We start from the raw sequence: 218,697 nt of genomic DNA on the forward strand, positions 1-218,697 counted from the left end.
TTTTTAGATTATTGGCAACCTTTCAAAACAAGCCATACTTGTCCAGTTTTTTTTCTAATTGTACTTGAACATTTAACATGATAAATGGGACCTTTAGAGTCTGAGCAGTAGCTCTTGGGTGATTGGAAATTTCTCTGTGCACTACATAATCTGAACTTGTTCGGAATTTGCTGAGTCCTCCACTCCTGGAAATATATTAGCTGTCCACTAGTGATTAATCATTCTCACTGTAAAATGATGGATTCTAAATATTTTGGAAAATGGGTTTATAACCCTTCTCGGATTAATAAGCAGCAAAGAATGTTTTTCTAGGTTCATTGCTGATGTTTTTCCCCACTTTGGCATGGTGATAACAAAATCTTAAATTCTCCAGACCAGCAAACTACCAAAACTTCTGCTCTTATGTAGGTGGTGCTGATGAACAATTAATAAGAGGGCAGCATTTAACTGTGGTCACTGCTTTCCTATGGAGGCAGTAGGGGCGTAATTCACTTCTCACACACTGCTTCTGCATCTTGATCTAGTTTTTTCGAAATAAATAATGACACGGCGTAATTTGTCATGTCTTTGCAATTAGATCTTCTACAGACAAGATGTTTCTATATTTATGATTTGTAAAAACCATACACTGAGTATTAAAAAGGGGTTTACTTAGTTATTCTAGACTAGTGCATCACCAGCTGAAACTATAGCCAAGGGGGTTTCATTTTTTGATGTTGCAAAATGTCTAAAAATGTATGGAAAAAAAATTGAGCGGTGAAAACTCTAGACTATTAACCTGGTGGAGGCGGCAAAAAATAGCAGCTCATAAAAGCAATAAATCAAAAGGCAGAAGATTCCAATCTCTAACTTGCACACGAGTCGCCTTCCCTGACACCGTATAGCTGCTAATCGCCTGAAAATGTGAAAAGGTCCATCGTCTTCCTCGCTGGTATAAATGCCGGCCCGGGGAGTAATAGTGTTTGCTGACATCTATAGATACATCCGGTGTTGTACGCTGACCTAGAACGCAAGGCCGACACATAGAACATGAACATGCTAACATTATCTCCTATATTACCAGTAATGGCCTGTAACCTTAATGAGGAGACTACCGGAGTATAATCAGCTTATAAATGATCACTGCAGAGCTCAGAGCACCGCTAATTGCTGTTATGTAACACTGCCCTCTATTGAATCACTTGGGGTATTGCAAGTCTTTTTTTTCTAGTTATTTTTTTGTATGTGTAATGATATTTTTATCAAGGTGGATGATGTTATTTATTGATGCCCCTTATCATATAGTGCCCAAATAATAAAACCATATGGTGCCCAAATAACACCAATAAGTGTCGCCCCATCTGTCTATGCCCATAGCAGACGTCAGATAGGCAATGCTTAGATTATAGCTTCTCCGTATGCAGCTAAAAACACTTTTTTTTAAAGATCAATAATCATAGCGAGGATACAAACTAGATAAAAAACTATTACAATATTGCATAGTTTTACTTTTAGAATATTAATTTGAAGTCAACGGGAACCATAGACATGAATGGGAGACGAGCTGCAGTACCCGAGAACAGCCACTATGTAGTTTATGGCGCTGTGGTTTTCAGGTCTTTGCTTTTTCCAGTGGTCTTGACACCAGATATAAAATAATTAGGTATTAGGTAGTTTGGTATTGGTGATGACCTATCCTAAGGATAGATAATTAATATCTTAGACTAATTTAAAAAAAAATTAAAGGCGTTTTCCTGATTCTGAAAATTTCCTGGCTGCAGTTTGTGGAAAAAAAATAAAAATAATAATAATAATAAAAGTAAGTTTGCACACCCTCCCCAGGTCCAGGGATGAGTGTTTGCCACTGCTGCTGGTGTCTGTTATTGTCTGCAGCGCCGTCATCATGTCGATATGGCTGCAGCCAATCACTGAGCTCTTCAATTGTCGCAGCAGCACAGGCTTAGCCATGGACCAGGGGAGGGTGAGTAAACAAAATAATGCTTGTTAAAAAAAAAAAACAGAAGCTGTGGGACAGGGTTTTCTGAAATCGGTAAAATCTTTAACAATAAAGGAGATTTATATTTGCTGTTGATTTTTCGATTTTAAGGGAGAGGAACATTGTATGATCCGATACCTGTAATGTACTTTCTCCACGAGCTCCTGAGACGTCTCATTCTTCTGCTTTCTTCCGCACAGATCATCATCATTTTACGTCTTGTCAAATTGTCACGGCAGCCCATTTTTTCCCTCCGCCGGCTAATTAGTTTTAGCTTTTAGAATTGAAATATTTGACACTCCGCAATCTGCCTGAACATGTGTACATTTAACTCCTATAAAATATATATAATTTTATCACCCTGGGGAAAACGCTGATCTCTCTCCTCCTGTCTGTCCTGGTTATAAATGACTCTGTGAATGCACAGCCGTTCTCTGAGACGCCGACATATCTGCATTCTGCAAACACGGCCGCTGCTGGTACCGTGTCCAATTATTCACCCGCTTAAAAATTGATCATTATTTTCCAATATATTTTTTCCAATACATTAGAGGAGAAGAAGTCGTAATAGCCCGGGAGTGAGGTTTGCTGACACTACGGCTCAATATCTGTTTGCTGAAGTTTGCCGGGGATCATTAGGATCTCATTAGTTGTGTCTAACAAATGACTACAAAAACACCATAAGGTAAAGTACATAGCAAGGAAAAATAAACATACTCGTTGGCCATGTTGACGGCCATTGATCTTGCCCGCAGAAGCATTGCATTTTAAAGGCTGCAGGTTTAGCTGCATGGAATTTGTCTCATCTGACAGATTATTACGTGGGCTTTAAAGGTGAAGGATCCTGAAATATAAGATCGTTGGGATGACCACACAAATCTGCATTGAGCAGAGGTCTTCTGAACGCATGGATGTCTCAAAAGTTGAACTGTATGTATGGTGAAACTGAAAATCTGTCACGGGTAATACTGGATATGGACGCATTCAAAACTATCCAAAAATGAAAAAGGACCCCAGACTACCTCTGATCCATTGAGACGAGGTCTTCTAAACACATAGTCATCTCAAAAAAATATGGACGGTTCTCAAAAGAAGAAGGTAACTGAAAATCTGTCACGGGTAATACTGGATATGGACGCATTCAAAACTATCCAAAAATGAAAAAGGACCCCAAACTACCTCTGATCCATTGAGACGAGGTCCTCTAAGCACATGGTTATCTCAAAAGAAGATGGACGGTTCTGAAAAGAAGGTACCGTAACTGAAAATCTGTCACTGGTAATAGTGAATATTGCGCATTCAAAACTATCCAAAAATGAAAAAGGACCCCAAACTACCTCTGATCCATTGAGACGAGGTCCTCTAAGCACATGGTTATCTCAAAAGAAGGTGGACGGTTCTGAAAAGAAGGTAACTGAAAATCTGTCACTGGTAATAGTGAATATTACTCATTCAAAACCATCCAAAAATGAAGAAGGACTCCAGACTACCTCTGATCCATTGAGAAGAGGTCTTCTAAACACATGGTCATCTCAAAAGAAGATGGACGTTCTGAAAAGAAGAAGGTAACTGAAAATCTGTCATGGGTAATAGTGGATATGGCCGCATTCAAAACCATAAAAAAGTGAAGAAGGACCCAGGCCCAGACTACCTCTGATCCATTGAGAAGAGGTCTTCTAAACACATGGACATCTCAAAAGTTGGACTGTATGTATCGTGAAACTGAAAATCTGTAACTAGTAAAACTGGATATGGACGCAATCAAAACCATCCAAAAACGAAAAGGACCCCAGACTACTTCTGATCCATTGAGAAGAGGTCTTCTAAACACATGGTCATCGCAAAAGAAGATGGACGGTTCTGAAAAGAAGAAGGTAACTGAAAATCTGTTACGGGTAATAGTGGATATGGCCGTATTCAAGAACACCCTAAAATGAAGAAGGACCTCAGACTAGTCTGGGACCTCTGCTCCATTGAGCAGAGGTCTTCTAAATGGATGGTCATCTCAAAAGAAGATGGACAGTTCTGAAAAGAAGACGATAACTGAAAATCTATATACAAAAGTAGTTGCATTCTGTCGTGCTAAAGCATGTAGACATGGAATATATGAAATATGAATAGCAATACTCTCTGGACAATAAGAAAAAATTGAGACGCTTAGCACATAATTTGGCCAATTCATGCATACCCAGCAACTGACGACAAGGTGATCTCAAACTGCTGGGACCCTACGTGTCAAGTGTGAATACCTCTCTTAGGCTGAAGTCTGAATTCCTGGGTACATGTGGATACCTCTCTTTTGCAATGTTAATTTTTTTCCCCTAAGAGACACTCAAACTTTCCGAAAGAGTTGAACAAAAGTATTGTGACCGCTTCACATTCCACCTACAGTAGCTTTTCTGACCTCCCATCCTACATCCATTGACGTTAATATGGAGTTAATCCCTCTGAAAATATAACCGCTCCTTCTCTTCTGAGAATATTTTCTTAAAGGTTTTGGAGGCGTCTGTAGGAATTTTTGCTTCTTCATCCAGAAGAGCTTTTGTGAGGTCAGACCCTGATGTTGGATAAAGGTTGGGTTCACTATCTCTGTTCTAGTTCATCCCAAAGTTGTTGGATTGGGCTAAGGTCCGGTCTCTGTGATGTGGGTCATGTTCTTTCCACCAAACACCCATATTTTTATGGATCTTGGGACCTGGACATAGTCATTTGGAAATGAAAAGGGCCTTATCCAAACTGTTTCCACAAAGCTGGAAGCTACAATTGTCCACAATGTCTTGTGCTGAAGCATTAATATATCCCTTCACTGGAACTATGGGGCCTCGGCCAAACCCTAATAAACAAGCCACTTGCGTAATCCCGCCACCACAACACTGTATAGCGGGCACAATGCAGTCAAACCAATAACGTTCAGTATCCTAGTGGGAGATCTAATTGTGCCCATATTGGTTGCCACTCAGTTTTGCAGAGACAATTTGCTAAGAATGCAAAAGAAGAAGACCATAGTAATTTTCTGTGATCTACTTTTCCGCTCAGAAAAGACATGGTTAACTCCAGCTCTGCCTCACACCTCTTTCCCTTTCCGACTGCAGATTACTTTAAAGCAGCATATAATATATATGATTCAGTAAATGCCATCCTCCAGCCTGTCTCGCAGCTCTATAGGACGTTTAGAAGTTCACCCCTGAGTCTAAGCATGGATCAGCTTCCAGCTATTATTGAGCCTGAATTGCAGCTGGCGCATTGCCTGAGCCCTTTAATAAATGGGTGCTCCAGCACACTGGCAATGAATATGTGAATTTTCCTGTGTGTAGAGTAGGATAAGCCCGTGTGACTCATTTCGAGGAGATTGTCGGCTGCTTTGCTTTCTTACTTCCCTGCTCGGTTTAGAAGTTAATTATGGTGACAAAGATTCTCTCCAAGCTGCAACTTTCCTGTCTTTATACAGTGAAAGCCAATACATGCCAGGAAACAATGGCAGGTATGCAATATAGAACAGACCGCCATCCCCTTGGGTGCAGTCGGCGAGTTTGCGTATAAGCTGTAGGGTCATGCTACATATGAGACATATGGTAAGTCTGCAGGGTCTAGTGTTGGCTGAGAGACCAGGAGGCATCCGGTGAGCACCTGGTTTTTTTCATTCCCAAAAAACATAAATCACTGATCAAAAGTTGAACATTGGACATTTTTCCATTTCTTCTGAAAAAAGTTAGGTTATTTAGAAATTGATGGCAGAAGCACATCTCAAAAAAGTTGGAAAGGGTTATTAAAAGGTCTGGAAAAGTAAGTGGTACTAATGAAGAAGTTTGGGAAGGTCAATTTTCCAACTAAGCTATATGACTGTGTATAAAAAAAGCATGTTAGAGAGGCAGAGTCTCCCAGAAGACAAGATGGTCGGAGATCATTAATTTTTGGACAACTGCACCTAAAGATTGGAATAACTTCAGAAAAACGTTCCACAAAGTAAAATTGCAAAGACTTTGAATATTACATCTTCTAAAGCACATAATATCACCAAAAGATTAAGAGTTTTTGGGGGAAATTCAATTGGAGAATGGACAAGGCCGACAGTCAATATTGGATGCTCGTGATTTATGTGCCCTCAAGTGGAACTACATTAATAACAGGCATGATTCAGTCATGCAAATCACTGCATGGGCTCAGAAATAATCCAGAAATCTTTCTCTGTAAACAGAGTTATCCATACAATCCACAGATGGAAGTGAAAGCTCTATCACGCAAAGAAGAAGCCACTTATCAACACATTACAAAAACCTTGCCATCATCTATAAGCCAAAGTTCATTTACAATGGACAGAGGCAAAATGGAAAACTATTGTCTGATCAGATGAACCAAAATGTCAAATTCTTTAGGGAAACCATGAGTGCCGTGTCCTGAGGACTCAAGAGAAAAGGGACCATCCAGCTAGTTATTGCGAAGAGAAGGGACTATCCAGCTAAATATCCAGGAGAGGGACCATCCAGCTTGTTATCAAGGAGAGGAACTATCCAGCTTTTTTCAAGGAGCAGGACCATCCAACTTGTTTTCAATGAGAGGGACCATCCAGCTTCTTATCGAGGAGAGGGACCATCCAGCTTCTTATCGAGGAGAGGGACCATCCAGCTTCTTATCGAGGAGAGGGACCATCCAGCTTCTTATCGAGGAGAGGGACTGTAAGGGGGTTACCTTCTCTGCTCCATGCCTGGAACCACTTAGCTGTGCAGCAGGTTTCCCTGGGGGCAGACTTGGAGGCCGGGACAGGAAGGAAGCTAGGCTGGGAGAGAAAAGAGGCGCGCTTTCCAGGGGTAGAGCAGCGTGCACAGCAGAGAGAGCAGGGTGTGCCACAGAGAGAGCAGAGTGTACAGCAGAGAGAGCAGCGTGTGCAGCAGAGAGAGCAGCGGATACAGTGGACAGAACAGCACACAGCTGAGCTCCGGGGAGGAGGGAGAGAGCTCCCGGTCGGAGGACTGAGACAGGAAGGTTGTCTAGAAAGACTGCATCTTGTGAGTACGTGAAAGCGGACTCTGCTGTGACTGGAGAGGTGCACCCTGATGCTCGTGCAAAGACATTGACTTGTGCAAAGACATTGACCCGTGCAAAGACAGTGACCAGTGCAGAGACAGTGGCCCCTAGCACCCACGGCATTAGTGCAGAGCCCCGATTCCTGTTGGGAGACCCAATAATAGACTGAGCATCGTTCTCCCGAGATAGGCTGCACTGTTGAGGCAGAAGACTCAGAGCACAGGGGACCCCAATTGCCTAGCATCCCCTCTACTCACCACAGTAACCCCTCAAACCCCAGGTTGTGGGTTCCTAGAGACTACACAGCTCACGGATAACAGAGGGACGACAAGTGCCGCCGTTTCCCGGCGCCTACGTTGGAGAAGACGACCCTTCAAGCAAGTCCTCATCAGACTGATAAAGTGTTTTTATACTGCTTCACATATATTTTGCACCGTTATTTCTGCAGTTTATATTCTACTGTTTTCTCCCTGCAAGGAGAATATCGCCCCTGTTAATAAACCCCCTCCACCCCCCAGTTGGTCTGTCTGTTCCGTGGTGACATAGTCTACCCTGCACTCTATTACATCCAGCTTCTTATCGAGGAGAAGGGACCATCCAGCTTCTTATCGAGGAGAGGGAAAATCCAGCTTCTTATCGAGGAGAAGGGACCATCCAGCTTCTTATCGAGAAGGGACCATCCAACTTCTTATCGAGGAGAGGGACCATCCAGCTTCTTATCGAGGAGAAGGGACCATCCAGCTTCTTATCGAGGAGAAGGGACCATCCAGCTTCTTATCGAGGAGAAGGGACCATCCAACTTCTTATCAAGGAGAGGGACCATCCAGCTTCTTATCGAGGAGAGGGACCATCCAGCTTATCAGCACATAGTTCCCGCATCTCTGATAGTATGGGGTTGTATACTGGGTGGAGTCACACTGAAGTAATTTGCAGCTACAGTATATGGAAGAAACACAATTTGATCTTAATATAAGTTGTCATTGATACACTAGGTGCTCTCTGGATGTCTTTCTGCCAGAATCTGGCCCTACAGTGTGCCTTTTTGTTTTTGCTGTTGTGATGCTACACAAACTCATGGATAACTAGACAAGAAACAAGCCACCTTATTTTTCGTTGAATCCCCTCTGGCAGGTGTCCTTTGTGTAAATTTGTAGAAATAGATTATTACAAAGACTTTGATGAAACTGTGAAAAAATAATGTTCCTCTTATACTCTGGATACTGATTTGTTTTTGTTTTATTAGAAATTGTCTGTACGTTTATAAGAAATTTGGGATAAATTATTGAAAGACTGTCATAAACGTAGACAACGACTATGGCCACTGTTATCCATAGACTTGGTAAAGCCAGACATGGTGTTCACTCAGTGGCCGGAAGGTGACTGAGAACCACAGCGACAAGATTTTTAAATTGCCTATGAAAAACTATTTGATTTTACAGGTAGAATAACTGGAAAACCATCAGCCATAACAATCAGTTGAGAATTTATGTAGTCAAACAGCTTTCCGCCCCCGGCAAAATCAAATAATTGTTTAACAGCCAATTTGAAAACCGCAATGGCATCTGGCCGCTTCGGTTCTCGACCGCGTCCAGGTCACATCACGATTGCGATGTGAACGTTGCGTCTGGCCTAACCCTTATGTTCCCTGATTGTTGATTGCTTCTTTGATCCATAATTGCAGCTTCTGTAAAATACTTTCCTTCGAGTGTCCGAGTCTACGATACAGGGCAAATTGACAGGAACAACCTATATGTAAACCTCAGGTGCTACATGCTCACATAGCCAAAAAAGGGATGCAGCAATGCACAAAAAGACCAAGAGCTACAGAAATAAAGGCAATGCACATGCAAAAGATAATGCAACAACGAATGCAAAAAAATGCAACAACACAAAATACTTTCCTAAAATGTCTCGCAGGCGGCAGGAAGTTCTTGTATGCTGCCGAAACACAGCAACTCCGTCATGAATAGGGGTGAATCTTCACCCGGCTAGGGCTACTATAGTTATGACGGAGCTGCTGTGTTGTGGCAGCATCCAAGAACTCCCAGCCACTGGCGGTAACAGCGGATCGGCAGGGGGTGCCAGGTGTCGCACCTTCACCGATCAGATAGTGATGCCCTACCGATCAGATAGTGATGTCCTTAGACATGGGTCACACAACCATATTTTTTTATCATCCGAGAGAATCGGATTGATTGAGTGTTAGCTTCGTGTGATCAGATTATGTTGGATGATCTGGCACCAGTGAGAAGATGGAGAACAAAATTTCTCCATCTTCTCCATTGTGTCAGTCCACGGAACTGTACTGCGGATGTCTTCCGAGTGAAGTCCAGCGTTTTCCGCTGATTCATTGACTTGCATCGGATCCAACCATGCTGCGGGGGGAAAAAAAAACAGACATATGCATCCAATAACATTGGCCTGAGTTCAATCGAGTTTTGTCGAGCCCTCAACAAAAAAGTAGTGACCAACGTCATTAACATAAGGTCCTGAACGCCGCTCTGAAAATATCAGTCACTTAATACATCCAGCAATGTAGGCGTCAGTGAAGGAGAGTTGTTCCATGTCAGTCGCTTGCACCTCATAAAAATGGTCTCCTGACAACACGGATTAATAATTTACACTGAATGGATTTAAGGAAGCATCGTCCCTTTCATTCGGCGCTTCGGTGCGGCGGGTGCCGGAGTGAATAAAACATGTTCTTACTTTTGTTTAATAAAATATGACATTGTAGGTTTTCTTATTCATTCCCTTTAATGCTTTTATTGCCACAGGCATCTGCCATTCATAGCCAGGTATAAATCGTCGGCCTGTGTTAAGCCATTTATAGGCTGAACGCAGCCCATTAGGGGGATATCTTATTATTGCATTTTTCGATGCATTTTCCCTTTTATTTGATGCGTTTTTGGTGCAGACTTGAAGCTGCATTTTTTTAATACTTTTTTTTTTTAGGACAGAACCACATCCAATTTGCTTGAACAGTTAAACGCAGCAGATTTCCTGCAAAAAAAAAATCGGGAAAAAATGCAGAATTTTGCGTTAAATACTCTTTGTATGCTCATTTGCAGCGGTGTATTTTTTATACCAAAAACCAAATTGGTGGCAGAAGAAATGCTGCATACTAAGTGATTTTTTTTTTACAGCATTTGTCACCCATACGCTGCGTAAAATACTGCCAAGTGTGAACATACCCTAAGGCTGCAGGTTCACAGGGTGGAATTTTCACTCTCATTTCACTGTGATTCTAAAGTAAATCAACAGCAAAATCCTTTTTGAGACTTACAAATTTTACCGCAGACTTTGGGTATGTTCACAAGCTGTGCTTTTGCAGAATTTTGTTAAGGAAGAAAGCAAGCTGCGTTTTATAACGCAGCGATATTTAAGAAATTTAATGTACATGCTGTTTTTTATTTTTATTTTCCTGACTGAATTTGACAACTTCGGCCGGGATGCAATAACGCGAAGGAAGCATAAACATGGTATTCTCTGCTACCATACGGCAAAGATTTTATTGTTTAACATTAGCGATGAGCGAACGTGCTGCCTAACAGACAATCTCCGCATGTGCTGCGGGTGTCCAACAACCTCTGGGACTCAAATGTATTATTCAAGAATGCCGAAGTCACTCAGCACCCAGGCATGACCGGATAACACCGTATTCCAGCACGTTCCGCACATCGCTATTTAACTTTAATATCAAAAGTAGGAAAAAACCCTTTCAGTTTAAATATTGACAAAATGTATCAACAAGTAACATAAAAACATAAATATATAGATAAAGTCTTTAGCAGAGAAAACACATCTATTATCTATCATCTACCTGTCATATATCTATTATCTATCTATTATCCATCATTTATTTATTATCTATGTATCTATTATATATCTATCTATCTATCATCTATTTATCTATCTATATCTATCTATATCTATCTATATCTATCTATCTATTATTATCTATCTGTCATCTATCTATTATCTAGCTATCTATCTATTATGTATATCTATCTATCATCTATCTATCTGTAGATCTGTTATCTATTATCTATTATCTGTCTATTATCTATCTATTATCTATCTGTTATCTATGATCTATCTATTATCTATCATCTATTATTATTATTATTATTTATATTGCACCATTGATTCCATGGTGCTGTACATGAGAAGGGGTTACATACAAGTTACAGACATCACTTACAGTAAACAAACTAACAATGACAGACTGGTACAGAGGGGCGAGGACCCTGCCCTTGCGGGCTTACATTCTACAGGATTATGGGGAAGGAGACAGTAGGTTGAGGGTTGTAGGAGCTCCGGTGTTGGTGAGGCGGTAGCTTCGGTAGTGGTGAGTAGGCAGCGAGGTCAGTGCAGGCTGTAGGCTTTCTGAAGAGATGGGTTTTCAGGTTCTATCTGAAGGATCTGAATGTGGTTGATAGTCGGACGTGATGGGGGATATTCTGGAGAAGTCTTGGAGGCGGTTGGATGAGGAGCGAATAAGTGTGGAGGAGGGAAGGAGGTCTTGGGAGGACCGGAGATCACGTGAGGGAAGATATCGGGAGATTAGTTCAGAGATATATGGAGGAGACAGGTTATGGATGGCTTTGTAGGTCAGTATTAGTAATTTGAACTGGATACGCTGAGGGAATGGGAGCCAGTGAAGAGATTTGCAGAGGGGGGAAGCAGAGGAGTAGCGAGGAGAGAGATGAATTAGTCGGGCAGCAGAGTTAAGGATGGACTGGAGAGGTGCAAGGGTGTTAGCAGGGAGGCCGCAGAAAAGAATGTTGCAGTAGTCAAGGCAGGAGATGATGAGGGCGTGCACAAGCATTTTAGTAGATTGACGGTTGAGGAAAGGACGGATTCTGGAGATATTTTTGAGCTGGAGGCGACAGGAGGTGGAGAGAGCTTGGATGTGCGGTTTGAAGGTCTATCTATCTATTACCTATCTATTATCTATCAATTATCTATCTGTTATCTATTATCTATCTATTATCAATTTATCTATCCATTATCCATCTATCATCGCCCGTACATGGTTTCCCTCCTATAGAACGTTGCTGTCATGGCGCTTGTACCATTGAAAAGTCTTTCCTGAAAGGATATCTATTTATATGAGATGATGTAACACGGGAAGTCATTTGGATACATGATTGTGTATCCAGGGTGGGATCTATTTTACCATATGTACCCAGGCTCCTGGAGCCAAACTTATTCCCATTGTGCTAAATAAAATTCTAAGACAAAAAAGAGGCGTACAGTGAGCTCATTATCCCCCTCGCCCCACACCCCGGCTGATATACATCCTTAGAATTTTTCTACATCTCCAGTTGACATCGATGAAGATGACACCTAATTACACACTTTGGTTTTTTTACCTTGAAAAGGGCACCAGTCCGGCACCGAAACGCGCGGTTTATAAAAACCTTAATTTTCTACTATTGAGGATTCTTCATATCTCCAGTAAGGTGAACACACAGTGGGGACGGAAAGTGTTCGGACTCTCCCTACCTGAGCATGACTGTTTCATCTATTTCTATGCAGCTTTTGTTTGGCCGTATATCTGCACCCTTAGGCTATGGTAACACATTGCTCTTTTGCTGTGTTTTTTTCTGCAAAGTTTGCCTTCTTCAGTCTATGCTGACTGCAAAATGAGGTATCTGAGAAACCTCCAGTGAGCTCCCGCTGACGGTAGAGTTTGCAGCTTTTTTCTGTCTTTTTCTGATTTATTATTACGGACTGCATCAAAGTTGAATGTGCATAGGACAGCCTGGAAAAGTCAAATTGTGCAACATTTTTAACCCTGTGACGACATTCGACATAGAGTTACATCATGTGCTGTCTCTCATGTGGGCTCGCATGCCGAGGCCGCATCTTTTCCGGCAGATGATGGCTGATTTAATCAGCCATCATGTGCCTCTAACAGCCGCAGGTGGAGTGGTGATTGTGATTTCAGCTATACCGCAGTACATCGCTATGTACAGCAAAAGCGATCGGACTATCTCAGCTTCAAGTCCACTAAAAGGACTAATAAATACTATAAAAATGTGAAAAATGTTTTTTAAAAATATGAAGAAAAAAAAATAAAAACACAAATTCAAATCATCCCTCCTTTTGCCCCGTTAAAAACAAAACAATTAAAAAATATATAAAATACACATACATTATTTGGTATCGCTGCGTTCGTAAAAGTCCATTCTATGAAAATATAAAATAAATTAATAAAATCTTTAAATGGTGTAAGGAAAAAACAAATCTAAACTCCCAAATTACATTATTTTGGATGCGCCAAAATTGCAATAAAGTGCAGTAAGAGTCAATCAAAACATTGTATCTACCCCAAAATGGTATTAATAAATACATCAGCCCAGGGAGCAAAAAATAAGCCCTCACCCAACCCCAGATCCTGAAAAATGAAAACGTTAGAGGTTTCGAACACAAGCAAAATTTTAATTTTTCCACAAATTTTTGCATTTTTTTTCTTTAAAAAAAAACTATACATGTTTGGTGTCTGTGTACTCGTACTGACTTGGAGAATCAGGCTACCAGGTCACTTTTACAATATAGTGAACATAATAAATTAAAAACCCCAAAAAACCATTGTGGAATTGCACTTTTTTTTTTTGCAATATCAATTTTTTTTTACCAATTTCCAGTACCTAATGGGATAGAATGAATGGTGTCATTCAAAAGTACAACTTGCCAAAAAAACAAACAAACAACAACAAAAAAGCCCTCATGTTATGTTGAAAGAAAAATAAAAAAGTTATGGTTCTGGGAAAAAGGGGAGGAAAAAAAAACAAAAATGGAAAATAGCCTCGTCAGGAAGGGGTTAAGCCACATCACAGTGACAGATCTCCAGTAAACCAAAAATAATCAAGAAGGAGGGGATTAAACAGCACCTCCTTTGTTTCGTCCTTGGTCACTTTTATCCACTATGGGGTGAAATAAAAAGTAAATGAATCCCTTAACGAGCTGCCGGAACGGAATATGATTGAAGCTGCTGAAGTTGAGTTTTCCTTCCAAAATACTTGTGTCAATTGATTTCTTAAACTGCAGATTTTTTTCGTCGAGAGCACTAATTAATACAAGATCTTCAGCTTGTAAAAAGGAGACGAGAGCGTCCTGACCCAGAGATGAGAGGAAATTGCTTGTAATGCACTTGTGCCGACATTAGCGGCATTGTCCTCCAATACTCTGCTGGCGAGGACGTAATCAGAGCGGTATAATATGGCAGGTACCGCGCTACAAGCCAACACATCATTATTTCCTTCCCGACAACTGGTAAATTGGCTGTTAAATTACAACTCCTGCATTATTCAAGAACCGTCTCCTTAGCGGATCACTAACATACCCACTCCGTAGAAGAGCGCGCCGCATTGATTAGAGGTGCCTCTTGAGGTTTTTTTTATTTTTTCTTACATTTTATTTACGTGATGTCACTTTGCTCTTGTGTTATCTTAATGAGCTTGTTTTAAGTGTGAAAAAAGGATGTTTTATTTGTTTTCCAGAAACAGCGCCACTTTCATCCAATGGCTGAGTCTGGTATTGCAGCTTGAAAAAAATTAATTGTTCCATCAAGTTCAACCTTTCACCCCAATTATACATTATTTATAACCCAGTCTTTAAAAAAAAATGCTGATATAACATTGCAATAAGGAATGCCACAATCGGACTTCTCTAACTGTAAAGAAGCCTTTCCTATTTACATGCCGGGATAGTCTTTCTTCCACTCGTAATGTCCTTTTGTAAAGTCAAGTGAATTGAGCTCAGGTGCAATGCCAGGTACAGCCACTGGATAAGGGTGGCGCTGTTTCTGTGAAAATAAAAGAGAATTCCTACAATAGAATATTGCAAAAGTAAATGTTTGCTTGACGAAGGCCTATAAATCTTTGGCATAGATTGATACCTGTGTGCCACAATGAATTCGTTCAGACAGGACTTAAAATTTGATCGTTAGGTGTATTTAGTTGAAGGGGTTCCCCTGTAAAAGAATTGTAGATGAATGAAAAGTAAACGTGTGAACGTGGCCCTATAGAACTGAACATAAAATGGTACAAACATCTTCATAGTTTCAGCACCCAGATGACGCACAGAATCTTGGCAGTTACTATACACAGCGGCACAGTTACGTAACATTGCAATGGATGGTTTTGCAGTGGTCACCCCACCCCCCCCAAGGACAGTGTTAATGCACACAGGCCTTAAAAGAGTTTTCGCCCATCTCCATGGATGAAACTCAGACGTCCAATGGAGGTTTGAGCGCTGCAGCCCATCAATAGCCATTGAAAGGTTGCCACTCTCACATGGCATAAGTGTCACGCCAGTGCCAGCAAGCCCAACCACAGAGGATGAGCCAACCGTGATCACAAGGTCCCTGCTTCTCCACGCAGCCTTTGCCTCCAAGAGCCTTGATCATTTCCGACGACAAAGGATGAGCAAATCATGATCACAAGGTCCCTGCTTCTCCACGCAGCCTTTGCCTCCAAGAGCCTTGATCATTTCCGACCACAAAGGATGAGAAAACCGTGATCACAAGGTCCCTGCTTCTCCACTCAGCTTTTGCTTCCAAGAGCCTTAAATATGTCCGACCACAAAGGAGGAGAAAACCGTGATCACAAGGTCCCTGCTTCTCCACTCAGCCTTTGCCTCCAAGAGCCTTAATCGTGTCCGACCACAAAGGATGAGAAAACCGTGATCACAAGGTCCCTGCTTCTCCACTCAGCCTTTGCCTCCAAGAGCCTTAATCGTGTCCGACCACAAAGGATGAGAAAACCGTGATCACAAGGTCCCTGCTTCTCCACTCAGCTTTTGCCTCCAAGAGCCTTAAATATGTCCGACCACAAAGGAGGAGAAAACCGTGATCACAAGGTCCCTTCTTCTCCACGCAGCCTTTGCCTCCAAGAGCCTTATTCGTGTCCGACCACAAAGGATGAGAAAACCGTGATCACAGGGTCCCTGCTTTTCCACTCAGCCTTTGCCTCCAAGAGCCTTAAATATGTCCAACTACAAAGGATGAGAAAACCATGATCACAAGGTCCCTGCTTCTCCACGCAGCCTTTGGCTCCAAGAGCCTTAAATATGTCCGACCACAAAGGATGAGAAAACCGTGATCACAAGGTCCCTGCTTCTCCATGCAGCCTTTGCCTCCAAGAGCCTTATTCGTGTCCGACCACAAAGGATGAGAAAACCATGATAATAAGGTCCCTGCTTCTCCACTCAGCCTTTGCCTCCAACAGCCTTAAACATGTCCGACCACAACGGATAAGCAAATTCTCCAATGTTTTGCCAAAAAATTAAGCTTTGCAGCTACTATATTTATTACAAATCGCAAGTACTACAATGCCACCAATTGACCTGAAAAAAATGCATAACACTATGAAGTCTCCTTAGACTGTATCCAACTTCTACAAAGCTTTTAAGCACAAACACAACCTAGTAATGTCAAAGTGATCTCACCATACTGTATATGGCTAAATGGAGAATAGCTATTTTTCACTGCTGTGCTGTCACACACTATCTGTCCATTTTCATCAGTGTTTTATAGCTTTCTGTCCCAATCTATATGGCTAAGCTGTGCATTGTGACGTCCTCTCACTATCCAGATTCATCACAATATGGCTGCTGCATCCCCTGTCTTTGCTTTTATACAGGCTGTGACAGTCCATCCTGCTCGGTAAACCATGTGATGTGATAGCTGCAAGGTATTATAGGGAAGCCCGCTATGTGCTCGCCCAGGTTTGGACCCATGCACCCATCCCTGGTTCCTCCAGGTTCACATATTTCCACAACAGTGGGCACAAAGACAGAAGAGGGCTCATTTTTCAGACCAATACCTCCTCATAATGCACAATTCCGCCTGACTTGGAGGTGATGGTGGCCCCTTTACCTGTAGGACCCCTGTGCGGCTGCACAAGTTGCACCATTGGTATGTCCAAACCCTTTTCCACAGTCATGCAGGGTCATGCAGCACCTGAGCAGCACCATGCACAACTCCTGGCGATCCAAGGCTCTGTCTAGCTCTGTTATTAATTGCACCTCCATTGCAAGCCATTAAGACTGAATCCTTAACGGCGGCATAGAAATATATCATTCATGACCGCAGCCCCCTGAGAAAATAGTATTATGTATGCAGCACAACATAAACAATATACATTATGTACAAACAGGAACAAATAAACTATTGAGAAACTGTGGAGATAATTTCATGACTCCAATGAAAACAGCAGGCTAATATTTAACCCCTTAAATGTAAAAAAATAAAATATATATTAAAGTTCAAAACACCCCCTCTTTCGCCCTATTCACAGTAAAACAATAAAAAAAAAATACACATATTTGGTATCACCGAGTTCAGAATCGCCTGATCTATAAATAAAGATTAACCCGATCTTTTAAACAGAAAAAAAGGCAAAACGCCAGAATTACATTTTTTTTTTTGTCGCAGCGACATTGCATTAAAATGCAATAACGGGCGATCAAAAGAACATATCTGCACCAAAATCATATCAATAAAAACGTTCACTCACGGCGCAAAAAATAAGCCCTGACCCAACCCCAGATCACTAAAAATGGAGATGCTACGGGTATCCGAAAATGGGGGTGAAACGCCTGATGATTTTAAATGGCCCGTGGCACCGCTCGGCCAGCCGCCAGAGACAGTGCAGCTGCTGCGCATCGCTACGGCGCTACCAGCCAGGTTCCCCTTCTCTTCAGCCACTCCAGCGCCTGCGCCTGTGCAGCGCCCCAGAGATCTGGTCGTTGCAGTATGACACTCTGCCGCTTAGGGAAGTGATGGTACGTCTGATGGCACTGTAGGAATTCTACTGACCAGGTATCACCAGCACACATTACACTTCACACTCCGGCCACTAGGGGGAGAAAAAGACTTTATTTATTGGGCCACTCCTCACACTGGTAAAACTAGAGGTTGGGTAGGAAGTTAGTCAGAAGCTGACTGGGTTGGATTCAGGCAACATCCCGTGGCAGGGGGTGTTGCAGGGAGAAGACACAGGGGGGTCCCTGTCGGGCGTGGGAACCTGGCAGGTACCTAGCGAAGAGAGCAGAACGTTACAGAACCGCGCCTGCACTACCTTGCGGCGGTATCCTAAGAAAGAGACACGAAGCGAAGGATATTGTGGAACAGTGAGAAACGAGATCAAGCACAAAGGAGATCCAGTAGGAGTCGTGCCGTGAGACCGAGGCAACTTCCTACTGAGGCACGTAGCCAGTGGCCGGAACACTGCGGAAGTAACTGACTCTATGCCTTACTTCGAACTCCGCAGGACAGTTAATTATAGGTTGGCTGTGTACCTTAAATTTCCTACGAAGACATAAGGGGCAACGCGTGGAGAGGGGCGTCTCTAGGGTCCCGGAAGAGCTCCGAGCCTTCCCGTCATACGGGTGCGTCCTAGCCATAATATATCTGGGGGACGAGAAGCTAGTAACATCTGGAACAAGAGAGAGAAAAAGAATTAGAAAGAACGAACGAACGAGAACAGAAGTTGTGAGGACTATTCCGAATGCTCAGCAGGGTAGCACTACAACACACAGGCGCTAGTGGTAGGCACTGATTTCCACCTGCAAAGGGAACTCTGGATGTGCCCATCGGACCGGCCGGTCTCAGAAAGCCCTGTTAAACGTGCTCTGGATTGAGGATCCTGAAGTCTTCAGTAAAGAGGTAAAGAGACTGCAACCTTGTGTCCTCGTTATTGTCTGCACCTCACACCATCACCATCCACCTTACTGGGAAGCCCTGGGGACATACTTCACCTGTGGGAAGGTATACCATCCAGCTGCCATTCCATCACCCCAGCGGACCCCACAGCAGCGTCGGTCTTCCTGACCGAACACAACAGGTGGCGTCACGAAACCTTGACAGACTCCTATCACCCTTTTTTGGACGCCCCTTAGCAGGGTCACGGACCAGGTCCAGCCACCGTGACATTCCCAGAACTGAGCCAGCAGAGGACCGGTACCGAGTAACCCGTGGCCCTGTGTCTGGGGGCGATCCATCTGTGCGCCCTGCATTGAAACCAATGTCCTCTGAGAGGCACTGACTGCCGCTGGCACTTCCGCATCAGGGAAGCGCCAGCAGCGGGTGACATCACTGAGCGTGACACAGGCTGCTGCGCTGCTCCTTCATCCGTTGCGCCGGACGCCGGAAGCTGCTCGGCCATGCCAAGGGTTCAGCTGCTCGGCCACACCAAAGGTGCAGCTGCTCGACCATGCCAAGGGTTCAGCTGCTTGGCCACACCAAAGGTGCAGCTGCTCGGCCACACCAAGGGTTCAGCTGTTTGACCACACCAAAGGTGCAGCTGCTCGGCGACGCCAAGGATTCAGCTGTTTGACCACACCAAAGGTGCAGCTGCTCGGCCACGCCAAGGGTGCAGCTGCTTAACCACACAAAAGGTGCACCTGCTCGACCACACCAAGGGTTCAGCTGCTTAGCAACGCCAAGGGTCCAGCTGTTCAGCCACACCAAAGGTGCAGCTGCTCGGCTACCGCAAGGGCTCAGCTGCTCGGGCACACTAGAGGTGCAGCTCCTTGACCATGCCAAGTGTACATTGAGCACTCTAAATAGCAGATGGGAAAAGTATTTAGAATTGAGAGTCCTCGGTGGTTGATACTTTTTAATGGCTAACTGAAAAGATGGTAACAAATTGCAAGCTTTCGAGACTACAGTAGTCTCGAAAGCTTGCAATTTGTTACCATCTTTTCAGTTAGCCATTAAAAGGTATCAACCACTGAGGACTCTCAATTCTATATATTTTTCTATCTAGTGGCTAACACGGTACCAAGATCTATATCTTTCCTGTATCTTAATACATTGGAGGGACAGATTTATAAAATTACGGTATGATTCTTATAGAGACTAAGTCCCCATATGAGAATATGCTCAATTTAAATTTTTTTGGGGGGGTTACAGACTCCCTTCTACAGGATAACCAAGACCAAGTGGGCAAGCACGAAACTTGTCAAGCGGCAGATGGATGCTATAGGATAAACCAGTGAGCTATTCACAGAGAATGACTTTTAGAGCAAGTTGGAAAACAACACAGCATAACTTGTTATATGATAAGAGCTGTGATCAGCAGAGCGCGGGTCTCCCCACTTATGATTGGGTGGGGCGCTCTTTCCCGGTAATGTACGGTGTAATCAGTGGCAGGTTGCGCACGGCTCGGCTTGTTTGTAGTTACTGTGCCCGCCTCGTCCCCGGGTGCCTCTGTCTCACTTTAAAGCTCATCAGCCTGATTGCCGCAGGACCGGAGTCTCTCCGAGCTGCAGATTTTTTTGCCTTCTGCATCTCGTCACTTGAACTGTAATCGTCGTGCGTCCGATTTTTCAACTATTATTATTGCTTTAACAAATCTAACATAAATAGAAAAAACACAAATTTGCAAAACCATGAGCTTTTGATGTATACAGTCTCTAGGAAAACATTTGTGTATGCATGGTTAGGGGGACTGTGGTTTTTTTTTCACTTTTTATTTTGGCTGCGTTGCTATAATTTGCACCAAATTTCTCAAAATGCCGCACGATGTTTGATACATTTTTGACGCATCTGAAGATGTCTAGAAATGTCACTCGGCTTTTTTAGAGAGAGTTTGCAACTTTTTTGCGCTCTTCACTAATCTGGATAAAAATTCACTTGTATAGTTAAATAATATCACATTTTTAATGGCAGAGTAACAAGTATAATAATCTAAGGGGTACAAATTTTTTCCCCAAAAAAAAACAATGTGCAAAAAAATTTAGCTATTTCTTTGCCATTAAACTGGTGTAAATGTGAGTAAGTTACCAGGATGCAACGATGCAGATAACGAGGATGCGGAAGTAGTCAGTCAAAGCTATTTATTTTTGCAACACAGAAAGGAAGTTTAATTTTTTTTTTTAAATATGGTTATGTGATTATAACGAAATACTGTAAGTAATCACAATCTTAGGAGATATGAAAATAAAAGCAGTATAGTTCTTTTTGACACTTAGAACATACTATAGGATATTGCATTATTTTCATGCACGTGTAAGGCTGGTGGACTGTGCTGCAACGTTCCTACTATCCCTGAAGACACCACGGTCTATGTGTATTGTGTAATGTGAATTTTGTCGTGCGTCTTTTGTATATATCTTAATGTGCCATCTGATATGTTCCTGTGTGATGTTAGTAATGTACAGTGCAGGATGTAGGACATAGTGTATTAGATAGAGTAGGATGTGGATTGTAGACGGTAGTATAGTTAGTGACGATGGGGTAAAATAGGATATAGTTAATGGAGTGGATCAGTGTTAGGGTAAGTGACTGCGTCCTGTAGATAGTAAGTTTGAGGTTGGGGCGCTAAGTGAGTAGTGCTGCCAGAAGGGTGATCCATAAGAAGAGGAAGATGGAAAGAGAAGGGATGGCAAGATCCTGAAGTAAAGTGACTGATGAAACAGAGTGGCCTTATGGAACAGGATCCTTGGAAAGGACGTCGAGTTACGCACCCTAGAGCTTATAACATAGAAGGTTCCAGACCAGGACTGAGTGCGATGGACTAGTGGGGGTCCCAAGCGGTAGGTTCAGGGCACCAGTAGTGGAAGAAATAGGAGGCACAACCGCTGATTAAGTAAGGTAATTCGCCGATCCGGACTTTGGTGTTATAACTGGGTTGTGGCGAAGTTGGGAGAAACAGTGTGCCTTGAAAGCCCTGGTGTAAACTACAGAGGAAGGATGTTATGTGGAAAATGGTTCGTGCCGTAGGGGAAATGTCTATAAGACTTTGTGCCCCCTATCCCTTCTATATAACCATTACCAAGTTACCGTTCAGTAAAGACTATTTTTGAATACTGGTCTCCCTTATTGAACTGTGTAACCTATGGTCCTGGCAAACCCACAATCCAGGCAGCCTGAACGGGCGTAATGCCCTCAAAGCATAAGTTCACACACCCAGCCAGGACCCACACTTTCATGTAGTGCGCCGGGGCGTACAAAGAGTCGAATGCATTGCCCACATCTACCGCCATGCACCACTCTACAGACTATCCTTGCTATTTAACAGTGTAACGCCATGTCTTTATTTGTTCAACGGGCGTCACTCTAAACGCTAGGCCCATCGCTGTCATATGCTTTGCCTGTTCTGCTGGCACTAACAGGGGTCACCAGTACTTACCACTAGGCCGCAAGTCCCTCATATGCGAGTCACTTAGTACCTCGTACGTTCGTCATACTGGCTGCCTTTGCTCCCTGAAGTGCGGCCACAGCCTACACCCTGTAACGTACGTGTACGCTGGAAGTAATGGCCCTTTGTACTTGGGTCTCCTCTCAGCACGGCAGACATTCCATCTCATCCAAAGAGCAGCGTCTGACCTTTGGTGCTTGACCCGCGGTGTCTGGATGTCAGGTCTTCACTGGCAATGTGTGGCCTTCAGGTCTTGCCCAGCAAAGTCTGGGCTTCCGTGCTTGACCAACAATATCTCGTCTGCTCCAGTATCGAGCCACACTTCTATTTCTCGGCTTCTGAGATGGACACTAGTGTGTCCATCTCACGTGTCCTCTCCTTCTTGCATGCTGGCCTTTTATATTTGACAACTGCGCCACAGGAATCACCTAACCAGGTGTCCCCTTCAAGTTCTTCCCTCTGGAAATGATTCCTCCATCTTTTAGTTCCGGCCTACTCGGCTCGTTCAGCAAATGGCAACATTCGGTAGTGAGTGCCGTGGAACGTTGATGAACCACATCTTTGGCTCTCCACCCCCTTACACTGGCACGAAAGCCTTGAGATGCATGCCATTCATAGATTTGATTTTGTGGTGTATGTACAGCAAGAGAAGCGCATAATTTGCTCCGATCTTTGGGTTATGGGGGGTACCAGTGGTCAGACCCTCAGTTCGGGAACAACCCTTTAAGTTTGTGTTCCAAGAGGCCACTGGTCAAAAGTTATAGACGGGTCAGGGCTTACAGGTTAGGCAAAGCAGATGGCTGCCCAGGGTGCCATTGGGAATGGGGCTGAATTTATGCATTAAAAATATATATATATGTATCAAAACATGTCTGAATAATTGTATTTTCCTGAATCTATCCCAAAATGCATTCTCCAGTAAACAGCGCCACTCTTGTTCACAGGTTGTGTCAAGCACTGCTGGTCATCCCTTTTCACAGCCCATGAGTAAGAGACTTCTTTATAATCCTCTAAAAAGGGACACCACATTAGTTCAGAAAAACTTTTTTACTTCTTTCTGTTTTTCAGAATATCTCCACCATTTTGGTACTAATCGATTGAAATGAACGCAATAAACGACAGTAACGTCATCGTTTCGGTTTTATTTCATTCTCCTATTATGGACATGTGTGTAAATGACCAGACATTCCACCACGTCATAAAATCTGAAGCATCTGTGCCATATCCTGCCAGGCTGGAGGATGAAGACAAGAGGATGATAATGAACTCAGTGTTTTGTAGCGTCGGTGTCGTGTAGACGGGGATGTGGATGATTCAGCCACAATCATGGAGGAAACAGATTTGGGGAGGAAACGTCTGACGACGAGGCGCAGGCTGATTAGACGCGGCTCCATGAAAACAACCATTGCTGATGGGTATATTTAGCCAATTGATGTATCAGTGACAAGTCCATACGTCACTGTCCGCACTGCGAGATGAAGACATTACACACAGTCACCGACGTCATGTTATATGATTACACCCGTTACAGCAGTCACTATTCTCTTGGCAGCTTGGTTCCAGTCCTGCCTGTAGATCACCCACTACTACATAATCTCCATCTTTTTTCATATTTGCAGTATTGTATGCAAAAAATCTATGCATAAAAAAACCTGATAAAATATGGGATGAATGAATCATTGGATGTTTTGGGCAATAATAAATAGTGATGAGCGAACGTGTTGGGATAAGGAGTTATCCGAGCATGCTCGAGTGGTAGCCGAGTGACTTCGGTGTGCTCAAAAATATGTTAGAGTCCCCGCAGCTGCATGTCTCCCGGCTGTTAGGTAGCAGGGATTGCCTGTTTGTTATACAATCCCTGCATGTGTTGCAGCTGTCGAACAGTCGCAAGACAATCAGGCGCGGGGACTCGAACATATTTTTTGAGCTGTTTTACTGTAAAAATGTATGCCAGACCCTTTCAAGGCATTGACCATACCAATAAAGGGGGCTGGCTGTCTTACTGTAATAGCTAAGCCAGACCCTTTCAAGGCATCAACTTTACAAATAAAGGGGACTGGCTGATAGATTTACTTTAGTGGCTAAGCCAGACGTCTTAACTGCATTGACCATGTGAATCAAGGGGGCTGGCTTGGCAAAGAATGAGGCAACTATCCAGTAGAGATTAGTGAATCTGCCAAAAATCTGTCTCTCCAGACCATACAGCATAATAAAAGAAGTACATCTCTCTCTGGCACTCACTTGTACCACTGCACAGATCCCCGCCTGATCCTCCGATCCTTTTCTAGATGCTTCTGATCCTCTTCTAGGTGCCTCCGATCCTATTCTAGGTGCCTCCTATCCTCTTCTAGGTGCCTCCGATCTTCTAGGTTCCTCTGATCTTCTAGGTGCCTGTGATCCTCTTCTATGTGCCTCAGATCTTCATCTAGGTGTCTCTGATCTTTTTCTAGGTACCTGTGATCCTCTTCTAGGTGCCTCTGATACTCTTCTATGTGCCTGCGATCCTCTTCTAGGTTCCTCTGATCTTCATATAGGTGCCTGCGATCCTCTTCTAATTGCTTCTGATCCTCTTCTAGGTGCCTGCGATCCTCTTCTAGGTGCCTCTGATCCTCTTCTAGATGCCTGCGATCCTCTTCTAGATGCCTGCGATCCTCTTCTAGGTGCCTGCGATCCTCTTCTAGATGCCTGCGATCCTCTTCTAGGTGCCTGCGATCCTCTTCTAGATGCCTGCGATCCTCTTCTAGATGCCTGTGATCCTCTTCTAGATGCCTGCGATCCTCTTCTAGGTGCCTGCGATCCTCTTCTAGGTGCCTCTGATCCTCTTCTAGGTGCCTCTGATCCTCTTTTAGGTGCCTCTGATCCTCTTCTAGGTGCCTGCGATCCTCTTCTAGGTGCCTGTGATCCTCTTCTAGGTGCCTCTGATCCTCTTCTAGGTGCCTCTGATCCTCTTCTAGGTGCCTCTGATCCTCTTCTAGGTGCCTCTGATCCTCTTCTAGGTGTCTGTGATACTCTTCTAGGCAGGGCCGTATTTGCCACTAGGCACTTGAGGGCATGTGCCTAGGGCGGGGACGATGCGGGGGGTGGCACCTGAGCAAGGTTTGTTTGTTTTTTTTTTTCAAGTCCTGGGTCACCTCCCGACCGACCGCCCACCCACCCTCCCCGCCTGCCTGCCTACCACCCTCCTTGAAGACGATACTCACCCTGCTCCAGCGATGCCTGGTCTCAGTGTCTGTAGCGCATCCTGAGTGAGCGGTCACGTGGTACCGCTCATTAAGGTCATGAATATGCGCATATTCATGACCTTAATGAGCGGTACCACCTGACCGCTCACTCAGGAAGAAGGTGCTGCGCCGGGAGTCGGGACGGAGCCAGAGGGATGTCGGCGTGGCCGTGCGGTGTGGGACAGGTGAGTATGAGGGATGGGGGGGAAGAAAGAGGATGGGGAGCCCGGAGCAGAGCCATGGGAGAAGGAGCGGGAGGGTGGAGAGATGAGCCATGCATACAGGGGGATTATGAGCCATGCATACAGGAGGGGGGAATATGAGCCATGCATACAGGAGGAGGGTGGAATATGAGTCATGCATATGGGATGGGAGGGAGATGAGCCACACATACAAGATGGGAGGGGGGCATTATACAGTATTGAGCATCATGTGGCGTCATTATACAGTATGGAGCATCATGTGTGGCCATTATACAGTATTCAGCATCATGTGTGGCCATTATATAGTATGTAGCATCATGTGTGGCCATTATACAGTATGGAGCATCATGTGTGGCCATTACACAGTATTGAGCATCATGTGTGGCCATTATACAGTATTGAGCATCATGTGGGGCCATTATACAGTATTGAACATCATGTGGGGTAATTATACAGTATGGAGCATCATGTGTGGCCATTATACAGTATGGAGCATCATGTGTGGCCAATGGCCATTATACAATATTGAGCATCATGTGTGGCCATTATACAGTATGGAGCATCATGTGTGGCCATTATACAGTATTCAGCATCATGTGTGGCCTTTATATAGTATGTAGCATCATGTGTGGCCATTATGCAGTATGGAGCATCATGTGTGGCCATTACACAGTATTGAGCATCATGTGTGGCCATTATACAGTATTGAGCATCATGTGGGGCCATTATACAGTATTGAACATCATGTGGGGTAATTATACAGTATGGAGCATCATGTGTGGCCATTATACAGTATGGAGCATCATGTGTGGCCAATGGCCATTATACAATATTGAGCATCATGTGTGGCCATTATACAGTATGGAGCATCATGTGTGGCCATTATACAGTATTCAGCATCATGTGTGGCCTTTATATAGTATGTAGCATCATGTGTGGCCATTATGCAGTATGGAGCATCATGTGTGGCCATTACACAGTATTGAGCATCATGTGTGGCCATTATACAGTATTGAGCATCATGTGGGGTCATTATACAGTATAGAGCATCATGTGGGGTAATTATACAGTATGGAGCATCATGTGTGGCCAAAATACAGTATGGAGCATCATGTGTGGCCAATGGCCATTATACAGTATTGAGCATCATGTGTGACCATTATACAGTATGGAGCATCATGTGTGGCCATTATACAGTATGGAGTATCATGTGTGGCCATTATACAGTATGGAGCACTGTGTGGCCATATTTATTTTTGTTTATAATTATTGTATATGAAACAGTGTGATCAGCAGTGCTAAATGGGTGTGGTTGGGACGTGGATATGGGTGTGACTAGATGTGAAATGGGTGTGGTCAGAGGCGTGGCCTAAAATTTGCCTCTTTATACCTCTTTCCCTTTTTCAAAAGTTGGGATATATGGTACCACATTTGCCAGATCACGGCAAGTACCACAAATCCCATGGGGAATGAATGAGGCCAAACGCAGTGTTGCCGTAAGTGATCCGCTACACGGCAGATGCAGAAAAACTGCCCGATCTGCTACTTTCACAACAGCGATTCTTGCCAAAGTCTATGTCGATAGTGTCATACTCACCAATGGGGGAGGCAGCACTAAAAGTGCCTAGGGCAGCAGAAACTCTAAATACGGCCCTGCTTCTAGGTGCCTGCGATCCTCTTCTAGGTGCCTGGGATGCTCTTCTAGGTGCCTCTGATGCTCTTCTAGGTGCTTACGATGCTCTTCTAGGTGCCTCTGATGCTCTTCTAGGTGCTTACGATGCTCTTCTAGGTGCCTCTGATGCTCTTCTAGGTGCTTACGATGCTCTTCTAGGTGCCTCTGATGCTCTTCTAGGTGCCTCTGGTGCTCTTCTAGATGTCTCCGGTCCTCTTCCATCTTCACAGTGATCTTTGATGCCTCTGATTCGTTCTAGGCCTGGTGACATCAAGACCAGAGGGACAAGTGAGGGTTGAGGAGAGCAGACAATTATATTTTTTACCTTTTTAACCCCTTCCCAGTTCTTTATAAATTTTCCCTAATAGCCCCAAAAATTGGATTCTGGTGACTCTGAATTGTTCTGCAACATTCAAAGTGAATATGAATTGATGTGACATCAGCGCTGCAGCAGTGGAGACTCACCGCTGGACCCGGGGAGGGTGAGTAAAGCCAGTTTGTTTTTGGGGATTTTTTTTTTCAAACACACAGCAGCCGGTGGACAGGGGTTTTCTGAAACCATAAAACCCCTTTAAAAAGGCATTGTCTTATTGATGTAATCTTTTTAGATAGAAAAAGTTGAGGTAGGACCTTCCTTGCATTTTCTTTGAATGGACACGAGAGTGAGCTGTAATACCACACACAACCTCCAGATGGGGGGGCACTGTTTTTAGAAGAAAGCTGCTATGTTTTACTAAACCTGAATTACCTGAATGTTTCCCTTAATTAAAAAAAATGGAAATCATCTCCTTATTTGCTGATTCTTCGGTGAAAATGTGGTGCACCGATCAGTACAAGCAGAGCTGCAGTGCAAAGCATGGCGGTCCAGACAGAAACGTAATATTAGCCAACTAAAGGATGGGAATTTGGTCAGGTCATAAAAAATGTATAAATGGGAGAAGCAAACACGAGACCCCTCTGTCTTGGGTTATAAAACTCACCCGGGTTCATGTTGATCTTTCCTATAGACCCCTCGATCACTTTCCACTTCTACTTTCCATATGTTTCTTATGTTACTAGTTTGCCGCTGGCATAGAATATTTTCGGAGTAAATTCGCCTTTATGAAATTCATACACGCCAGAGGGTATTTTTTAACTGCAATGACTCTAAAAGTGGTTAGTCCACTCGCGTCACCGTGCCCCCGAAGGCATCCAGCCATGTTTAATGTGACAGCAATCATCCTCCCCGGAGACGTCTTTTAAAAAAAAAAATGCTCATTCGTTATAGCTCAACTGCACTGAATAATTAATAAAACATGGCGTTTTTTCTCTAAACTGCTTTGGCCTAGGAAATAAAATCTGATCTGACATTACCGGCTGTACATCGTAGGGGAGCGCTTATCTCCTCCAAGCTAAGCTGTTTGTGCTTCGTTCTGATTCTTTTGCCTCAAATTTTGGCAAAATAAGTAGCTTTCTGGCAGATATCACTGACATCCATGTTCACTCTAATCGGGTTGCCTTCTGTGTCACAGGGTCACCCTGATTAAAGGGGAATTCTCAAGTTTGGAAGTTATCCCCTGTCAATGGGATAGGAGATACCTTCCTGATCTCTGGGGGTCCGACCACAGTGACACTCACCCATCCTGAGACCCGTGAATCTAAAGAGGCCCATGTATCGAGAGGTGGTGGTTCATGCACCCTGATCTCTGGGGGTCCGACCACAGTGACTCTCACCTATCCTGAGATCCGTGAATCTAAAGAGCCCCATGTATCGAGTGGTGGTCGTTCATGTGCATTTGTTCCCCATTCATTCTTAATGAGACCACTGTAGAACGCTAAGTTGGTCTTCAGCACTCCCTTAAAAATGAATAGAGCAGCAGTACACATGATCTGTCACTGCTCCATTCACACGGGATTCTTCAGAGCCCCAGTTCTTAGGATCCTTGGTGGTGCCAGTGCTGGAATCCCCAATGATCGGGAAGTTATCCCCTATCCAATAGGGGATGACTTCCAAACTTGAGAATACCCCTTTAAGTGATTTTTCTACACTCAACTAAAACTGGTCATACACTTTAGACAGTTGACTGTGAAATCATAGTCCCATCTCTCCCAACTCGCCCATACACAGAAACACTCAGATACATATCTACTACCTACCTCCCAAAGCCAAGAAGACAATCATTCCTGCAGCCAACCCCTCCAAGCTGCAGTGGCACAGAGCATGGAGACCCTTAAATATGTAACACCCCAGGTAACCGGTTGTTACAGTGATATTGCCTTCCTTTCGGGGAGGGCAATATCACGCTTGGAGGCAAGGAGGATTCTCTTTACCAGGTAACGCACCCACATTCAACACATTCCAAATCTAGGCCAGAAGGGGGAGCTCTGAACCCGGATTCAGGGGAGCTTCCCTCAGATAGTGATATCCTTGTCTGGAGGATTAGTTAGTCAGTCTGTTGGAGGGAGAGAAGGAAGTCTGGAACAGAGAGCAGAAAGTGGAGCCGTGCAGCCAGGACTGAGCTGCAGCTCCTGGGAAAGGAAGTGAACCTGAGGGGTTGAAAGTGGTGGAGCTACTGAGGAAAGGAGCACAGTGGAGAAGGAAAGGGACTCAGAGGGGAAACTGTGACCGGGCACCCTCAGAGCCGAAGCACAGGAATGGGCACCGGGAGCCCGAGGCTGTGGCGTACTCCAGGACACACGGCAGAACTGGAGGGCATAGAACTGTATGTGATTTGCCCACACCACACCTGAAGGTGAAGAGCCTGGAGTTACCGTGTCAGAGACCCCAAGAGAACAGCTCAAGTTGCCTACCATGGAGGTACTGTCCCAGGACAGGAGAGCGAAAGGGGTTCCTTGTCAGCAAGCTACAGGTAGCAAGGGACCAGAAAACCAGCGCATAGTGGAAGGCTCCCAACCTGACCTGCCAAGGGGATTTCTACTTGTTTTTGGGCTGCCTGGACTCCTTCTGCACCTGTTGCCAGTAACCTGGACTGTAGGTTGACTACTACTTCAGTAAACCAGGTAAAGACTGCAACTCTGTGTCCTCCGTTATTTATCTGCAACACACCATCCTTGCCATACACCTAGGGAGCCCTAGGGACCCCGCTTCACCTGTGGGAAGCGCCACCATCTTGCTGCAACAACATCACCCCAGAGGACCCCTTTAAGCAGCATCAGTCCCCTCTGACCGAGAACCCCAGGTGATGTCACAAATAGACTTTATTCTAAAATACCCCTTAAAGACCTTTCCACTTTAATTGAGTGCCCAGGGCCACCGTGACATCCCCTTTAAGTGCAACTTGTACCGAGTACCCCAGGCCCTTGCGGGCGACTCAAATATATGTGGCAAGATATGTTTATGAGATAAAGGGAATTATTAGAACAAGAGGTACATGATTTTCTAGTGTTAATGGTTCTCTTGACAAGGTGGATTGTCTAAGGCATAGGTCAGGGGGAGCAGCATGGACCAAAAATGATGGAACAGCAGAGAGGGATGGCACATGGATCATTGAAGACCAGAACAATGCAATGTTCACTCAAACAAACACTGGTTCTCAATGAAGTAGAGTAAAACATTTGCAGAACACTTAATTGGCATCTGAATTGGTACTCCATGGAGTCCAGACCATGCTCCTTTGTGATAATTTGTTGGTGTAATGTATCCACACCTTTTCATTACAGCCAGGCTCTTCTTGGGTTCACTCACCAACCCTACCTACCTCTCAAAGACAAGAATACAGTCATTCGTGCCACCAACCACTCCAACCTGCAGTGGCCCAGAACATGGAGAGCCTTAAATATATGTGGCAAGATATGTTTATGAGATACAGGGAATAGTAAGAACAAGATGTTCGTGATTTTAAGGCCTCACTTGGCAAGGTGGGTTCTCTAATCCATAGGTCAGGACGAGCAGCACGGACCGAAGGCGATGGCACGTGGATCAGCGAAGACCAACACAAAGCAATGTTCACCCAGACAAACACTGGTTCTCAATGAAGTAGAGTAAAAAATTGGCAGAGCACGGAATAGGTTTCCGAGTTGGCACTCCATGGGATCCAGGCCAGGGCAGTGCACACATCCTTAGCTAGCAATCTAATGCTGGTATTCTGGGTATCTCTCATGATTACTTGGCACATATAAACACCATCTCGTGATCCCTGTACGCAGGATGTGTTCTCGCTTTGGTGAAGTTCTGGCTTGGCTCATCATCTAATAATTTCAAGCCCATGTCCTTGACTCTTGAGGGCATATGTTGCACAGATAGAGTTGTATTCCCCATTATTAGACCTTCATGATGTTGGACGATTTAACCACGGAGCGTACAATGACCTTTATATCCTTGATCCCATCTTCTATAAATCTGCTCTCTATTCCCTATGTCTGAAGATACTTTAGAAATTAAATATTGCATATACAGTACAGCGCCTAAATGTATTTCCTTAATATCTATTTGTTTTTCATCATTTGCAAGAAAGAATGATTTTATTTTTTCTTTAACGTGGCCTTCAGAAACGTGTGCGGCTGGAATAATGAATGAAGAATTTGGACAGAGAGCCCCATGGGGGTTACGTTCTGGAAGATTTCCGAGGCTCTAACCCATTATTTTCAGATTCAAAGTGTCAAGTCCCTCCCGCTGAAGTTCAATGTACAAAGCTGGCGAGGAAAAGACGCTGATCGTCTGCTTCAAACTGTGACCTACCTGATCTGGGTCACCTCGTACGGAGAAGGTAGCCTGTGGGACGGAGAGAAATAAGTAATTAAGATGTATCTAGGACAATGTGTACTAAACAAGCAAAAACAGAGCAAACTTTCAAGCAACGCAAGCCGTGGGCATATGGCTCATAAAATTCTGCTGTATTATTTCCGAAAAAAATGTATATTTACTCTCGGCTAGAAGATCATATTTTTATGGAGAATAGGCTTGTGCTGCTTTATGGGAAAGAAATGGGGTATATTCCTGTAAAGCCAGAAATTAAGGAATATATGGCACAAAGAAGGAATGGGGCAAGCTTTTTAGGAACTAAGAACATAAGGTTTTAGCAAAATTTGGCTTTATCAGCGCTCTGGACATATGGCTTCTTGGAGTATTGGGCTTTAAAATAATGAAACATATGTGGCAAGTAATGTTTAGGACATAAAAGGAATTATAAAAACAAGAGGTACACGATTTTCAAGTATTAAATGTTTACCTGAAAAGGTGGATTCTCTAGGTCAGAGTGAATAGCAGAGACCAAAGGCGATGGCACAGCAGATTTGGATGGCATGTGAATCAGAAAGGGAAATTGTCACCCAAACAAACATTACTTCTCAATACAGTTGAGAAAAAGATTTGCAGGACACTGAATTGGTGCCAAGTTGGTTAGATAGAAGAGTCATGGTGAGCAGCACGGACCAAAGATGATGGCACAGGAGAGTTGGATGGCATATGGATCAGCGAGGACCAGGACAGGGCAATGATCACCCAAACTAACATTGGTTCTCAATAGAGTTGAGCAACAGATTCACAGGACCCTGGATCAGCGTCCAAGTTGGAAATCCGTGGGGTCCAAACCAAGGCAGTTCAATGCTGACATTATGGGCAGCTCTTATGACTAATTGGCCTCTGCTCTGTCATGTCGGACATGGAGGTTTGAAGTCCTCGAAATCTATTTTTGCTCAACTCTAGTTTTCGATTTTTGCCTAAAGATCAAGTGACAAACAGGAAAAAGTTTATTGTGGTTGAGAGCATTATTAACATGGGCAAAAAAATAAAAAGATCATTGGCCGTAGCACCCATCCTCCCCTCATCCAACCAGGGAATGTGGTTTTCGAAATTGAGAGGAGAAAATGGACTATTGTAAGGACAATCATTTGTACAACCCAATCACGACCAAAGCAAAGTAAAAAAGAGCAGTAATTGATTTCCTGTAAAGCATATCGATGACTGTTATGGGCAGTTTTTCTGACAGTGAAGGACGTGAGCTGCTGGAAAATGAACATTTTTCTTCCCAAAATAAAAAATGCCCCTTTTTTTCCTGAATCCGGCGCTGTTTTTCTTTTGTTCCTGCTCCTCTCCGTTCCTCAGATATGGCCCCATCTTTTCTGTATAAAAACATAGTCTCTGTATCTAAGTGGGCGTGGTCCTCATCGCTTCTCTGTGGGGATCTTCCTAATGATCACGCCCACTTGGCAGAAAGGCTGCATTTACATGCAAGGAAGATGGGGTCATATCTCAGGAATGGAGAGGAGCAGGGAAAAAAGAAAAACATCGCCGGATTCAGAAGAACAGCGACATTTACATCAGATAAAATAATTACATATTTGTTGAAAGTGAAAAGTCCCCTTTAAAGGGTATCTATCACCTATATTATTTATTAACAATTAAAACCAGATAATGATACATATTCTTTTTTTCCTAATCTCTATTCTTTTAATATAGATTTTCTTATTGAATTTTCAGCACATGGATATGTGAATGGCCATCTTGCCTGAGCCTCTGTTAACAGCATGTATTATAGCAGCCATAGACAGGCTTTGACTTCAATGGGAGAGCTTTTCCGATAGCCCAGAAGAACATTACACATCACGTCAGACCACAACAGGTAATAACAGACCACTTCACAAAAAGATGAACTTTTTATTTTCCCCGATTTAAAATTCACTGGCCCGAACAGAGGAGATCAATAGCTAATTTCTATTTCCATAATAGAGCTGAACATAATGGACATGTCGTATGTGTGCGCATTTATTTCCAGACGTAATTACTAGAAGGACATCCATCTAATAGATCAGATTGGGAGGGAAAAAAAGAAAAAAAGAAATTTCGACAGGTTGTTTATCAAAGTCAATACAAGAATGCTTATGGTAAAGTGACGGGACAGAAGGCGGAATAACAACCTATTCTAGCTGATATTTACATTGTGCTGAGCTCAGAGTAGAAAGTCCAGGGCAGAAAATTTTCCTATCTGAATTAAATGAATGGACAAACATTGAAAACCAATTAAGAAAAGCCCGAGTGACTCCAACATTTCTTCTCCATGGTTGTCCACCGATAGATGAGTAGAAGATACAGAATCCTAGAATGTTAGAGTTGGAAGGGACCTCAAGGGTCATCATGTCCAACCTTCTGCTCAATGTAGGAGTCACTAAACCATCTCAGACAGATGTCTGTCCAGCCTCTTCCATATTGAGAAGAGCTCAATATGTTATTACGGGTTTCTGAGACCTATTTATGACAAAACATCACAGTTTATGACGATTAAAGAGGCTTCCTCCATGAGAATCAGACCTTTATTCACCCTTTTCTGACCCAAGATGCCCTCGTTACACCTCAATTACATGTCCTAACTGTATAAAGACAAAAGATCTTTTCTATGATCATTCTCCCCTCATGCAATTTACATATTCCTCATATTGCCCGTTTACACAAAGAGGATGTGATTTGACCAACGTTGATTTTAAGGCCCACATAAAAGATGTGAGTATTTGCTTAGCTGGCACGTTTACATAGGGTGATGATTGGGAACAAATATTTCTATGATTGTTCGTCCAACTGATAATCAACTCAATGTTAAATTTCCAAAAATGATCTCAAATAATGGTCATTACAGCTTCTCTAGTAGATGAGACCTACTTTTCCATATTTTCTGTGCAAGTATGGACATTCGTTAAGCAGATTTTCCATTCAGGAGTCTAGGAATAATAGGTGACAGCCTCCATAGAGCTTGTCTTCCATTTCTTGGTGTTATTTTTTGGGGAAAAAAAATGGAAAGTAGAGAAATAACTAATAAATGGAAAGAATAAAAAAATCAAACAAAGGGATTTTTTAGGAATAGAAAGCAATGGTCTAAACTTAAGATCTGTGATCAAGGAGGGTTGGATTCTCAGGAGTAACCATCAAAATAAAAGGGACATTGCTCTAGTGGACTCTGTGGTCCTTTTAGGGTTTTACTTTCGTACATAAGACTGTGCCAAGTACTCAAGGTCAACTGATCATGGAGGTTCCAGGAATCATCCATCGGCCAATCAAGGTATTGATGGCCTAATCTAAAGATCACCCTTAAGAGAGTTGTGGCTGGGAAAACACATTTTGCCCATGTGTCCTGGACATCAGCCAGTAGCTCACGATTGACGTCCCTGTAGATAATTTTGCTTAGGGTTGCAAAAATCCAAAAAGTTTCACACATTTCTTCTTCCTTATAAGTTTACTATTACGTAGTGCCCAGTTTTAAGTTTCACCAGTGGAAAAAAAATAGAATCTGAAATACATTTTATCTGGTTTCCTCCATGAAAACCAGTGGCTTCAAGCCTCAGTGATGTGAAGAACAATCAAAGGAAGGAAGTGTACTGGGTGGGATCAGGCTTATTCCAGAATGGACTTCGCTGGATATTTTGGAATTCACAGACTCCTGAACTGACCTGTATCTTTTGTTCCTTTGTGTTCCTGTGACCGGTGGATTATTTCTTCGATTTTTAAGGTTTTTCAGATTGGGATTTCTTGGGTGTCTTCCCAACAAACAGGTACGTGGTTTTGATTGATTTAGAATTGTATTGATTTATTCTGCTCTTCATAATCTCCTCAGTTGTCGGAACATTGGTCTAAAATCGCTTTGAAAAGTCAGGAGGTTCCTGTTTTTGGCAGTGAACCTTACACTTAGACCAAGTCAACTCCTCTTTCTTTTGAACTCCTCTTTCAATTTGTGTTTACCCTCAGTTTGATGGCTGGATCTTGGCTCTGGTTTCTGATTTCATTGTTGGTAGCTTGTAATTGAGATCTTGTCACTTGTCTCTGATCAACTATGCTTTTGAAAAATGTGGCTTGGGAAGCCACAATGTTAAGGCAGTGACAGAGTAAAGACTAATGGACATTAGGTCTTTCGGGGTTTGTTTTGCCTGTAGAGCTTTAGATCCTGATCTTATCTTCAGCTAGAAGACAGGGGTCTAAAAGTAGAAAACCCATCTAATAACTCAACATACCCTCAGAACATAGATAAAATGGTTGTCCAAAATTGATCACTCTAACATATTATGCTATATTTTTACTAGGCTTTTTAAAAGTCATTATATGGTTCTCTGGGTGTTGAGGAACTACAAATCACAACACCTCTTATCTACCAGAGATAATTAACATGTACAACTAGCTTATTTTATATTAAGATCTTTGTGGACCACTAGTTCCTTTGATCATGGCTCCAAAAACTGCCTAAGTCATTCCTTGTCATGAAGGACTTTTTGATATTATTCCAGGAGCATGCTGACATTTTGGCATGAGGGCACTGCCATGGGGACAAGGCCTTAAGGGCGTATGGTAAATAATAATGAAAGTAATCCTAGAGTAAAATTTGTTACCTGACTCAAGTGCCTAATAACTCTAAAGTTTGGTGAGAACCTTTCCACAAAGCTCCCATATTTACAGGATAAGAGATAAATGGCTGATCACTGGAGATCCCACCAGTGATAAGGTTTGGAGACCTGATCCCTGTTTTTTCTCAGAATTCCCAGTACTGAATGGAACGGCATGGTCTCACACACTAACGCTTCATTAATTGCCTATTGGACATACACTTGGGTATCTCCATCAGTCCCATGCAACGTTGCACGTGTGAAACAATATAGCTCCATTCAATCCAAGAAGCAGTGAGGAAGAACAAGAGATTGGAAACCCAATCCAGTGATCTTTGGGGGTCTGGCAGTGGCATCCATAGTGTTCACTCATCTAGCTGGGAATAGGGGACAGATGACTTTCATGGCAGAGCCCCCTCCCTACAATACCCAGTGGGACTGGACCACTCTGTCCATCACTGCTGTTATTATAATTTATACGGTATATATATATATATATATGTATATATATATATATATATATACATTCACACTGAAGGCATCAAAACAATGAATTAACACATGTGGAATTATATACTTAACAAAAAAGTGTGAAACAACTGAAATTATGTCTTATATTCTAGGTTCTTCAAAGTAGCCACCTGTTGCTTTGATGACTGCTTTGCACACTCTTGGCATTTTCTTGATGAGCTTCAAGAGGTAGTCACCGGGAATGGTCTTCCAACAATCTTGAAGGAGTTCCCAGAGATGCTTAGCACTTGTTGGCCGTTTTGCCTTCACTCTGCGGTCCAGCTCACCCCAAACCATCTCGATTGGGTTCAGGTCTGGTGACTGTGGAGGCCAGGTCATCTGGCGTAGCACCCCATCACTCTCCTTCTTGGTCAAATAGCCCTTACACAGCCTGGAGGTGTGTTTGGGGTCATTGTCCTGTTGAAAAATAAATGATGGTCCAACTAAACGCAAACTGGATGGAATAGCATGCCGCTGCAAGATGCTGTGGTAGCCATGCAGTCCTCATGTGAGCCAATTACTTTGTAGCACTTGATGGTTTTTGCCTCTGCACTTGGGGACACTTTCAAAGTTTTCCCTATTTTTCGGACTGACTGACCTTCATTTATTAAAGTAATGATGGCCACTCGTTTTTCTTTACTTAGCTGCTTTTTTCTTGCCATAATACAAATTCTAACAGTCTATTCAGTAGGACTATCAGCTGTGTATCCACCAGACTTCTGCTCAACACAACTGATGGTCCCAACCCCATTTATAAGGCAATAAATCCCACTTATTAAACCTGACAGGGCACACCTGTGAAGTGAAAACCATTCCCGGTGACTACCTCTTGAAGCACATCAAGAGAATGCCAAGAGTGTGCAAAGCAGTCATCAAAGCAAAAGGTGGCTATTTTGAAGAACCTAGAATATAAGACATAATTTCAGTTGTTTCACACTTTTTTGTTAAGTATATAATTCCACATGTGTTAATTCATAGTTTTGATGCCTTTAGTGTGAATGTACAATTTTCATAGTCCTGAAAATACAGAAAAATCTTTAAATGAGAAGGTGTGTCCAAACTTATATATATATATACATGTTTGTGTGTTACGCTTTTATCACAAATATCATAGAATTTATTTGTAATTTTTTCTATAGTCTTTATTTCTGTGGATGAGTCCACATTCTGACATACTATGTAAAATACTGAGAGGTACACCCTAATATAATGTCTTTGGGCTGCAAAGTAATGTATTGTTCTATCTATGGCAAGGTCAATAGACAACCCACTATTGGTCAATAGACAACCCACTCTTAGGTACTTTCCCTCACAAAAATGTGGAGGTTTTGTCCAACTGTATGGTTTGGGTCACCATATAGAAGCAAATGTACTGATTCCCTTGTACTAAGAGTAGAGTACAAACTTATATCACATATATTCGTGTCAAGGGTAGTAAATCTTGACATCACACTTGTTGAAATAGCCGACCTCATGTACAGTATCCAAAAGTACCAATGATAAGTCATATCCAGGTTTGTCTCACCATGACCATGGTCATCTAATTGGTTTCGTAGACTCAAGGGCAAACCCACATTTTCAATTTAATGCACATTGGTCTACAATGACTGCCTTCACTACTGGACTGGGACTGTGGAGATGACCAGCCCTGGACTTTGCATTTTCCTATGTAGGATCCCCAACAATAACTATCACTGAACTTTAGGCTGATCAGACAACTAAGAAAATTAATATTGTTCAGTTTTTTCATAGTTATATTTCTTGATGATGTTTACAGCCAGAATTAGATAGAGCCATTGAGCGAAACAGCCGTACATCAAGGTAGGTCAACAGAATGGACCTCACACAGACAAAGGGCCTCAGTGGTGTTCACCTCTTGGATCAGCCTAAATAAATTGGGTTGTTTTGATTTTACTCATCCAGGTCTGGTCATTTCCTTAGTTCCAGTCCTGAAGGCAGGAGGTTTTGGTTATACGGGCATAACCACGGGTTAAGGAAATCAACCAGCTAGTCATGATGAGCCAAAGCTGGTGATAACTTATATTTGATACCTTTGGATATTCCATATCAGATTGTTTATTTCACCAGCCATAGAGGTGACATCATGAAAGTCTACATTTCGGCAAGGAAAAGTAAAGGAAACTGACCAAACATTTTCTCCCGAGTCTGACTGGAGAAGTTTCAGTTGCTTGTGGAGCCTCACAATTACCAACATTGCGGAGATTGTGAACATTGTGAAGTCTCCTGGTACAGCAATTATTTACTAAAGGTTAGACAAGACCCAAGACACATCCTGCTTTTGTTTGAAAAGAATAGGAAACAGGAAACTTAATGTATCCGAGCTTCCATGGATTTAGAAAGAGTGACGACACTTCACACAATTCTTTACCTTGAGATTTATACAATTACTAACCTGTAGTATTATACATGGAGAACAATGGCTTCTAAATGCCACCTGTTAGAAACGGACCATAAACGCAGCCTGAAGTGCTCCCATTAATGCCCACCACTGCTCCATTCCTTATCTATGGGACTCAGAACTCAGCTATCAGCCCCATAGACAATGAATAGTGTGGTGCACATGCGTAACTATTGTTCCATTCAATCGGGGTTCTTTAGAGCCATGCATTCGAGAACATTGAAGGTCCCTGTGGCGAGACCCTTGAAATCAGCAATTTATTACCGATCCTTTGGGAATAAGGAATATTTGTTCCAACTCATGGAAATGGACATTTTTTCGGGACGAAAAATGTGAACAAAGTTTTACAGGGCTCTTTTATGAGGATGTGATAAATGCAGAAAAAGTTTCCTTAAATCAGGCATAGGATACAAGCAGCTTGTTAATTCTAAACTGTGATATAATAATAAAGAAAAATAATTTTATATATGGCGTCAATATATATTGCATTACAGAGGGGACTTGTGCAGACAATAAAGACATTACATAGTAACACAATTCTACATATACTAAGATGAGTGAGGGCACTGCTGCTCGCAAGCTACGATCTGCAAGGAAATAGGGGAGACCCAAAAGGTTATGGTAAAAAATGGTTGTGTTGTAGAGTACAGCCATCAATATAATAAATAGGGGGATTCACAGAACTCTGCCGGTCACCAGCCAGTGTGTGTACAAGTACAGACACAGATGCAGCGAGGGACATAATTTGACGAAAATTTTGGAAGAGCGGAACTGGAATGGTTACATAAATGAGGTGAGGTCAGTCTAAAGAAGTGCATTTTTATGGCACGCTTAAAACTCTGAGTATTAGGAATTAATGAAATTGTCCTGGGTAGTACATTCCAGAGAAATGGCGCAGCACAAGAGAAGACTTGAAAACGGGAGTGGGAGGGTCAGATTATCGGGGATGTTAATCTTAGTTCATTACCAAAATGGAGTAGGGTTATAGACAGAGAAAAGGGAAGAGATATAGGGTGGTGCAGAACTGTGAAGGCTTTGTGTTTGAGAGTGATACGTTTGTATTGTACTGTAGTGGAAGGCCAACCAGTGCAATGACAGGCACATGGTAGAGGCGCCAGTGCAGTGTGTATAGTACTGTAGTGGAAGGGCAACCAGTGCAATGACTGGCACATGGTAGAGACGCCAGTGCAGTGTGTATAGTACTGTAGTGGAAGGGCAACCAGTGCAATGACTGGCACAGGGTAGAGGCACCAGTGTAGTGTGTATTGTACTGTAGCGGAAGGGCAACTGGTGCAATAACTGGCAAAGGGTAGAGGCGCCTGTATATTGTACTGTAGCAGAAGGGCAACCAGTGCAATGACTGGCACAGGGTAGAGGCGCCTGTGTATTGTACTGTAGTGGAAGGGCAACCAGTGCAATGACTGGCACAGGGTAGAGGCGCCAGTGTAGTGGGTATTGTACTGTAGTGGAAGGGCAACCAGTGCAATGACTGGCACAGGGTAGAATATAAACATAAGGATGAATGACCTCGGGGAGATCAAAACATCCAACACCGCGGAGACACCATCACATGTTTCTCAACGCAGTGATCCAGAACACTGCCCCCATCCCTTATGGGAAATATGCAAATGCATGTAGAAAAGCTGCGGAGACACCATCATGTGTTTCTCAACGCAAGCAATAAATAGCCAGGTCTTTCACCGGGAAGGAACAACCACGGGAAGGGCAGCATCCAAAAAGGAAAACCAGCTATGCCAAAACATGGTATCCATCCACAGACAGCTGTTTTGGGGTATTTGCCCCTCATCAGTGTGGAGTACCCTGAAACAGCTGTCTGTGGATGGATACCATGTTTTGAAACACGTGATGGTGTCTCCGCGGCTTTTCTACATGCATTTGCATATTTCCCATAAGGGATGGGGGCAGTGTTCTGGATCACTGCGTTGAGAAACACGTGATGGTGTCTCCGCGGTGTAAGATATTCGTATCACCGGGCAAAATAAAAAGTTGCCATGTGCTGCTGCAGATAGAATAATTCATCCTGATATCTATTCACTAGCTATCTATTCACTAGCTGCAGCCTATCACCACCCATCGCCCCATGTCATATGTACGTTCATCAAAGACATTTTTGAAATATCAGATGTCTGATAATGTAAACCTGACCCGGAGAGAATGGGGTCAGTGTCTTCAAGAATCCCATATTAAACAAAGACAATGAAACTCTGGATGTAGAATTCTGCTGAACATACAACAAAGAAGCCGGATGTGATGGAAGGCAGCGGCCGCTCCACGGTATCCTGTTTTTCTTCAGTATAGAAAAATGAAAACAGGATACGGCTTAGGAACTGTTGGCACTGACCTTCTACCAGTGAGAGGCCATATGGGGGCAGGTGAACGTGATATCATAAAACAGCATCTACAGGCAAAAATTTAAGGCTAGTCAAGATCCGGCAAGGTGGCCGGTGAGATCATCGTTTTGGAAAATTTAGGCTGACCTTACCGTAACCCATTCATGACTAATATTTAGTGATCTAATGCTGGAAAATAATTCATATAGGAAACTTTCTGATGGAACCTGTGTACTTAGACAATGTAAGACGGGAGGGTCCAATGAGGAGAGACAAGACTCTAGAGCAAATTCAAAATGGCCGTCCTTCACGTCTTCAACCATCTCTCAAACAACTTTCTTCTGTATGTAAAACTTTATTCACCTCTGTATTGAAGGAAAATTTTGTCCAGTTTGGTAGAAAGAAAATTATGGACACTATAAGGGAACCTCATTATGAGTCAATAAGGTCCACCAAGCTCCATAGATGTCTGCAGCAGATTTTCATAGTGGATTTATCTCTTTTCATCGTATAAGTGTGAAATGTATGGTTGTGTGGAAAACATCTGACTGAACTCAAGTGACATCCGAGTGTGGTCCAATTTTCAAGGGCTGACCTTATAGAGGAGGTGGGGTAACTTTTTTTTTTTTCTCGCCACCTCTAAGAAAATCATACCAAACTCCGATCAGAACTAGTTCTGCCTCACATCTTCTAATCCTTCCTCCTTGGGAATGATTGACAGATTTCATTCCTGTTATTGAGTGACCATTATACAGGACGCCAGTAATGCCCAGGAAGCATAATTAGAAGATCCATGTCAAGAACTAGGTGGTCAAATGTGTCCACAGCCTTAAGGAATACTTATAATATATACCCTTTAACTAATTTTATTAGGCTAGAAATAAGTGTCTTGTGTTTTTCTTTTGAAAAATAGCGTCACTCTTGTCCTTGAACTGCGTTGGTATTACAATTTAGCTCCATTCATTTGATTCCGACTGAACTGCAATGCCTGGCCCAGCCTAGGAATAAGAAAGGAGCTGTTTTGGAAAGAGCAGACCCTTTTTAATATGACATAATATTTCCATGTAAGTTTAAGACATTGTGTGTTACAAAGTTGACTATATTACATGTGCTGAGTGATATGAGAATGTAATATAAAGAACACCCTGAATTCCCTAGACATAATGGCGCCCTGCTGGGAGATTGACCTCAGGTCTTAGTTGTATCTGTAGTCTGATACAATCCATACATATAAAATGTTCCGAAACTGAAAAAATGCTGAATAGAGGAACAGGATGAAGAATTCTGGAACCTGAAAATTTTTGCAAACCTCGTATAACTGTTGTCAGAGCCAAATGTTCCGAAATCAACCGATCAGCGTCTAACAATGAGGAAGGAAGTATGAGGAACAGTCAGTGAGATCGAGAGTAGGGGGGACCAGAAGATGAGTGCTATTACTTAATTTTTTACCAAATTAGTGCCCTATATAACAATTAAGAAAGGGGCAGAAAACCCTTTTTTTAAAAAGGACCCCCTTCTATAAACTCAGACTTCACATAATAAACGTGCCTTTTCCTATCATCTCCATTATACAATACATTAACTAATCCTTTCTAATACTTACTCATTGAAACACAGTTGTGTGGCTAAGGGCTCATTCACAAGTCCCATTTTTCCACGTAAAAGAAAAACAGACCAATTATTCTGATCAGAGCATGGTCCAAATGTGATCCATTTTTTTTTTCGGAAACTAAGAAAAGTTTCTCTCTCCATCTTCTCCATTCTGACTGTCCAAGAAAATCAGACCACACTCGGATGTTATCCGACTTTTTTCACGGCCCTTTGACTTGCATTGCCGACCCCTGGATCCAAATCAGACAGGTCTCTGTGATTTTTTAGACATTCTGGATATGAGAATGGCCCCATAGACCACCACAGGTATGAGTGCTATCCGTGAAAAAAAACAGATCTCACTCATATGTATGTGAAAATTGGACGTCTGAATGAGCCTGTAGGGTGCAGTCACACAGCTGTATAAATCGGAATGAGATCGGAATGCAATACATGCACTGGCCGGCGGCTCTCCCAACCCAAGAATGACAGCTACACAGAAATACATGAAACTGTTACGCTCTGGTGGGGAGAGCCGCCGGCCAGTCTTGGTCCGATTTTATATGGCCATCTGACTGCACCTTTACTTTGAGCCATTTTTTTTTACACTAAAGTTTTGGAGCAAATTGTCCCATTTTAGTCAATGCCAATATTTTCTGCAAACGTAACCAAAATACCTACTAAACGCTCCCCGTTGCCTTCCAATCACACAAACAATCCAAGTGTAGCCACAAGTGATCTAACCAGACATGGAGGTGTACCAAAGCAAGAGTATAAATACCATGGATTCCATACATTCATCTGATACGAGGTCTATGAGAAGCAGGAACCTGTTTCAGGCTATCCCTCTTCCCCATGGCCTACCCTCAATAATAACTTTACCAAAAAAAGGAAGAGCGGACGGCAGCCAATTCCTCTCTCATCTAGTAGAAATAACTAGGTACACAAAGTCTCACTCCTTCCGGACCACCCTTTGCTTTTCATCCTCCTTATCTCATGATATAAACTTTCTTTGACTCATATCCTCAAGGTGGAATTTCCATGATGTCAGGCAAGACCGAGATTCCTTCTCCCCAGGAGGTCCATCAAGCTTTCGCCTCTCAATTATTTAGTGACTCACCAACCTTCTTATCTACTCGAAGAGCTGGTGTGACGTGACCTACATTCCTATCTGCTCACCGGATGGGCACCCTTGTATGATGATGTTTCTAAAATCATTGGCAAGCTTAGAAAGCGGCCCCCTTTGAATATTTACTGGGTAAGGTCATTTTCTATATAAAGTTTTGGGAGGTCACGTCACTTTAACATCTCTTTCTTCTTGAGATCCTAATTTTTTTTACACTCAAACCTCAAAACTCATGGAAGCTTGGTGGAGCAATAAGTATAGCAGGACGAAGAATGGCCTGGGTAGATTGAGGGGGAGGTTATCTTTATCATACTTAATATTTAAAATGCAAAAAAATCACAACATTAAAGCTCTCAGCTTCGACCACCACTCCATTCATTCCCAATCTGGCTACTGAGCGCTGCTTTCAGCTTCGACCACCATTCCATTCATTCCCAATCTGGCTACTGAGCGCTGCTTTCAGCTTCGACCACCATTCCATTCATTCCCAATGTGGCTACTGAGCGCTGCTTTCAGCTTCGACCACCACTCCATTCATTCCCAATCTGGCTACTGAGCGCTGCTTTCAGCTTCGACCACCACTCCATTCATTCCCAATCTGGCTACTGAGCGCTGCTTTCAGCTTCGACCACCACTCCATTTATTTCCAATCTGGCTACTGAGCGCTGCTTTCAGCTTCGACCACCACTCCATTCATTCCCAATCTGGCTACTGAGCACTGCTTTCAGCTTCGACCATCACTCCATTTATTTCCAATCTGGCTACTGAGCGCTGCTTTCAGCTTCGACCACCACTCCATTCATTCCCAATCTGGCTACTGAGCGCTGCTTTCAGCTTCGACCATCACTCGATTTATTTCCAATCTGGCTACTGAGCGCTGCTTTCAGCTTCGACCACCACTCCATTCATTCCCAATCTGGCTACTGAGCAATGCTTTCAGCTTCGAGCACCACTCCACTCATTCCCAAATCTGGCTACTGAGCGCTGCTTTCAGCTTCGACCATCACTCCATTTATTTCCAATCTGGCTACTGAGCGCTGCTTTCAGCTTCGACCACCACTCCATCATTCCAAATCTGGCTACTGAGCAATGCTTTCAGCTTGGACTACCACTCCACTCATTCCAAATCTGGCTACTGAGCGCTGCTTTCAGCTTCGACCACCACTCCATCATTCCAAATCTGGCTACTGAGCGCTGCTTTCAGCTTCGACCACCACTCTATTCATTCCAAATCTGGCTACTGAGCGCTGCTTTCAGCTTCGACCACCACTCCATTCATTCCCAATCTGGCTACCGAGCAATGCTTTCAGCTTCGACCACCACTCCATTCATTCCTAGCCTGACTACTGAGCGCTGCTTTCAGCTTTTTCTAGAAGTCTCATAAAAAATGAATGGAGTGGTAGTTGGGCATTCGACCTGCAGCCCCTTTTTTTAATGGGGAAAAAAAGTTCCCCATTGGGAATAAAAGTTACCAAATCTGCCGTTTGCTTCAAGTCCCCACCAACCAGTAAATTATCACCTATCTTGTTTTCACTTTACAACCCCTTTAAAGCTCCAACCCCCATAATGCCCCAAAGACAGTAACACCCTAACCCTAAGGTCACTTAAAGATGTGATTTCCTTAAACTTTGACCCTTTTATGGTCTAGGTCATGAAAATGTTTAGATAATTATGGCTTACTGATTCTGTCTTTTGGGTTAGGCAGAGCCATAATATAAAAGCCAAAAGCTTCTAATCTGTCTTTTTATGAGCTCCTCTCAGCTGATTTATGTCCACAGACCACATGAAAGTTGAATGTGCGGGGAAGCACAAAATTTTGCCAAAATTATATTTGGTGAAAACAAAATGTCCCCAAAAACATGGCAACCCCCATTTTAATAACCCATTTGCTTTAGTTGTAAGGATTTATTTTTTTATTTTATTTTTTTTAGCAAAAGTACATCCTGAACTGCTGCAAACTAGAAACTGTGAAAAGCGATGAGCACCTGCTGTGGCACACGATGTGCATGCAGAAGAACAGGGGATATAATTTGGACTGACCTCATTATACAGCAGCCCTCTAATAGTATGTGTGAGCATCTGTCTCCTGAGACAGATGGCATTGTTAGATCCCATAAAATTAGATGTAAGGTTTACATGCCATACTGGTTCCCTCGTATAATATTCCCATAGGTGCGTGCTTTTATCCGAAATTGCGGTCCGCTAATTGATTTATGGGATGGTGGAGATTAGTCTTGTTGTGCTTATTCGAGTGATTGAGAACGACTTGTCCGGTTTATTTTCCATTGCACTTGTGCAAATAATAATATTCATAAAATAATGCAACCCTGCAATCACTTAAAGCAGCTGTCCCTTTAGAAAACAGCTTTGCGGTTCCATTAAGCATTTGTTTTCCAACTGATAACATTAGGCCTGCTTTTAGGTTTCCTTCCATGTACAAATAACCATTTATTCCGGTTTTCTGTGCTGTTGCCTCGCAACCCTTCATAGTGGAGACATCTTTTATTGCTTCTCTGGATCGAAAGCAAAGAGGTCAGAATTTGGCCAAGTCTACAGGTATTGGTTATTTATGATTTTAGGCTGTCAGTGCCATATAATACAATAAAAAAGGCTAAAATACATGGATTTGCCCATGCTATTTCCACCGATCTTAAAAATGCTTTGTTCTTCCACCCTCTTTTCTTAATACATCTCAATTTTACTATTAATTTATCGCCATTAGAGAGTTCATTAGCTATGTCATAAAACACATAAACAGGCTTGGACTGGCCCACTGGTAAACAGGTGAATTCTCCGGTGGGCCCCTCTGCAGGAGTAAGCCACTTACTTCCCAACATGAGCAGTAGTTGGCCCAATACATTTGTTTCACTATGTACATACCATGTTATTATCATGTAGAAATATATTTGGGAAATGCAATATTTGCGTGTAGTTGAACAGTGGGCACCTAGAGTTAATGTTACTGGTGAGCCCTTTGTAAACCAGTTCGACACTGTACATTAGGGCCATATGAGGTGTATGTGAGGTGTTGCCCTCAATCGAAAATGAGTTCATTTTCCAAGTACTTTGAGGGATACTTATTGACTCCAGGTTACAAGAGAAACCACCCAGACTCCCTGAAATGTTAAATTCACTTGGAAATAGGATCATGGTCAAAGTATTTTAAGTCATACTTGTTGACTCTTGTTGTCTCTACTTGGAGACTTCTGGAAACAAGGGAGACCTCTGGGACTCCATGAGATGTTGACTTCACTCAGAAATTAGTTAATGGTCCAAATACTTTGAATGATACTTATTGACTCTCTCTTGGTGACTCAGGCGGGGTTCATTTTGCATTTGGGCAGTCCGTTCAATGCATGCGTTAAACGGACTGTGTAAATGCAAGTGCCGTTAAAGATCACGTTATGCGATCACGTTAGCGCAGATGCTCCATCTGCGCTAGCAGTGACAGACCCCAAAACGCTGAAGACCGTGTCCAAGGGTCTGTCACAGAATGACGGCACATCGCTAGCGCATGCCAATTATGACATGCGTTAGCGATGCGCTACATAATTGCAGTCACTGGGTGCGCTAACGCATCCGTTACATAATGTTAGTGCCGCTATGTAACGGATGCCGTGAGCGCATTGCCATTAACGCAATGTGAACCCTGTCTCACAGCAACATGGGAGACCTCCTTAACCCCTGAGATGTTGACTTCACTTCAATTAGTTTTTCAATCAAGTACTTTGAGTCATACTTGTTGACTTTCTATGGAAGACTCCTGGTAAAAAGAGAAACCACCCGGACTCAATGAGGTATTGACTTCACTTGAAAATTAGTTCATGGTCAAAGTATTTTAAGCCATACTTGTTGTCTCTTACTTGGAGACTTCTGGAAACAAGGGAGACCTCTGGGACTCCATGAGATGTTGACTTCACTCAGAAATTAGTTCATGGTCCAAGCACTTTGAGTGATACTTATTGACTCTCTCTTGGAGATGCACAGAAACATAATTCTGGAGGTTTTAATTTTTTTCTCTTATTATGCTGTTTACCAATTAAATTATTTTTATATTTTGATCGGGCATTTATTTTTGTGCATTTTTTATTTTATTTTGAATAATTTTTACACTTTTCACTAGTTTCAATAGTCCCCTTAGGATACTAGAAACTGAGATCTTCTGATCGCTTGTGCTATACATAGGGTTTCAGCCCTGCTACTGGTAGCAGAAATTCTCATCTGCTATGAACGTCGGCCACAGGGTGACGCTCATAGCAGATAGGCAATGACAACTATAGGGGTCTCCTGCAGATGCCTGGGAGTCATTCCAACACATCGGTGTCCCGCAATCATGTGACGGGGCGCTGATGGGAGAAGTGACAGCAGCATTTAACATGTTAACAGCCGCGGGTGGATCGCGATTCCATCCGCGGCTGTTAGAGGCACATGTCCGCTGATCAGAATGCCGGGAAAGGTACGAGCTCAGTGCTGAAGACCGCATCAAAAGGGGTAGACACGACATATAAAGGGCAGTAAATGCAGATATTCATTGGAAATAGGTATTTAAAAGACATTTCACATATTATTCTATGGAAACAATCGCGTTGCATTAATCAGTAGCAGGTGCACCTTGTATTCCTTTATAAAAATGAACACATTTCCTGCCTTACCAAACATACAATTAGTGATTCCGATTCTTCACTTCAACCATTTTAATAAGATGCAAATGAAAGAAAATAAGAAATGATAATGTAAATTTTTAAAACATGAACTCCCGGTACAATATCTAAACTACACGCATCTTAATCAGAGCCTCAGACCCCTCTGATTGCCCCTTCTTAATTAGCAGTGCTTTATTTTAATGAATGTACCTATTCCACACCTTTCATTTGCATCTTATTAGGAAACATTCAGTGCATTGTTAGCCCGCACACATAAGAGTATGTAAAACAGGAGATGATATTTGAAGAATATAATTACAAGATTATATTTCTTTTTAGGATATTAATAAACTGAGGAATTCACTAAGGGATGGTCGTGACCGTCTCGCCTCATTACCAGCACAGTAAATAGCTGATTAATTCCCATTTTAAATTCAGACCCTAATCATTTCCTACCGAGACTATTGCATTAATTGTCAAAATAATGGGCTCTCTGGAAATGTTCACTTATTTTTCTAATTGTACCACTTTTAGTTTGCCAAAGACCCACAGTCATTGCCCTCCTCTATTGCAGCCCTTTAAATGCATTTTCAAGACAAGACTTCTCTCATGCTGCACCTATGCCCTGGAATGAGACACCTCAAACAAGTTATTTTGCTAATTCTTGATACCTGTAGATCAGTTTTATCTGGTGGCTCCTTGTCCTGATTTCTAGTAAGATGGTTCTCAAGTTTCTGGTTTCTTGGGGTTTGCTGCCAAGTCTTACATTGCCGGAAAATGAACTATTTTACTTGGGACATTCCTAAACCATTATATTCATCTTCACAACATGGAAGATTACAGGAAAGAACTCACACAGACGAACCTAAGAGTAGTCACGTGAGTCTGTAGTGCTAAAGCATATAAATATGTAATATATGAAATATAAATAGCATTACTGCTCTAGATAATAACCTACATGTCTAGTGTGAATACATCTCTTAGGCTTAAGACTGAATTTATGGGTAGGTTGGATCCTGCTGCAATTAAAACCACCACAAGATGGAGGGCGGAGTGCTCGGTCAGAGGGCTGATATGCAATGACAAAAAACTATGGATATATGGAGGTCACTGCCCCCAGTTCACACCTGTACACATCCTTTTTCTGATTTGGAAGTGCCAGTCAGTTTTTTGTTACTAGTCCCATGTCAGGACGGTCTGCAGTCTAAAAAAGCACAACTCCTGAGACCTGTGTCTCAACTGACAGAGGAGCTGTCATAACACACAACAGAGCAGCTGGAGAAGGGCTGTGACAGGAGAACAAATAATTCAATAAGTCTTTAAAAAGGTTTTACAAGAATGGATTAAAATAGCCCCCCCATCAGATAATTCAAAGGGCAGAACATCCTAGTCACCTGTCATGACGGTATGCTTACTGAAGAAACACCGCTCCCAAGACCTGTGTCTCAACTAACAGAGGAGCTGTATCATAAGCACACATACCGGAGCTGACTGTGAAGGGCTGTGACAGGAAAATAAATAAATTCCTCTGTCAGTTTGGACGCAGATCTCGGGAGATGCTTTTTTACAGACTACAGCCTGTCCTGACAAATGGCTAGGTAAGGCTGCCATTTGAATCACATGATGGGGCTATTTTATCACCTTCTTAGAGAGCCCCTTTAATGTTGATTATTTATTTAAATACAGTTAAAAAAAATGGGAACCACACTATTTGGGGGGGCAATTTTGGGGCTCTAGTTGCTGGAGGAACCCTTCATTTCATATTGCAAAAATATAAAACATATAGGCTCATTCTATGATGTTGCGTATTTAGTACTTTTCCACCGTCAGAATATTATAAGAAGCCTCTCTACGCGAAGCCGTAGCCACTTGGCAGTTTGCAGAATTGATTGATAACTCCACATCATATTTAACATTTCGGGTTCAGAACAGTAATTAAAAGGTGAATCCTATTAAGCACAGACTGTATAATAGCTGAGAGAAAATCATTTTCTTGGGAGAATTATCTCCGTCGTTGAAATAAGCAGTCACGCCGAAGGAAACGTCCTGGATTACCTAATGCTCATAGGAAAATTTCACTTAACGTAATTAGAGAGAGCTGGAATTTTGCCAGCTCTCCTCCCACTCCCTTCATATGAACAACGGCAGGAAGCAGCGAAACCTGAAGGACGTGGGTTTCACCTCTCCAGTTACTCCCAACAGTGGGAGTACCAGCGCCACTTATCGTGGAGCGGCGCACTGATACATTTCGTTTTACCATTCCATATATAATGACTCATAAAATCTGAATGCTTTTCATAGGTCTCGTTGACCTTTTAGCACATTTTTATATAAAAAAAAAAAGAGAGAGCGTTGCGGGTTGTTTTGTTTTGTTTTTCCGTGTGGTATAATTAAACCAACCTTTATATATAAAGGTCTGGCTACTTGTATTATGTCGGAGCAGACGTGGAAAGGCTGTTGAAAAAAATTATCAATTTTTTTTAGAAATGAGCATACTGTGGGCAATGAAGTTTGTTTTAGGACTAGGACCGGTTGTGTGCTTTTAATTAAAGGGTCCTGTGAAAATAGACTTTTCATAGAGCGTGTCACCACTGGGGTCCACAGTAATCCACTGTAATCTGCCAAGGAATTTTTGAGTGTCTGATTTTCCTACAGCACTCCAACAGGCGAGCTGAAGTATTACATGAGGCTCACTGAAACTAATGGCCTACACATGGGCTTCATAGAGAGTATCACATCTGGTGTCCACAGTAATCAACTGTAATTTGCCAAGGACTTTTTAAGCTTGTGCCTGGTTTTCCTACAGCACTCCAACAGGTGAGCTGAAGTATTACATGATGCTCACTGAAACTAATGGCCTATCCATGTAATACATGGACTTCATAGAGTGTCACATCTGGGGTCCACAGTAATCAACTGTAATTTGCCAAGGACTTTTTAAGCTAATGTCTGGTTTTCCTACAGCACTCCAACAGGTGAACTGAAGTATTACGTGATGCTCTATAAAAATAATGGCCTACACATGTTCAGGCTAGGTCCTCCAGTGAGACAGAAAGAAGTGCTCTTTTTGGACACTATCTATTCCGGCTGATTATGAGCTTCCTAAATTAGGGAATACACTAGTTCACACTTGCTTCCTCTCATCCTCTGAAATGTTTCACTTTCCTTCTTTCTTGATTTAGCACTTTTTAGTCCACCAAAGATTCACAACCACTGTCTTCTTTAATCACAGCCCTTCAAATACATTTTGACAACTTCTCAAATGCTGCACCAACACTCTGGAATGAGCTACCTCAAACAATCAATTGTTTGCTTTCTAATTCTTCAGACATGTAGAATAGCTTTGGTGACTCCTTGTCTTGTTTTCAAGTGAGCCGATCCACAAATTCCTGGAGGTCTTGTGTGTTTTTAGTAAAGGAGTTATTTAGGACTATTTTATTTTTTTTACTATGAGCCTACAAACTAGCAGGCAGGGAACTGCTCACAACCTGCCTGTTCTGCCCAGCGACAGCTCAACGTGGTCACAGACTGCTCCTTCAGTGATTCTGCTGCTTCATATCAACAGGGCAGCTCTTACTCTTCCAGGCTGCTCTGTCGACGAGGTATGAATGTCAGCATCATGCTGATTGACAGCTGGCTCCCCGCAGTCAGGCAGTGGGGAGCCAGCTGGCAATCAGCATGACATTAGCAGTCAATTCCCACCAAGAGAGCAGAGTGGAAGAGAAGCTGCTGCTCTGTCAATGTGACGTCAGCAGAAACTATCTGCAACCGCTCTGTGCTAGCAGCGATTGGTACTAGGCACAACAGGGCAGTTGGATACCAACTACTTGCCTTTGAATTCATAGGCCCGTAGTAAAAAAAAATGAAATAGTCCCGGATAACCCCTTTACAAAAAGGTCCTCTGAAAATAGACTGATAACAGAGAGTATCACTCTTGGGATCCCCAGCAATCAGCTGTCATCTGAAAGAGAACCTTTTGAGCTAGTGTTTGATTTCCCTGCAGCACCCCCACAGGAGAAATGAAGTATTACATGCTACATATGAAAATCAATATACTATATGAGCCGACCAGGTTTTCAAGAGTGAAAGAGACGAATTCTTCGCGTCCACTATCTATTCCTACTAATTGATGGAGGAATTACTAACTTTTGATCCTAATTAATGCCCAGGTGGGTAATCGGGAAATGCCAAGGGTCTGGAAGGTGACACAACCCAAAGTCCTGCTTTGCCCCCTACATTATAAATGAGGTCTTGGGATACTTCATCTCAAGATCCTTTAGATGGATGCGGCTGATTGGCTGAACACCTCATATTCGGTGACATCATCACACCAGGTTTGATGACATCACAACTCGCAGGTCAGGGACCAAGATAAAGGGTTCTTCTCATTTTCATACATGGTAAAAACAAGCACCAAAGAACAACCACCGCTGCTATTTAGCTTGTAAGCACTGAGCTGAAGTTGGCCGGCAAGCCTCAGCGATCCTTGCCAATTTCCACACAGTGCTTACAAGATCAAAAGAAAAGAGCTTGTAAGCATTGCACCTGTTCTGGTATCTAGAAGTAGTGGTCGGTCTCCAAGGTAACGAACTGTAATCTTCTCCCAAGTTTTTTATTTTCATGTGTATTATTGCTTTATAAAAAATTTAAATGGCCATTAAATTTAAATAATAAGGAAGTATATAGAATTATTACCAAGGTATCAATTATATAATCAGCCTCTTGTCTTTCTTACGAACCACAAGTAATGTCCTTGGATCTCTCGCAGGACACTTGAATCAGCAGCAGACACCTACGGCCGAGTCTCCCTTATTTCCAATGTCTGCCGTCATTGTTTTGCATAGAAAACGTACAAAAAAATAAGCACAAAAAATAAACACAAAAAATATACACAAAACAATGATCATTTTGGTCATTTTGTTTCTTGTAGGTATTGTTTTGCGTAGATTAAAAGCTCACATTAAAGCATTGCTCCCTGAGCGAACCACGTCTGTGCAAATGTCAGCAGCTTCCTGCGCCATGAATCATGCAATTAATAGAAGCGGACGATACTTGACAAACCATTTGTATTTAAGGCACAAAATCAGATTTCGGGATATAGACGATAAAGCCGAGATGTTAATGGGTGTATCACAAGTGATTTAAAGCTTTTAATGGTCATTATTTTTCCTCAAAGCGGATCCACGGTTGTGGTGCCTGTAGCTTTAAATTGCATTGCTTCTCCTATTTGCTGTGCAATTTTAAGAATGGGGCACCCAATAAGTCACTTGGGAACCATTGTGTAATGGACCCAATGTAAGTCATAACATAAAACAGAAACTGCCAGAATATTATATTGAATATGGGCTTTAACTGACCTTTTTAAACGTTACACTACTGTACTGCAAAGAATCCTTTCCAAGGACAGATATAGTCTCCCTAATGAAAGGAAAATACTTCAGTCATATCATACTACTGGATTGTAAAGAATCATTTCACTTATTAGATATAAGAATATTCTTGAACTGTGAAGACCCCTTTCCAATACAAGATATGCTAATACTCGTGCACTGTAAAGATTCCTTTCCAACATGGGATATAGTTACACTGCTGAACTGTAAAAGACTCCTTTCCAATTTCTCATATAGTTATGCTACTGAACTGTAGATTCCTTTCCCATGGCTGATATAGTTGCACTTCTGAACTGTAAAGACTCCTTTCCAGTGGCTGATATATATAGACTGCTAAACTATAAAGACTCATTTCCAGTGGTTGATATAGGTACACTTATGAACTGTAAAGGCTCCTTTCCAATGGCTGATATAGTTACACGTCTAAGCTGTAAAGATTCCTTTCCAATGGCTGATATAGTTTCACTTCTGAACTGTAAAGACTCCTTTCCAGTGACTGATATAGTAACATTACTGAACTGTAAAGACTCCTTTCCAATGGCTGATATAGTTTCACTTCTGAACTGTAAAGACTCCTTTCCAATGGCTGATATAGTTACACATCTGAACTGTAAAGACTCCTTTCCAATGGCTGATATAGTTTCACTTCTGATCTGTAAAGTCTCCTTTCCAATGGCTGATATATTTTCACTTCTGAACTGTAAAGACTCCTTTCTAATGGCTGATATAGTTCCACTACTGAACTGTAAAGACTCATTTCCAATAGTAGATACAAAGACACTATTTAAAGAGGTTCTTCAAATTTAAGATCATTTTTTGTTACTTAAGTGCATATATTTGGGGCCGAGAACTACTGCTGCACTTTGTCTTCTACAGCCTCTATGTCTATTTTGTTGGCTGCAGAATTAATTAACTGAGCATCCATCAGTGAGCTCATCCTGACAGCTTGCCAGAAGAGTTTGTAATTCTATGTTTAATTTCTAAGCTCCTCTTAACTGATTTATGACCACATCAAGGATAAATTTGCTGGAAAACAAAGTGCTTAAAAAAAAAAACAAATGGTGCTAAATTTTAAAGGAAGCCCAATTGCAAAAATTTAATATTATTATTATTAAAAATATATATTATTAATCCCAAATATATGCATTTAAAAAAAAATTAATAAATAAAATAAAACGACCCCAAAAATGGACGATTCCTTTAACTGCAAAGACTCCTTTCCAATGCAAGGTAAGGTGAAACTCCACTGGGAAGGCTTCCTTAAAATTTCTAAAAAAGTATTACTCCTGAACTGCAAAGACTTCCTTCCAAAGCTTACTAAGTGATCCTCCCATTTATATAATAGTAAAACTAATGTATTTTATACTACATAACGATTTTTTTTTTGCCTCTTCGGAATATTAATATTATTCCAGAAATTAAATAATAAAATCCCACAGCTAGAGTGAGAAATCGCATATTATAAATATTCTCAGAGAGGGAATAAAAAAAAAAAAAGGATTACCGCCAGACTGAATAAATATAACAAATATTATCTTTATTTTCTGTAAAATACTCTCGGGAAATCTAAGAAATCCTGAGAAAAGGTAAAAATAATAAATAAATAAATAAAAAAAATATCTGACAGTAAAAGAGAAAAAAAATGCATTGTATAAATGGAAAATCCCAGATTTCACCTCTTGGAAATGGCAGATTTATTAATTGTCTGGTTACTCTGGGCGCAAGGTAATGCGACTAATAAAACCGCACAGTCCGCCGCCACCAATTTTTTTTCCATTGACTGCAATAAGCGGTCAATATTAGAGCATGTTTAACCTTCCATTAACCTTGCGCGGAAAAATCTAGAAGCCAATACTTTCCGTTTTATGAAGATGGGTTTATTATGGACGAGTCGGGTTTATTCGGCGTAATGGTCTCCGCTGGGAATTGTAAATGAAATGTCTTTCAACGAAAAAAAAAAAAAAATGTCATGGCTTCCTCCGCTCTTATTTTTCTAAATACTCTGCGGGGATTTATCACAAAGGTAAACCAGTTCTACTCCGCAACAGATCCCTGCGCCCCAACATCTTCCCGAAAATTGGGTCATACACATTGTGCCCCCTCCATTTCTATCAGGACCCTAAAAATACGTCCCCGCTGTATCTTCCTGACATCTGCATCATAACCTATATGATTGGTATTGCAGTGTACATATTGATCTTTTCCACCTCTCCCAGGCTCCTGAAAGGCAGAATTCCGTACTTATGTCCTCCCATGTAGAAGTGATCACTTTTTTGAAAACTTTTATATCAATCTCGTGCCCACCGACAGGGAAGAATAGGAAAAAAATGGCCACTTTTTGCAGCTCTATCCCCTCTAATATATGTTAGTTTAAGGGGCCCTGGTCTGGCATCTGTATTAGTTTAGGGGGCCTGGTCCGGCATCTGTATTAGTTTAGGGGCCCTGGTCTGGCATCTGTATTAGTTTAGGGGGCCTGGTCTGGCATCTGTATTAGTTTAGGGGGCCTGGTCTGTCATCTGTATTAGTTTAGGGGGCCTGGTCTGGCATCTGTATTAGTTTAGGGGGCCTGGTCTGGCATCTGTATTAGTTTAGGGGGCCTGGTCCGGCATCTGTATTAGTTTAGGGGCCCTGGTCTGGCATCTGTATTAGTTTAGGGGGCCTGGTCTGGCATCTGTATTAGTTTAGGGGGCCTGGTCTGGCATCTGTATTAGTTTAGGGGGCCTGGTCCGGCATCTGTATTAGTTTAGGGGGCCTGGTCTGGCATCTGTATTAGTTTAGGGGGCCTGGTCTGGCATCTGTATTAGTTTAGGGGCCTGGTCTGGCATCTGTATTAATTTAGGGGGCCTAGTCTGTCATCTGTATTAGTTTAGGGGTCTGGCCTGGCATCTGTATTAGTTTACGGGGCATGGTGTGACATTGTTATTAGTTTAGGGGTCTGGTCTGGCATCGGTATTAGTTTAGGGGCTGGTCTGGCATCTGTATTAATTTAGTGGGCCTGGTCTGGCATCTGAATTAGTTAAGGGGCCTAGTCTGACATCTGCATTAGTTAAGGGGCCTGGTCTGACATCGGTATTGGTTTAGGGTACCTGATTTGGCATCTGTATTACTTTAGGGGGCCTGGTCTGGCATCTGTATTAATTTAGGGGGCCTGGTCCGGCATCTGTATAAGTTTAGAGGTCTGGTCTGGCATCTGTATTAATTTAGTGGGCCTGGTCTGGCATCTGTATTAGTCTAGGGGGCCTTGTCTGGCATCGGTATTAGTTTAGGGGGCCTGGTCTGGCATCTGTATTAGTTTAAGGGGCCTGGTCTGGCATCTGTATTAGTTTAGGGGGCCTGGTCCGGCATCTTTATTAGTCTAGGGGGCCTGGTCTGGCATCTATATTAGTTTAGGGGGCCTGGTCTGGCATCTGTATTAGTTTAGGGGGCCTGGTCTGGCATCTGTATTAGGTTATGGGGCCTGGTCTCTCATTTTGTTCCAGTTTAAGGACTCTGGTCTTGCATTTGTATTAGTTTGCATCTATATTAGTTTAAGGGCCTGGTCTGGCATCTACAGTATATTAGTTGTGAAATCTATATGAGTTTCTGGGTTCAGGTATGGCATCTACATGAGTTTCTGGGTTCAGGTATGGCATCTACATGAGTTTCTGGGTTCCTGGGTTCAGGTGTGGCATCTACATGAGTTTATGGGTTCAGGTATGGCATCTACATGAGTTTATGGGTTCAGGTATGGCATCTACATGAGTTTATGGGATCAGGTATGTCATCTACATGAGTTTCTGGGTTCAGGTATGGCATCTACATGAGTTTCTGGGTTCAGGTGTGGCATCTACATGAGTTTATGGGTTCAGGTATGGCATCTACATGAGTTTATGGGTTCAGGTGTGGCATCTACATGAGTTTCTGGGTTCAGGTGTGGCATCTACATGAGTTTATGGGTTCAGGTATGGCATCTACATGAGTTTATGGGTTCAGGTGTGGCATCTACATGAGTTTATGGGTTCAGGTGTGGCATCTACATGAGTTTCTGGGTTCAGGTATGGCATCTACATGAGTTTATGGGTTCAGGTATGGCATCTACATGAGTTTATGGGTTCAGGTGTGGCATCTACATGAGTTTCTGGGTTCAGGTATGGCATCTACATGAGTTTCTGGGTTCAGGTATGGCATCTACATGAGTTTCTGGGATCAGGTATGGCATCTATATGAGTTTATGGGTTCAGGTGTGGCATCTACATGAGTTGCTGGGTTCAGGTATGGCATCTACATGAGTTTCTGGGTTCAGGTATGGCATCTACATGAGTTTCTGGGTTCAGGTATGGCATCTACATGAGTTTCTGTGTTCAGGTGTGGCATCTACATGAGTTTCTGGGTTCAGGTATGGCATCTACATGAGTTTCTGGGTTCAGGTATGGCATCTACATGAGTTTCTGGGTTCAGGTATGGCATCTACATGAGTTTCTGGGTTCAGGTATGGCATCTACATGAGTTTCTGGGTTCAGGTGTGGCATCTACATGAGTTTCTGGGTTCAGGTATGGCATCTACATGAGTTTCTGGGTTCAGGTATGGCATCTACATGAGTTTCTGGGTTCAGGTATGGCATCTACATGAGTTTCTGGGTTCAGGTATGGCATCTACATGAGTTTATGGGTTCAGGTATGGCATCTACATGAGTTTATGGGTTCAAGTATGGCAATACAGTAGGTATACAGTAGATGTTGAGATTTCTCATCTTCAGCTTCTGTGTAATATACTAAGAAATAATCCATGGTTCTCGTTCATAGACCGCTGGAAATCCAGCAATGAAGAAGTTGCTTTTGCTTCATCTGCTGGTCATCATCAACGTCTTCTGTCACATGGTCCTGTGTACCCACCAAGAGGAGCAAGATGGCGAGACCAGGCGGCGTGTGAAGAGACACTGGGTGTGGAATCAGATCAGTACCCTTGAAGAGCAGACCAATATTCCGTATATGATAGGAACGGTAAGAGGATGGTGGGAGCGACGGAACAGATAGTAAATAGTCCCGGGGGTCACCGGACACCAGCTAATCCATTATTATATTTCTGGAACCCAAAATAAACCCCCAATAACAAGGGTAGCACATCAAAACGTTGCAGATTCGAGCTTTGTCAAATCTGCCCATTCATAAATGATGGTTCTCAAGGGCAAAATAGGTGGTCAACAAAGGACTATTGAGGTGTTGAGAAGTGTAATATTGCTACTTTTAAGCATTAGTAAGTAATTTATTTTTGTATTTTTAGCTGAAATCCACTAAGCTCCGCACAAATGCAGAGTACATACTACAGGGAGAGTACGCTAACACCCTCTTCAAAGTGAAAGAGGACACAGGAGACATCTATGGCTACGAGAGGCTGGATCGCGAGAAGAAGGCACAATATAACCTGACCGCTCTGCTTGTAGATACTATCTCCAAGAAAACTCTAGAGCCTCCTGAGATGTTTTCAATCCGACTCATTGATATTAATGACAACGCCCCCATATTTACTCAAGAGGCGTACAATGCCTCAGTCCCAGAGATGTCCGCAACAGGTATGTCTTTTGTTCTCTAATTTTGTAAAGGTAGGGTCCCCAGAAGAAGGTCAAATAGACCCAAACTTTCTCAAAAATATGCAATTCCAACTAGATCCGTGAAAACAAATTTATAGAAAAGGTTCTGTTTCCGAGGAAATAAGGAAATAGTGGAAATAATATGGCCTTACAATTCCCAAGTATTGAAGAGGTTATTTCTAATTACTAAGAGCCCAAGCGTTGAATCTCTGACCGATCAAGAGAACTGAGATCCCAAAATTCCTCATGTGAATGAAGGGGTGTTGAGCATGTGCGACCACTGCTCCATTCACTGTTTGTAGGAATGGTGACCACACATGCTCACCACCACTCCATTCACTGTTTATATGAGAGGTGGCCACACATGATCACCATCACTCCATTCACTGTCTGTAGGAGTGGTGGCCACACATAATCATCACCACTCCATTCACTGTCTGTAAGAGTGGCGGCCACACATGATCACCACCACTCCATTCACTGTCTGTAAGAGTGGCGGCCACACATGATCACCACCACTCCATTCACTGTCTATAGGAGTGGTGGCCACACATGCTCACCACCAACTCCATTCACTGTCTGTAAGAGTGGTGGCCACACATGATCACCACCACTCCATTAACATGGGAGACTTGAACCACCTATACCAGAGGTGTCAAACTGCATTCCTCAAGGGCTGCAAACCAATCATGTTTTCAGGATTTCCTTGTGTTGCACAGGTGATAATTTAATCACCTGCACAGAATGATTCCATCACCTGTGCAATACTAAGGAAATCCTGAAAACATGACCTGTTTGCAGCCCTCGAGGAATGCAGTTTGACACCTCTGACCTATACCTTTAAAGAAAAATTGAACAGACCCATTGATTCCGGGGGGAATAAGACAATGATCTAAAGTGTGTTGAGGGGGGTGGATGTCATAAAAAGGTATAATTTGAAACTTTTGAAGCCCCGATGCAAAAGATGACCCTAGTTACGGTATACAGTTGGAGGAACCTTAGGCTCATGGAGCCAGATACGAGAACCTCTGCACCTTACAACCCTATATGTTGGGGCCAAGAAGATTTAAACCAACTGGATTTTCACATCCCCAGGTCTTTGTTTCCATAGAACATATTTTTCCTGAATAAATTGAAGATATATTTGTGATGTATATTATGTTCTTTTCTTGTTTACTTAGATATCTTGGTGACCAAGATTAATGCAGTAGACCCTGACGATCCCACGGTGGCTGGGCACGCCAAAGTAACATACAAAATCCTTCAAGGTTATGAACACTTCAAGATCAATGAAATCACTGGTAAGTCAATACTTAGAGGGGTATTCCCATCCTATAAAATGATGGTGAATCACTTTATGAACATGGAGAACCCTACCAAGAAGGAAGTGGCTGTAGATCTAGGGTCTAGATTCCCACCTAAGTGTCCCTTGAATGGGGGCACAGCCTGGATCCTTACCAATCCAGTGATATTCCATTACATCTTTTTTTATATTTTCTGTAGGTGAAATCTATACCCTGAGTTCCTACTTAGACAGAGAGACAAAAGCCAGTTATGAAGTCATTGTGCAAGCCAAGGATTCTCCGGGACTAAGTGGTGGATTTTCGAGCTCAGCGACGGTCATCATCCACTTGAGTGATATCAACGACAACTTTCCGACTTTCACAAAGAGTAAGTATCAACTTAGGGTGCCAGAAAATAGATCATCTGTGTCAGAAACGAAGACATATTAAAATGTTGAACTTTGGAAGTCAACCTTCTCGTGGGGGACCATTCATGCTCATGGCTTTTCGAAGGTCCTCTCCATAAATCAACAAACATATATTTGCACCTTGTGAACCCCTGAAACGTCCAGCAAACTTCCAGCACCAATACGATGATTGACCTGACCCTAATGTTTCCCCAAATTCACAGAACAGTACACGTTCAACGTCTACGAGGATCTGAGAGTTGGAGAAGTGGTGGGAAAGATTTCGGTAGAAGATGTTGATGAACCACAGAACAGAATTGCCAAGTACACTTTTATGAAAGGCATATTTGAGCAATGGTTTAAGATAAAAAGCAATCCCCAGACCAACGAAGGGATAATCATTCTCACAAAGGTATGAAAAGGGGCCTCTGCCCATCTTTTCGCCCGTCTGTGCCTCTTGCTATAAACACGTCTCTCGTTTCAGCCTCTGAACTACGAGAGTAGTGATAAACAATTCAGAATGAGCATTGAAGTCACCGACCCCTCCATTGACCTCCGAGTGGCAAACCAGCAAAGGCCAAGCAGCACCACTGAAGTCATCATCAACGTCTTGGATGTGGATGAACCCCCCGAGTTCATGGACCCTTTCTACCTGTTCAAGGTGAAAGAGGATGAGAAACAGAAAAATATCGGTTTTGTATCGGCCGTAGACCCTGATTTTCCCAAAAAAGTTGTGCGGTAAGAATCGTTATTTAATTTGTTGTATCGTAACCATGCAGAAATATTTCTATTACGGTTAAAAATTAAAAATAAAAATGAATGGAGGCAGAAACACTAACAGTGAGCCACAGGCTGTACTAGTATATATTAGACATATATATTAGACACACATTTACATCCCGTGTAGCTTTTTATAAAGGAAACTAAGAGAACATGTCCCCTACAATGGACACTGTTGGAGGGATGCCCTTATATGTTAAATTGTTATACCACTACTTCTTTTTCCTAAGTCTTTGCAACATATTGTATGGGAGGTAGAAACACTAACAGTGAGCTACATGCTGCACTAGTATATATCAGATACAAATTTACATCCTGTGTAGTTTTTATATTAAGGAAAGTAAGAGAACATTTCACGTCCACCATTGGAGGGATGCCCTTTGGTTTAATTTTTATACCACTACATCTTTTTATTAAGTATTTGCAACCTGCTGTATCGGAGGTAGAAACACTAACAGTGAGCCACATGCTTCATTATTACATATTAAACTCTTTTCTCTGAAAGAAAATTTCATTAGTTGTTTTTATCTTCTTTACGACACATACTATGTTAAGATTGATGGCAGAATTTTAAAATAAAAAAAAAATAAAAAAACTATTTTGCAAAATTGTTCAAAAGGCATATAAATCTGCACAGCATTACCAAAGCATTAGAAAAACTACCATTTATTTCCCCAAAAAAAGTAAAAAAATAAAAATAAAAATACTGACGCGTTTCAGGCTGGTCAATAGTCTTTAGCCATAGAATTCTGTGCAGTGATTAAAAACCGTAACAATTGTACAAATTGTAATTTGGGGTTTTCTAGGACTGTGTGATCGATGACGTATTTTTTGGGTCCCACGTGGTGCAGATCTTTTTCTTCTATTATCTCATTGTAGGTATTCTGCCAAAACCAGCAAAGACGACCTAATTAGAGTGACCGACAATGGAAGTATTTATGTTGGGAAGTCGCTTGATAGAGAGACCAGCGCTTGGCACAATTTTACTGTAATCGCTGAAGAAGTTGGTACGTATTATTTTACATTCTATTTGGTGTGCTGCAAATTTTCATCAATTTTATTTCTGGTGGAGTCAATTAAAGGAGTTGTTCACCTTTGGATCCCCTTTTTTATTTAAATTTTGGACTAAAAATCATTTTTGTAATTGGGTTTCTTTAAATATTTTGCATCGTTTGGCTTGCACAGGCTATGTTCAACTGTAATGTGATCTGTGGTCATAAATCAGCTCAGGGGAGGGTAGAAAAAGATTTGTGAGCTCACTGACAGATCCTCAGTTAACTCATTCTGCAGCCAGCAATAGAAAAGGCAGCACAGAGGCTGTAGAAGGCAAACGGTGCAACATTTTTAATTGCAAAAATGATTTTTTTTTTTTTTTACAACCAATTACATGCATCTAAGTGAAAAATAAATTGTTTCTAAAGGTGGACAACCCTTTTAATATGATGGGAGAATGTGATTTTAGGATTATAAATTTAACAATAACTCCTCATTGCAGACTCTGCAACGAAGAAATCGTCGTCAGCAAATGTGTACGTACAGGTGCTGGATGTCAACGACAATGCCCCCGAATTTGCCGAGCCCTACGCCCCAAGGGTGTGTGACAATACCGCCAATGACGAGGTAAGTGATTGCGACCCGTCTGTGCACTTATATTGCAGAGATTTCCAAAAGTAAACTAAGTTCAGTCAAACCTGTCGATATCAAAAGGTCCGGATAATAACCTAATGAGTACAGAGGGCCACAGATTCCTCCCCGACAGGCGATGAAGATCCAACATGTCTAATTTCCTACTGCCAATCCTTTTATAAGGTGTCGCTTCTGGAATAAAGAGGTCACCACTCATGCCACCACCGATCAATACAATGTCTATGAGATTGCCAGAAATAGCTGGGCACTATCGCTTTATATAGACCCCAATCTGTTGGTCTTGGGTCTGTATCTGTGTAATGAAAAGTTAAACTTTGTTCTCCACATTCCTGTGCTTCTCGGCTATCCACGGAGGACACCGCCAAAGACAACATACTTGAAGCCACTAGACGGTGGCACTCAGGCACACGTACATGCAATTTAAAGCTCCCCTGAGAGTCTGGGACAATTCCCTTTCTTCCAAAACTGACAAGTATGTCCCATCATATATTTAGAGTATCTTCAGAACCATTTGTCCTGATGGACACAATGTATGAAAGTCCAATTCTGGTTATAAATAATCTTTTCTATGGTTTTTGCATGAATTGATACAGTACCACATAATATAAATGGTTGGTACATAAAATTAGATAAATGGAAATAGGGGAACATATGTGTAGCTGGGTTAACTGGCTCAGGGACAGGAAACAGAGGGTGGTTAGTAATGGAAAACGCTCAAATTGGGTCCCAGTTAACAGTGGAGAATCACAGGGGTCAGTATTGGGCCCTCTTCTTTTTAACATTTATTAATGACCCTGTATAGGGCATACGGAGCATTATTTCAATATTTGCAAATGATACTAAACCCTGCAAGGTAATTTATTATGACAGTGGGATTTATGTAAGCTGGCGGCTTGGACTGAAAAATGACAATTGAATGTAGATAAATGTAAGGTCAGGCACTTTGGCAGAAGAAATGAAATGTATAATTACGTACTAAATGTTAAAACACTGAAAAAGGCTGGGTGTATGGGTGGACGACAAACTCAACTTTAGTGGTCAATGCCATGCAGCTGCTGCCAAGGCTAATAAAATAATGGGATGCATTAAATGAGGCAGAGACGCTCTTGAGTAATTTTGATCCAAAGTTGAAATAATTGAGCATTAACCTTTAACGTTTGCTCATCTGTCTCCTTTTAGGCCATCTTAACCATCTCAGCAACTGATAAGGATGAAATGCTCCCGGGGACGAAGTTTACATACTATTCGGCGGAGAAAGAAAACAATTTCACAGTGGTGGATATTCGCGGTATTGTGCTGTTCTTCCCCGTTAGCCTCCAGTGCACACACACAAATACCACGCAGAAAACTCAGGATGTGGCTCTGTAAAATGTAGACATTTTGATTTAAAGACTGGTGGCTCCATCTATCGGGGTACAGCGAGCATTTCCCTCTGTAATATACGTGCCCCGTCTTCCGCTAGAACGGAACTCACCAGATGGGGAATTTGTAAACTGTCCTAAATTAGGAGAAGGAAGGAAATCAAGTGCAAGAAGTATAAGCAAAGTACAGGACTTCGCACAAGATGATTGTGCCAGCATCTCCAGATTTATAGAGAAGCAACAGGACCCTCGCAGCGGCGGTGCGGCCATAATATAGCTAGTCAAATCAATCTCCACTAAGCTGAAACGAATCGAGCGTTTGTCCAGAATAACAAAAAATATATATATTTTTTAAATAGCGCCACACCTGCCTACAGGTTGATTGTGGTATTGCAGATTAGCTATTTTATTTATGATTCTGGACAATGACATATTCCAACATCAAAATAATTTTTACAGGATCGGAGCCCCCAATTATCACTGGAAAGGGAGTCCTTTATTTGCACGAGCATGACCAATGCAACTCTCACTGTGGTGATGTATGCGCATTACAGCACCCGTAGATAGAGAAGGGACTAGCAGAGGTCAATGCATGCGCACTACTGCTCCTGCTCCATCCACTGGCATGCTGGGACCCCCATTACTGGGATCAGTGCACCCCAAGTGTGATGCTGCCTCTGTACCCCAAGAGTGACTGCTGCCTCTGCACCCCAAGTGTGGCCACTGCCTCTGCACCTAAAGTGTGGCCACTGCCTCTGCACCCCAAGTGTGATGCTGCCTCTGTAGCCCAAGTAGGATTTCTGCCTCTACACCCCAACTGTGATGCTGCCTCTGTACCCCAAGTGTGATGTTGTCTCTGCACCCCAAGTGTGATGCTGCCTCTGCACCCCATAGCTTTGTGCACTCAGTCGACATATAAATGTCTCATACACTGATGATGTCTCACGTTACCTGTGACCTGACGTCTGGGATCATTTTCTCCTCTGCAGATAATACAGCACAAATCGTAGTGAAGAATGGAGCCTTTAATCGCGATGTGACGAAGTTCCACTACCTGCCAATAGTGATCTCTGACAACGGAGTGCCGCCCCTGAGCAGCACCAACACTCTGACCATCACGGTTTGCAAGTGCAACGAAGAAGGCAAATTCACTTACTGTGAGGAATACCTAAAGCAGACGGCAGTGTCGTCCTCCACCATCATCATCATCTTCTGCAGCCTAGCGCTAATCCTTCTGTGCGGTGAGTCTCCATCAGGTCTGGTGCCTCCATCAAATTACTCCTTTTTAGGCCAGTTTTACACATCCATGATTTGCGGTTCCAATATCCATTGACCCAAACCCAACATGCCGATCAGCTCCATACTTGGACCATGAAAAGTGGATGTGTGACACTGACCCTACACTAGTTTCTGTTGGACCATGGGTGTCCAGATCAATGAGCAGTTTACGGTCTTGACTTTGATCTCTGATTTTGTTTTTGCAGTGCTCGTAGCATTTCTGATACTGCGGAGGATGCGCAGTAATGGCCCCCTGATGTTAATGAAGAACCCAGCAGAAATCCACGAGCAGCTGGTGATCTACGATGAGGAAGGAGGAGGAGAAATGGACACCAATGGATATGATGTGTCCGTGCTCAACTCTGTGCGTAGAAACGTGGCGAGGTCAAAGCCTGACATGGTGGAGCCTTACCCCAACCTGTACGCCCACGTCCAGAAACCAGCCAGAAATGGAGACATGTTCTCCATGATCGAAGTGAAGAAAGACGACGCGGACAACGATGGAGACTGCCTGCCCTACGACACCCTCCACATATTCGGCTATGAAGGCTCCGAGTCGAATGTGGAATCTCTCAGCTCCTTGGAGTCCGGATCATCAGATTCTGAAATCGACTATGATGTGTTAAATGAATGGGGCCCCAGATTTAAGATGCTGGCTGACCTGTACGGCCTGGAAAACCTGGAGGAGTTTCCTTATTAACCTGGCTGCCAAGTCCACACCCAACAAACACACACTTCCATCCTCTCCACCCTTTCTGATCTTCTGGATTGGTCCCACCATTGAGGTGGAGAACCAGTAGAAGGTTTGGCAACTCTTCTCGAACGTCTAGAAGGCTCCCTGAAAAAAAAAAAATGAAGACCTCCCGGCCTCCCTGAAGAGTTATGAAGTCTCCCGAGAGCCTCATACATCTGTTCTCCTCCAAAGTTTGCTTCAACGGGACTCCGAGCTACACGGGCCAAACGTGATCCTCCTGGAAAAGGATTTAGAAAAGTTGACTAACATAATCAAATGAACAAGAAAGATGATGTAGATCACATTGTGCCTTAACTGCCTCCTTTTGGGGTAATCTCCTTCTTTTTGCATTATTTCTATGACTGTGCCATTTATCTTTATAACTATGCAACTTATCTCTATGTTAAGTGGGCGGCTCCACCTCAGCGCTGTGCCGTTTGCTGCTCCCATTCCCCTCTCACAGCACATCATTTCATACCAATACTACATAGGAAATACTGCAGCTGCATCCCCCTCCTCCCCCCTTTCTAGCATTTACTCATTTATTTAAAGGGATTGTTCAGCCTAAGAAGAAAAAAAATCTGCAGACACAATCTGAGGAGAGACAGGGTGCTGGTTTGGGTTAGAAAAAAACACAAAAAGAGAAGACGTGTTTGTCTAATCCTAGTCAATCCTCTTAAGGCTATGTGCACACGTCAGGATTTCTTGCAGAAATTTCCTGAACAAAACTGGACATTTTCTGCAAGAAATCCACATGCGTTTATGTCATGTTTTTTCACGTTTTTTGCACTTTTTTGCATTTTTTTTTTTCGGAGGTTCCCAATGCAATAATATAGTGGGAAATCTGCAAAAAAAAACCTGCGAAACGATGCGAAAAAAAAGCGAAAAATCCAGAAAGTGTGCACACAGCCTTGGTGTTAACCCTTTACTAACACATTAATAAAGGGGTTATTAGTGACACTAAATTTTGCCGCCTCTTTGAAACGCAAGTTTTAAGCGCACGATCTTAAAAAAAAAAATTTTTACAAAAAGGCAAAAAAAAATTTTAAACACCCTGAACCATCGCCAACTGGGAGGTGACTAGTACATTGCTGTAAAGCGCTGCGGAATATGTTGGCGCTATATAAATAAAGATTATTATTATTATTATTGCACCATCTGCTGGCTAGGACTCGTTACTGCACCACAATCATTTATTATGGTGCTGTGCTGTGTTTTTGGCTCTGCAGTGTATGGTTCTGCCACCATTGCAGAGGGGAGGAGTTAGTGAGACTTCAGTCCAGAGGGAAAGATCCGCCCACTGGACTCTTGTGATCAAAAGCGCACAGCCATTAATTTTTTTTTATGATTATTATTATTTTTTATTATTATTATTCATTTTTATAGCGCCATGGTGCATTACATGTGAAAAGGCGGCAAATATAGACAAATACAATTAAACATGAGAAAAAAAATAAATAAAAAAAAATGATCATGCAATAGTTAAAAATCGTGCATTCTCAATGGGCAGAGAGGAGTAAGCGGCTATCAGATTCTGTTAATGGTGCCTTTGAAAACAAAGGATCGGGCATGTGAAATCACAACATGCCCAATCCTTCCTTTCCTTGACATCCTTCAGGGACTTCTGATGTGTATGAGCCCCCGTGTGTCCATCACTTCAGCTTTTCAGGAATCAATGAAGGATCTTAGTCAATGACAGCAAGCAGAGGTGAGATCATCAGGAGCGTCATTCGTAGGCCCCTACGGTCATAAAACAGCTGAGAGAAACTCCGAAAAAGAGGAAAGTTAGAAGCTCTCCTTTCAGACCATCCGAACGAGCTCGCTGATGGTTTCTCAGTTAACTCATACAGCACAACACGGAAGCAATGGAATCCAGCACACACAACTTTGATGTGGTATGTGATCAGAAATCAGAAAAAGAGAGAGCGGCAAGTTAAAAACTCTCCTTTCGCGCCTTCAAAATGAGCTCGCTGACTGTTTTTCAGTTAACTCGTTCTTCCGCCAAGAGACCTCATTAAGTGCAAATCTCGTCCACTTTTCTGGTGCTTTTATTAAATCCTTTCCAAAAATTAATGACCCTCAAAGCCATATATATTTTTTTATTTTCGTTTTCCATTCTTCCTCTGCCGGAGATTATTAACACTATATCTTCCTCTCTCCGTCCTCAGGGATACTTCTGTGATTAATTACTTGAATTTCGCCTCTGCTCGCCATGTTCCCCTGACATTTAGCCGCTGATATAACGAGATGAGGTGTGTTGTGCACCGCCATCACGTAACGTATAATACCGCCCGCTCAGGAACCCTCTGTAATGATTTATATGATGTGTTATTGGGACTGTATACTAACCGCCATTATACTCGTATAGGATTGCATTATGGCGCCGTTGGGTTACTGTACTATGTATCTGTATAGGGGGTGGGGGGGGCGGTATTTAGTGTTTTTTCTTTCTTTTTCTTTTTTTTTTTGCTTTTTTAATATTTTTATAAAAATTAATAAAATTATACAAAAAAAAAAATATTGGAATTTATAGGAGAGTTTGTATGTCGAGAATATGTGCGTGTGTCATCCATAACATTAAAGGGGTTGTCCATCCACCCACCCACGTCTGGGGTCATTTATTTTTTTTTTATTATAATTAAAATGCATATAGTTGGTGCTAAAAAAAAAAAAAATCATTTTTGCAATTGGGTTTGATTAAAAATGTTGCGCCGTTCAGCCTTTACAGGCTCGTCGTTTTCAGCACATTCAACTTTGATGTGGTCTGTGGCTGAGAAGAGCTCAGAAAAATAGAGAAAAGTTTGAAACTTTCCTAAGAGACTAGCAAAACGAGCTCGCTGACGGTTCCTCAGTTGACTCATTCTGCCTCCACCCACAGACGGTGCTTTTACACGATCTTTGTTTCCATCACATACAACTTTGATGTGGTCCGCGGTCATAAATCAGCTGACAGGGGGGTCAGAGAAAGGGAGAAAAGTTTAAAAACTCTCCTATCAGACAAGAGCTCGCTGATGGTTTCTCAGTTAACTCATTCAGCCGCCACTGATAGCACAACACAGATGCTGTATAAGGGCAAACAGTGTATTCATTGTGATAAAACCCAATTGCAAAAATGTTTTTTAGCCAAAAATACAGCCATTACGTAAGAAACAAATGCCTCTAATGATGGAGTAAGAGTGAGAAGACAGGTTTACTCTTCGGCTAAGTACGATCACAGCGATTCCAGGTTTATATCATTTTTTTATTTTTTATGTTTTGCTACTTTTGAAACTTAAAAAACTTTTACAAAAACAATAGTTTAGTTTTGCATCACTGTATTCTTAGCGCTATAACTTTTTCATTCTTTCTCCAACAAAGTCATATGAAGCTTTGTTTTGGGTCTTTTGACGCAAGAAAAAAATGGGGCTTTAATATGCAAGGGTGGAAGCCTGAGATGTTACTTGGGGGGTTGGGGGGACTCACTGAGCTGCCTAAGGTCCCAGTCACTTTCTGTCCAGGTCAGTGGTTAGTACTGGTGACAATGTTCCATCCTCCTCTTCCAATCTTTGTTGCTACATTCACTAGGATTATAATGGAGGATTGGTGCAGATGATCCATGATCAGACCCAGATATAGACCTTAGGACAGACACCGTAAAATCAAGCCTTAGACCCCTGCAAAAAATGTTCTGTATGCTGAAGTTTAGATGTCCCTTCACAGGAAGGAAGGGCCCAATGCCGACCCCTGATAACAGCCCATAGCATTACCTTCCTGTACAGAGGGCACAATGCAGTCAGGGGGTAACGTCCTCTTGGAATCGCCAAACCCAGACTCCTCCAGCAGAGAAGTGTGATCCGTCACTGCACAGAACACGTCTTCTCCAGAGTCCAGTGGTGGCGGCTTTACACCACTCCATCCGACGCTCTGCATTGTGCTTGGTGATGTACGGCTGCATGAAGCTCCCGACCAGAGGAGGTCAGTTATGGGGTCAGCAGAACTTTGGTGACTTTTCTCACTCAATTATAAACTTCTAATAAAAAAGCAACATCTTTTAGTATTAATCATTTCCTAATAATCGCCCCTTTCAATAAGTGACATGAAGAATTGTTGCAAATGACAGGACTTTCTTTGTTCCTCAGAACTTCCATTTTTTTTTTTTTTTTTGCACTGACAGTCTCAGTCATGTAAGGTAAAAGCAAGTAACATCTGGTGCAGTTCTGCTGATTGACGCGTAAATCAATCCCGACTGGCGCTTGTCCGTCACCTGATAATGTCATGCCCATAAATCAACACTTGGTGGCAGTGTTCTCTGTCCGTGTCGTTGTTTAGAGGCGACAGGCGCCCCTCCAATCAATCACCGCGGCGGAGCGGCCGTTATCCGCCACACAACAATTAGCGGCTGCCGTTTTACATTTATGTTCCCTGCGTACCGACACGATGACATCGAAAGAAAATCTGCGCCAAAGTGACATTTAAAAACCAAAGCAATAAGCCGCGGTATAAATGTAACAGCTTTGTAATACACTTTTATTGATTCTTTTTTGTTTAGGTTTTTTTTCACATTTTTGTTTTTTTTCTGACAAAGTTTTGGAATGTTCGCAAAGGAAAAAAAAAAAAAATAAATAAAAAATTTAGGTTCAGATGGAATTTTTGGGAGGAGGAAAAATCTGATGAGTTTCTCAGAAAAAATCCATTCCAAAAATCATTGCTTTTTTTTTATCGGTTTTGGAGACTTTTTTTTTTTTCTTGGAGAAGTTTTTAAACTTTTTTTTTTCCATGCAAGTGTTTTGCAATTTCTCCAAAAAGTAATTTTTTTTTTCTTGGTGACGTTTTCAAAACTTCAAAAATTATTTGAAGCAGATTTTAAAGAGACCAATGAAGGGTCTGACAACTTGCTGACAGTTTCCAGGATTTTTTTTAAATTGTATTTATTTATTTTTTTCTTTTAGATAAATTGCAAAAAGTGAATTGCTTCACTAATAAAAGCTGCTGCCATCTGCCATGATTCTATTCTGAATTTATTAATAAGTAATATTCTAGTCTCTGCGTCCGTGCAAAATGAGTGCAGTGCCTGTGTCTATGGCTGGTTTGACAGATTTAGCTTATAGAGTAGCAATATGATGATACAATGTAATCCGTAACCTTTTATGTTATGAAAATATCACTTGTCATTATTTATGTTTTATTTTTTTGTGGAAGGGTAAATAACCCTGCAGCTATTTACTGACATGCAATACTCCACAGTGACCAGCAGGTGTCGCTGCAGCCTTTGGATGGAAGATCAGGAAAGATCCAGGTTGTTCTATGGCTTGTTCTATGAGTGGTGAGTGGGGGAGGGGAGGCTGGGAAACAGAGTCTATGGCTCCTGGATGTGGACTCTCAGGCCTCAATTCTCAGCTAAATCAAAAGAATGGGCAAAATTCACTTTCCAAGATTCTCTCCACTCAGCTGTGACATATCTCAGTTTCCTGCCTCATAATACAGTCATTTGTTCACTTTCTATCCGTCAGTATATTCTGGGAATGGATGGGCATTGTTGTTTTCCAATTAAATTAGTCAGAGGAAGTCAAGAAAAAGTGTCTGTCCAAACTTATATTTATATACGTCCCCATAATCCTATTATTTACTGTATAAGTAATGAAATCAATACTGAATCTCAGCATAAGCTTCAATGTGGATCATCAGGGACAGAAACATAGATAATAGATAGATAATAGATGATAGATAATAGATCATACATAATAAATAGCTAATAGATAGATAATAGATAATAAATAGATAAATAATAGATAGATTATACATAATAGATACAGGTCCTTCTCAAAAAATTAGCATATAGTGTTAAATTTCATTATTTACCATAATGTAATGATTACAATTAAACTTTCATATATTATAGATTCATTATCCACCAACTGAAATTTGTCAGGTCTTTTATTGTTTTAATACTGATGATTTTGGCATACAACTCCTGATAACCCAAAAAACCTGTCTCAATAAATTAGCATATCAAGAAAAGGTTCTCTAAACGACCTATTACCCTAATCATCTGAATCAACTAATTAACTCTAAACACATGCAAAAGATACCTGAGGCTTTTATAAACTCCCTGCCTGGTTCATTACTCAAAACCCCCATCATGGGTAAGACTAGCGACCTGACAGATGTCAAGAAGGCCATCATTGACACCCTCAAGCAAGAGGGTAAGACCCAGAAAGAAATTTCTCAACAAATAGGCTGTTCCCAGAGTGCTGTATCAAGGCACCTCAATGGTAAGTCTGTTGGAAGGAAACAATGTGGCAGAAAACGCTGTACAACGAGAAGAGGAGACCGGACCCTGAGGAAGATTGTGGAGAAGGACCGATTCCAGACCTTGGGGAACCTGAGGAAGCAGTGGACTGAGTCTGGTGTGGAAACATCCAGAGCCACCGTGCACAGGCGTGTGCAGGAAATGGGCTACAGGTGCCGCATTCCCCAGGTAAAGCCACTTTTGAGCTACAGAGAAGCAGCACTGGACTGTTGCTAAGTGGTCCCAAGTACTTTTTTCTGATGAAAGCAAATTTTGCATGTCATTCGGAAATCAAGGTGCCAGAGTCTGGAGGAAGACTGGGGAGAAGGAAATGCCAAAATGCCTGAAGTCCAGTGTCAAGTACCCACAGTCAGTGATGGTGTGGGGTGCCATGTCAGCTGCTGGTGTTGGTCCACTGTGTTTCATCAAGGGCAGGGTCAATGCAGCTAGCTATCAGGAGATTTTGGAGCACTTCATGCTTCCATCGGCTGAAATGCTTTATGGAGATGAAGATTTCATTTTTCAGCACGACCTGGCACCTGCTCACAGTGCCAAAACCACTTGTAAATGGTTTACTGACCATGGTATTACTGTGCTCAATTGGCCTGCCAACTCTCCTGACCTGAACCCCATAGAGAATCTGTGGGATATTGTGAAGAGAAAGTTGAGAGACGCAAGACCCTACACTCTGGATGAGCTTAAGGCCGCTATTGAAGCATCCTGGGCCTCCATAACATCTCAGCAGTGTCACAGGCTGATTGCCTCCATGCCACGCCGCATTGAAGCAGTCATTTCTGCCAAAGGATTCCCGACCAAGTATTGAGTGCATAACTGAACATTATTATTTGTTGGTTTTTTTGTTTGTTATTAAAAAACACTTTTATTTGATTGGATGGGTGAAATATGCTAATTTATTGAGACAGGTTTTTTTGGTTATCAGGAGTTGTATGCCAAAATCATCAGTATTAAAACAATAAAAGACCTGACAAATTTCAGTTGGTGGATAATGAATCTATAATATATGAAAGTTTAATTGTAATCATTACATTATGGTAAATAATGAAATTTAACACTATATGCTAATTTTTTGAGAAGGACCTGTAGATAATAAATAGATAATAGATGGATACATGATAGATAGATAATAAATAGATAATAGATAGATGGTAGATAATAAATAGATAATAGAAAGATAGATAATAGATGATGGATAATAGATGATAAATGATAGATAGATAATAGATAGATAGATAGATAGATAGATAGATAGATAGATTATAGATAGATAGGGGTGGCACTCGCACCCGGGCCCTGGAGACTAGGGGGCCCTAAAAGTCCCTTTGATCTATAGAAAAAGACTATTGCTATTAAAGATTTAAAATATTTGGGGGCCCCGTTGACGCTTTTGCATCGGGGCCCATGAGTTTCAAGTTACGCCACTGTTGGTAGATAATAGACTGATAGATAATAGATAGATAATAGATAGAGATAGAGATAGATAATAGACTGATAGATGTTTTCCTTTCTTGCTGACATTAGTGACTATAATATAATGGCTGTTTCTCCCTGTACAGATCATCTCTTTTCTCCTTTTTGTCCTCCCCGGTGTCTCCATCTCTTTCATCCTCCGCTTCCTATTGATGCCGGTCGGGGGGTTGTAGGAGCAGGCAGGATCCTTTGTTTCATGTGCCCCTTCCTTCCTTCACTCCTTCCTTCTTTCCTTCTCTCCTTCCTTCTCTCCTTCCTCCTCTCCTTCCTTCTCTCCTTCCTCCATCCTTCCTTCTCTCCTTCCTCCTCGCCTTCCTCCATCCTCTCCTTCCTTCTCTCCTTCCTCCATCCTCCCTTCTCTCCTTCCTCCTCTCCTTCCTTCTCTCCTTCCTTCCTTCTCTCCTTCCTTATCTCCTCCCTTCTCTCCTTCCTTCTCTCCTTCCTTCTCTCCTTCCTCCTCTCCTTCCTTCCTTCTCTCCTTCCTTCTCTCCTTCCTCCATCCTCCCTTCTCTCCTTCCTCCTCTCCTTCCTTCTCTCCTTCCTCCTCTCATTCCTTCTCTCCTTCCTCCCTTCTCTCCTTCCTCCTCTCCTTCCTCCATCCTCCCTTCTCTCCTTCCTCCATCCTCCCTTCTCTCCTTCCTCCTCTCCTTCCTTCTCTCCTTCCTTCCTTCTCTCCTTCCTTATCTCCTCCCTTCTTTCCTTCCTTATCTCCTCCCTTCTCTCCTTCCTTCTCTCCTTCCTTCTCTCCTTCCTTCTCTCCTTCCTCCTCTCCTTCCTTCCTTCTCTCCTTCCTTCTCTCCTTCCTCCATCCTCCCTTCTCTCCTTCCTCCTCTCCTTCCTTCTCTCCTTCCTTCCTTCTCTCCTTCCTTATCTCCTCCCTTCTCTCCTTCCTTCTCTCCTTCCTTCTCTCCTTCCTCCTCTCATTCCTTCTCTCCTTCCTCCCTTCTCTCCTTCCTCCTCTCCTTCCTCCATCCTCCCTTCTTTCCTTCCTCCATCCTCCCTTCTCTCCTTCCTCCTCTCCTTCCTTCTCTCCTTCCTCCCTTCTCTCCTTCCTCCTCTCCTTCCTCCCTTCTCTCCTTCCTCCTCTCCTTCCTCCATCCTCCCTTCTCTCCTTCCTCCTCTCCTTCCTCCTTCCTCCATCCTCCCTTCTCTCCTTCCTCCATCCTCCCTTCTCCCCCCATACTTCCAGCCTCGGTCTCTTTGCTCCCTGCCATCCCCCTCTCCTCCATCCTTCCCACAGGTTTGCTGTGATCCAGTCTCCAGGAGGGCAGGGTCCATACTGAATATAAGGGGGGGATTAGTCTTGTAGATTTCCGCACAGGAAACACCTTTTTGCCATCTGCTTTTGTCGTTGGCGTCTTTGGCTGATGCTGCTCCTTCCTTCTCCATCCTTGGCCTGATCTTCATGGGGACAGGACCCCTTCTGCTCGTCTCCGCTGGTGAGTAGGGAAGACGCTGATTGTTAGGACAATGGATGGTCCATGCAGGTTTTATAGTGCGGGCCTGGATGGTGGGATGTGGTGGGTTAACCCTTACTAAGCCTGTGCAGACAGTGACGTCCTCTTCCATAGAAGCAGGGATGACTATAGACCTGCCGAGACCCCTATATACCATGTTCTGCACATTTACCACCGGGGTGGGTGGGACTCTTTAATAAACAAGAGAACCTATTACCCTATCAGGGCGGAGGTTTATCTGCGTTTTTTATTGGGATTATAAGATCTCTGCTTGCTGTCAGTGAATGGAAACATTTATAGCCCTATAAAGATGAATTAAAGGGTAGACATTGTGACAAGACGTGCGAAAAGCTTAGGAGGTGTAAACGGACAAGCAAGGAGCCTCCTCCCTAGCAAAAAATGTGTCTGTGATCATCACTGGGGGTCTTTCTTTACTCCCCTCCAGAGGAGACGTGACATCTCAATGTGTATCCTCAGCAACCAATCACATGGCGTCTTGTATGGTGACATTTCGGGACGATGTAACATGATGCTTGGGGACCCCAATGCAAAGTTTTCAACTGGTCCCCCAACTATCATGGGCCTTTAATAGTATTGGTCTTCTCATAAGCTTCAGATCCCAAATGCAACCCCCACACCCAGCATAGTAATGGCCCATAAAGAACCAGGTTACCAGATTAGGGAGCGTGGCGCTCCTGATGTACCCATGTCAGAGAATGTTCTCATTCACTGACAGCAACAAGGGACCTTGAAATAAGACCGGGTAAAGGGATACATATGATTGTTTTTACTCCATCAATCAGGTTGCAACAAAACTGATGGTGGTTCTAGTGTCATATTCTTGTACTGATGTTGTCTCTGATTCCATATTCCGGTACTGATGGTGGTTCTGGTGACGTATTCCTATACTCAAGGTGGTTCTGATGATATATTCACACATGATGGTGATGGCTGTTCTTAGGCTATGTTCATGTACTAATTATAATTGTGGTGATGTATTTATGTAGTGATGGTGGTTCTTTTGCTATGTTAAACACCTGAACGATCATCGGTACATGAATATAAAACCAAAACCATAATCAGTACATAAATAGAACACCAGAGCCATGAACAGTACGTAAATACATCACCAGAACCATAATCGGTACATAAATAGGTCACTAGAACCACCATCAGTACATGAATACATCGCCAGAACCAGCATCAGTATATTAATGAGTCACCAGAACCTCAATCAGTACATTAATACATCATGAGTAACACTGTCAGTAAATAAATGCAGTAAGGCAGCGGGGAGCCGGCTGTCAATCAGCATGACCTCAGCAAAGCGGAGAGGAAGAGAAGTCGCATCGACAGCAGAAGCCGCTGAATTTCTGGCAGAAGTGGTCTGGGGCGGCAGAGATCTGCACTGGGCAGAACAGGCAGAGAGTTAGGAATTTCCTGCCTGTTAGTTTTTAGGCCCATTGTTAAAAAAAAAATGTCCTGGATAACCCTTTTAATCAATTAAGTCTCTGATTTATGTCTTGTATTTGCTGTTTTGGTTTTGCTTAGCTCTTCACAGGAGCAGAGAAAATCAGCCGGACAGACAGGAGGAGTCTTCTATCACTGAGCAGAGGACCTCGAGTGACCTCACTGCTCCTCCAGATAGATTACATGTCAATCAAGGTGACATGCACAAGTAGGTGACTCTGGAGGTGGCCGCTCGGCAGATCTGTATATGTACCATGTATAATGCAAATCTGATGAAAACAATGCCAGTCTATATGGAAGATCCATCACATGACTAACAAAACTATTCACCCCCATTGCACAGTTTATGGTTTATTAACAAAGTTTACAAACTTTCTGCTGTTTGCAATAAAACAATGAAAAGAACAATTAAATATGTCAACACAACTAATATAACAAGTGGTTGTTCCAAATTTAGCACAAAATGTCACTTTTACTGACTGCTGAACTTTCACAATTTATTCAAATGTTTTAGTACTTAGTAAAGTCCCTCTGGCTGTTATAACCTGCTGCAGACATGATGCATAGCCGGACCCAGCCTTCCTGGGGAATCTGAAGTTATTTCACATGAGCTTTGGCTTCTAGGTCATCATCAAGCCACTCCCATGCTTCACACTAGACATCGCCAAGCCACTGCCATGCTTCTCTGTAGATATCACTAAGCCACCGCCATGCTTCACACTAGACATCGCGAAGCCACCACCATGCTTCACACTAGACATCGCCAAGCCACCGCCATGCTTCTCTGTAGATATCACTAAGCCACCGCCATGCTTCACACTAGACATCGCCAAGTCACCGCCATGCTTCACACTAGACATCGCCAAGCCACCGCCATGCTTCTCTGTAGATATCACTAAGCCACCGCCATGCTTCACACTAGTCATCGCCAAGCCACCACCATGCTTCACACTAGACATCGCCAAGCCACCGCCATGCTTCTCTGTAGATATCACTAAGCCACCGCCATGCTTCACACTAGACATCGCCAAGTCACCGCCATGCTTCACACTAGACATCGCCAAGCCACCGCCATGCTTCTCTGTAGATATCACTAAGCCACCGCCATGCTTCACACTAGTCATCGCCAAGCCACCACCATGCTTCACACTAGACATCGCCAAGCCACCGCCATGCTTCTCTGTAGATATCACTAAGCCACCGCCATGCTTCACACTAGACATCGCCAAGCCACCGCCATGCTTCTCTGTAGATATCACTAAGCCACTGCCATGCTTCACACTAGACATCGCCAAGCCACCGCCATGCTTCACACTAGACATCGCCAAGCCACCACCATGCTTCACACTAGACATCACCAAGCCACCGCCATGCTTCTCTGTACATATCACTAAGCCACTGCCATGCTTCACACTAGACATCGCCAAGCCACCGCCATGCTTCACACTAGACATCGCCAAGTTACCACCATGCTTCACACTAGACATCACCAAGCCACCGCCATGCTTCTCTGTACATATCACTAAGCCACCGCCATGCTTCACACTAGACATCGCCAAGTCACCGCCATGCTTCACACTAGACATCACTAACCCACCGCCATGCTTCACACTAGACATCACTAAGCCACCGCCATGCTTCACACTAGACATCGCCAAGCACCGCCATGCTTCACTGTAGACATCACTAAGCCACCACCATGATTTACTGTATACATCACATGCTTCACTGTTGGGATCACTGAGCCACTGACATGCTTCACTGTAAATATCACCAAGCCACCACCATGCTTCAGTGTAGGTATCATTAAGCCACGGCTCTCTGTAGGCATCACCAAACCACCACCCTCCTTCACTGTTGTCATCACCGAGCCCTTGTCATGTTTTACTGTAGACAACATTGAGGCGCTGCTGTGCTTCACTGTATGTATCATTGAACTGCTATCATCCTTCACCGTTGTCATCACGCTTCACTATATGCATCAGTGAGTTACCGCCATGCTTCACTGTGTGCGTCATTGTTTTGTAACGGATTCAAAAGGATTGTGATGAATAATAAATGCTCACACGAAAATTGAGTAAACTAAAATTAATTAATGATAAGATTAAACAATAAAGTAAAAACAATACATGTGCATCAAAACAAGCATTATTCATACATTACATTATTATGGTAGAAGTCATCAGGCTGTCTCTGTCTCTGCATGCCACATCTCCCCACCAATCTGTCCAGGAAGCAAGAGACCGACCAAAGCATACCCTTGTCTATTTAGGCAGAATACAGCAAGCTGGATGAGGGCGGCTCATGTGGAACGCATGTGGGTGAATTATATATGTGTGTGTGTATATATATATATATATATATATATACACTGTATATATATATACTGTGTGTATATATATATATATATATATATATATATATATATATATCTTGATTGAAACAATATCAATATTTAATTAAACCCTAACCATTAAGAATAACTCTTACTGTACAGTCATTGAGCCACTGCCATGCTTCACTGTAGGCAGGGTATTTTTGTTAACATATGCTTCATTCTGCCTCTTTCAGACATAGCGCTTATCCATGGACCCAAAAAGTTTTTCATTTCTTTGCACCAAAAAAAACAGAATCCCCAAACTTATGTGACTTATTTATAAGGTTTTGAGAATATTGGAGGCTAAGTTTCTCCTGTTTTTGTGTCAGTAGAGCTGTACATCTTGGAATCCAGGCATGGAGGACTTCAGTGTTTAGCATGTTCCTCAATGTGCCACCACCTCTTGCTGCAGTACTTTTACAGTCAATCGAGGGTTTATGACCAGCAGTCTCCTCAGGAATCTGATAGCAGCTGGTGACCACTTCCGCTTTCTGCCATATCCCAGTAGTGTAGTCTGTGTTCCTATGCTTCCAGCACTTTAGGAACATGCTGTACTTTAGGTCTCTTTTTCCTTGTCTAAGCAAAAAAATCATCTCTTCTCTTCACTTTTTGGACCATTCAAAAAACCCCAGTTGGCAAAGCAGTTATAGCTTAAGTGAGTTGCGCCCCCTGCAGGAGAAATGTAGTATTACATGACATCCATTTGACCACAATTTATATGGACAGGCTGAGACTTTATAAAAGGCTCTCCCCCTGCTCCTTCATCGCCTCTTTCATGTCCTCTCAGCATTGGGCTTCATTCTAAATCTTGTTTTTGGTGCTTAATGTGATCAATCCCAGGGTGCAGAAGACAGCAAAAACCAGCAGATGCCAACTTATCCCTCCGAGGATTTGCAGCAACAAAAAGCTATTTTTTTACGTAATTAGCAGGGCAATTTTATAATGGAATTAATTAATGGCAGCACTTAGCAGCTGGTATGAGAAAAAAATTACAAGTGTAAGGATTTGCGTTATCTCTGACTTGTAATGTCCAAATGGGCTTATAAAATGAGAATAAATGGCCGAGCAAGGAAAATAATGGCAGAGACGTTCCTGTAAAAGGGAAGAGTCCCTATGAATAAAGGAGCAAAAAGGCTCAGCTTCAAATTCCGATGACATCACGTAGGCTTATGATGTCATCGAGTCCTTATCTGCTCATTCGTTCAGCTCTTTGGCACCTTAAAATATTCCGTTTGCAGCTCCATACAACATTTTTTTAGTTATCGGGGTGCTGAGATATGAGGAGATGTTTGAAATCGTCCTCAAATTTAGCAAAATAATGACAATAATAGCAGCTGTTGGAAAAATAACAAAGATTGGGCATATTGACATTAACATGTCCTATCATTATTTCTGTAGGGATGTAGCAGCTAATAAGGAAAGTAAGAATGGGGCATGGTCAGTTTCTATATCTCCAATCATTATTTCTGTAGGGATGTACGGTGGCTTGCAAAAGTATTTACCCTCTTGGCATTTTTTCATGTCTTGCTACCTCCCAACCTGGAATTTTACTGTTTTTTTTGTAGGTTTACATCAGTTCATGTAAAGAACATGCCTTCAACTGTCTTGTTTGGAGACCACCTTGTTCTTCAGGGTGTTGTTTGGAGATCTCCTTGGTCTTCATGGTGTTGTTTGGAGATCTCCTTGGTCTTCATGGTGTTTGCTTGGAGATCTCCTTGGACTTCATGGTGTTTTGGGGGACCTCTGAGATCTTCATGGTATTGTTTGGAGATCTCCCTGGACTTCATGGTGTTGTTTGGAGATCTCCTTCATCTTCATGGTGTTAATTGGAGATCTCTGTGATCTTCATGGTGTTGTTTGGATATCTCCTTGGTCTTCATGGGATTATTTGGAGATCTCCTCGGTATTCATTGTGTTGTTTGGAGATCTCCTTGATCTTCATGGTGTTGTATGGAAATCTCAGTGGTCTTCATGGTGCTGTTTGGAGATCTCCTCGGTATTCATTGTGTTGTTTGGAGATCTCCTTGGTCTTCATGGTGTTGTTTGGAGATCTCCTTGGTCTTCATGGTGTTTGCTTGGAGATCTCCTTGGACTTCATGGTGTTTTGGGGGACCTCTGAGATCTTCATGGTATTGTTTGGAGATCTCCCTGGACTTCATGGTGGTGTTTGGAGATCTCCTTCGTCTTCATGGTGTTAATTGGAGATCTCTGTGATCTTCATGGTGTTGTTTGGATATCTCCTTGGTCTTCATGGGATTATTTGGAGATCTCCTCGGTATTCATTGTGTTGTTTGGAGATCTCCTTGATCTTCATGGTGTTGTATGGAAATCTCAGTGGTCTTCATGGTGCTGTTTGGAGATCTCCTTGGCTTCATGGTGTTTTGGGGGATCTCTGTAGTCTTCATGGTGTTGTTTGGAGATCTCCTTGGTCTTCACGGTGTTGTTTGGAGATCTCCTTGGTCTTCACGGTGTTTGGAGATCTTCTTGGTCTTCACGGTGTTGTTTGGAGATCTCCTTGGTCTTCACGGTGTTGTTTGGAGATCTCCTTGGTCTTCATGGTGGAGTTTGGTTAGTGGAGCCTCTTGTTAATGGTGTTGCAGCCTCTGGACAAAAAACTATCATGATAATAAATCTGTCCAATGTGCAGGAAACATGTTATAGAGTCGGATGAGTTAAACAGATTAATATATTATTTTGTGGGTAAAAAATCATTATAACTTGTAATTTATTGCTCTAAACTTCTCTTTCTATGCTTAGGAGTCCAGTGGGTGGTACATCTCACTGAGTAGGACCACCCACTGGGCACTTTAGCATAGAAAAAACAGCTTTTTAATTAATTAAATACAAGCTCTTTTGAAAATTTAATTATAAAACTATATATTAATCTTCCCAGCTCCTCCTGCTCTATAGGATGGTTTGGTCGTTTCACAAAAATAGAAATGCGATAAAAAATTATTAGAAGACAGCCGGACCTTGTTATTACGTCAGCAGCTTTATCGCAAAGGGAATCAGCCATTTATGTGATTGAGTCCGAAGAATTAAGGTTCAGCTCCATCTTTCGGACGCCGCGGTGAAGCGTAACCAATTATTATCTTTAGGAATGAATTGTTTCAAAGACGAGTGAAAGGGCTTATCACCATGCTGGAAGGGGCAATTAAAAATATTCACTTCTGGTCAGAAATGACTTCTCAAGGTTCCTTGTAATCTCGCCTCGCCTGTCACTCAGACATTTGATGGACGCATTTCTAAATCAGAAACCACAATCTTTATATAGAGCCTGAAGACGCAGCTCTGTATGGAAACGGGTCTGAAAAAAAGAAAAAGAAATGTAGACAGGTGTCATGATGTATTGAGGATAATGGAGAAAAAATATGTATATTTTCCTGCAAAGTTTTCGGAATGGTGCATGCAAAGTAGCTCATACCAGCCAAAAGGGTTTAAAGGGTTTTTTTTGGGACAGGAATATGTAGGTCGAATAGGCTGTGGTGCTCCATACCGGCCAAACCAGAGACCCACTACCATACGGCACTGTTATGGGGCGGCCTTACCCCTCATCATTACATAACAGGATACTGGGTGGACGGATGAGATGCTTGAAAGCCAGTATCTTCTCTAGTGCCCCGTACTGTACTGATGAGGGGCAAGAACCCTGTAACATTGCTCCATACAGTTTGGCTTCTAAGGGCTACTTTCCATATTTTTTTCAATTTCCATACCAATTTGGATTTCTTTAATGAGAACCCAGTACCCATTCTCTGTTTTGTGCATGAAATTGAGGGATACTGTATTTTTAAAGGGATTTCCTGGGACAGTAATATGTAGGTCGAATAGGCTGTGGTGCTCCATACCAGCCAAACCAGAGACCCACTGCTTAAACGGCCCTGTTATAGGGTTTCCTGCCCCTCGTCAGTACATAGCAGGGTACTGGGTGGCCGAATGCGATGCTCGAAAGCCAGTATCCCCTCTAGTGCCCTCTGTACTGATGAGGAGCAAGAAACCCTGTAACATTGCTCCATACAGTTTGATGTCTAAGGGCTACTTTGCATATTTTTTGACATTTCCAAACCAATTTCTTTAATGACAACCAGTACCCATTCTCTGATTTGTGTATGAAATTGGGGGCACTGTATTTTTAAAGGGGTTTCCTGGGACAGTAATATGTGGGTCCAATAGGCTGTGGTGCTCCAACAAGCACCTTGCACAATGCTGCCCATATGATGGTGTACAGACCTGTCAATCACCTGGAGCTGCGCTGGGAATAGTCGGCCAGGGGAGGTGCCGGACTAGTCCAGCCAAATCTTTTAACTATTAAAGCAAATGGGCCCCTTTGTGCCTTTTTTTTAATAATTTTAATTCAGGTTTTTGGGGGCTAAAAAAAAATAATTTTAGCAATTACATTCCATTATAAATTTTGCTCTGAAATCCGAAAGGTAGTTTGGTGGTCCTTAATGTCAACCATTTTCATATATCTCTACAGAAATTAATTTAAACCAGAGTAGCCCTCCACCGGAGTATTTTGGTTACATCCGGAGCGGCCATGACCCTGCACTTCTGGTGTCCCCGTTGGTTGTGGCTGGGATCGTTATCGGACTGGTTCTCTTTCTCTCCTGCGTTACTATCATCATCGGAAGCCTGAGGAAAGATGGAGGAGAAAGAGACTGGCGCCTTGAAAATCCAAGCTATGGTGAGCTATGGTTTGTATATTGATGTTTTAGTCAATTTATTAAAAACTTTGGGAAAAAAAAACTAATTTCATGATACTCTGCCAGGAGATGTTTCTGTTATATATTTCTGTAATTGGTCACTCAATCATTTTTATGTGAATAGCAGCCTATCAAGGGTTTTACCTATATGTACAGCAGGTGAAGTAAGTATTGAACACATCACCAATTTTTTTAAGTAAATCTATTTCTATAGGTGCTACTGACATGAAATTCTCACCAGACGTTAGTAACTATTCATCAAACCATAGATGTCCATAAATTATCTTATGTGTGATAATGAGATAGGACATAGCTTTCTGAAATGTAATCGAAACTTCGTACAAAAACCTTTGTTGGAGATAAAGCTTCAAGATGCCTTCTGTCTGGAGAAACTAGTCGCAGACACTGCTCAGGTGTGATTTTGGCCCATTCTTCCACACGAATACTCTTCACATCCTGAAGGTCATGTGGGCTCCTTCTATGAACTCTGAGCTTTAGTTCCTCCCGTACATTTTCTCTTGGATTCAGGTCCTGTGATCAGCTCGGCCATTCTACCAGCTTTATTTTCTGTCTCTGAAACCAATAGAGAGTTTCCTTGACTGTGTGTTTGGGATGATTGTCTTGCTGAAATGTCCACCCCGGTTTCATCATCATTCTAGTTAATCGCAGCAGATTTTTATCAAGAATGTCTGTGTACATTTGTCCGTTCATCTTTCCTTCAATCATATGAAGTTTGCCAGTGTCGTATGCTGAAAAACAGCCTCACAACATGATGTTCCCTCCTCCAACCTTCACTGTTGGTATGGTGTTTTCAGGTGATATGCAGTGCCTTTTGTCCTCTAAACATGATGTGTATTAAGACATCCAAACAGTTCAATTTTGGTCTCATCTGAACAGACTATATTCTTTAAGTATTTCACAGCTTGTCTAAATGTTGTTGAGCAAACTTTAAACACACTTGAACATGCTTTTAGTTCAACAATGGAGTATTGTGTGGTGAGCATGAATGAAGCCATGAAGGTTGTGTGGCGAGCAATGCATATATAAATGCCATGGAGGTTGAGGGCATTACTTAAGGTTTGCTTTGATACAATTATACCTGCTCATTCTAGATCTTTCTATAGCTCTCCACAGATGGTCCTTGTCTCTGACAACTCTTCTTTTCACTCCTCTTTGACATCTTGTGAGGCGCACCAGGTCATGGAGGGTTTATGCTGAAACAATGTATTTTCCACTTCCAAATTATGGCCAAAACAGTGCCCACTGGAACTTTCAGTAGTTTAGAAATTCTTCTGTAACCAATGCCATCAGTATGTTTTGCAACAATAAGGTTGCAAAGGTCTTAAGACAGTTCACTGGTTTTACCCATCATGAGGTGTTACGTGTGTGGCACCTTCATAAGGAGACACCTTTTTATAGGCCATCAGTTGAACCAGCTGATATTATTTTTCACTAAGTAGAAAGATTGCTTTCTAATAACTGATAGATTTCAGCTTCTGTCACAACTTTCCATTATTTTTGCACCACTCTTGCTTCATGTGTTAAATACTTTTTCTCTGTGTCATTTCTCATTATTACATATAACTTAATTTATGGACATTTCTGGTTTGATGTCTTTGCCTGTGTGAATTGGATGGGTTGCTACTGACATCTGGTGAGAATTTCATGTCAATTTCACCTTTAGAAGTACATTTACTTAAAAATGTTTAACTTATTTTCCCCGCTGTGTATATTAAATTTGCATAATGAAATTCTGTGTAATAGTCCTTAAAGGGGTGGTCCACTACTCGGACAACCCCTTCTCAATCCCTATGTCTCCGTCTTGTAAAATAATAGCACTCCTCCTCACCTCCGGTCCCGGGGATCACGTGACATTGTTATATCTCGCGATCCTTGCCGCCCCTTTAAAGCGTAACTATTCCTTTAAATTTTATTTTATAAATTAATAATATGCATGAAAATAAAATATATTTTAGCAGAGAAATCCGCTTTTCGTCCTCCTCCTAGATTGCTGTTTTAATTGGTAAAATCAGTGAAGACAAATTTTCCCATTATTCAGATAGGAGATGACAGTTGCAGCTCATAAGAGTCTATGAACAGGGCAGGGGGAGGAGCTACAGGCAGACAAAGACATTCTGCACCTCTAGCTCCTCCCCTCTCCATAGACTCTTATGAGCAGCAACTTTAGTTTCTTATCTCAGTAATGGAAAAATCTGTCTTCACTGAATACAGATTTTACTGCTTTTACCTGTGAATTGAGAGCAAAAGATAAGTCCGGGAGGAGAAAGAACGTGGACGACTATTTTCACCGCTTCTTGTGCCGTGTTTTACAGATGGGATCTCCTATGCAACATCTTCCTTTGGAGACTTGAGGTCGGTCTGTACCGGGGACATTTCTCCAGCCTTAGATTTTGGCTCATACCTAGAGCTGAGCGCTTCCTATCCAGATTATCCACCGTGGTAAGAAATGTTTTCCAATGTGGCGACAATCTAATAATCCAAGGTAACATCTGGTGCCAAGTCCAATGTGCGCAACTGTTAATGGTGTATGCATCATTGGTACTTAAAGGGGTTGACCAATTCTATTTTTTTTACTTAAATGAATGTATAAGCTGAGAGGAGCTTAGAAAAAGACAGATAAGAGAGTTACAAACCCACCCATGAGACCATCAGAATGAGCTCACTGATGGATTCTCAGTTAGCTCATTGTGCAGCCAGTAATGCAACATTGATTCTGTAGAAGACAAAAGGTACTCACAAGGGGTTAATTAACCCTCCGTCACATACAATATTCGGACTAACGAGTTCACATACAATGTGCCTGTCAGGCGCCTGCTGGAAAAATACCCATAATATCTAATGTTTGCAATTTCAGTGCTCTAAAAGTGATCAGTGACCTTCATAGGGATGTTATAAAAGAGACTACACATAATCAGTTGCAAAAAAAAACATTTACTTAACATAAAACTAATAACTATGAAATACATACTTTTCAAAACTCCCGCCAAATAGTCCCCAGTTCGACTCTCTCAAAAAAATGTACAAAGAAAATTTTTGAACACAAACTTAATTTTAAGGTACCTTAAGTACTATTAAAAACATATTCAATCAGAAGTAGATGCTGAGGTTTCCCCAGAAAAGTCACACTTGCAGAGCAAATAGCAAGAATTACACACCATTTTTGCATGTGTCAGGCAAATTGCTTTATGACATTTGAGACATTCATAATTTGAAAGCCTTCTGGTTCCGCTTTCCGTTTGGCAGGTGGTGCATCTCCTTCTTTTGTGAGGTGGTGCAGATGGTGACTTTTCACCATCATCTTCTGGGCGGAACCTTTTGAGCTGAACTTGAAGGCGAGAGGGGATACCGATTGTTTTCACGCTTCTCCTGCGTAGCTCTCCAAGTACTAGTTCATGGGCCAATTTTTTCAGATACAATCGTCTACGGAGTGGTTCAAGCTTGTTTTCAAGATAAATTACTTGTGAATTTATACCACCCAAATTCAACATAGCAAAAAATATGACCATTGGCCAGCGTTTGATGTTTCTGCTGACGTTGAAAGTGGAGCACATCTGATCTGCTGTATCCACACCCCCTTTGGTGGCATTGTAAAATGTAATTATCTCCGGTTTTTTTTCTGCCCCAGTCCCAGGATCGATGGCAGCATCATCATGAAGTGTTGATAGAAGAAGTACGATTTTTTTGGCATGTGGTACATAGGAAACTAAAGCCTTTCCATTATGGAATGCAAACATACTGCTGTACTGTTGTCTCTCTTTCACACTTACAAACTGTGGCGGCAATTCCCTTTTGTTTTTTCTTACAGTTCCCACATATGACAGCTTCTGAATTTTCAGATAATCAATCAGATCACAACTTGTAAACCAATTGTCAGCTGTAATATTGCGACCCGATCCAAATAAGGGTTCAGCCAGTCTTTTTACAACATCAATGGGTTTGTTGCTCACACAGTAAGGACCTTCTGGTTGTTTTCCTGCATAAACTTCCAGGTTGTAAGTGTAGGTCTTACTGGCATCAACAAGGGCATACATTTTTATTCCATATTTGTTTGGCTTTGATGGAATATATTGACGAAAGGCACATCTACCACGAAAACCAGGGAGCATTTCGTCAATAGTGAGATTCTCTCCAGGGTAATAACTTTGTTTACAGTTTACAACAAATCTTTGAAATATATCACGAATTGGAGCAAGTCGGTCATGTGTTTTGCGTTCGGTTCGGGTAGTTCTGTCGTCAAACCGAAGGCAACGAATTAGAATCTTGAATCTGTTTATGGACATAACAAGGCTAAATTTTTCAACTCCATCCCCATCTTTACCCCAAAGTTCCTCCAAACTTTGTCTATTTGCCCTATAAGCTCCTGCAAGGTACAGTAATCCAAAAAAAGCACGCAGTTCTATTTCATCTGTGGGCTTGATGGTTCTGTTGCAGATGTACTTGTCCTTTATAATGTCTATATATTGGTTGGTATATGTGACAATAGAGTCCAGAATGTCATCTGTAAATACACTGTTCCAGCATTCAACTGCAGTTTTTGCATTACGTGCAGTTCCTATTACTGCAGGAAGGTGAGTAATAATGTTTAAAGGTTCCCTACGTTTTTTCTGGAATGACTTCTTGTTCCATTTAGTATTTTTATCTTTTCTAATATAATATGATCCAACTTCTTCATCCTCACCACTGTCACCATCTTGCTCTGTTTCAGAATCCAGGACACATTCTTCCACCTCATCATGAGAATCAATCTCACTTTCCTCTCCTAAATCCTCATTCAGTGTGAGGTCTCTATCATCTAACAGCATGTTTGTTACTTCCTCAACATCAAGTTGTTTGGATAAATTGTACATTTTCCTCTCCATTTCAGCAGATAATCTGAAGCAAGAGAAGGAATATGTTAGGGAACTACTGTATATGCCTGAGCAGCACACTTTCTTTTATAAAATCTCCCTTATTTCTATGAAATATCCTCACATTTTGTGCTATACATTCATAAAACAAGCTAAATAAACTATTGTGATGAATAAAAACATAAAATGCCAACCTTACTGAATGTGACGTATTCACATACAATGAGCCTGAGAGATCTGTGCAGCTATATCCTCTCCCCTGAAGCTCTGAAATCCAACTGTGATATCAGGTTTCACAGACCTTCAAGAGACAGGAGACTACCTGGAGGGAGGGGGTTTCCTCACAATCTGGTGAGGAAGGAGAAATGAAAGTAAAAGAGAAGCGCCTGTCAGATCAGTTGTATGTGACGGAGGGTTAAGGGTAGGGGTTCCATAATTTAGGGTTTATAAGTGGCAGCTGGTTGGGGGTTTCAGTCCTTTGGAAGTGCACTGAGCTGCTGGTTGAGTTGGTGCTGAAGGAAAAAAAAAATCTTCTTCGTTACCGAGTGCGACCGGAAGTAAGTGTGTGACTTGTGTTTGTGACTTTGCATTCAGGGAGTTTGCAAGGGAGGAATTGCCGAATTGCTGTTTGCATTTTATTAATACTCTACATTTCTTTTTACTAAACCTTTCTGTCTGGTGCAATCCCCATTAGGAAATGAGCGCCATATCTGACAATACCATCCAGTGTACGTCTTGCCACATGTATGCAATCCTTGATGTGAGCACGTTGAGCATTTGGAAGCCCAGGTTCTGGATCTAATGATCATTTTTATAATTGGTCATTATTATTTTTACTACTATTATAGCAAAAAAAATATTGTTCACCTCAGTATACAGGGACCATAGAAATACACTGTTATATATCCAGTGTATCTCTATGGATATGTCTATTGTGTTACTGGGTGCAGTGACTGACCAAATTCTCACCTGGCTCTTAATGTAAGCTGTGGCTCAGTGGTAGAGCAACTGCCTATGACCGTGGAGACATGAGTCCTGATCACAGGAGAGAAAGCAAATCTATAAATACAATTATATTTTTCTAAATTGGTCATTATTTTTACTACTATTATAGGGGAAACAAATATTTTTCTTCACCTCAGTATACAGGGACCCTAGAAATACATTGTTATATATCCAATGTATCTCTATGGATATTGTTTTGCTGGGTTCAGCGCCTATGACCGTGGAAACATGGGTTCGAGTCTTGAGGATTGCTGATCAGAAGTTTGTATATAAACTTGCAGAATGATGGTACATATGCAGGGGAACATATGTTCCCCCTATGTGGGTATGTGGGTACATATGGGATTTGCAGGGCTATGTGGGTACATATGCAGAGGTTGCAGGGCACATATGCAGGGGTACATATGCAGGGCTATGTGGGAACATTTGGGGGGGGTTGCAGGGCTATGTGGGGGTACATATGGGGTCCCAGGGTTATATATGGGGGTTGCAGTACTATGTGAGAACATATGGGGGGGCAGGGCTATGTTGGGGGTATATATGCAGAGCTATATGGGGTGTGTTAGGGGTACATATGAGGGTTGCTGGGCTATGTGGGGTGTCGGGACTATGTGGAGGTAGCTTTATGGGGGTACATATGGGGGGTTGCTGTACATATGTGAGAGGAATATATGGGGGGTTGCAGGGCTATGTGGGGTATCTGGGCTATGTGGGGGTACATATGCATATGGGGGTTGCTGGGCTATGTGGGGTGTCAGGACTATGTGGAGGTAGCTATATGGGGGTACAGTACATATGTACAGTACATATGTGAGAGGAACATATGGGGGGTTGCAGGTCCATGGGGGGTTGCAGGACTATGTGGGGTATCTGGGCTATGTGGGGGTACATATGCATATGGGGGTTGCTGGGCTATGTGGGGTGTCAGGACTATGTGGAGGTAGCTATATGGGGGTACAGTACATATGTACAGTACATATGTGAGAGGAACATATGGGGGGTTGCAGGTCCATGGGGGGTTGCAGGGCTATGTGGGGGAACATATGGGGTGTTGCAGGACTATGTGGGGTATCAGGGCTATGTGGGGTACATATGCAGGGCATGAAAGGTGTATAGAAAATATGCTCAGGTGGGGGTACATATGCAGGGATACACATGGGGGGTTGCAGGGCTATGTGGGGTATCAGGGCTATGTGGGGTACACATGCAGGGCAATGACAGGAGTATAGAAAATACGCTCAGGACAGGAGAGCCGCCATATTTCTCATTCATTTTACATTGTGTTTTTGTTGTGTAAAATACTCAGCGTTTTACAGCTTTTTTAAAAATCTCATGCACACCTTCCTTATTTTTTTGTTTTGCTTGCAGATTCAGTTCTGTATCATGTCAATTGTTGCAGTGTTTTTTTGCAGTCTATTTCACCCATACTATTAAGTTAGTTAAAATATGCAACAAAAACGCATGTAATGTTATTCCTGCCAACACATCTGGTTTTGCAGCAGATTTTTTTTTGCTGCAAATCCTGAATATGTGCCAATAGCCTTAGTCCCTGTCCTGTGTCACCTTCCACAATCTACTATATAATTGTCTAAGGGTCACTTCCGTCTGTCCTTCTGTCTGTCTGTCTGTAACGGTTATTCGTTCGCTGATTGGTCTCGGCAGCTGCCTGTCATGACTGCCGCGACCAATCAGCGACGCGCACAGTCCGGAAGAAAATGGCCGCTCCTTACTCCTCGCACTCACTGCCCGGCGCCCGCATACTCCCCTCCAGTCTGCCCTCACACAGGGTTAATGGCAGCGGTAACGGACCGCGTTATGCCGCGGTGTAATGCAGTCCGTTACCACCGCTATTAACCCTGTGTGACCAAGTTTTTTACTATGGACGCAGCCTATGCAGCGCCAATAGTAAAAACATCGAATGTTAAAAATAATTAAAAAAAATAAAAAGTGATTATATACTCACCTACGCCGCCTTTTCCGCTCCTCGCGATGCAACCGGCACGTTCCGGTCGCACGGATGGTCCGGCAGAAGGACCTGCCATGACGTCACGGTCATGTGACCGCGACGTCATCACAATGCCTGCGCGGAAAGGACCTGCCGTGACGTCACGGTCATGTGACCGCTACACGGTCATGTGACCGCGACGTTATGACAGGTCCTGCACGACAAGGACCTGCCGTGATGTCACGGTCATGTGACCACGTCACGGTCATGTGACCACAACACGGTCACGTGACCGCGACGTCAGCACACCCTGGGACCGGAAGATGCCGCCTGCATCCCACACAGGCGACAGTGCTACAACGCGCCTGCGGAAGGTGAGTATATGTTTATTTTTTATTTTTTTAACCTGTGTCATACGTGGCTGGGCAATATACTACATAGCTGGGCAATATACTACATGGGCTGTGCAATAAGCTACGTGGCTCTGTGCTGTATACTACGTCACTGGGCAATATACTACGTCACTGGGCAATATACTACGTCACTGGGCAATATACTACGTGGCTGGGCAATATACTATGTGGCTCTGTGCTGTATACTACGTCACTGGGCAATATACTACGTCACTGGGCAATATACTATGTGACTGGGCAATATACTACGTGGCTGGGCAATATACTATGTGGCTCTGTGCTGTATACTACGTCACTGGGCAATATACTACGTCACTGGGCAATATACTACGTAACTGGGCAATATACTATGTGGCTCTGCTGTATACTATGTCACTGGGCTATATACAATGTAACTGGGCAATCTACTACGTGACTGGGCAATATACTACGTGGCTGCGCAATATACTACATGACTGGGCAATCTACTACGTGGCTGTGCAATTTACTACGTGGACATACATATTCTAGAATACCCGATGCGTTAGAATCGGGCCACCATCTAGTTTATTATAAGCACCTGATAGTGTCATAATGAATTTGCGGGTGGGAGAAGACATTATTAGGGTCTTATAATGAATTGGGGGTGGGGGAATGCATTAGCCGCCACATCCTAATTCATTACAAGTTCCTGATAGCATTATAATGAATTGGGGTGGGTGGGGGATGATATTATCAGAGCTCTATAATGAAATGTTGGGTGGGGGAGGATGCGATCAGGGCCTTATAATGAATTGTGGGATCTAGGAGGAAGCTCTCAGGGACTTAACATCCTCCCCACCATCCAATTAATCATAAATCCATATTTAATGTCCTCCTCCCACCTCCCCCTGTTCATTGTCAGCCCTGAAGTCCCTCTTCCCCCCCCCCCTTAGTCCCATCCCAACCCTTCCCCAAGCCTCCCCTGACCTCTCTTCCTTGCCATCTCCCCAGTATACTAAAGCAAAATAGAAAATCCCTTACCTATCTATACATTCCCACATGGCATTACTTCTTTCTTCTTCTGGCAGGGAACTTTCTAAATGACACAGCTGTGTGCAGAGTGCTAATGTCAGTAAGCCACGTGCACCTGTGTTACAGGAAAAGTGCTGGCTGGAAGCGGAAGACAAATTCCTATAGCTCTGTAGGCAGTGTACAGGTAATACCCTGATTACCAGTGACATTATACACAGGAGCTCTGTATATAGTGTATGTGCACAGGTAATACAGTGATCATCAGAGACATTATACACAGGAGCTCTGTATATAGTGTAGAGTGTGCAGGTAATACAGTGATCACCAGTGACATTATACACTGTGTATAGTGTACAGGTAATACAGTGCTCACCAGAGACATTATACACAGGAGCTCTGTATATAGTGTATAGTGTACAGGTTATACAGTGATCACCAGTGACATTATACACAGTAGCTCGGTATATAGTGTATAGTGTACAGATAATACAGTGATCACCAGTCATTATACACAGGAGCTCAGTATATAGTGTATAGTGTACAGGTAATACACTGATAACCAGAGACATTATACACAGGAGCTCTGTATATAGTGTATAGTGTGCAGGTAATACAGTGACCACCAGTGACATTATACACACGAGCTCAGTATATAGTGTATAGTGTACATGTAATACAGTGATCACCAGTGACATTATACACAGTAGCTCAGTATATAGTGTATAGTGTACAGGTAATAGTGATCACCAGTCATTATACACAGGAGCTCTGTATATAGTGTATAGTGTACATGTAATACAGTGATCACCAGTGACATTATACACAGGAGCTCTGCATATAGTGTATAGTGTGCTGGTAATAGTGACCACCAGTGACATTATACACAGGAGCTCAGTGTATAGAGTACAGGTAATACACTGATAACCAGTGACATTATATACAGGAGCTCTTGATATAGTGTATAGTGTACAGGTAATAGTGATCACCAGTGACATTATACACTGGAGCTCAGTATATAGTGTATAGTGTACAAGTAATACAGTGATCACCAGTGACATTATACACTGGAGCTCAGTATATAGTGTATAGTGTACAAGTAATACAGTGATCACCAGTGACATTATACACTGGAGCTCAGTATATAGTGTATAGTGTACAAGTAATACAGTGATCACCAGAGACATTATACACAGGAGCTCAGTATATAGTGTATAGTGTACAGATAATACACTGATAACCAGTGATATTATACACAGGAGCTCTGTATATAGTGTATAGTGTACAGGTAATATAGTGATCACCAAATACATTATACACATGAGATCTGTATATAGTGTATAGTGTACAGGTAATACAGTGATCACCAATGACATTATAAACAAGAGCTCAGTATATAGTGTACAGGTAATACAGTGATCACCAGAGACATTATACACAGGAGCTTGGTGTATCGTGTACAGGTAGTACACTGATAACCAGTGACATTACACACAGGAGCTCTGTATATAGTGTATAGTGTACAGGTAATACAGTGACCACCAGAGACATTATACACAGGAGCTCTGTATATAGTGTATAGTGTGCAGGTAATACAATGACCACCAGTGACATTATACACAGGAGCTCAGTATATAGTGTATAGTGTACAGGTAATACAGTGATCACCAGAGACATTATACACATTAGATCTGTAATACAGTGATCACCAGTGACATTACACACAGGAGCTCAGTGTATAGTGTATAGGTAATACAGTGATCACCAGAGACATTATACACAGGAGCTCAGTATATAGTGTATAGTGCACAGGTAATACAGTGATCACCAGAGACATTATACACAGGAGCTCAGTATATAGTGTATAGTGTAGATGTAATACAGTGATCACCAGTGACATTATACACAGGAGCTCAGTGTATAGTGTACAGGTAATACACTGATAACCAGTGACATTATATACAGGAGCTCTTGATATAGTGTATAGTGTACAGGTAATAGTGATCACCAGTGACATTATACACAGGAGCTCAGTATATAGTGTATAGTGTACAGGTAATACAGTGATTACCAGAGACATTATACACATGAGCTCAGTATATAGTGTATAGTGTACAGGTAATACAGTGATCACCAGAGACATTATACACATGAGATCTGTATATAGTGTATAGTGTACAAGTAATACGGTGATCACCAGTGACATTATACACAGGAGCTCAGTATATAGTGTATAGTGTACAGGTAATACAGTGATCACCAGATACATTATACACATGAGATCTGTATATAGTGTACAAGTAATACGGTGATCACCAGTGACATTATACACAGGAGCTCAGTATATAGTGTACAGTGTACAAGTGTACAGGTAATAAAGTGATCAGCAGAGACATTATACACAGGAAATCAGTGTATAATGTACAGGTAAGTGATCGCTAGTGACATTATACACAAGAGCTCAGTATATAGTGTATAGTTTACAGGTAATGGTGATCACCAGTGACATTATACACAGGAGCTCTGTATTCTTTCTGGTGCAATCCCCATTAGGAAATGAGCTCCATATCTGACAATGCCGTCCAGTGTACATCTTGCCACATGTATGTGGGGTTGCAGGGCTATGTGGGGGTACATATGTGAGGTTACTGGGCTATGTGGGGGTACATATGCAGGGGTATATATGGGGGTTGCAGGGCTATGTGGGGGTACATATGGGGTTGCAGGGCTACGTGGGAGGTATGCAGGGCTATATGGGGGTACATATGTGGGGTTGCAGGGCTATGTGAGGGGTACATATGTGAGGTTGCGGAGCTATGTGGGGGTACATATGTGAGGTTGCGGGGGTAGCTGTGGGGGTACATATGTGGGGTTGCAGGGCTATGTGGCGGTACATATGTGAGGGGTGCAAATGGGGGTAGCTGGGCTATGTGGAGGTACATATGTGGGGTGGCAGGGCTATGTGGGGGTACATATGTGGGATGTCAGGGCTATGTGGGGGTACATACGGGGGGTACATATGGGGGTTGCTCTCATTACAAGCGGTTGTCCTATGAAGTGGTAGCAGGGCTATATATGGGGGGTTGCAGGACTATGTGGGGGTACATATGGAGTTGCACGGGGTACATATATGGGGGTTGCAGGGCTATGTGAGGGTACATATGGGGGGATTGCAGGGCTATGTAGGCTCACTTTGTGCTGTGGACCCTCAAAGCCCAAGGTCCAGGTGGACACGATGCAGACGATTCAGAGGTAGCAGAGATTCAGGAAACCGCCGACTGGCCGCAGACGTACTGGAAGCCACAGGCAGGCTGGAGATGTCCAGCTGGACTGGACAGCAGACAAAATTCTGACAGAAAGACATACTAGAAAGGTGTCTTGGTAGGCCCGAATCTATGGGTTTCTGGCATCATCTGACATTGTTAGGGCAGCTACTTCCAATAGGTGACATCAGCGATATTGTTTTCTTTCCTTCTGGGAGAGCGCTAACAATAATAATTAATAATTCAATGTATTAATCTTGTCCTCCAGCTATGAAGACTGCGTTGGGCCAGGAACATTGGAAGTGTATCTCCCAGCAGATGATCCTCCACCTTACTCCTTAGAAGATCCACATCTCGGTCCCAGCTCTGCGGAGATGCCACTGTGTTCACAAACTGATACAGAACATTTCCAGGTCTCCTCGCCTTTATGTACTGTTAACTTACACGTTGTCACACCGGTCCAGACTACGGCCAAGAGGAGTCTTCACCTCCCTATAATACCGATGGACATGTTAAAAAACGTTGCCTCCCCGGCCGTTGGGAGGTCAGAGGAAAATATGAGTTAGCAATATTCTTAGTGGCGTTTTATCCTATCTGTTCCTTGTCATGTGGTATCGATACGTTTGTGTGTTTAATTGGAGAAGTGCAATTAGTTTCTAACTAGCAATAAGAAAGCGCAATAGTTTTATAAGAAATGTAATTGCACCTTACTAAGGGCTATAAAGAACCATAACTGTCTCACACTGCACCTACTGCATAGTCCTCATCTTATAGAGATACGGTCATCCTACATAAAGATACTGACATGTTATACAGTTATGGCCGACAGTGTTGGCACCCTTTAAATTGTTCCAGAAAATGAAGTATTTCTAACAGAAATTATTGACATTACAGTTGCTTTGTTATACACATGTTAATTTCCTTTGTGTGTATTGGAACAACACAGAAAATACAGAAAAAAAATTTGGCAACTTGGACATAATTTCACACACAACTCCAAAAATGGGAGGACGAAATTAGCATCGTTCCAAAATTGTGGGTAAACCAACTGTTTCAAGTATGTGATGCTTGTTTAAACTCGCCTATGGCAAGTAACAGGTGTGGGCAGTATGAAAAGTCCATCTCCAGAGATCTTGCTGTTCCTTTGTCCACAGTGTGCAACATACTTAAGAAGTTTATGGAGCGCCCACCGGAGCCGTGGGGTGCTCAGGCCAGGTCAGACAGTTCTTAAAGGGAATGTGTCACTGCAGCGGTGACCCGGTACGTGGCCCTGGGCATCCAATAAAAGGCAAATTGAAATTGAAGGAGGAAATAAAGTTTATGGAGGTTTAGTTCGTGACGCCACCTGTGGGGTTCGGTCAATATGGCCGACGCTGCAGTTCAGATCCATTCGGGCAGTTGGTGATGCAGCAAAGATGTTTCAGCTCTCCACGGGCAGAGCTAGTCTCCAGGGCAGATACAGGTTTTATTTGTGATGATTGTAGTTGTGGTAGTTGTAGTGCAGGGCAAGTGGCGCAGAAATAATTCAGAGGACACAGCTGGGTGCAGTTTTCAAAGCTTTGCTCACAGTTCTGCAGATTACTGTCTCCAGCCGTGTGCTGTGTCCTCCGCGTCTGTGATCCAGCCAACCCCCAGATGATTTGGGGTACACTTTTCCAGGCCTCCTCTCTTGTGTTCCTTTCCTGGCCGTCTCGCTGCGCTGGTTCCCTCCTCTCCTGCCCTGTGCCTTCGCACAAAGACCTTGTCGGGCGACGTCCTCTGAGTCCCCTTGCTCCTATGTGGCTGCATTTTCAGCGAATGTGTGTGGATGTGGCTGTGGCACATACAGGTACCACAGCCTCTGGCTAGCTAGCTGAGCCTTGCAGTTCTCCACTAGTCTTGGGGGCTGGTTCCCTACTGCGATCTGGTCCTTCCACCTGGCGATGGTCAGCGTGGATGTGGGCCCCACAGGTGGATTTCTCACTATCCGTGCCCCTAGGACCCCTTCTTTCTCTCTCACTTTCTGCAACTTCTATGTCTTCTGGTGCTGGGACGAGCTCCTCACTGCCTCACTGTCTAACCCTCTAACTCCTCCCTCTTGTTTCCATGACATCTCTACTCTCTCCACCAGCACCCTCTACCTAGTAACCCTCTCCAGACTGGCCATCCTTCCATAGGGTACGCCCAGGTGCCCTGACTGGAGTGGTGAGGTGTTGGATGCTGCTGTTAGAGTCCTGGGTAGTGCCCCCTTCTTACCCGAGAGTGGGATACCACACCTCTGGCTGAGGTGCAATACCTCTGTGGCCACTGGACCCTCAGGGGTGCCACATATCCCCCCGTTAAACACAGCGCGTCCGCAGGCTGGAACAGCGTAAACCATGTTACAGAAAACATACAATTAATTCTTAGAAACACGTTTCAACAGGTTAAACTGTTAAGCTGGTAACTTCTTCTTCCCTTTATGGGAGGCACTTTGTACTTGAGCGTTACTTACAAATAACTCAAACATGAACTAAGGCATTACTCTAAGCAGAATATTGGCATGTCTCTCAATAAAATTATTAGCATTTACTTCCAATAAAACATTTTCTTTCACGTTCAATAAGACATTCTTAAGTAAAGACAGTAAAACATTCTCCATTATGTGCAATTTAACAATTTCTATCAAGTTCTATAAAACTTTCTCTATCGAGTTCAGTAGGTTTCAATGGGATCCCAAACCGGGGAATCCCTCTCTTTAGTGCGTCTCAAACCCCCCAACGTATTCCCTGGGCGTGGCTACAGGGCATAGCTGGTCACCGCGTTGGACCACTTTTTTGACCACACCAGACAGTTTTTGTTCTTTGGCCTTTTATTAAAGGGATAGAGTGTCCTACTCGCACTCTGAAAGAGGTGATGTAAAAGCAACAAGGAGCACATTAAGATGTGCTAACTATTCAGGGTGTCCCTCCAGGAGGTGTGATTCCATGTCCCGCCGGGTGACGAATACCTCCGTCAACATTCCGGTGTCCTTAATGAAACCCCAGCCCTTCTTAAGCTGGAAGGCCACCACGGTGCCCTGCCTCCATGCTTGTTTGGCCTTGCTGGCCTGGGCCTTGGCCTGCCACTTCCGTTCCTCCATGGCCTTATGCTGGGCATTGAGCTCCTCTTCCTCCTTCTACCACTTAAGCACAAGCTGCTGATTGTATTCCTCTGAGCTAAAGACTTCTATGTCGGACCCCTCTGGTTGAGCCTCCCCAGGGAATTCGATCATATCTGTCCCCTGCCCCTCCCAGCGGAACACCAAGTTCTCCGTGCTCACCTCCAGTGGTGTACCCGTGGGCTCCAGCAGAACCTCCAGGCGATCTTCCATGCCTGATGTCTGGTCCCAGGAGGGATTATAGTAAACCCAGACAGGTTTAGGGGCTGTCGGGGTTGGAAGTGGGCTCACTAAAGTCCCTCCGATCACTGGAGCAGGGTCGGTCACCGGGGCAGGGTCGGTCACAGTACCAGCTATTGCGGTCTCACCGGTGCCAGTCTCCTCCTCCGCTGGGGTTGGAGACTTTGGCCGCAGAACGGGACTCTGCTCCTCCAGCTTGATCTTCCTCCGCAGGGCGGACTTCCACCTGCTCACCGCGGTGAGCTCCGTGCCCAGAAGCTGGCGGCCCAGCTCCTCCACCTGAGTTCCCAGGAACCCCAGATTCACGGCTGTCGGTTGGTTCAGGTCCTCATCTCGTCAACCGGGAAAGTCTTTTGCTGCTTCCCCACTCTCCGGGTCACCACCGCTCGCCTTCTTGGGTTCTGGGTTCTCTGCAACACCCACATGTTGTTCCCGCTCCTTCCTTCGTGGGTGGGCCTTCTTTTCTTTCCTGTCCCCACCATACCAAATCAGGAGGCGGATCTCTCTTGCTGATGGACATGTCGTTGTTGTATAGTAGTTTTTGTAGTGGGTGGGCATAGCCTTCGCGCCTCACAGTCACATCCTGCCCACGACGACACACGTTTCTCTTCTCTTTGCATGCCGTGTGGTGTGACAATGGCGGCTATTAAATAGTTCAACACAGTCTATTGCGCACAAGACCCGATTTATCGGTTCGGTCCATCCTGTTCGTGACTCCAAAAATGGAGCACCCGCCAGGGCCGTGGGGAAACTCTGTACCGGGCCGGTTCTTAAAGGGATGTATCACGGCAGCAGTGACCTGGTCTGTGGCCTTGGGCGTCCAATGAAAATGATGATAAAAGAGGGAAATAAAGTTTATGGGGGATAGTTCGTGACGCCACCCGTGGTGTTCGGTCAATATGGCCGACGCTGCAGTTCAGATCCACTGGGGCAGTTGGTGACGCAGCAAAGATGTTTCAGCTCTCCACGGGCAGAGCTAGTCCCCAGGGCAGATATTGGTGTTGAGATGATTGTAGTTGTAGTGCAGGGCAAGTGGCGCAAGCCAGCTGCCGCAGACCTTGTCGAGCGATGTCCTCTGAGTCCCCTTGCTCCTATGTGGCTGCCTTTTCAGCAAATGTGTGTGGATGTGGCTGTGGCACATACAGGTACCACAGCCGCCAGCTGGCTAGCTGAGTCTTGTAGTTCTCCATTAGTCTTGTGGGTCAGTTCCCCACTGCGACCTGGTCCCTTCACCTGGGGATGGCCAGCGTGGATGAGTGCCCCACAGGTGGATTTCTCACTACACGTGCCCCTAGGACCCCTTCTTTCTCTCTCACTTTCTGCAAGTTCTCTCTCTCTCTCTGTCTTCTGGTGCTAGGATGAGCTCCTCACTGCTCAAGTCTCAGCTCCAACCAACCCTCTAACTAATTCCTCCCTCTTGTTTCCATGACATCTCTACTCTCTCCACCCACACCCTCTACCTAGTAACCCTCTCCAGACTGGGATGAGGCCATCCTCCCATAGGGTACGCCCAGGTGCCCTGACTGGAGCGGTGAGGTGTTGGATGCTGGTGTTAGAGTCCTGGGTAGTGCTGCTTCCTTACCTGAGTGGGATACCACACCTCTGGCTGACCTGCAATACCTCTGTGGTGACTGGACCCTCAGGAGCGCCACATTTACAACCCGTGATACTGTAGATAATCTCCCTGGACTTGGATGGAAGAGAAAAAATTATGAAAGGTTACGACACAGAATAATCCAGATGGTGGATAAGTGGCCCCAACCAAGGTCCAAAGAAATTCAAGCTGTCCTACAGGCTCGGGGTGCATCAGTGTCAGCGTGAACTATCCGTCGACATTTGAATTAAATGGAACGCTATGGCAGGAGTCCCAGGAGGACCCCACTGGTGACAGAGACATCAAAAGCTAGACTGCAGTTTGCCAAAATGTTCGTAAGCCAAAATCTTTCTGGGAAAGTGTCTAGTGGACTGATGAGACTAAGGCTACTTTCACACTAGCGTTGTTTGCTGTACATCGCAATTCGTCGTTTTGGAGAAAAAACGCATCCTGCAAAGTTGCCCGCAGGATGCGTTTTTTCTCCGTAGACTTTCATTAGCGACGCATTGCCACACATCGCATCCGTCGTGCGACAGATGCGTCGTGTTTTGGCGCACCGTTGCCACAAAAAAGTTACATGACTTTTTTTGTGCGCCGAGTCCGCAATTTCCGACAGCGCGGAACTCCACCCCCTCCTCCCCGGACCTTACAATGGGGCAGCAGATGCGTTGTAAAACTGCATCCGCTGTCCCCGTTGATCTATTTTTTCGCAGTTTGCGTCGGTACGTCGGGCCGACGCATGGCGACGGCCCCGTACCGACGCAAGTGTGAAAGTAGCCTAAGATAGAGCTTGATAGTAAAGCGCATAATTCTACTGTTTACCAAAAACAGAATGAGGCCTACAAAGAAAAGAACACTACCCACAGTCAAATATGGTGGAGGTTCAATGATGTTTTGGCGTTGTATTTCTGCCTCTGACATTGGGTGCCTTCACTGTGTGCCAAGGCTTCATGAAATCTGTAGATTACCAATGGATTTTGGTCACAATGTAGTGCCCAGTGTCAAAAAACTGGGTTTGTGACCTAGGTTTTGGGACCTTTTGAGGTTTTTGAGACTGTGCCTTCGAATATGAGACCTGGAGCAGTTTGCAAAAGTAGACTTGTCCAACATTCCATCTGAGAGGTGTAAGAAGCTTGTTAACTGTTATAGGAAGTGATTGATTGCAGTTATTTATTCCAAATGGTGTTCAACCAAATATTATGTGGACGGTGCCAACAATTTTGTATGGCCCAATTTTGGGGTTTTGTGTGAAATTGTGTCCAATTTGCCTTTTTTTATCCGTTTTTTTGTGTTTTCCCAATACACACAAATGAAAACAAACGTGTATAACAAAACATGTGTAAGTGCAATAATTTTTTGGGAGAACTATTTCATTTTCTGGAACAATTTCAAGGGCGCCAACACTTTTGGCCTTGACTGTATAGAGATATTGACATCTTATATAGAGATAGTTATGTCCATGTTCTGTGTCTCATACACTTATTGGTCTCACCTGTACAGTCGTCTTCTTTGCATATACACTAGCACTGATCGCACACACCTCCACATAACAGTGTATATACGTACTCATGATCCTATACACCTATATCACCATTGTATATAAGTATTGATGGCTTATGCACAGTCATCTTATACGTCCATGCAGTCTGATGCGCGTGTGTATATATATATATATATATATATAATGTATGTTCTCTTATACACTTGTAGACATTTTTTTGGCAACCAAAGCAACGCAGAGTATAAAATAAAGGATTTATTAATAAATCATGATCTTCTTGGAGAGTTATGCAATGATGGGGGTAGTGGCACCAAATCTGAGAGCACCTTGATGTAGAGGCAGAGACCCCGATTCCAGTGATATCACTTACTAGGCTCTGTGTTGCTGTTTCAGTAAAATCAGTGTTTTAACAGCAGTAGATTATCACTACAGGACTAGGTGTCTCGTGCCTTCTAGTCCAACCACACCCCCAACACTGATTGGCTGCTTTCTATGTACACTGACAGAAAGCTTCCAATCAGTGGTGTGGGCGGGGTTATACACACCTCAGCATTCCGAGATCTGCAGAGAAAACAGTGACTGTATCAAAATGACAGCAAGCGGCCTACTAAGTGATATATCGTTGGAATCAGGGTCTCAGCTCCTACATTATGCTACTCTCAGATTACATCTTACATCAGATTAAATCTTTTGTTTTTGGTTACTTCCAGATGATTTAGCTGAAGGCTGGGATAATGCCAGTGTATTTCATGGCTACAATACGGACTGTAATGGCCGCCTCCCGAATTGAACTAACAGTCTCCTCTGCTACCGGGCCGGTCTGTATACAGATCATGAAATATGCTCATGTAAACTCGGCTTAATTCATCATTTGTGACTTTTCAAAATGAGGCAAAGTTTTTTTGCACAAATGTTTTCCGTGACCCGAGTGTAATAAAAATTCTGCTGAACTTTGTTTTGGTGGCAGTTTAAGACTAATGTGTGATATTTTAAGGAAACAAGACTTTTGGGTCTAAAAAAAAGTACAAAAAAATAGGTCAAAGACAAAAATTTTTTTTAAATTTTGTGCAAAATTCAACATTTTGTAGAATTTGAAACGCAAAAATGGAATCAAAGATCGCACGATAAAGGAGAAAACCAGATGATGGTTCGGCCAATTAAAGGGGTTGTCTATTGATGGTCTGTCCTTACGGCTCAATCTTACACGCCGGCCAGTCCGTGCACCGATTTATTAATCCAAATAAGAGTGCACCTACTTGGATGAATTTGACGCAAAATTCACCAGTGTGAAAAGAAAGATAAAAGAAAAAAAAATTACTTAAAAAAATGCAAAGTGTAATGTAAATTAAGAATTCTATGCAGCCCCGGAGGAGAAGGAGCGGCCCGGCTCTGCTACATCTGTGTCTATTCCAGAGCTGACTTTCGCTTTTGCTTCTTCCTTTCCTCCAGTGATCTGATTGACACACAACACATCCTATGTGGTCGGGCACAATGCACACACCCAGCCAATGTTTTGGAGGGAGCTGGAGGCAGAGCCTGAGTAACTTCCTCAATGCAGAACTTAGCAGGAAGGAAAAGCCACAAAGTGAGGGCTAAGAATGAAGAGCAATGCAGACAGGCAGCGGCTTTACCAGGACTACATCGCCCACTATGAGTCCACGAGCCACGAAGGCAATGTGGCATTGTGTGACCCTCCGCTGCGGTGCAGGGGCGACGCTCACCAGTGCAAGGGCGACGCTCACCAGTGCAACTGCCCTGCAGCCCTGGGGGAAAACTACTCCCAGCTCATTAGACAGAACTTACAGAGCAAAAAGCTGGAGCATAAGGTGGAAGCGCTGAAGCAGATGATGAAGGGGTTCGCAATCCTGGAGCTTATCTGTGTCAACTTATTTCTCTTTCCATGGAGGAAAGAGATCAGGACACTGAAGGTAGGAAAAGCGTGGAAGAGGAGGCGAAACCAAGGGGAAGCGCAGGGGAGGCGGAAAAAAAGGGAATGCGCAGGGGAGGAGAAACAAGAGGAAGCGCAGGGGAGGAGAAACAAGGGGAAGCGCAGGAGAGGAGAAACAAGGGGAAGCGCAGGGGAGGAGAAACAAGGGGAAGCGCAGGGGAGGAGAAACAAGGGGAATCGCAGGGGAGGAGAAACAAGGGGAAGCGCAGGGGAGGAGAAACAAGGGGAAGCGCAGGGGAGGAGAAACAAGGGGAATGCGCAGGGGAGGAGAAACAAGAGGAAGCGCAGGGGAGGAGAAACAAGGGGAAGCGCAGGGGAGGAGAAACAAGGGGAAGCGCAGGGGAGGAGAAACAAGGGGAAGCGCAGGGGAGGAGAAACAAGGGGAATCGCAGGGGAGGAGAAACAAGGGGAAGCGCAGGGGAGGCAAAAAAAAGGGAAAGCGCAGGGGAGGCGTAACACAGGGGGCAGCAATGAGAAGGGGAGGGAAAGAGTAAGGGAGGGAAAGCACAGGGGGAGGCAATGAGCAGGGAAGGAAAGAGCAGGAGAAGCAAAGTGCATTGGAGGCAAAGCATAGGGGAGGTGAAGCGCAGGGGGAAGGAAAGAGCAGGGTGAGGTGCAGCACAGGGGGAGGGGAAGAGTACTGGAGGTAAAGCACAGGGGGAGGAAAGAGCAGGGGGGATGGCAAAGCACAGGGGGGAGGGAAAGCTGTAGGGATAGAGATCCTTTGTAAGTCGAGTTTACAAAACACTGAATACAGGAAGAGGTGATGACCTCACAGGAGGAAGGAAAGCTGCAGATTTATCATAGAAACTAAAGGTCACCTGTGTTACAATGCAAAATAAAAGATGTCAGTGAATTATCATATTTTAGAGGGCTGGTAACATTAAAAAAATGCACTGCATTATTTTTTTGCCTTTTTTTATTGCCTTTATGTCTTTACCTATTGGTTGACTTTACTTGCAGACTCTTTCTCTGCATTGTCTCTTTTTCTCTGTAGTGGTTTATATTTGCAGTGGCTCTTTTTTTCTGCAGCTGTTCTCTTTGCAGTGGCTCTTTTTCTCTGCAGTGGTTCTTTCACTGCAGTTGCTCTTTTTCTCTGTAGTGGCTGATTTCTGCAGCGGCTCTTTTTCTCTACGGAGACTCTTTCTCTGCAGCGGCTTTTTGTCTGTAGTGGCTTATTTTCTGCAGTGTCCCATTTTCTCTGCAGTGCCTCCTTTTCTCAGCAGTGGCTTTCTTTCTCAGCAGTGGCTTTCTTTGTCAGTAGTGACTCTTTTTCTTTGCAGTGGCTTTCTTTCTCAGTAGTGACTCTTTCTTAGCAGTGACTCTTTTTCTCAGCAGTGGCTTTTTCTCAGCAGTGGCTTTCTTTCTCAGTAGTGGCTCTTTTTCTCAGCAGTGGCTTTCTTTCTCAGTAGTGGCTTTCTTTCTCAGTAGTGGCTCTTTTTGTTTGCAGTGGCTCTTTTTCTCAGCAGTGGCTTTCTTTCTCAGTAGTGGCTCTTTTTGTTTGCAGTGGATCTTTTTCTCTGCAGTGGCTTTCTTTCTCAGTAGTGGCTCTTTTTGTTTGCAGTGGATCTTTTTCTCTGCAGTGGCTTTCTTTCTCAGTAGTGGCTCTTTTTGTTTGCAGTGGCTTTTTCTCTGCAGTGGGCTTTTTGTTTGCAGTGGCTCGTTTTCTCTGCAGTGGTCTCTTTTTCCCTGTAGTAGGAGTAGAAACAAGCATACATGGTGCAAGTCCATTCAATGTTGATAGGGCTGGCGAACAGACGAGTGATGGCGTTGAAGGGACCTGCATCATGTGGCATGAACAGAATAATTGGGACCCTCCACTTCTACACCCCAAGCAATCAGGCATTTCCCATCATGCCTAGGTGGCCATTATAGCTCCCAAATAGGTGGTCGCCTAGCTTTCCCTAGTTGTGCACATGTGATACATCCAGTTGGTTTCCTTTTATGTTTATTTTTTGCTATAATATTTTATGTTTTTGTTTTTACAGAAATTTACTGGAACTTTTGTCTATTTTATTCAACCTGCCATCCCAGAAGATGCCATCAGGCAGATCCTCCAACGAGTGGGTTACTCGATAGTGTCCAAAACGGAATATACGATCAGAGGCAAGATAAATAGTGAAGAAGCCAAGCAGACGGCCTTTGACTTGTATCTGTCGAGAATTCAATGTGACGATATGCTTTGGCGCCTCAATGAAGATAAATCTGTCTCCATAAGTCTTTTGGTTCATGGGCCTGGCCATGAAGCAAAACATGGAAGTGATCCTACTGGCCAAACTGGTAAAGATACCAGAGAACCTGAAGAAATACAAAATTTAGATCTTAAAAGCAACCACTCCAGTAATGAAGACCCTATAAAAGCCGTGGAGATGACCATAACCAGTACAAGCAGCCAAGACGACGTCTCTGATCTTTCCGAGGAGAAGCCACGTTATTATACCAAGCGCATGGACAGCGATGAGTTCCTCTACAACTACAGTGACCTCAACTTGGCCCAACAGCCAATTTTCCCATTATATATCAAGCCAAAAAAGTGGGTAGCTCCAGTCTCCGAAGAACCAAACTTTGCCAAACCTGATGGATCAGCCAAAAACGAGGGCAGAGACCTTGCCGAGAAGATCACTTATGACCTACAAGGTGACAACATTGACATAACGACGTTTACGGAACAGCTAGACCCTCCGAAATCTCTGGTGTCTAATGAATCCCCGGCTGAAGTCATCGTGCCGACTAAGCAAGAGCGCGTGGTGTCCAAACTAAAGATGCTGAACATATCCGGAGAGTCGTTGACTTACCCTATCGAGGAAACTGTGCCGCCCGATTTGGCAAAATTTTCTGAAAGCAGCGATTTTGGCAAAATTGAGGTCAAGTGGGCATTCCTGACTACTAAGGAGGGCACGGAGAGCTTTGCCAGTCCGATGTCCCCATCTTCTGATTTCTCAATGTTGAATATTTCTGGCAATCCACCGATTTGGACTCCAGGTACCGATAATAGGCTCCGAGAGCCACCCAACTCCACATACATTCCACCACGAGCGCCGGGAAACGAGGGTATGAGACTGCCAAATATCAAAGCAGAGGAAAATCACTTCCAGGTCTCTTCTCCAACCGGAGATGCCCTTCTGGTTAATGAGTATAACATACATGAAGATACCAAGGAGGACTACGTGATGATCACCAAAAAGGACCAACACTGAGTCTGATGGACGGGGCTGCGTACTGTGTATACAGGGAGGTCACTAATGCTATTCAGTAGCGCCGCCTAGTGGTGGGTGAAGAAAGTCAGACTTTTTTTTTTTTTTACTTTTAATTCTTTGCCTGTCGGAGCGAATTCCTGTTCTGAATCAGACTATTGGTAGAAATTTTAGCCAAAGCCAAAACTCAGGGTTTTTCTGAAGAACTCATCATGAGCAGTCAGACATTCTCAACTTTTGAGGTTTTCTTTTTTTTTAAACTTTGTCCAGAATGGAAAGTTATAAAACTTTGCAAATCACCCCAACTTTTCCCCCAGTTAATTTAGATGCATTGATATTGAATCGGACTGATTTGGAGTACAGATGATGGCAGTGATGGGTCAGCTCTTGTCTCCTCCTCTGAAGGTTCTGCTTTTCAGACGTTTCCTACACTTGGGTCACGTTTACACGCTCAGTATTTGGTCAGTATTTTACATCAGTATTTGTAAGCCAAGACCAGTGATACAGGAGCTGAGGTGACCCATCACTGCCATCATCTGTGCTCCATAGGAGAACGTCCTGATATCAGAGCAGCTGTGGGCAGAAAATAGTCTGGAGAAAAGCAGAGGTTTGGAAGCTACTTACATGCTATTTTTTTTTTCTACGGTAATGAAGACCAATCTCCTAATAAAGTGATTTGCAACGTTTCCCTGCTAGACAAAATTATGAAAAATAAAATAAAAAGTTTACTTTTTCAGGTGGATATTTAGATAATCATAACGATATATTATTGACTGTGAAGCATCCTCATTATGTATGTAGCACAATAAATGATCCTTTTCTATGTATATTTGTTTCTTATCAAATCCTGCCAGCTAAAAAAAAACAAAAAAAAAAGTACTAGAAATTCACTAGTATTCTACTCCAGAGCTGCATTCATAATTCTGCTTCTTTGGAAACAAACACATCCCTAACAGTTCATCTGAGCTCCTCCTATATTAATGACTGATAAGTGGCAAAGCTTCCCAGATTTAGGCAGCAATGACAGATTTCAGCTCTGAAGCCAGTAGAATTACGATTTCAGCTCTGCAGGAGTATAATGCATTTACTTTTTTTTTAAGTGGAATATTTCACCATGTAAACTCTATAACTGAAGACTCGTCATATATAACCTTCTACCCTCAGCCGTGTAACTTCATGGTTTGTGGAGGGAGAACCTACATCGGGGGGAATTTAGTTTTTACAGAACTGGGTGAACCGGTTAGTATTTTTTACTGTCCTTTGCTAGGTTTTCATCTTTGGGGTCTTTTTTTGGGGGGGTTGACTCCTAGAGAGGATAGAAGGTCAAAACTAGTGATGAAAAGTTGTCAGAGAGGTCCAAGTTCTACGTAGTTCCTTCGTATCAATGAGTATGAAACTTTTTCAACTTCTTATTAACATACCTAATGGGCTGTATAAGAGACAGATAAGTGACCCTGATGCTGCTGGTCCTAAAGGGAAAATAAGGATGAGTAAATATCCCTTTAAAAGAAAAAAGGGACATTTTCGTTAAATAATACAAAAAGGAAGGGAGAGGAGGGGTGTGCAGCTGCAGATTCCCTCTATCTGCCAGACTGCACAGGGAGATTAGGGGACATATCTGAAAAAATATATATCAATCTGCTCAGCGGACGCAGCTCTACAACATGCTGCCTGCGGATTAATAACGGGACAGGTTCCCTTTAAGGCCGTAGGTCTGAGACATAACCCAATAACACCCTATTACACCCAGTTTTGCTTTATGCTTCTGCTGTAAACTGGCCATCATCACAATGCACTTGCAACAAAAATTTAGAGCACTTTATTATTATTTTTTAATACGGCAACATTGTACAACACAGAAAGGAAAAAATAATGGCTGGACTAAAACAAGGAATAAATAAAAAGATAAAGAAATTACGTTTTACCAAAATGACATATCACTATATTCTCTGTACGCTCAGAAGATGCTGAAGCCAAAGAGATCGACCCTTGGTCCGCGATAGCACTTCCGAGAGAAAGTAGCTGGTCCCCCAAAAATGGTCCGATCCGGGGATCGAGTTAGGTCAACCGTCATGGATAGTCGGCGGCTGTACTGGTGCACCAAGCTGGCAGCTGTGATTGGCTCAGGGATTAGCAGCGCAAAGGTCAGAAAAATAGCTGCCTCCATAATGTGTCCGCAAGAGGAATACGGACAGTGTGTGCACGAGAGAGACGACGTTCTAATGTCAAGCGGCAAGGATCTTCCCGCGATTCTCTTCATAGTGCTGGATCATCTCCTCCATGCTCTTATCTGCGTCAATCACCTAAAAAAAAATCAGAAAAGGGAAAATGACACAAGTACGGAGAATGTGAACCCAGATACCGCAGGAGGAGGTGAGCTGTGATATCACCTATTGTGAATGGTGGATCCTGTGTTATCTACTGTATATAGAGGTGTTATCAGTCATTGTACAGGAGGAGGAGGTGAGCTGTGACATCACCTATTGTGAATGGTGGATCCTGTGTTATCTACTGTATATAGAGGTGTTATCAATCATTGTACAGGAGGAGGAGGAGGTGAGCTGTGACATCACCTATTGTGAATGGTGGATCCTGTGTTATCTACTGTAGATCGAGGTGTTATCAGTCATTGTACAGGAGGAGGAGGTGAGCTGTGACATCACCTATTGTGAATGGTGGATCATGTGTTATCTACTGTATATAGAGGTGTTATCAGTCATTGTACAGGAGGAGGAGGAGGTGAACTGTGACATCACCTATTGTGAATGGTGGATCCTGTGTTATCTACTGTGTATAGAGGTGTTATCAGTCACTGTACAGGAGGAGGAGGTGAGCTGTGACATCACCTATTGTGAATGGTGGATCCTGTGTTATCTACTGTGTATAGAGGTGTTATCAGTCATTGTAGAGGAAGAGGTGAGCTGTGACCACCTATTGTGAACAGTGGATCCTGTGTTATCTACTGTAGATCGAGGTGTTATCAGTCATTGTACAGGAGGAGGAGGTGAGCTGTGACATCACCTATTGTGAACGGTGGATCCTGTGTTATCTACTGTAGATCGAGGTGTTATCAGTCATTGTACAGGAGGAGGAGGTGAGCTGTGACATCACCTATTGTGAACGGTGGATCCTGTGTTATCTACTGTAGATCGAGGTGTTATTAGTCATTGTACAGGAGGAGGAGGTGAGCTGTGACATCACCTATTGTGAATGATGGATCCTGTGTTATCTACTGCATATACGCAAATATGTTTCTGACCCGACTGCGCGTTCCGGAACAAATGCTATCTAATACGTTGTGAACTGAATATAATTGTACCAAACCCTCAGCCGTGAGAAGTACCAGGTTTAAGACTACTTTCAGCCATCTGAATTTGAGCCTGATTTCTCACATTCACTGACAACAATTGGAGCTTTTGCAAATATGAAGGAATCAAAAGGCAACGTAAAGTGCAGAACTTCACTACACAATTAGTTAAGATGTCCCAACTTTTTAAAGGTTTGATCCCTGGGGGAGGGGGTTCAATATCTCTGCTTGCTTTCCTTCTGCCGGAACCTTCATTCGGAGCGTAATAAGCAGAAACACTTACGAGAACCGGCGCTGGCACTGGGAATGAGCTTCGGTCAATCAGCCACTCTTCATAGAGGCCGTGGATGGCGCTCAGATACTCCTGCAAGAGAAAGGCATGCCCGGGCCGGGACTTGTACTCACATCCATGTTTAATAAGAAGCATCTAACACATGAGCACATGGGTCCCCGCGGAGGGGCACAACCTGATCCCCGGCCGACTTCTCCCCTGATCCCCGGCCGACTTCTCCCCTGATCCCCGGCCGACTTCTCCCCTGACCCCCGGCCGACTTCTCCCCTGACCCCCGGCCGACTTCTCCCCTGATCCCCGGCCGACTTCTCCCCTGACCCCCGGCCGACTTCTCCCCTGATCCCCGGCCGACTTCTCCCCTGATCCCCGGCCGACTTCTCCCCTGATCCCCGGCCGACTTCTCCCCTGATCCCCGGCCGACTTCTCCCCTGATGCCCGGCCTACTTCTCCCCTGATGCCCGGCCAACTTCTCCCCTGATCCCCGGCCGACTTCTCCCCTGATTTATGTGCTGACTAAACTGACAGCCCTGCTGGGGACTTTTCTAGGTTCCCAAGAGTGACTGTCCGGAGGTCACACAACCCAGAGATGTGTCGTATCACCGAGAAATTCCAAGTCTTTGAATCCCTTTGATCTTGACAGTGACGATCAAAGGGTTAAATGACCAGGATCAGAGCCATCCCCCGATCCTGGACGCTGGATAAGAAGCCGAGCTTGCAATATAAGCTCCACACTGGGGTCGCCTTCATAGCTGCCGTAAAAAGTTGTGCTTGTGGCTATTAAGGGGTTAAATGGACCTTAAAAGGGTTGTCCATGTAAATGATAGTTGATAACTTATTGATAGTTCGGGTCCGACCTCTCGGGCCTGCATCAGTCGGCAGCGCACCTGCCCGACCGCCGCTCCATTCATTCTCTAAGAAGCTGCCAAGCGCTGGGCTATTCACAGGAGTCACATAGAGAATGAATGGAGCAGCGGTCAGGCATAAAAGTGCCACGTTCTGCTGATCAGTGAGGGTCCTAGCAGTCGGACCCCCACCGTTCAATAAGTTGTCGCTTATCCGCTGAATAGATGATTACTGTACAGCCCCTTTAAACAATGTGCATGCAATTAGGATAAGGCTCTTACCAGTGGGATCACCCTCTCTTCCTCTCTGCACCTCATCTTTAGTCTCTGGTAGCACGTTTCAGGGGATGTGCGCAGATAAACTGTGAAAAAACAAGTTCACATGACGGCATTATTATGCCAAATAGGTGCTGGATTATCAGATATTCCGAATTATCCACTTGTAAGAATAGGAAAAACAAAACAGTATTTCTATTCCTAATTAATTCTCATTTTTCTTTTTTGGGAAAAGGTGTTCCAAAGTGGCCGCCATGACGCTTTACTTACCTATCAGATCAACAGAGAGGTCAATATTCTTTGTGATCCAATTAAACCACTCGGTTAACACCACGTAATCCACTTCAGGCATCTTCCCACTACAAAACAGAGGTGGACGGAGGCGTAAAGGAGGCGTAACAGGTCAGGACCCAATCCATTACTGCTTTTATGCCAGTAATTTAGACAATAAAAAAAGTCTGATAAATCGAGGATTAAACTCTTATGTAAAAAAAGACAAAACCTAAGATAAAAACAAAGTAAATTAATAAAAAATATCAATAGTGCATGAAAATAACAGAGGATTTAGTTAATTCTAATAAAAAAAAAAAGTAAAAGCCATCCAACCACGTCATGGTGACCCTATTCGGGATGGTCCTAACCTACAGGATTAAAACCTTACCATGTATCTAATAACGTAAATGTGAAGAAGGGCCGAGCAGGACCAAAACAGCCGTGCCCCCCGCATACTTTTTAAAAAGTTACCAAACTGTTCTAAAACTTTTTACACCAGTTTAGTAACTTTCTAAAAAGTTGTAATATAACCTTATTGACTAGATGTAAAGATAAGAAGAAGAAAAAAAAAGTGCCAAATTTGTCAAAGCAGATTGTTTTAACTTTTCCGTATAGAGCGAATATGTTAAAGGCCGACTACCCCTTTAAGAAAGAGTTGTTTGGGGTTTTTTTTTGTCTTCTTTTTGAGCCTACCTTTTATAAAGGTTTTCCACAAATATGTACTTTGCGCTATGGATGGACCTCTCCATCATTTTCACCGGAGAGAGCTGCAAAGGAAGACACAGGTAAGAGTCGGGGTGAGGGCGCACAGGTGGGGATCCCCAGGAACGGCAATGTGTATCAGATCGTAGGGGGGTCCGGCCGCTCGGATATCCACTGATCATGAAAACGGGAAACTATTGAGATGATCGGTGAATGTCCCATTGGTGAGACCCCCTCGTAGTGTAACGAGACCTGTTTTCTCGTGCTTCTGGCAACTGAGGGGATCTCTTCGGTCGTAGGATACCGGCAGCCTTACCGAGGGCTTGGTGTGGACATCCAGCATTGTGAGCTGCACGTAGGTCTGCAGCGTTAACCCCCATCTTGTCGGATCCGTGTACATGAGACCCTGAAAAAAGTATAAAGAATACGAACATGGCGGTAATGTAACCGGCACAGGGTATACGACGGCGGTAATATAACCGGCACAGGGTACACAACGGCGGTAATATAACCGGCACAGGGTACACGACGGCGGTAATATAACCGGCACAGGGTATACGACGGCGGTAATATAACCGGCACAGGGTACACGACGGCGGTAATATAACCGGCACAGGGTATACGACGGCGGTAATATAACCGGCACAGGTATAAGAACCTGAGATTGTACGATAACTCACCAGTGGATTGTGGCCTTGGACATCTCTCCATTTTGCAACAGGCTCCGTCATAACCTGAAAAATAAATCAATATATTAAAAAACCGATCGCTAAGCAGAACGACTGCGATTCTCAACGGTACAGAAGACGTCTTCTCCATCTACCTCCTTCTCGGGAGGAGGACAGGGATTCTGTAACCTATCTGCGCCCTGAGTCACAGGGAAAAGAAAGTGGAAAATGGGCAGCGTCACGTGGGCAAATGGCAAGTTAACCATCTACATGCTGCTGACAGTGATTGACAGCAGCGTCTAAACGCTTGATCATCCGTGATCGGAGTTAGCTCTGATCGCTGCTGTCAGGAGGCAGGTGCTGGATGTACAACACACCCTTATGGAGACATACTTTTACATCAGGGTGGGTGAAGGGGTTAATAAACCCGCCCTATAGTACACGAATATATAGGGTGATTACCTCCAGGTTGGCAGTATTGGAGAAATATTCCAGACAGCTGGTTTTTCCACTCGCTATGTTTCCCTCCACACAGATCTGAAAAGGAAGGATCGAAAGGAGACGGACTTTTCTGCAAATTCTGCGATCGCGCTGCGGCATATATACGTATAATATTACAATGGGCGACACTTACCGTGCTTTTGCCTTTGTTTTTCAAACCGTTAACTAGAAAGAAGGAAGAAAAAATAGGATCAAATTAATATCCAATTACAAGAGATTTATTTTTATTTGTATTATTTATTTAGTATTTAATTTTTATTTATCAACTTTGATGTGGCCGTAAAGCAGTTGAGAAGAACTCAGAAAAAGAACTCTCCCTAATTAGTGAGCTCACCGACGGGCCCTCGGTTAACTCATTCTGCAGCCAGCAATATACACAGAGGCTACACAAGGCGAAGGGTCCAACATTTTTAATGACGCTCAATAGTGAAAATCATTTTTTGCACAAAATATATGCATTTAACCCCTTTACGACCTTGGATAGATATGTCCAAGCTAGTCTCCCACACTTTGACGCGGGTTCTGGCCCTGAGCCCGCATCTTTCCCAACGCTTGACAGCTGTCACGTGCCTCTGTAACAGCCGCGGGTGGAGGTGCGCCATTCTACATATGCGGTACAATGAAATCATTGTTATTAAAGGGTTAATGTAAACTACAGCGAGCAGGTCGGCCTCCTGTGACAGGATGTTCGGCTCCTGACCGCAAGGCGAGATTAACCGTCGCTGTGGGGGAGGCGGTACATGCAGATATAAAAGGGGCACCGCGGTATAACAACATGGCGCGGAAACAGACAACCCCTTTAAATAGTCATTTTCCATATGCTTTGTTTTGTTACATCCTTTTAAAGGGGAAGTTGGGTGACAACCAATATGTCAACCATAACATCATCCACAGAGGTTGTCACCCAAATCTTCATACTGTACAGTGATAGGTCTGCGACAGGGTACCAATGTATATATATATATATATATACTAGATTGTGGCCCGATTCTAACGCATCGGGTATTCTAGAATATGCATGTCCCTGTAATATATGGATAATGATGATTCCAGAATTCGCGGCAGACTGTGCCCGTTGCTGATTGGTCGAGGCAACCTTTATGACATCGTCGCCATGGCAACCATTATGACATCATCTTCGCTGTGCCCGTTGCTGATTGGTCGAGGCCGAATCAGAGACGCGGGATGTCTACGTCCTTTATGACATCATCGTCGCTGTGCCCGTTGCTGATTGGTCGAGGCCTGGCGGCCTCGACCAATCAGAGACACGGGATTTCTACTTCGATGCTGTGCCGGTCTCTGATTGGTCGGCCTCGACCAATCAGAGACACGGGATTTCTACTTCGATGCTGTGCCGGTCTCTGATTGGTCGGCCTCGACCAATCAGAGACACGGGATTTCTACTTCGATGCTGTGCCGGTCTCTGATTGGTCGAGGCCTAGCGGCCTCGACCAATCAGAGAGCAGGGATTTCCAGGACAGACAGACGGACAGACAGATGGAAAAACCCTTAGACAATTATATATATATATATATATATATATATATATATATATATATATATATATATATATATATATACCAAAGAAACCAATCAGAATTCTGCTTTCATTTTTGGAAAAGCCTTAGAAAAATGAGAGATAGAATCTGATTGGTTGCTATGGCCAACTGCAGCAAAGCCCATAGCAACCAATGAGCGGCCCTTCTGCTTTCATTTTCCAAAAGGCTTTCACTAAATGAGAGCTGGAATCTGATTGGTTGCTATTGGATAACTGCAGCAAGGCCAATAGTAACCAATGAGCCTTCTGCTTTGATTTTAATTAAAAGGCTTTTGGTAAATGTGACTTGGAACCTGATTGGTTGCGATAGGCAACTACAGCGCTGTCTCTAGTAACCAATCAGATTCCAGTTCTTATTTAGCAAACGTTTTTTGGTGAATGATAGCAGCATTATTATTGGTTGTTATGAGTAATCACGGCGGCTTTACCAGAAGCCATTCCCACTCGTTCTCCTCAGCGGTCAGGATATGCTGGGAGTTGTAGTCCGAGCACAGCCGTATCTGTACATGGCGTGTAGCCGGGATTTACCTTGTCCGTCGCTGTGTAGTAACCGGCTCATGATGGAGCTGCTACCGACTGGCGGACAACGTATCACGGTGAGCAGCCTGCAGCACGCCCGCGCCGCTGCAGAGAGTGACATGCCCGGCGAGGAGGCCTACACATGGCTGCACACATCCGGCTTCTCCATAGACCTCGTCACAGCCGGCGGGGAGGAGACGGGACAGCCCGGCCCAGAGTCACTGCCGGTGCATAGTGTGAGGGGGACGGGAGGCCGCCATGTGCAATGTGAGACCCCGCTCCATCCACCTCTATGGGGGCAGTAATGTGAGACCCCGCTCCATCCACCTCTATGGGGGCAGTAATGTGTGTGACCCCGCTCCATCCACCTCTATGGGGGCAGTAATGTGTGACCCCGCTCCGTCCACCTGTATGGGGGCAGTAATGTGTGTGACCCCGCTCCATCCACCTCTATGGGGGCAGTAATGTGTGACCCCGCTCCATCCACCTCTATGGGGGCAGTAATGTGTGACCCCGCTCCATCCACCTCTATGGGGGCAGTAATGTGAGACCCCGCTCCATCCACCTGTATGGGGGCAGTAATGTGTGTGACCCCGCTCCATCCACCTCTATGGGGGCAGTAATGTGTGACCCCACTCCATCCACCTCTATGGGGGCAGTAATGTGTGACCCCACTCCATCCACCTCTATGGGGGCAGTAATGTGTGACCCCGCTCCATCCACCTCTATGGGGGCAGTAATGTGAGACCCCGCTCCATCCACCTGTATGGGGGCAGTAATGTGTGTGACCCCGCTCCATCCACCTCTATGGGGGCAGTAATGTGTGACCCCACTCCATCCACCTCTATGGGGGCAGTAATGTGTGACCCCACTCCATCCACCTCTATGGGGGCAGTAATGTGTGACCCCGCTCCATCCACCTGTATGGGAGCAGTAATGTGTGACCCCACTCCATCCACCTCTATGGGGGCAGTAATGTGTGACCCCGCTCCATCCACCTGTATGGGAGCAGTAATGTGTGACCCCACTCCATCCACCTCTATGGGGGCAGTAATGTGTGACCCCCACTCCATCCACCTCTATGGGCGCAGTAATGTGTGACCCCGCTCCGTCCACCTCTATGGGCGCAGTAATGTGTGACCCCGCTCCGTCCACCTCTATGGTGGCAGTAATGTGTGACTCTGCTCCGTCCACCTCTATGGGGGCAGTAATGTGTGACTCTGCTCCGTCCACCTCTATGGGGGCAGTAATGTGTGACCCCGCTCTGTCCACATCTATGGGAGCAGTGATGTAATGTGTAACCCCGCTCTGTCCACTTCTATGTGAGCTGTGGTGTAATATGTGACCTCGCTCCATCCACTTCTATGGGAGCACACACAAGTATGCATGCAGCTTTACATAGCAAGGATACAGAATGGTAACAGCCAGAACCAGAGTCCCTTCTTCTTCACATGTAATTCATAGTTTCGCCACTAGATGTCTCAATAACCAAAAGAATAGTAATCCGGATAACGGTTCTTATTACCAGGCCTGGACACAGTCTCCCTCTACAGGTCAGGGCTGGGACTGCTGCTCGGAATCTGCAATCTCCTGCACTAAGGCCTGGTGTGCTGCCAGATGGTGCACGCTTAGGGTACTTTTACACTAGCGTTTTTTTAAATCCGTCACAATGCGTCGTTTTGCAGAAAAAACGCATCCTGCAAAAGTGCTTGCAGGATGCGTTTTTTCACCATAGACTTCTATTGACGACGCATTTGCGACGGATTGGCACACTTCGCATTCGTCTTGCGACGGATGCGTCGTGCTTTGGCGGACCGTCGGGAGAAAAAAAACCCTACATGTAACGTTTTTTTCTCCCGACGGACCGCTTTTTCCGACTGCGCATGTGCGGCCGGAACTCCGCCCCCACCTCCCCGCACCTCACAATGGGGCAGCGGATTCGCCGGAGAATCCGACGCTAGTGTGAAAGAAGCCTTAGTGTCCCATAAAAAGCAGGGACCTGTGATTAACACTTCAGGAACCATTCAATGGCATCATTGCTCCTGTAGCCGATGTGCCGCAGTGACCCATCCTGTAATAATCTAGAACGATCCTCTTCACCCACAACCCTTGTCAGGAAGCTCCTGCTAGAAGCCTCCACAGCCCCGGAGATGAATATTCCGGGCCCCTCCTCGCCCTCTGTCTGTTCCTCTTTTCTTATTGGCAGCGAAATGAAGTTCGGCTGCAAAATGCTGAGTCCACAACAACGTCAGGAACCAGAAGTGTGGGCGCTGCTCTCCGGCTTATACGGACTGGTCCGGCCGGGTCACATTGGACCCATGTGGTTCAGATGTTTCTTTTTTCTGGAATGGAATCTTAGGGCTTGTTTCCACTTGCGAGGAAAATGGATGAGTGCAATCCGATAAAAAATCGGATTGCACTCGGACCAATGTTATTCAATAGGTGACATTCCATTTGCGATTTTTTTTCTCATCCGAAATCGGACTGAGAAAAATCTGTGTCGGCTGAGAAAAAAATCGCAGCATGCTGCGTATTGCTGCGATTCTCGGACGAGACTCGCCAATGCAAGTCAATGGGTGCGAGAAGAAAAACGCACAGCACTCGCACCATCCATACTCCATCCGTTTTTTATGGATACCTTACCATTCTGTGGCACAGAACACTGTAAATAGTCCTGTAAATGACTGTATAGAAATAGTTGCAGAGAAAAAAAACGGATTGCATACGGATGTAAAACGGATGGTGCGATTAAAAAATCGCATTGAACTCGCATCACAAACGCATACTTTTCATCCGTTTTTTCGGTCCAGATTACAGACCGATTTGTCTATCACAAGTGGAAATGAGCCCTAAGGACTTGTTTTCACTTGCGAGGAACACGTCCGTGTCTCTCATGTGGAAACGAAGCTCTGGCGCCGGCACTGTGGAGCGGAGCGTGCGGCTCCATGTGTTCCTATGCGGCCGCACGCTCCGCTCCGGAGTGCCGGCGCCAGAGCTTTGTTTCCACATGAGAGACACGGACGTGTTCCTCGCAAGTGAAAACAAGCCCTTATACGGATCATCGTCCGATCTTTACGGACACCTAAGAAGCCGCGTCCGGTTTTCTCCGTCTGATGTTCCGTCAATGTAGAAATCCAGGTGGACGTCACATATTTTTTTTCCAGTAATCATCTCTTCAATTCTTCAAGCTTTTGTGTTTGGGGGAAAAAAATGTTCCCTGGATGGAAGGAGAGCAGAATAGTGAAGTGTCACCGAACAGCAGATATCTGTCTATTTATTGCCATAAATCCCCCCAGTGACTGAACAGAGGGCTCCAGTCCTGCAATGCTAGCTGGTACTGTCCCCCCCAGCTTTCCCAGACTCCTGCACGGCAGCTGTAGGGCCCCTGTGTGACCGGGGTGCGCACAGGATGTGGCTCCGGCAGTGCGGGGGTTAAGGCCGCTCACACTCAGGCACTTCTTTCTTTTGCACATTTCCGCATTGTCAGTTTCCGCTCCCCCCCCCTCTCCCCTTCCCAAAAAGACAAAACTCCTGCCCCGCACACAGCATGGACGAGCCGGAGCGTGCAGAGCCCCCCGCAGCCGCCCGGAGCCCCCTCATCCCCGGCAGGGAGTTCCTGGCATCACGGAAGGGACAACTGCTGCTGGGGGAGTGGGTGAGTGCAGGACCCCCAGCATCATCCATCATAATAATCACCCCATTATCATCATCCATCATGATAACCACCCCCATCATCATCATCCATCATCACCCCCCTCATCATCATTATCATCCTCTCTCATCATCATCATTCCCCATCATCATCATCCACCCTCAGCATCATCATCCATCATAATAATCACCCCCATCATCTCCCTTATCATCATCATCCTCTCTCATCATCATTCCCCATCATCATCATCCACCCTCAGCATCACCCCTCATCATCATCATCCATCATAATAATCACCCCCATCATCCCCCTTATCATCATCATCCTCTCTCATCATCATCCTCCCTCATTATCATCATCATCCACCCTCATCACCCCTCATCATCATCATTCCCCATCATCATCCACCCTCATCATGCATCATCACCCCCTCATCATCATCCTCTTTCATCATCATCATTCCCCATCATCATCATCCACCCTCAGCATCACCCCTCATCATCATCATCCATCATAATAATCACCCCCATCTTCCATCATCATCCCCCTTATCATCATCAACCCCCTCATCATCATCATTCCCCATCATCATCCACCCTCATCATCATCATCATAATCATCCACCCTCAGCATCACCCCTCATCATCATCCATCATAATAATCACCCCCATCTTCCATCATCATCCCCCTTATCATCATCAACCCCCTCATCATCATCATCCTCCCTCATTATCATCATCCACCCTCATCATCCACCCTCAGCATCACCCCTCATCATTATGATTATCATTCCCCTCATCATCATCTCCCTCATTATAATTATCATCACCCCTCTCATCACCATCATCATTCTCCCTCATCACATCATCATCCTGCCACCTCTGCGCACTGCCACCTACCCCTGTTGCCCAGTGCAGGCTGCTGCAGTTATGGATGATGATGGGTGATGAAGCTTCCATTACTTTATGTGTATTTTGCCCCAACCTGAGGCCTTTCCCACAGTCTCCTAATGATGTGTTACTTATTGCTGCCCATCATTCATATTGTGCCTTGCGGCCTCCTGGATCTGTGTGTGCGGACCCCTAATGTGGCATCTTGTGTTCTCATTGTACAGGGGGCACTGGTACAGGGTCCGCGTGGCTTCAGGGGGAGTATTTTTTTTTATGTTTTGATCCACTTGCCTCCAAAAGCAAAAAAAAAAAAACCCTCAGTGTGAACCTGTCCTAATTGGGAATTGAGAGCGATTTTGTGAATAACTGCAGGAAAATAAGCAGCTCCTGCTTCACGAAAACCAGCCACACCAAGAAACATCGAGAAACATTGCTCCATGGGAAATCCAATTCTAACACAGACGGCATATGTACCCAAAATCCGCTCATCAGCCTCTTTACACGGCCATTTCTCACATTTGTTTTCTGTGTTTTTCCTGCTTGGCTTTTTTTTTTTTTTCGCTGTCCGATTCTCCTCCCAAAAATGGGGACTCATCCTGCATATAGGAGGCTATGTGGGGGCTCATCCTGCATATAGGAGGCTATGTGGGGGCTCATCCTGCATATTGGAGGCTATGTGGGGGCTGATCCTGCATATTGGAGGCTATGTGGGGGCTCATCCTGTGTATAGGAGGCTATGTGGGGGCTCATCCTGTATATTGGAGGCTATGTGGGGGCACATCCTGTATATAAGAGGCTATGTGGGGGCTCATCCTGCATATTGGAGGCTATGTGGGGGCTCATCCTGTGTATAGGAGGCTATGTGGGGGCTCATACTGTATATTGGAGGCTATGTGGAGGCTCATCCTGTGTATAGGAGGCTATGTGGGGGCTCATCCTGTATATTGGAGGCTATGTGGGGGCTCATGCTGTATATTGGAGGCTATGTGGGGGCTTATCCTGTATATTGGAGGCTATGTGGGGGCTCATGCTGTATATTGGAGGCTATGTGGGGGCTCATGCTGTATATTGGAGGCTATGTGGGGGCTCATGCTGTATATTGAAGGCTATGTGGGGGCTCATGTTGTATATAGGAGGCTATGTGGGAACTAACACTGTGTATAGGAGGCTATGTGGGGGCTCATCCTGTGTATAGGAGGCTATGTGGGGGCTCATACTGTATATTGGAGGCTATGTGGGGGCTCATGCTGTATATTGAAGGCTATGTGGGGGCACATGCTGTATATAGGAGGCTATGTGGGGGCTCATCCTGTATATTGGAGGCTATGTGGGGGCTCATGCTGTATATTGGAGGCTATCTGGGGGCTCATGTTGTATATAGGAGGCTATGTGGGGCTCATCCTGTGTATAGGAGGCTATGTGGGGGCTCATACTGTATATTGGAGGCTATGTGGGGGCTTGTCCTGTGTATGGGAGGCTATGTGGGGGCTCATCCTGTATATTGGAGGCTATGTGGGGGCTCATACTGTATATTGGAGGCTATGTGGGGGCTCATGCTGTATATTGGAGGCTATGTGGGGGCTCATCCTGTATATTGGAGGCAATGTGGGGGCTCATGCTGTATATTGAAGGCTATGTGGGGGCTCATGCTGTATATTGAAGGCTATGTAGGGGTTAAAACTGTATATTGGAGGCTATGTGGAGGCTCATGCTGTATATAGGAGGATATGTGGGGGCACATGCTGTATATAGGAGGCTATGTGGGGGCTAAAACTGCATATTGGAGGCTATGTGGAGGCTCATGCTGTATATAGGAGGCTATGTGGGGGCACATGCTGTATATAGGAGGCTATGTGGGGGCTCATCCTGTATATTGGAGGCTATGTGGGGGCTCATGCTGTATATTGAAGGCTATGTGGGGGCTCATGCTGTATATTGAAGGCTATGTGGGGGCTAAAACTGTATATTGGAGGCTATATGGGGGCTCATCCTTTATATTGGAGGCTATGTGGGGGCTCATGCTGTATATAGGAGGCTATGTGGGGGCTCATCCTGTATATTGAAGGCTATGTGGGGGTTCATGCTGTATATTGGAGGCTATGTGGGGGCTCATGCTGTATATTGGAGGCTATGTGGGGGCTTATCCTGTATATTGGAGGCTATGTGGGGGCTCATGCTGTATATTGGAGGCTATGTGGGGGCTCATGCTGTATATTGGAGGCTATGTGGGGGCTTATCCTGTATATTGGAGGCTATGTGGGGGCTCATGCTGTATATTGAAGGCTATGTGGGGGCTCATGTTGTATATAGGAGGCTATGTGGGAACTAACACTGTGTATAGGAGGCTATGTGGGGGCTCATCCTGTGTATAGGAGGCTATGTGGGGGCTCATACTGTATATTGGAGGCTATGTGGGGGCTCATGCTGTATATTGAAGGCTATGTGGGGGCACATGCTGTATATAGGAGGCTATGTGGGGGCTCATCCTGTATATTGGAGGCTATGTGGGGGCTCATGCTGTATATTGAAGGCTATGTGGGGGCTCATGTTGTATATAGGAGGCTATGTGGGGGCTCATCCTGTGTATAGGAGGCTATGTGGGGGCTCATACTGTATATTGGAGGCTATGTGGGGGCTTGTCCTGTGTATGGGAGGCTATGTGGGGGCTCATCCTGTATATTGGAGGCTATGTGGGGGCTCATACTGTATATTGGAGGCTATGTGGGGGCTCATGCTGTATATTGGAGGCTATGTGGGGGCTCATCCTGTATATTGGAGGCAATGTGGGGGCTCATGCTGTATATTGAAGGCTATGTGGGGGCTCATGCTGTATATTGAAGGCTATGTAGGGGTTAAAACTATATTGGAGGCTATGTGGAGGCTCATGCTGTATATAGGAGGCTATGTGGGGGCACATGCTGTATATAGGAGGCTATGTGGGGGCTAAAACTGCATATTGGAGGCTATGTGGAGGCTCATGCTGTATATAGGAGGCTATGTGGGGGCACATGCTGTATATAGGAGGCTATGTGGGGGCTCATCCTGTATATTGGAGGCTATGTGGGGGCTCATGCTGTATATTGAAGGCTATGTGGGGGCTCATGCTGTATATTGAAGGCTATGTGGGGGCTAAAACTGTATATTGGAGGCTATGTGGGGGCTCATCCTTTATATTGGAGGCTATGTGGGGGCTCATGCTGTATATAGGAGGCTATGTGGGGGCTCATCCTGTATATTGAAGGCTATGTGGGGGTTCATGCTGTATATTGGAGGCCATGTGGGGGCTCATGCTGTATATAGGAGGCTATGTGGGGGCTAACACTGTGTATAGGAGGCTATGTGGGGGCACATGCTGTATATTGGAGGCTATGTGGGGGCACATGCTGTATATTGGAGGCTATGTGGAGGCTCATGCTGTATATAGGAGGCTATGTGGGGGCTCATCCTGTATATTGAAGGCTATGTGGGGGCTCATGCTGTATATTGGAGGCTATGTGGGGGCTCATGCTGTATATAGGAGGCTATGTGGGGGCTAACACTGTGTATAGGAGGCTATGTGGGGGCACATGCTGTACATTGGAGGCTGTGGGGGGGCACATGCTGTATATGTAAGGCTATGTGGGGGCACATCCTGTATATAAGAGGCTATGTGGGGGCTCATGCTGTATATAGGAGGCTATGTAGGGGCTCATCCTGTATATTGAAGGCTATGTGGGGGCTCATGCTGTATATTGGAGGCTATGTGGGGGCTCATGCTGTATATAGGAGGCTATGTGGGGGCTAACACTGTGTATAGGAGGCTATGTGGGGGCTCATGCTGTATATAGGAAGCTATGTGGGGGCACATGCTGTATATTGGAGGCTATGTGGGGGCTTATGCTGTATATAGGAGGCTATGTGGGGGGCTCATGTTGTATATTGGAGGCTATGTGGGGGCTCATACTGTATACTGGAGGCTATGTGGGGGGCTCCTGCTGTATATAGGGGCATATTATAATTAATAGGTTAATATTTATATTGAGCAGAATTAATTTCAGCCTATTGGTTCGGCCTCCTCAGCAGTGGTGGTCTGTCATGTGGCCTCTTGGGTAAATTAATTGCCCACCGCTGGTCTAAAGGATAGGAGCAGCTGGGAAATGTTGTTTGTTTGTTTGTTTGTTTTTCTTGTTGCATATTAGAAAAATTGACACACTAAATAGCATGGAGGAAAATCGAGTCCAGCACTGATCACACATGCTGTTTTTTTTTCTTTTTATGCAATGGCTGTGTGAATGAAGAGTCCTGGTGTATTACCATCTGCCTGACCTGTATGTCCTGATCACCCTGCAGTGTCCAGTGCTGTCTGCACCTTCTCCCCTCTACGCCCGAGTTCACAGTGTGACCCCACATCTTATATGGACATGTTAGGGTATGTGTCCACGTTCAGGATTTTATGCAGGTCACCTGCGCTGTCATTGCGTTGTTTCTGCAATGTAAGGACGTGCTGCGTTCTGAAAAGACGCGCCGCATGTCCATTTCCGCGGGTCTGCCGCATGCGTCTTTTAATGCATAGTGGAGACGGGATTTCATGAAATCCCCTCCACTATGCTGTAACATCTGGACGCTGCGTTTTTGATGCTGCGGCTCAACGCAGCGACAAAAACGCAGTGTTTCCTGAATGTGGAAACATACCCTTATAGGGGCGGTGCAGGAATACTCATCATGTTCCGCATAATACTCTCCAGGCAGCAGACCATTGCTCTGGCAATTGTACTATCCAGTGTGCATATAAATATTGGATTGTACAGAACAGTGTGCCTGCACCACCCCTTTAAGATCAGACACAAGGATATGCCCGCACTACCTCTTTAAGATCAGACAGAGGAGTATGCCCACACTACCCCTTTAAGAACAGACAGAAGGGCATGTCCGCACTACCTCTTTAAGATCAGACTGAAGAGTATGCCCCATACCCCTTTAAGATCAGATAGAAGAGTATGCCCCATACCCCTTTAAGATCAGACAGAAGAGCCCTTTAAGAAACATGCATAGTTGTGCTGTGCAGCCATTGTCATTCTGGAGAACTGTTCTGAGTGTCTTGCAGTTGCTGTAAGAAGCTCCAGTGATGTCTCCTGTCTTCTCTCTGATCTGTAATCTTCCTTTGTCTCTGCTGCTGCTGCTGCTGAACCTCTTGATCATCCTCGCAGCCACTTAATGCAATCATCATGTGTCCCCAAGAGCTGACTCCTTCCAGATGGAGAATGCATCTTCTCTAGAAGGCCCGAGGGGCATTCGCTAATGAATGGCCGCTCCCTGTCACCGGGTCAGGGAGACACTTCTGCAATATCTGTTGCTTGTTATTCACCAGCCTATCCGTTTCTGGGAAAGCTGGGTGACCTCAGTGCTGGACAGCAGCATGTCCTGCCCCGGCCAGCTGTGGATGAGGTTATGGTGCATGTGCTGGGTGGGTCGCTCTGATCGTCTCCTTCCATCGCCAGCTGAGGGTCTCGTGCTGCGCAGATGATTTCATGTCTACGCCATCGAGCCTAGGAGCGGTGGTCTTGTAGAATCCGAGGTCACACATCATGCTCTGCCGCCCACTCTTATTTCCGCTCTTCTTAGTGTCCTTAAACCACACATGTATACAATATTTTTTTGGGTGGCAATGATCCCTCGTGTGCAATTTTCAATCTTGGGTGGTGTGATAGCGAGATATCTGGGTGGTCAATCACATCATCTGAGCCCACCCAAAGTGGTGACCTACGCTGCCCAGGCATCCCCGTGAAAAATAAATGACTCTTCTGGTGACTTGTGCCTGTTGGGTGTAATTTTAGTTCCCCAAAAAATGTAATTTGCTTTTCGAGTGATGAGTTGATTTGTAGGGGTCACAATTGGTCCTCTCCTTACTTCTCTCCCCATAAGTTGTCCTCCACAAGATCTTCTCTACTCTTGGTTTCTCCATCAAGTTTTCTCCCATGCTTCCCCCAACTTCTGGAACTCCCTACCCCAACATGAGACTCTCCCCTGATCCAGACTTTCAAAAGCAACCTGACCCCCTCTTCTAAAAAGCCTACACCCATCACAGCCCTCGTCAGCAGCGCCCTCTTGCCTTCCGTGCCGGTTTGAGGCACACGTCTATTGCTTCTTCTGCTTTTATCACACATTTTTGGTACATGTTTTACCTCCTTCTGTTCCATTTCCTTCGCAGGTGGTGTCATTGATCACATTCATTTGTTACGTGGCATCGACGGCCGTGGCTCTCATGAGCGTTCCTCTTATAGAATTCCTCTGGGCTCTCTTCACATTCTTTGCTTATTCCACTAAACTAAATAAACAGCTGAAAGGGATTTTCTGGCCACTGCTGGTAAGTGCTCTGACTTCTGGGGCTTTCCATATTGCAGCTTTGTTTCCTAAATCCACTTCTGGTTAACATTAGTGTAACTAAGAGTAGAATATGTTGCATTTTGTTTTTTTCTTCAGGCGATGGCAAGAGGTATGAAATAGTAAAATAGTCGCACGTGATGTTGTCATTGTGCAAGGCTCACAAATATATTGCCTTTAAAGGTGAATGTTCTGTAAGGACATAATACTGTGTGGGGGAATGTACTGTGGGGACATCATACTGTGTGGGGGAATGTACTGTGGGGACATCATACTGTGTGTGGGGGAATGTACTGTGGGGACATCATACTGTGTGTGGGGAATGTGCTGTGGGGACATCATACTGTGTGGGAGGGAATGTACTGTGGGAACATCATACTGTGTGTGGGGGAATGTACTGTGGGGACATCATACTGTGTGGGGGGAATGTACTGTGGGAACATCATACTGTGTGTGGGGAATGTACTGTGGGGACATCATACTGTGTGGGAGGGAATGTACTGTGGGAACATCATACTGTGTGTGGGGGAATGTACTGTGGGGACATCATACTGTGTGGGGGGAATGTACTGTGGGAACATCATACTGTGTGTGGGGGAATGTACTGTGGGGACATCATACTGTGTGGGGAATGTACTGTGGGGACATCATACTGTGTGTGGGGAATGTACTGTGGGAACATCATACTGTGTGTGGGGGAATGTACTGTGGGGACATCATACTGTGTGTGGGGGAATGTACTGTGGGGACATCATACTGTGTGTGGGGGAATGTACTGTGGGGACATCATACTGTGTGTGGGGGAATGTACTGTGGGGACATCATACTGTGTGTGGGGGTAATGTTCTGTGGGGTCATCATACTGTGTGTGGGGGAAATGTTTTGTGGGGACATCATACTGTGTGGGGGAATGTACTGTAGGGACATCATACTGTGTGTGGGGGGAATGTACTGTGGGGACATCATACTCTGTGGGGGGAATGTACTGTGGGGACATCATACTGTGTGTGGGGAATGTACTGTGGGGCATCATACTGTGTGGGGGGAATGTACTGTGGGGACATCATACTGTGTGGAGGGGAATGTACTGTGGGGACATCATACTGTGTGGAGGGGAATGTACTGTGGGGACATCATACTGTGTGTGGGGAATGTACTGTGGGGCATCATACTGTGTGTGGGGGGATGTACTGTTGGGACATCATACTGTGTGGGGGGATTGTACTGTGGGGACATCATACTGTGTGGGGGGGAAATACTGTGGGGACATCATACTGTGTGTGGGGGAATGTACTGTGGGGACATCACACTGTGTGTGAGGGAATGTACTGTGGGGACATCATACTGTGTGTGGAGAATGTACTGTAGGGACATCATACTGTGTGGGGGGAATGTACTGTGGAGACATCATACTGTGTGTGGGGGGAATGTACTGTGGGGACATCATACCGTGTTGGGGAATGTACTGTGGGGACATCACACTGTGTGTGGGGAATGTACTGTGGGGGCATCATACTGTGTTTGGGGGGGATGTTCTGTGGGGACATCATACTGTGTGTGGGGGGATATACTGTGGGGACATCATACTGTGTGTGGGGGAAATGTTTTGTGGGGACATCATACTGTGTGGGGGAATGTACTGTAGGGACATCATACTGTGTGTGGGGGGAATGTACTGTGGGGACATCATACTGTGTGGGGGGAATGTACTGTGGGGACATCATACTGTGTGTGGGGAATGTACTGTGGGGCATCATACTGTGTGGGGGGAATGTACTGTGGGGACATCATACTGTGTGGAGGGGAATGTACTGTGGGGACATCATACTGTGTGGAGGGGAATGTACTGTGGGGACATCATACTGTGTGTGGGGAATGTACTGTGGGGCATCATACTGTGTGTGGGGGGATGTACTGTTGGGACATCATACTGTGTGGGGGGGGAAATACTGTGGGGACATCATACTGTGTGTGGGGGAATGTACTGTGGGGACATCACACTGTGTGTGGGGGAATGTACTGTAGGGACATCATACTGTGTGGGGGGAATGTACTGTGGAGACATCATACTGTGTGTGGGGGGAATGTACTGTGGGGACATCATACCGTGTTGGGGAATGTACTGTGGGGACATCACACTGTGGGGAATGTACTGTGGGGGCATCATACTGTGTTTGGGGGGGATATTCTGTGGGGACATCATACTGTGTGTGGGGGGATATACTGTGGGGACATCATACTGTGTGTGGGGGTAATGTTCTGTGGGGACATCATACTGTGTGGGGGAATGTACTGTGGGGACATCATACTGTGTGTGGGGGGATGTACTGTGAGGACATCATACTGTGTGTGGGGGGGATGTACTGTGGGGACATCATACTGTGTGTGGGGGGGGATGTACTGTGGGGATATCATACTGTGTGTGGGAAATGTATTGTGGAGAAATCATACTGTGTGTGGGGGGATGTACTGTGAGGACATCATACTGTGTGTGGGGGGGATGTACTGTGGGGACATCATACTGTGTGTGGGGGGGGATGTACTGTGGGGACATCATACTGTGTGTGGGGAATGTACTGTGGGGACGCCATACTGTGTGTGGGGGAATGTACTGTAGGAACATCATACTGTGTGTGTGTGGGGGGGGGGGGGGGGGGGGAATGTACTGTGGGGACATCATACTGTGTGTGGGGGGATATACTGTGGGGACATCATACTGTGTGTGTGGGGGTAATGTTCTGTGGGGACATCATACTGTGTGGGGGAATGTACTGTGGGGACATCATACTGTGTGGGGGGGGAATGTACTGTGGGGACATCATACTGTGTGGGGGAATGTACTGTGAAGACATCATACTGTGTGTGGGGGGGGGATGTACTGTGGGGACATCATACTGTGTGTGTGGGGGGGGATGTACTGTGGGGATATCATACTGTGTGTGGGGAATGTATTGTGGAGACATCATACTGTGTGTGGGGAATGTACTGTGGGGACACCATACTGTGTGTGGGGGGGGGGATGTACTGTGGGGATATCATACTGTGTGTGGGGAATGTATTGTGGAGACATCATACTGTGTGTGGGGAATGTACTGTGGGGACACCATACTGTGTGTGGGGGGGGGGATGTACTGTGGGGATATCATACTGTGTGTGGGGAATGTATTGTGGAGACATCATACTGTGTGTGGGGAATGTACTGTGGGGACACCATACTGTGTGTGGGGGAATGTACTGTAGGAACATCATACTGTGTGGGGGAATGTACTGTGGGGAGAATGATCTGTTGGGACATCATACTGTGTGGGGGATGTACTGAAAATGAGAGCAGAAAACCCCTTTAAGATTACCATGGGCCCATTTTGTTAGTAAAAAATGGTGTTCAACCCCGTTAAGAATTTCTATTCCCTGTCAGCAAGGAGATCATGGAAAATTTAAGGAACTAAAATTATACTAGAAATTTGCATTAATCACTATTTTTACTTAAAAAAAAAAAAAAGTATACCATCCCATAAGGCTAGTGTTACACAGCAATTTTGGAGGTGGAAGTGGTGCTGCAGAGCGGCCATGTTTCCTGTGGATGAAACATGAAGATCATAGCAGTGTGTATTCAGGAATCCTCCCCCAATAGATGATGTCAGAGAAGTCACCTTGTTTTCGGGACAGAAGTCTTCTCTATGTTGGACACTGCGATCCCGTGTATGGGATACAATGAATCTGCTCCTGTGATTCCCTGACTCATGGGCCTGGATTGTCTTCACCGCTCCATCTTTGTGTATATAGAGGGTCCGGGTGGGGGGTATATAGAGGTCCCTCCAGACTAAATATTACTGTTACCTTGTGACAGATCTCGAGCTGGTGATTTATGATTCCATTGAATGTTTGGATTACAGCGCATTATCCTACCCCGTGCCCCTGCCCACACGGTGCTGCAATGTAACCGCGCTCTCTGCTCCCTCCTAGGACTTCATCCGCTGCGTCTCTGCTGCCATCATATATTTTGTGATCTCACTAGTGGCCGTGTCAAAATATTCCTGTGCGGCCTCAAAAGCTGCTGCGGTGAGTTCTCACTATTCTCTGGACCGTTGTTGGTTGCCGTTTGTGAAATGTGGGGGTTTAGAGTGATCAAAACCAGTGGGGAGAAATGAGTGAAGGTGACCAAACCCACCGCTTCCATTGTAACACGGTGATATCTGGTCCGGCCTGGGTTTTCTAACTCCAGACTGTTGAGTTCGGGTTGGGAGACCCGCGGTCTATATATCATGGTCTGTACACAGATCGTGTTTTATGGAAATCAGAATTCCCAAAATTATTTCTCAAGGGGGTTCATTTGCTGGGACCCGCCGGTATCTAGAGGTCGAGCAAACACACCTCTGCTCCTTTCATTGTCTATAGGACTGATGGAGAAATCTGAGGGCAGCACACAGCTTTTTCCAGGAGGTGGTGGGCACGACCAACCCCTAAACAGCCCCATACTCCAGACTGATGGAGGACGTCCGATCAGTCGGGTCCCCAGAGATCTGTAACTTATGATTTCTGGTCGTCTTGCAGTATCATGTCATATTCCACTTCTCCCTTGTCCCAGGTTCTTGGATTCATTGCCACCATCGTCTACGCGTTTGACTTCTACATCATCTTTAATGACCTGATCGAATTCCTAAAGAAGGGAGATTCTACAGATGAGGAACCTCCGCGACGGAAGTCAGGCGACGGTACGTACCTTGTGGTGTGACGGTCCAGGCCAACTCCTCTGCACCCCCATAGTATTATCTGAAATCCAGGTACGGGTCTATCCTCGCTGTTTCATGTACATATCAGAGACCTACTGTATGTGATGACGTCCTACACGTCCCTCCGTACAGGCCTACGGTGGCATCATAATGTTTTGGTAACAGTCTGGCTGCTAATTGGAAGTGGAGCCATGGACGCCGGCAGGTAGGTAGAGGTCTGCAGGCCCGTGGTCCAGCGGCTGCTTGACTACGGTCCTGTGAATCTTTTTGCTGAACTCTAGATCCTGTGGTGATGTTGGTGCATACATGAGGAGCCACAAAGTGCCCAGAAGTATGTGTATCATGTAATTAAGAAGAATACGAACAACACAGATATTTCTTGTGCGACCGCCATAATGATCTTTCCCCCGGAGATGGATTTTCTATGGCTTCTCACATATATGTAATTAGACACAGGATGTAAACGGCCGTCGGGGTCCGACCAGGCAATGGGGATACGGTGCTGACATGGAGGCAGATTGCACAGAGCAAAACAGGAAGCATTCAATTATAAGATGAGGTCACGTCGGCGGTCATCGCAGCCCCCGTAGTAGGAGAGCGGCACCATTTATTAACCTGTACTGGCATATAAAGACGGAGGATAAATGGGAGAGGAAATGAAATCCGTGATCTGCAAACATAAAAGAGGATTTAATCCATTTAAAATGGGTTGTATGAAATTATCGAGTCCTTTTTTATTTTGCAGTTTAGCAATGAATATTACGGTATATGTATTGAAAAAAAAATAATAATAATCACTGCTGCTGCATGATCGCATCTGCAATATGTATTAAATTCTCTTATTTAGTCATGTACATTTATTCTGAAAAAAAAAATCTTAAGATGGCGCCAGCACAGTAGCATCTATTGGCAATCCGATACGGTCATGATCCAGGCCGGGCATTGGTATCTGACTCTGGGGTTACCCTGATTTGTCCTGCTGCTTTAGCTGACTTCGCTTGTGTCTGTTCCCTCCTCTTTCCTCGTCCTGATTTAGTGTTCATCTTAGTATTTAGATTCACCGGTCTTTGACTCGGCTTTGATTCTGACCTGACTTCGTCTCTTGCTTCTGGTACTTTGGCTTCTGACTGGTATTGACCCCCTGGCTTCCCTCTGACTCTGTATAGTGTTTTCCCTTTGTACTGCGTTACTCTCTAGGTTCTGACCCGGCTTGTTTGACTTCTCTGCTGCCACCTGGTGGTAGCCTCGCTGCAGGTCTGTTCTGGCCTACATGCTGTCCTCCGTCCACTCTATTGCCATCTAGTGGAGCTTGCACCATCCTGCATAGCTGCAGCGTGACAGATACATGCTACTGCGCAAGCGCCGCCGACACCATTTTGCTAGAGGGATAAAAAAAATGGTGTCCACCAAGATGGCGCCAGCGCAGTAGCATCTATTAGATCGCCGATAGATGCTCCTGTGCCGTCACGCCCAATGCCATTTTGATTTTTTTTTCAGAATTAATGTATATAACTAAAAAGAGTCCCGCATTTTGCTGCATATTTTTATTTTCATAGAACATGAGGGAAACAAGACAAAAGTCAAAAAAAAAAAAAAGAGATGAGAAAGAAAGCCTACAATGACCACTAATCCAATGACTCTTGTGCTCCCTTCCAGATGATGACACAGACTCGGACTCAGATTGATGATTTCCGGGAGATATTTTCCTTCCTGCCCCTGTGGATATTTGTGGTCAACACTGGACCCCACAGACGAGATTACTGTGAAGAGTGAAGGACTTTTCATTGTTACTTTTTTTAATAGAGAAGTTGGATTAAAGGACTAAAGAAGAGGAGGCGTCACATTACACCGAATATAGACCGCTTGTGCCTGCAAACCACAACTCCCAGCAACTTATGAGGTTTTTTTTGTGTGTAGTTTTTCCTGATTTTTGTATTTTAAAGGAGCCATAACTATTGACAATCTTTTTTTTTTTTTTTTTTTTAGAATTACTCAGAGTACAATTATATAAGACCAAGAAAGAGAAAAGAGGCGTTTACTACACATTCTGTTCTCTTCCATGGTCTTACATCATTGTATTCCAAGTTCTGCAGGACTAGGTGTCTCATGCCTTCTGGTCCAACCACGCCCCCGGCACTGATTGGCAGCTTTCTACCAATCAGAGGTGTGGGCGAGGTTCTACACAGCTCAGCATTCTGTGAACACTGAAGCATCATGCTGCTCTCAGATTACATAGCAGAAACCTGCTGATGGATTCCCTTTAAAAAATACACCCTTTACCCTGGACTCTCCTCTACTGGAACAAATAAAGCAGCTGCAGGATTCTTTACAGTACAAGTATAGACTCATTCAGAAAGCCATATAAAAGCCATAATACTGGGAATTCATTTTTTTTTTTCATGTGAACTAAACCAGAAAACCTCTTGATGATCTAAAATTGCAGGCGGTCCAAGTCTGAGGCCGGTTTCATGGTCCGATTATGGAACATAGGTCTCCAGAGCTAAACCTGAGTGCACATGCCTATCAGGAGCCCCTGGGTCGGTCCGTACGTCAGTCAGACCCTAAAACTGACCCTACAGGAACGCTCCTCTGGGTTGTAGTGAAGGGGGCGACGTGCACAGCACGCTCTGTACTATCGTTTTGTGAAAGATCGTGCTGCAAACATGACATGTGACATATCAGCAAGCCTTATTAGAGCCGAAAACGTTATACTTACTGCCATTGTACAGGAAATTATTCTATTTGCACTTGAGTAACTTTGTACAATAAAAAACGCTCACAATTTAACAGATATCCGTTAAATACGACTGAAAATCAGATGGTGAATGTCAGGCTCTAGGACCCAGAAATCGTCTGCGAGCTGTGGATGTCCCTGCAGTGCCTCCGCAGGATACATTAGGTATTGCACTATTTGATTGAAACTAATGGAAACGGTTGAAAACTACTACACCAAGCATGCCCTGGGGAAGCTGGTGGGGATGGGGTGGAAGAACAGAAAACAAAAAAAAATCATGCGTTTGATCTTTTATTACACGTTACAAAAAGAAACTCCAGTCTCCATATTGTACCAGCACACGAGAAAAGGAACACGCATCCAGTCTTACAATAATACACAAGTATCGGATGATTGACAAGTGCACATCGATACGAAAAAGGCACACGAGGTGAGACGGATTCGCCAAAACCAAACAAAAAATGGAGAATAGAACAAAAAAAAAAGCAAAGGCGTACACAAAGCGTAATGGTTACATCCAAGAGACACGTACCGTTATACAAAAACCTAGATTACAAAATATGATATATAAGCACCATGGAAAATGCTCGTGTGTCGGCTCTTATTATACACGGGATGCAGCGGGCCGATAGGGGGCGCCGTTCTTTTCTCTTTGTTGGATGGAAAGTTTTGTGTTTGATGTGAAAAATTACAATGAAACAATCGGATTTACACCAACGATGTCACAACTTCAAGAAGCGTCACAGTTATGCACAAAAAAGAAGATTTTCTCTAAATTATAAAGGTCCATTTAATGAACTACACGGATGTGAGTGAGAATTATTACAGGCAGTAGGAGCGCACTGCTCACCTGGCTTCCTGTTTGCCAGAGTTACGGTGCGCTCCCGATGAGTGATGGTTTGAACTGGTGGTATAGCTGAGCGCTCTCTGATGCTTCTAACTTTGGGGAATGAACTACACGGATGTGAGTGACCACTATTACAGGCAGTAGGAGCGCACTGCTGACCTGGCTTCCTGTTTGCTGGAGTGACGGTGCGCTCCCGATGAGTGATGGTTTGTACTGGTGGTATAGCTGAGCGCTCTCTGATGCTTCTAACTTTGGGGAATGAACTACACGGATGTGAGTGACCACTATTACAGGCAGTAGGAGCGCACTGCTGACCTGGCTTGCTGTTTGCCGGAGTGACGGTGCACTCCCAATGAGTGATGGTTCGAACCGGTGGTATAGGTGAGCGCTCTCTGATGCTTCTGACTTTAGGGGGGTCGCAGGGATATGGAAGCAGGCCGGATGGGGCAGTACGTACAGCTTCAGAGCAGCGCTTTCAGGCTCTATAGCAAAGAGCTTGTAAGCGCTGTGCCCCTCGACCAGGAAGCTCAGATTATAATGAATGGGTATGTGACTGCCTACCACGGTTTCTATGAGGCTTATCCGCCTGCAGACTCCTGGACAAACTCCGGGGACCAGTCACAAATTCCACCCTCAATAAGAGGGTACGTTCACGGTGGATTTAGACTTTACGCAGATGGGTGGTCCGTTTTGGCCAATAGACATTTTAAGACTCTTTAATGGGTTGGGCAGAAACTTTCTGCAGACTTTACTCGAGAAACATTGCCTGTAAGCCTACGGATCTCCACCAGGAGGACCAGTACCTCTGTAGAAGACTTCACATATAAAATGGTCCACCGTCATTATCACCGCAGCCGTTATTGCCGTATAGAGGAAAAATAAAACTTTTATATAAAGTTTAAGTAGTGAATATTTGGTCCTATTCACTGAACATCCCAAAACCGTAAGGCTGGGGTTACTCGGCACCTTTGGCCATGACCTACACCAGGAAATGTCATCTCAGAGTCCTGGTCCCTCTAGTTTAGAGAAGATGGAAAACTTTGGGTTTTTCTAGTGTGGAAACTACTTTAGGAAACTCCGTTTTTGGAAGTTTTTTGTGACCCGCACTTACTTATTGGACCTAGGGCGTTATATTTTTTTGAAAACTTGAAGCAGGAGGAAAGAGAAAAATAATGTAGTAAAGCCTGAATCCACGGACCCCTCCTCAATGTCACCCTCTGCCTTATACAAGAATGTATTTTTGTGTTTCGAGATGGTGGGATAAAGTGCGTGGAAGACTGTGGAAAAGCTACGAGTACAGGAAGCAAACACGGTCATAAGGGAATATCCAGATACAAAGTGTACAAGTGCCCCGATCCTCAGCTCCTAAGACTCTCCACGCATTTCAGCCAGTGAGTAGACCAGTCCTGGAGACATCAGGACCACAGACGTCGATGTGGAGTGACGCTGTGGGCCTATCTATGCATAGTGAAAGCCTCGGCCCCATAGAAGAACTCCCACGCGTTTCGGTCAGGTAGTCGACCAGAGATGGAGGTCCATGCATAGTCAATGCCTCAGCCATGACCATCAAGAAGTCACCAGGGACGGTTGGGAAAGGGTGAAGTCAACCACCTTCTACTTCAGCATCTGGCCATATATTTCCCCCCCGCAGGCATTCACGTCACTGGCAGACCCTATATTAAAGGGGCGGCCATGTCTGCTTTACTTTTATCAGTTCCCTGCTTGGGCTCATCTATAGAGTGTAACCTACAGAACGGGGTCCTCCTAAATCTCTCATTCCCCAGGCTGACGCACAATCATAGAGACCCTCGTTCTCAACTGTCAGCCCATGCAAACACGCTGTCAACCTGCAAGACGCTCACTAACTAGATCCTTTACATCATATCCGTCAATGGAGAGTCAGGGGGCCTCCATACAAGGGGGTCTCTGATGCTCAGGTGGGCCGTTAATAGGACAATCCCTTTATAGGAGCGTGAACTGACTATTTGCCTTTATATGATTATGTTTACACAATTACAGCTTCATAAACTGTAAAAAAAAAGTTAATAAATTACATTTCCTACACAAAACCAGATTATAATCAGATACTTCATTTTTAACAAACCTACGACGAGGCAGTATATTAACCCTTCATTCCTAAGGACTTTTTTTTTTAACTTCTTTTTCGGGGGGTGGGGGTGGTCGGTTATTGATCCTTCGGATTACGGTAAATTCCCTTTAAGGAGATAAATAGTGTTAAAATATTGCTTAATAAAATAAAAGCCGTAGTTGTCAGTCCCTAGTGTAATATTGCATATGTATAGCGGCGTCACCTCGCTGTGATCGCCACGTTACTGATATGAATACGAAAGACGGCGAACAAAGGAGAAAAATACAGGCCATGTAAAGCATCACCAGAAAAATAATTAAACCCCCCCAGAGTGCGAATTAAAAAATTAAAAGGGGGTCATCCAATCTTCCTTCTTCAGGAACGTAACGCTTTCTCTTCCTGCCGAGGGGGAGCGGTGTACTCCTGAAGATTGCAGGCGGTATGATTACACCGCTGTCGGAAGCAGAGCCAGCGTTTGCAAGTGTATGATCCTTGCCTAGGTAACCGACCACCACCGATAAGACTGTCAGGTGGCCGGTAACCTAGGCAACGACTTAAAATTTAAATATATTTCTGTTCTGAAATAGGTAAAATTGCAAAGTGCTTGTAAATACAAAAAGTTGAGACAACCCCCTTTAAGAAATTAACCTTTCATTCTTGTTTCAAATTAAGGTTCGCATGTCCCCATGATAACACCTCCTGTTTTGTTTCGTTAGCCTTTAGCTAGCCTCTAGCCAAGCAGAAGCCACTGGGGCTAGCCTCTAGCCAAGCAGGAGCCACCAGGACTAGCCTCTAACCAAGCAGGGGCCACTAGGGCTAGCCTCTAGCCAATAGAAAGCCACTGGGGCTAGCCTCTAGCCAATAAAAAGCCACTGGGGTAAGCCTCTAGCCAAGCAGGAGCCACCGGGGCTAGCCTCTAGCCAAGCAGGAGCCCCCAGGGCTAGCCTCTAGCCAAGCAGCAGCCACCGGAACTAGCCTCAAGCCAAGCAGGAGCCACTGGGGCTAGCCTCCAGCCAAGCAGGAACCACTGGGGCTAGCCTCTAGCACAGCAGGAGTCACCGGAGCTAGCCTCTAGCCAAGCAGGAGACAATGGGGCTAGCCTCTAGCCAAGCAGGATCCAGTGGGGCTAGCCTCTAGCCAAGCAGGAGCCACTAGGGCTAGCCTCTAGCCAAGCAGGAGCCACTAGGGCTGGCCTCCAGCCAAGCAGGAACCACTGGTGCTAGCCTCTAGCCAAGCAGGAGTCACTGGAGCTAGCCTCTAGCCAAGCAGGATCCAGTGGGGCTAGCCTCTAGCCAAGCAGGATCCAGTGGGGCTAGCCTCTAGCCAAGCAGGAGCCACTGGGGCTAGCCTCTAGCCAAGCAGGAGCCACTGGGGCCAGCCTCCAGCCAAGCAGGAACAACTGGTGCTAGCCTCTAGCCAAGCAGGAGTCACCGGAGCTAGCCTCTAGCCAAGCAGGAGCCAGTGGGGCTAGCCTCTAGCTAAGCAGGAGCCACGGGGGCTAGCCTCTAGCCAAGCAGGAGCCACTGGGGCCAGGCTCTAGCCAAGCAGGAGCCACTGGGGCCAGCCTCTAGCCAAGCAAGAGCCTCTGGAGTTAGCATTTAGCCAAGCAGGAGCCACTGGGGTTAGCCTCTAGCCAAGCAGGAGCCACTGGGGTTAGCCTCTAGCAGAAGCCTTTTACCTTTATTTTTTTTAACGCGTAAATAAATGATGTCCCTATGAGATGGAGCCTCCAGGAAGTTTTGTCATGGGGACACATGCAGAAAAGCTTCTCTTCTTTGCATTTAAGTCCCATTAACTTGAAAACAGGAATGAGAATTTTTTTTTCAGATCCTGTAGTTTCCTTCAATCATCAGAAGAATTATTTAAATTAAGTTAAATATTAAAAACCTTCATTTTTTTTTCACCATTTTTCAGTGCCCTTCTGCGGCTTCAGACTTATTCTCCTTCGGAATGAATGCAATTAATAATCCGCTAAAAAAAAAAAGACCCTAATTATAAATCGCAGGATTAAAAAGTGATCTAATTAAATGATGCAAGACAGAAAAAAAATCTAATCATCTGTCAGAGAGGGAAGAAGAAAGGTACGTGCCACGACCAAGGTCATCACCGTCCCTGGAGATCCGTCGTCTGGTCCCAGGTTTTTGGTCCATGTCAGCACCGTCCATGGCAGGATCCACAGCGTTGGCTTCTCAGGAATGTTACCACCCACCTGCCTTTCTAAACATTAAGACGGGAATGTGATCCCCAAAAAAAATCTTTGTTCCCAAAACACGTCTTCACAAAAGTAGTCCTGCTGCCGAAGGGGGAAAGGAACCACTCAGGACTGAAGCCCCTCTACCGATCAGGTCCCCCGACGGGTTATGCATCCAAACGCTGAATCTCGGGACGGCAGTCTACATCCCGCGACTCGCTGCGTGCCCTCATGTAGTCGCTGGACTGACGCATGTTCTGGGATCTGCTGCCGAATTTCCATTTCCTAAACGCTAAGTAGGTGTTTGCGGAATAGGAGATAGTGGCCAAGAAGCCGAAAACCTGCAAAAAAAAAAACCAACGAAAAAGATGTAGAACGCTGGAGTAATAAGTCACTTTATCAAAAATAAAATCCTAGCGATCAGTGGTGCATCCCAACAGCAAGCGTTCAATTTCTCTGCACTGCCCCCGATGGTGAAATGAAGTATTACACTATTTTCACATAAAGCTAAAGAATTATATATTATATATCAGATCCTCCAAGACAAGAGACGAGGGCCGTAATAATAATCAGCGACGTCTCGGTAGCACTGTAGCCTTGCAGAACATACAAACCATCTGCAAGGAGTTTCTATGGGTTTCCTCCCACATGCCAAAGACTATACTTGTAGGGAATCGAGATTGCAGAAACTTTTAAACATTTTGGAAAATCCTTAAAAAAAAAAAAATAATAATAATTACCAACTGAGCTCAGCTACATCTGCATGTAAGGAATGATTACTCACACGGCCACCAGGTGGCGCTAGAGACCACCGCAAGCTGCACATCTGTCCTCCAGTAACAGAATACTCCCAGAGCCGAGTTAACTCTTAACATACCAAACTCATCAGTGACGGCTCCTATTCCAATTACCAGCTCTCTGATTAATTTGTCATTTGCGTTCTTAGATTGCAGGGTGGGGGGGGACTTAAGGGGTCACTGAAATTACCAGAGCCTACGCTGCACGCCCCGGTGTGTAAATGGTTGCCAAAAAGTTAAGAAAACCTCAATACTGTCATTTCGATCAGGAGGGGGTTAAACCACATTCCTTTTTGTCTTTTTAATGGAAAAAAAAAAACTTCAGAAAAGCGATTTTTTTTTTTTTCTTACCGCTGCAGAAATTTCCGCCCCAGATTTGTGGTTCAGCGATGCCAAAATTACAGAGGCAATGAAGAAAAACAGAGCGCTCAGCCCAGTGTTCACCAGATCCTGAAAAACAGAGAGAAAAAAAAAAAAAAACACACGAAACACAATGAAAGCGAGAAGAGAAACGACGGAAAACGGAGCGAGCCACACGTGGGCAAACGTGGCAGCGGGGAGGGTGCCGGCAGCCGACATGTCTCCTCTCCGTGGTCAAGATGCAAATACTGAAGTCAGCGATCAGGAAACTAATTGCACACGCAGCAATCCCCAGCGCTCAGTGGTCACCCGTTTTTTAAAATGTCACCTTGGGGTCCATTTCTCTATAGATCCAAGTCCAAGATGCCACGGGTAAATGATGACGTCTGATCTTGGACCGCCACCTATTTGCAGAATAGGACTATAGGCATCATAGACCCTTTGCCACTGCACGGAGACTTCCTTAAAATAAGCAACTGCGTGCTTCATTTCAGGCTAGGTGAAATCTCTGAGCAGTGACAAAGGGATAGGAGCTTTCCCCTTTGATCTTGGATCCTGCCTCATTTCCAGAACCGGCCTCTGCATGAGATCAAATGACATTTTCACCTTGGATTCTGCCTCGGCTCTAACCCCCTTTGACACTGTGCGGAAATTTCTCTTTTTGGCAAAAAATAACAAAATAAATGAAGAATTTCAACAGGAAAGAGAGGCATTTATTCTATTTTTGTTTTATTGTGACTCCACCGTTTGAATTGGCTTACTGAACCCAAGTGAAATCTCTGTGCCGTGCCAAAGGGGTCGGAATTCTCTAACCTGCCTTGTTCCAGAAAAAGAAAAAGAGGCAGGATGAAAGATTAGACTCTTCTGATGTGATCACGTGAGAGTTTAATCTTGAATTTTTCCTTGCTTTAGAAACTCTATGGAGACCCCTTTGGCACTACCTGGAGATTGATTTTTTTTATTTTCAAGTTCATAAAACAGTGCAGTCTCACTAACATGGATATGAATGGACCCAAAGGGGTGTAACATTTCTTACAAACACCTTTTCTGTTGATCGTAAGAAATCTTACACCCCTTTGGGTCCATTCATATCCATATTGGTGACACTGCACTGGTTTACACCTTTTTTGTTGATCACCCTCAACTAATGGTATAGGAGATTATGCTGACGACGTTAACCCTTTGACAGTTCTACTTGTGGGGCGATTCCTTGCGGGCAGTGGGGTCCATTGCCTTGTATAGGACTATATGGCGGTAATATGGCTTCCGTATAAACGAGCAGCATGGAATGATAGGGCGGCGGGGAAAACTTATTGCACAAGCAAATCCTTTTCACACGCCATTAAACGCCCTGCGCCTGTTGCCAGCCCTCGCTGCGAGCTCCTGGGTTAAGTTATCTGCGGGAGAGGCCCCGACAGGAAGCCGACACATGCCTTCCATTATCTTCATTAACGGGCCGGGACAATAAATCCCACAGGGCCGCCGCAAAGCGCCAGATTACACCGGGGAGAGAGATGGGGGTCCATGGGTGCGCACCCCAAGAAGCCATATCCTTCCACAGGCGACAGGAATACTTCACAGATGCCTCAGAGCAGGAATCCGAATGCAGCCCACATCACAGGCACAGACAATGAGAATCAAAGGCGGCAGATTTCCCCCGAGACGGCAACCCACTGACGTCCTGCGCAACATCTGGGCCCGCAGCACAGAGGGATTCAGCACGGAGCGCCGAGTCAACAAGTTCAGGGTTTTTGAGGACATTTTACTTCTCTAAAGCAGAACCCCCGACCGCCTGCGCCTTCAGGTGACGGCCCGTGGGGGTCCTATCGATCCTTCGGGTGGGTTAGAAGGTGTTGGAAGTTATCCCCTATCTAACGGATCGGATCGGCGGTGGGACGCGGGAGAGGAGACGTTGCACAGAAGAAGGAATTGACCTTTGGGTTTTTGCCGAGGACTCACCGTCAGGATCCAGTTGATGTGAGGGACTCGTTCATGCAGGGACAGGCTGAACATGAGCAGCAGCACGCCGGTCACCACAAAGGCGCTGCAGCTGACAAACTCGAAGAAATACAAGCCTTCGCACGGCGAGCACTCCATGATCGTCTCAATGCAGATGAAAGCAAGGAGAGCCAGGACCTAGGGCGGCAAAAAAACAGAGGCGGCAAATTAGTGCGGTCACCATCCCTAGAACCAGTCAATAAAATGTCATATGTCTGAGATTACGCGGACCATATGTCCCCATAAACACAGTTATGTAATTCATGATTTTGTTCCCATCCCCCCCTCCACGTATCAGAAAAATAAAATATGGATGGAACAGTAGAAATCATCCACCTTCGTGCTGGCTATAGATAATAGATAGCAAGACTTTCCCCAAGGAGTCTCCATCACAAAGCATTAAAGGGCCTCCGATGACGGAAGCGAGAAGTTAATATTTCCCCTTATGGAGTGTCAGAAAGGATTAAATCCGCAGACTCCCGGCCCACCATCTACCAACGAGCCCGCTAAACAGGGAGCAGCATGAAATCATGCATAAAGTACGGCGAAATGCCGAGTGACTGAGGAGGCGAAATATGGGAATTAGAGGAGCGAACTGCAACTCCCAGCATGCAAGATTTTAACAATTTTCCTCTTCTGAATACTTGATCAGCTCTGTCCCCGGTACCTCCAGCCCAGCAGGGCCGCGAGCACCACCAGGGAGCCGTTCTCAAGGAAACCAATGTGAGGAATCTGGGAACATAATTACGGGTTTCCTTCCTCCTCGGATAATTAATAGACCACACGCTGCAGACCTCAGCGGCTCGCAGAGAACATTTCTAACCCGTCTTCTCTGATGCAGGGACCCAACGTCCTTCCCTCCCTCTGATCCACACTGACAAATGTCATTTATTTTTCAAAGTAGGGATCAATCCATAAGTACCATGCGTATTCATTTCTTCATCGGGGTATTCCCAAAAGGGATCACTTTGGATTCTGGGAATTCCCCCTTAATATTTGTTTATTGAGGTCAAAAATGGTTTACAGAGCTCCAAATCCCCTGCACTGGATTAACAAACAACATTCTGGCTGCCACCACTAGAGGGAGCTTTACTATGGAGAGCAATGTATACGGCATGCAGTGAGCTCCCTCTAGTGGTGGCCGCAAGAAGCCAAAATGTCACTTCTGAATGGAATCAGATCTTTGTAAAGATAAAATATTCTCCATAGGAAGAAGATACAAGAAATAGACAGGTCCGCTCACTCTACACATAGGGCTACCACCGTGTCCTCACAAGAACATCCCTTCATCTGCAGCTTAGATACATCCCGTGACAGGCATCTATTCAGCGACGTAGCCCAGTATGATGCAGATATTGATTGTACTTTTGCCTCTAACGCGATTCGCAGCACGTCGTCTTTTTTAGACTCAGAAGGTTAAATAAGGAGTCTCACTCGATGCCAATGTAAACTCATCTGGGGAGCTTGAAGAAAGGGGTTCTACTTCCCGAGAAGCTACGTCTCCAAGATATACAAAGGATTCATACATAATGAGTCCCCAGACTCGGAGCATTTTCTTACTAAAGGATCACAGGTTAGGAAATTAGGATACATGGAAATGACTATTGCAGAGCTGCAATACCCGATATGGACTAGAGTGGCGCTGTTTCAAGGGAAAAACCTAATGTTATGCAGCTCCTTTAAGAGTTCTAAGAGACATCTTTTTGTAAGTTGGTAAACTATCAATTCCCGGCCAACTAGTCCTGACAACCACATTGCAGAACGGTCAGAAGCAAGTCACAGCTTTGGGATTTTAGTGGTGGTCACGCATTGCATGCATTAACGAGCCTGCCAACCCTATGTGCTGTGTATACAGCAGTCTCAACGTACCCTATGTGCTGTGCATACAGCAGTCTCGGCGTACCCTATGTGCTGTGCATACAGCAATCTCAGCATACCCTATGTGCTGTGTATACAGCAATCTCAGCATACCCTATGTGCTGTGTATACAGCAGTCTCAGCATACCCTATGTGCTGTATATACAGCAGTCTCAGCATACCCTATGTGCTGTATATACAGCAGTCTCAGGATATCCTATGTGCTGTGTATACAGCAGTCTCAGAGTACCCTATGTGCTGTGTATACAGCAGTCTCAAGTACCCTATGTGCTGTATATACAGCAGTCTCAGGATATCCTATGTGCTGTGTATACAGCAGTCTCAGAGTACCCTATGTGCTGTGTATACAGCAGTCTCAAGTACCCTATGTAATGTGTATACAGCAGTCTCAGCGTACCCTATGTGCTGTGTATGCAGCAGTCTCAGCATACCCTATGTGCTGTATATACAACAGTCTCAGCGTACCCTATATGCTGTGCAATCTCAGTGAGACATTTTACTTGGATTTCTATATTTTCTTTATTAGTGATTACAAACCTGGGACTTTGTCAACGATTTAATAAAAGACTCTCCAAGAGGGCTGCTGCATTATGCATCATTATGTGTGGTGGTGGATTTCACAAAAATAACACGAGTCTTTTTTTAATGTATTTAATGCTGTGGCCCTTAGCCCCCCTAAAATTGGGTGATAGACGAAGCTTTGTCCAATAGGTAACACAAGACAGATTTCTCCCTTGTGGAGGAGAGCTCATTTGCATACCATTTTTCCACAAGCCGTGAGATTCCTTACATCAGCTGCCACTTTCCACCAAGGGTGGTCCCGTGGGGTCTCGCAGCAGCTACCCACGCACAAGACATAACACATTGGGCTAAACCTGTCATGTGGACATCGGAGAGAAGAATCCCCCCATTAGTGATCAGGTGATCACCAGCAGCTCCACATTTGGGGGTCTCAGGGGGGTCAGCCACATTACAGCTGCTCCCCGTTTGGATCCAGCCAGGTTCTCATCTTTTGATTCCCACCACCATCATGGGCGTCCAGCGCCCGGACGATGTGGACTATCTGCGGCCCCTGCCCAGGACACAGAATTCGGCACAAGTTTGTTGTGTTGCTTCTGGAGACCAGGGAGCCAGCTCCACATTCCTCCGTCTGGGCCGCTCTTCCCCTCATTAGACCGCAAGCCATTTATTTCTGGAACAGAGGTTTTCCTCCTCCAGCTGCTGCGGAATTAAAGGGCAGACATGTCTATAGCTTAATGCACAGACAGCGACTTCCCGTCACGGGGGTCAGTGACAGTGGTCGGGTGATGGTCACCCCCAAAACTTCGGCTCACCAGCTGTCGTGAAACTACAACTCCCAGCATGTCCTCACACATAGGCAATGTATGGCTCAGTCCTTTCCACCTCAGGTTAGAAATTGAAATCAATGAACAGATTGGTTAGATGTGTTGGGCAGCTATGTCTGTTACTCCTGACCTTCCCGTAGGTGGCGGGAGTCATATTGATGAGTTACCCAGAGATTAGCGCTAAGGCTAGGGTCACATTGCGTTAGTGCAATCCGTTTAGCGCTAGCGGATTGCGCTAACGCAATGTTTTTTATGGGGCCGCGTTCGGGGTCGCGGTAACGTCCCCACTCTCGCAGATCCCTGATCTGCGAGAGCGGGGAACGGACCGCGGGCGCGCCCCGGACGCTGCAAGCAGCGTCTGTGGCGCGCCAGGAATCTCCGGCGCGTCGCTAGCGCGTGCCGAACATGGCACGCGCTAGTGTAGCGCGTTCCCATTAGCGTGAATGGGCGCGTTAACGGCCGCGTTGCACGGCGTTAATTTCGCCGTGCAACGCTGTCCGTTTAACGCGGTCCCATAACGCAATGGGAACCCAGCCTTAGTTAGCATGATGGCGCAGGTGTTAGCACTGCTGGTGTCTTGGGGTCAACTCTGGCTGAGGACAATGAGGTTCCTCCTCTCAGGTGTACTTTAGAAATTGTAGTCAGTGATTGTAATGGTAGCTGCTCTAGTTTTTCCTGACCTTCCCATAAATGCTGAGAGTCATATAGATGATCTGGCCAGAAACAAACTCTCAGGCAGCTCAGTGGTTACCACTAGGGTTGAGCGACTTTTCTTTTTATAGGATCGGGTTCCCGACTTTTTCAAAAGTCGGGTCGAGTGAAATCGGCCTATCCTATAGAAAAGTCGGGGTCGGCCGAAACACGAAACCCAATGCAGTGCATTGGGTTTCTAATGGTTCCCAGGGTCTGAAGGAGAGGAAACTCTCCTTCAGGCCCTGGGATCCATATTTAAGTGTAAAATAAAGAATAAAAATAAAAAATATTGATATACTCACCCTCGGACGCGCCCTGGTTCTCACCGGCAGCCTTCCTTCCTAAGAATGAGCGACTGAAGGACCTTCGATGACACGCGGCTTGTGATTGGTCGCGTGAGCGGTCACATGGGTGGTCACGCGACCAATCACAAGCCGTGACGTCATCTAAGGTCCTTCAGGCGCTGATTCTTAGGAAGGAAGGCTGCGGGTTAGAACCAGGGCACGTCCGAGGGTGAGTATATACCTATTAGGAATATACTCACCCTCGGACGCATCCTTCCTAAGAATTAGCGCCTGAAGGACCTTAGATGACGTCGCGGCTTGTGATTGGTCGCGTGACCGCCCATGTGACCTCTCACGCAACCAATCACAAGCCGCGACGTCATCGAAGGGCCTTCAGGCGCTCATTCTTAGGAAAGAAGGCTGCCGGTGAGAACCAGGGCGCGTCTGAGGGTGAGTATATCAATATTTTTTTATTTTTATTCTTTATTTTACACTTAAATATGAATTCCGATACCGATTCCCGATATCTTAAACATATCGGAACTCGGTATCGGAATTCCGATTCCAGATCAGAAGATCGCCGACCTCATGGCCGACCCCACACAGGGTTCGGGTCGGATGAAACCCGACTTTGCCAAAAGTCGGCGACTTCTGAATCTGGCCGACCCGTTTCGCTCAACCCTAGTTACCACCATTACATTTCAAAGCTTGGGTCCTTAGTTCAATTCTGACTAATACTACCTCTCTGTTGTTCTAGTTTTTCATGATCTTCCCATAGGTGCTGTTAGTAATATCAATGACTTTACTTTGCCAAGCGCTATCTACTGAGCAGCACAGTGGCTCAGTTGAAATCCCTGGTACTTTGCAGCATGGGAGTCCAGGGTTCTAATTCCACCATGGGAAGATGTAACTCTCTAGTTTTTCCTGATCTGCCCATTGGTGCCGGTAGTAATATCAATGACTTTGCCAAAATATATCATCTGAGCAGCACAGTAGCTCAGTGGAAAGCACAGGCGCCTTGCAGCATGGGAGCCCAGGGTTGAAATCCCGCCATGGGAAGTTGCAAATGGACCTGTTCTAGTTTTTCCTGATCTTCCCATTGGTGCTGGTAGTAATATCAATGACTTTGCCAAAGGGTTTATTTCGATCACCACAGTAGCCCAGTGGAAAGCTTATGGCTTACAGCATATGAGTCCAGGGTTCAAATCCCATCATGGGAAACTGCAAATGGACCTGCTGTAGTTTTCCTGATCTTCCTGGTGCTGGTAGTAATATCACTGACTTTGGCAAATGCTATCTTCCGAGCAGCACGGTAGCCCAGTGGAAAAGACTGGTGCTCTGGAGCATGGGAGTCCAGGGTTCTAATCCCACCATGGGAAATTGCAAATGGCCCTGCTTTAGTTTTTCCTGATCTTCCTGGTAGTAATATCAATGACTTTCCAAAGATTGTCTTCTGAGCAGCACGGTAGCACAGTGGAAAGGACTGGTGCTTTGCAGCATGGGTGTCATGGGTTTGAATCCCACCATGGGAGATTGCTAATGGACCTGCTTTAGCTTTTCCTGATCTTCCAAAAACTGCTGGTAGTAATATCAATGACTTCGACAAAGATTATCTTTCGAGCAGCACGGTAGCCCAGTGGAAAGGACTGGTGCTCTGCAGCATGGGAGTCCAGGGTTCTAATCCCACCATGGACGACATCTGCAAGGAGTTTGTATGTTCTCCCCGTGCTCAGATTGTCGGCCTCCCATTCTTGAAAGACATACATGTAAGGGCGAGTGATGGACGTACTGTGGCTAATGATGTGTCTCCTGAGCAGCATCCAGGAGGGCTGCTTGCCTGCCTCCCCCCTTTGGGCAAGTATTCTGATTGGATTAATGTTCTGACACAATTAGCAACATATTGATTTGTATATAAGCAGCTCAGCACAAGCTGAGCTGTGAAAAAGTCTTTTTGGGACTTAGGAAAAATTTTCCCCCTTCTATCCATATCATTTCAATAAATTCTCATGTTCCTCCAATCCTCAGAAACACAGGACAGGAGCTGCTTACCCAATAGACACAGGTAACACCACAGCACATCCATTGTATGTCTTTAGAGCATGGGAGGCCGACAATCTGAGCACGGGGAGAACATACAAACTCCTTGCAGATGTCGTCCATGGTGGGATTAGAACCCTGGACTCCCATGCTGCAGAGCACCAGTCCTTTCCACTGGGCTACCGTGCTGCTCAGAAGATAATCCTTGGCAAAGTCATTGATATTACTACCAGCACCAAAAAAGATCAGGAAAATGTAGAGCAGGACCATTTGCAATTACCCATGGTGGGATTTGAACACTGGACTCCCATGTTGTAGAACACCAGCGCTTTCCACTGGACCACTGTGTTGCTCAGTAGATAACTTTTGGCAAAGTCATTGATATTACTACCAACACCAATGAGAAGATCAAGTCAAGAAAAACAATAGGAATTTTTCAAGGTAGATTTGAAGCAGCATCGTGGCCCAGTGGACAGCACAGGCGATTTGTGGCATGGGAGTTCTGGGTTCTAATCCCACCATGGGAATCTGCAGATGGACTTGCTTTGGTTTTTCCTGCTCCTCCTATTGGTGCTGGTAGTAATATCAATTACTTTGACAAAGGTTATTTTCTGAGCAGCACGGTAGCCCAGTGGAAAGGACTGGTGCTCTGCAGCATGGGAGTCCAGGGTTCTAATCCAACCATGGACGACATCTGCAAGGAGTTTGTATGTTCTCCCCGTGCTCAGATTGTCGGCCTCCCATGCTCTAAAGACATACGATGGAGGTGCTGTGGTGTTCCCTGTGTCTATTGGGTAAGCAGCTCCTGTCCTGTGTTTCTGAGGATTGGAGGAACATGAGAATTTATTGAAATGATATGGATAGAAGGGGGAAAATTTTTCCTAAGTCCCAAAAAGACTTTTTCACAGCTCAGCTTGTGCTGAGCTGCTTATATATACAAATCAATATGTTGCTAATTGTGCCAGAACATTAATCCAATCAAGATACTTGCCCAAAGGGGGGAGGCAGGCAAGCAGCCCTCCTGGATGCTGCTCAGGAGACACATCATTAGCCACAGAACTTCCATCACTCGCCCTTACATGTATGTTTTTCGAGAACGGGTGGCCGACAATCTGAGCACGGGGAGAACATACAAACTCCTTGCAGATGTCGTCCATGGCTGGATTAGAACCCTGGACTCCCATGCTGCAGAGCACCAGTCCTTTCCACTGGGCTACCGTGCTGCTCAGAAAATAACCTTTGTCAAAGGCATTGATATTACTACCAGCACCTATAGGAAGATCAGGAAAAGCTAAAGCAGGTCCATTTGTAATTTCCCAAAGTGGGATTAGAACCCTGGACTCCCATGCTGCAGAGCACCAGTGCTTTCCACTGGGCTACCGTGCTGCTCAGAAGTTAAGCTTTGGCAAAGTCATTGATAATTCTCGCAGCAAAAATGGGAAGATCAGGAAAAACTAGAGCAGGTCCATTTGCAATTTTTAAAGTACAATTCAGAGGGAGAATTACTCAGACCTCAGTCAGAATTGAAATAAGGAGCCAAGCATTGAGAGGTAAATGAGTTAACCACTGAGCCACCATAGAATTACCTGATGGCTAGGTCATCAATATGCCTATCAGTACCCACGAACAGGTCATGAAACGGAAGAGCAGGTCCCTTGTGGTCACTGATTTCATTTTCTGAGATGTGTCTGAGGAGGAATCTCATTGTTCTTGGTCAGAGCTGAACCAATGAAAATAGCAACAAGAAAAAGAAAGTAACAGTGTTACCATGCTGCCACATGGCTGCTTAACCACCAGCAACAGCAGGCTGTGCACCGATCTATGAGATGGGAACAAAAGGCTTGTAGTCTCTGTGTTCTCAGACAAGAGAGCGGCGCAGGCGGTCGTTCACTGTGGGACATTTCTGACACGTCCACGTACTAGAAAACATCACGTAATAATCTCCACGACAAGGTCTCCAGAGCTCGGTGCACAAGTGTCCTAGATCCATCCCATTCTTGAATGGAGCAGAGGTGCACGGGCTTCTCCTCCACTGCATTCATTGTCTATGGGACTGTCTGGAAATAATGGAGCTCTGCATTCCCAGATGGTCCCATAAACAATGAATGGAGCAGAGTATGAGCAGCTGAACTTCCAAAGACATACTGATAGGATGTGAGTCCTGATGGGGCAATAATGTCTGCAACGTGAGATCGTTCTTATGAAGCATAATAAATAAGCATATTGATTGTACAGAACATTACAGACATCACTGCACCCATCAGGGGTCATATCTCCTACAGGTCTGTCTTCAGAACATGGGAGGAAACCCACACAGTCACACAAAATCAGGACTGTGGAGTCAGTAAGCCAAACCTCCGACAATTGCCCCTTTTCCAGCACGTCTCTTCAAGATGGAATCAATTTTAGGGGTTCTGGCAGAAATAGCCAACTTCCTCACTTTGTAAATCAGAGTTCCAGCATGTCCCTCTTGCAGACTATCTCTTATCTCCAGCTGCAGCGTGTGCACAACACAGTGCATGTGATGAATAGGAAAGAGGTGTGAAGCAGCTTCAACAAGATAATCTCCATCAGTTGTGTTCATGCCTGGCGGTGCCAAGAGAAGCAAAGAGAAACGTATAAATGTATGTGGAAGAAAAAGGGACGAAACGGGCCCCGAGAGACGAGTCAGGTCTTCTACAGCCGCACTGTGCTCCATAAGATGGATAGCTGATAGATGATGTAGATGGGTGATGGAAGCATTATGGATAGATAGGATTGAAGCAGAGATTATATGAGAAAGCTACAGAACTTTTGATATCACAATAATTAAATGATTAAATGGGTATTCCTTACCAGTTTACCATTTTTATGTTAAGCAATCCAGTCCTGCAGATGCATATGCATGATACCATATACAAAGCGCTGTGCCCTGCGGCCACCTGTCATGATATGTAGCGACCCCACAGGGGGTAACTCAGCGGACGGCACGACACACACACAACAGGACGGAAATGAGGAGAGGAAGGCCCTACTAATAGGGAAATGAGGGATGGACACCTCCTGCTCAAACCCGAGACTGACCCTGCACTCCCCTAATGCCCTAAGTGGGTCCTTCCCCCCACCGCCGTCAGGAACCTCGTCCCTCACTGTCACCTAGCACTACCCTGGCTAGTGGAACAAGAGCTGCCATTAATCCGAAAATGGATCGTGACACCGCCTTATCCTCGCTGTGGGTCAGTGGACGGTTCACCACCGTGTCCGGCCGGTCCCATATCTTTATTCTCCAGTGCAGGTTTTACATGTGAGCTGCGGTTATATACTACATATTGTTATACTATAAACATAAAGCACCAACCCATTTCCTCAAATCAAGAATGAGTCACACTCCAAATAAGCCCCCAGGAGGAAGCGAGTGCGAAACGCGCGTCGGGGTTGTCAAGCGATAGCGTGCCACGAGGCTGGGGAACTGCGAGCTCATTCAGGTAATATGTATTGGGCAGATTGCCCATTATCTTGTATGTGTAGGTGGTCATAGGACAGGGGTGCTATCGGTATGGCCGGTGCTAATAGCATTGTTTTTGCTCAGAGGTGTTCCTTTGATGGCAGGAGCTTTTGGCCCTGGATTTTACCAATATTTTGGGACATGTGCAATATTTGACAATCTCTGTTGATTTGTATATTTGTAGGAATGGATAGACCCGGGGTCTAGAGTATTTTCTCTCTTTAGTGGACCACTGGTGGCCCATGAGCTATTATTTCTAGTGCACTGCCACTGTTAACAATTAAGCACTTACCATGAATGGATGTGTGAGCAATTTTATTAATGTCACTATATGATTGTGATATTATTTATGAAGAAACATCGGTTTTGTGACTATTTAAATCTATATTGGATATAATATATCTGCAGTTCCCGCCGCTTACCTTGACACAATGTGTAGTTTGATTTTGAGGCACCGTTTTAATGTTTTGTATTGTTTTGTTTATTTGTGAATAAAGGTTTGGTTTTAATATTCAAAACACTTTGTGACTGAGTTGAATGACTCTATGGTCAATATGCTTATACATATTGTTATAGTAGATAATTCTCTGGACTCCAGGACAGTGTAGATCTCGACCTCGTATAAATATCACACCTCAAAAAAAATTGTTTACATTTAGATTGTCGATAATTGTTATCATGGTGCAAAGAGGCGATGATCACATCGTGACCGGCTCTAGGATGAGCATAAACTACAGAAAAGGAAAATCAGAAGATTCACCATGCTTAAACCAGTATGAGGAGGTACAAACAGCGAGATACAATGTAGCTTCATTCTTCACTCAGGGTTATTGTCACTAATGGATGATGAGAAATAAATGAACATCCAGCCAGAAAGAGGAGAACCCCAAGTTTCAGTGTCATTACCATATATCCCAAGAATCAGTGTGTAATTATTCTGTTCCATAATTGTCAGCATCATTACTCTCTATAGGTATCAGTGTTATTACCCTGTACCCAAAGTGTTAGCGTCATTATGATGTAACCCAAGTGTCATTATGTACTGTTTGAGGGAGGGAAAATGAAGCATACACTGAACGGAACATCCTGCCTACAGTGATGCATGGTGGTGGCTTGGTGATGCTTATAGTGTAGCACACTGGCAGTTGCCGGGTAATGCAGTGGCTCAGTGGTTAGCACTGAAGTGATTGGTCCAACTCTGACCAACAATAATGAGATTTCACCTCTCAGGTACACTTCAGAAATTAAAAGCAAATAACTGATTTGATGCCTTGGGCATCTAGCTTTCTCTTTCATGATCTTGGCATTGCTGCTGGTAGTCATATTGATAACCTACCTATAAAATACCACTGTTCAATAGTGAAGATATATTTATTCATGAAGAAAGATAACGCAGCTTACAACTGGTATTTCTTACAGCTCGGGGTCTTAGCATCTCGTCTGCCCGATTGTAAAGTGAAAGCAGAATGTGCTCCAGCTACACACAGTGTGAACAGTGAGCCGGAACGTCCTGGTACTCTTTTTTTAGACAATGTATTTTTGACAATATAACACTATTGTTGGAGACAGAGACTCATACACCAATAAACAGTAAATATAGTAGTTGTAATATATGCAATAATAAACATTATTCCGACAGGTTAGCATTGTAGGTTTCCATTGCTCGGGTTATTGGTTCAAATCTAACCAAGGACAATCATTTGACTCAAGGACAACCCCATCACCAGCGACAGCTCGGAGCCTTCTTTTCAGTTCTCTGACCCCCCCACATATTTTGCCTTGCTGACAGGTCAGAATTCTGGAAGCCCCCCAATCGCGGCTTTTCCAAGCTCAGTCCCTGATGCGAGGAGGAATTTGCTTTCATCATAATCCACGATTGTTAGAATTTCCTTTTTTTGTAGCCAGGGAACGAGTTAATCTACGGCGCGTTCATCATCAGACCTCGCAGGAATGCAGCCATGTGCTCAGACTGTGACCCTTCAGAAGGGCAAAGCGTTCACAAGCTGAAATCCAAATACCAGTGAGCACCAGAATCGGCGCAGGACCCCATGAGAAGTGGCGAAACCTGAATTCACCATATAACCAAGGTTGTACGCTCACCCATAACGTCCAGAGGAACTGCAGGCCCAGCAGAAGCCATTAGTGGTCCACCCTGCCAGAGTTTGCCCATCCAGGGTTGTGTCCTTTAGACTCAAAGTAGAAGTCACAGTGCTTGTACGATCCCTCACTGCAGCTCTTCCCTCCCTCTCACACACAGACTGCAGCTTCATCTCCCTCCTCCCCCTTACCTCGCCTCATCTCAGGTACTGAATCATACAAGGACTATTGAATATCTGCAAGTTCGGCCATCATTCGTCTAATGGAGTTCTGCACCACAAGCGGCCAGTGGAGAATGTGGCAACGCCTGTTCTCATCTTCCTATATTCAACTGCACTTGGGTCTTTGCAGACATGAATACAGTTGAACACTTCGGCACCAAGACTGGGGCAGAGCAGCGCTCATCAGCCCTCGCCCCAATAAGCAGCCGCATGATGAGGTCACCACACTGTGACCTCATCACATTGATGCCGTAGCAAGCGCCGCAGAGGTGGCAAGGAGACAGCGGGAAACAGCAAGCGGTCCATATAGGAGCGGAAGACTAAAGGTACCTTCACACATAACGATTTCGTTAACGATATCGTTGCTTTTTGTGACGTAGCAATGATATCAACATGTCAGCAAACATCATTGTTCAATTTTCCTGCGTCTCTAGTCATCCAGGATAACCGCACAATACGTCACAATAAACATCATCTTCCAAGTCAATATTACATGCTTATATGAACGAAAGTCTGTGTTTTCTTGGCCACCCAAAGAAGAAACACATAAATTGAAAATTCAACATATATATAACAGTCCATTCTTCCTAGCTTAAGGTACCGTCACATTGTAACGATATCGCTAGCAATCCGTGACGTTGCAGCGTCTTAGCTAGCGATATTGTTAAGTTTGACACGCAGAAGCGATCAGGCCCCTGCTGTGCCATCGTTGGTCGCTGCAGAAAGTCCAGAACTTTATTTCGTCGCTGGACTCCCTGCAGACATCGCTGAATCGGCGTGTGTGACGCCGATTCAGCGATGTCTTCACTGGTAACCAGGGTAAACATCGGGTTACTAAGCGCAGGGCCGCGCTTAGTAACCCGATGTTTACCCTGGTTACCAGCGTAAAAATTAAAAAAACAAACACTACATACTTACATTCCGATGTCTGTCCTCCGGCGCTCTGCTTCTCTGCACTGTGAGCGCCGGCCAGCCGGAAAGCTATGCTTACACAGAGCAGAGGAGAGCACAGCGCCGGGGGACAGACAGCGGAAGGTAAGTATGTAGTGTATGGTTTTTTTTACTTTTACGCTGGTAACCAGGGTAAACATCGGGTTACTATGCGCGGCCCTGCGCTTAGTAACCCGATGTTTACCCTGGTTACCAGGGAAATGGCATCGTTGGTCGCTGGAGAGCTGTCTGTGTGACAGCTCTCCAGCGACACTGCAGCGATCGACATCGTTGCCGGTATCGCTGCAGCGTCGCTTAGTGTGATGGTACCTTTACTGAAAATAGACGTCTGGTTAAGATAAAACACTCTGCTGTCACAACAACTCCCATTATATCCTTACCATTTGTTAAGGACATACTGGGAGTTGCAAGTTCATAATGTGATACAAGTGTATATGGAGATGACATGAAACTGCAACTGATCACTGTACTAACTTTGGTGATGTATTCCGTACTAATGGTGGTTCTGGCGCTGCCTTCATGTACTGACGGTGGTTCTGGAGCTGCATTCATGTATTGATTATGGATCCATCCACAGAAGCACAATGTCCCATGTTAAAACTAAAAAATTAGGAGGATTTGGTCGAGTTTCTGATGCAATTTTCTGGAGAAAAGCTCTCAAAACCCTTCTCAAATACTCAACACTTTGTCCTGATGATGTATTAATGTGCTGATGATGGTTCTGGTGATGTATTCATGCAAGTATTCCTTTCAATTTTTTTTTGCTGCCCTTCCGACTGGTTCAGTATGACAATATGGCCTTTCGTTTAAGAAAGGTTTTGCACCCCCTTGTCTAATGTGTATGAAAGCCTTAAAGGGGTTGTTCATGTTTGGGACAAAGGTCTGTTGAATCATGACAGCATGTGTTGTGCGCACTGTCAGGATTCCTGTCCTCCATTAGACAGACAACCTATGATCTGAATAAGGAATATGTAATGAAAAAGTTTCCTGCATGGGAAAGTAGCTACAAATATCCAACCAAGTCATAATCCTGTAGAAAAACCGGTGATGAGATCCGCCGCCCTGTCCTACATCACAACTGTAAGGCTATGTACACACCTAACGTGTTTGGTGCAGACATTTCTGCACCGTTTTTGCATCTCTTGGCAGAAAAAAAAACAAACGCAGGTTTTGTGACAAAACTGCACTAAAAAAAGTGACAAAACTGCACTGAAAAAAAAAATGACAAATCTGCAACGTGCATTATATATGTATAGTGTAAGCAGCGCCCATGCAAAATGTAAGAAATTTACTTACCCTATATAAAAAGACAAATATGCATGTTTTTATCAATATCTAACATGAAATCAGAATAAACATTTCCCGTTTTAGATCAATTAGGATTACCATAATTATTAATATCAAAATAATTAGAAAGAGAGAAAGTTTGAAGGCATTTTTATTACTTACTGCAAAGTCAAAAGATTACATACATCAAGATCACTATGTTCAGGACTGCCCATGTCATGTCATGTGTTTGGAAGCATCAGAGTTAGGCTACTTTCACACTAGTCCGTCGGTACGGGCTGTCGCAAACCGTTGGCCCGACGGACAGTGTGATTGATTAGCACAACGTGGGCAGCGGATGCAGTTTTACAACACATCCGCTGCCCATTGTGAGTTCCAGGGAGGGGGCGGAGTTTCGTCCGCGCATGCGCGGTCGAAAATGGCTGACCCGACGCACAAAAAACGTTACATTGAACATTTTTTGTGCGTCGCGGCCGCCAAAAGCACGACGTGTGGCAATTTGTCACTAATGCAAGTCTATGGAGAAAAAACGCATCTTGCAGGCAACTTTGCAGGATGCGTTTTTTCTCCAAAACGACGCACTGCGACATCCGTCACATGACGCTAGTGTGAAAGTAGCCGTAATCAGAGACACATCTGTGGATGTATTTTAACGCGCACCTGAAACACACTGCTTCTTTATGTAGCATCACGTGAAAGTCTCAAGAAATCAGCCAAGATATCAGGAAGAGAATTGTGGACTTGCACAAGTCTGGCTCTTCGTTGGGTACAACTTCAAGATAGCTGAAGGTGCCTCGTTCATCTGCTGCAAACAGTTATACGCAAGTACAAACAAGATAGGAATGTCCAAAATCATAAAGCTCAGGAAGGAGATGTGTTCTGTGTCCCAGAAATGCTTTGTTCAGACATGTGCATATCAACCCAAGGACAAAAGCAAAATACCTTGTGAAGAGGATGGTGGAAGCTGGTAAGATTGTGTCAATATCCACCAGTTCTATCAGGAGAAATGGGCACAAATTCCGACCAACTATTGTGAGAAGCTTGTGGAAGGAGATCCCAAACGTCTGACCCAAGACATTCTGTAAAACCCCTTAACGACTGCCGATACGCCTTTTATTGGCAGCAGCTAAGGGAACTTATTACTCAACGCTGCTTTTTAATTAATTAATTTTTGTTGTCCATTTTCTCCTGATACCCCTTTGAAAAAAAAAAAAAAAAAAAGTTTGGGTCTACAGTAATTTTTTTGTGAAAAAAGTAAAAATTTTCATTTTTTTCCTTCCACGTTGCTTTAGTTCTCGAGAAGCACCTGAAGGGTTAATAAACTTCTCGAATGTGGTTTTGCGCACCTTGAGGGGTGCAGTTTTTAGAATGGTGTCACACTTGGGAAAATTCTGTTATATTGACCCCCGCAAAGTCACTTCAAATGTGAGGTGGTCCCTAAAAAAAATGGTTTTGTAAATTTTGTTGGAAAAATGAGAAATCGCTGGTTAACTTTTAACCCTCATAACTGCCTAACAAAAAAATTATGTTTCCAAAATTGTGCTGATGTAAAGTAGACATGTGGGAAATGTTATTTATTAACTATTTTGTGTGACATCACTGATTTAAGGTCACAAAAATGAAAAGTTTGAAAACTGCAAAACTCAAAATTTTTTGCAAAACTTCTGTTTTTTCGTAAATAAACGAAAGTCATATCGAAGAAATGTTACCACTAATATGAAGTACAATATGTCACAAAAAAACACTCAGAATCATGGAAGTGTTCAAGAGTTATAACATCATAAAGGGACAGTGGTCAGAATTGTAAAAATTGGCCCAGGCATCAGGTACAAAATTGGCTCTGTCACTAAGGGGTTGAGGGCAATGGGACCAAATACTAATGAAGCATGTGTAAAATATGACTTTGCAGTAGGTACGGTAATAATGGCAGACGCGGTACTGTATAAGGAACGCGTCTCTGACTGGGGAGCACATAGAGAGCAGCACGAAAAGGTGGTGTGTGCCAGATCCCCCCTAGCATCACTCCCCCTTAGTGATGCATTAATTGGAAGACCCCCAGCCGGCCAGTGGGCACTAGAGGGGAGGGGTCCTACGGCCACTCCTACAGGGGTTAAATCCAGGTGTCCGGCCGAGAACTTTCTCTTTCACTCTCGGCGGGACACCTGGAATTGGGTAGAATAGCCGGCCCCTTTAAGTCGCTCCCCTTCAAAAACATTAAAATTTCTCCGTTAGGCATCATACCAAAAAAGGAACCCGGTAAATACCGTTTAATCCATCATTTATCTCACCCAAAGGGCGATTCGGTTAACGATGCTATTTCCCCAGAAAAAGCTTCTGTCTCGTATGTGTCTTTCGATAAAGCGGTAGAATTAGTCCGGGCAGCCGGACCCGGCACCCTGCTAGCCAAATCCGACATTGAATCGGCATTCCGTTTACTACCCATGCACCCCGAATGTTTCCACCTTCTGGGCTGCAAAGTGGACCAACACTATTACTTCGACATGTGCCTCCCGATGGGATGTTCCATCTCGTGTCACTATTTCGAGCTGTTCAGCACCTTCCTAGATTGGGTAGTTCAGTACGAAACGGGCAGTAAATCCCTAATTCACTACCTCGACGATTTCCTGTTCGTCGGCCCCAGTGATTTTAATCTCTGCTCCGATTTACAAGAAAAATTCAAATCTATCTCACTCAAATTCGGCGTGCCATTGTCACCTAAAAAAAAAAAAAAAAAAAAAAAAAAAAAAAAACGGGGGGACCATGTAAGGTATTGCCCTTATTGGGCATCGAAATAGATACCAACATGATGGTGTTCCACTTACCAGAGGATAGAATACAAAAAACCCAACAAATGTCGAAAGGCTTCCGCGAAGTTAAGAAGGTAACCCTACAGCAAATGCAGGCGTTATCGGGTCTACTGACGTTCGCCTGCCGCGTAATGCCGGTCGGCAGAGCATTCTCATGCAGACTATCTCTGGCAACAAAAGGCGCTTCTCAGCCCGGCCATAGAATTAGGCTCACTCGTTCGCTAAAAGCGGATCTGCTAGTATGGCAGACGCTCCTACAAGCGTACAATGGTCACACGTGCGTCATGGCTAGAGAGATCACAAGCAAGGAATTAGGTCTGACAATAGGGTGGAACAAAAAAGAGGGTTTCGCTGCAATCTATAAAAAACAATGGTGCAAATCTGTTTGGCCAGAGAAATGGACGACAACAAAGTGGGGGCAAGACCCGGCCCTACGGGAATTGTTTGCGGTAGTAGCAGCGTTGGAGATATGGGCTGATCTGTTGAGAAACATGAACATTCGTTTTCAAACTAAAAATACGAAAACAGCGAAGAGTTTAAATCACATGTCTTCTTCATCCTTGCCCATACTCGCTCTCTTGCGCCGGCTAGCGATGATATGCCTTGAAAACAATATCTGGTGTAGAGCCACCGTGGTGGCGGAAGTAGATGATAATATCAATAACCCATTGTTGTTTTCCAATTGGCAGGCTTTCAGAATCCAGCAGCCCAACGCGCAACCCCTGGGTATCCTGTGTCCCTGTGGGATACAGTGGCCAAACATTGATGCCCTTAATCCGGGCCTAGCAGGTGTATGGTAAGGCTTGGGAGGAGTGGTGCTCACTAATTCAGCCAGTTCAGCTGATGGCTGAGTGGTTAAGCTCTTTCACCGAAGAGTGGGAAACATGGGTTCTATCCCCAGTAAAAGTAAATTTCTTCTTTATTTATTGGTAGGCCAGTCGACGAATGCGACGGAGCACGAAGCGCGGTTACAAGCAAATTGTTATTACGGATGAGGGAAGGCTGGGCGTCGGGTACCTCGGCACAACGGAAATTATCGGGGCTAGCATTTTTCTTTCAACTATTGGGATGGGTAGACGTAACTAAGTCCTTCTGCATAAGACAAGCCATAAAAGGTGGGAAAAGGCTTCAGCCAAGCCAGGAATGTCGCCTCCCCATTTCACTGAGACTATTGCAGGAACTGATTGCTTCGTCGGAAGGAGGCCTAATTAATGAGGGCATAGTTATATGCAGCGACGCCCCGCGCATATATGCAGCGACGCCCTGCGCATCATGGTTCGAAAGTCCAAATGCGATCCCACCGGTAGGGGCACATGGGTCCTAGTTAACTCTACAGATGGCCCAGCTTGTCCGCTAAAAATGGTTAGAAGATACGCCGTGATAAGACACGCTGGTAGATTTTTTCTTCACTCATAAAGACATGTCCCCTCTGACCAAGTACCAATTCCAGGCGATGTTCAAGCTATGCTTGGGAAAAACCGGCGCTAATCCAAAGGAGTACGGAACACATTCGTTCCGCATAGGGGCGGCCACAGCGGCAGCTAAGGCAGGAGTGTCAGAGGCCGAGGCGCAGAGAATGGGTCGCTGGAAGTCCGCATACTTCGCCAGATACATAAGACCTGACTTGCTTTATTAACATGTGTTGTCTCTTACAGGGGTGGAAGTGTGGGTTGTAGGAGATTCCTACGTGTACTGGGCCAAGGAGAGGGCCAAACTGCGGCCAGGAGGAACAAATCTTTACCTCCCGGGCATAAAAGTTAACTGGAGGGGTATCAGAGGCCTCCAGTGGAAACAGGTGTTCAAGGAGATGGTTGGCATAGCAAGGAGGGCGGAAAGCCCTGTGGTAATGGTGGTACACGCGGGTGGCAATGACCTTGGCAAACAAAAGGTGGCCGAATTGTACAAATGGTTGACAACGGATATGGATACAAAAGGTGGCCGAATTGTACAAATGGGTGACAACGGATATGTATTGGTTCAGCTGTCTTTACAGGAACATGATACTGGTGTGGTCGGATATAATACACCACGGGCCGTCTGGCGAAGAGCAAGAGATAAAAGAGCCATAGAACGGACAAGGGGTAAATTCAATGCTCGGATTGGAAAATATGTGAGAGGAAGAGGCGGTATCGTGATTCGTCACCACCAGCTACAAGGGGATAACACGCCACAACTAAGACCGGACGGAGTTCACCTAACGGACATTGGCCTCGATATTTTTCTGTCTGGTTTACAGGATGGGGTTGAACAGGCCCTAACATCGAGGGGTGGGGTCGGAGTCCCGCGTAGTTAATACACGGGATCCTCCGTGGCGGAAAAAGCGGAGGAGGGCAAAGGTCGTAACCGCTCGTTGGGCCAATTCCCCTGTCGATCACGGACAGGAGCTCGGCGCGAGCCGCTCGTTACGATATGTAATTGCCCTTTCTCCGATTATTTAATTAATAAACTGTGACCGACCTGTTCAACCCACCTAGGACTGTGTGTGTTTCATTACGGGATTGATGGGAGGGGGGAAGGCACTGGTTACGACACCCAGGTCTCCACAGTCTGGCAGACGCGGTACTGTATAAGGAACGCGTCTCTGACTGGGGAGCACATAGAGAGCAGCACGAAAAGGTGGTGTGTGCCAGATCCCCCCTAGCATCACTCCCCCTTAGTGATGCATTAATTGGAAGACCCCCAGCCGGCCAGTGGGCACTAGAGGGGAGGGGTCCTACGGCCACTCCTACAGGGGTTAAATCCAGGTGTCCGGCCGAGAACTTTCTCTTTCACTCTCGGCGGGACACCTGGAAGCTTTTGTCCCACCCACCCTCCCTTTTAAAGGCTAATGATTAAACTAACCCGCAGGAGAATGTAAATGTGTGAATTATGTTGTAAGTTTAAAAAAAAAAAAAAAAAATTATTACGCATGTTGATAGAACTAAACCCTGGTAACCTTTATTAAGTCACAGCGGAAAAAGCGGAGGAGGGCAAAGGTCGTAACCGCTCGTTGGGCCAATTCCCCTGTCGATCACGGACAGGAGCTCGGCGCGAGCCGCTCGTTACGATATGTAATTGCCCTTTCTCCGATTATTTAATTAATAAACTGTGACCGACCTGTTCAACCCACCTAGGACTGTGTGTGTTTCATTACGGGATTGATGGGAGGGGGGAAGGCACTGGTTACGACACCCAGGTCTCCACAGTCTGCATTAAAACATTCTCACTTTTGCAAATACTAATGCCCCTGCACATTATATACAGTACAGACCAAAAGTTTGGACACACTTAATAATTTAAAGATTTTTCTGTATTTTCATGACTATGGAAATTGTACATTCACACTGAAGGCATCAAAACTATGAATTAACACATGTGGAATTATATACTTAGCAAAAAAATGTGAAACAACTGAAAATATGTCTTATATTCTAGGTTCTTCAAAGTAGTCACCTTTTGCTTTGATGACTGCTTTGCACACTCTTGGCATTCTCTTGATGAGCTTCAAGATGTCACCGGGAATGGTTTTCACTTCACAGGTGTGCGCTGTCAGGTTTAATAAGTGGGATTTCTTGCCTTATAAATGGGGTTGGGACCATCAGTTGTGTTGTGCAGAAGTCTGGTGGATACACAGCTGATAGTCCTACTGAATAGACTGTTAGAATTTGTATTATGGCAAGAAAAAAGCAGATAAGTAAAGAAAAACAAGTGGCCATCATTACGTTAAGAAATGAAGGTCAGTCAGACGGAAAAATTGGGAAAACTTTGAAAGTGTCCCCAAGTGCAGCGGCAAAAACCATCTAGTGCTACAAAGAAACTGGCTCACATGAGGACCGCCCCAGGAAAGGAAGACCAAGAGTCACCTCTGCTTCTGAGGATAAGTTTATCCAAGTCACCAGCCTCAGAAATCGCAGGTTAACAGCAGCTCAGATTAGAGACCAGGTCAATGCCACACAGAGTTCTAGCAGCAGACACATCTCTACAACAATTGTTAAGAGGAGACTTTGTGCAGCAGGCCTTCATGGTAAAATAGCTGCTAGGAAACCACTGCTAAGGACAGGCAACAATAAAGAGACTTGTTTGGGCTAAAGAACACAAGGAATGGACATTAGACCAGTGGAAATCTGTGCTTTGGTCTGATGAGTCCAAATTTGAGATCTTTGGTTCCAACCACCGTGTCTTTGTGCGATGCAGAAAAGGTGAACGGATGGACTCTACATGCCTGGTTCCCACCGTGAAGCATGGAGGAGGAGGTGTGATGGTGTGGGGGGGCTTTGCTGGTGACACTGTTGGGGATTTATTCAAAATTGAAGGCATACTGGACCAGCATGGCTACCACAGCATCTGCAGCGGGATGCTATTCCATCCAGTTTGAGTTTAGTTGGACCATCATTTATTTTTCAACAGGACGATGACCCCAAACACACCTCCAGGCTGTGTAAGGGCTATTTGACCAAGAAGGAGAGTGATGGGGGCTACACCAGATGACCTGGCCTCCACAGTCACCAGACCGGAACCCAATCGAGATGGTTTGGGGTGAGCTGGACCGAGAGTGAAGGCAAAAGGGCCAACAAGTGCTGAGCATCTCTGGGAACTCCTTCAAGATTGTTGGAAGACCATTCCCGGTGACTACCTCTTGAAGCTCATCAAGAGAATGCCAAGAGCGTGCAAAGCAGTCATCAAAGCAAAAGGTGGCTACTTTGAAGAACCTAGAATATAAGACATAATTTCAGTTGTTTCACACTTTTTTGTTAAGTATATAATTCCACATGTGTTAATTCATAGTTTTGATGCCTTCAGTGTGAATGTACAAGTTTCATAGTCATGAAAAAACAGAAAAATATTTAAATGACCAGGTGTGTCCAAACTTTTGGTCTGTACTGAATATATATGTACAGTGTACGCAGCGTCCCTGCACACTGTGTGTGTATAATATATATATATATATATATATATATATATATATATATATATATATATATATATATATATATATATATATATATATATATATATATATATATATATATATATTAGATTGTGAGCCCTCGCGGGCAGGGTCCTCTCTCCTCCTGTACCAGCTGTGACTTGTATTGTTTAAGATTATTGTATTTGTTTTTATTATGTATACCCCTCCTCACATGTAAAGCACCATGGAATAAATGGCGCCATAACAATAAATAATAATAATAATAATAATAAGTGTACACAGCTCCCCTGCACAGTGTATATAGTGTACACAGCTCCCCTGCAAAGTGTATATAGTGTACACAGCTCCCCTGCACAGTGTATATAGTGTACACAGCTCCCCTGCAGTGTATATAGTGTACACAGCTCCCCTGCAGTGTATATAGTGTACAAAGCTCCTCTGCACAGTGTATATTTAGTGTACACAGCTCCCCTGCACAGTGTATATAGTGTACACAGCTCCCCTGCACAGTGTATATAGTGTACACAGCTCCCCTGCACAGTGTATATAGTGTACACAGCTCCCCTGCACAGTGTATATAGTGTACACAGCTCCCCTGCACAGTGTATATAGTGTACACAGCTCCCCTGCAGTGTATATAGTGTACACAGCTCCCCTGCAGTGTATATAGTGTACAAAGCTCCTCTGCACAGTGTATATATAGCGTACACAGCTCCCCTGCAGTGTATATATAGTGCACACAGCTCCCCTGCACAGTGTATATATAGTGTACACAGCTCCCCTGCAGTGTATATATAGTGTACACAGCTCCCCTGCAGTGTATATATAGTGCACACAGCTCCCCTGCAGTGTATATAGTGTACACAGCTCCCCTGCACAGTGTATATATAGTGCACACAGCTCCCCTGCACAGTGTATATATAGTGTACACAGCTCCCCTGCAGTGTATATATAGTGCACACAGCTCCCCTGCAGTGTATATAGTGTACACAGCTCCCCTGCACAGTGTATATATAGTGCACACAGCTCCCCTGCACAGTGTATATATAGTGTACACAGCTCCCCTGCAGTGTATATATAGTGCACACAGCTCCCCTGCAGTGTATATAGTGTACACAGCTCCCCTGCAGTGTATATATAGTGCACACAGCTCTGCTGCACAGTGTATATAGTGTACACAGCTCCCCTGCACAGTGTATATAGTGTACACAGGTCCCCTGCAGTGTATATAGTGTACACAGCTCCCCTGCACAGTAATGCCCGCTCCCTCTCCCCTGCAGTGTATATACAGTGTACACAGCTCCCCTGCACAGTAATGCCCGCTCCCTCTCCCCTGCACAGTGTATATAGTGTACACAGCTCCCCTGCACAGTGTATATAGTGTACACAGCTCCCCTGCACAGTGTATATAGTGTACACAGCTCCCCTGCACAGTGTATATAGTGTACACAGCTCCCCTGCACAGTGTATATAGTGTACACAGCTCCCCTGCACAGTGTATATAGTGTACACAGCTCCCCTGCAGTGTATATAGTGTACAAAGCTCCTCTGCACAGTGTATATATAGCGTACACAGCTCCCCTGCAGTGTATATATAGTGCACACAGCTCCCCTGCACAGTGTATATATAGTGTACACAGCTCCCCTGCACAGTGTATATATAGTGTACACAGCTCCCCTGCAGTGTATATATAGTGTACACAGCTCCCCTGCAGTGTATATATAGTGCACACAGCTCCCCTGCAGTGTATATAGTGTACACAGCTCCCCTGCACAGTGTATATATAGTGCACACAGCTCCCCTGCACAGTGTATATATAGTGTACACAGCTCCCCTGCAGTGTATATATAGTGCACACAGCTCCCCTGCAGTGTATATATAGTGCACACAGCTCCCCTGCAGTGTATATAGTGTACACAGCTCCCCTGCACAGTGTATATATAGTGCACACAGCTCCCCTGCACAGTGTATATATAGTGTACACAGCTCCCCTGCAGTGTATATATAGTGCACACAGCTCCCCTGCAGTGTATATATAGTGCACACAGCTCTCCTGCACAGTGTATATAGTGTACACAGCTCCCCTGCACAGTGTATATAGTGTACACAGGTCCCCTGCAGTGTATATAGTGTACACAGCTCCCCTGCACAGTAATGCCCGCTCCCTCTCCCCTGCAGTGTATATACAGTGTACACAGCTCCCCTGCACAGTAATGCCCGCTCCCTCTCCCCTGCACAGTGTATATAGTGTACACAGCTCTCCTGCAGTGTATACATAGTGTACACAGCTCCCCTGCACAGTAATGCCCGCTCCCTCTCCCCTGCACAGTGTATATAGTGTACACAGCTCCCCTGCAAAGTGTATATAGTGTACACAGCTCCCCTGCACAGTGTATATAGTGTACACAGCTCCCCTGCACAGTGTATATAGTGTACACAGCTCCCCTGCACAGTAATGCCCGGTCCCTCTTCCCTGCACAGTGTATATAGTGTACACAGCTCCCCTGCACAGTATACATAGCGTACACAGCTCCCCTGCACAGTAATGCCCGGTCCCTCTCCCCTGCACAGTATACATAGCGTACACAGCTCTCCTGCACAGTAATGCCCGGTCCCTCTCCCCTGCACAGTATACATAGTGTACACAGCTCCCCTGCACAGTGTATATAGTGTACACAGCTCCCCTGCACAGTATACATAGTGTACACAGCTCTCCTGCACAGTAATGCCCGCTCCCTCTCCCCTGCACAGTGTACACAGCTCCCCTGCACAGTAATGCCCGGTCCCTCTCCCCTGCACAGTAATGCCCGCTCCCTCTCCCCTGCACAGTGTATATAGTGTACACAGCTCCCCTGCACAGTATACATAGCGTACACAGCTCCCCTGCACAGTAATGCCCGGTCCCTCTCCCCTGCACAGTATACATAGCGTACACAGCTCCCCTGCACAGTAATGCCCGGTCCCTCTCCCCTGCACAGTATACATAGTGTACACAGCTCCCCTGCACAGTGTATATAGTGTACACAGCTCCCCTGCACAGTATACATAGTGTACACAGCTCTCCTGCACAGTAATGCCCGCTCCCGCTCCCCTGCACAGTGTACACAGCTCCCCTGCACAGTAATGCCCGGTCCCTCTCCCCTGCACAGTAATGCCCGCTCCCTCTCCCCTGCACAGTGTATATAGTGTACACAGCTCCCCTGCACAGTATACATAGTGTACACAGCTCCCCTGCACAGTGTATATAGTGTACACAGCTCCCCTGCACAGTATACATAGTGTACACAGCTCCCCTGCACAGTGTATATAGTGTACACAGCTCCCCTGCACAGTATACATAGTGTACACAGCTCCCCTGCACAGTAATGCCCGGTCCCTCTCCCCTGCACAGTATACATAGTGTACACAGCTCCCCTGCACAGTATACATAGTGTACACAGCTCCCCTGCACAGTGTATATAGTGTACACAGCTCCCCTGCACAGCATACATAGTGTACACAGCTCCCCTGCACAGTAATGCCCGGTCTCTCTCCCCTGCACAGTATACATAGTGTACACAGCTCCCCTGCACAGTGTATATAGTGTACACAGCTCCCCTGCACAGTATATATACAGTGTACACAGCTCCCCTGCACAGTGTATATAGTGTACACAGCTCCCCTGCACAGTATATATACAGTGTACACAGCTCCCCTGCACAGTGTATATAGTGTACACAGCTCCCCTGCACAGTATACATAGTGTACACAGCTCCCCTGCACAGTGTATATAGTGTACACAGCTCCCCTGCACAGTATATATACAGTGTACACAGCTCCCCTGCACAGTGTATATAGTGTACACAGCTCCCCTGCACAGTATATATACAGTGTACACAGCTCCCCTGCACAGTGTATATAGTGTACACAGCTCCCCTGCACAGTGTATATAGTGTACACAGCTCCCCTGCACAGTGTATATAGTGTACACAGCTCCCCTGCACAGTATATATACAGTGTACACAGCTCCCCTGCACAGTGTATATAGTGTACACAGCTCCCCTGCACAGTATATATACAGTGTACACAGCACCCCTGCACAGTGTATATAGTGTACACAGCTCCCCTGCACAGTGTATATAGTGTACACAGCTCCCCTGCACAGTATATATACAGTGTACACAGCTCCCCTGCACAGTGTATATAGTGTACACAGCTCCCCTGCACAGTGTATATAGTGTACACAGCTCCCCTGCACAGTGTATATAGTGTACACAGCTCCCCTGCACAGTATATATACAGTGTACACAGCTCCCCTGCACAGTGTATATAGTGTACACAGCTCCCCTGCACAGTGTATACAGTGTACACAGCTCCCCTGCACAGTGTATACAGTGTACACAGCTCCCCTGCACAGTGTATATAGTGTACACAGCTCCCCTGCACAGTGTATACACAGTGTACACAGCTCCCCTGCACAGTGTATACATAGTGCACACAGCTCCCCTGCACAGTATACATAGTGTACACAGCTCCCCTGCACAGTGTATATAGTGTACACAGCTCCCCTGCACAGTATATATACAGTGTACACAGCTCCCCTGCACAGTGTATATAGTGTACACAGCTCCCCTGCACAGTATATATACAGTGTACACAGCTCCCCTGCACAGTGTATATAGTGTACACAGCTCCCCTGCACAGTATATATACAGTGTACACAGCTCCCCTGCACAGTGTATATAGTGTACACAGCTCCCCTGCACAGTGTATATAGTGTACACAGCTCCCCTGCACAGTGTATATAGTGTACACAGCTCCCCTGCACAGTATATATACAGTGTACACAGCTCCCCTGCACAGTGTATATAGTGTACACAGCTCCCCTGCACAGTATATATACAGTGTACACAGCTCCCCTGCACAGTGTATATAGTGTACACAGCTCCCCTGCACAGTGTATATATAGTGCACACAGCTCCCCTGCACAGTGTATATAGTGTACACAGCTCCCCTGCACAGTATACATAGTGTACACAGCTCCCCTGCACAGTATACATAGTGTACACAGCTCCCCTGCAGTGTATATACAGTGTACACAGCTCCCCTGCACAGTGTATATAGTGTACACAGCTCCCCTGCAGTGTATATACAGTGTACACAGCTCCCCTGCACAGTGTATAGTGTACACAGCTCCCCTGCACAGTGTATATAGTGTACACAGCTCCCCTGCACAGTGTATATAGTGTACACAGCTCCCCTGCACAGTGTATATAGTGTACACAGCTCCCCTGCACAGTATATATATAGTGTACACAGCTCCCCTGCACAGTGTATATAGTGTACACAGCTCCCCTGCACAGTGTATATAGTGTACACAGCTCCCCTGCACAGTGTATATACAGTGTACACAGCTCCCCTGCACAGTGTATATAGTGTACACAGCTCCCCTGCACAGTGTATATAGTGTACACAGCTCCCCTGCACAGTGTATATAGTGTACACAGCTCCCCTGCACAGTATATATATAGTGTACACAGCTCCCCTGCACAGTGTATATAGTGTACACAGCTCCCCTGCACAGTGTATATAGTGTACACAGCTCCCCTGCACAGTGTATATACAGTGTACACAGCTCCCCTGCACAGTGTATATACAGTGTACACAGCTCCCCTGCACAGTGTATATAGTGTACACAGCTCCCCTGCACAGTGTATATAGTGTACACAGCTCCCCTGCACAGTGTATATAGTGTACACAGCTCCCCTGCACAGTGTATATACAGTGTACACAGCTCCCCTGCACAGTGTATATAGTGTACACAGCTCCCCTGCACAGTGTATATAGTGTACACAGCTCCCCTGCAGTGTATAGTGTACACAGCTCCCCTGCACAGTGTATATACAGTGTACACAGCTCCCCTGCACAGTGTATATAGTGTACACAGCTCCCCTGCACAGTATACATAGTGTACACAGCTCCCCTGCACAGTATACATAGTGTACACAGCTCCCCTGCACAGTGTATATACAGTGTACACAGCTCCCCTGCACAGTGTATATAGTGTACACAGCTCCCCTGCAGTGTATATACAGTGTACACAGCTCCCCTGCACAGTGTATACAGTGTACACAGCTCCCCTGCACAGTGTATATAGTGTACACAGCTCCCCTGCACAGTGTATATAGTGTACACAGCTCCCCTGCACAGTGTATATAGTGTACACAGCTCCCCTGCACAGTGTATATACAGTGTACACAGCTCCCCTGCACAGTGTATATAGTGTACACAGCTCCCCTGCACAGTGTATATAGTGTACACAGCTCCCCTGCACAGTGTATATAGTGTACACAGCTCCCCTGCACAGTGTATATAGTGTACACAGCTCCCCTGCACAGTGTATATAGTGTACACAGCTCCCCTGCACAGTGTATATACAGTGTACACAGCTCCCCTGCACAGTGTATATAGTGTACACAGCTCCCCTGCACAGTGTATATAGTGTACACAGCTCCCCTGCACAGTGTATATAGTGTACACAGCTCCCCTGCACAGTGTATATACAGTGTACACAGCTCCCCTGCACAGTGTATATAGTGTACACAGCTCCCCTGCACAGTATACATAGTGTACACAGCTCCCCTGCACAGTATACATAGTGTACACAGCTCCCCTGCACAGTGCATATACAGTGTACACAGCTCCCCTGCACAGTGTATATAGTGTACACAGCTCCCCTGCACAGTGTATATAGTGTACACAGCTCCCCTGCACAGTATACATAGTGTACACAGCTCCCCTGCACAGTTTATATACAGTGTACACAGCTCCCCTGCACAGTGTATATAGTGTACACAGCTCCCCTGCAGTGTATATACAGTGTACACAGCTCCCCTGCACAGTGTATAGTGTACACAGCTCCCCTGCACAGTGTATATAGTGTACACAGCTCCCCTGCACAGTGTATATAGTGTACACAGCTCCCCTGCACAGTGTATATAGTGTACACAGCTCCCCTGCACAGTATATATATAGTGTACACAGCTCCCCTGCACAGTGTATATAGTGTACACAGCTCCCCTGCACAGTGTATATAGTGTACACAGCTCCCCTGCACAGTGTATATACAGTGTACACAGCTCCCCTGCACAGTGTATATAGTGTACACAGCTCCCCTGCACAGTGTATATAGTGTACACAGCTCCCCTGCACAGTGTATATAGTGTACACAGCTCCCCTGCACAGTATATATATAGTGTACACAGCTCCCCTGCACAGTGTATATAGTGTACACAGCTCCCCTGCACAGTGTATATAGTGTACACAGCTCCCCTGCACAGTGTATATACAGTGTACACAGCTCCCCTGCACAGTGTATATACAGTGTACACAGCTCCCCTGCACAGTGTATATAGTGTACACAGCTCCCCTGCACAGTGTATATAGTGTACACAGCTCCCCTGCACAGTGTATATAGTGTACACAGCTCCCCTGCACAGTGTATATACAGTGTACACAGCTCCCCTGCACAGTGTATATAGTGTACACAGCTCCCCTGCACAGTGTATATAGTGTACACAGCTCCCCTGCAGTGTATAGTGTACACAGCTCCCCTGCACAGTGTATATACAGTGTACACAGCTCCCCTGCACAGTGTATATAGTGTACACAGCTCCCCTGCACAGTATACATAGTGTACACAGCTCCCCTGCACAGTATACATAGTGTACACAGCTCCCCTGCACAGTGTATATACAGTGTACACAGCTCCCCTGCACAGTATACATAGTGTACACAGCTCCCCTGCACAGTTTATATACAGTGTACACAGCTCCCCTGCACAGTGTATATAGTGTACACAGCTCCCCTGCACAGTATACATAGTGTACACAGCTCCCCTGCACAGTGTATATACAGTGTACACAGCTCCCCTGCACAGTGTATATAGTGTACACAGCTCCCCTGCAGTGTATATACAGTGTACACAGCTCCCCTGCACAGTGTATATACAGTGTACACAGCTCCCCTGCACAGTGTATATAGTGTACACAGCTCCCCTGCACAGTATACATAGTGTACACAGCTCCCCTGCACAGTGTATATACAGTGTACACAGCTCCCCTGCACAGTGTATATAGTGTACACAGCTCCCCTGCAGTGTATATACAGTGTACACAGCTCCCCTGCACAGTGTATATACAGTGTACACAGCTCCCCTGCACAGTGTATATAGTGTACACAGCTCCCCTGCACAGTATACATAGTGTACACAGCTCCCCTGCACAGTGTATATACAGTGTACACAGCTCCCCTGCACAGTGTATATAGTGTACACAGCTCCCCTGCAGTGTATATACAGTGTACACAGCTCCCCTGCACAGTGTATAGTGTACACAGCTCCCCTGCACAGTGTATATAGTGTACACAGCTCCCCTGCACAGTGTATATAGTGTACACAGCTCCCCTGCACAGTGTATATAGTGTACACAGCTCCCCTGCACAGTATATATATAGTGTACACAGCTCCCCTGCACAGTGTATATAGTGTACACAGCTCCCCTGCACAGTGTATATAGTGTACACAGCTCCCCTGCACAGTGTATATACAGTGTACACAGCTCCCCTGCACAGTGTATATAGTGTACACAGCTCCCCTGCACAGTGTATATAGTGTACACAGCTCCCCTGCACAGTGTATATAGTGTACACAGCTCCCCTGCACAGTATATATATAGTGTACACAGCTCCCCTGCACAGTGTATATAGTGTACACAGCTCCCCTGCACAGTGTATATAGTGTACACAGCTCCCCTGCACAGTGTATATACAGTGTACACAGCTCCCCTGCACAGTGTATATACAGTGTACACAGCTCCCCTGCACAGTGTATATAGTGTACACAGCTCCCCTGCACAGTGTATATAGTGTACACAGCTCCCCTGCACAGTGTATATAGTGTACACAGCTCCCCTGCACAGTGTATATACAGTGTACACAGCTCCCCTGCACAGTGTATATAGTGTACACAGCTCCCCTGCACAGTGTATATAGTGTACACAGCTCCCCTGCAGTGTATAGTGTACACAGCTCCCCTGCACAGTGTATATACAGTGTACACAGCTCCCCTGCACAGTGTATATAGTGTACACAGCTCCCCTGCACAGTATACATAGTGTACACAGCTCCCCTGCACAGTATACATAGTGTACACAGCTCCCCTGCACAGTGTATATACAGTGTACACAGCTCCCCTGCACAGTGTATATAGTGTACACAGCTCCCCTGCAGTGTATATACAGTGTACACAGCTCCCCTGCACAGTGTATACAGTGTACACAGCTCCCCTGCACAGTGTATATAGTGTACACAGCTCCCCTGCACAGTGTATATAGTGTACACGGCTCCCCTGCACAGTGTATATAGTGTACACAGCTCCCCTGCACAGTGTATATACAGTGTACACAGCTCCCCTGCACAGTGTATATAGTGTACACAGCTCCCCTGCACAGTGTATATAGTGTACACAGCTCCCCTGCACAGTGTATATACAGTGTACACAGCTCCCCTGCACAGTGTATATAGTGTACACAGCTCCCCTGCACAGTGTATATAGTGTACACAGCTCCCCTGCACAGTGTATATAGTGTACACAGCTCCCCTGCACAGTGTATATACAGTGTACACAGCTCCCCTGCACAGTGTATATAGTGTACACAGCTCCCCTGCACAGTATACATAGTGTACACAGCTCCCCTGCACAGTATACATAGTGTACACAGCTCCCCTGCACAGTGTATATACAGTGTACACAGCTCCCCTGCACAGTGTATATAGTGTACACAGCTCCCCTGCAGTGTATATACAGTGTACACAGCTCCCCTGCACAGTGTATACAGTGTACACAGCTCCCCTGCACAGTGTATATAGTGTACACAGCTCCCCTGCACAGTGTATATAGTGTACACAGCTCCCCTGCACAGTGTATATACAGTGTACACAGCTCCCCTGCACAGTGTATATAGTGTACACAGCTCCCCTGCACAGTGTATATACAGTGTACACAGCTCCCCTGCACAGTGTATATAGTGTACACAGCTCCCCTGCCAGTGTATATACAGTGTACACAGCTCCCCTGCACAGTGTATAGTGTACACAGCTCCCCTGCACAGTGTATATAGTGTACACAGCTCCCCTGCACAGTGTATATAGTGTACACAGCTCCCCTGCACAGTGTATATAGTGTACACAGCTCCCCTGCACAGTATATATATAGTGTACACAGCTCCCCTGCACAGTGTATATAGTGTACACAGCTCCCCTGCACAGTGTATATAGTGTACACAGCTCCCCTGCACAGTGTATATACAGTGTACACAGCTCCCCTGCACAGTGTATATAGTGTACACAGCTCCCCTGCACAGTGTATATAGTGTACACAGCTCCCCTGCACAGTGTATATAGTGTACACAGCTCCCCTGCACAGTATATATATAGTGTACACAGCTCCCCTGCACAGTGTATATAGTGTACACAGCTCCCCTGCACAGTGTATATAGTGTACACAGCTCCCCTGCACAGTGTATATACAGTGTACACAGCTCCCCTGCACAGTGTATATACAGTGTACACAGCTCCCCTGCACAGTGTATATAGTGTACACAGCTCCCCTGCACAGTGTATATAGTGTACACAGCTCCCCTGCACAGTGTATATAGTGTACACAGCTCCCCTGCACAGTGTATTACAGTGTACACAGCTCCCCTGCACAGTGTATATAGTGTACACAGCTCCCCTGCACAGTGTATATAGTGTACACAGCTCCCCTGCAGTGTATAGTGTACACAGCTCCCCTGCACAGTGTATATACAGTGTACACAGCTCCCCTGCACAGTGTATATAGTGTACACAGCTCCCCTGCACAGTATACATAGTGTACACAGCTCCCCTGCACAGTATACATAGTGTACACAGCTCCCCTGCACAGTGTATATACAGTGTACACAGCTCCCCTGCACAGTGTATATAGTGTACACAGCTCCCCTGCAGTGTATATACAGTGTACACAGCTCCCCTGCACAGTGTATACAGTGTACACAGCTCCCCTGCACAGTGTATATAGTGTACACAGCTCCCCTGCACAGTGTATATAGTGTACACAGCTCCCTGCACAGTGTATATAGTGTACACAGCTCCCCTGCACAGTGTATATACAGTGTACACAGCTCCCCTGCACAGTGTATATAGTGTACACAGCTCCCCTGCACAGTGTATATAGTGGTACACAGCTCCCCTGCACAGTGTATATAGTGTACACAGCTCCCCTGCACAGTGTATATACAGTGTACACAGCTCCCCTGCACAGTGTATATAGTGTACACAGCTCCCCTGCACAGTGTATATAGTGTACACAGCTCCCCTGCACAGTGTATATAGTGTACACAGCTCCCCTGCACAGTGTATATACAGTGTACACAGCTCCCCTGCACAGTGTATATAGTGTACACAGCTCCCCTGCACAGTATACATAGTGTACACAGCTCCCCTGCACAGTATACATAGTGTACACAGCTCCCCTGCACAGTGTATATACAGTGTACACAGCTCCCCTGCACAGTGTATATAGTGTACACAGCTCCCCTGCAGTGTATATACAGTGTACACAGCTCCCCTGCACAGTGTATACAGTGTACACAGCTCCCCTGCACAGTGTATATAGTGTACACAGCTCCCCTGCACAGTGTATATAGTGTACACAGCTCCCCTGCACAGTGTATATAGTGTACACAGCTCCCCTGCACAGTGTATATACAGTGTACACAGCTCCCCTGCACAGTGTATATAGTGTACACAGCTCCCCTGCACAGTGTATATAGTGTACACAGCTCCCCTGCACAGTGTATATAGTGTACACAGCTCCCCTGCACAGTGTATATACAGTGTACACAGCTCCCCTGCACAGTGTATATAGTGTACACAGCTCCCCTGCACAGTGTATATAGTGTACACAGCTCCCCTGCACAGTGTATATAGTGTACACAGCTCCCCTGCACAGTGTATATAGTGTACACAGCTCCCCTGCACAGTGTATATAGTGTACACAGCTCCCCTGCACAGTGTATATACAGTGTACACAGCTCCCCTGCACAGTGTATATAGTGTACACAGCTCCCCTGCACAGTGTATATAGTGTACACAGCTCCCCTGCACAGTGTATATAGTGTACACAGCTCCCCTGCACAGTGTATATACAGTGTACACAGCTCCCCTGCACAGTGTATATAGTGTACACAGCTCCCCTGCACAGTGTATATAGTGTACACAGCTCCCCTGCACAGTGTATATAGTGTACACAGCTCCCCTGCACAGTGTATATACAGTGTACACAGCTCCCCTGCACAGTGTATATAGTGTACACAGCTCCCCTGCACAGTATACATAGTGTACACAGCTCCCCTGCACAGTATACATAGTGTACACAGCTCCCCTGCACAGTGTATATACAGTGTACACAGCTCCCCTGCACAGTGTATATAGTGTACACAGCTCCCCTGCAGTGTATATACAGTGTACACAGCTCCCCTGCACAGTGTATATAGTGTACACAGCTCCCCTGCACAGTGTATATAGTGTACACAGCTCCCCTGCACAGTGTATATAGTGTACACAGCTCCCCTGCACAGTATATATATAGTGTACACAGCTCCCCTGCACAGTATATATACAGTGTACACAGCTCCCCTGCACAGTGTATATAGTGTACACAGCTCCCCTGCACAGTATATATATAGTGTACACAGCTCCCCTGCACAGTATATATACAGTGTACACAGCTCCCCTGCACAGTGTATATAGTGTACACAGCTCCCCTGCACAGTGTATATAGTGTACACAGCTCCCCTGCACAGTGTATATACAGTGTACACAGCTCCCCTGCACAGTGTATATAGTGTACACAGCTCCCCTGCACAGTGTATATAGTGTACACAGCTCCCCTGCACAGTGTATATAGTGTACACAGCTCCCCTGCACAGTGTATATAGTGTACACAGCTCCCCTGCACAGTATATATACAGTGCACACAGCTCCCCTGCACAGTGTATATAGTGTACACAGCTCCCCTGCACAGTGTATATAGTGTACACAGCTCCCCTGCACAGTGTATATACAGTGTACACAGCTCCCCTGCACAGTGTATATAGTGTACACAGCTCCCCTGCACAGTGTATATAGCGTACACAGCTCCCCTGCACAGTATACAGTGTACACAGCTCCCCTGCACAGTGTATATACAGTGTACACAGCTCCCCTGCACAGTAATGCCCGCTCCCGCACTCACCACTTGGCTGCTCTTCAGGACCCCGGGCAGGGAGCGGATATATTCCCCGTCGCAGCGGACGCCCCTCCAGCCGCGGCTCTCCCGCACCGGCTCGGTGGTCGGCTGGTAAGGGCTGCTGGCCCCGGACACCATGGAGGCTGTAGACGCCTCCGCCTCGAAGCCGTCCATGTCCTCGGCCGCTCTCATGCCGGGGGCTCCGTTCAGCGCTGGGGGCCACGCATCCCACAATGCATAGCGCGGGTCCCCGGGATCAGCAGCCGCTCAGTGACCCCCATATGTCAGCCCCTCACGCGGCTGCGACCACCACGGCGCAGTGTCCGACAGTGCAGGGCGCAGGCGCCACACCCCCGTGCCCCCTCTCCGTGCTGCCCTGGGCCCCGGTTCTCTCCGCGGTAACGCGAAAGTCGCAACGCGAGACCTACACTGACGCGCTCTGCAGGTAACTACGCCCCGACCAATCGCAGGCGAGGCTCTTTGTGACGTCCCAGTACGTCTCCTCAGCATAGCTCCGCCCACACGACTACGTCTTGCCGCGATTGTAGGCGGCTTCTTACACACTGTACTAATGAGAACACTATATATCGCCCCGCCCCAGTCATGAGACCGAGACGGGCGACTTCTCACAGTCACAGGGCTAAGCGCCAGAACCTGAGTCTATAAAGCCCTGAAAATCACCAGACGTACTCAAAAGAAAGCTATATTATACCAGAATAAGATACAAGGGAATAATACCACAAGCTCAGCTATCAACCACAATAGGTGACATCACAGCTCACCTCCTCCTCCTCCTGTACAATGACTGATAACACCTCAATATACAGTAGATAACACAGGATCCACCATTCACAATAGGTGATGTCACAGCTCACCTCCTCCTCCTGTACAATGACTGATAACACCTCAATATACAGTAGATAACACAGGATCCACCATTCACAATAGGTGACATCACAGCTCACCTCCTCCTCCTGTACAATGGCTGATAACACCTCTATATACAGTAGATAACACAGGATCCACCATTCACAATAGGTGATGTCACAGCTCACCTCCTCCTCCTGTACAATGACTGATAACACCTCTATATACAGTAGATAACCCAGGATCCATCATTCACAATAGGTGATGTCACAGCTCACCTCCTCCTCCTGTACAATGACTGATAACACCTCTATATACAGTAGATAACACAGGATCCACGATTCACAATAGGTGATGTCACAGCTCACCTCCTCCCCCTGTACAATGACTGATAACACCTCTATATACAGTAGATAACACAGGATCCACCATTCACAATAGGTGATGTCACAGCTCACCTCCTCCTCCTGTACAATGACTGATAACACCTCTATATACAGTAGATAACACAGGATCCACCATTCACAATAGGTGATGTCACAGCTCACCTCCTCCTCCTGTACAATGACTGATAACACCTCTATATACAGTAGATAACACAGGATCCACCATTCACAATAGGTGATGTCACAGCTCACCTCCTCCAGTACAATTACAACCAGCAGTTCTGGCAAAGTAGCCGCCACCAACATCATCCTGGACAGAGAAAAGAATTAAAGACAAATATAATTAGAATAAAAACTGTTGAGAAAAAAAAAAAAGTTTCCCTGTAAATTTCTTATTACTCATACTTGCACAGATCAGACACTGGGGGGCGCCATATTACACAGAATTCACTCAATCTAATCTATGTAAAATTTATGCACAGACATTTGTTACGGCAATAATTCGGCCGGTCCATGGCTGCCAGCACTGGGTGTACTTACTTTATGTACTCGTACAATGCAGGATAGCAGTTAGCGCAGTGACTTCACCAGCAGAATAGTGAGTGCAGCTCTGGAGTATAATGCAGGATATAACTCAGGATCAGTAATGTAATGTATGTACACAGTGACTGCACCAGCAGAATAGTGAGTGCAGCTCTGGAGTATAATACAGGATGTAACTCAGGATCAGTAATGTAATGTATGTACACAGTGACTGCACCAGCAGAATAGTGAGTGCAGCTCTAGAGTATAATACAGGATGTAACTCAGGATCAGTAATGTATGTACACGGTGACTGCACCAGCAGAATAGTGAGTGCAGCTCTGGAGTATAATACAGGATGTAACTCAGGATCAGTAATGTATGTACACAGTGACTGCACCAGTAGAAGAATGAGTGCAGCTCTGGAGTATAATACAGAATGTAACTCAGGATCAGTAATGTAATGTATGTACACAGTGACAGCACCAGCAGAATAGTGAGTGCAGCTCTGGGGTATAATACAGGATGTAACTCAGGATCAGTAATGTAATGTATGTACACAGTGACTGTATGGGCAGAATAGTGAGTACAGCTCTGGAGTATAATACAGGATGTAACTCAGGATCAGTAATGTAACGTATGTACACAGTGGCTGCACCAGCAGAATAGTGAGTGCAGCTCTGGAGTATAATACAGGATGTAGCTCAGGATCAGTAATGTAATGTATGTACACAGTGACTGCACCAGTAGAATAGTGAGTGCAGCTCTGGGGTATAATACAGGATGTAACTCAGGATCAGTAATGTAATGTATGTACACAGTGACTGCACCAGCAGAATAGTGAGTGCAGCTCTGGGGTATAATACAGAGCCAGTACAGGATAAGTAATATATGTGCACAGTGCACACTAGACTGTAAGGAGGAGCACACAGACCAGTGGTACCGAAATAGAATTCGCTGCAATATTTATGGCTGCATTTATGTTATTTCTCAGCAGGAGGCGCTATTACACCACCCTGAGGCAGGGACTAGATCAGTGATTTGGGGAAGATTGAGTGCTGTTCTGTAATAAGATCAGCGCTGAACATCTTAATAATAATCTTTTATTTTTTATTTTTATATAGCGCTAACATATTCCGCAGCGCTTTACAGTTTTGCACACATTATCATCGCTGTCCCCGATGGGGCTCACAAACTTAATTCCCTATCAGTATGTCTTTGGAATGTGGGAGGAAACCGGAGTGCCCGGAGGAAACCCACGCAAACACGGAGAGAACATACAAACTCTTTGCAGATGTTGTCCAAGGTGGGATTAGAACCCAGGACTCCAGCGCTGCAAGGCTGCTGTGCTATCCACTGCGCCACCGTGCTGCCCTACTTTACCGCGATCATGGAGGAGGGTCATGTGATGCAATTTTTATGCAAATTTTATTATTTTAAGTCGTACTTCAATGCAAGAAACAAAGCCGAACAAGTGAGCGAATGCCTTGTTCCCAGTTGCTGCCATTAAAGGGAACCTGTCACCCCCAAAATCTAAGTTGAGCTCAGCCCACCAGCATCAGGGGCTAATCTGCAGCATTCTGGAATGCATTCTGTAATGCTGTAGATAAGCCCATGATGTATCCTGAAAGATGAGAAAAAGGTTAGATTATACTCACCCAGGGGAGGTCCCGGTTCGATGGGCGTCGCGGTCCAGTCCAGCGCCTCCCATCTTCTCACGATGACGTCCTCTTCTTGTATTCACGATGCGGCTCCGGTGCAGGCGTAATTTGTCCTGTTGAAGGCTAAGTACTGCAGTGCGTAGGAGCCGGGCCTCTCTTGCCTTTCCCGATGCCTGCGCACTGCAGGATCACCTCGGATCACAGCCCGCTCTGCCACCGCAACCTCGGATCACAGCCCGCCCTGCCGCCGCGGCCTCGGATCACAGCCCGCCCTGCCGCCGCGGCCTCGGATCACAGCCCGCCCTGCCGCCGCGGCCTCGGATCACAGCCCACCCTGCCGCCGTGGCCTCGGATCACAGCCCGCCCTGCCGCCGCGGCCTCGGATCACAGCCCACCCTGCCGCCGTGGCCTCGGATCACAGCTAGCCCTGCCGCCTTGGCCTCGGATCACAGCCCGCCCTGCCGCCGCGGCCTCGGATCACAGCCAGCCCTGCCGCCGCGGCCTCGGATCACAGCCAGCCCTGCCGCCGCGGCCTCGGATCACAGCCCACCCTGCCGCCGCGGCCTCGGATCACAGCCCGCCCTGCCGCCGCGGCCTCGGATCACAGCCAGCCCTGCCGCCGCGGCCTCGGATCACAGCTAGCCCTGCAGCCACGGCCTCGGATCACAGCCCACCCTGCCCTCGGTTCACAGCCCGCCCTGCTGCCACGGCGTCCGATCACAGAAAAGCCTCCACACACACACATTATATGACTGTCAAAGGAATGATGGCGCTCTCATACACCGCAGCGCTGGCTCTGACTAATGTCATGTTCGGCCAATGCCACTCTGGTTTTGAGGGGATAAATGGAGGGAAGGACCCAGAAAACAGGGTAAAGGGGCTTCTTGTGGTGCACCGACACACATTAATAAAGACTAAATCAACAAATTGGTTGTTACCATTTATTGAAACTGCAAGTAATAGGTTTAATGGCCTGCCAACGTCGATGTTAAAATAAATAAATTAATATAAAATTCTTTTCCGGGGGTGAAGGTGGTGTAAGGCAAGACAAAGGTGCCCAAAGTGGTTTTGTCTTAAGGAGACCTGCAGCAATATTTCCCCGTAGTGCTTTGCATTGCAGCCCAGTAAAGCAGGAGCTCCGATACAACACCCTGCAATACAACATGCAGAAGGTCTCGCCTCCCTTCTCTGCCGTATTAAAAAAAAAAAAAAAAACTAAAATCATGGTCGGAACGAGCCCCACTTATCCCGAGAGAGTGGGGATCTGGACGTCAGGACTGACGGCACTTGCAAATCATATAATATATATTTTATGTCTATAAAAGTGACTGTTAATACAGTGCAGAAATCCTCCAAGCGCCTCCTAGTGGCACATCCTGAAACCGCTCCAGGCACTTGGAACAACTGACCAAACATGCTTTGTTTGCCCCCAGGGTGATCGCCACCGTACCCCAACCCACCAAAAAACTGTATACACTGGCAGCAAACTCCAGCCCCTCATTCCTCTTTGCTTCAGCCGATAAAAGTAAAAACAAAAAAAAAAAAAAACAAAGGATTTCCCGAAACCGTTGGAAAGCCATATATTAATAAACCTATCTGCAAAAAGCATCCCGCAGGAAAAGAGGGGGTTAAATGTATAAGTGGCCGGCCGCTCCGCTATTTCTTCCTACCTACGCTGTCCTAGATCGCAGCCGGCAGCACCTTCTTGGGTTCTTTAAGATCCAACATTCCTTCTCCATCCACGGGGCCGGCGGCGCGGTGCAAATGGGAGACAGCGGCTTCTACCGGCGTAGTCCGACCACCCCACCCTTACAGGATGGGCTGCTACCTGTGCTTTGTAGGTGCGAAAAACCGGACCCTATTCTAGTGGCTTTCTGCACTGGAAGGGAAGGGTTAAACCAGGTGGAATATTTCAAGGCAAGCTTCACGTAGGGCGGGCACGTAACACTGTGGAATCGGGCTAGTAGCGGCCCCCCCGTCTCGTCTGCTGTGTCGGAGCAGCCTTGGTATCATTAAGTCCAATATACATGTTATTATTTGGTCATTTACATAAAGTGTGGCGCGAGTGTTTGCTCCGTCAGGCCTCGTTCTCCGTAGGGGAAGAGTTCGCTAACACGGTGTCCGGCTGGCGGCTCATTCTGTCCAGCTCCTCCTGGACGTTGGTCAGTACGGGCTTCTGTCCTGTATGGAATAAGAAGAACTTTGTATTAAAGGGAGATGCTCATTAGCCCCCCAGGAGCCGTCACAGACGGGCTGAGAAAGTCATGGTGGCAGCGGTGATGCCTAGGGTGATGATGCCTAGTCATATGCCTAGTCATGTGGACTACTAATCACCTGTTCTGCTAGACATGGACCAGAGTTTAGAAGTGGCGGCTTTACACCACTCTATCGACGATCGGCATTGTGTTTGGTGATATACGGCTGCATGCAGCTGCTCGGTCATGAAGCTCCTGGCGGGGCGCAGTGTTTGTGCCAATCTTATACCAAAGGAGGTTTGGGCTCTACAGGTATTGATTATTCACTATGTCCTCAGCGCACGGCGTCCCCACTCCGTAACTTCACATGGGCCTGATAAAAGACCTAAATTCTCTGATGTAAGACGCGTGTGGCCATACGTTTCTCCATATATTGTGTATCCTGGGAAATTCTACAAATATCTAAGATAAAGGGGTCACCTGGATACTCCATGAAAGCGATATTTTAGCCTACCTGCTTTCTTGGCGGAGTTCGGAGCAGACCCCGGCGCTCCTGGACTCCCGGGGGATCCTGTCTTTTTACTCAAAAGACTATTGAAGAAACTGGCCAAGACTCCTTCGCTGGCGGCAGCATCTGTATGAAGAACACAATGGCTACAGCATTAGATTAGCCGATGAAAGTAGATTAGGTCCCATTTCTGCATCGGAGGTCTATGGCTGCCATGAGTCGGAGGTGCACTTCAGCGCAATCCTTTCAGAGAAGCCCCTCGTACAGAAAATTGCTTTAACCTCTGTACTACGCAGCTTTTAACAGTATCCGCCGCCTCTGAATTATACAATGTCAGGGCTTTAGAGACCTCTATGTTCAGTCTGTAGTAACACGTGTTTAACATCGATGCATCCATTATTCACAAGTCCTAAAAATACACGAGTCTATAAGAACGTAGGCATGAATGCGTGATCGAGTCCGGGAGGAGGAAGCGCTCCAACGCCGGCTGTGCGGAGAGACCCCTCGCTAGGAGTGAGTGATCAATGTATGACGTGCACCAGGGAAACTACAGAACCGGGTCACCGGCTGCTACTGTCCTCAAATGTAAAAACTCTTCTACGGCTGTATGTTAATGACGGGCAAGTACAGAAAAGGCAGGGTCACTTAAGAATTAGGTATATGGGGGTCTCCTGACCCACGATACAAGGCGCTGACGTTGGAGTCTGACTCCGGCTCTCTCTAACCAGTTATTGGGACCACCTGACCAGGTGCTAAAAAGATCACCGAATGTCAGAGTGGGACCAAGAGCGTGCACGACACTTACTCTTAATATTAGGGTCCGGCTTTTTGACAGCCGCCATTGGTGAAGAGCTGGGCACGGCGGTGGGTCCGGTACGACCTGGAGCTCGGGGGGATCCGGTGGGAGCTCTGGCTGGAGACTCCTAAAAGGCAAAATCGTGTACGAGTTATCACTTGTAATAAAAACAACAAAACTATTATAAGGCAGAAACGCACAGTACATCATTATCTGCCAGCATCAAAAACCAAAGCAGGAGTTACAACTTTGAATGACAACCTTTGCTTAGTCCTCGCACCCCAAACCTTGTGACCGTCATGCTGCTCGGCCCTCAGGAGTTCATTTATGGGGGCTACGCTGGCATAAAGCCATCGATACACAACCAGGCGAGACACGAGCGGCTCCATTGCCTGCAGACTTTCTATATATACGGAAACTTGGCCGAGGCACAGAAACTAAAAATTCTAAGATCTTGTTAGATTCTGAGAACGAAACATATCGTCAGACCAGCGGACCCACCAGACTGCACGAGATGTCCATATCTGATCCCATCACAGACGGCGATGATGTATAGCAGCTGGTAAAGCCACCACATACACATTGGATTACCCCCTTTTTTGGGGAGACCAAGAAATTTTTTTACATTTTTTATCATTTTTGATGATTTTTTGTGAAGGATTGACTTTTTGCATTGCAAGCTGTAATTTTTATAGGTTCGGAGAGGGGAGCGAAAGGGAGGGATAAATACATTATTTTGTTTATATCGTGTTTTTGGGGGGAGGTAAGTGTACCTGTAACTAAAAAAAAAAGTGGGAGTTTGCTTTTTGTGTTCTTTATTTTTAGAATGTGGAGTGAATTAAACAAACAAATAATGATAATATAAATATATATACACCGTATTTTTCAGACTATAAGATGCAGTGGACCATAAGACTCACTCCAAATTTTCAGGAGGAAAATAAGCAAAAAAAAAAAAAAAAGTTAAGGAGGTTTTCGGCGCTGCAAGTACCATCCCAGGTTGGTAGAAGGGAGTGTTTGGTGGTACTCAGCGGTGCAGGGGCTCCGCCAACATTTTCTGAAAGCCTGAATCCCGGCACTTCCATGGTTTCAATGCGGTGGACTCAGGGGAAAATGGCCACAGTTTGCGGAGCATGCGCACATTTTGTGCTCGCGAGCAGAGATCTCCATCTGCTCATACGCTGCCTCAAGTGGTCATTATGTCAGAGTCCACCGCACTGAAACCATGGGAGTGCAGGGGGTTCAGGCTTTCACAAAATATCGTCGGATTTCCCCAAAAATTGGACCACTCTGACCTGTGTAGACAAGACTGGCGGGCAGTAGTAACGATGGCACAGGCTCTATACTCACCGAGGCTCTTGTCGGAGTGGCCGGTTGCTTTGCCAAGTAGGACTGTGAAAGAAAAGTAATTTATCAGGAGGACTTAATAGTTAATGCCAAAGAAATAGTCAACCTTTCAAGTATAAAAGCCCTTCATTAACCAATATGGCCATCAAAGCTTCCAAAGGGGAGGGTATTCAGCTTTTCCAGGAACCAGAGAAGCAAATTTACCAGGTGATACTATGATATGGAAAGAGGACATATAGTGCTAACTTTATATGCTGCATTTTTCACTGGCACACATGACTTGAAACAAATCCAATGCTGTCCTGCTACGGTCAAAGGGCCATTGCTGCCGATCACAGGGGATTGTAAGTGAACAGTCAAGAATTACATCTTAAGATGACGGGTAGATCATGTAGTGATCCCAGCGGCCATACCTGCTGCTTCATCAGGAAAACCTGCTCGTCTTCTGCCGCCACCTCCTTATCATGGACGAGCTGCGGGAAGGAAAGCGCCCTACGCTGTAAGACTAGTTCATGGCGACATCAGGCAGAAGGCGAGACACAGAAGAGGCGCCCCTACCTTTCTTACAGGCGGCTTTACAATAAAGTCCTCAAAGGCATCTTCAGGTTTGACGCTTGTGAAATTTTCATGCAAAATTCCGATTTTCTTCTCGTTGTCCCAGCCGGCAGGACTAATGAAAAGTCAACAGGAAGGGTTAACAAGCCGCACATGGCAATAGAAAACCTGCATACAGACAATGGGGAAGATGCCATTTCTGACCCCAGGACTCTGGAGGAGAGATGATGTTCACCGACACAATGTATGGCTCCAGCCTATACCTTGGAGGCTTATTATGGTGAGCGGACCACAGACATGACATATGGGAGAAATCTTACATAAACACAGCGTCTTTCTCCACCACCATGGCAGGCGTGCTGAAGTGGAAGCCATAGGTCTTATGGACAATGTACTTGTACAGAAGATCCAAGTTCTTCTCTTCTTTCACTGAAGAATAAATTAAGGCGGCTCCATCTGTCAGGTACAATTAAGGAAACCACAGGCAGCAAAAAGATTATACCCCAGAGCTGCACTCACTATTCTGCTGGTGCAGTCACTGTGTACATACATTACTGATCCTGAGTTACATCCTGTATTATACCCCAGAGCTGCACTCACTATTCTGCTGGTGCAGTCACTGTGTACATACATTACATTACTGATCCTGAGTTACATCCTGTATTATACCCCAGAGCTGCACTCACTATTCTGCTGGTGCAGTCACTGTGTACATACATTACTGATCCTGAGTTATCTCCTGTATTATACCCCAGAGCTGCACTCACTATTCTGCTGGTGCAGTCACTGTGTACATACATTACATTACTGATCCTGAGTTACATCCTGTATTATAACCCAGAGCTGCACTCACTATTCGGCTGGTGCAGTCACTGTGTACATACATTACTGATCCTGAGTTACATCCTGTATTATACCCCAGAGCTGCACTCACTATTCTGCTGGTGCAGTCACTGTGTACATACATTACATTACTGATCCTGAGTTACATCCTGTATTATAACCCAGAGCTGCACTCACTATTCGGCTGGTGCAGTCACTGTGTACATACAGGATGTAACTCAGGATCAGTAATGTATGTACACAGTGACTGCACCAGCCGAATAGTGAGTGCAGCTCTGGGTTATAATACAGGATGTAACTCAGGATCAGTAATGTATTATACCCCAGAGCTGCACTCACTATTCTGCTGGTGCAGTCACTGTGTACATACATTACATTACTAATCCTGAGTTACATCCTGTATTATACCCCAGCTGCACTCACTATTCGGCTGGTGCAGTCACTGTGTACATACATTACATTACTGATCCTGAGTTACATCCTGTATTATACCCCAGAGCTGCACTCACTATTCTGCTGGTGCAGTCACTGTGTACATACATTACATTACTAATCCTGAGTTACATCCTGTATTATACCCCAGAGCTGCACTCACTATTCTACTGGTGCAGTCACTGTGTACATACATTACATTACTGATCCTGAGTTACATCCTGTATTATACCCCAGAGCTGCACTCAATATTCTGCTGGTGCAGTCACTGTGTACATACATTACATTACTAATCCTGTATTACATCCTGTATTATACTCCAGAGCTGCACTCACTATTCTGCTGGTGCACTCACTGTGTACATACATTACATTACTGATCCTGAGTTACATCCTGTATTATACTCCAGAGCTGCACTCACTATTCTGCTGGTGCACTCACTGTGTACATACATTACATTACTGATCCTGTATTACATCCTGTATTATACTCCAGAGCTGCACTCACTATTCTGCTGGTGCAGTCACTGTGAACATACATTATTGATCCGCAGTTACCTCCTGTATTATACGCCAGAGCTGCACTCACTATTCTGCCGATGCAGTATTATGTATACAGTGACTCCAGCTGCAGAATAAGGAGTGCAGCTCTGCAGGTTTATAGTTCTGGGTGTAGCTCAGATCAGTACGTTCCAACCAATGCAATGTCTTTCCATAGTTACTCATCTTTTCCCATTACACACACTCTATAAAATGTACATTATGTGGTCGGTAACTGAGGCGTCCGGTCGGTGACAGGATACACTGCAGGCAGAACCTCCGGATGTGAGACTGGATGAAGTCAAAATACTCGTCTCTGTAGTCGTGCTCCTTCTCCAGCACGCTGACTGCGTCACACTGAAAAGACAGAGAGCAGATCACCTGGAGAGCCTGGGCAGACATGGTGGGCCGTGCTGGATCTGTGGGTCTTCCTCACACAGATAGCTTTCTATTTGACCCCTATACGACCTATATGTACGTCATAGGTCGCGTCTCCCTCTTTGATGAGGGCTCCGACGCTGATCCCGCATCTTTTCCGGCTCATGACAGCCGATTTGATCAGCTGTCGTACCCCTAAGAGCCACGGGTGGAATCGTGATCCACCCGCGACTGTTAACTGTTAAATACCGCTGTCAATATCCAACAGCGGCATTTAACATGCACACACCGGAAGAGCGTTACTGAAACCCTGTCACATGATTGCGGGGTGCCGATGGGTTAGCATGACAACCCGGGATCTGCAGGAGACCCCCTATGGTTGTCATTGCCGATCATGGCCAGCGTTCATAGCAGATGAGCATTTCTGCTACACAGAGCAGGGCCGATATTGGCCTTGAAAAGTTATGGCTCTGGGAAGAAGGGGAGCAAAAAATGGTCATGGTGTGAAGGAGTTAAAAGGGTTGTCAATATGATAGGCACTAACGTGTTCTTCTGTGGGGGTCCGACCACTGGGATTGTACAGTTTGTCAGAACAGGGAAATGTTATCTTCGATGGGACACAAATCAGAGGCCCAGTTTGGGCGTCTCATCACCGCTCCATTCATCCACTATGGGGCCGCCGAAAAAAAGCCGAAGCAGTCCAAAGGGAAAGCAGCTCCGTTCCTACGGGAATATAAGTACCCCATTATCACCTGTCCCAACGGTCAGACCCCTACAAATCAACAAGTTACCATCTATCACTTGTATTCACCAGACAACCCCTTTATGTCTAGGACAGGACTCAAATATGAGGATCTTCATTCTACTGATTAAGGGGCCCCACATAATGGACCACTGCTCCTACAATGTGCAGTTAACACAGATAATGATGGGATCCAATGAATTTCTCGCTGATGTTAAGTCAGTGGTGTAGTCATAAGGGGTGAAGAATAATAATAATAATAATAATAATAATAATTTTTATTTATATAGCGCCAACATATTCCGCAGCGCTTTACAAATTATAGAGGGGACTTGTACAGACAATAGACATTACAGCATAACAGAAATACAGTTCAAAACAGATACCAGGAGGAGTGAGGGCCCTGCTCGCAAGCTTACAAACTATGGGGAAAAGGGGAGACACGAGAGTTGGATGGTAACAATTGCTTTAGTTATTCGGACCGGCCATAGTGTAAGGCTCAGGTGTTCATGTAAAGCTGCATGAACCAGTTAACTGCCTAAGTATGTAGCAGTACAGACACAGAGGGCTATTAACTGCATAAAGTGAATGAGAACATGATGCGAGGGACCTGTTTTTTTTTTTTGGTTTTTTATATATATATATATATATATATATATATATATATATATATATATATATATATATATATATATATATATATATATATATATATATATATATATATATATATATATATATATATATATATAAATAGGCCACACAGGGATCGTTAGGTTAATGCATTAAGGCGGTAGGCCAGTCTGAACAAATGAGTTTTTAGGGCACGCTTAAAACTGTGGGGATTGGGGATTAGTCGCATTAACCTAGGTAGTGCATTCCAAAGAATCGGCGCAGCACATGTAAAGTCTTGGAGACGGGAGTGGGAGGTTCTGATTATTGAGGATGCTAACCTGAGGTCATTAGCGGAGCGGAGGGCACGGGTAGGGTGGTAGACTGAGACCAGAGAGGAGATGTAGGGTGGTGCTGAGCCATGGAGTGCTTTGTGGATGAGGGTAGTAGTTTTGTACTGGATTCTGGAGTGGATGGGTAGCCAGTGTAATGACTGGCACAGGGTAGAGGCATCGGTGTAACGGTTGGTGAGGAATATGATCCTGGCTGCAGCATTCAGGACAGATTGGAGCGGGGAGAGTTTTGCAAGAGGGAGGCCAATTAGTAGAGAGTTACAATAGTCCAGACGAGAATGAATAAGTGAAACAGTAAGAGTTTTTGCAGAGTCGAAAGTAAGAAAAGGGCGAATTCTAGAAATGTTTTTGAGATGCAGGTAAGAAGAGCGAGCCAGTGATCGGATGTGGGGGGTGAATGAAAGGTCAGAATCAAGGATGACCCCAAGGCAGCGGGCATGTTGCTTTGGAGTAATGGTGGAACCGCACACGGAGATGGCAATGTCAGGCAAAGGAAGGTTAGTAGAGGGAGAGAACACGAGGAGTTCAGTTTTTGACAGGTTAAGTTTCAGATAGAGGGAGGACATGATGTTAGAGACAGCGGTAAGACAATCACTGGTGTTTTCTAAAAAGGTCGGTGTGATATCGGGAGCAGAAGTGTATAATTGGGTGTCGTCAGCATAGAGATGGTACTGGAAACCAAATCTACTGATTGTTTGTCCAATAGGGGCAGTATACAACGAGAAGAGGAGGGGGCCTAGGACTGATCCTTGAGGAACCCCAACAGTAAGGGGAAGGTGAGAGGAGGAGGAACCAGCAAAACATACAGTGAAGGATCGGTCAGAGAGATAGGAGGAGAACCAGGAGAGAACGGTGTCCTTGAGGCCGATGGAGCGGAGCATAGTGAGGAGGAGCTGATGATCCACAGTATCGAATGCTGCAGAGAGATCCAAGAGAATTAGAATGGAGTAGTGACCATTAGATTTAGCTGTTAGTAGGTCATTAGAGACTTTAGTGAGGGCAGTTTCAGTAGAGTGTAAAGAGCGGAAGCCAGATTGAAGAGGGTCGAGAAGAGAGTTATCTGAGAGATAGCGGGTAAGACGGGAGTGGACCAGGCGTTCGAGGAGTTTAGAGATGAAGGGAAGATTAGAGACAGGTCTATAATTAGCGGCACAGTTTTGATCGAGGGATGGTTTTTTAAGTAATGGATGTATGATGGCATGCTTAAATGAGGAGGGAAAAATACCGGAAGTGAGGGAAAGGTTGAATATTTTTGTTAGGCGAGAGGTGACAGCCGGGGAAAGGGACTGGAGGAGATGTGACGGAATGGGGTCACTGGTGCAAGTGGTCGGGCGAGAAGATGCAAGGAGCCTGCTTACTTCTTCTTCTGTAACTGCTTCAAAGTCAGAGAGTGAACTAGATGCAGTGGGGGAGGGAGGACAGTGCATGGTAAGAAGAAGCAGCAAATACACCAAATCATAATGAACCCAGGAGCTTAAAGGGGTTATCCAGGGACACATACTATGGCATCAGAAGGTGTCGGCTGCTCACCAGGCGGGTATCACATGGGACAGATATATGGGCCCCTCGCTGATGCAGGAAAGTGGGACGATGGATAGCCCCCCACCATTACACCCGTGTGATGGCAGGAACACGACTGACCTTGGTGCACACGACCAGCACTGGCATGCCGAGATTGTGAGTGAGAATATTGTCTCCGAGCGGCAAAATGACATTCTCGTCATCTGTGCCCGATGAGGCGGGACCCCTCCTCTGCGGGGACCCCGAGGACGCGTCTTCTGGCTCCACATATTCCTGAAAATCCTTAACGACTGGAAAGAAACAAAAATAAAAATTATTCTAGGTGCCGACAAGGAGGAGACCATAAAGGTAGAAATTGGGGTCTGTCTCATGGGGGGGGCAGCAAATCATAAATACAGCCTTGCAGCGATTGCAAAAGAAGAGACACTTCTCCTTTAAGCGATGCAAATAAGCGCCCAGCACATTTGTGCCATTAGCATGTCCACACAATGGAGACATTCACAGCGGACCCCTGTGTGCTAGAGACCATCAGTGACGAGGCACAAAGGAGGACCCGCCATTGAGCCAAGCACAGGACATGTCATTGTGAGGAGGACGGGGCAGGTGGTCAGCCATGCTCATTCATCCTCCGCGGTGCAGGATGTCGCCCGTATAGAAGCGGATACAGAAATCCCGAAATGTAGAAATCCAGCCCCAACAGTATACGATCAGCTTACTCTATGAGGAGGGAACTCCTTGGCCACACGCCAAAGGCAAACATGGAAGTATTTGCACAGAGACACCTGCCGACAGCAGCGGAGATATCAGTGTTTGCTGGGAAATTACTTCACCTTAATGATTTCACGCACATTTGTCACCGAGGATTTGTCGGAAGGAGAGAAATATCACCAGACTGAACACCGACTACTTAAAGGGAGGGACGATAAGTCCGAAGCCTGTCCCTTAATCCAACTTATCAACCTTTAATAAACGTAAAGTTTTGTAAAATGACCAAAAAAAACCCAAAACCTATGAATAGGAGTCCAGCCTGTAGCAGGAGAACTATTACTCCCAGCAGGCTGGAGGGTTGCAGTGCTGTAACAGCTGGATTGTCACAGTTATCTACAGATCATTTCCCAGTAACTAAGCCATGAAATCTTCCCATTGTCAGAGTTGATAAATGAATGAAGGGATAAATGATACTGGACAATTGCTTATTGGCAATCGCTCCGATGTCCGTGGACCGGATGAATGAGATACATTTCTGGAAGGTTATTTCTAGGCATCTCACGTCTCCAGATGAATCACATGCTGCACCAGACATCTGCGGGACTGTTCCATCTCCGCGGATCAACACGGCGATTGCCAAGCTGCGTCCAGCACAAACATGTGCGAGAGATGCACTCGGGGTGTGGTAACCCCAGGAAGGCTCCGCCACTCCCAGACATACAGGCAGGAACGCCGGGAGGATGGCGTCTTAAAGGGCACACGACGTGACTAGCTATCAGAGAAGTGGTCACCCGGCTTGGCTATGGCAGAGGGGATGGCTTGCTGCAAGCTACCATGCAGGATAAGCCAAATTTAAAGGGGGCCTGGGATGTGCTGCAAGATAGTCGGTAAGAGGAGTATTATTTTTTAGGTTACGGCAAAGCAATGTGAGCGTTTTCTAAAAAGACTGCACAAGTCCTTATGTGCCCAGAAGCTGGAGGAGTTCAGGTGAAAAAAAACTGATCAGGTTCCAGTGAAAGAATACTTACAGCGGTAACTCTACCTCCTTCTGTACACAGCAGAGACAATGTTCCCGCCAAGACAGAAAGTTTCCCACCCCATCGCCTCCTCTATTCCACAGGAACATGAAGCAATGACTTACTGGACGCTCGGTCCGTGAGGAAAAGGCGCCTCATCAGGAAGCTGCTCGACTTACCTGCTGTGATATAGGCTTATTTTAGGTGCCTGGTCTTTGATATCCACCTCAATTATGGACCATTTCCACTCTTTTTGCATAGACCTAAAAACAACTCCCTCTGGCAAAACTCAATAATCTTCATGTACTTGCAGTGGACTAAAGCTAGCTATATACCTTAAGATAGTCATCTGCCAAATGCTCAGCACACCGTCTGCTTCACTTGCCGGTTCCACAAACCCATGCACGCTTCAGGGGGTTTGCATGTGTTCTCGTTAGGCGCTGAGGAATAAAGGTACCGTCACACTAGACGATATCGCTAGCGATCCGTGACGTTGCAGCGTCCTCGCTAGCGATATCGTCCAGTGTGACAGGCAGCAGCGATCAGGCCTCTGCTGTGCTGTCGCTGGTCGGGGAAGAAAGTCCAGAACTTTATTTCGTCGCTGGACTCCCCGTAGACATCGCTGAATCGGCGTGTGTGACACCGATTCAGCGATGTCTTCGCTGGTAACCAGGGTAAACATCGGGTAACTAAGCGCAGGGCCGCGCTTAGTAACCCGATGTTTACCCTGGTTACCATCGTTAAAGTAAAAAAAACAACCGCTACATACTTACCTACCGCTGTCTGTCCTCGGCGCTCTGCTTCTCTGGTCTGGCTGTGAGCACAGCGGCCGGAAAGCAGAGCGGTGACGTCACCTCTCTGCTTTCCGGCTGCCCGGCGCTCACAGCCAGACCAGAGAAGCAGAGCGCCGAGGACAGACAGCGGTAGGTAAGTATGTAGCGTTTGTTTTTTTACTTTAACGATGGTAACCAGGGTAAACATCGAGTAACCCGATGTTTACCCTGGTTACCGGGGACATCGGGATCGTTGGTCGCTGGAGAGCCGTCTGTGTGACAGCTCTCCAGCGACCAAACAGCGACGCTGCAGCGATCCGGATCGTTGTCGGTATCGCTGCAGCGTCGCTTAGTGTGACGGTACCTTAAGCCACTGCCTGACAGCTCTACTAGCCGCTTATCTTCCATAAGAATAGGATCAGTCTTGTGGAAAGTCAACATGGCCGATCATTCTTAAAGCCCTCATATTACACATTAGATTAACATTGGAGGCATCCAACAGTATCGTCAGACACTACTCAATGTGGACAAATCTGAACTCATCATCTTTCCTCCATCCCACAAATCTTCCTTACTTGACCTATCTATCGCAGTCAATGACATCATGCTTTCCCCTGTACCCGAAGTCCGCTGCCTCGGAGTAAACTTCGACTCTGTCCTGTCCTTCAAACCACACATCCAAGCTCTTTCCACCTCCTGTCGCCTCCAGCTCAAAAATATCTCCAGGATCCGTCCTTTCCTCAACCCCCAATCTACTAAAATGCTTGTGCACGCCCTCATCATTTCCCGCCTTGACTACTGCAACATCCTTTTCTGTGGCCTCCCTGCTAACACCCTTGCACCTCTCCAGTCCATCCTTAACTCTGCTGCCCGACTAATCCATCTCTCTCCTCGCTACTCCTCCGCTTCCCCCCACTGCAAATCTCTTCACTGGCTCCCATTCCCTCAGCGTATCCAGTTCAAATTGCTAATACTGACCTACAAAGCCATCCACAACCTGTCTCCTCCATATATCTCTGAACTAATCTCTCGATATCTTCCCTCACGTGACCTCCGGTCCTCCCAAGACCTCCTTCTCTCCTCCACACTTATTCGCTCCTCATCCAATCGCCTCCAAGACTTCTCCCGAATATCCCCCATCCTCTGGAACTCTCTGCCCCAACACGTCCGACTATCAACCACAGTCGGATCCTTCAGATGGAACCTGAAAACTCATCTCTTCAGGAAAGCCTACAGCCTGCACTGACACCGCTGCTGCCTCATCACCAACGAAGCTACCGCCTCACCAACACCGGAGCTACCGCCTCACCAACACCGGAGCTCCTGCAACCCTCAACCTACTGTCTCCTTCCCCATAATCCTGTAGAATGTAAGCCCGCAAGGGCAGGGTCCTCGCCCCTCTGTATCAGTCCGTCATTGTTAGTTTGTTTACTGTATGTGATATTTGTAACTTGTATGTAACCCCTTCTCATGTACAGCACCATGGAATCAATGGTGCTATATAAATAATAATAATAATAATGTGTATAAGGGTCTCCTGTCTCTCCTCCTGAAAGATGAGGTCGAGGGAGTTTAGGATCTGGCATGTCCGGGTTTTGGGCTGTTTACACTTTTCTTCACGGCGAGATAAGACCCTCCAGATGTATGAAAATAGAAAACACAGGAGCGCTCCGCAGGGCACAGGGTAAGTGTTGAAGGATAGCTGGAGGCCAAATATTTTTTTTTCACCATCGTTCGTCCAAGAGCTTTTCATTTTGTATGGGGGACCCTTACCCATCTTCCATACTTGCCGGAGTGGAGTCTCACCAAAAATGGCACTTTAAGACTCTGCAAAGTATGATGTTAAAAGGGGGATGCCCTGTGTTAGAAAATCATGGCTGCTTTCTTTCCAAGCAGGACGCATCATCTCTGACATTGTGGTCCCAACCGTAGTAGTGAAAAAGCCATGTCTCCAGGAGTTTGTGACCGACCCCCTTACTTGTTAAAGGCACATAATACCCCTCAATAACATTATGCTTATCAAACCCTTCCTGAGACACTTACTCTTCTGTTCCAGGTCTCTAATCTCCTCAGGTGAAATCTTCAGCTTGTCTATGTGTTCCCGTAAAACGCTTGCCCACTTCAGCAGCGATTCCATTATCGTCCACGGCCTGGACATGTCGCCCACAAACACAGCCAGCGTGTCGCGGATTGTGTCCGCAGACAAGGCGAACTTTAAAAGGCCTTTGTGGTACAGATCTCCGTCCAAGATCCAAACGTTGCAGCGCGTGTGATCTGAAAGAAAAAAGCCAAAAAATGCTCAGTACTGAACCAATGATGCGTGCAGATCTCTAAGACCCTCCTAATGAGGCACGAGATCGGCCTCGTACCTCCATGCGCCAGAGATGCAATCGCAGGAATTCCAGATTTGCTTTCCGCCACATTTTCCCACCAGTAGATCATGGATATATTACATAGAAATTAGCTCTGTGCCTGGCAGCCGAGCAATGAGCTGGAGCCCAGAGTAAAAGCGCTCATTGTCTTTGGACAATATCATCCATAATTTGTCACGCAGCTGCCGCTTGGCACCGACGGGTGCTGTAAATAGCTGGCAAGGAGCTGCGGAAAGACGGCAAGCCGCGTAGTGCAAGCTGCAAATAGTCCGAGTCACGAAAATAGAAGCTGATGCTCCTCGATTATGCAAATAAACGTCTGCACGTAGAAAGAACAGAGATGTCTGTCTTTACTACAGCGAAGACAGATAGGGGGTGCAAAAAACAAGCAAAAACAAGCAAAAAGCACTGTCACCCCTGATGCCCTGCATCACCATGGCTCATATGACATGACAGCAATGTAGCCAAACTATCAGAGACATGTTAGTCACGCCTAGTGCAGAAATGTGTCATTTTTAAAGGGCCTCCTGCACAAATCTTACTAACCTACCCACAGGATAAATGATCCGATCATCTGGACCACCACCAGTGACAAAAATGGGGGTCTCCTGTACCTGTTTAAATGCAGCTGCAGTCGATCGCCTTTGCATAAAGCAACAGTGCACATGTTCAATCAGTGCTGCACGATGCCAACATTTTTCGTGACCGGTGGGGATCCCAGCGATGGGACTTAATAGTTTAGTTTCTGGGAAAACTTTTAAAACTAGGTCTCCAATGACATAAGCAGTGGGGGGCAACTAAGAATTGTAAAGGATGATAGGGGTGACCTAAAAGGAACACACTAATCCTCTAATCCTGGAAACAAGTGCTAAAAGTAAGGGTTTTGGTAGGATCTGTCTTGCAGCAGACTGAGCAAAGGGGGGAGGCTCCTGCTGCAGGAACAGTACAATAAAGAGAAGGACGAGGGGATGTAGATTTATTTTTCCATATATTACTTAGATTTAATTGTATCAATAAGAAAGAAATTAAGGAAGGAAATTCAGGACTATTATTACATTTTCCATAAAAAGAAAAAAAAAGTATAAACGAGCAATTGAAAAACCATTAGGTTTCGCCAGGCTGAGAACCCAGCGACGCAGTATACATATTGTACTCTATAGTTTGATCAGACGCATAGTATAGAGCATGTTGGGAGTTGTAGTTATGCAACGACTGGAGAGTTGTAATCCCCCTCTGTGATTCATATTGGTCAGGGGGTGGGATGAATGAATGGGGAAGCGTTACTTCCCTCTGTCATAAAACCTCAGTCAGTGAATTGACATATTCCTGTTAACACGCAGAGACTGAAATCCTCTCCAGCGCACAGATAAGTCATACACAGCTGCATCTTATAATGAGCAGGACATGATGAGAACAGGGGTTTTTTTTTAGCCTCTGAAAATAAAGAAAGTTTCCTTAATGATAGCACTCGGAGAGCCCCTTTAAAACAGGAGATCTTTCCGATGCGTGAAGGAAGCCGAACAAATAAATAGTGTTGGTCCTATGTAGAAAACGCAGCGCTGATGAGCGGTGTGGATTGTTACTCACCATCTCGGTCCTCATCATGAATGCTCAGATACAAATATTCCAGGCCTCGTCCTTTCTTGTTATGATCCGCTCCTTGGAGCTTTGCCATCAGAGTCGTCTTTCCCGATCCATCTTCCCCTGCGTTGACCGAAAGAGAAGAAAAAACATAAAAATCAGACAAAGATCCTCAGGTCGGAGACTGAAAGCCTCTCCTGATCATGTCCACGGGAGCTGCACACTAAACCATATAAAGTTCAATCCTCAATTAAGAAAAGTAAATAGATCTACATGGAAGTTACTAAACAGATAATTCGCGGATTTTCACTCTTTGTCATGGAGGTTGAAATCTGCGGCAAAAATCAGCATTCATTCCAACATGTCCCCCGCTCATCATAAGGTCTCCTCTGTACGGTTAGATATAACATCTGTCATTACCTATATATCATGACTTTTTTTTTGGTGGGGGGTGGACAGGACACCACTCACCTAACACTAGGATATTTTTCCCGCAGGGTAGCTTGTTCCGTGCCCGGGTGGAGACATCGCTGAGAATAGATGACCTGCACGGAAACAAGAAGAGGGGGGTTAATATATGTTGGGCGCAATATTTAATATGGCGGACGAAATCAAGAAGCGGATAATGTTTCAGGCCACCGTGATTTACCCAATACTCACAGGACAGAACCTTCCAACTCTTATAAGCCGAGGTATTTCTTTATACGCAGGGGGGAGCGGGAGGTCATATTTTATTAATCAGCGCAGCATTATCCGCAGTGCATCTCCCCGGCTCATTGCTGATGTATAATGCGGACCTCTGCTGTATACTGAAGAAAGCTATTTAAGGGGGTCACGTCCTGTAAAGTGATGGTATATTACTATGCTACCCAGCTAAGGAGGAGGACCACCCAAGGACTTCACTGATGATTTTCCGAGATCTATGAATACAGGAATGAGGTTGCAGATTTTCCCCGGCAGCCAAAAATTTTAAGCAAATGTTGATTTTGTTGCAGCAATTTAGTCCCTGGTGTGAAATATGCAGTTTTCCTAAAAAAAATAAATACCGGTAAATAAAAAAAATTAAAAAATAGTGCAGCAAATTTTCATCGTGGGAACTTATCCTGAGACAGATGCCATAAAAATCCTCATGACAAAGCAGCACAATCACCGAGTCCCGGACTAACCAGGGTGTGGTATTCCCCTGGGCAGGAAGGATTAAAGTTGCGAGCTTGGTGAAAACATCAGTAAAGAGAATGCAGAACTGTCAAGTAATATTGTCAACGTTGGGAAGAAAGGGGAAAAAAAAAAAAAAGTGAGATAAAGCAGCCATAAAAATGTGCCACCCTAAGGAAAACCTGTCTGCTCTTCAGACATGGGACTTTTGTAACACAATGTCAGCTCCTAGATTAAAAAAAAAAATTATTTCTTAATTATTTAACCTTTGAATGAAGGAAAAAGGAGACTGGTGGGAGATTTTGTGTCACCCAGCTTTCCCAGAAACAGACAAAAAAAAAAAAGTTTGATCCAACTTTTTAGCGGTTGTTAAATGCCCGGCGGCAGTGATCTATACAGACGGCTGCACAGGAAAAGGATGAGTCTCTAGGAAGCGCTGGTGGTGACAGGATGATGGGAGTGGTAGTGACGGGCGGGCATGCTGGTCTATGACGAAGATGACGGCTCTGCTCCGGATTTTCTGCACAGAAGGAAGGAGCGAGATTTATCTGGAGAAGTTAATTGCATCGAAAAGGAAAAGGAAAAAGTATGTCAAATGATTCAAGAAAATAGGAGCCGAAATAAATCTGGTCTGGGTCGTAGCTTTAAAATGAGTCAAGACTGCTTAAAAAAAAAAAGTTTACAAAAGCACAAAAAACTTTTTAGGGCTCATTCAGACGACTGATCTTCAGAGTAAGAACATGAAGCCAGTATAATCTATGAGGCTTTATGTACACGTGGTTTCGTTGCAGATTGTTACCCCAACCCTTGAAATAAAAAAAAATAAAAAAGGGTTGGATCAGTGTCACTGAACAAAAATCACCCATACAAATCTATAGGCCCATGAAAAAAAAAATCATAGGACATGGCTGCCAACTGGTTTTAATACCGCACTCTTGGCGGAAATAAGATGAAGCGCTGATAATAACACTGACGAAAATCTGATCCAAAACAGAACTGTTTGTGAAGGGATGACAATGAAGACTTTTCACACATGGAAACCATAAGCAAGCAGGTTGTTTCCTGTTCTCATTTCGATTTAAAAATAAAAAATAAAAAATTACATCGTATGTGACGGTCACCATTGTATGAACCCCTGAGGGTCGGCGTTGTGGCAGTTTTGTGATTCATTGTAAAAAAAAAGAAAAGAAAAGAAATAGCACGGCCATTACAGGTAAGGAATTTAGACTCCGATTCCGGTTTTTTTTTTTCTTTTAAAGTCGCTGCATTTTTTATGACAAAGCGCGGTAGGTGAAATAAGCGCTTCTGCGCTCAGCCTTAGGCTGATGAGAGCTTGTCTCCATGTCACCAGCTATCCATAAGGTGAACCAGAACTTGTAGATTATTGGGGTCTGACATCTGGGACCCCCAATAATGGGCCTTCGAAATGTGCCATCTGAATAAAGCACACGCACAGAGATAGAGGAGTGCTGTTCTCGGCTTTCACCTGCAGCCCCCTAAATAAAAAGAAAGTCTGAGGACCCCATAACCACTGGCACCCATATATATGTGTATATACACATCACTGATATAAGGCGTAGCAGACAGAGGACTACAAGTACCAGAATGGCATCACGGACTACAACCCCCAGCATGCAGCTGACAGCTGTCAGTCATGTCCCAGTGCAGCAGCAGCAGCAGCCCCCTCCCCAATATCAGCTGTCACTATGGTAATGGCGTCTCCGGGGCGCCCGCTCCCCTCATGGCGCCGTATTTCCCCCCTCAGCACAGCAGCCTCCTCCTCACCACAGACTCTGCCCCTCGTCTTCTTCGCCCCCCGCTCCCGGTGCCTCCCCCCGGTCAGCGCCCAGCAGCTTCCTCTCCGCCGCCATCTTGCCACTGCGGCCACCACAAAGAATGACATCACCAGGGCGCTCTCGGAGGACCCACCTTTGAGGCGACTTAATAAAATGCCTGACACGAGAAGATATTTTTTTTTTCAGCTCCAGATGAGCGCAGAACGGAGCACGATAGGAAACTAGAAGACCAGCTCTAAGTGGTCGTGATAATTAGGAGGGCTTAATTGGCCAAGTCCGGTATCAGGCAATCATTGGGCAGCTTAAGCGTCTGGGTCTTGAAGACAGGGGTGAGGTCCTGAGCGGAGGAGCCGCGCCTTGTTCACACACTGCCATCTGCTGGTGGGATGGTAGTATTACATGGGAGGAAAAATAAGGGGTCTAATTCTTATGATCTGACATCATTGGTTGTAATACTGAAGTTATTATCCCCTTGAGGACACAGCTATTTTTAATTTTTATTTTATTTTATCTTATTTTTTTATTTCTTGTACCTATTGTAAACAATTTTAACTATTTTTTTTTCAAATTCAAATTCTACCCAATGATGGGTAGAAGTGACTTTTAGGGTACTTCGAATTTTTTAAGTTTTTTTGGGAGGTAGGATAAACATTAAAACAAATGGTCAATTCAGACTTTATTTTTGTGTGCATTTTTTTCTTAACTTTTTTTTAAACAATGGATTTTTATCTGCTATATTTTTACATCTTTTATTTCACGTTTTTCATTTTTTTTTTTTTTTTTACATCAAAAGAACTTGAAAGTGTGATCACTTATTATTTCAGTGTTCTCCTATGCAGGCGAGCCCGCCCCCTTCCACGCAGGCGAGCCCACCCCCTTCCACGTAGGCGAGCCCACCCCCTTCCACGCAGGCGAGCCCACCCCCTTCCACGCAGGCGAGCCCACCCCCTTCCACGCAGGCGAGCCCGCCCCCTTCCACGCAGGCGAGCCCGCCCCCTTCCACGTAGGCGAGCCCACCCCCTTCCACGTAGGCGAGCCCACCCCCTTCCACGCAGGGGAGCCCACCCCCTTCCACGCAGGGGAGCCCACCCCCTTCCACTTAGGCGAGCCCACCCCCTTCCACGCAGGCGAGCCCACCCCCTTCCACACAGGCGAGCCCACCCCCTTCCACGCAGGGGAGTCCACCCCCTTCCACGCAGGCGAGCCCACCCCCTTCCACGTAGGCGAGCCCACCCCCTTCCACGCAGGGGAGCCCACCCCCTTCCACATAGGCGAGCCCACCCCCTTCCACGCAGGCGAGCCCGCCCCCTTCCACGCAGGCGAGCCCGCCCCCTTCCACGCAGGCGAGCCCACCCCCTTCCACATAGGCGAGCCCACCCCCTTCCACGCAGGGGAGCCCACCCCCTTCCACATAGGCGAGCCCACCCCCTTCCACGCAGGCGAGCCCACCCCCTTCCACGCAGGCGAGCCCGCCCCCTTCCACGCAGGCGAGCCCGCCCCCTTCCACGCAGGCGAGCCCACCCCCTTCCACGTAGGCGAGCCCACCCCCTTCCACGCAGGGGAGCCCACCCCCTTCCACGCAGGGGAGTCCACCCCCTTCCACGCAGGCGAGCCCACCCCCTTCCACGTAGGCGAGCCCACCCCCTTCCACGCAGGGGAGCCCACCCCCTTCCACGCAGGGGAGCCCACCCCCTTCCACTTAGGCGAGCCCACCCCCTTCCACGCAGGCGAGCCCACCCCCTTCCACACAGGCGAGCCCACCCCCTTCCACGCAGGGGAGTCCACCCCCTTCCACGCAGGCGAGCCCACCCCCTTCCACGTAGGCGAGCCCACCCCCTTCCACGCAGGGGAGCCCACCCCCTTCCACATAGGCGAGCCCACCCCCTTCCACGCAGGCGAGCCCGCCCCCTTCCACGCAGGCGAGCCCGCCCCCTTCCACGCAGGCGAGCCCACCCCCTTCCACATAGGCGAGCCCACCCCCTTCCACGCAGGGGAGCCCACCCCCTTCCACATAGGCGAGCCCACCCCCTTCCACGCAGGCGAGCCCACCCCCTTCCACGCAGGCGAGCCCGCCCCCTTCCACGCAGGCGAGCCCGCCCCCTTCCACGCAGGCGAGCCCACCCCCTTCCACGTAGGCGAGCCCACCCCCTTCCACGCAGGGGAGCCCACCCCCTTCCACGCAGGGGAGCCCACCCCCTTCCACATAGGCGAGCCCACCCCCTTCCACGCAGGCGAGCCCACCCCCTTCCACGCAGGCGAGCCCACCCCCTTCCACGCAGGGGAGTCCACCCCCTTCCACGCAGGCGAGCCCACCCCCTTCCACGCAGGCGAGCCCACCCCCTTCCACGCAGGGGAGTCCACCCCCTTCCACGCAGGCGAGCCCACCCCCTTCCACGCAGGCGAGCCCACCCCCTTCCACATAGGCGAGCCCACCCCCTTCCACGCAGGCGAGCCCACCCCCTTCCACGCAGGCGAGCCCACCCCCTTCCACGCAGGGGAGTCCACCCCCTTCCACGCAGGCGAGCCCACCCCCTTCCACGCAGGCGAGCCCACCCCCTTCCACGCAGGGGAGTCCACCCCCTTCCACGCAGGCGAGCCCACCCCCTTCCACGCAGGCGAGCCCGCCCCCTTCCACGCAGGCGAGCCCGCCCCCTTCCACGCAGGGGAGTCCGCCCCCTTCCACGCAGGCGAGCCCACCCCCTTCCACGCAGGCGAGCCCACCCCCTTCCACGCAGGCGAGCCCACCCCCTTCCACGCAGGCGAGCCCACCCCCTTCCACGCAGGCAAGCCCACCCCCTTCCACGCAGGCAAGCCCACCCCCTTCCACATAGGCGAGCCCACCCCCTTCCACGCAGGCAAGCCCACCCCCTTCCACGCAGGCAAGCCCACCCCCTTCCATGTAGGAAGTGTTGTGCTCCCTAAGCCAGTAATATAATGCCCCTTGAAAACATCTAACGCCCCCTGATCACACCTTAATACCCTCTGAGTACCTCCTTAAAAAAAAAAAAAAAAAAAAATACCCTCCAAAAGTAATAAAACCTCCTTTAGGCCCCACTCAACCCCCCAAAACCCCATGAGCTGCTGCCCCCCTCATTTGCAGGGGCAGCCCTGTGCCGGGGGGGTGATCGGCTCATGATGGTGTCATTTTTACTGGCCATGTTTGACATGTTCCAAAATTGAAGATTTTCCCAGGGTGACATTTCTAAAACCGGCTCACCCACATCAGAGCTCTGAGGTTTTGCCGCCGAGGGGGGAAGAGACTTTTACTTTTCTTCTTGAAGTTCTGATTCTCTTTCTAGACTCCTATGTTCCGGGATCAATGGCTGCACACAGGGCATCACTTTGTACAGATATTGGAATCATTGCAGTGATTTTAGGCTGTGGTAGGAAAACCGAGCACCCAGAGGAAAAGCAAGCCAACTCATGTGGCGGCAGCATCCATAATTCATGTGATCCATGTCAACTTTGAAGCGCAAAAAGCAATAAAAAAAATATGATCTAACAGCAGCAGGCATGCCATTGTATATGTATTTAAATAGGCCTTGTCACTGGCCATAAATATATATAAATGCCGCTGTTCTCCTGAATCCGGCGATGTTTTCCTTTTGTTCCTGCGCCTCTCCGTTCCATAGATACAGCCTCATCTATTCTTGTTAGTCAACAGGGAGTGGTCCTAAAGGACACACCCATGAGGAGTGTTGTGGACCACGCCCACTTAGCTGACAGGCTTACATTTATGTATAGGGCAATATCTCAGGAACGGAGAGGCGCAGTAACAAAGGAAAAACCATCGCCGGATTCAGGAGAAAAGCAGCGTTTACACTGGAATAAAAAAAAAAAAAGTGACAAGTCTTTAAAATACCAAAATTCAGTTTATAGCAATATTCTAGGCCATAAAGAGCTTTAAGCATGGGGAATGGTTGGATACTTGTGAAATGTCACCTGTTCAATGAGCGGATGGGTTTGCTTCAATGTATCAGCTGACTCATAATTCTGACTGATTTCAGTATTCGACCTCAATTCTAACACAAAAATTAACAGATTTCCGTGCAATCTAATAATATAAAAATAACCGCTACTACCCGATAAATCCTCCTCTCTGGTGGTCCCCATCAGTCTTTATTTACCGGTCTGTAGCCGTGATTTTCCCATTCTTCCACATGGTGCTGTAGTCAATCACCAGGCTCAGCAGTGATACTTGCTCTTAGAGTTGGCAGATTGCGCTAAATAAAATAAATAAAGTGCAATCGCAACCCAGGGTCCACCGTGAAGAGATGGAAAACTGCTGCTAGTAAACAATGACGGAACACACGGCGAGGGATTGCTTGTACATACTGGGTTAACGCCATTCAGTGTGAACAGGACACAGTTACAAACTGTTACTGCACAGAGAGGAACAGAAACAAAAGAGAAGCTCTGCAACTGAGCTGCATCACTCACACACAAAAATTAAAGAATCTCTGCTACTGAGCTGTGTCACTCGCACACAGACAAAAGCTGCTCTGCACTGAGCTGTGTCACACAGACAAAAGAGAAGCTCTGTAACAGCTGTCACTCGCACACAAAACCAAAAGAAGCTCTACAATTGAGCTGTGTCACTCGCACAGAAAACCAAAAGAAGCTCTGCAACTGAGCTGTGTCACTCGCACACAGAAACAAGAGAAGCTCTGCAACTGAGCTGTTTCACTCACACAGAAAGAACAGATGCTCTGCAACTGAGCTGTGTCACTTACACAGAAACAGAACAGATGCTCTGCAACTGAGCTGTGTCACACGCAGAAATGAAAGCGACGCTCTGCAACTGAGCTGTGTCACACACAGAAATGAAAGAGAAGCTCTGCAACTGAGCTGTGTCACTCGCACACAGAAACGGAACAGATGCTATGAGCTTAATACTCTGACTAGGGTTGTACTTGCTCTGGAAGTCTGCTGTGCACGTGTACAAACCAGATGCTATGTCAACGGCTAATTACCCCAACTGACACCAGCTGCCTGCCTACATGTACAGTCCCAAGCTAGACAGACATTCAACCCTTGCAGCCAGCATGGTCGTGACTCAATCACATAGCCAAACATAAAAGAATACTAGCACACCAGCCTGCGCCTCTGAGAACATTTTAAACATTAGGCTCCACCCCCAAACACTCACACCCAGCCGGCCGTGACATCACCCACTGGCCAATCCGGAGCTGCCACATCACGGACATGCTCAGTACGGTGATTTCTGGACTTAGGCTCCAGAGCACAAGACTGCACCTGCGCAACACTGGTTACTATAGGTTTGGCTGGAGAGCCAACAGCAACCAAAGCACACGCCAGGAGCCTGAGCAAGACGCTGGGAATGACATCTCTGCTGAGCAGCCGGTCCTGAATTGGAGACTGCACAGGCAAATAAGGCTTGGAATCTATCCTGTACAGCGGGAACATCCTGGTGCCTAACACTTACATTTATGGTTAGAAACTACCAGGGACTGTGGATTTTGTTTTTTATTTTTTAGTTTCAGACATCCTCTTTAAATTCTGCATTGAGTTTCTACGTTTCCGATGATCTGCAATCTACCCTATATAACAAGAGATGGCGCTGCATCTCTTATAACAAACAGTACAAGTTAGGGCTTGTTCTTCAGCATTATTGTCTGACTTCATATTGACTGACCGGTAGATCGGTCACGTGGCGCACAGATATTTAGTTCAGCTCCACACACTGTGTAATGGCCGCTCTCCGGTACTGCAGCTCTCTTTATTCCATTCATTTAAATAGGAGCCTTATTGCAATACCAAAGAATGATCCCTACACATGGCGGTCAGGGAGAAAGTGCCTGATCCTGCACTACACATGGAGGTGAGGGAGAAAGGGCCTGATCCTGCACTACACATGGGGGATAGGTAGCAAGTGACAGACTCCACAATACACATGTAGGACAGGTAGCAAGTGACAGACTCTACACTACACATGTAGGTCAGGTAGCAAGTGACAGACTCCACACTACACATGTAGGTCAGGTAGCAAGTGACAGACTCCACACTACACATGTAGGTCAGGTAGCAAGTGACAGACTCCACACTACACATGTAGGTCAGGTAGCAAGTGACAGACTCCACACTACACATGGAGGACAGGTAGCAAGTGACAGACTCCACAATACACATGTAGGACAGGTAGCAAGTGACAGACTCCACACTACACATGTAGGTCAGGTAGCAAGTGACAGACTCCACACTACACATGGAGGACAGGTAGCAAGTGACAGACTCCACAATACACATGTAGGTCAGGTAGCAAGTGACAGACTCCACACTACACATGTAGGTCAGGTAGCAAGTGACAGACTCCACACTACACATGGAGGACAAGTAGCAAGTGACAGACTCCACACTACACATGTAGGTCAGGTAGCAAGTGACAGACTCCACACTACACATGTAGGTCAGGTAGCAAGTGACAGACTTCACACTACACATGGAGGACAGGTAGCAAGTGACAGACTCCACAATACTCGTGTAGGACAGGTAGCAAGTGACAGACTCTACACTACACATGTAGGACAGGTATCAAGTGACAGACTCCACACTACAGATGTTGCGCAAGTAGAGAGAGCACTGCCTTAAAAAAGCATCTCCAACGTTTGCCGTTTTTTTTTGCATCTAGGGGAAGTCTTCGATTCTCATTGCTTTTTTTTCCTTTGATATTTTATTTTCTATCTATTTGTTATTATTTAGTTTATTTTATAACATAAAACACCAATATAAAACTTATCTAGATGGTTCGGTAAAAGGCTTCAGCCTCTCATCTTCCGACTCACTTCCTTGTGGCTTCCTCTGTCCCCATTGTGCGGGGTCTCAGTGTGGAGCCGTACTGTAGCTCCATTGTTTCCTCGGAGCTATTGACGGACGCCTATTGCTAAGACGACCATGTTGGAATGCCTGTCCCTTTTCAGGCTTCGTCTCCTTCCGGGGTGGCAGCTGTCGTACGCCGAACTTTCCTGCGTTTAGCTTATGTGTTATCCAGTCGTATAAAGTAGGGCACCCTGTAGGTAAAGAGTCATAATCATAGGGGGGCAGAGGCTGGACCCCTAGACTGGAAGCACTTTGTGGCATCGGATCGTGACCAGCAATGCGTGTCTGTCATTGTCTGCAGCTCTGACATCAGATTGATAGCGCTGCAGCTAATCACTAAGCTCGGCGACTCATATGGAACTGCCGAGTTCACTGATTGGCTGCAGCGTTGTCAACCTCAGGGCGGTAGAAAATAACAGATACTTGGGATAGAAGTGGAGACACAGCCCTGGACCCGAGGAGGGCGAGTAAAGAAGGTTTTTTTGTTTTTTTTTAAAGGGTTTTCCGAAACCGTAAAAGTGCCCTGTAGCAGCATCACTAGAAAGTTGAAATTTTTTTAGTTGCACCAGATGGCGGAGTAACTCAATTCCTAAAGTGTCCATACACACAAGATCAATGTCAGCCAGAGCGTGACCATCTAATGTGTATAGAGGGGGAAGAAGGATCCGACATGTTGAATCTCAATCCCTTGCCCCCTTAAAAAAAAGAAAAAAAAACAAACATATGCACGCTCAGTCAAATCGAGCGTGCATGTGTATGTGGAGCTCTGGTGTCGGCTCGGTGTCCCAGTTTACGACACCAATCATCTTACACTAGGCTCGTTCCCCAAAAATTGTGCCCCTTTAGGACATTTACCTGAACCAGAGTCTTCGGCCTTTTTGCCCCTCATCAGCACAAAGTAAGGGATTGGTTGACATGAGGTAAGACCTCTACAATGCTCCCTGGGGGGGGGGAAGTATGCAAATTATCTCTCCTCCAAGAGGAAGAATGCTATTTAGGCTATGTGCACACTGAGTTTTTGGAGCAGAATGAATCCCTTGGCATCGCCCATGCTATAAACAGTCCTCACACAATAGAATAAATATTTAGCTTGCGGAGGATTGGGCACACATCGAGAGATTTATGGTTCCGGGCTGTGGAATCCAGGCGGAGAGTCTGCAGAGCAGCCGTAGGACTGGCCTGACCTCCCAGTGATGGGGACGGTGGAAGATGAATTGGGAGTCTGCTCTTGCAGTGTTGGGTCTGGATTACATAACCGAGGCCCGGCCAGGAGTGGTGATCGTCATGAATATTGGCAGTTGACATTTCATTCTGACCGCACATTGCCCCAGGAGACAAGGAGATACTTCAGCTTGTGATCGACTCTGAAACGCGTCTCACGAAAGCCATAAGTTGCCACTAAACCATGGAACGAATTCATACCGGATGCAACCTTTACATACGTTATTGGGGGCAACTAAATCGAAGGGCGAAGACTAAAGGTTGACCTTCTAGTCCGCTTCTCTGTCTGAAAATGTCCTTAGTAGTGATGAGCAAACGTGCTGGGGATAAGGTGTATCCGAGCCTGCTCGAAAAATAGGTTCACCTGTTCGCACACTCGGATACACCTTATCACAGCATGTTTGCTCACCACTAGTCGTTAGGAATCTTATCACTTTTTTTTTTTTAGCAATTGGCATCTACCGGCGGTTCTCAAAAAATACAATGTCGATAACCAAAATATTCTCCCTGCCTTATAAGGTTCCTTTTAAGAGTAAATGGATAATTTTTAGACATGGAGAAAAAAAAACAACGGCCAACAGATGGCGTCAAGGAATTGGCACATGCCAGGGCGAACTGGGCTTGCGAGTTTCAAAGGGTATCTGGATCAATATTCTGTATGATGGTCAAGATAATTAGGAGGAGACATCTCTGGAGACCCTAGTACCTACTAAAGTCGCTGTAGCCCCAACAAAAAGGGCATGTGGGTCATTAAGTGGCCAGAACCAACTGCTCATTATTTGGGACGTCCTACTCCACTTAGCACTAAGGACGTGTCATGACCACCATGAGGCCACTCTGTAGGCGCCAACGTCAATATTTCTTTGCAGTCCATTTTCTCGATCCCTAAGGTGTCTGCAGTGGATTTTTCCATTTCCTAGTAATGGTGGCCTCAGACACAGGACCCCCGCACTGCTGAGTATTGCATTGCTTTGTAGTGGGTGGGAGAGGGGGTGGGAGTGTTGGGGTGCACAAGGAGAATTTGTGCTTACGTTAAATACTAAATCTGTTACTCAGGATGTATTTCCTGCTAACGTTCCCTAATTAGATGATTACATGATCTCTGCTGCCATATAAATACATTATGGCCGAGCCTTCCTGGACAATGGCATGTTTCTGTCTGATAAAAGACTCTTTTCAGAAACATTTCTCCCCTCGTGATCTACAGCCGAGATTATTTTGACACTTCTTGTAGCTCTAATTTCTCAGTGGAAACATGAGAAATATGGAATTTTGGTCTATGGATACTGAACTGCCTTGAAACTGGGCAAGAACATTCACGTCTCCAGGACTGAGTGCTGAAGACCAGGAGATACGGTGGTGTGGACATCCTACTGGAAATCACTTGTATGGGTTACATGGTCCCTGTACTTTCAGACAACTTGGTCTCATTCGATAGATAATGTAATAAACAGAAAATCTACCAATCACTTTGTTTAATAATAGTGTGGTCTTATCCCTAAAAAAACCCTCCAAAGTGACGGCCACTAGGTGTGTCTCTTCTGTCTAACTTGCTGTCCACTGCCTGTTGTTAAGCGTCATCTGTCTCCAGCAGCAGAGACACAGAGACAGATCACACCCAGTAGGGGCGGGTCCTCATTTCTTTATGTTAAGTGGGGGCGGTTCTTGTCTCTTTCTGCAGTAAGTGGGGGCGGATCTTTGTCTCTACAGTAAGTGGGGGCAGGGCTTTGTCTCTACAGTAAGTGGGGGAGGGTCTTTGTCTCTACAGTAAGTAAAAGCGGGTCTTTGTCTCTACAGTAAGTGGGGGCAGGTCTTTGTTGCTCTACAGTAAGTGGGGGCAGGTCTTTGTCTCTCTACAGTAAGTGGGGGCAGGTCTTTGTCTCTCTACAGTAAGTGGGGGCGGGTCTTTGTCTCTCTACAGTAAGTGGGGGCAGGACTTTGTTGCTCTACAGTAAGTGGGGGCAGGTCTTTGTTACTCTACAGTAAGTGGGGGCGGGTCTTTGTCGCTCTACAGTAAGTGGGGGCAGGTCTTTGTCTCTCTACAGTAAGTGGGGGCAGGTCTTTGTCTCTCTACAGTAAGTGGAGGCAGGTCTTTGTCTCTCTACAGTAAGTGGGGGCAGGTCTTTGTCTCTCTACAGTAAGTGGGGGCAGGTCTTTGTCGCTCTACAGTAAGTGGGGGCAGGTCTTTGTCTCTACAGTAAGCGGGGGCAGGTCTTTGTCTCTCTACAGTAAGTGGGGGCAGGTCTTTGTCTCTCTACAGTAAGTGGGGGCAGGTCTTTGTCTCTCTACAGTAAGTGGAGGCAGGTCTTTGTCTCTCTACAGTAAGTGGAGGCAGGTCTTTGTCTCTCTACAGTAAGTGGGGGCAGGTCTTTGTCTCTCTACAGTAAGTGGGGGCAGGTCTTTGTCGCTCTACAGTAAGTGGGGGCAGGTCTTTGTCTCTACAGTAAGTGGGGGCAGGTCTTTGTCTCTCTACAGTAAGTGGGGGCAGGTCTTTGTCTCTCTACAGTAAGTGGAGGCAGGTCTTTGTCTCTCTACAGTAAGTGGGGGCAGGTCTTTGTCGCTCTACAGTAAGTGGGGGCAGGTCTTTGTCTCTACAGTAAGTGGAGGCAGGTCTTTGTTGCTCTACAGTAAGTGGGGGCAGGTCTATATCACTCTACAGTAAGTGGGGGCAGGTCTATATCACTCTACAGTAAGTGGGGGCAGGTCTTTGTCTCTACAGTAAGTGGGGGCAGGTCTTTGTTGCTCTACAGTAAGTGGGGGCAGGTCTTTGTCTCTCTACAGTAAGTGGGGGCAGGTCTTTGTCTCTCTACAGTAAGTGGGGGAAGGTCTTTGTCGGCACGGTGGCGCAGTGGTTAGCACAGCAGCCTTGCAGCGCTGGAGTCCTGGGTTCAAACCCCACCAAGGAGAACATCTGCAAAGAGTTTGTATGTTCTCTTTGTGTTTGCGTGGGTTTCCTCCGGGCACTCCGGTTTCCTCCCACATTCCAAAGACATACTGATAGGGAATTTAGATTGTGAGCCCCATCGGGGACAGCAATGATAATGTGTGCAAAATGTAAAGCGCTGCGGAATATGTTAGCGCTATATAAAAATAAAGATTATTAAAAATATAGATTATTATGTCACTCTACAGTAAGTGGGGGTAGGTCTTTCTTGCTCTACAGTAAGTGGGGGAAGGTCTTTGTCTCTCTACAGTAAGTGGGGACAGGTCTTTGTCGCTCTACAGTAAGTGGGGGAAGGTCTTTGTCTCTCTACAGTAAGTGGGGGAGGGTCTTTGTCTCTCTACAGTAAGTGGGGGCGGGTCTTTGTCTCTCTACAGTAAGTGGGGGCAGGTCTTTGTCTCTCTACAGTAAGTGGAGGCGGGTCTTTGTCGCTCTACAGTAAGTGGGGGCAGGTCTTTGTCTCTCTACAGTAAGTGGGGGCAGGTCTTTGTCTCTCTACAGTAAGTGGGGGCAGCTCTTTGTCTCTCTACAGTAAGTGGAGGCGGGTCTTTGTCACTCTACAGTAAGTGGGGGCAGGTCTTTGTCTCTCTACAGTAAGTGGAGGCAGGTCTTTGTCGCTCTACAGTAAGTGGGGGCAGGTCTTTGTCGCTCTACAGTAAGGGGGCAAGTCTTTCTTGCTCTACAGTAAGTGGGGGCAGGTCTTTGTCGCTCTACAGTAAGTGGGGGCAGGTCTTTGTCGCTCTACAGTAAGTGGAGGCAGGTCTTTGTCGCTCTACAGTAAGTGGGGGCAGGTCTTTGTCACTCTACAGTAAGGGGGCAAGTCTTTCTTGCTCTACAGTAAGTGGGGGCAGGTCTTTGTCGCTCTACAGTAAGTGGGGGCAGGTCTTTGTCGCTCTACAGTAAGTGGGGGCAGGTCTTTCTTGCTCTACAGTAAGTGGGGGCAGGTCTTTGTCGCTCTACAGTAAGTGGGGGCAGGTCTTTGTCGCTCTACAGTAAGTGGAGGCAGGTCTTTGTCGCTCTACAGTAAGTGGGGGCAGGTCTTTGTCGCTCTACAGTAAGGGGGCAAGCCTTTCTTGCTCTACAGTAAGTGGGGGCAGGTCTTTGTCGCTCTACAGTAAGTGGGGGCAGGTCTTTGTCGCTCTACAGTAAGTGGGGGCAGGTCTTTCTTGCTCTACAGTAAGTGGGGGCAGGTCTTTGTCGCTCTACAGTAAGTGGGGGCAGGTCTTTGTTACTCTGCAGTAAGTGGGGGCAGGTCTTTGTCGCTCTACAGTAAGTGGGGGCAGGTCTTTGTCGCTCTACAGTAAGTGGGGGCAGGTCTTTCTTGCTCTACAGTAAGTGGGGGCAGGTCTTTGTCGCTCTACAGTAAGTGGGGGCAGGTCTTTGTCGCTCTACAGTAAGTGGAGGCAGGTCTTTGTCGCTCTACAGTAAGTGGGGGCAGGTCTTTGTCGCTCTACAGTAAGGGGGCAAGTCTTTCTTGCTCTACAGTAAGTGGGGGCAGGTCTTTGTCACTCTACAGTAAGTGGGGGCAGGTCTTTGTCGCTCTACAGTAAGTGGGGGCAGGTCTTTCTTGCTCTACAGTAAGTGGGGGCAGGTCTTTGTCGCTCTACAGTAAGTGGGGGCAGGTCTTTGTCGCTCTACAGTAAGGGGGCAAGTCTTTCTTGCTCTACAGTAAGTGGGGGCAGGTCTTTGTCGCTCTACAGTAAGTGGGGGCAGGTCTATATCACTCTATAGTAAGTGGGGGCAGGTCTATATCACTCTACAGTAAGTGGGGACAGGTCTTTCTTGCTCTACAGTAAGTGGGGGCAGGTCTTTGTCGCTCTACAGTAAGTGGGGGCAGGTCTTTGTTACTCTGCAGTAAGTGGGGGCAGGTCTTTGTCACTCTACAGAAAGTGGGGGCAGGGGTTGGTTTTCTGCTCTTGCTCTTCAATCTGCATAAAGGCATCACAAGGCAGTGGACTTTTAGTTTGGGGAGGACAAGTCATTAGACAATGTCAGGAGTAATACATACATTAAAATGAGGGTAATTAAGTTCCAGCACTTCTAGTGCTGGAAGAATGTTGATGAAGATAAACCGCCCACTCAAAACTAATAGATGACAAGTTACCGAACACAAGAATCAGGACGGTATCAGTACAAACTAGACTGGTATGTGCACCAAAAGCAGGATTAACTTGTCCAGGGGGATGAGGCCATTCAGACCATACTTTTCCACAGGTTTCGTGTGAAAGGACAGGTACGCTTTAAATTGGGCATTCATATGCAAAGGTGTAACTTGAAGCTTATAGGCTCAAATGCAAAATCCGTATGAGGACCCCAGCAACCATCATCTCCCTCAAACACTTGTGACACCATTTTTGCCCAGGGAACATACATGCTCTCATGCGCACATGGAGCCTTTCTGTGGTGGATCCACATCAAAATCAACAGCTGAAGAAAAATGCTCAAAAGACTGAACATATGAACTTTTTTTTTACATGGATTTTTTGGACAGATGTAATGTAATTTACCACCTATAATTCAAAGCAAATTTGCCATGTCTGAACACTCCCCAAGGGAGAAGGCTATACATGTTCCTTGCCTGATCCCATGATCATCCAATCATAAAGTGCAGAAACCCTGTAAATCCACCAGCTATGCGAACATGACTGATGCCGGGGCCGGTACTCCAGTGTGAAGAAGCTTATTGTTACTGTCGACAATGATATTATATGATTTCTGGACTGACCACGGTTTCCTCATCCAAACTCAATAGCCTAGAATGTATAGTATGCAGAGTTGGACTGGCCCACCAGAGAACCGGAGAATCCACCGGTGGGCCCTAGCTTCTTCTTCAGTGAAATCCAGACTTCGCAGCCACTATGTGGCCCTTGAGTTGGTGAGAACCCAACGCAACCATCTGAATTTAAAAAGGATCTCAGTAATTACAAGATAACCAATTGAATTATCAAGCAGAGCCGGAGTGGATAATTTTTGGGCAAATTTGAAAAAAAAAAAAAACCTCCTGGTCTGAAAACCCCTTTAATGAAAATGAATTTGTTTTGTATAGATGAAAGGTGGGCCCTCAGAATCAAGTCCTCTAGTGGGCCCAATGTTGCACAGTGTGACACTGATTGTATATATTAGTCCACACTGTCTAGATAAGGTTGAATTCAGTCCAAGGACTGACCGCGGCTCTCCTGGCCCGAACTCAACAGTCTCATATATATTGAGAGCCGCGGTCAGTTCGTGGTCCAAACTCTGTCTAAATTCAGTCTGGACTAATACAATTGCAAGCTCCATTTGTATATGGCAGACTGCATCCAAAAGGGAAAGAGGAGTGGATAATTTTTGGGCAATTTTTTTAAAAACTCCTGTTCAATATAATATGAGTTTTACCACTGAGGCAGTGGCGTAGCTAATGTATAACGGGTGCAGAAGATAGTCCATAACCAGGTTTGGGTGTATAAGGACAGCTTCACATGTCTACATTACTCCATTCAAGTATGGACTAAAATTCCGGGACTGACTTGTTTAGGTGAGTCGGGACAGATAGCTGTCAGCTGAATAATCTTTCGTCCAACAGCTACTTAAAGGGAATCCATCAGCAGATTTTGATATGTAATCTGACAGGTGCATGATATAGGGGCAGAAATCCTGATTCCAGCGATGTATCACTTAGTTTACTGGGTGTAGCAG

The 218,697-nt window shown here is 45.3% G+C and overlaps 8 protein-coding genes across 8 annotated transcripts; 4 read left to right on the forward strand and 4 right to left on the reverse strand.

Annotated features, from left to right (window-relative positions):
- Positions 1–24,473: 24,473 nt before the first annotated feature.
- On the reverse strand, positions 24,474–27,470 carry LOC138648636 (golgin subfamily A member 6-like protein 4). Its single transcript, XM_069738421.1, has 2 exons — positions 27,311–27,470; positions 24,474–25,165 (listed from the first exon to the last, which is right to left on the reverse strand). Exons 1-2 carry the CDS (start codon positions 27,468–27,470, stop codon positions 24,474–24,476), a joined length of 852 nt encoding a protein of 283 aa, XP_069594522.1.
- Positions 27,471–35,590: 8,120 nt separating this feature from the next.
- On the forward strand, positions 35,591–70,234 carry CDH5 (cadherin 5). Its single transcript, XM_069738907.1, has 12 exons — positions 35,591–35,726; positions 59,360–59,557; positions 59,838–60,126; positions 61,326–61,445; positions 61,648–61,815; positions 62,059–62,246; positions 62,319–62,572; positions 63,494–63,621; positions 64,110–64,234; positions 65,441–65,549; positions 66,612–66,863; positions 67,107–70,234. The coding sequence occupies exons 2-12, from the start codon at positions 59,378–59,380 to the stop codon at positions 67,598–67,600; spliced, it is 2,307 nt and encodes a 768-aa protein (XP_069595008.1). The 5' UTR covers positions 35,591–35,726; positions 59,360–59,377; the 3' UTR covers positions 67,601–70,234.
- Positions 70,235–76,560: 6,326 nt separating this feature from the next.
- Positions 76,561–103,273, forward strand: BEAN1 (brain expressed associated with NEDD4 1). Its single transcript, XM_069738908.1, has 5 exons — positions 76,561–76,828; positions 78,398–78,524; positions 85,171–85,377; positions 87,730–87,856; positions 98,149–103,273. Exons 2-5 carry the CDS (start codon positions 78,500–78,502, stop codon positions 98,444–98,446), a joined length of 657 nt encoding a protein of 218 aa, XP_069595009.1. The 5' UTR covers positions 76,561–76,828; positions 78,398–78,499; the 3' UTR covers positions 98,447–103,273.
- Positions 103,274–105,868: 2,595 nt separating this feature from the next.
- LOC138648927 (uncharacterized) lies at positions 105,869–110,302 on the forward strand. The gene is made up of 2 exons (XM_069738911.1): positions 105,869–106,261; positions 108,270–110,302. The coding sequence occupies exons 1-2, from the start codon at positions 105,932–105,934 to the stop codon at positions 109,476–109,478; spliced, it is 1,539 nt and encodes a 512-aa protein (XP_069595012.1). The 5' UTR covers positions 105,869–105,931; the 3' UTR covers positions 109,479–110,302.
- A 969-nt stretch (positions 110,303–111,271) lies between these two features.
- TK2 (thymidine kinase 2) lies at positions 111,272–118,703 on the reverse strand. Its single transcript, XM_069738912.1, has 10 exons — positions 118,423–118,703; positions 116,470–116,501; positions 116,298–116,372; positions 115,848–115,901; positions 115,484–115,573; positions 115,159–115,232; positions 114,463–114,551; positions 114,199–114,278; positions 113,066–113,146; positions 111,272–111,778 (listed from the first exon to the last, which is right to left on the reverse strand). Exons 1-10 carry the CDS (start codon positions 118,532–118,534, stop codon positions 111,701–111,703), a joined length of 765 nt encoding a protein of 254 aa, XP_069595013.1. The 5' UTR covers positions 118,535–118,703; the 3' UTR covers positions 111,272–111,700.
- Positions 118,704–121,911: 3,208 nt separating this feature from the next.
- On the forward strand, positions 121,912–136,832 carry LOC138648930 (CKLF-like MARVEL transmembrane domain-containing protein 3). The gene is made up of 5 exons (XM_069738915.1): positions 121,912–122,068; positions 129,143–129,298; positions 133,279–133,374; positions 133,901–134,027; positions 135,702–136,832. Exons 1-5 carry the CDS (start codon positions 121,961–121,963, stop codon positions 135,728–135,730), a joined length of 516 nt encoding a protein of 171 aa, XP_069595016.1. The 5' UTR covers positions 121,912–121,960; the 3' UTR covers positions 135,731–136,832.
- A 225-nt stretch (positions 136,833–137,057) lies between these two features.
- Positions 137,058–180,831, reverse strand: CMTM4 (CKLF like MARVEL transmembrane domain containing 4). The gene is made up of 4 exons (XM_069738914.1): positions 180,372–180,831; positions 145,023–145,199; positions 143,055–143,153; positions 137,058–142,247 (listed from the first exon to the last, which is right to left on the reverse strand). The coding sequence occupies exons 1-4, from the start codon at positions 180,555–180,557 to the stop codon at positions 142,074–142,076; spliced, it is 636 nt and encodes a 211-aa protein (XP_069595015.1). The 5' UTR covers positions 180,558–180,831; the 3' UTR covers positions 137,058–142,073.
- Positions 180,832–184,728: 3,897 nt separating this feature from the next.
- Positions 184,729–204,132, reverse strand: DYNC1LI2 (dynein cytoplasmic 1 light intermediate chain 2). Its single transcript, XM_069738968.1, has 13 exons — positions 204,013–204,132; positions 201,544–201,617; positions 201,079–201,195; positions 199,163–199,393; positions 194,743–194,912; positions 191,280–191,373; positions 189,523–189,658; positions 189,206–189,317; positions 189,061–189,120; positions 188,651–188,692; positions 187,310–187,427; positions 186,511–186,630; positions 184,729–185,982 (listed from the first exon to the last, which is right to left on the reverse strand). Exons 1-13 carry the CDS (start codon positions 204,096–204,098, stop codon positions 185,879–185,881), a joined length of 1,464 nt encoding a protein of 487 aa, XP_069595069.1. The 5' UTR covers positions 204,099–204,132; the 3' UTR covers positions 184,729–185,878.
- Positions 204,133–218,697: the final 14,565 nt, after the last annotated feature.

This window comes from Ranitomeya imitator, chromosome 9 (genome assembly GCF_032444005.1).
Source record: "Ranitomeya imitator isolate aRanImi1 chromosome 9, aRanImi1.pri, whole genome shotgun sequence".
Lineage (NCBI taxonomy): Eukaryota > Metazoa > Chordata > Amphibia > Anura > Dendrobatidae > Ranitomeya > Ranitomeya imitator.

What these genes read in the sequence shown, in the direction of transcription:
- BEAN1 (XM_069738908.1), top strand. Translation starts at nt 78,500, where the DNA reads ATGTCAATCAAGGTGACATGCACAA. An exon ending in CCTTGAAAATCCAAGCTATG is followed by an intron (nt 85,378 to 87,729) that starts GTGAGCTATGGT and finishes CGTGTTTTACAG; the next exon opens with ATGGGATCTCCTATGCAACA. An exon ending in TATCCAGATTATCCACCGTG is followed by an intron (nt 87,857 to 98,148) that starts GTAAGAAATGTT and finishes CTTGTCCTCCAG; the next exon opens with CTATGAAGACTGCGTTGGGC.
- CDH5 (XM_069738907.1), top strand. Translation starts at nt 59,378, where the DNA reads ATGAAGAAGTTGCTTTTGCTTCATCTGCTGGTCATCATCAACGTCTTC. An exon ending in GGATAATCATTCTCACAAAG is followed by an intron (nt 62,247 to 62,318) that starts GTATGAAAAGGG and finishes CTCTCGTTTCAG; the next exon opens with CCTCTGAACTACGAGAGTAG. An exon ending in AGCGCTAATCCTTCTGTGCG is followed by an intron (nt 66,864 to 67,106) that starts GTGAGTCTCCAT and finishes TTGTTTTTGCAG; the next exon opens with TGCTCGTAGCATTTCTGATA.
- CMTM4 (XM_069738914.1), bottom strand. Translation starts at nt 180,557, where the DNA reads ATGAGAGCGGCCGAGGACATGGACGGCTTCGAGGCGGAGGCGTCTACA. An exon ending in TCCTGAAGAGCAGCCAAGTG is followed by an intron (nt 145,200 to 180,371) that starts GTGAGTGCGGGA and finishes TTGCCGCCCTAG; the next exon opens with GTCCTGGCTCTCCTTGCTTT. An exon ending in GGGCGGAAATTTCTGCAGCG is followed by an intron (nt 142,248 to 143,054) that starts GTAAGAAAAAAA and finishes TTTTTTTTGCAG; the next exon opens with GTTTTCGGCTTCTTGGCCAC.
- LOC138648636 (XM_069738421.1), bottom strand. Translation starts at nt 27,470, where the DNA reads ATGGAAGAGGACCGGAGACATCTAGAAGAGCACCAGAGGCACCTAGAA. An exon ending in GAGGCACCTAGAAGAGCATC is followed by an intron (nt 25,166 to 27,310) that starts GTAAGCACCTAG and finishes GGCCCTGCCTAG; the next exon opens with AAGAGTATCACAGACACCTA.
- LOC138648927 (XM_069738911.1), top strand. Translation starts at nt 105,932, where the DNA reads ATGAAGAGCAATGCAGACAGGCAGCGGCTTTACCAGGACTACATCGCC. An exon ending in AAGAGATCAGGACACTGAAG is followed by an intron (nt 106,262 to 108,269) that starts GTAGGAAAAGCG and finishes TTGTTTTTACAG; the next exon opens with AAATTTACTGGAACTTTTGT.
- LOC138648930 (XM_069738915.1), top strand. Translation starts at nt 121,961, where the DNA reads ATGGACGAGCCGGAGCGTGCAGAGCCCCCCGCAGCCGCCCGGAGCCCC. An exon ending in GGATTTTCTGGCCACTGCTG is followed by an intron (nt 129,299 to 133,278) that starts GTAAGTGCTCTG and finishes GCTCCCTCCTAG; the next exon opens with GACTTCATCCGCTGCGTCTC. An exon ending in GCGACGGAAGTCAGGCGACG is followed by an intron (nt 134,028 to 135,701) that starts GTACGTACCTTG and finishes GCTCCCTTCCAG; the next exon opens with ATGATGACACAGACTCGGAC.
- TK2 (XM_069738912.1), bottom strand. Translation starts at nt 118,534, where the DNA reads ATGTCACTCTCTGCAGCGGCGCGGGCGTGCTGCAGGCTGCTCACCGTG. An exon ending in AAAACAAAGGCAAAAGCACG is followed by an intron (nt 116,373 to 116,469) that starts GTAAGTGTCGCC and finishes CTTCCTTTTCAG; the next exon opens with ATCTGTGTGGAGGGAAACAT. An exon ending in CCAATACTGCCAACCTGGAG is followed by an intron (nt 115,902 to 116,297) that starts GTAATCACCCTA and finishes TTTATTTTTCAG; the next exon opens with GTTATGACGGAGCCTGTTGC.
- DYNC1LI2 (XM_069738968.1), bottom strand. Translation starts at nt 204,098, where the DNA reads ATGGCGGCGGAGAGGAAGCTGCTGGGCGCTGACCGGGGGGAGGCACCG. An exon ending in GACGAGGGGCAGAGTCTGTG is followed by an intron (nt 201,618 to 204,012) that starts GTGAGGAGGAGG and finishes GTTTCCGTGCAG; the next exon opens with GTCATCTATTCTCAGCGATG. An exon ending in TCATGATGAGGACCGAGATG is followed by an intron (nt 199,394 to 201,078) that starts GTGAGTAACAAT and finishes TTTTTCTTTCAG; the next exon opens with ATCACACGCGCTGCAACGTT.